The sequence below is a fragment of the Macaca mulatta genome, chromosome 14 (assembly GCF_049350105.2).
Source record: "Macaca mulatta isolate MMU2019108-1 chromosome 14, T2T-MMU8v2.0, whole genome shotgun sequence".
NCBI classification, from domain to species: domain Eukaryota; kingdom Metazoa; phylum Chordata; class Mammalia; order Primates; family Cercopithecidae; genus Macaca; species Macaca mulatta.
In genome coordinates, this window is record NC_133419.1 from 5958304 (window position 1) to 6174023 (window position 215720).

The window sequence follows — 215720 nt, forward strand, 5'->3', positions numbered from 1 at the left end:
CCCCTTCATGCTAAAAACACTCAATAAACTAGGTATTGATAGAACATATCTCAAAATAATAAGAGCTATTTATGACAAACCCACAGCCAATATCATACTGAGAAGGCAAAAGCTAGAAGCATTCCCCATCTTCTCAGCCCAAAAACTCCTTAAGCTGATAAGCAACTTCACCAAAGTCTCAGGATACAAAATCAATGTGCAAAAATCACAAACATTTCTATACACCAATAATAGACAAATAGAGAGTCAAATCATGAGTGAACTCCCATTCACAATTGCTAGAAACAGAATAAAATAGGAATACAACTTACAAGGGATGTGAAGGACCTCTTCAAGGAGAACTACAAACCACTGCTCAAGGAAATAAGAAAGGACACAAACAGATGGAAAAACATTCCATGCTCATGGATAGGAAGAATCAATATCATGAAAATGGCCATACTGCCCAAAGTAATTTATAGATTTAATGCTATTTACATCAAGCTACCATTGACTTTCTTCACAGAGTTAGAAAAAACTACTTTAAATTTCATATGGAACCAAAAAAGAGCCCATATAGCCAAGACAATCCTAAGCAAGAAGAACAAAGCTGGAGGCATCACACTACCTGACTTCAAACTATACTACAAGGCTACAATAACCAAAATAGCATGGTACTGATACCAAAACAGATATATAGACCAATGGAACAGAACAGAGACGTCAGAAATAACACCACACATCTACAATTATCTGATCTTTGACAAACTTGACAAAAACAAGCAACGGGGAAAGGATTCCCTATTTAATAAATGGTGTTGGGAAAACTGACTAGCCATACGCAGAAAACTGAAACTGGACCCCTTCCTTACACCTTATACAAAAGTTAACTCAAGATGGATTAAAGACTTAAACATAAGACCAAAAACCATAAAAACCCTAGAAGAAAACCTAGGCAATACCATTCAGGACATAGGCATGGGCAAAGAAGTCATAACTAAAACACCAAAAGGAATGGCAACAAAAGCCAAAACTGACAAATGGAATCTAATTAAACTAAAGAGCTTCTGCACAGCAGAAGAAACTATCATCAGAGTGAACAGGCAACCTACAGAAAGGGATAAAATTTTTGCAATCTATCCATCTGACAAAGGTCTAATATCCAGAATCTAGAAAGAACTTAAACAAATTTACAAGAAAAAAAACCAAACAATCCCATCAAAAGGTGGGCAAAGGATGTGAAAAGACACTCCTCCAAAGAAGACATTTATGAATCCAAGAAACATATGAAAAAAAGCTAATCATCACTGATCGTTAGACAAATGCAAACTAAAACCACAATGAGATACCATCTCACGCCAGTTAGAATGGCGATCATTAAAAAGTCAGGAAACAATAGATGGTGGTGAGGATGTGGAGAAATAGGAATGCTTTTACACTGTTGGTGGGAGTGTAAATTAATTCAACCATTGTGGAAGACAGTGTGGCGATTCCTCAAGGATCTAGAATCAGAAATACCATTTGACCCAGCAATCCCATTTCTGGACATATACCCAAAGGATTATAAATCATTCTACTATAAAGACACACGCACACGTATGTTTATTGCAGCACTATTTATGATAGCAAAGACTCGGAACCAACCCAAATGCCCATCAATGTTAGACTGGATAAAGAAAATGTGACAAATATACAACATGGAATACTATGCAGCCATAAAAAAGAAAGAGTCCATGTCCTTTGCAGGGATATGGATGAAGCTGGAAACCATCATTCTCAGTAAACTAACACAGGAACAGAAAACCAAACACCATGTGTTCTCACTGATAAGAGGGAATTGAACAATGAGACCATATGGGCACAGGGAGGGGAACATCACACACTGGGGCCTGTCAGGGGGTGGTGGGAAAGTGGGGGGATAGCATTAGGAGAAATACCTAATGCATGTGGGGCTTCAAAACCTAGATAATGAGTTGATGGGTGCAGCAAACCACCATGGCACATGTATACCTAAGTAACAAACCTGCACATTCTGCACGTGTATCCCAGAACTTAAAGTATATATATATATATATAAGACAAAACAACAATTATTTATTCAGTTTTTTTGAGACAGGGTCTTGCTCTGTCCCCCAGGCTGGAGCACAGTGGCACAATCATGGCTCACTGAAGCCTCGACTCCTAGGCTCAAGCCATCCTTCCTCCTCAGCCTCCCTAGTGTCTGGGACCACAGGTGTGCACTACCATGCCTGGCTAAGGCTTTTTTTTATTTTTAATAGAGATTAAGTCTCACTATGTTGCCCAGGCTGGTCTCAAACTCCTAGGCTCAAGTGATCCTCCCACCTTGGCCTCCCAAAGGGTTGGGATTATAGGTGTGAGCCACCGCACCTGTCTGCCTACTTTTTCTATTATAATGTGTTTCTTCTCTCCCCCAACCAACCCGATTTCAAGGAATTTTTGTGGTTTTTTTTTTGAGACAGGGTCTTGCTCTGTTGCCCAAGCTGGAATGCAGTGGCATGATCATAACTCACTGTAGCCGTCTTGACCTCCTGGGCTCAAGCAATCCTCCTGCCTCAGCCTCCCTGGTAGCTAGGACTACAGCTGTATGTCATCATGCTCAGCTAAATTTTTTCATTTTCATTTTCCTTTTTTTTTTTTTTTTTTTTTAGTGGAGATGGAGTCTCCCTATGTTGCCTAGGCTGGTCTCGAACTCCTGGCCTCAAGCAATTCTCCCATCCTGACCTCTCAAAGTGCCTGCGTTATAGGCATCAGCCACCATGCACAGCCTAGAAGTTTTAATATATTAGGGAGATGTAAACCTTTGGCCTCTGGCGTGAATTGCATACATTTGTCATTGAGTTTGTTTATGCAATTTGCTTGTTTGTTTTGCTCTGCAGAGGTTTGTCTTTTTTCAGTGTGGTCAGATTTATCAATCTTTTATTTTATGGCTTCTGGATTTGAAATCTAGGCCCATCCCAGCAAGTGTCAGCAGCGAGGCCTTATGATGAGCTGGGATGACCAGGGAAGGGTGGAACCTGAGCCATTCCTTTCAAAAAGACAAGATTTGGGGAGAGGGTTGTATTAGGCTTCTCCCAGTTGTAACAAAATCTAACTCAAACCAGCCTAAGCAGAACTGGGAATGTATTGACTCAGGTACCTTAGAGTCCGGTTGTAGTAGGAGTTCGGGTCAGGCTGGATCCAGGGGCTTAGACAATGACATCAGACTCAGACTCCCAACTCTGCTTGCTTCTGCAAGGGTGTCACTGGCAGGTAGCATCCTCTCATGGAAGCAGTAGGGATGCCCTGAGCCCCAGGCTCAGCAAGGCCAGCCAACACAGAACCGTTCTCAGAATTGATGTCGTTATGTTGAATGAAGTCACATGCCCCTCTCTAAACCCATCCCTGTGACCAAGAGTCAGGAGGCTGCTGATTGGCCAGGGCTAGGTCAGGTGCCGGTACCTGGTTCTGAGGGGCAGGGGGCGGGGCCAATCCTAACCCAGCCACAGGACGATGCTCTTTCTAGAAGAAGGTGTGGAAATGCCAGACGTCCCCTGGGAGGAGGTCCAGGTGATCACTGCAGCCTGAAGGTGATCGTGAAGGGAAGTGGAGTTGTGCAGAGAGGCCAAGGGGACTGCAGAGCCTCCCACAGCAGCACCTAGTTGCCTGCTGTCCTCTTCTCCACCTGTCCATCCCCAAAAGCAGTGCTGGAGAAGGGGCTTGAGAAGGCTCTGCAGCGTCACAGGAGGCAAGTTCTAAACAAGTTCCCAGAGGCCGCGTCTCCCGTGGCCCTCGGAGTGGGATCTGACTCTTGCCTCAAGGGCCGCCATGGCAACGCCAGCTCCCGCAGTGACACAGGTGCCGAACGCCCTGCCTGGCTCAGAGGCCTCAGGCTCAAAGGCGAATCTCCCGGGGCCTGCCCAGCAACAGGCAGTGGGGTGGTCAGCATGCCCAGGGCCCCTCGAGAGCTGGTTCTGTGGAGATGAAAGGAAACCCGAGGCCCATGGCCCAGCCCCTGGGCACTGGAAGGCGTGCAGCCCTAACGTGGGGCAGAGCTGTGAAGTGCCCGGGGCCCCCGGAGAAAGGCCTCCCGCCAGCTGCCTCTTCTCCATTTGGTGTGGAGCATCTGCGGCCTGGCCTCAGTTCACAGAGACTGGGGAGGGTCTGGCTGTGCTGTCCCCTGCTGAACCCTTTCCCGGGAGGGGCCTCAGGGGTTCTTGCTCACTCCCAGGGCTGTTCACACGTCTCCAGTTCTCCCCGCGTGCCTGAAAACCTTCCAGGAGGACACTCGCCCTCCACTGTCCACAACCCCCAGGTGGGAAGGCCCTTTGGGGGCAATCAGGCCACCCTCTAGGCCTGAGCACCCCCTGCAGGAGGAGAGCTCGAACCTCGTTCTGGAACGCGTCTTGGAAGTCACCCATCAGCCTCCCTCCCCACCCTTGTTTCAGATGTAGAAACTGAAACCCCGCTTGGGGACCGCCTTCCTGAGGACACAACGCTGGGTAGGGCTGGGCTCAGCCCTGCTGGGAAAAAGAGGGTCAGAATGGGATCTGGAGGGCAGGAAGCTGTCCACTGTCAGAAGAGGGGAGGGGAGGACCCAGAGAAAGCCCCGGCTCCTGGCTGCTCCCCAGCCTGGCCCAGCCTCAGCCCCAGGTGGTCCAAGGTAAGTCAAGGGCTCCAAAGTAAGCTTCTAACGGGAAGGGATGAGAGCCGAGGGCTGTCTTCACAGCTGGAGGGGTCTGAGTTCCAAGCCAGGGAACGCACTCTGGGCCAGCTGACCCGGGTGGGTGTGGAGCAGGCCCCGGTGGACACTACCAGCAGGCCCCCGGGCAGCTGGGAATGTTCTAGGTGGCATCCAAGGACCCGTGACTCTCCCCAAGTTCACCCACTGCCCCATGTGGGAGCGCACTGGGGGCAGGAGTCCTCAGCACAAGCAGAACAACCACCGTCCCACAGGGACGCATCCCCCTCTCTGCTCCAGAAGTGTGTGTGGTGTCACGCCAGCCTCGGGGGAGGGTGCCGGCAGCCTTGCCCGGGCCATCAGCAACGGTGGCTCTCAAGGAAGGACTCAGAAGTCGGCCTGCAAAGCCGGCCCTAATCCACTCGGATCTGTGGTCCCCTCCCAGGTTGCGGGAAGAGTGGTCTCTTTTGTGTCTTGGCTTACGATCCTCCAGTCGGGGTGAGACACGTGTAATTTGCGATATTGATGCTCATTTTGCTATTTCAGTTTTGATCAAGGAAAGGACATCTTTGCCTAAGAACACAGTTTTTATTACTAAGACAATCTCAGGTAACCTCCAGAGAATTTAGTCTCATAACTGTGACAGTGGAGAAAAGAATATAGCATTCACTTTCTCCTTTGGAAAATAGGTCTGCTGGTGGGCACAGTGGCTCACGCCTGTAATCCCAACAGTTTGGGAGGCTGAGGTGGGTGGATCACATGAGATCAGGAGTTCAAGACCAGCCTGGCCAACATGGCGAAACCCCATCTCTACCAAAAATACAAAAAGTAGCCAGATGTGGTGCTGCCTGCCTGTAACCCCAGCTACTCAGGAGGCTGAGGCAAGAGAATCGCTTGAACCCAGAGGTGGAGGTTGCAGTGAGCTAAGATCATGCTATTGCACTCCAGCCTGGGCAACAGAGCAAGACTATGAAAAGAAAGAAAAAGAAAGAAGAAAGAAAGAAAGAAAGAAGGAAGGAAGGAAGGAAGGAAGGAAGGAAGGAAGGAAGGAAGGAAGGAAGGAAAGAGAAGAAAGACAAAAGAAAGAAGAAAGAAAGAAAGAAAGAAAGAAAGAAAGAGAGAGAGAGAGAGAGAAAGAAAGAAAAGAAAGAGAAAGAAAGAAAGAAAAGAAAGAAAGAAAGAAAGAAAAGAAAGAAAGAAGGAAAGAAAGAAAATAGTTCTGCTGTGGAAATGACTGTTTGCATTATAGCGTGTTAACCAAGAAGAGATTTCAAAGTTATCTTAAAATGTTCCTGTTCCCAGGAAGCAGTGTACAGTAATAAAGACATATTTTCACCAAGAATGACATGTCCAGAAAGAAAAGTTCTTAAAAGCAGAATGAGTGACAGTGGGCACACCGTGAGACTTAGTCACCTCCAAGAAGGACCTGTGTGGGAAAGGAGGGGCTGGGAGGGAAAGTGCGCCCGTTCATTCCCACCCCACACCAGCAATTCCAGGCACAAAGAGTTGAGCTCTGAGACAGATGAAAGCTTTCCAGTTCTCAGAAGTCCAAAGGGCTGACCCACTTTGCCGGTTTGCATGATTTGCCCGGAGTGGCATTAAGGCCGACTTCTTTGCAATGTGTCTGAAATGAAATCATTTGGCTTCTTTGGTCGCTTTTGGGTTTGATTTTTCTTTCTGTACCTGGCCATGGGGCATGATGGGGTCCATTACAAGACTTTCATCTGCCGTTTTCTTTCTGAATCTAAGCCCCCGGTGGCCCAGAGGCCTCAAGGGCACGGCGGGGGGTGGGGGTGCAGGGTGGGGAAGGGGGTAGCAGGTGGTGCGTTTCGGTGTGAGGCCCAGGCACGTGTTGCGCTGGCGAGGTAGTTTGGGGACCATGCTGGCGGGGGGACTTGCATGGGGACAGGGGGCGGCGTTCCCAGTCTCAGAGGACGTATTCAGACTCCAGATGTGGGAAATCTATTGGCCCATAGAAAACATATTGCCAGTGTGCAGTTTCTTCAGAGAAACTTTTCAGTTGACAAAGCGGGTCCCAGTGGAGAGAGCAGGGGCAGGGCCTCCGGTCTCACCCAGCCCAGCCCCACGGTGAATTTTAGGTGGCCCTGGGGGTGACGGCAGGTGGGGAGCTGGATCCAAGACAGCTCTGGCCTTGGGGCTCTGGGTGGCCAGTGGGGTGCTGGAGGGAGTGGAGCCTCATGCAGCCTGATGTGGAAAGTCCAGCCCAGGTGTGGGTGGACCCCAGGGTGGGCAGGTGGAGGAGCACGAATACAGGAGAAGACAGGTCAGCGCTCAGGAAGAGGCTCCCCCATCTCTCCCACATTCCTCATCTCCACTGTACCCCTCATCTCCCCCTCACCCTCATCTCCCCCTCACCCTCATCTCCCCCTCACCCTCATCTCCCCCACACCCTCATCTCCCCCTCACCCTCATCTCCCCCACACCCTCATCTCCCCCACACCCTCATCTCCCCCACACCCTCATCTCCCCCACATCCTCATGTCCCCCTCACCCTCATCTCCCCCTCACCCTCATCTCCCCCTCACCCTCATCTCCCCCTCACCCTCATCTCCCCCACACCCTCATCTCCCCCACATCCTCATCTCCCCCTCACCCTCATCTCCCCCTCACCCTCATCTCCCCCTCCCCTCATCTCCCCCTCACCCTCATCTCCCCCTCATCCTCATCTCCCCCTCACCCTCATCTCCCCCACATCCTCATCTCCCCCTCACCCTCATCTCCCCCTCACCCTCATCTCCCCCACATTCTCATCTCCCCCTCACCCTCATCTCCCCCACATCCGCATCTCCCCCACATCCTCATCTCCCCCACACCCTCATCTCCCCCACACCCTCATCTCCCCCTCACCCTCATCTCCCCCTCACCCTCATCTCCCCCTCACCCTCATCTCCCCCTCACCCTCATCTCCCCCTCACCCTCATCTCCCCCACATCCTCATCTCCCCCTCACCCACATCTCCCCCACATCCTCATCTCCCCCTCACCCTCATCTCCCCCACATCCTCATCTCCCCCACATCCTCATCTCCCCCTCACCCTCATCTCCCCCACACCCTCATCTCCCCCTCACCCTCATCTCCCCCTCACCCTCATCTCCCCCACACCCTCATCTCCCCCACACCCTCATCTCCCCCTCACCCTCATCTCCCCCTCACCCTCATCTCCCCCTCACCCTCATCTCCCCCTCACCCTCATCTCCCCCACATCCTCATCTCCCCCTCACCCTCATCTCCCCCACACCCTCATCTCTCCCTCACCCTCATCTCCCCCACACCCTCATCTCCCCCTCACCCTCATCTCCCCCACATCCTCATCTCCCCCTCACCCTCATCTCCCCCACATCCTCATCTCCCCTTCACCCTCATCTCCCCCTCACCCTCATCTCCCCCTCACCCTTATCTCCCCCACATCCTCATCTCCCTCACACCCCTTGTCTCCCTGCACCCCTTCTCTCCACTGTACCTCTCATCTCTGCATGCCCCTCCCCCACGCCCCTGGTCTCCCCTGTACCCCTTGTCTTCCCTACACCCCACATCTCCCCTGCACCCCTCATCTCCGCCAAGCCCCCCATCTCCCCGCACCCCTCATCTCCCCTCCACCGTTGGTTTCCCCCGTGTCCCTCATCTCCCCCATGCCCCTCATCTCCCCCACATCCCTCACCTCCCCCGTGTCCCTCGTCTCCCCCGTGTCCCTCATCTCCCCTACACCCCTCATCTCCCCATGCCCCTAATCTCCCCCACACCCCCCAGCTCCCCCGCACCCCTCAGCTCCCCCGTGTCCCTCGTCTCCCCCGTGTCCCTCATCTCCCCCACACCCCTTGTCTCCCCCACACCCCTTGTCTCCCCCACACCCCTTGTCTCCCCCACACCCCTTGTCTCCCCCATGCCCCTCATTCTCCTCTGCATCCCTCGCCTCCCCTGATGATTCCTCTCCCCTGTGATGGTCATTTGGAGCTAATGCCTTTTAGGCAGTTTACAGAGGGGGGGTCCAGTGTACCCATGTCTGTTCTGAGACGCCTACACGCGTGTGCTTACAGGTGTCCTGGGGAGCACATTGGATTCACACCCCAACTTGGTTGTGCAGAGAAAGTGTTTTTTCTTTATTTTGCCTGTTAACTAATGTTCCTAGCATCACCCACATTCGTGACAAGTGCCCTGAGCCACATCTCTGATTCCCTCTGTATAAATGCCTGATGGTGGAATTATTCATCAAAGAATATGAACATTTTGAGGACTCTTGCAATTAGTGGGGAACTTCCTAATTCCATTGGTTAGGAATGAGAACCTCCGTGTTCATAGCAGCATTGTTCACAGGACCCAGAAGGGAGAAGCACTCACATGTCTGGAATGGAAGTGGAAGTAAACGGTGGTCTGTACACACAGTGGAGGAGGGCTCAGCCTTAAAATCTAAAAGAGATTCTGATGCTACAACGTGGAGTAAACGTGAGAACGTTCATCAAGCTCGCTGAAATAAGCCAGACACAAACGGCAGATCTGGGCCAGGCGCGGTGGGTCATGCCTGTAATCCCAGCGCTTTGAGAGGCCAAGGAGAGCGGATCACCTGAGGTCAGGAGTTCAAGACCAGCCTGGCCAACATAATTAAACCCCGTCTCTACTAAAAATACAAAAAAAAAAAAAAAAAAAGTAGCTGGGAGTGGTGGTGGGTGCCTGTGATCCCAGCTACTTAGGAGGCTGAGGCGGGAGGATCACTTGAACCTGAGAGGTGGAGGTTGCAGTCGGCCGAGATGGCACCATTGCACTCCAGCCCAGGCAGCAGTGCAAGACTCTGTTTCAAAAAAAAAGAAGAAGAAGAAAGAAATGTATTTAAAAAAAGTAAATATTCTATTATCTATGTTTTACCACTTTTTTATCAAGTGAATAAAATGACTGGAGGGAATAATTATCATTGAAGTCATGTGATTCTTAACAAATTCCCCCCAAAAAGTAATATGGAAAAATGTTTTTACCATTTTGAAACCTAGCATCTCAATTCTCCGTGTTCCCAGCAGCATGGGAAGCTCGACGATGCCCCAGCCGGTTGGGTGGCGACGTGAGTGAGTAATGCGACCGTCACCCGTGATGGCCTTCTCGGGCTGTGAAGCTGCTTAATGGAGAAAATGCGTTTTGATTATTATATAAATTCATGCCTGTCAAGAGAATCATGAGGGTGTCGTGACCCTTTTGATGGCATTATCCCAACTTCTTCATGTCTTATTTCTGGGTCATTGTGATGGAAAGGTTCATAAGTGAGTATTATTGTTTAGATTTGAAAATCCCAGCCAACACTTCTCACACTTAGCTTCGTGTTAATAGTGGATCTGAAAATGGAGTAGTTCTCGGCAAATCCACAGCACAGTGTCTGGTTCTCTATTTTCTTGGGGTGGTTAGACCGTGTTTCCCCCCTCAAGGGTCCCTCTGTGGGCGGACTGTGTTGAGTTGGGGGGGACACAGGCAGACATCCACACAGGAGGGCGTGCTCCCCAAACCCATGCCAAGCCTAGGACCCCTCTTCCCTCACCTCCTCCCGCGTTGTGGTTGGGGGCGTTGCCAGCCTACGTCGCTGACCAGCACCTGGTCACTTGTCCATCACCCCCCTGTTAGCTGATCTGCAGCCCCCAGGATTTTCGTGGACTTCCACGCACCCTGCCGGGGTCCCCTTTATGGTTCTGGGCACCCAGTCCCCAGCTGTTTCTGGGGTTCGTGGCTCACTGCAGCACCCTTTCTGCAGAACAGCCCTCAGCCCATGAGAGCTGCCCAGCTCAGTGAGGCCCGGAGCTTCTGTCTGTGGAGCCCCTAACAATGGCTGGCTGAAAAGCTCAACTTCCTTCCTCAAAATGGGACGATCCCATGGGGCCACTCATACACCAGAGCTTCACAGGGAGCAGGCTGAGGCTGGCCTTGCTGCTTCCATCCTGCCAGCTTCCTTCATTTCAGGACTCTCCCTAGCGGGCACCCTCATAAACCACTTATACAAAAGCCCATGTCCAAGATGCCACTGAAGGGAACCCAGCCCGAGGCAGGAGTTCAAAAGACTTGGGCTCCAGTCTTCACTCGAATCAGCTGTGTGAACCACCCATGAGCTCACAGTCACTCCCATAACCACCTCTCCTCACCTGCACGGGCCGGCGCCTGGCAGCCTGTCTGGACCACGAGGTCCCCCATCCCCAACCCAACCCACCATCGTAGGAGTGAGCAGGCCGGGCACCTGACTCCAGCTAGGTCAGTCAGGAACTCCCCCTTCAGAATTCGGGACTGGGACTAAGAAAGAGCTCTCTTGGGGGAGCCCAGTCTGAAGAAGAGAAGCCTACTGCTAGATGTCACTTCCTGCCCTCCAGGCGGCTGGGCGGAGAGAGAGGAAATACAGCCATAGGGCAGAAAGTAGAGCCTGGGACTGAGTAGGTGCAGGCATGCTTCCTTCCGGGGTTCCGGGGCTCCCGAGGCCTGGCTGCCTTCCTGTCCTTGAGGTTCCAGAAATGCACCTGGGAGAAGTCCTCCTTTTCAAGCTTGTTACTGAAAGTCAATGTCCTTTTCTTTTTCTTTCGTTTTTTTTTTCTTTTTTTTTGAGACAGAGTCTCCATCTGTAGCCCGTGCTGGAGTGCAGTGGCACAATCTCGGCTCACTGCAACCTGCGCCCTCCCAGGTTCAAGCGAGTCTCCTGCCTCAGCTTCCCACGAAGCTGGGATTACAGTCACATGCCACCATGCCCAGCTAATTTTCATATTTTAGTAGAGACATAGAGACGGGGTTTCACCATGTTGGCCAGGCTGGTCTTGAACTCCTGACCTCGGATGATCCGCCCACCTCAGCCTCCCAAAATGCTGGGATTACAGGCGTGAGCCACTGCTCCCACCACCTCAAGTCAATTTTTTTTTATATCAGCCACAAATTCCTAAGTCACTCAGAGCTGAAATCATTAACCTCCTCAATAATGAAGAAACAGAAGCTCAGGGAAGTTAAGTAACTTACTCAAGGTAACCCAGGAAGAAAGGGGCAGAACGAGGATTTGAACCCAGGTCAGTGGAGCTCTGGAGACACGACCTCAAGCATGGGCATCCCTGGGCTGCAGTGAACACCCCTGGGCCACCCCACTCCCCTTCCCTGCCTTCCCTCCTCAGCCTCTGGATTCCATCTCCCACAGGACCAGGGTTCCTGCAAACCCTGCTTATCCACTCTGTGCCCAGGTGGACCCAGGCTCTTCACGCAACTGCTGTGAGTCATTGCTGTAGCTCCGGGCAGCCTGGGCTGCCAAAGCAAGTGGTGTCTCCGGAGACATCAGCTCCATCTGGGAACAGCTCTGCTCATTCGGATAAGACGTTCCAGAACCCACGTCAGAGGTTTCACAGACGTGGGTGCTGCAGCTCCCTGGTGGGGGTCACATCTGCTCCAACTTCTAGCCTGGCCCAGGTTGAAGAGGCCTGGGAGGCTGCCTGTGCCCTGCACTTCAGGTGGGGAAACGGAGACCCAGCTCCAATGGCTGGCCTGGGGCAGAGTTCAAATCAGGCCTTGGATGGGGGGCATAGAACTCTGGGCCCGGCTCCTTCCCTCCCAGATCAGCTCCTCCCTTGCTCTCCGTGAGGCCCCAGGATGGATCCTTCCACAGTCGAAGCTCCTGTATCCAGAACCATCCAAGCGGATGAGAGGAAGTTTCCACGGTTCTGAGTGAATGTGGAGCGTCTGAAGTCTCGGTAGCGTCACCACACAATTGAAAAACGAGGCAGGCACAAGACATCTGTTCAGATCACAAGTCATTTTAGACTGAGACAAGCGTTGTGAGCCTGAAGCGACAACCCCCAGCCTCCCCCCGAGGAATAGCCCACCCCCGGCTCCCTCCAAGGGGTAACTCCCAACTTCCACTCCAGAGACAACCCCCAGCCTCCCCTCCCCAGGGATGACCCCCAGCCTTCCCCCCCAGAGATGACCCCCAGCCTCCCCCCTCCCAGGGATAACCCCCAGCCTCCCCCCCCAGAGATGACCCCCAGCCTCGCCCCCAGGGATGACCCCCAGTCTCCCCCCCCAGGGATGACCCCCAGCCTCCCCCCCCAGGGATGACCCCCAGCCTCCCCCCCCAGGGATAACCCCCAGTCTCCCCCCCCAGGGATGACCCCCAGCCTCCCCCCCCAGGGATGACCCCCAGCCTCCCCCCCCAGGGATAACCCCCAGCCTCCCCCCCAGGGATGACCCCCAGCCTCCCCCCCCAGGGATAACCCCCAGCCTCCCCCCCAGGGATGACCCCCAGCCTCCCCCCCAGGGATGACCCCCAGCCTCCCCCCCCAGGGATGACCCCCAGCCTCCCCCCCCAGGGATGACCCCCAGCCTCCCCCCCAGGGATAACCCCCAGCCTCCCCCCCAGGGATGACCCCCAGCCTCCCCCCCAGGGATGACCCCCAGCCTCCCCCCCAGGGATGACCCCCAGCCATGACAGCTGCCAGCTTCCCTCATTTTTGTCCCAGTTTCCACCGAGGAAGCCAAATGTGCTCTGCTGCCCAATCACGTGGGGCACCAGCCCCAGGAAGCACCCTTTAGGCCAACAGCCTCCCATGGCACACTGGGGCCTTCCTGCCCCCCTTGTAAGGCCTCCCTGTCCTCCGCCTGCCTTTGACCAGGCTCTGAATGCCACCAGTGGCTCTCACTGGGTGGTCTTCCTTTATCTCCACAGGACGTTCCAGGACCCAGGAAAGTCCAGTTTGGCCAGAGCAAGGGTTTGAGGGTTCATGCCGGACATGATGGGGGCAGGAGGCCCCATCCACCAGGACTCCTCACATCCCCACTTTTACAGGAACATCGTTCTCCTGATCATGCACCAGCCCCTCCCCACACCCCCCACACACCTGGGACACCCTCACTGCAGAAGAGCCTGGCACCCCACAGCCCAGCGTCCCTTTGGGGCCCCCAGGGGTGCAGGGCTGCCCTTCCCCCATCACCCACCCGAGGCCCTCCCAGGCCCTTCCTTGGACCGGCCCAGGGTCCCAGCTGCTCATGGCTCCCCAGGTGCTCCCACACGTCGTGCCCCCTGCCGTGGTCCTGTGGGAATGCACGTGAGAGCACGGAGGTGTGTGTGCACTAGTGTGTGTGGGTATGTGTGAGCGTGAGTAGTGTGTTTGATGGCATGAGTGTGCACAGACATAATTAATGCAGGTGTCTGAGTGTGTGTGAGTGTGAGAGTGCAGAACCTGGTGTCACACGTGTACACAGGGTGTGCTGCAGTGCCTTCGTAGTGTGTGTGTATGCATGTCTGCCTGGGTAGCTCTGCGTGTGACCTGACCCTTGGGTCACCAAATTCCCTCTGCTTCCAACTGATGCAAACAACCTTCCTATCCTTGGCCCTGCCGGCCCCATGTCAAGGAAATCAGGGCTGAGGCCCTGAGGAGGGGGTAGACTTTTTGGGGTGCAGGTCAGAGGGCAACCTGAGCAGGGACTTGGGGTGGGGGAACCCTTCTTCACCCCAGGTGGTGGCCCTGCTGCCCATTTAAACTGCATTTGCAAAAATTTTAAGTGCGAAAATCATGACAGTGAAAGAGATCTGACCTAACCAAGCCCATCCCATCTTGCCTTTAACCTCCAAACTGCCCTTGGTCATTCAAAGCTAACTCTGGGAGAAATAGAGTTTATGGTTTAAATGATAATAGTCCTTCCCACAAATTAAACCATCTTTAATTAATAATTAATAAAAGGCCACAAGGTTAGGATTATGAGCGGGTCCTGAGTTCTGCTAAGATGTAGGCAGAGTTACAGGATTCCCAGCCATTGTTCAGGAGGCCACAAGACTTGCAACTTCCCCAATTACTCCTGTAAATACCCACAGTAGAATCTAAGACTGGCGTTTGGAGATGTCTTTTTTTTTTTTTTTTTTTTTTTGAGACGGAGTCTCGCTCTGTCGCCCAGGCTGGAGTGCAGTGGCCGGATCTCAGCTCACTGCAAGCTCCGCCTCCCGGGTTCGGGCCATTCTCCTGTCTCAGCCTCCTGAGTAGCTGGGACTACAGGCGCCCGCCACCTCGCCCGGCTAGTTTTTTGTATTTTTTAGTAGAGACGGGGTTTCACCGTGTTAGCCAGGATGGTCTCGATCTCCTGACCTAGTGATCCGCCCGTCTCAGCCTCCCAAAGTGCTGGGATTACAGGCTTGAGCCACTGCGCCCGGCCGGAGATGTCTTTTGAGGCTTACATTTCTGACGCCCGGATGACTTCATTAGACCAGAGACTCCTGGCTCAAACAGTCCTATGGCCCCCACCAAGAAGCAGGCACAGCACACGAGAACTGTTGTCCATGCTCTGGTGATTGCAGCCCCAACCAATCAGCAGCACCCATTCCCTAGCCCCCTGCTTGCCAAACTATCCTTGAAAAAAACCTATCCTTTGAATTTTCAGGGAGGTTGATTTGAAGAATACTAAAACCTCGGTTTCTCATTTAGCCAGCTCTGCATGTATTAAACACTTTCTCCACTGCAATTCCCCCATCTTGATCAATCGGCTTCATCTGGGTAGTGAGCAAGATAAAAAAATCCACTGGGCGGTGACACTGTCAGGGACACTGTCTCTCCCATTCCTGCATTGGCTTGGGGACACCTGCAGGGTGTCCTGCTCCCCCACAGCCTCGCCACCTCCCTGGACCTGGATCACGACTCACATCTCCCTCCATCCCCACCTCCCTCTGGATCTCAGCCCATGGGCAGGTCAATTACTCTGGAAAACGTACAGACTCCAGTTCCCCAAATTGAATTTGACTTATTAGGTTATCTCTGCCCTTTTAAAAAGGCATCACCATGCCTGGCGCGTTTCCTAATTGAATAATAGATCACAAATGAACTTTTCATAAACCAAAACCCAAAAGTCAATCCCCAGAACAGACGATGAAGTGAGGACAGACTTGCCTCCGCCTTCTGTTTCTTACGGGTAAGTTCCTTCCTTTACAGAGAAAATCGCCTCCCACACATCAGAGGCAAAGCCCAGGGGACCACGGGGCTGCTTCCCCTGTTACAGACTCGGGTGACTTACAGCAAACCCTGAGCACTCCGGCCCAGGACACGAGGTGTGGGAAGAGCTGAGGCTTCCGGGAGCTGGAACAGCCCCCATGGTCCCAGCTCAATGCTGAGCTTCTCTGGGCAACTCTTGGTCCTTGTGCAAGCTGGAAAACTCCCCTAGCAGCCCACACTCCCAGCTCCCCTCCCAGCCAATAGACTCAAGGGGGCCGCTTGCACACGAACCCCAGATTTTCCCAGGTGGGTCCGTGGTGGGGTGGGGTTAACATTAGAATCAGGACCAGAAGGCAGTCACCGTGTTGCCCACCCCCCAGGGCTTGTGATTGGTCTCCACAGCTGGGACGGGGCTGCCACTGCGCCACCTGGGGGCACGGATGACCCAAGTGGGGTCTCAGGGTGTCCCTCGGAGGACAGTGGCCCCGGTCACTCAGATGCTTCGTGTGCCGTAGGCTCTGCGATGGCCACGGAGCCCTCTCACGCGTCCACCCAGCGAAAGCTGCAGCCACCACTCTTGTCAAACAGACACCCGCAGCCTCCCCACCCCGAGGGTGGAAGGAGAATTCGGGCTGATTTGTGTCCAACTCTGAACAGTCAGGGACATGAAGGGCGCTCCATGGACGCCAGTCTCTGCCTCCACCCCTTCATCTCACTCTCCCGTGGCACCTTGTCCCCATCCGGGACAGCCCAAGGCATAGTCACGACCCCGGCCCCAGCGTCAGCAATACAGTCGGTCACGCTCAGCTCAAGTGGTTCTGCTGCCCACCAAATCCCCGCCTGCCTGGAGCAAATCTGGAGCGAGAGCTTGGCCGGAGGTGTTTGACCCCGAGAGAAGCTTTAAGGATGGGCATCCCAGCACCGCCCTGGCAGGGTCTGGGCCCCCGCCCGAGTCTGTGCACCCCTTTAGGCTAGGACACTGTGCCTTTGAAAGCACGTCCACTGGCCTGCCTCTCATCCTCTAACACAGGGATTCTCAGTGGGGGGGTTCTGTCCCTGGGGCACGTGGCCATGTCTGCAGACATCGCTGATGTCATCACACCTGGGGCAGGTGCTACCTGCATCAAGTGGGTGGAGACCAGGGAGGCTGCTGAACATCCTACACTACACAGGGCAGCCCTTCCAGCCACAAATCAGCCCCAAATGTCAATGGTGCTGCAGTTGGGAAACTGCTCTGGAGGCCCTGAGTCCTACGACCTATGTAGGACCCTGACTAGTAGATGGGGAAATGGAGCCCGCCAGGAGGGGCAGGTGACAGAGCAAACCACGATGCACTGGAATCCCTTCCTTAAAGCACCGTCCACCTCCGCACTTTCCCTCTGAAAAATGACTTTCCGTGGCTTCCTACTGCCCAAAGAACAAAATAAAGTCAGAGCCTTTATCTTGGCCTTCACGGTCTCCCAAAATCCCTCGGGGTGCTCTCTCTGGCCCTGCCTTCCTCTGCTCACCTGCAGCTTTGCTGATGCCGTTCCCTCTCTGTGATGCCCTTCCAGTTGCTGGCCTTTGGCCTGGAGGTCCCAGCGCCTCCATTTCCCCAGCGGGCAGCTGCTATCCCAAACTCCCTCAGCCAGCGGTAGTTAAACCACAGACATCTATTGCTCACACCTCTGGAGGCTGGAAGTCAGAATTGGGGAGCGGGCTGGGTGAGGCTCATTCTGAGGCCTCTTCTCTTGGCTTGTGGGTGCCGCCATCTGGCTGTGTGCTCATGTGACCTCTGCGCGAGCTCAAGGGGTCACAGAGATGAGGGAGAGACCACCCTCTGGAGTCTCTCCTCATAAGGACACGAGTCCCATCAGACCAGGCCCTGCCCTGCTGACCCATCTAACCCTGATCGCCTCCCAAAAGGCCCCATGTCCTCGTCACACTGGAGGTCAGGGCTGTGACATGAGTTTTGGGAAGCAGGCGCGGTAGCTCGCACCTGCCATCGAAGCACTTTGGGAGGCCAAGGTGGATGTGTCGTGTGAGTCTAGGAGTTCGAGATCAGTCTGGACAACATGGCAAGACCTCATCTCTACTAAAAATAAAAATAAATTAGCCGGGCATGGTGGTGCACCTGTGGCCCCAGCCACTCGGGAGGCTGAGGTGGGAGGATCACTTGAGCCTGGGAGGTCACGGCTGCAGTGAGCTGTGATTACACACCACTGCACTCCAACCTGGGCAACAGAGCAAGACCCTGTCTCAACAAAAGAAAAAAAAAGAACTTGGAGGACACACATTCAGTCTGTAACACCCGACTACAAGCTTCCCCGGCCCCTGTGCTGCTGCCTCCACCTCCAAGGCCCCTCCTGGGCACACAGATGCCCAGGACTGTGTGTTGGTAATCCCACCCCAGGGAACTCAAGAAGGGCAGTGCCCACTTGTCAGGGCACTCAGCCTCTCTCCCGCTGAGCCCTGGTCCTCTGAAGTCCCCCTGGAGCCACCACCTGGGGCCCGAGGGCCGATGCAGGTCAGAGCTTGCCGCCCCTGCCCAAATCACAGTGGGCTGAGCACCAGCCTCTGCCCTTCAAAAAGAGAGCTGAGGGGGATCGGCCCAGGGACCCCATCCTCCCCCAGCCCCATCCATCTGCCCGGAGAGGACGATACCGCCGCTCAGTACGTTCTTTTCATCAAAGAGAAGGAACCCTGGCGGCAAGCACACAATGGCCTAATTTAGGCTGAAATTATTGGTAATTTGGACCGTTTGAAACTCACAGGCTGATGACTGCTTTCCCTGAACACAGGGTAAAGAGGAACCCCTGGGAGCAGGGTTGCTGCGGTTAGGTCTTGTTGTTGTTATTTGATGTGTGTGGCTGAGCTATGAGCCCCTGCCTTTGGCTATGAGCCCAGACTGTTCCATTGTGTCCGGAACCTGGCAGGCAGTGCTGGCAAACGTGATGTCCTGTGGGCAAAGTCCCAGCCCTGGGCAAAACAGATAATGCTGAGGAGGGGCCTAGCCATCTACTGCCTGCAGGCCATTCTCTCCCCATCTCATTTGCACTTTTATTTCTTTACTTGCCTTTCTGTTGATAACTTTAATATCTGAAAATGTTAAAGGCAAATAGAGTTTTATATTTGAATTGGCTTTGGCGTCACCTAACGAGATTTGGGTTTCACTTGAAGCCATGAAAATCACATTTGGAGAATATTTGTCAGAATTCAGAACGTGAGCGGAGAACATTCCAGCGAATGACCCTTCCGTGTGGAGGCCGGCTCACAGGAGACTGCGGGACAGCGAGCCTCGGAGCTGTGATGTCTTATACACAGAAGGGACCGGGTGCGATAGGTCTCAGGGCTGCCTGGGACCAGCAGATGTGTGATCGTCAGGCAGCCGCCTCCCCATCCCAGGCCTGGATCTAGCTAAGAGGAAAGTCTTCGATTCCCCAGTGATCTCTAAAGGGTGGGCAGTCCTGGAAGCAAAGACCACGTGGGTATAAACCAAAGGTCAGCAAACGTTTTCCAGAAAGGGCCAGGTAGTGAATTTTTTTTTTTTTTTGGCGGAGTCTCACTCTGTTACCCAGGCTGGAATGCAGTGGCACCATCTCGGCTCACTGCAACCTCCGCCAACTGGGTTCAAGCAATTCTCTTGCCTCAGCCTCCTGAGTAGCTGGGACTGCAGGCGAGTACCACCACGCCTGGCTGATTTTTGTATTTTTAGTAGAGACGGGGTTTCACCATATTGGCCAGGATGGTCTCGAACTCCTGACCTCAGGTGATCCACCCACCTCAGCCTCCCAAAGTGCTGGGATTATAGGCGTGAGCCACCACGCCCGGCCGGCAGTGAATATTTTAGGCTGAGCTGGTCACATGGCCTCTGTCAAAACTTCTCAACTCTACATGAAAGTAGCCACAGACAACACGGAAATGAACAAGTGTGGCCCTGTGCCGATAAAACTTTATTTATGAAAACAAGCAGCGGGCCAGTTCAGCCCACAGGCTGTAGCTTTCTGAGCTCTGCTCTGGATCCATGCTTGGCCATGAAGGGTTCTTCCTCTCTGTCCTGCATCCCTGTCTGCTCCTCTGGGCCTCTCTGCCTCAGTTTCTACTTATGCCACTTTCCTGGCAAGTCTGCTGCCTTCCCTCCCACCATGCCTCTTTCTCTCCCATCTCTTCCTCCCACTCCTGCCTTTCCCCTGCCGCATATCCGGACCTATCACCTCCTGACGCTTCCTCTTCCGGCCTCTCTCTCCAGTTACAGAGTCAATGGTGTATCCGTAGTTATCAGAGTCACGTGCTTCTGGCCATGTTTACAGGATTTTACCTGAGAACAACCTGAAAACTACATGATCCTTCTCACCTGACTTGATCCTGGCACATTTCTGGGTGCTTCCTGCTGAGTGGAGGTGAACCCAGAGGTCCAGGTTGGAGTAGGAAGAGCTGTGGTGTTGGCCTTTACCGGTTGAGCTGCTGGCCAGTGGGAGCTACTGATGGTCTCAGAGGTGTGGCTCAGCCTGGTTGGCAGAACCCATTGGGCTTCTGTGCACCCCTTTAGGCTAGGACACTGTGCCTTTGAAAGCACGTCCACTGGCCTGCCTCTCATCCTCTAACACAGGGATTCTCAATGGGGCCCAACTCCTACATCCTCCCAGTGACCAACAAGCCTTGAACCACCTCCCACCTCCTTTGGGGAGATGAGGGGGGCCTGGGGACTATCTCCCTGGAGGGGGTCAGTTTTAACCGCCCCCACATTGTGGGAGACAACTTAGGTCAGGTCAGAGGGCACAGCCAGGTCAGGACAGAGGCCCCTGCTGACCTGGGCTCCTGCCGTGTCCCGGGCCGCTGTCCCGAGGAGCCCAGCTGGCGGGGCACTGACCGCAGAGTTCCTGTCTAATGTGAGGGTCCTCCCGGCCCTGGCACGGCCCCCCCAGGCAGCAGAGTGTCCACCTGCAGAAACACTTGGGCACGCTGTGCAGCCCTGGTTTTCAGAGCCGACTCCCCCACAGGTTGTTTCCTGGTGCGAGGATGCGGAGAGAACACAGTATATTGTTCTGGGACTCTGTGTCCCCGGGTAGGAACAGTGGCAGGAGACTACACAACTCCTGTCTAGCATGTTGACAACTTGCTCGATAAAAACTGAATTGTGTCTGGGCCTTAAAATGTCACCTTGCAGGACAAATGCGAGGGAGGAGTGCGTCTGCCCACAGAAGTTGCTCACAGCCCTCCCCGCCTCCCTCCCTCCCTCTGTGGTCCCTGCCTGCTAAGCTAGGGACACTGGGGGCTTCGTGTCCTCCCGGCTTCCTGTCCAGCTAAACTCTAATGCGAGTCATTTTGCCTCCCAGCATAAGGCCCAGGCTTGGCTGGCCCGGTGGGAGCCCTGGTCCAGGAGAGGTGGCCATTCAACTGGGGCCCCACCGGGACAGGTAGGTCCTACAAGAAGCCAGGGGCCCCCTTTGTGGGTCAGGAATTTCCCTTTCAAAGGCCCTTCCTGTGGAGAGGCAGCTCCTACCTCTACTTCCCCTGCTGGCCAGGCCCCGGCAGCTGCTGGGAGCCAGAAGTCACTGCCATGAGAACCCCTGGGGAGGCTCTGGCAGCCAGCCCACAGCGGACAGGCCTGGGGGCCAGTGCCAGCCTGGGGACACCGTGGGAGATGGCATGGCCAGGAGCTGCTCTCAGGGGCCCAGGACAGGTCAGGGGCCAAGGTGGGAGGGAGCCGGCCGGAGACGGCACTGGGTAAGGATGGGCGCTGGCTGTGACCTGGGGTCCGGAGAGTCCAGTGGCCACCTAAAAGTACTGTTTAGATGAACATTTTTTGTTTCTGAAACTCAGGTCACTGTTCACACCAGAATGGAAAAATACACTGTGCTCACTTGGTGGATGGAACACTGCAGAGCAACAAAGACGGCGGCGCTCCAACCACCCACCACCCACCACCCACCACCCACCACCCCACGCAGATTGCACCAGCTCAGAGCACGGGGAGCCCGGGAGCCACCAAGCCTTGCCCTTGGCTGGGCTGCCTTCGGGAGGGGACAGGGAAGGAGCAGAGTGGGGACTTCAGGACACTTGATGCTCTGGGAGTGGCTCTGCAGGGATGCACATGCCAAGAAATTCATCGAGTGGGTCCCTGTGAACTACAGCTCCATTGATTTGTTTTTTTAGATGGAGTCTCGCTTTGTCGCCCAGGCTGGAGTGCAGTGGCACAATCTTGGCTCACTGCAACCTCCACCTCCCGGGTTCAAGCAATTCTCCCTGCCTCAGCCTCCCCAGTAGCTGGGATTACAGGCGTGTGCCACCACATACAGCTAATTTTTTTTTTTTTTTTTTTTTTGTATTTTTAGTAGAGATGGTGTTTCATCATTGGCCAGGCTGGTCTCGAACTCCTGACCTCAGGTGATCCACCCACCTCGGACTCCCAAAGTGCTGGGATTACAGGCGTGAGCCACCACGCCCGCCCTCCATTGAATTTTAGTTGTGGCACCAACGCTCTTTTAAGCCTGTGGTCTGGCTGATGAAGCTCGCGTGCTTTCATTTTGCCTTTTGTGTCCGGCTCCTCTAGAGCATCAGCTCCGTGGCAGCAGGGACCATGATGTCCCCAGGGCCACGATGTCCCCAGGACCCGGTGTGCAGTAGGAGCCAGTGGAACGACCACCCCTGCTTCTAGGCCACTTCCAAGAAGAGAGGTTCCGGCAGGAAAGGGAGAATCCGGATGGCAGGAGCCCGCCGCGGATGGCCGATATGGCGCAAGGGAGCAGAGCTGCCATCCAGGGCCCTAAGGAGGCCATGACACGCCCAGGTCGGGGAGGGGAAGGGGGTCCCAGGGCGCCTGAAGGACCCGGACGGAAACCCAGCATCCAACAGCGCAGGTGGGAAAGGGGAGCTACCGTGGGGGGTGCTGCTCCCTGCAGGCTGGGAGGACGCAGCAAGCTCAGGTCTCCGTCAGAGACCCCAAATAGGGCGCCGGTGGCTGGGATTTTGGGAGGGGAACTCAGAGCACTCCAGGGCCCAGGCAGGAAGCAGCGGCCAGGACACAGCCGTGGGCAAGAGGCTTGGAGGGTCCGGTGGGAGTGAAACTGTCCTCGCAGGGACACAGCGAGAAGCTTGAAGGGTCCGGTGGGGTGGGGCTGTCCTCACTGGCCCCTCCCCGGCCCGGGGTGAGTTGAATAACAGCTCAGATTTGAAGGTTTTTCTGCATTGCCTCCCTTAATGGGCTTAATGTCGCGGCTGAACTCTAATGCCAGTCATTTTGCCTCCCACGCATAGATTTCAGAAAAGAAAGCTTACAATGGCCCTAGTCCGCTTTAGCAGAGAAAATAAAATAGTAGAAAAATAATAGTAAAACTGACTGTGTAACGTTCATCACCTTTATTTTTGTATCTGCTTGCTTATAGTTTTTTTCCTCCCCTCTATGCCTGAATTTTTAACAATGCAGGAGGTTAGGATTAATTTCCAAATAGCGCAACGTTTTTGCAAATGCACCCTCTCCACAAGTGAACAAACTGATTGTGGTAATTAAAGTAATGTCCTGTGCTCAGATTGCTTGTGCTAATGAGGCTAATTGACAGCAGCAAGCATTAACCTCAATTAGTCATACACATCTAATAGCATCGCTGGTGCCTATGATTTTCTACATGGAGGAGATTTTACATCTGCTTTCAGGATTTCCATCCTTGGCTATATGCATTTCTCTCAAAAGGATATGCTTTTTCCTGGCATTCAGTAGTCAGGTGCTCTTTTCAAAGGTGAGAACACAGTGTGGGTGTAGAACATTTCAGGTGGGCTGAGTTTTAAAAGATTTGGCAGTTTATCAACAGGGATAAACGCTAATGTCATGGAAGAACTGGGGTCAGAATTCAGAGGGGGGATCCACTGGAGAAATACCACGATAGAAAAAGAAATACCCTAAAATCCAAAATACTTTTTAAAAGGAAGCAAAAGCTGAGTGCAGTGGCTCACACCTGTCATCCCAGCACTTTGGGAGGCTAAGGTGGGGGGATCACTTGAGATCAGGAGTTCGAGACCAGCCTGGCCAACATGGCGAAATCCCATCTGTACTGAATACACAAAATTAGCCAGGCATGGTGGTGCACACCTGTAATCCCGGCTACCTGAGAGGCTGAGGCATGAGAATCACTTGAACTCAGGAGGCGGGGGCTGAAGTGAGCCAAGATGGGGCCACTGCACTCCAGCCTGGGTGACAGAGCAAGACACTGTCTCCAAAAAAAAAAAAAAAGAATATGTCAGGAGGCAAGCAGAAAGGAGGGTCACAGGGGCGGGGCACATAGCAGAGATTCTTTGGAGGAATATAGTTTCAGGGCAATTGGCCCCAACTTATCCCCAAGGCAGAGTTGGAATGGACTCTCTCACTACTGTCGGTACCTGCCCAAATCTCCTGTACCAGGTTAGTATACCCTAGCCCCCAGCTGCTGTGAACATTGGCTGTTAACCTCTCGCTGCTTCCCCCTCAATAGAGAAGTGCCCTCAGCCGATGGAAATTACAGCCAGTGATGGACTAATATAGGCGATTAAAGGCCAGCCCTTTGCCTCAGCATGCTTCTAACCCCACAGCCATGGCCATGGCAAGCCACAGTCTTCCAAGCTCAAGGTGGGAGAGTACACAGGACAAGGCTGGCAGAGGAGCTGGAAATGTAGGGAAGAAATCCTGAAACAAGAGAGCTGTAGAAGGGATGAGACCCAAAATCTGAGTCTAAACTCTGCCCCAATTCTTGGATGACCATTAAACTACAAACACGTATCAGAGACTTGAGGAAGCTTGGGGAAAAATGAGGCAGATATGAGACAGGAGTCTACCCTGAAAGATATAAGAGGACTAGGTGATGTTCGTGAGTTTTCTGCTCCTTTGAGTGCATTATTCCCCAAATCATGCACAGCATGGTTGGCAGAAAGTTGAATCCTTATTGGTTTGAGGTGTCAGAAGACAAAGTGTAGGGCTGGCTGAGCAGCTGGAAAATTAAGGGTGAACCCCCAAAGCAAGGGAACTACAGAGAGGATGAGCTGCCAAATCTGAACATGAACTCTGCTCAAATCCTTGGCTAAATGTTGAGCATACGGGTGCAAAGTCTGGCTACAAAGACTACAGCTGGAAGTTGAAAAGCTGAGCAGAGACATCAGTCACTATATACTATGGAGGAGGCAGACTCTACAGTTTCAAATCAGGCAAGTTAACTGGAACAAAACCTACTGGAACAAAACCTACTGTAACAAACCCCAACAATCTTCAGAAGAACATGACAGAATCCAAAGTTGCTACAAAATACTATCTACAATGTCCAGTTACCAACAAAAAATAACTAGACATACAAAGAAACAAGAATGTATAATCCATATTTAGGAAAAAGGCAGTGAATAGAAATGGACTCTGAATGGACCCAAAGGTTAGATTTCATAGACAAAGACTTTAAAGCTGCTATTATAAATATGATCAGATAATTAAAGTAAAATATAGTCTTAATGAGTAAACAGAGTAGAATCTCAACAGAGAAATGGAAGCTACAAAAAAGAATCAAATGGAAATTCTTCAAGCTGAAAATTCAAACAACATAGATGAAAATTTCACTGGATAGACTCAATAGCTTATTGGAGACAGTAGGAGGAAAAATCCATGACCTTGAAGATAGGTCAATAAAATTTGTTTAATGTAAAGAACATAGAGAAAAAAGACTTCATTTTTCACTAAGAAAAAGAAATATATCCTGAGAGACCCACAAGACTCTATCAAGCAGTCCAAAATGCATGTAATTGGAATCACAGAGGGAGAGGAGAGAAGAAAAGAGAGGAAAAAATTATATATTTGAGGAAATAATGGCTGAAAGTTTCCCAGATTTGATTTAAAACATTAACATGAAGACTCAGGAAGCTCAATGAACCGCAAGTCAGATAAAGTAAGCAGACAAAAACCTTGACATGTTGTAGACAAGCTACTAAAACCCAACACCAAACAGAAAAGTTTGAAAACTGCAAAAGAATAAAAACTATATATATATAATATATATATATATAGTTTATATATATATAAAATATATATATATTTTATTTTTTCCTTGAGACTGAGTCTCGCTCTGTTGCCCAGGCTGGAGTGCAGTGCAAGCTTCGCCTCCCAGGTTTATGCCATTCTCCTGCCTCAGCCTCTTGAGTAGTTGGGACTACAGGCACCTGTCACCACCCCCGGCTAGTTTTTTTGTATTTTTTAGTAGAGACGGGGTTTCACCATGTTAGCCAGGATGGTCTCGATCTCCTGACCTCGTGATCCGCCTGTCTCAGCCTCCCAAAGTGCTGGGATTACAGGTGTGAGCCACCGCGCCTGGCCGAAAAACAATACATTATATACACGGGAACAACAATATGTGCCTGGAGGAAGATGAACAGCATGTGCAAAGTGCTGGAAAAAAATGAAAGCTGTCATCATGATTATTTCCAGTGAAACTGTTCTACAAAAATGAAAGCCAAAGAAAGACCTTTTCAGATAAGCAAAAGCTGGGAGAATTCTTTGCCAGCTGCTAAAGAAAGTGTGCTGATACTTGATGTTTCAGTAACTACACTTTTTTTTTTTTTTTTTTTTTTTGAGACAGAGTCTTGCTCTGTGTCCCAGGCTGGAATGCAGTGGTCCAATCTCAGCTCACTGCAACCTTCACCTCCTAGAGTTCAAGCAATTCTCCTGCTTCAGCCTCCTGAGTAGCTGGGACTACAGGCTAATTTTTTGTATTTTTAGTAGAGATGGGGTTTTGCCATGTTGGCCAGGCTGGTCTTGAACTCCTGACCTCAAGTGATCCACCCGCCTCAGCTTCCCAAAGTGCTGAGATTACAGGCATGAGCCACCTATGCCCAGTCATAACTATACTTTTTTCTTTTTTTTTTTTTTTGAGACAGAGTCTCACTCTGTCACCCAGGCTGGAGTGCAGTGGCGCGATCTCGGCTCACTGCAACCTCTGCCTCCCGGGTTCAAGCGATTCTGCTGCCTCAGCCTCTCAAGTAGCTGGGATTACAGGCGCCCGCCGCCACACCTGGCTAATTTTTGTGTTTTTAGTAGAGATCGTGTTTCACCATGTTGGTCAGGCTGGTCTCGAACTCCTGACCTCATGATCTGCCCGCCCTGGCCGTCCAAAGTGCTGGGATTCCAGGTGTGAGCCGCCGCGGCCGGCCCGCATTTCATGATTTCACGTGGTTGGGCGGGTTCTGGGCTTTGTTTTGGGTCCCCTCCAGCCCCGCCGTCCTTCCCTAGGAACCCAAACGAACAACCTGCCCTGTGTTCTGTGCTCACCCCAGGCTCACACCATCATAGAATCTTCCGGGGGACGTGCCCTTTGCTCACTTGTTCTTTCTTTGAGACCACGTTTTACACACTTTCTGGAAAATGGCATTTTTGTCTCTGATATCCAGTGACAACTGGGCAAGGGTTAAGAGACTATCCTTTATCCTACTTTGTATTCAAACCTCAGCTTCAAGCTGAGGAGTCATGCCTTTCCCTAATTCTGCAAAATTCAGGGCTAATATGTTTTCAAATATGGCTTCTCCATGATCTTCTGGATCTCTCCTCAGACTGCGTAGCAGCCCTTCCCTCCTCTCAGAACTTTTTTCTCTTTATGCAAGGTTCTGGCTGAATTTCTCAACACTGGCTTCCAATCCATCGGCTCTCTACCTATGTCTAGCGTAGAGTTTAGCCTGTCTATTGAGGCGCGTTTTTTATTTCAATGACCATTTTTTTATTGTCAAGATTTCTAATTGGTTCTTTTTAAGCTTTTTGTTTTCCTTCTTTCCTCCCTCCCTCCCTTCCTCCCTTCCTTCCTTCCTTCCTCCCTCCTTCCTTTCTTCCTCCCTTCCCCCCTCCTGTCCTTCCCTCTCTCCCTCCTTCCTATCTTCCTTTCTGACCTCCTTCCTTTCTTCCCTTCTCCCTCCCTTCCCTCCTTCTCCCTCCCTCCCTACGTTCCTTCCTTCCTTCCTTCTCCCTCCCTTCCTTCCTTCCTCCCGCTCCTTCCCTCCCTCCCTCCCTCCCTTCCTTCCTTCCTTCCTTCCTTCCTTCCTTCTTTCCTTCCTTCCTTCCTTCCTTCTTCGGGAACGGTATCCTCAGTTCTAGGTTTCTTCATTTCTCTCCTTGAGCCTCCCAAGCACATTTATTTTAGTCTTTATCAGACTATTCTACAAAATTAATTTCATCTGCAGTGGATTCTATATTAACTGGATGACTTTGTGAACATTAGAATTCTGGGCGTGGTTTTGAACGTCAGTTTGCAAGCTCTTCTGAGCTGGTATGACTTTTCTTTCTCTTCTCTACGCTCTTCTCATTGTTTCAGGATTGCCCGCCCCCCACCCACCGCCTCACCCCGCCAGCTCCTGGTTCTTTGTCCCGGCCATCTCCTATGGTACTGCACTGTGTCTGCCTTGTGGAGACCCTGAGGATGTTATGGATGGAGTTACCAAGCCCCAGCAGGCTGGTCCAGTTCCTGGCCTCCACAAAGTATGTGTTTTTTTGCCTCGGGAGACCAGCTGCTCTGTAAAACCTGCAGCCCCCAGCAGAATCTGGCCTATTTTCTGCTCGTTTCACAAGAGAGTGAGCCCCCCTGGCTCCAGCTGCCCACCTGCATGAAGCTCTGTTAATGGCTGGGACCCCCGCAGCGCCTGGGCCCTGAGCCTGGTGCTGGGCCTGGGCTTCAGCTTCTCTCCACTTCCCGTCTACTCCACATCTGGTCCTGGGAGATATTTTCCTTCCGTTTAAGCCCAGCAATGTATTCTTAGTTTTCTCTTTGTCAAGGCCATGGATCATTCCTCTGGCCCGCGTCGAATGTGCTGAGTTTATCTTGTCTGCGGAGACGACAAGCCGAAGTGTGAATGCACAGCGCCACCTTAACCAGACGTTCAAATCATTCTTTTTAAAAGCTGCATAAAACTCCATGGCATCCAGCGCCCCCGGCCGTGGGTATTCTTGTTTCATGGTTTGTTGGGTTTTTCACCCGATCAACAATGCTGCCGTGCACTGGGGCGCATACGGCCTCAAACACTGGCCTGCAGCTTTTAAAGCCATTCTACAATGTCTTGCTTTATCCTTTCCGCATTTCCAGCTTTTTATCTTTGTACCTTTTTATCTTTTTTTCTGAGTTTCTTTTGGTATAGTTTGTGGTTCTTTTTCCAATTTCGTAAAATGAAGACCAGTTACTTTAAAAACAGCAACAAACAACGTTCTAGGACGAGACAGGCACCGAGGTGAGCCACGTCCTCTGGGCCCCCCTCTGCCGTGTGCTGTATACTTTGGGAAGGAGTGTGCCTCTTCTCAATGCTCCCGAGAACGTTGGTAGCTTTCATTTCATGGCAAAGATTATCAAGGAGTGTTTTTACATTTCCAAGATGATTTCGGTCACTTTGAAAAACAAAAGATCGATTTGACTGTGGGATGATTTTATTTATTTATCATTTATTTATTTTTAGTGTCAGGGTCTTGCTCTGTTGCCCAGGCTGGAGTGCAGCAGTGTGATCACGGCTCACTGCAGCCTCCGACTCCTGGGCACAAGCGATCCTCCCACCTCAGCCTCCCAAGTAGCTGGGACTACAGGCATGAGCCACCGTGCCTGGCTGTGGTATGATTTACATCCGATAAAACTAACCCATAGGTCGTGGGCAGGATAATGGCCCTCACCCAGATGTCCACATCCTAATTTCCCACTCCTTTTAAATCTGTAAGATTTTGCTTTGTGTTTTAAGACCAGGTTTATTGGGTGTGTACAGACTTAGAACTGTTACATGGTCCGGGTGGACTGGCCCTCTCATAGTGATGAAATGTGTATATTTCACTCCATTAGTTCTTCTTCCCTTGCAGCCGCCTTTGGTGTGAACAGCTAATAACACCACATCAGCTCTCCTCATTCAGCATTGTCATGGCCTCTCATTTTAGTCCCCTTCAGCCCTTCTATGACTTTATACGTGCATGCCTCTTATAAGTAGCATACGATCAAATATAATATTTTAGTCAATGTTACAATATTTGTTTTTAATTGGAGCATTTTGTCCATGTATATATTTTGAGATGGAGTCTCACTCTGTCACCCAGGCTGAAGTGCAGTGGTGCAATATGGGCTCACTGCAACCTCTGCCTCCTGGGTTCAAGCGATTCTCCTGTCTTAGCCTCCTGAGTATCTGGGATTACAGGTGCCCCTGCCACCATGCCTGGCTAATTTTGTGTTTTTAGTAGAGACAGGGTTTTGCCACGTTGGCCAGGCTGGTCTTGAACTCCTGACCTCAGGTGATCTGCCTGACTCAGCCTCCCAAAGTGCCGGGATGACAGGTGTGAGCCACCATGCCCGGCCTCCATTTACATCTAATGAAGTGAATTCAGTTACACAGATGTGGATCTGGACCTGCCACCCACTGTCTCTGTGTTCTTTGTCCCCCTTCCCCTCATTTTTTGCCGTCTTTGATGTGCCGTGGAAATTCGCAGATGGTGTCAGCAGTGCAAAGCTTCACTGGGGAGAAGAGTCACACAGGGGAGCTGCACTCCACAACTCAGATCCGAGAAAGGCTCCCTGCCCAGCCAGGAGCGCAGGACAAAGGCTGGCCGGCAGAACAGCCCCATGCTGGCCTGAGATGGCTGGGCTTAGCACTTGGGGGCAGCACCCCATAAGACAGTGACCTTGGTCCTGCTGCGTTGCTCAATCCTTGGCCACGCTGAGCTGGGAAGGCAAACTGCAGGGGAGCTGGCAGCTGGAGGCTGCCCCTGACCACATGCCGGGCAGCTGCTGGGCAGAGCATCTCTCTCTAAGGAGCTCTGATTCTGCCCTGGGCCTGCCACTGTCCACCCTTGCACTGGCTGGATCCACTTTCCCACACGCGTGGGAAGCCTCCCCTCCAGGGCCCCTGTCTCTGTGTACTTAGAAGAGGGAAATTAATGGGAAAAATGGCAGCCCCATCGCCAACTGAGGTCATCTGGGAACACGGCGGTCCCTCTCATCCCCTCCTCTGCTTTCTGTTCTACATTGCCCTGGCGCTCAGCTGTCTCCTGTTGGCATCAGGTACATCTGGTGGCTGGACCCAAGCCCTCGTTCCTGAGGACTGTGAGCCTCTGCTAACCATGCCCTTTTGGGGTCAGAGATGCTATTCGGATCCATTTCTGGTCATAATGGGAAGAGGGGGTACCAAGAAGCGCCTGCCCACATCGGGTATCTGAGTCCCACGTATATTCCTCTCTGCCACCTGCTCTCAGGTGACAGCAGCCCCCACGTCCCCCTGCTGCTCAGGGCCAAGCATCCCCACTAAGACAGTGGCTCCTCTTACAACTTCCTGGCTGGGCCAAAAGGAGCCCACAGTGCCCCAGTGGAAGCTACGGCTTGTAGTTCTGTCCCCTGGCCAGCAAACACTCCCTTTGGAACCAGAACCCCTAACCCTGCAGAGCCAAGAGTGTGGGGTTGGAAAACAGAAACAGGGGTGACCAGAAATGATGCTGAGTGGGCCACCCTTGCTCCCACCCCTCAGCTCCCAGACCCACGTGCACTTTCTGCTGAGTACACAGTACAATATGAAGGCCTCTGATTCAATGTGCCTGCAGCATCCGGGAAGACGGGGCCTGTCGTTACAGAGCTTTGCTTCAGTTGTCCATGTGGGAGGCCAATGCCAATGCCCAGCCAGTCCAGCAGCTTCTGAACGATGAGAGGCAATGAGTAGATCCTAGGGACACAGACCCTTTCCCACATCTCCTTCACTGCAAAGTGGCCTTCCTGATCAGAAGTGATGTTGTGAGCCCTTCTACACCAGTGAATTGGGCATTCCTTAAGCGCTTGGACAGTGATGCCAACTGAGGCCTTGGAGGCAGGAAAGTCAAACTCCTACCTAGAAGAGGTGTCTATTTTTGTGCAAACCACTGACCTTTCCAGAATGAAAGAGTCCCAGTGGGTCCACTTGCTGTCAAGTGGCTGGTTTGTCTCCTGAGGACCTGGGCCACATTGGCAGTGGGATGCTGGTCTCCTTTGCTGGCAGGTTGGACGTTCAGATAGAGAAGGAGCTAGATGGCTTCGGGAGGTTGCAGTCCACACTGTTGACCTCATGCCTGTCCTCTGGCTCGGCTGTGGCTGCTCTGTCCATGTGCCTGTCTTTGTTGGGTTTGTGTGGCCACTAAGGCTGGCTCCCATCAGCGGGTTGAGTGATCTTGAGGTTCAGTGCTTCTTCCATGGAAGATGCTTGGGCAGCACTGTGTGGTCCAAAGACCTTCACATGTGTTCACTCCCACGTGCCCATTACACTCGTCCACCCGAAACATTCCTCTCCCTGATCAATTCCATCTTTCTCCCTCTAGGTCCCAGACCAGCCAGCCAGGCCACTCAGCACCTTCCATGAGTCTACCTATTCTAACCTCAGGCTGCTTCTCCTGCAAAGTATTTACTTCCCAGGTGCACCCTGTGAGCTCCAGCCACGGGAGGACTTCTCTGCCAGGACTTCCCTGCCATTGCCTTTTGTTGTAAACAAAATGCTTGTTCCTTGGTACTGCAAGGAAAAATTAGCATTCAGACAAAAAGTTTTCTCAGCAAGGCAATTATACTTTCTGCAGAAAGGGTGCTGCTCATCAGCAATCTTGCCATGAGAGCACACCGAATAAAGAAAGGCAAGAATATTTATCCCTTACGCATTAGGCCCTTACTGCTGTGTCCTGTCTCCATTGGTTAGAGCTGGACCTCACATTCTAAGCTAAACCTGACTGGCTAACAACTTAAAACTTTCCTAATAGGTAAAGGCAATGGAGATCAAAAGGAAAAGAGGAAGTTGCTTGCGAAAGAACTTAGAAAAGTAATAACATTTCCAAATAAGGAAGGGGCATAGGCTGCAAGCTGGGACATGCTTGAGCTTGTCTAGAACAAATATCTTGGTTAAAGTACAAGGACCTAGAATGTATCATTCCTTTGTATCTCACAGCTACATAGGATAGGGCTTAACAAAGAGTTATTAGTATAAAAGCAAGGAGGCTTGAAGGAAGTTAGTTTTTAAAAGAAACTACTATTTCTAACATTTATGATTTATTCCTTAATAAGAAGGGAAACTGGTCGGGTGCAGTGGCTCACACCTGTAATCCCAGCACTTTGGGAGGCCAAGGCAGGTGGATCACAAGGTCGAGAGATCGAGACCATCCTGGCTAATATGGCAAAATTCCGTCTCTACTGAAAGTACAAAAAATTAGCCAACCGTGGTGGCAGGTGCCTGTAGTCCCAGCTACTCAGGAGGCTGAGGCAGGAGAATGGCGTGAACCCAGGAGGTGGAGCTTGCAGTGAGCTGAGATCATGCCACTGCACTCCAGCCTGGGTGACAGAGTGAGACTCTGTCTCTAAATAAATAAATAAATAAATAAATAAATAAATAAGAAGGGAAACTTGGAAGAGGAACTTTTTTACTTTCCACACCTTTGAAGGCCATCCTTAATGAAGCTGTCATGCAGTTGCCAGTCATTTTGGTGGGACCCTATATACCAGCCTAACCCATCTGTCAAAGCAAGCTTTAGCTGGTTGGTGGGACCCCCCTTAAGGGCCTAGGTGTGAGCTGAGACAGTGGCACCTGTGTGACCATGATGGCAGATGGGCCTTCAGTCCTTCTTGAGCCTGGTCCTGGATGTGCCATTTCTGTGTGGCTGCTCCCACACAACTTGATGACTTGGTGGATGCAACAGAACTCAGCTCATCACAGGTTCTGGACATGGTAGCACTCGATGTGCCCTGGTCCAGCATTCGGTCTCTACCAGGGCCCAAGTAGCACTCCAAGAGCTGTCTGTCAAAGGCCGTGTAGTTCTCCAATACTGATGCCATGGCTTTGCTCCAGAACCTTAAGGGACTGCCTGGTGCTTCATCCACTGGGCTTGCCATAAAATTCACACGGCACCTTTTCCACCATGGGCTCCTCCAACATGGTGTTGTCTGTGAAATCACATGGCTCGAGCAGCAGGGCTGTCTGCGCCCCAGGCTGCAGAGCCGTTTCCTGCTCGGGGCTCCACTTAGAGCTGCCAGCCCTCCATGTCACCCCACGAGCAGGCACAGTATGTCTGGGCGTGGAATGCGCTGCCTCCAACACCCAGAGAGGCACACTGGGTGCTTCCTTCTTCGTGATTGTGAGGCAGGATAGGTCGTCAAGGAAGTGACCGTGTTCTCGGGACACAGCCACCATGGTGACCGTATAATCAACACAACAAGCCTCATCATTTGCCTTGTAATTGAGCTCATCCAAGCAAAGCTATCTGCAGTAGAAAATTTCCCTTGTAGAGAACATGTGCACTTTGATTTGACCTGTCCTCAAACTGACCCTTTGCTCCTTAAAATGGTAAAAAAAAAAAAAAAAAAAAAAAACAGGCCGGGCACAGTGGCTCACGCCTGTAATCCCAGTACTTTGGGAGGCCAAGGTGGGCGGATCACCTGAGGGCAGGAATTCATGATCAGCCTGCCCAACATGGTGAAACCCTTTCTCTACTAAACATACAAAAATTAGCCAGGTGTGGCGGCAGGTGCCTGTAATCTCAGCTACTCGGGAGGCTGAGGCAGGAGAATCACCTGAACCCGGGAGACAGTGGTTGCAGTGAGCTGAGATGGCGCCACTGTACTCCAGCCTGGGCAACAGAGAAAGACTCTGTCTTAAAAAAACACCGAAAAAACAACAACAACGACAACAAACACAACCTTGGGTGGAGATTTAAGATGTTAATGAGACGTGATGTAGGAACAATTGTGTACAGCTACTGTGCATGCACGCTGGGGGACCAGCCAGAACATGCTGCCTCATAACACCTCTTCTCACCCGCTTATGAATAATCACATAAGGCGGCCATAAAGGGAGTCTCTCTAGTGAAGGAAACAATGTCTACGGTGGTTCATTTCAAAGGCAAAGCACCTTAAATTGGCTTTGGTCCGCAAACTACAGAAGAAACAGGATATATTAGCCCCTGCTTGGATAGCCGATGCCCGCTTGTCGGCCTCCCCCTTCCTCCCTCTACCACCCCACTCTTAGTTGCCCTCACCCAAACCAAAGAAGTTTAGTCTAAGATAAAAAGTTTACTAGCCTGCAAAATAGCTTGCTTTGTCTCATCTTATCAGCCTGCCCAGCTACTTAGGTCGTAAGTCAAATACTTGAAAAGCCCCTGAGCTAACTAGGATTGCAATGCATTGTGGGCTGCAACAAGATGCAGCAGGATAACCCCCAAAAATAAAACACCTACAGCCCCAACCCAACAACTGATAGGCGGCGTCTGGGAAGACTGTGACCCCATAGTACTCAGCCTATGAGGAAACGGGGGAGAGACCTGAGCACTAGGGGACAAATGGCTTGTTGAAACTGTGCTGGGTGTGCCTGCCCATCAGACACCCGACACTGTAAGACCATCATTAAGAGTCTCACTTTCACTGCCCTCTGGATCTCTGAGTCCTGTTCTTTGGGTTTAAACAGGCAAGTTTGTTTCTCACACCTAGTCCCAGTCTGTGCTGTCTCATCCTCACAAGCAGCCCACCCTGAATTCTCTCTCTCGGGGTGTACTCTCTATTCTGCATCTAGCTTTCAGAGTATTCTTTTTCTTTTGTAATAAATTATTCTATGTTACCTCTCCTCTGCTGTGTGTCTCTTGTTTAAATTATTTTAAACTAAGAAGATGAGAACCGAGGTCTCACAACAGCGTCAACAATAGGAGACTCAAGATGCAGCAATTGAGACAGTCTTGCTCTGTCACCCAGGCTGGAGTGCAATGGTGCAATGTTGGCTCACTGCAACCTCCACTTCCCAGGTTCAAGCAATTTTCCTGCCTCAGCCTCCTGAGAATCTGGGATTACAGGCACATGCCACCATGCCAACCTCCTTTTTTCTTCTTCTTCTTATTTTTTTATTTTTAGTAGAGATGGGGTTTTGCCATGTTGGCCAAGCTGGTCTTGAACTCCTGGCCTCGGGTGATCCATCTGCCTTGGCCTCCCAAAGTAGTGGGATTATAGGCGTGAGCCACCACACCTGGCCTAGCAATTTGCCTTTTTATTCTTTTTTTTTTTTTTTTTTTTTTGAGACGGAGTTTCGCTCTGTTGCCCAGGCTGGAGTGCAGTGGTGCCATCTCGGCTCACTGCAAGCTCCGCCTCCCGGGTTCATGCCATTCTCCTGCCTCAGCCTCCCGAGTAGCTGGGACTACAGGCACCCGCCACCATGCCCAGCTAATTTTTTGTATTTTTGATAGAGACGGGGTTTCACCATGTTAGCCAGGATGGTCTCGATCTCCTGACCTCGTGATCCACCTGTCTCAGCCTCCCAACGTGCTAGGATTACAGGCGTGAGCCACCACGCCCGAACTTTATTCTATTTTTTTAGAGACAGGGTCTTGCTCTGTTGCCGAGGCTGGAGTGCAGTTGTGCCATCACAGCTCAGTGCAGCCTGGAATCCCTGGGCTCAAGCGATCCAGCTTCAGCCCCCCGAGTAGCTGGGATGACAGGTGTGCATCACCACACCTGGCTGATTTTTTAAATTTTTTGTAGGCATGGGGTCTCAAATTTCTGGGCTCAAGCAATCCTCCTGCCTCAGCCTGCCAAAGTGTTGGGATTACAGGTGTGAGCCCCAGTGCTCAGCCTGTCTTTTATTTTAGAAGGTGTAGTAGACAGACGTTAAGGGAACCCCCGATCCCTGCTTCCAGGTGTTCATGTCCTTGTATAACCTCCACTCTTGGTTGTGGGTGGGACTCGTGTGCTATGGTCTAAATGTTTGGTATCCTCCAAAATTCAAATGTTGAAACTTGTGGGCCAATACCATAGCACGAAGAGGTGGGGGCCTTTGGAAGGTGTTTAGGGCATGAGGACTCCACCCTCACAAATGGAATTGGTGCCCATATAAAAGAGGTCAAAAGGCACTCCTGCCGCTTCTGCCCCGTGAACACACAGGAACGAGGCTCCATCGTGGAAGCAGAGGGCCAGCCCTCACCAGACACCAGATCTGCTGGCAGCTTGATCTTAGACCTCACTGCAAGCCCCAGAACTGCAAGAAATAAATTTCTATTGCGTATAAAGTACTCAGGCTAAGGTATTTCGTTAGCAGCCTGAATGGACACAATATTGCTTCTAACTAGTAGAATACAGCAAATGTGATGAGATACCATGCTCATGATGACATTAAGATTTGGACTAGAAGAGAACTTTGCCTCATCAAAGGCTTACATACTGTGCATTTGAGGCCATATTTATCTGCTCTAGCAAAGTTACCATGTCTGGTGCAACAGCGCCACCAGGGCCATGATCTGGTTCAGTCAGTTGTAAACTCTAGTTAAATTCAGGGTCATCTGGCTTCTGCAGGGCCAGACTGGAGAATTAAATGGAACCACCCATCCTTTAGATCTTTAAGTGTGACGGTTATTTCTGCCCTCCTTTCAGCCACCCACTCACTCCTCTGTAGTACAATATGTTTTCCAAATGTGGTAAAATACACATAACATAAAATATACCATCTTAACCATTTTTTAAAGTTTCAGTTCACTCGGTTGCTGTGGCTCACACCTGTAATCTCAACACTTTGGGGGGCCAAGGCAGGCAGATCACCTGAGGTCAGGAGTTTGAGACTAGCCTGGACAACATGGTGAAACCTTGTTTCTACTAAAAATACAACAATTAGCTGAACGTGGTGGCTTGTGCCTGTAATTTCAGCTACTCGGGAGGCTGAGGCAAGAGAATTGCTTGAACCTGGGAGGCGGAAGTTACAGTGAGCCGAGATTGCTCCACTGCACTCCAGCCTGGGCGAAAAGAGCAAAACTCCATCGCAAAAAAAAAAAAAAGTTACAGTTTAATGGTATTAAATTCCCCTAATAATGTTATATAACCACAACAATCATCCATCTCCAGCACTCTTTTCACTCGTAAAACTTCATCTCTATATCCATTAAGCATTAAACACTACCTCCTCATCCACTAGCCCCCCAGCCCCTGGCACCCACCACTCTATTTTCTGTCTCTATGGATTTGACAACTCTAGGCACCTCAAATAAGTGGAATCCTGCGGTATTTGCCTTTCTGTGACTGGCTTATTTCACTGAGCCTAATGTCCTCAAGTTTCATCCATGTTGTAGCGTATTGTACCATTTCCTTCTTTTTTAAGGCTAATATTCCACTTTCTGTGCACACGGCGTTTTGCTTAATCATTCTTCTGTCAATGGGTACTTGAGTTATTTCCACTTTGTAGGTATTGAGGATAATGCTGGCATGAACATGAGTGTCCAATATCCCTTCAAGACCCTGCTTTTAATTCTTTCGTGTATATACGCAGAAGTGAAATTGTTGCATTATATGGAAATTCTATTTTTAACTTTTTGAAGAACCCCCATACTGTTTTCCACAGCGACTATACCGTTTACGTTCCCAAAGTGCACAAGGATTCTGACTTCTCCACATCCTTGCCAACAGTTATGTGTGTGAGTGTACATGTGCTTATAGTAGCCATCCTAATGGATGTGAGGTGGTAGTTTGGATTTGCATTTCTCTAATGATTAGTGATGAGCAGCTTTATATGTGTTTGTCATTTGCATAACATCTTTGGAGAAATGTCTATTCACATTCTTTGCCCATTTTTGAATCAGGTTGTTTCTTTGTTCTTGAGTTTTAGGAGTTCTAAATATTCTGGATATTAATCACTTATCAGACATGTGGTCTGTAAATATTTTCTGCTCTGCGAATTGCCTTCTTACTCTGTTGACAGTATTTTTTTTTAAATCATTATTTGTAGAGACGGGTCTCCTGGTGTTGCACAGGCTGGTCTCCATTTCCTGGACTCAAGGGATCTTCCCACTTTGGCCCCCCCAAGTGCTGGGGTTACAGGCATACACCACTGTACCTGGCCTATTGACAGTATCTTTTGATGAACCATATTTAAAACTTTTCGTGAAGTCCAATTTGTTTATTTCCTGTGTTACCTGTGCCCTTGGTGTCGTATCCAAGAAATCACTGCCACATCCAGTGCTGTGAAGCTCTTGCCCTATGTTTTCTTCTAGGAATTTATTTTAGGTCTTAGATCCATTTTGATTTTTGTATATAGTGTTAGATAAGGGTCAAATTCTGTTCTTTTGCATGTGGATATCCAGTTTTCCCAGTACTATTTGTTGAAAACACTGTCCTTTCCCCACTGAATGGTCTTGGCACACTTGTCAAAAATCATTTGACCATAGGCCGGGCATGGTGGTTCATGCCTGTAATCCCAGCACTTTGGGAGGCCGAGGCAAGTGGATCACTTGAGGTCAGGCGTTCGAGACCAGCCTGGTCAACGTGGCAAAACCCCATCTCTACTAAAAATACAGAAAGAATTAGCCAGGTGTCCTGGTGCACGCCTGTAGTCCCAGCTACTCAGGAGGCTGAGGCAGGAGAATCACTTGAATCCAGGAAGCGGAGGTTGCAGTGAGCTGAGATCGCCCCACTGCACTCCAGCCTGGGCAACAGAGTGATATGTCTCAAAAAAAAAAAATCATTTGACCATGCCAGGGTTTGTTTCTGGGCTTCTATTCTATTCCATTGGTTTCTGTGTCTCTCTTTATGCCAGTACTGTAGTGTTTTGACTACTGTAGCTTTGTAGTAAGTTTTGAAATAAGGAAGTAGGCATTCTCTAGCTTTGTTCTTTTTCAAGATTGTTTGGCTGTTTACAGTCCCTTGAGATTCCCTATTAATTTTAGAATGGATTTTTCTATTTCTGCAAGAAAACATCATTGGGATTTGGATAGGGATTACATTGAATCTGTAGATTGCTTTGGGTAGTATTAACATTTTAGCAATATTATGTCTCCCAATTCCTATACATGGAATGTGTTTCCATATTTTAATATTTTCTTTCTTTCAGCAGTGTCTTGTAGTTTCTTTTGTACACACCTTTCACTTCTTTGGTTAATTCCTAAATATTTCATCCTTTTTATGCTATTGTAAAAGGAATTATTTTTATAATTTCCTTTTTTAGATTCTTCGTTGGTATCATACAGAAACACCACTGATGTGTGTGCGTGTGTGTTTTGAACAGGGTCTTGCAACATTGCCCAGGCTGGAGTGCAGTGACGTAACCATAGCTGACTGCAGCCTCAACCTCCCAGGCTCAAGCAATCCTCTTTCCTCAGCTTCCCAAAGTGCTGGGATTAGAGGTGTGGGCCACCACACTCAGCTGATTTTTGTGTGTTGACTTTATATCCTGCTACTTTGCTGAATTCATTTATTAGTTCTAATAGTGTTTGTGTGTGTGTGTGTGTGTGGACACTTTAGGGCTTTCTACATTTTCAAATCATATTACCTGCAAATGGAGATAATTTTACTTCTTCATTTCCAAATCGAATGCCTTGTATTTCTTTTTCTTCTTAATTTCTCTGGCTAGAACTTAGTGCTCTGTTGAATAGGAGTGGTGAAAGAGGGCATCCCTGCCTTGTTCTTGTTCTTAGAGGAAAATCTTTGTCTTTCACTAATGAGTAAAATGTTTGCTGTGGGTTTTTACGTATGGCTTTTACGTTGACATAGTTTCCTTCTGTTCCTAGTTTGTGTTGATTTTTTTTTTTTGTTTTGTTTTGTGACAGGGTCTTGCTCTGTCATGCAGGCTGGAGTGCAGTGGCGTGATCACAGCTCACTGCTGCCTTGACCTCCCTGGCTCAAGCAATCCTCCCACTTCAGCCTCCCGAGTAGCTGGGACCACAGGCACGCACAACCATGCCTGACTAATTAAAAAAAAATTTTTTTTGTAGAGACAGGGTCTTGCCACATTCCCCAGGATGGTCTCGAACTCCCGGGCTCAAGTACTCTAGTTGTAAAATGTTTAAAGCCAGTTTTTAAAAAGCCCAACTTTTATCATTGTTGGCAGGATGTGCGTTCCGATAAAATTATTCTTATAGCTAGAAACAGAAGACCCTTTCCTTACATTTCTAATTGTTTTGTTCCACTACTGTATTTATAGTTTGATGAAGAGCATCTTACTCCTGCACAGTGCTTTTAAACTCTGCTTTGCCTGATATGAATACTCTTATTTTCTGCTCGTACCCTATTTTTCTATCCACTTATTTTCAGCCTGTCACTTTTATGATTACTACATCAACAGCATATTCCTGGGTTCTAGTTTCAACCCCAATCTGACCACCTGTCTTCTAAAGAGAAAAAACAGATTTAGTGTAACAACGTATTTCTTGGTTTGTTTAGGAAAGAGGGGGTTTAGGGGAACTTCCTCCTACTCCTGACACCAAAGTTCAGAAACAAGTGAGAATTAGGGCTTGAAAGACAAATGGGGGAAAAAAAACTTCGTAGTTTGGCTTTTAAATTTGTATTACTTTTTTATAGAGATGAGGTCTCACTGTGTTGCCCAGCTGGTCTCGAACTCCTGGGCTCAAGCAATCCGCCCGTCTTGGCCTTCCAAAGCACTGGGATTACAGGCGTGAGCCACCCTGCCCAGCCTAGAAAGCATTTTTGACTGAACCAAAAATGCAAGTCGCCAAAATCTCTCAGCGACGTCACTAAGCTCCCATTAGAGTGCAAGTGTGGAGAGGCCAAGGGCACTCCTCTAGTGCCAAGATCCCACAGAGAAACATGAGGCCAGGGCACAAGCACCTCCTCCCAACAGGACCCCGTGACTGGGCCTTTGAACCATTAGCCGCAGTCCTGGAGCCGCAGTCAGAGCGTGGCTGTCCCCGAGAAGGGAAGCAGCAGCTGGCGTGGCCTGTTCTCCCATCTTCACACCACTCCCTTCATACAAACCACGGCTTTCCACCTCCTCCTGTGACAAGCGCCTAGCTGGAGTTTTAGTGGAGATAATCGTGCCCCCTTCAGCCTTCCTGAAGTGCCCTCTGGGAAATAAGACACGACGGACAAATGGATTCAACATCCTTTTATTTTTCTTTTTAAAACTAAACGTTGCTTGAGGGGCATGGTTTGGATTAGTTCTCTGACTTCATCCCTGGATTAGAAAAATGTCCCCCTCCCCGGTCGCGGGCAGAGGCCTCCATGAGATGTGTCTAACCCAGGGATGCAGACCTCTCCCTTCAGCGGGACAGAAAGTCTACTGTGTGGAAGAGAACAATCCGGAATGTGTCCTCTCCATGGATGGGCAAATCCAGGCTGGAGCCCAGAGCGTGCCCTGCTCCTCAGTCTCTCCTCGGCGGGGTAGGAAAGGCAGTTCCAGGGCCACAGTGCGTGCCACGGGGGGTGTGTTCTCCCTCACAATGCTATCTATGCTTTACTTTTATTTTCCCTTTTCCATAGGTCTTCTAAAAGATTAAGGGGCAAATCACGTACAATCAAATGCATAGGGCTTCAGCGTAGGTTTCGATGAGTTTGGACACATGTATACACTCACGCAACCACCATCGCCAACAAGCTGCGAAGACTTCCCTCACCCCAGGTGCCCTGTGCTCTCTACAGCCCGTCCTTCCCCCTTCCCTACCAGGCGAACACACTACTCAAATTTCTATCATCAATCAGTTTGGTCAGTTTTAGAGCTTCGTATAGACGCTTACATATCTCACTTCTTTCGCTTAACACATTTTATTCATTTACTTACTTTACTTTTGAGACAGACTCTCACTCTGTCACCCAGGCTGCAGTGCAGTGGCAAGATCTCAGTTCACGGTAACCTCCGCCTCCTGGGTTCAAGCGATTCTTGTGCCTCATCCTTCTGAGTAGCTAGGATTACAGGCATGCACCACCACGCTGGGCTAATTTTTGTTAAAATTTTATTAGGGACGGGTTTTCGCCATGTTGGCCAGGTTAGTCTTGAACTCCTGGCCTCAAGTGATCTGCCTGCCTTGACTTCCCAAAGTGCTGGGACTACAGGTGTGAGCCACCATGCCCAGCCTTTAACATGTTTTTGAGATGTATACACATGGCTGCATTCATCACGGTTCACCCCCACTGGTTACTGAGTAGAAGTCCATCGTATGAGTACACCAGAATCTGCTTATCCACCTTCTTGTTAGACATATTATGAATAAAGTGACAGTAAACATCCTTGTACAAATCATCTGTGGACATATATTTGCACTGAGTATCTAGGAGAGTCTGCAGGATTATGTCTAATTTTTTAAAACCCCCAAACCAAAAAAATGAATTTGCCCGCTAGTTTTCTAAACTGGATGTATTATTTCAGACAGCAGTAGCTGAGTTCTAGCAGCTGCACCTTCTCATTACTATTTGGTGATGTCTTTTTCATGTGAACACTAATACATGGAAAATGGGACCTTTTTTGTGATTCTAACTTGCCCTCCCTAGGCAACGATGATGTTGAACAACTTTCCATGTTCTTATTGGACACTCATGTATACACAGGTCTCTGACTTAAGATGGTTCGATTTCAGGTTTTTGGACTTTACGATGGTGTGAAAGCATTAAGCACTCAGTAGAAGCCACTTTCTGAATTCCGATCTTTTCCTGGGCTGCTGATTGATGGCACGGTGCCCTCCTGCAGTACTGAGCGGTGGCAGGGAGTGGCAGTCATAGCCAGCTGTGCCATTGCGAGGGAAAGCGGCCAGCATGGATCGTAAGTCAGGGAACATCTGTGCCTTCTTCGTGATTATCTGTGTTCAAGTCTCTTGCTCATTTGTTAAATTGGGCTTTTCATCTTAATTTTGATTTGCCGTTTTCTCCCCTATATAGATCTGAGGTCTGAGTCCTCTGTCAGGACAAGTGTGATTTCTTGCGTGGCATTCCACTGCTTGCTTGTCGATTTTCAAGGGCAGAAGATTTTCATGTTGATGGAAGCCCAATTTCTTTCTTCTATGGTATGTGCTCTGTATCCGAAGCAGCCTTTGCCCATCCTACATTTTAGATAATTTTTTCTTCTAAAAACTTCATTGTCTAAGCGCTCATGTTTGAATCTGTAAATCTATTTTGGATGAATTTTTGTGTATGACGTGCAGTAGGAATAAAGTTTCATTTCTTTCCATACAAATAGCCAGTTTTATTCACAGACACAGGTGGTGGCCAGATTGGCACGTGAGATGCAGCTGACCCTGGAAGCTAAAGGACAACGAAACCCATCTGATTAAGATGCTCAGCTTTTCTGAAGGTAAAGGTTTTAAATAATAGGTGGGATTGAAGTGGAAATTTAGAAAAGCTAGCAGGTGACATTATGGGGTTAAGTGAGTACAAGTTAGCTAAAGTTTACTAAACATTTACCGTAAGTAAAAAGCTATTCTAGTCTTTGAACTTGTTCCTACTGTTTCCCCACCTGACAGAAAAAGCTGAGACAAAGACCTGCCTAAAGTTACACCATCATGAGTGGCTGAGTTGGGCTGTGATGAGCCACCCGGCTGGAGAGCTCATGGCCTGGTTACACGATTGCCAGTGAGATGCCTATGGGCTCACGCATGTAGAGATGTGTGCCCAGACAGCTCAGAGACAGACGCCTGTGGGCCCAGGGATGCAGAGGTGTATACTCAGTGCCGTGTGAGATGCCTGTGGGCCCAGGCACGCAGGAATGAGTGCGTGCCCAGAAAGCAAAAGGCTGTGCAGAGGACCTGCTAGGAGGTAATGGCTAGAGAACATGTTTTTAAGCAAATAGGTAAAGGGAAAATGAAAAATAAGGAGATGTAATAAGCATCACATCTGAAGAATCATTATGGAGCACCTGAGTGTGACCTGGGCTAGAAGCCAAACAACATAGGTGGGGCACGCTGCACATAAAGTTAACCACCTGGAGGTCCAGAAGAACCCTTGGAACCGTCCCAAGACTGAGCACCAGTGTCAGGCACTGCCTCTTCTGGGCACCTGGGCTACTGCAGTGGGGAGGATGAGCCCCTGATCCCAGAGGCCACTCTCGCCCAGTGCAGTGTGGTCTTTCTCACACAGGACCTAGTGTAACACAGGACCTAATGGCAGGACACATCAACCCATTAAAAGCCCAAGCAAGGTACAAGAGATTTCTAGAAACAAAGAATCAGGCTTTATTTTTGTTATTTTGAATACAGGTACTGTATTGTAGACATCTGTTAGTCTCATAATTCAGTATGGCCGACACACAGAAATTAAAGTAGAAACAAAATGAGGGCACGCTCGCTCCTGTCCTTGGCTTGGCCCCTCCAACCTCCAAAAGAACTGTCCTCCCCATCATCACATCCTTTCCCTGCCACGAAAGACAAAACAAAATGCTGCCCCAAAGAAAAGTCCCAGGGGCTCCCTCACTAGCAGCCCGTGGGTGAAGCGAGACACTGTTACCTTGGGTGGGATGGAGAAGCCACCTGGTCCATACCGCGGAGGCCACGGTGGGATGGAGAAGCCACCTGGTCCATACCACGGAGGCCACGGTGGGATGGAGAAGCCACCTGGTCCATACCACGGAGGCCACGGTGGGATGGAGAAGCCACCTGGTCCATACCACGGAGGCCACGGTGGGATGCAGAAGCCACCAGGTCCATACCATGGAGGCCATATGTGCCACCACTGGAGCCAAACCCTGGCCAGGGCTGGCAAAGCTTGCCACCAGGTGAGACCAGAGCATGTTATCTACCAGCAATTCCCGAAGTCCAATGCCACACAAGCCAGGCAGTCCTGAGGCAAGCAGGAGGAGCCCTGTCCTCTGGCAGTGCCGATTCCAGAGGAGGCCCGAGGACAGTCTCTTCAGAGAGGAGCTCACCCGGGAAAGTGGGTTCCTCAGGAGGCGTGCAAAGGTCAAGGGAGCCACTCTTGCCACCTGTCCCAGGGCTTACTGCTGACTCCACTGTCCTGTGAGTGCTGGAGTCTCTACACCACTTCAAATGAAAAAGGAAATCAGAAATAAGGCATTAGACGTTTGATTCTTTTATTTCCATATGCAATGTAATGTTTAGGCACGCTGCTTGGGATGCTATTTCTAAAAAAATTGTTGGCCATTTTTCAGAATATCCTTTTGGTTTTAAATACTGGTCAGGAAAAACAAATGATGTAAAAATACGTGAATAATTTTCTATTACAGAAATGAAAAACTGATTTGCATCTAAAAGTGCAAGAGGTGAAGTAATTTAACCCTTTCACCAGACGATATGGCAATATACAATATATTGCTTCAGCTGTTTGAGAAGGCTATGATGTATTTTTATATTGACATAGAAAATTATAAATTACATTGAATTAGTATCCATAATCACTATATATATACACAAACCAGTTCTAAAAAAATACACTGGTTTAAATTTATGAGTGAAAACCTCACAAGGTACAGTAAACAATTAGCATGCTTCGGTGCCAGATTTTCATTTCTACTTTTAAAATACTAGCCTGTAAAATGAACGCACTCTAATTCCATTAGCAGCACGAGCATTTTCAACTGACTTGCCTAATAGGATTTAGGTCTGTTAAATATGCAGATTGCTCTGAAATGTTCATTGGTGATGCTTGTTAACAAGGTAAATTTTGGTGAATGGGTTAAAAGGCAGATGAACTACCAAACGAAACAAAAAACAAAAACAAAAGCCAAAAAAAAAAGAAAAAAAAAAAAAAACAACCCCAAACACAAGCCATATACACTCCAAATAGTCTAGTGTTTCACTTGTAGGAATAATCATTTCAAGCAAACAAGACTTGAACAGAACATATGGCTTTACAATAACATCAATTTATCAACTATGATGTAGCAATAAATACTTAATCTCTACCAATAGACTTACATTTTTGATCCATTTTAAACAATACAGAAAACAATTACCAATCGAAAACTGGTTATAAAAAGAACACCAAATATTTCTTATTCAAAATCACTTTTGTAAGTTAGAACAACCAAAATAACACTTAGAGGGCATTTTCATTCTACAACTCCTTGCCAGCCTGGAAGAAAAATGAATTCATAATTTTGTACAAGGTGAAAAATGTATGAAAACCGCCTAATACTTTGGTCACACTAATAATTGTCAAATAGTTATGTTTCAAATACAATAGATCTGTGTATTCACTTTTATAAAACTATTCTTACAGCCATTTTAACTATAGTATTACTACTATTATTACATGGGTGGCAAGATCTTATTTCACAGGCTACCCATTATTTAGAACAATACAATATAAACATACGCAAAAATTCTTGGTATTTGTCAATGTGCAATATTTTTACACTTCTGAATTTCTCTGTACAATGTCTTAGAATCTAGAATATAAAGGTTGCTGGTCCTGATCCCTTGCAGAGTGAGTGCAGCAGTGACAGCTTGGTGGGCTCCAGCTGACCCCTCCAGAGCCCCTGAGTGGTGGCGGTCTGCAGTCCTCAGTCAGCAGCAGCAGACGTCACCCGTCATACGGGGCCATTCACTGAAGTGTCACCCAGTGCGCTTGGCTGGCCAGTCCTAGGGAGCAACAGACAGGCATCAGAGGTACTTGCGGCAGAAACACGAAAACCAAAACCCACTTTGCTGAGCTCCCCAAGGGCAGGGACCGCTTATTTTAATATTGTTTTGAACTCAATAGTTTTTAATAAAATGACATGTAAATGAATGGAGATAAAGCTCTAGAAAAATCTGAGTGGCATCTAAGCTTCATCACCAGGTGAGCAGGCATTTGGCAAGGGCTGCAGCAGAGCAAATGCTCTGGGAAAACCGCCCCACCGCGGCCTTGAGAAGCACAGGGAGAGACTAGGTCAGTGGGGTATAAAGTGTGGCTTCCAGAGCCTTCAGGAGCTATGTGCTCACCCCTCCTTCAAGAACGCTTTTATGTGACCCACACACTGGAATCCACATACTATTTCACTTGGAAACAGGATTCTGCTACTAGGAAAGGTTGGGGGGAGGGAGGGGGAGAAATGAAAGAAAAGGTTTGCAAATAAAACAAACTACTGGGGAAAAAAAGGTCTCCACTTGAAGAACATGTTCCCGCAAAGCAAATGTTAGGCTCAAAACTGGGAAGGAGTAAGAGGTGGGACAGTATATAACAAAATGTCCAGGTTTCACCTTCCTGCCAAAATTACAACTTGAATATACAATATATTCTGGAGGGCTTAACCAAAATTGTATCAAGCAGACTTGGGAAAGGGTGCTTAGGGCTGTAACTGGGAGGCCCACAAGCACTTTTCCATTACCATTCACAGTTTACAGCTAGAATGCTTTCCATGCCTTACACCTGCTGGTTATACAGTGAGCCAAGAAGTCAGCTCTGCACACACAGTCCACTCTGCTCACTTACATCTGATGGTGGCTCCATGTATGAGAGACATAGGAACTGAGACTTCTGGAACCAGACATAGCCGGTATATAACCTGCCTTCACTGAACAAACTGAATGATCTTATAAGTAGATTTTTTAGCCCCTCTCAGTTCTGTTTTCTCCTCTGTAAAAAGGGAAAATAACCCTCTCACAGCCCACAAGGCTTCACTAGTGTACACATGGAATAAGGACATAAATGTGCGCAGCGTGCTTAGCACACCGGAAGCACAAAGAACATGCTTGATAAAACAGTTGTGAAAAGTGAGATCATGTGGCACTGCAGATCTTTCCTAAGTGTGACAGTAAACGGTGCGCCTGCCAATCCAAGGAACTGCAGTGCATTATCTGGCTGGGACGGGAACCACACAGGGAAGATGGGTGAGCTTCTATCTCCCATGTTGTCATACGTCGCTTTAGAACACGTGCAATCTAGGACGCACTCTAGGTCTGCCCTAATGCCTGCTCCAGTGTCACCTTCTCAGAGATCCTCTCCCCCGCACCCCAGCTCACACGGACCCCTGTCCCTTCTTCATGGCTTCGTGGCTTCTTCATGAACGTGCCTCCAGTATGCCCCGAGATTACTGGGTGTCCGTGTGCTGCACTGGCCTAGACCAGTGGCCACCACACACAAATGTGTGTCAGATGGAAGAAGGACAGATGGACAAAGGCATGAACCCGAGTGATGCCCCTCTTCTTCCACTGGCTCACCCCAGCTTTTCCTCCATCCCTTGGCCCTGCAGGTTAGGGCAGGGCTCTTCAGAGCAGGCATTCCCAGCCACAGGAGAGCAAGTGGTTTCCCCTTACGCAAACGATGCTTCTGTGCTCTGGAAAGCCAAGGAAATGACTCCAGAGCTTTGTGCATCCTTATGACAGAAAAACCAAGAATATTCCCCTGAAGCAACTCCCCAAACTGGGATGGACCTGGACGATCTTGCCTCCTAGGCAGCCCTCAATATAAAGGAAATTTATAGGTAGAAATCAGAGCTGACACAATTGATTGGGAATTAGACTTATAAAGGACCATTAGAAAAATACATTGAAAACCCCAAGAAAAAGAGTGACTTGCCCAATCCTTAGAAGCAGAATTGAGGTGACTTCCCAGTGCTAGAGGCCACCCTGCCTCTTCCCCTCAAAGCCTTCGCTAGAGCCAACATGCTCAAACAGTTCTCAATTTGTTTTATATGCAAAAAGATATTTTTAATCACAAAAACAAATGCTTTATTTTGGCTACGATTTCCACAGGAAAAACACAAACAGTTTACTACACTGTGAATACAGGATTCTGGACCAACAAAGAGTGCTCCCTGCTGGTTCCCACTGGTTATGCTCTCACACAATGCTGGCAAGATTTTGGGGAGGATGGGGTGGGGGTGGGGGGTTAAAACTTCTCTGAAATAGCTTTAAAGGTCACTTTATTCCTTAGGGAAGGAATATACAATCTGAGCTACATGTGCTCACAGAAGTTAATTGTGGGAGGTGCTGAACAAAGCTTCCTGTGGACCAGGGGCGTAGCCTCATCTTTGGGCCATGCTCAGTCTTGCTAAGGGCCTGGCATGGGCTCCAGGCGGCTGAGGCTTAGACTGGCCCATCCCTTCAGACCACTGGCTCAGGCTAAGCAAAGAGTGACTAGAAACAAAACATCACATTCCAAGTGACACAGCTCTGAGAGTGGGCATTTCATACTTAAGATTACAGGGAGTCACTTAAGCACTAAGAATTATTTAGCTACATGTATGAAAGGGCCTCCAGCAAGTTCTCCTTGTGTCACACAGGCAGGACTGTGGGCAAACAGGCACTACGATCTGCTTGTGCCTGGCAGCTGCATGACTTTAGTGGGGCCACTGAGAACTCAAGTCCTGAAGGGGCTCAATGCCACCCTGAGCTCATTACCTCACCAACAAGGGCGAGGAGACCCCTCTGTTCAGACCCACTTCTGAAAGAGCAAGTGATGTTAAAGAGTCTCTAAAAACTGGTTTTCAGCTTCTGTGCTAAGGAGAGGAACTGCTGTTTCTAAGTTCTCAGTTCAGTCGGAATCAGCTCAGTAAGGACTGAGAAAACCCTGTCCTGCCAGGTCAGTGGCCGAAGACTTGAGCACAGCTGTAAACTACCCCTCTAGTCCCCTTCCAACTCCCAGGAAGTAACAGGCAAGGTCGGGGCAGGGCCAGGGTGGGTGTGAGGAGGCGGGTGGTTACCTCTGCTCGGGACTACTGCTGGGAGGTCGGGGCGCGGCACACTTTGCCTCTGCAGTCTCGGGGCTCTCCTCCGCGTCTTTACAAGCAGCATCTTGAGAGGTAGACAGTTTCCCTTCCTCACTGCAGTAAAGAGGATGACAGGCACATCAAACACCCTAGGGACCAGCACCTAGGCACCAGAGGATGAGGTCACATGCAGATGGCTCTGGAGTCATGACTGCCACAGAGGCAAAGCGTCCTGGGACCGAGCATGCGCAGGGTGCATGATCACAGGGACCACAGACAGTGACTGGGGAATCACAAAAGGAAAGGGTTGCACACAGGTGGGAACCAAAAGAGGGACAATGTAATGTGGCTGGCGTCTGATAAAGAATGGTCCCATAACACTGTACATACCGATAGGATTTCAACACTCTGAAGCCCAGTGTGCAAAACAGAAAAAGAAATGTACAAGAGTTTCAGAATACTCCTAGAAATGAGGAATTTGGGGGAATAATATGTCCACGACTGCACGTAAGCAAAACTGCAGACTCGGTGAAGGTGTCAAAGAACCTGTTTGAAGGAATGAGTCTTTAGTTAAAGCACTTTGCTTTTGGGGCGAAGCCCACCATTAAAGCAGCAAGACAGACCCCATCAGCTTGCTGGCTGGAAGTCTCAGTCACATGAGGAGGTCACCGTGATGACTGCATCAGATTTCACGGCTCCTCGAGTTGCCCTCGAACAATGTGTAAGAAGCACAAATGCCACGAGGGAGAAGTGGGGGCCAAGAGCTGACCCTAAGGGCACAGAGGATTTGGGGAAAACGAGACCCAGAAGGATTGTTTTCCCCCCGAGATGGTTCTTGGTGGAGAAAGACACAAGAGACACTTGCCTCAGCTCTGTGGGCTAGAAATTTAGACTCTGCCTATTCAGTCTGTGAGTCTCCTTTTTACATCACTGAAATGGCACTAATAAGAGTGAAAGGTCAGTTAGAGGTTCCTTGTGGAAAGGTCCATCACTCAGAGCTGATTCTGTCCTGGATTTTGCTTATGAAAAACCTCATTAGGATGTTTTCTTGGGTCATTTCCAGATAGTTCCAAGCAATTCATAAGTAGGAAAATGAGTGAAAATCACATGATCCAGTGAACATCTGAATTAGCTGGTCCATTCTTAAGTTACTCTTCTTCATCCCCACTCTCCACTCCTTTCCCTTCAAAGCAACTAATGTGTTTCTAATTCTAATTCTTTAAAAAATATATAGTCATAACATATGTGTATTCTGAGTCACTAACTGGGATGGATTCAACCCTACATCTCATCGTATTTACCTCTTAACTCAGCCAGTTGGGGAGACCCACTGTCCCTGCTGACTGTGGCACAGCACCCGTGGCATGCACCTACCACACTGTGTGGCTTCTCCCAACCAAAGCTGCCCTCCACCTCCACACTTCCATGCAGGGTGTTGTGACGACCATCACTGTCCATGGCCCCGGCAGACCTGTCTGGGCATTTCTCAGTACTTGACACCCAGGAGTGGAGAGTTGTAGGCCATTTTTCTACCTACAAAGAACCCCGGGCTACTACCCAGAATGACTGTCCCGGTCTGTATTCCTCACCAGCAGGCCACCAGGGCCCCGCAGGCTGCAGCCCACCGCCACTCAGTATCATCCACCTTTAACTGCTGCTCACGTAAGAAGAGTATCAAGTGCTATATTGTTATTTATAATTCTCTGAGTTTTGAGCAATTTTTTTTTTAAGCTTTTAAGGTTTGTCTATAAACTGTTATCTTTTGCCAGTTTTCTGATTTGGGTTTTCTTCTTCTTACTAGTTTATAGGAAGTCCTTGAATATTTAATGTCTCTTGTTGATTTAGCTACTACAGATTTTTTTTTTTTTTAGTTTGCCATCAGCCTCTTAATTTTGTCTGCAGCATTTTATCAGCCAGAAATTCTTAACTTTAATATAATCTAACTAAACTCTTTGCATTATAGTTTCTGTTTTTGAAGGCTTTCTGTTTTTTTAAAGAAGTCCTGCCGAGGAAGGAGGCTCACTTGAAGCCAGGAGTTTGAGACCAGTCTGGGCCACAAAAATAAAAAAGTAAACAAACAAAAAAATTAAGCCAGGAGTGGTGGCACACACCTGTAGTTCCAGCTACTTGGGAGGCTGAGGTGGGAGGACTGCTTGAGCTCAGGAGTTGGAGGTTACAGTGAACTATGATTACACCACTGCATTCCAGCCTGGGCAACAGAGCGAGACCTCGTCTTCAAAAAAAAAAATCTAGATTAGATACAGACTGACAGATGATAGATTAGATAGACAGACAGACAGACAGATAGATGACAGACAGATGAAATAGATAGATACAGAAATCCCTTTCTGCCCACAGATTAAGAAGACATTCTCTATTTCTTTTATTAACCATTATGAGACTCTGGCCTCCGGCCACATCACTTAACTCTAGTGCCTAAGTTTCCTCACCTGGAAAGCAGGGATAATAATCCCAGTACCTGTCTTATAGGGTGCCTAAGAATAATCCATGAGTTACCACACATGAAGTGTGTAGAGAGCAGGGCCTGGTGCACAGAAAGCACTGCATATGTTTTTCTTATTGTCTTTTAATCCAGCTGGAGCTGTTTTAGGATGTAGATTAGGGAGGATCTCCCCTGACTTTTCCTTTTGGTGAGCCAGCTCTTCCTCTCTCCTCCCCATTATTAATCCCTCTATTTCATCACACTGACACCTGGACCTGTTTGGACGCTAGTATCAAAACTGTTCCAATCACTGTGACTTTGCAGTGTGACTGAGTACCTGGCAGGGCAAGTCTCTTTTTCAGTCTTCCCTTTTGGTTACCTCTAAGCAATTTGGGAACCTTTATTTTTCCATATAAGTTTTAGAGTATTACGTTCCTTCTAAAAATCCAACTGAAATTTGGATTGAGACTGTGTTAAACACTAACTTCAAGATGGCAAATGTCTTTGCAGCACTAAGCTATGCCATGGTCTCCACTTGTCCAGATTTCTTCAAGTTTTCTCTATAGAGACTTGGGTTAAGATCATTCCTGAATAATTTATATTTTGATGTGTTTTGGAATAATACCTTGCTTTTTATTGTAGGTTCTGGTTCCTACTATTGATGAAGAAAAAGACTACTAATTTTTAAAACTGATTTCTTACTCAATAGCTTTACTGAATTCTTATTAGTTACAAGTTTGCTACTGACTTGGTTGTAGGTAATCATTACCACCTGCAAAGAACAACAGTTTTATCACTTCCTCCTGATCTTTACCTATAACTCTATTTCCTTTTCCTTCCAGGACTGCCTAACACTGGCAGTGAAAATGGACATCCTTATTTGGTCTTTGTCTTAAAGTGAATGCATCTAAAATTTCCTCATTAGGGATAAGTTTTGCTGTAGCACTTTGATATTGGTATTTAACTTATACCAAGTTAATGAAATTCATGGCTGGGTGCGGTGGCTCACGTCTATAATCCCAGCACTTTGGGAGGTGGAGGCAGGTGGATTGCTTGAGCTCAGGAGTTTGAGACCAGCCTGGGCAACATGGTGAAACCCCGTCACTACAAAAAAAACCTACAAAAATTTGCTGGGCATGGTGGCATGTGCCTGTAGTCCTAGTCCTAGCTACTTGGGAGGCTGAGGTGGGAGGATGGCTTGAGACCAAGAGGCAGAGAATAAATTCACTTCTGTTACTGGTTTTCTCAGAGTTTTAATCATATATAGCTATGGAACCTTATAAAAAAAAATCAAATGACTTTGTTTAATACCATATATGGAGATTAAACTGACAGATTTCTCTGACTTTGAGCCATCCTTGCCTTCCAGGATAAAACCCTAACTAATCATTATAAATTATTTTTAATACACTGTTGGATCCAGTCAGCAAATACCTTACACAGGATTTTTGCATTCAGTAGCCCGTAAGTGGCATGAACTGATCATTTTCTGTAATTATCTTCATCTGGTTTTGGAATTCAGATTTCACTGCCCTCATAAAATGAGCCAGGCAGGTTTTGTACTTTTTCTATTTTCTCTAACAACTTAAGACAGGAATTAGCAGACTGGTGAGCATGAAACAGCATCCACTTACTACTGTAACTGACAGGTCCCATTTACTCCGGATTTGGTTTGCTCCTTGTTTTCCTCCACAGACAGCTGCTTGTTTGAATCCTTTGTTCATTTAAAAAAATTAGACTATCTCTTATTGATACTATGTTCTTTCTCATATCCTGGCTACTGGTTCTTTACTGGTTGTGGCTTGTCTTTTCATTTTATGTCTTCTGGGTTTTTAGAAATTAAAGTCAAACTGGCCGGGCGCGGTGGCTCAAGCCTGTAATCCCAGCACTTTGGGAGGCCGAGACGGGCGGATCACGAGGTCAGGAGATCGAGAGACCATCCCAGCTAACACGGTGAAACCCCGTCTCTACTAAAAAATACAAAAAAACTAGCCGGGCGAGGTGGCGGGCGCCTGTAGTCCCAGCTACTCGAGAGGCTGAGGCAGGAGACTGGCGTAAACCCGGGAGGCGGAGCTTGCAGTGAGCTGAGATCCGGCCACTGCACTCCAGCCTGGGTGACACAGCAAGACTCCGTCTCAAAAAAAAAAAAAAAAAAAGAAAGAAAGAAATTAAAGTCAAACTTACCAATATTTTCCTTTATAGTTTGGCTTTTTATGGTTAAAAAATGCCTTACACCCAAACTGTAAAGATATTCTGTTTTGTTGTCTTCTAAAAGCTGTACAGTTCATGCTTTTCATATTTATGTTGAGACAAAACATCTAATTTTATTTTTCTACTTTGTGGATAATCACTATTTACTAGTCCACTCTTTCCTCACTGAATTATAATGGCATTCTAACATGTAACAAGCTCATGTAGTGGAGGGGGTCTCTTTGTAGAATTCTTTGCCAAAGCCACACCATCTCAGTAGCTTTACCAAGTTTTGTTTTTGTTTTTGTGTGAGACAGGGTCTCACTTTGTCTCCCAGGCTGGAGTGCAGTGTGGGACACGACTCACTGCAGCCTCGACCTCAGCAGCCCCAAGTAGCTGGGACCACAGGCACACACCACCACACTCAGCTAATTTTTGTATTTTTTGTAGAGTCAGGGTTTTGCCATGTTGCCTAGGCTGGTCTCGAATTCCTGGGCTCAAGCAATCTGCCTGCCTAATCCTCCTAAAGTGCTGGGATTACAGGTGCAAGCCACCACACTCAGCCAGCTTTACTAAGTCTTGATATCTAATATGGTGAAGCCCCTCACTTTTTTTCTTTAAAATGTTTTTGGCTATTCGTGGCTCTCTTTGGTCTTCTTTATGACTATTACAATCAGTTTCTCAATTTCCATGAAAATCTCTATTGGGATTTTGATGGCAATTTCATTAATTGCACAGACTAACTTGTTCAGAAATTCTAAAGATATCCTCACATTGATAAACATGGTAAATCTTGATATTTATATTCAGGTCTTCAATATATTCAATGAGGTTTTAAACTGTTTTCCCATAAAGGTCATATTCCTAGTTATAGATAAGGTTTTACATTTTTATTAAAAACAAACAGGCACATATGGAATATCTTGTAGTGATTTGTAGGATGCAAGTGATTTTTGTAGATCTCCAGTAAACTTGCTAAACTTTTCTATTAATCTTTTTCTACAGATTCAATTGGAATTTTTATGTATAAATCATAGTCTATAAACAACGACATTTATCTATTTATTTGGTATGCTGCATTTGCTAAGGCCGCCAGCACAGTGCTGAAGACAAATAGCAACTGTAGGTCCCACTTTCTGGTTCTTGTCTTTAAAGGGAATACTTCTAATGCCTCACTGTGAAGAATCAAGTCTACTCTAGATTTTCTAGAGATACTTATCAGTTTCACCTGCTTGCCTTCTAGTCCTAGGCTGCAAAGAAAATCATGAACAGCTTTAATTTGTAATCAAATGCTTTTCTCATTCTGTCTGTGAATCACTCTGAATAATTTTTACCATGTACACATTGGTGTTTACATTGTCACACTGGAGCACATATCCTTGGTCATGACTTTAAAATACATTGCTATATATGGTTTGCAAGCTTTTAACTTAGCAGTTTAGAGAATCCACACTCATGTATGAAATCAGTCTCTACAATCAGTTTTCTTCTTTCGCTCCTTGTTGTGTAGTGACTTCGTAAAAAGCTGGGAGGCATTTCTTCTTGTAATGACTGGAAGGGTCTCTAAGATGAGGACTAAAGCTCTAAGCGCAGGCTTAGCTGCAGTCCTGAAGTTTTGACAGACATTTTCCCCATTATTCTCTCAGTTTTAGGTTTTTAATTTCCATTACAATTCCTTTTTTTGAGTTTAGAAGGGAGGCTAATTTCTAAGTGTCACTTTTTTTTTAAAGCTATCATTTTGCTACTGAATTTTCATGACTACATTATGTCCAGAGATAATCATCTGTATGTTACTGAAACCAGTTTTCATGGGCCATGCTCTGTAGTTGCTACACAACCCGATTTCTACTGTGATTAAAGATTTATCAATTCTCATAGTTCTATCAAACTGCTAGATGTAAAATACAGTCTTCTGAACACATTTATGGGGGAAAAGACACTTGGGGCCTAAACTCGCCATCTTTTCATTAAGATTTATTGTGTTTAATGGAGACAGTAGAAAGACATCAAGCTAGTATCTGAACATTCATTTGAATCAAATTAAAAATTGTAATGTTTGAGGTTTCTGCCCCACCATCCTCCCAGTAACCTGAAGCTGCCAGCAGGATCTCACCCCTGGTTACCTTTTGAAGACCGCAGTCTCTGTCTTGGCATCTACAGTGAGGCTGAGCGTTTCCTTCATGCCGCCATTCATCACTGTCTCAGTTACCTTGTCTGTACTTTCTGCATCCTCCTCTCCGTCAGAGCTGGCTTCCATGGCCACACTGCCTGGCACTGAAAAGAACACAGCTGATGGTCACACACAGTAAGTCCGAAAAGGAACTGGCACCCCACCACTGTACAAACCCATCTACCCAACGTGACATCTACTGCTCAAAGAAAACAAGAGGGGATGGCTTCTGCCTGCTGTGCCTGGGCCATTCTTGATGGGCATGGACTTCTTAAAGGTGCCCACTAAAGAGGGGTTTTCATGGGTTTTCTTTACTAGAGACTAGCAAGTCCCCTACATCCCTCCCAGCTCAGCGTCCACCTCCATACACAGCTTCTCCCAGCAGACACTTGTGCCCCTAACTGTCCCAGTCTGGGGCACAGCAGGCAGTTACACATTCTACCCTCTACTCGCTTGTTCTCCTCAGTTGGGCTCTATTTGCTTTTCTTTGTTTTAAAAATTACTTTCTTGTGGTGTTGCTGGTGGCTCATTTCCTTGTTCTCTAATAGGAAGCCACATAGGTGATAAGCCTGGCCGAGGTGAGGCTTCCTGGATTCAAACATCAACATCACCACTTCCTAGCTGTAGACTACTTGGACGAGGAACCTCGTCTATAACCTGAGTTTCCTTATCCAGAAAAGGGGGATCAGTGCACCCACTTACAGAACCACTGAGGAATAAAATGTGGGAATCTGTATCAAATGTCCAGGAGAATGACGAAACCGGCATTAGTTAATGGTTTTATTCCTTTCCCTGGCCCCAGGGAAGGAGGGTTCTCACACCCTCTACCTGCACCTCATTTCTTTTTCTAAGAACTCACTCCTTGCGCCCACCTCAAGATTCGTGCCCTCCACATCCTTTCAGTTCCCATCACACTCCCTTTGCTAGCATCCCCCTCCTCCCAAAGCCCTGTCCATCAAGGTGAAAACAGTTCAGAGCCAGTGCAAGGAACACATGTGACTAGGTAGAGTAACAGGAAAACCCACTGGAACTTTAGAGATTCCCAGGACTATTCAATCTGCTTACAGTGGTGAAGTGAAAATAAACAGTCCCATAGCTCTAAACAAACCCAGATACACCCACGTGTTCGAGCAGAGCAAATTCCAAGGAACAACTACACACAGGCTTGGTTGCACACGTCTAATTCCAGTTTTATTCACCCTGGGTACTATGGGCTCAGGCCTTCTTCCCTCTAGACCCCAGTTTCCTAATCTGCATGCTGCATGCCTGGTAACTTAGAGCCCTTACTCTTTCCAGAGTCAGCATGCTGTGCGTCTAGAAGGGCAGGCACAATTTCTTTCATCAGCTGCCCTGTGGACATCAGACCTACCATCTCACTTCCTTGGCTCCACTGGCCCCTGAGCCTGAGAGTCAGGTCTGGTTTGGCAAAGCAGCCATGTGACCCTGCCGTGTGCCCAGGCCTCTCTGCACGCACCTTCTGGCTGCGCTGCCAGAGCAGCCACACTGGGAGTCAGAGGGTCCATAGGTTCAGTGCTGGTTTCCATTTCCACTGGAGAATTACTCCTTAAAGAATCTTTTGTGCTTTCAAAAAAGAGAGACAATTCAGGTATTAGCAGCAGGGAGTGATCCTCAGTTACACCATGATTCACAATAAGCCTTTACAAATAAGTTTCTGTTAGGAGACATTAGCATCTGTGTGAGAGTCACTGGGTTACCAACTCCAACGACACATGGATCTAAGTGTCAGTAGCTGTTTGAAAGAGCAGATGAGTATGGGCAGGGAAATGTTCTGTTAAGCCAGCAGGGCTGTAAGACACGGACTTTGTAGAGCATTCTAGACAGGCTCATCATGTCCCAACCTCTCATCCCACCATAATCACTAGGAGTCTCCCAGAGCTTGAACAGCAAAGACATACATCGTACAATGGCAACTGTATTTATTGCGTTGACTGGTTTTACAAAAATCTTTACTTATTTTGAGCCACACTGCCTGGGAGAGACTGGCCCTCTTAATGATATTTGTTGTTGGAATTGTGGAAACATAGTAAAAAACATCAAACGCCTGAGCAGTAAGGGGTGGGGGCAAGGGAGATCATTACACTTCCTCTTTTATCCTCACTCCCACAAACTCAGAGAGGTGCACACAGAGGGTAAAGAGAAGCAAGCTGCTTCAATCACACCCTCAAGTAACCAAAGGCTCTTATCCTCGGGTTATAAACAGACCAAAAAAAGGAGGAGGTGAAATGTATGTCCTGTACTGAAAAGCAGGGTAGATGAAATAACTCATTATTTTGGAGACATTTTTCACAAATCTCACTTGTACCTCTGAGCAGTAACTTAATGCTATTACTACGGTTACTACAAAGCAACATGGGTTTCAGCCTATTTTTTGGTTTGTCTAAGACAGTAACTGTCAGCCCAAAACAGTTTTTCTTCCTATCTTCTGAGTTACCAACGATTGGGAGCCCTTAATTTACAGCGCTGGACTAGCTGCAAGTGAACTATAAGTTCATATTATCTACTGAATTCAAGATCCACTTTGCATTTTCTTGCCACACCCCACACAGAAGTGCTGTGCCTGTCAGGATTTCTTGGCTTCACCTCATTCCTGTTCTCAATTCTGCCCTGACAGCTCTGTGAAGCCAGAAAAGCCCATGGAGATGCATCTTCTGCTGTATCCTGCTAATTTCCTGGGACTGCATCCTCCCAAGCTACTTTGTTCAAGAACTACTCCCATTTCCAATTAATCAGGAGGAAAGGAAAGAAAGATGGTGATTGTGTTTCTTACAACACAGAGCTGTGTCAGTATGCTGATGTTTAATCTTTTTGAGGACAGTATATTCAACCTGGAAGTCAGTCAAGGTGAAGAACACACATTAATAGCAAACACCTGACCATTCCCAGGTCGCCCTGGAAGGGTGTAGAGACAGCATATGTTCACTCACCTCAGGGAAGACGTGAACTCTGAAAAAGAAGCCCAGCCTGTCTCTTTCGTTGGCATTGGCTCCTCTGTGCTCCAGACGTCAGATCCCACAGAGTCCAGTGGAGCACCGTGGGTAGTTTCCATTGGGACATCAAAGTTAGCTGACCAGTTGGGTGCTAAAAAGAGGGGAGAAATTTTATTTGGAAAACGCTTTAGTTGTTTCATGTCCCACAAGGTATTTATCAAAAACACATTAGCAAAAGAGACTGGAGCTGTGGGAGAAAGACACTCTCACCAATGAGGGCAGGGGTGGGCAGGGCACAGCCACCTGGAGGGCACTCTAACAATGCCCCCACATTCTCAAACCTCCCATTTCTTTTTTTTTTTTTGAGACCAAGTCTCTTTCTATCGCCCAGGCTAGAGTGCAGTGGCGCAATCTCTGCTCAGCGCAAGCTCCACCTCCCAGGTTCACACCATTCTCCTGCCTCAGCCTCCTGAGTAGCTGGGACTATAGGTGCCTGCTACCACGTCCGGCTAATTTTTTTGTATTTTTAGTAGAGACAGGGTTTCACTGTGTAAGCCGGGATGGTCTTGATCTCCTGACCTCGTGATCCGCCCACCTTGGCCTCCCAAAGTGCTGGGATTATAGGCGTGAGCCACCACGCCCGGCCTCAAACCTCCCATTTCTAACTGTTCCAAAAGAAATACTACACAGAGATTCAAAGCTACGTACACCAAGAGGGATTAACGTTAATTTCTTAGTTTTGACAAATGTACCACGGCTATATTCAAACTGGGGGAAGCTAAGTGAAGGATATATGGGGACTTACTATCTTGGCAATGTTTCTATAAATCTAAATTATTCAAAAGTAAAAAGGTTATTTTTCTAAAAAAAAGAACATGTTGGTTATTCAACTCCAATAAGCTAGAAACAACCTTACTGCTTCCCAGTCCAGGTCTGGCCGCCCTTGGCGCACTCTGCGGGCTCACTGCAGTGCGTTGCAGTTAGGCTTCCTAAGTCCTACAGAACCAGGTCCGGCCTCACGCTGAAGCGGCAGGACTTGCCTGGGCACACTTGCAGTCTGTGGGGCTCTTCGTGTTATGCTGCCTGATGGACAAGTTTGGGTCTAATCTGCAGGTCTCTCTTTAAATGTCACCTCCTCAGACATGTGTCTCTTCTGATGAAGTCAGGTCTCTGTGGATCTGCTCTAACTGCACACCATGCTTTTCCTTCAGAGTGCTGAATCCTCAATTCCTTGCTGGGAACAAGCCGGATATGGGAACCACTGCATTCCATCAGGGATATTATCATAATTAGGAATCTCCAGGTTGCAAGAAGGAATGCTAGGGAACCTGGTATAAGTTATGTAAGGGCTTATCCCAGACACAACTGACTAAGAAGTACCTGTGTAGAATAGAAATGTTCTGATTTTAAAGACAGGCTCGACTGTGACTTTGAGCAAGGTATTTGACTTCATCTGTTTGATTTCATAATGACTATTCACTTAGCAAAAATCAAAGGAAGGCCTGCAGAGAGTAGGTATTTAATTAGCGTGCACTCCATGCTTCTTGCCCACTTACCTGTATGAGTGTCGTAGGGCTCCACTGACACTAAGAAGGAATAAATGCTTGAACGTTTGAAAATCTCACCTGAAACCTCCGAAAAGTCAACTTGACAGATATTTGTGCCTGCCCACCGTGTGCAAAGCTCTGGAACCATTCCACCTGAGTTCCACTCTACAACTAAATTATATTACGTACAAATGACTTTTCTGTTATCTCTTTGATAATCTCTTTGAGGAGATTAGCTCCTCAGAGTCCATGTTAACATTTTAAACCATTCTGAACGTCCACAAAACCTCCAAAAGAAGCCACAGAGACTGGTGAAATGGCAGAGGCTCTCTGGGGCAGCCCTGTAGCCCTGAAGCCCTGAGAGAGAATCTTCCCCAACCCTACCCACTTGTGCCTCCAGGGATCTGAAGATGCAAAAGCCGTCTTTCCCAAGGAGCAGAGAAGCAGGAGGCCTGGTTCCCGGCCAATTTAACCCCAGGAGGTAGGCAAACTCGAACCTCATCCAGGGTGCTCACTTCCTCCCTCCTTATTCCTACACCCAGGCCCACAATCACAGCAGCAGCGGCACACAATCCAGCCACGTGTTTGTTTACCTCCCTGTCACTTAACCATACCCAGCCTGCTAAAAGAACCAAATATTCCAGAACGTCATTCAGCCTTCAAACAGAAGGAAATCCTGTATACACCACAGCAGGGATGAACTCTGAAGACATTATGCAAAATAAAACAAACCAGTCACAAAGACAAATACTGTATGATTCCATTTATATGAGAGCCCTAGACTAGACAACCCCAGAGAAACAGAAAGTAGAATGGAGGCTGCTAGGGACTGGGGAAGTAGAAATGAGGAATTGTTTAATGGGTACAGAGTTTTAGTTCAAGACGAAAAAGTTTTAAAGATCTGTTACACAACAGTGTGACTATACTACTGAACTGTACTTTTTTTTTTTTCCCCCAGACGGTGTCTTGCTGTCGCCCAGGCTGGAGTGCACAGCACGATCTTGGCTCACTGCAACCTCCACCTCCTGAGTTCAAGCGATTCTCCTGCTTCAGCCTCCCGAGTAGCTGGGACTATGGGTGTTTGCCACCATATCCAACTTTTTTTTAATTTAATTTTTATTTTTAGTAGAGACAGGGTTTCACCCTGTTGGCCAGGGTGGTCTCAAATTCCTGGCCTTAAGTGATCCGCCGAACTTGGCCTCCAGAAAGCGCTGGGATTACAGGCCTGAGCCACTGCACCCAGCCTTGAACTGTACATTAAACAACAACAACAACAACAACAACAAAACACCCTACAGATGCCAGAGCCAACAGATCAGGGCATCTACCCTGTCTCCTCCTCACACCTCCCTGCTGCCTGGAGCCCATCTCGCAGTTCTCGTTATTTCTCATGTGTAACAACAATCCAATGTCTTCATGGTTCTCCTGTCTCTACTATGCGCTTTCTTGTCCATTTTTTTACTGTTGCCGTGAGTGTCTTGAAACAGATCCAATAATGATCTTCTTAGTCAAATCCTCAGGGGCTCCCTACAACCTTCAGAATACAACTCTTGATCTGGCCTCTGGCCTTAGCTCCTGCCACCTCATCCCCGAGCCATGTGAAACAGCACGTTCTGGGCATTCCGATTAGTTGTTTTCTCTCTCACAAGGACAAATCCCTACGAGTCCTTCGGCCTCACACCCACCTGCCTCTACGAAGATGCCTAATGGAAGGCTCCCCTCTTCTAGCACCCTGTCCCCATTCCCCTGCGCTGCCCATCTGCTTCCCCAGCCGACCCTAAGCCCCTGGAGGCAGAGTCTGTGGCCCATTCGCAGTTACAGGCCTAGCACCTGGCATACAGTAGGAACTTGACAAAGGCATGTTGACTGAAATTGAATTTTATCCCTCACTCCCACAAACTCAGAGACGTGCACACAGAGGGTAAAGAGAAGCAAGCTGCTTCAATCACACCCTCAAGTAACCAAAGGCTTTTATCTTCGGGTTATAAACAGACCAAAAAAAGGAGAAAAGTCCACTTCCTCCTCCTGAGGGTGGGCTGGAAAAGGGGCAGCAGAAAGAAGCTCTCTCTTCTCCCATCCCCAGTTTCCTAATCTGCAATATGTGGCAGTTTGCTGGATGACTGATATGGTCCCATCTAGCCCTGAAGTCACCACAAGGTCCACCCTAGCTGGGCTTCAGCCTCTCGGACTGAACACAAAAAAGGCCTTGCAGGGCAATCAGAGACTGCCCAGGCTTGGGGCAAGCCTCGCTATCGGCCCATAAGGCTCCTTCATGTGAACGTTTGTTTCACAAACCTTTAGAAGTTTTTAAAGTATTTTTAAAAGGCCAGCTAACTCAAGTCTTCCTAGCAAGGAGCAGGGCATAAGCAAGCACTCAGCTGGACAAGTTTCAAGGCTGTGAGCTTCTGAAATCAACTACGAAGAATGCACTGAAATGCTGGTTAAGCTAAGGCTGCGTCCCCTGGCTGATTCCACTCACGAACCCACACAACACAACCACGTCCTCCTCTTCCCACCAACGCAGGGTCTTTTCCTTCTGCAAGAGCACACGGACAACACAGCCAGGAGGCTGACCTAGCAGCGGGCTCTGTCCTCCAGCCAGACCCACACAGCTGACGTTCACTGCCTACCAGGAAGAGGAGGTACCTTAGCCACAAATGCATGCTGTGCTCCTTCCCTGAAGCTGTCTCTGAAACTTAAAACCTCCAAGAGGAATTCACTTGACAACACGCTTCAACCCAACCACTCCTTCAGAAATCATCTCAGATGCTATGAACTGCTCCTTTGCCAATGTTCACAGTACCTAATTCCAAGACAGGGCAGCTGATGTGAAGAATGAAACCACTTACGTTCACTCAGATCCACCTCCATTTTATCCTCCATGTTAGCACTGCTGGATTCAAACAAGTCTTGCTTTGCTCCATCTTCTTCTTCAGAGTCTGTACTTTCCTCACTGTCTGTACTCCCCGAGCTAAGAAAAAAAAAAGACCAAAGTATTTAACGTTGCTTATCAGCCACCAGCTAAATCCAGAAAATTCTAAGTCACCTAGCAACAAAAGATCCTGTGGTGCTTCAGCAGGATCACATCTGCCTGAGCACCACGTGGTCAGGATGCCCGGGAAGACTCAGCTTTGTGTACGTGCTGCCCAACCTCACACTAAGCCTCCACCGCAGGAGCACGTGGGCTCTGCTTAAAGTGGAGGCCACAATCTAAGAACCACCTTCTCGCAGGGGTGGAGATGTCCATTTCACTGTGGTGTTCATTTGTACTTTCCTAATGACCAACGAGGTTGAGCATCTTTTTAAATGCTTATTTGCCATCCTATATCTTCTTGTCTTTTCACACTTTTGTGCTTTTTAAAAACTGGATTGTCTTTTTCTTGAGTAAAGAGATTTCTTAACTCTACACACAAGTCTTTTACCTAACGTGTCATTTGCAAATGTTTTCTCCCAGTGTGTGGTTTATCGTTTCATTCTATTATAAGTGTCATTTGAAGAGTGAAAATGTTAAATTTTGATGACGTTCAGCTTACTAAAATTATTCTTTTATGGATGGGCGCGGTGGCTCAGGCCTGTAATCTCAGCACTTTGGGAAGCTGAGGCGGGCAGACCACCTGAGGTCAGGAGTTCGAGATTAGCCTGGCCAACATGGCGAAACCCCATCTCTACTAAAAATACAAAAATTAGCCGGGTGTGGTGGCGGGTACCTGTAATCCCAGCTACTCCAGAGGCTGAGGCAAGAGAATCACTTGAACCCGGGAGGCAGAGGTTGCAGTAAGCTGAGATTATGCCACTGCACTCCAGCCTGGACAATAAGAGCAAAACTCCGTCTCAAAAAAAAAAAAAATTATTTTTATGTATTGTGCTTTTGGTGATACATCTAAGAAATCTTTGCCTAACTCAAGGTCACAATGATTTTCTAAGTTTTCTTGTAGAAGTTTTATAGTTTAATGTTTCACATTTGGGTCTAAGATCCATTCTGAGTTAATGTATTATAGTAAGAGGTATGGATCAGTTCACTTTTTTTAATATGGATGCCTGATTGTTCCACACCATTTGTTGAAAAGACTATCCTTTCTCCACTGAATCGCCTTTCGCCTCTATCAAGAGTCAGTTGTCCACATATGTATAAGCCTGTATTTATGGGCTCTCTATTCTGTTCCACTGATCTATGCCCTACCTTCTTGCCCATACCATACTGTTTTAACTATTGAATTTTAAAATAAGGTAGTGTTTCTCCTCCAATTTTGTTGTTCTCTATAAGAGTCGTTTTGGCTATTCTAGATCCTTTTCATTTCCATATGAATTTAAGAAGCAGCTTGTTAATAGCTACAAAAAAGGCTGGAAGGATTTTGTTTGTGTTGAATCTATAGATTCAACCTGGGGAGAGCTGGCAGCTTAGTATTACAATATTGTGTCTTCCTACTTATAAACATTTACCAAGTTGTCTTTATCTCAGAGCTATGCTTTAGGCTTTTCAGCATACAAGTCTTGGACATCCTTTGTCAGATCTGTCCCTACATATTTAAATTTTTTCCCTTTTTAAAAAAATAGAGATAGGGTCTCCCTATGTTCCTTGAGCTGGTCTCGAACTCCTGGGCTCAAGAGATCCTCCTGCCTTGGCCTCCAAAAGTGCTGGGATTGTAGGCAGGAGCCACCTGCCCAGTAATGTTTAATACAGTTAATAGTGTTGGTGCTACTATGAATAGTATCATTTAGTAGTTTCTTTCTCTATCTCTCTCTCTCCCTTTTTTAAGAGATGGGTGTCTATATTGCTCAGGCTAGAATGCAGTGACTATTTACAGGTGTGATCATAGCGTGCTGCAGTCTCAAACTCCTGGGTTCAAGGGATCCTCCTGCCTCAGCCTCCCGAGCAGCTGGGACTACTGACATGCACCACTATGCTTGGCTTGTTTTATCAATTTCAACTGTTCGTTGCAGTATGAAGATGGAAAATTATATTGCTCTTGTATCATGCAGCTTTGCTACAGTCATTTTAATTGTTCTAGTAGTCTTTCTGTAGATTCCAGCATCTTTTTTTTTTTTTTTTTCCCAGACAGAGTCTTGCTCTGTCGCCCAGCCGGATCACCTGAGGTCAGGAGTTTGAGACCAGTCTGGCCAACGTGGTAAAACCCTGTCTCTACTAAAAATACAAAAATTAGCCAGGTCTGGTGGTGGGCGCCTGTAATCCCAGCTACTTGGGAGGCTGAGGCAGGAGAATCACTGGAACCCGGGAGGTGGAGGTTGCAGCGTGCCAAGATCACACCACTGCACTCCAGCCTGGGTGACAGAGCGAGACCCCGTCTCAAAAAAAAAAAAAAAAAATGCTGGGGGATTTACCAAAAGTCTTTATGTTACTGATTACTAATTTCATTCCATTTTGGTCAGAAAATGACTTGAACCCTTTGAAATCTGAGACTTGCTTTATGGTCTATCTTGGTAAATATTTCACACACTTGAATGTACATTCTGTGGTTGTTGGGCAGGATTCTTTATAAACAGGCAAGGAGGACAAGTTAGTTGATGGTGGTGTTCAAGTGCTCCACAGCCTTACTGATTTGTACCTACCATTTTATCAGTTACTGAGAGAGGGGTGTTAAAATATTGGCTATCATTGTGGACTGCTCTACTTCTCTTTACAGCTCTACCAGTTTTTCCTCTGTGTATCCTGAAGCTCTGTCATTAGCTTGTGTAGACATTTAAAATTGCGATGTCCTCTTAGAATGAATGGATCCGTTTATCATTATATCTATCACTTTCTTTATCCCTTCCCTTTGAAATCTATTTTGAGATTAATACAGACCTGGCTTTTCTTAGTGTTGACATATCTTTTTCTTTTTTGTGTTTTTATATAGTACTTGTTTCTTTGTATTTAAATCATTTCCCATAGGCAGCATTAATTAGGCCTCATTTTTTATCCAATCTAACCATCTTTTTTTGTTTTTTATCTTGGCTCACTATAGCCTCGACTTCCCAGTAATCCTCCTGCTTCACCTCACAGCAGGCACATGCCACCATGCCCAGCTAATTTTTGTATTTTTTGTAGAGACAGGGTTTTGCCATGTTGCCTACACTGGTCTCAAACTCCTGGGCTCAAGCAGGCCACCTGCCTCGGCCGCCCAAAGTGCTGGGATTCTAGGTGTGAGCCACTGTGCCCAGCCAATCTCTGTCTTTTAAATGAGGGTGTCTGCATCGTTTGTTTCACATGGTTTTTTAGGACTAACTCTATCATCCTGCTGCTCAGTAGTTTTGTTTGTCCAGGCTGCCCTTTGTTCTTTTTCTGTTTTCTTTTGTATTTTATGATTTGATTTTATCTCCTTTGTTGGCTTATTAACAATAACTCTTTGTTATTTTAGTGACTACTTTAGGATTTACAGTATGCACCTTTAACATCACTATCTATCGTGCTCGCTTCGGCAGCACATATACTAACATCACTATCTATCTTCAAGTGACATTATACGCCTCAAACCAAAAACAACCAAAACATCCATCAATAGGAAAATGAATAAACACATTGTAGTGTATCCTCTTAATGGAATATTACCCAGCCCCCGCCCCCCCAAAAATAGAAATGGACTAAAACATTAGACAACATGGATAGCTCTCATATTAATTATGTTGAGTGAAAGAAGCTAGACAAAAAAAGTATAATGTATTGATTTCATTTATATAAAACTCTAGAAAAAGCAAACTAATGGAACAAAAAACAGATGGTTGTGGGGGACAGGAAGGAGGAAGGTATACAAAAGATCATGAGAAGACTTTTTGGGGTGATGGTTAAGTTCATGATGTTGGTTTCATGGATGTATACACATGTTGAAATTTCCACATTGTACAACTGAAATAAATGCAGTTTATGTCAAGTATGCCTCAACAGAGTTGTTAAATAATAAAAGCTGCCTTCTGTCATCAGTGTTCCCTCTGGGTATCAGGTGCCATCTCCCCCAGGACACTGTCTTCCCCGACACACTAAATTCTCTGTGCCTTCCACACATGGTGCTCTGTGAGGCCATACTGTATTACTGTCCTCACACATATTAGTCATGCTGTGGGCAAGGAATCCATTGGTGAATCCACTGAACCTAAGAACCAAAATCTCAGTAAATGATGCCAAACAAGTCTGAGTGGGACTTTATCCAAACGAACAAACAAAAATGCCATGAAGGTATTTTTCTTTTGCTGTCTGGCTCTGGAGCTATAGCAGCTATCTTGTGATCATAGGAGATACATCAACAAGACGAGAGCAGGAATAAATAAAAGATGCCTGGTCTAACAGCCTTATTCAACTCCCTTATCAAGTCTGGACTGCTGAGACAAACACAGCTTCACTTGCTCAAGCCACTGCTGAGTCTGCTATAACCTGTGGCAACAAGCATTCCTACAAGAGGCAACGTAACTGGCAGCGAGAGGTGATGCTGAAGGACTCCCCGGCAAGAGGACTGGATGGCTGGGAGAAGGGATGAGGCAGTTTTACTTTTCAATGCATACTCTTTGATTCCCTTTGAATTTTAGGCCATGTGAAAACATTACTTATTTTAAGTAAATGAATAAAATGAGTAACAATAAATGAAATAAAATTGAAAGTTCAGCCACTGATCAAATACTCCTCTCTCTTAAATATGAAGATTCTGATAATGAATACTCATATAACAAGATCTGTCTGTGTACAGAAGCAACATTTATTTAGGTTCCTGTGATAAGGGTGATTAAAAAAAGGACGGGACTGACCCAGATGTATCAACTGACATGACCCTATCTTCCCCAAATAGATTAACTTTTAAAAACAATTTCCCCTTCCTTTGGGAAGTTTTCCATCTTTTACAAGAAACACCACATAACTGGTGTTGTAATTACTGGTGAGGGAACATTTATTTAGTAAAAGGCACTACGTGACCATGGTTGTCTGACACATTTCCCCTTCGGAAGACGCTGGGTCACAGCATCTCATGAACTGTGTCTAAACACCTGCAGTACTTTCAAGCCGATCACTGTCACACTGGAAGCACCAACTCCCACCAAGCGCATTTCTGGCCTTGACAAAAAAACACTGGTTTCTGGGGTAAACATGTACGTTTGGTGATTACACAATGTACATCTCATGATAATCATTTTCTTTATAGGTTGGCTATAATTACAACTATAACCAACTATCTTTCACCTGGATCGTCTTTGGGATTCTGGTGTGAATGCAATGTGCTTTTCCTCCCATATATCTTCCTCATCAGAGCCACCATCATCAAACTGTTGTATTCTTTCCTTACAACATGCTTCAAACAAGGCAATATTTCCCTAAATAAAAATGAGAGAAAAAAACCAACAAAACAAATTTAAAATCAAGTTATCTTCTCTTAAGCATTACCAATGTAAACTGCATTTTTTCACTGCTTTACAAAATGGTGCCTGTCACATATACCAAAATAAAATATAAACACCTAACGTTAGTTTCTGTGTCCACAGCAAGAATTCCCCTAAAAAAGACTGGGTTTCCCTAAAAAGACTAGCAAAAAGAAGCATAAACCATATCCTCTTTCATCTCGTCAAAGCATCATTGTAATCCCAGGAGCCTCCCCTGTCCTGGAGATGCGGTCCCAGGTCTGTCCTAGCAAGGAAAAGCAATCATACTTGTTTGCTTTTACTAGTCCAGCTGAGCAGTGATGACCTTCAATGGCTCAAATCAGCAGTTCCTACCTTACTCCATCAGCAAATAAGCCAGTGGTCTCTCATGCTAGTCAACATAAAATCAATAAACTGTCCCCATTCAGATGACATGACTGTCTCGGTGCTTCCACAGAAATGCCTAGTAATGAGGGGCTTGCCCTGACCCAGTCCACATTTCTCTCCTGGCAATACAAAGGAGTCAAAGGCAGTGAGTTGGCGTCAAACTGCAGCCTTCTCTTTGAAGTCAACTGTCTATGCTGCAGTCACAAGTGACCCTGGTTTTATTAGCTGCATCAAGTCATAAACTAGGGCTGCAAAAATCACACACCCACAGGTGCCAGGCAGGTCGTGGGACAGAGTGAAGTATGTAACACCAATTTAGGATTAGGGCTCTAGAGTACAGGGGTCCCAGCATGTGGCATCCACACACAGACTAACCCAATTTTTAACCTCTCATGCACCACACCACTCACAACAGAGGGTTTATACTTACACTTTCATTTGTATTGAGAGTAAAGTTGATGTCTGATACTCGATCAAAAGAAACACTGTGAAAAAAAAAAAAATAGAAGTGTAGGAAGCATTAATTACTATCGGCTCACAGAAACCGTATTTATGAAAGTTTCCAAATTTAAAATATTTACACTATTATCAAAATCTCTCTAAATAAAAAACAAACAGAAACAGCCTTCTTATATTAAATGATGCCAGCTCCCTTGGTATTAATGAATTTATGTAGGATAGGAGGGCTGCAATGGAAGCCTTCTGAGACATAAAGCCTTTGGGACACCCTCAAATCCTTCCTATAAAAGATTTTTAACATCTATGGTAACAACCATGGCTCCATGGGCCATACTAATATAACCAAGAAAAAGGTTATTTGCAAAGAACCAAGTCAAAACATGAAGTATACAAAAGCTGTCAGACACTGAGTTTTCTCCAGGGATAGTCAAACTCATACACAAAATATAGACACCCATGAAATCTTATGCTATAACAAGGTATCATCTAGAAAAGCAAGCAGGGAGTAAAAGAATTCATTGCTTATTAAACGTAAGTTTGAGGAGGAGGGGCTATCTTATGATTCTTAAAAGATCTGTTCTACTAAATCACTAGTCCAAGCATGCAATACAGACTGTAAAGAGATTATAGATCCTAACTAGGAAGATGAAGCAAGAGTCCAGGCACGTGAACATCAAGACACCAAACAGGGACCTGCAGCGTATGGTGTGAAGGCGGTGGATCCTGGCCTCAGTAGAATGTTCCTGGGGTATGGACAGAACATCTTGTGTTCTTGCTCTTTTTTGGTTAAAATGAACCAATTCTCAAGGCAGGTAACAGCCTTCAACTGCTGCTGTTTACAGGGGCACCTCCATTCCACTGTGCCCATACGGCATGTTTATAGCACAATTAAGAGTGTGCTGTAAAAATATTTTGGCTTCTCACATACTGCAAACTGCAATTTGTGACAAACAACAGCCTCCACTGGCTGTGGTTCAAAAAATTATTGAGGATTTACTGCTTCCAAAGACCACAGCAGATACTGGGTGTCTATGGCATAATCGTGTCTCCTGTGACAGTCATCATCCAATATTCAAATACCAGCTGCCTTCCTATTTTTTCTTAAACTGTGTCAATAAGCTATAATATCTATCTCAAAATATTTTGTTTATAAATCTTCCATCCCAATGTCAGATGCTAGACCACCTGTTTTCATTTCTGTTAACCACCTACACATTTTCTACTTGTTAATTCTGTACAGTATCAATAATTCTCATTTCTCTGCTTCTTACCCTGACTGCAGAATGAGTGGTTAGAGTGTCTGGCTCTTGAAAACACCCAAATCTACCTTATGATGATGAGTCACCTAGAGAAGAGAATACACACAGGGCAGAGCTGTTCCTGCCAACCTGGTCATCTACTGCAACGTGATGCCCCAGTTAAAAACACAGGGATTAATAACTTTATTATTATGGTTATTGTTATTATTGAGACAGTGTCTTCCTGTGTTGCCCAGAGTGGAGTGCAGTGGTGCAATCCTGGCTCAGTTCAACCTCTGCCTCCCAAGTTCAAGTGATTCTCCCACCTCAGCCTCCTCAGAAGCTTGGACTACAGGCACACACACCCAGTCTGGCTATTCTTTTTGTATTTTTAGTAGAGACGGGGTTTTGCCACATTGGCTGGGCTGGTCTTGAACTCCTGACCTCAAGTGATCTGCCTGCCTCGGCCTCCCAAAGTGCTGGGATTACAGGTGTGAGCCACTGCGCCTGGCCAGGATTAAGGACTTTAGATAATACCATTTAACATTAAAAGCTAAAATTAAGAACGGTGACTTGAATTCCTAAAAGTGTAATCTAATAAAAACAGGCTTCTGAGAAAGAGGAGAAACCCTACAGGTGAATGCTGCTTTCTTTGCAGGGATATTGTTTTTTTTTGTTTGTTTGTTTGTTTGGCTCTGTCGCCCAGGCTGGAACGCAATGGCACAACATCTCAGCTTACTACAACCTCTGCCTCCTGGGTTCAAGTGATTCTCCTGCCTCAGCTTACCGAGTAGCTGGGACTACAGGTGCCCGCCACCATAACTGGCTAATTTTTTATATTTTTGGTAAAGATGGGGTTTTGCCATGTTGGCCAGGCTGGTCTTGAACTCCTGACCTCAAGTGATCCGCCTGCATCAGCCTCCCAAAGTGCTGGGATTACAGGTGTGAGCCACCGCACAAGGCCACTGGAGTGTTATTTCAAGTCCTAATTATCCAGTCTCAGGGTCAATCTGCTAGAACTAGAGGAACACTGTGGAGACAGCAGGTTCCTCCCACTCACGAATGAATGCTCAAGACTAATAATCCCGCAGAATCACATATACATCTGCCAAGATCAAGGTTGTGCAAGAGCAAGAGTGAAAACAGAAAAATATACTCACTTGCCAATGTCATCTTGATCTGCAAACTTCTCATCGTTGAAGCCGAACTGGTCAATAAAATTGGACGTCATTTGTTGCATCTGATAATCAGAAAAGGCCTGGCAACCCCAGGACCAGTGACAGTGATATAATGATTCTAATGATATTCTACATACTATTTGCCCATTTGTGTTCCAGAAATCATCTTATTTACATAGCCATAGGGCTTTAAAAGTTGGTGTGTTTTTCTAAAAGAAAAATCAAATAATTTCAGACACAATTTGCCAAAAAAGGAAACGTTTGAAATTTGGTCTACAAATCATTCTAATGCACATGTCACTGTAAGAAACATTATGTGACCACTCTGTCCTCTACTGTGAATTATCTTTAGAGAGAGGTTTGGATTAAGCCTAGCTTGAAGTGATCACATTACATGGAACAGTCTGAAATTATAAGGTGTATCAGTCACCTCTGGACACAACCAACTTTATCCTAAGATCCAACAAGTGGTGACCACCCCCTCCCTCCTTGCCACCTCCTCCACCCCAGTCTACTACAGCAAACCAGAGGAAAACCAACTGATCAACACAAGCATAATCCTAGAAACAAAGTGTTCAGGGATATTTCATTTCTTTTTAAAAAAATTAAGTCTCAGAGGCTGGGAAGAATATAAAACGAAAATAATTTCTATCCTACCTACCTTAAGAAGAGGGTAAATGTTTGACTACTTATCCAAAATCACTCTGAAAAGTCTCTAACACTAGAAGACCCACAGAGGAGCCAGTTCTGTTTCCTTACGTCAAATCTAGAGAGTACCAGACTTGCTTGGGTTTTTAGTTGAAAAATGGAGGGGGGGGCGGTGTTATAAAGGACCCCAGGAAAATGCTGATATTCTAATTTAAAACAAGCAGGCCCAAAGAAGCAAGTGAAATCAGCAAGTATGTTCTTACGTATTAATCAGGAGTAAAGAACATATGAAGACGAACTAGTGCCACCTCCTCATTCTAACCCAAACAATAAATACGGTGACTAGAGCTGCATACAGATGAGACTGCCGTTTTCTACGGGTGAGCCCATGGAGGGCAGAGAGGCGGCTGTTGGCTCAACTGAAGGCATCACTCCCACTGGCACTTGCTGGGAAGGAGGCAGCTGTAACTCAATTAAACCACCTTCTCCTTGGTTCCACAGATGGGCAGAGCCTACAGATTCCACTTTGCAGATGTACACTGCAGAAATGCCTCTACCATTAATTCCTGACTACTTATTCTGGTGGCAGGGAATTATGGCATGGATAATTATTGTAGATACTTTAAAAATAAACCTTATATTAGGCTTTGGAAGGTAGCTATACTGCTTAGGTCTGAAAAAAAGCTCTGTATGTCTAGTTTGACTAGACAGAGAGAACCCAAAACCTCCCTTGTTGCTCATGCAAGACAACGGCACACCCACTGGCCCTCTGCTCACTCCCACTTCCGTGCTGTCCCCTTTCCTGCCCCCAGAGGTGATATTAGATGAGCACAGAGGGGCAGGGAGCAGGGGGCAGCGAGCGACTGGCTGTGGAATGGCCACTTGGTAAGGCATGGAGTGCAAACCAAGGCTGAGCATGGGGGTCTGGCTGAAAGCAGAAGGGTAGGGACAAGTCCTGGGCTGCTGGGCTGAGTTCTGGGCCTATGAATGGACAATATGACAGCCAGCATTAATATTAATTACATCAAAAAGAAATCAGGTCCTCTGAATTGCAGCTTTATCTTTTATGAGGCAAAACAGATGCTCAGTACTTCAAAGATCTGGTAAAGAACCATGAAGTGATTCTGTTGAATAAGCAGCATGAACCATGCTCTGAGTTTATCTACAGATCAGAAATTTGGTCATGCAAGGGAAAAGGTCCCTCCCAATTGTTTTATTTTTCCTCTCAAAAAAAAAAATTTTTTTTAAGAGACAGGGTCTGCTACGTTGCCCAGGCTGGACTCAAACTCCTAGACTCCTACCACCTAGCAATCCTCCTACCTCAGCCTCCAGAGTAGCCAGACTCCAGGTGCAAGCCATCGCAGCTAACTCTCTCAAAATTTTTATACCTCCAGTGATCCTAATGTGATTCTCCTGGGTGTAAAGGGGAAGCAATACTCCCCAAAATGTTGTTATATTTTAAATGATTCAAAAATAGAAAACAAATACTAAATACAAATGTATACATACATACATGTACATACAGAATACACATACAAATATGTATTTATCTATTAATCCATCTGGAGAGATACATAGCAACTGACACAGACACTAGTAACTTCCATGCAATAATGCACAGAAAAAAGAAAAATGATCAAATGTAATCCTCATTAGTTCTAAGTCTATTACAGCTTCTAGCAAAGAACTTCACATATCAAATCTCATTTTTACTAATAAAGCTACCACAGCTTACAAATATACGTAAGTGAAGACTGTTACTGTATTATATTTAAAGGTATATAAAAAGTGCTTTGAACTCTGAGAAACTTGTATCTGGAAAGCACAACATGGCTGTATAATTACTTTTAAAAAGCACACTTTCCTAGTACTGTCATCCTGGCCAAAGTCAGAAACTGTTCAAGTCACTGAGAAGTGAGCCAACCACTTTATTAAGCAAATCTCTTAACAGTAATGCCACCCAGGCAACAGAAACTACTGGTCAACTAAATGAGGCCTGACTGCCGACCAGCACGCCCGTATGTGATGTGAGGTAGAGGGAAATGAGGAGATCAGTGCTTCAGAGCCCATATGCGGCAGTCAGTCTGAATTCTCCAGACATTCCATGGGGGCCTCACCCTCCAAACTTCTATAAGGCAGAATCAGGGAGGTGGGGAGTCAAACACTAGACTTGAGGAGACCAGACGAGGCTAAAGGGAGAAACAAATGGGCAGGGCACAAACGCCTGGAGGCACTCCCCACTGGTGACATGGCTGGGTTACCTGGTTAAATGATCTGCCCTGAGCTCTCTACATTTGGAGACTTTATCAACACGATGCCCAACCTCAAACGTGAACAAGAACTTGAAGTTCAAGTCTACAAACTAATATTCCGATCTTAATGGAGACTATGACGAAACTCTAATAAACTAACCAAGACTTTTTTGCATTCTCAAAATTTTAAGAAGTGCTTTGGAGCACATTTATTTTCAAAATGATACAGATTGGTTTAAACATGCAAAGAAAAATGTACTGGAAGCTTGTCAATCAGAGAAGAGTAATTATTCTTCCACTCTGAAAGGTTCATATGAAGTGGGTAAATTTCGCAAGACTAAGAGCTTGGCAAGGGCTGTTGTAAGTTAGTTTTGTGAATGAAATTGCTTCGTATGCACATGAGCTGTCGGTCAAACAAACAAAATAATGTAAGGAAACTCTCCCCAGAATAGGTATGACCCTGGTACCAGATATCACGAGAAATAAAGGAATCCACTTTCCAAATGCCTAAATTTAACCAAATCTAGACTAAATTGACAGCCCAAAGTTCCAAGTTTATTATTATTACTAGTAAGGTGTTCTTTTTCTTTGTACCTATTTCAACAGGTACAAAATTACCTTGATAATATACATTTGATATCATCAAGCTTCATTCTAGGGGTGGACCAATGTATAGCACTCAGGTTCACGGCCAACTGGGTGGACTATTTCAGTACTCTACAGGTGCTTCAGTGGAGGGAGAGCCCATTGTCAAGGTGCTTCCTGGGACAATCCCAGAGCGCTCTGGGAAAAGGGATGCTTGTAGGCACGAGGGCTCACAATGAGCCATGGTAGGCCACCGCCATGGCCCATGCAGCCTAATAGCAAGCCAAGGCAGGAAGCAATGAGAGCTGCACTCTTTGAGAAGGCACTGTTGCTCAACAGTGCCCCCTATGGACTGGCTACTTCCTGACCCTAACCTCTGGAAATCCGCTGTCAAAGGGCAGAAGTGTCAAGAATCAACAGAGAAGCCAGCCAAATGCTGAAATGCTACACTTCAGACCTATCTGGGAAAGATGAATGCTAAACTGCCTTAGTATTAAAATCAAACAATTGCTTTAGCTCAACCAATACTGGAGTATGACAGGTGTAAGACTTGGAAGTCAAAAGACAGGGCCAGCATAGGCATGAAGCTTCATCTAAGACGAAGCTTAGAGACTAAAAAAAAGAAGCCAAGCAACAACATTCCGTGCTGGGTGGGAAGGTGTCCCCGTCAATTCTATCGCTGCACCAAAGCAACATGTAAGCCAAGGCATTCTGGTCCTGGCTAAGGACAACTTCTCCATATGAAAAGCTGATAGCCTGCAAAAGGGCTTCTGTTTTTAACTCCCACACCTAGTAGAGAAGTAAAATCATTTGTCACTTCTCCAAGAACTAACAATGGATGATAAATGAGTACATTTATTATTTATATTGAGGCTTTCCCCCACAAAGATTATAAGTAGGTGATAAAGGGAGATGAAAAATTCAGGGACAGGCAGAGAGGAGTTGCAATGAATTACTTCAACTAAAAATTTACTTTAGATGTAACTATAATAGAACTTACATCAGGGGTAATGGTGACAGTTTACTTTTACTTACATTTTAAACGTCTTATTTCTATTATTTTTACCGGCAGATCTCTACTACACAAATCTTTAAGCAACAACTCAACTACTGTAAAGGTCTGCGTAACAAGCATGTGTGAGATGCCTTAACTATTCAGTTCATTCAAATTTTCTGAAAATGTACTTGACTCATCACTGTTATCAGGTGGAACAATCCCTTGAAACATAATCAATATAAATCTATCTTTCATGTACCCAGCACTTCCTATTTTAAATGCTTTGGCCTAACTAATAAGTAACCCCAAATCACATTCTAATACATAATCTGACTCTGAAGCTGATTCATAAAAGGCAACTAAACTAAGCATTTAAAATAAAAACAAAAAGCAAAGCTTTAGGCGTGACTCACTTGCTGCAAAGAAGAATCCTGTGAGAAACCCGTTTCTTTAAAGTCAATTTCATCATCACTGGATGAATGAATATGGCAGGTTGTAACCTATATGCATAAAAATGTAAAAGACTATTTAACATAGAAACGTTTTGGACATTTGTATCAGCATTTTTATGGAAAAATCACATTTAGTTTTTCTCTCAATGTGTAACAGAAAAAACAAAGTCAGTCACAGTTAAACTGCCAAACCCGCCCAATGTGTCAAGGGCACCCTTCCTTCCCTCGGGCCAGGCTGCTGCCCTGCCGCTCCCTTCTAGTTATTCCACTCCTCACTACTGACATCGCCAGAAAACAGACAAGAAGAGAGGTGAGTTACTCCATTTTAGTGATTTTGATCATCACCTCCAATTAAATGTTTACAAAAGACAAGACAGAAGTAATGGCCCAGATGAAACATAGAAACCCTTTCTGTGTACAGGGCCTGCAGGGTCAAACTGCAATCCCCAGGGATTACCAGTGCGCCACTCAAAAGGTCAGGTTTAAATATAACCATTTCAAATTCTTGGACTTCCTGCCCACATTAAGAAAACCACTGTCCAATAGTACTAAATGTGACTTGAGTCGATAGTGTCCCACTCACAAAAGACTCCAAATCATCTACCCCTAAAAATGTGCCCCCTTTTAAGTAAGTATTAAGTAAAAACACAAACATGAACTGCTCACCAATTCATCGTTAAGTGATTTTTATTAATTACAAATGTCACACAATATGGGGGGGAAGCATTAACAATTAGAAATCAAGATAAATAAGTACAGCACTAATAATAGTGATTGCTATACGGCAAGGGACAAACATGGACAGTGTAAAATTCTAGAAAGAAGTACTGTATTCTCTGAGTTGTTTATCCTGTACTTTTCACAGAAGTGTTTTGGGCAGGGAATGTCACCTTAGGGAAGACACGGGCTGCTGCTACCTGCCAACTCATGAAGCTGTACCTAACTGGCCTGGTCTGTTTTGCAAAGTTGTTCCAACATTGGTTCAATAAACCCACAGTAGAATTCAAATAGGTCTGTACAGGGTATGGCTTGTAAAATTCTGAGCAAATCACTGCCTGAGTAAGATGAATCTCCCTTCTCTTTCCCCAACCATCTTTGGTAAAGACACCAAGCCTGGATGAAATTAAGCTGTAATAACCCAGTGTTTCCAGTTATTTCACTCTCCATTCTCTCGAAGGTATAGACAAAGCACTCCCATTCCATTTGTGAATCTGGCCTGATGAAATCAAAGGTAGATTCTGTGATCAATGAAGGGCACCTGCTTGAGTCAAGAATGGCTTTAGTGAGTTACCGGGTAAAGATGTGGGCATGGGGATGTTCCAGGAAAGCCTTGCCAGAATGCAGAAGAGGAGTGGGAATACTGCTTGGTCATGGCAGCTGGCATCTCACAGGACTATGTTCAAGTGCAGGTCAAGTGGTTGTACTGCAGTGCACTCAGGAGCTTTGGGCCACTTGGCTGGCAAGCCAGCACACACATCATGCTAGGCCAGTGTGTTTTAGGGGTGCAACCTCATGGTAGAGCACAGAAATAGAAAGCCACGCAAAGAACTGAACAAAATAGGACAAAACAGAGTTGGTGACTCTTAGCCAGGTCTTGCTGTCTAAGTTAAAATAGGATTCAATGTATCCTCATTCATACTTTTGCTTTTTCCTACAAAATAAGATTTTAACACTCTTTAATTAAAGATGAGAAAGAAACTAACTTTTATTGAACTACTATGTGCCAGACATTGTGACCTCCCCTTCACACATGTTCTACTTAAACTGGATCCTCAAAGCAATACTAGAAGATATTTAAAAATGCTTTTTCTCCAAAATGAAACTAGTTTTAGCAACTTACTAATAACAACACAATGCACACACATCTTCGCAATTGCATTAATGGAAGATGTGAGCCTGATTCTACCTATACCATCTGTGTCTGAAAAATCATTATTAACAAAATGAGCTAAAAAGATTATTTACCCATGGGGGAAACATGCTAATCGGAATCCCATCAAGTTCATTACTCAGACGTACACAAAACTGAGTTCCTGACCTACACTTCCAAACACGCTCCTTTTGAGGCATCTCCAGCTCAGTAATTGCCACCTTCACTCTTCTTCAGCTAAAAACCTTGGTCATCTTGTTTCCTCCAGCCCACCCACCATGTCCCCTCTAGCTTCAAAATGGAGCCTAAAATCCCTCTCCAGACCCATTGCCCCTCATCAAGTTTGTTATCAGCTTCCCAGTGCAAGTCAGCACTCTCCTCGCCTACACTAATGTCACAGCTGGCAGTTCCCCAGTCTCCCTCCTCCTAGCTCTTGCCCCACTGAGCAGTCTGTTCTCAACCCAACAGCCATAGCCATCTTTTAAAAACATACATCAAGGTATGGCACTGTTTAGTTCAAAACCTAACAAATTCTCATTAGATCAAAAAATAAGCTGCTCACCATAGACTAAAAAGCTGTAGAAAATTTGGCTGTTCAGCACCTCTGGCCTCCAGTCTTTTTGTTCTCTCCTTTGCTTACTGCTACATCCACACAGGACAACATGCCAGTCCCTGCACACACTGGGAACAACCCACATTCTGGTCCTCTGCATTTCGCCCTTCCCTCCCCACTCCACAAATGCACCTTCCCAGTGAGATTTTTCTTGACACTAGATTTTAAATTGTACACCTGCCCCAAAGACTCCCTAACTCCCTCCCATGTGTTGGCTCCTTAGCACTTATCATCTGAAACATGCAGAGTCATGCATTGTTTCACGACAAGGATACATTCTGACAAGGGCAATTCTGTCATCATGCAAACATCATAGAGTTCACGTGGTGAGCCTACTGCAGACCTAGGCTATCCAGTAGAGCCAACTGCTCCTAGGCTACACACCTGCACAGCACAGTACTGCACTGAATACTGAGGCAACGGGAGCACGGTGGTATGTGTGTTATCTACACCATAAAAAATGTGCAGTAAAATCGAGTACTCTAATCTTACGAGACCACTGTCATATATGTGGTCTACTGCTGATCGAAACATTATGCAGTCCATGACTGTGTATGACACATATTGAGACCTTACTCATTTGTTTATCCATCTCCATTGAAGCAGAAATTTTTGCCAATCTTGTCTAGTACTATACCTTCAGTGTCTGGCACATTGTAGGCACTCAAATATTTACTGAATTAATGAATACTAATAATCACTGAATATAAACAAATACAGCAAAAAGCAACAAGTATATAACACTCTTGCCAAGCTAGATACACTGTAAGTAAAGTACACTCTTGTTTTGGTACAAACAGTTTCTGAGATATTATCTTCTTTCATAATAAAATTTTTGTTTTGTTAACTGTTGTTACAGGAAAAAGCAAATTGGTGTTTACTTTGGCTGATTAGGTTACCAAGGGAAATCAGAAGTGTGAAATGAGTGTTAAACTCTGAGGCCCATATTAGTGATGAGTGAAAGGTAGAGACTTACTCCTTGATCCTCAAAGTATGGTCCCACTGAGGACCCCCAGCATCAACAAAACCTAGGGTTAGTTAGAAACACCCACTCTCAGCTTTCACCCCGACCTGCAGAAACTCCTGGTGATTAATACAGGCACACATTCAGATCATTCTACATCTCCTCTTCTATAAACTATCTTGTCAATGATGGGAAAGAAGCATCAACACTTTTAAATACATTCTCCCCCTTGGAGAAGTGGGCAAAAAATGAAACAAAGTCAAATTTTTCAAAGTCAGTACAAAAACATGTCCTATGTTCTCTAAATTCACTCTACCTAAATCCTTGCCAATTTTTAGTTTGGGGACTTGGTCAAAACATAGAGGTCTTTGGATATAATTAAAACACCAACTTTTGCTCATCACGAACTCCAAACATAAAAACATAGGGAGTATATGAATCTGCTGTGCACATATTTGGGTATGATGGAGCCAAATGATTAAAACACTTCAAATATCTCAGAGAGAATTTAACTAAAATGTTATAGAAGTGAAAGAAGCCTGGAGCTGGGCACAGCTTATCCAAAAGAAGTGAGCAAGTCCTCAGGCACACAGCCCACAGGACAGGTGTTTGGTGTATAAATGAATGTATCCTTGCTGTAAACAGAAAAATAACAGGTCAGGTTAACAATGTACTAACTTAAGCATGTGGTGCTGAACTTGGCTGATTCCACTTCTATGAATATACCTGAAATGACTTCCAGAGAGGTAGCCAAGCTATTCCAAAATCAACTAAGTCAAGGCACTGTATCTAATCTTATCTATTTGGGAAAGGGAGCAGGGAATAAGTAAGCTATTACTTAACTACCAATTCCAGTGATGAGTGTGTTAAGAAGGCAAGTGTAACTACCACATTTCAAACATGGGCACTCTTTTTCTATGTCACTTTTGCAAGGGTAAGGCCCACTGTATTTACCAAGTTGTGTTCATAATGATATTTACAATTGCATATTTTTCCTGAAACATGGTACCCAACCCCACTGAGATACAGCTCGAAAACATTCTGGACAGGAAAATGAACGGCCTGGAGGATATGGTTAAAATCTCCTTGGTGCCTAGACCTACTCTATAAGCATATTAAACACTTGGAATCGCTGTAGCCCTCACAATACTACAAAGCAAAACTCCCTATTAGAAGGACTTCAGACTAAATGCAAGTGGTATTTAAGAAAGGGCTCGGGAACAAAGAATTGAAGAAGTCTTGAGATTCACCTGAAGTCTCAACAGACAGCAAAATTACGGAGTGGGGCTAACTCATCAGGGGATATAGGCAATGAGGGCTCTATAAATCTAACCACTTTTGCCATATAAGCCAACTTATCCTTCTGTTTGACTTTAGATTATGTAGTCCGAGTATGATGGCAGAGAAGTAGAGCAAGCAAAGAAGAACTGAGACACAACCTGAGTGACAGATGGATGGGGCCCAAAACAATTTTTTCCAACACAGTCTACCAGGGGCTGAACGTTTTATTTGTTGCTGGATGACCACACCCTCCATGGGGATATATGTAATAACATTCACACACAATCCCAGAGCAGATCTGCTGACAGCATACTGTACAGTAAGTGAGCATTATCTGAATTGTAATGAAGTCCTTCTTTATTACAGAACTGCTCACAAGAGAAATACGCTTGAGCTACCTAAGATAAAAACGTTTATTTAAAAGTCTGGTAACAAGCTTAATTGGACATTTTTGACTTCTACCTTTTAAGCCAATCAAAGGATAATTTTTTAAAAAGTTTCCCAAACAAAATCAGAATATTACTAAATATTCCTTTATAAGTAAGAAACAAGACAAAAATCCCCTTAAAAAAGACTATATTGACTGCAAAGGAATCAACATGGGAACCTCTAAAATTAAGCGGTTTAACAACATGGGAGAGGACAATTTCACTCTACAAAAAAAACCCCTGATTATCCAGAACACTCAAGTTAAGCGAATATTCCAAGCATCTATCTACTATGGGTAAAACATTCATTAAAAATGACTTAACCCTTCCTTGATGACCCAGGGCTGTCAATACTAATGTCATTTTCTCTGCTGGGCTGTACTACACAGAGACACTCAGGCTATTAGGCCTTATGTCTATTTTAATTAAATGGCCTTTTAATAGTTATCTCAACTTCATAATTCTTCCAACTCTTAATACTTCCTAATTCTATCATTATACCCAGCTTAAAAAGTGTGGCTCTGTCGAGAGTCTGGAAAAAGACGGCCATATTTTTAGGTAATCCACAAAGTAGGAGGCACAGCCCTCCAGGGAGTGACACAGGAGGACCAAGTGGCTGCTCTCTGGCTTTCAGAACCTGCTTCCCTCTTGTTTCAGGCTGCCAGATCATTGAATTCCTAACAGTCAAGGTGTAACTGCGTACTAGGAATTCACGACTGCCGCTGCTAAATTTGAAATATAGAATTAAATGCCAAACACAAACACTTCAATGTCGAGTCACGTGCTGCTTCTGTCTAAGCCAAGGCCACCCCTCCTCGACTATCAGCTGGCATGTACTTGTAAAAGGAAATGCTTTCCCCATCTTTAAAAGCAGAAACAAAGCAATACTTACCTTAAAACTTAATCTGTTAAAAAACCAAAAAATACATTCCAAAGTCCAATATATTTTTTAAAAAATTATCAATGCCATTATTCCCTAGCTCAAAGTACCAATTCTGGTAAAAAATTTTAAAGCTGGGGTTTCAAAGTCATCTACAAAATACTCCCCCATTGGGAATGATCTAAAACAAGGGTATACTCAACTCAATAATATCAGAAAAATATCCAAATGAAATCTTTCGGTTCCTAAGCACCTAGGGTTATCAGCGGCATATGGCCACAAACCCAGCAGAATGAAAGGAAGGCAAGAGGGTTGTTCTATTGAGGTGCTTAGGCAGCAGGGCATGGAGGGAAATGGACACAAGTAGGATGTGGAGCAGAAATCAGTGGCTTCTCAATATCCTTCTGTCATCCCAGGCAGGTAATTAGGAGTAGACTAGACAAATGGGCAAGAATATTGTGACTACTGACCTCTCTTCCTGGTAAAGAGATAAGAACTTATCTTTGGCTCACAGTTACTAAGGCAAATGGAAGATCTTTTACATCTTTCTGAATAAATGGGCAAAGGCTAAGAGCACTGAAAAAATAAAAATGTAACCTTGTAAAACCTACTAGATCTACCGTGTTCCTCTTGTTAGTTTCTCCTAAGGAGCTTGTGCAGAATGTCTCCCATCGTTCCCTGACTTCGTCGGGAAGATCTTCAGAGAGAGAAAACCAAAACAGTATTAGCACCACAATGACCTCCACACAGACAAATAAAGTAAACAGGTAATATAAAAGTGGGCCTACTCACCTGGTTCATCAATGGTGAGCAGGCCCTATCAGCTGAGAAACTGGGTGACAGCCAGCCCAGTGCTCTTAGAGAAATGGAATTATTACACCTTCCATAGGCCCAAATCCCACAGACTTTCAGGAACCAGAATCCCCATACCCAATGGTATAGGCTTGATTAGGCCAAGAGCCCTAAGGTAGCTCTGTGAACTTAACAAGTTTCTAACAATGTTCTGGTAGAAACTTTACCTGGAAAGTGTGTTTCTAACAAGCTTTTCTGAGAAAGGTGGTAGGTGTTTGAGAAGGTGTAGGGGTGAGGGGATCTTTTTCCACGGTGAAATTTAGAAAATACTGCAAATGACAGCTCCTGTGCACTTTATTGAAATGCTCTCATTGGCACCTGGCCAATGAATGTTCCACAGAACCTAGTATGGCTTCTCAAATTGCTCTAAGATCATGTTTCCTAAATATTTTGTGTCATGGGCCAACACGGATACACATGTAAATAGTGAAATTCTACCTTCTAGAGAAATGTTAAAGAAAAGGATAAACAACTGCTTTCCTGAGAAAGTAAAACCGTGATGTAATTTTAGACGCCTAACTAAAGTTGTCATCTGATAATTCTGATTTAAAACAGCCATGCATATGTGCACACTCACACAAGTGTACACACGTACCACCTGGCAAGCAGCTTCCATAAAGGAAAGACTGATCTAAAAACTTAATGATATCACATGGCCATTTCTTCTTAGTTAGGACATAAAGATAAACTGTGTAGTGAAATGGCCCAAGGAAGAGTTTTATACCTCTTATACCTCTCTCAAGAAGTAAAATTACAAGTGGGCACACAGCACTTTTTCCATCCCTGGGTGACAACTGTGCTTTTAGTGCACATTCAACAGGGAATAGCCTCTTGAACAAACAAACATTTTAAGAAAAAAACGGAAGGACTGGGAAATGATTTTAACTCTTCTGTACCATGGATGTTAAAGACTGTTCACATTCAGAATAGGTCTCAGGATTAGTAATCCTGTTGGGTACAAACACCCAGAGTACACAGAGCTCCTCATGCTCTCATTTTAGAAGAAGACTCATGGCTTGGGGCCAGTGTAAAAAGCATCCATACAATCTCTTCCAAATAAGCTGGGGCTGATTAAACTGAAATGCTATACAGAAAGAGTCCTTTAGAAGCCAATACCGCTCATTTCAGTGATAGCAAGAAATGCTGATAAATGCCCTAATATTCCAGTTAAAGAAACTTAATTCAGAGGCTATATAGAGGCCTTCAGAAAATAAAAGGCAAAATTATAGCTGAAGTGGCTCAACTGCTAGCATATGAGTACTTCACACAATATTCAAAAGAATGATTCACCGAGCAACGCTCTTAAGAATGACAATAGGTGACTCTTGTATGCTGAATCCAGCCAAGCCTGCGAATGCTTAAGGAATGGTCTGTAACTATGTGAACAGCAATAGAGCCAAAAACTGACACTGTTCAAATACATTCTCAAGAACCTCATTCAAATAGATAATTTGCCAAATATAAAGAAGTTCCACAAATCACTATAAAAAATGCTACATGCATTTCTACTTGACCCTTAAATCCTTTCTGCAACCCAACAAAAACGTAATTCAAATTTCACCAATAACTTACCTTTGATAAGCTGCTGCACTAATGCACTGTTGGGGCCCTTATCAGTGCTATGCACGATACAGTTAGCTATCCTCGTCAGGTGTCCCATGTAACCATGCCTTCTTCCTCCCTCAGCCCTGATAAGAGGTAAAGGATAAATACTCAGATTCCTGATAGGATGAAGTGATGAAACACTCAGTAAGTGCTGCAGACTTTTAAGCAATCATTTTAAACACTGAAGGCACTGAAGAAGATGACAATGGACAGAAAAGAAAAGAAAAAGGAATGGAAGGTGCCAGAATATGACCATGCAGCATGGTCGGGGAGGGGTCTGAAACTGTCAAAGATTATATGGCAGCCTCAGTCAAGGGGCCACAATTTATTCAAATCTCAAAAATCATCACTCACTGTCAATAACACATTATCTTTTAAAAGATCAAATAAACATTCACTGATACCTAATGTTACTGTTAAAAAATATCTTTTTTATGAAACGTTTTCAAACCTTAATCAGATTATAAGGAACTGAAGTGAGATTTCTGCTAGTTCATTTTCTTAAAATATAGCAAATTTTTATTATGTCAATGAATAGAAATAATTATCTACCAAGGACATGTCTCAAGATATTAGCTGATTTGAGGACTTAGCCAAGATAGGAGACAGTCAACTGGTACTTGACCATACACCATTTTGAACATGTGCAAATAAACTTAGTCCTTGTCCTTTTCCAATTTAGGGTCTCATCTTCCCAACCACGATCAATCTTTACACTTAAATAAATTCGCATCAGGCCAGGCACAGTGGTTCACGCCTGTAATCCCAACACTTTGGGAGGCCGAGGTGGGTGGATCACTTGAGGTCAGGAGTTCAAGACCATCCTGGGCAACATGGCGAAATCCCATCTCTACTAAAAATACAAAAATTAGCCAGGCGTGGTGGTGCACACCTGATATCCCAGCTACTCAGGAGGCTGAGTCAGGAGAATTGCAAGAACCCAGGAGGCAGAGGTTGCAGTGAGCCAGTATTGTGCTACTGCACTCCAGCCTGGGTGACAAAGCGAGACTCCGTGTCTCTCTCTCTCTCTCTCTATATATATATATACACACACACACACACACATATATATAAAATAAATAAATTCATATCAATCTGAGTTATCTGCATATTTACAAAGTGCCAAGACTTTAAGCGCTATGAAATAAAAGATTTTGGGCTGCAGATAGCAGGGAACAAACACTGCAGAGATTTTTGCTTAGAGAGAGAAAAGCCTTTCAGGAGCAATAAGAAAAAAAAAAACCATCCTATGCTTGAAGGCTTGCTTGGAAAATAAAGTATCTGCCAGAGAATCTTAGAGGGCTTAGGGGTGCCTAAGGGTAAGAAAGTACAGGGTTGATTATTTATTTAGAGACAAGACCTTGCTTGTCATCCAGGTTGCAGTGCAGTGGTGCAATCACAGCTCATGGCAGCTTCAAACTCCTGGGCTCAAGCAATTCTCTCACTTCAGCCTCTTGAGTAGCTGGGACTACAGGCAAGTACCACCACACCGGCTAATTTTTTGTAGAGCCAGGATCTCCCTATGTTGTCCAGACTGGTCTCTAACTCCTGGCTTCAACGAATCCTCCCATCTTAGCCTCCCAAAGCAGTGGGATTACAGGCGTCTACCACCGTGCCTGGCCAGGGTCAATCTGCACTGAGTTGCTCAGAATCTCTTTTAGTTCTTCAGTAAGATCCAGAGAGCCAGGTGTTACCTAGAGGCAACTTAGTCACTCTCCTGCACTCCCTCAAGTACACAAGTGAAAAAAAAACAAAGGCCCACCTCCAAGGTGGTGAACGGCTTCAAATTGCTTCAGGCTGCTGTGCAAGGAGACAAGGAAAGTTCTTTCAGGATCCCTCCAGATGGAGGGAATGGTATTCACCAGGCCTCCAGAAAACGGGGCTCACCAGGAGAGCAGGGCACAAAGGATATTTCAGCCCTGGCCAGATGAGGAGCCAGCAAGAAAACTGGAGGTTGGGAAGGGCACACAGAAGCCAAGACAGAGTCAGACATATAACCAGAGATGTCGACTAGGCCACAAACAGCACCTTCAAAGAGCTCCATTTGGAAGAATGTAACTAAGGTCTACCAGTACTAGCCCCTTGTCACAAACAAACAAAATACCAATCTCCCACATGAAGCCAAATCAAAACCCCAGCAGTGCTTATTAAACAATTAAAAAAAAATCACACCTCAAAAAGTAAGGCTGACTCCCAAGAGTCATCTAGCTTTCCTGGAGACACATAACAAGAATGCTAGGAAATGATCAACTACAAAGGACCATGAGAGAAATTTTGGGGGTGACAGAAATATCTTGATTGTGGTGGTGGTGGTGGTGGTGACTTCAGGCATCAGTCAGAATTCCTAGGAATGCACACCCACAATGAGCTTTACCATGTAAGAATCATATCTCAATAAACCTGTCTTAAAAACAAACACAGAAGCATGCCTTGAGAGTGTTTCCCAAACAGGCCCTTATGCCGCCATGCTTCAGAATCTACAGGAGGACATACAGGCTCCCAGAGCACTAAAGAGGAACGCTGTTACAGACAACACCTGTAAGAAAAAGTTTTGTGTAACAAAGCTACTTACATGTATCAACTAACACTTCATATAACCTTGCCAATCAGCTAACAAACATTTTCTAAAAAGAAAATACTCAGCAATTTTTTCCTCTAGGTCCCTGTACTAAGCAACTCTTCTCTACAATGAAAATACGTATGTAGTACGATCTGTTCTAAGTATAAGGTGACCAGGACAAATACACTAAGTTGAATCATCAAGGACTTCACTTAAACCTTCTAACTCTTAGAACAATAGCCATTCAAAAAGGACCAGGAAGTTTCAAAGGCAGCACAGAGGTGGGGAACACTCCAAACTCACTGGTTTTGCCCCCAAAACGAGAGGACCTAACAAGAAGTTATTAATATTATAAAAATAACTGTTACAATGAAATAAGCTGGGGAAAAGTTTAAATTGTAAAATGGCCAGTATCATGTAATTATTTCCATTTTTTTTCTGACTAGGGCAAGGAGGTATTATTTTCTTCATATTACCAAACTGAATTCCTTTCAAAAAACAATTTACTTACTGTTTCTTCTCATTCATTTCCCAGGCTTCAAGTATTCGTTCTATTAATTGACATTTTTGGAAAAGCTGAATAAAAAAGAATATTCCAGTTAACACTTCAAAGCATTGAAACTTTTTTTTTTTTAAATTATACTTTAAGTTCTAGGGTACAAGTGCACAACGTGCAGGTTTGTTACATATGCATACATGTGCCATGTTGGTGTGCTGCACCCATTAACTCATCATTTACATTAGGTATATCTCCTCCTAATGCTATCCCTCCCCCCCCACAATAGGACCCGGTGTGTGATGTTCCCCCTCCTGTGTCCAAGTGATCTCATTGTTCAATTCCCACCTATGAGTGAGAACATGTGGTATTTGATTTTCTGTTCTTGCGATAGTTTGCTCAGAATGATGGTTTTCCAGCTGCATCCATGTCCCTACAAAGGACACAAACTCATCCTTTTTTATGGCTGCATAGTATTCCATGGTGTGTATGTGCCACATTTTCTTAATCCAGTCTGTCACTGATGGACATTTGGGTTGATTCCAAGTCTTTGCTATTGTGAATAGTGCCACAATAAACATACATGTGCATGTGTCTTTATAGCAGCATGACTTATAATCCTTTGGGTATATCCCCAGTAATGGGATGGCTGGGTCAAATGGTATTTCTAGTTCTAGATCATTGAGGAATCACCACACTGTTTTCCACAATGGTTGAACTAGCTTACAGTCCCACCAACAGTGTAGAAGTGTTTCTCCACATCTTCTATTTCTCCACATCCTCTCCAGCACCTGTTCTTTCCTGATTTTTTAATGATTGCCATTCTAACTGGTGTGAGATGGTATCTCATTGTGGTTTTGATTTGCATTTCTCTGATGGCGAGTGATGATGAGCATTTTTTCATGTGTCTGTTGGCTGTATGAATGTCTTCTTTTGAGAAGTGTCTCTTCATATCCTTTGCCCACTTTTGGATGGGGTTGTTTTTTTTCTTGTAAATTTGATTGAGTTCTTTATAGGTTCTGGATATTAGCCCTCAGAACTCTAGGTTAAAGAGAATAGTAGTATGCATAATCTAGCAAGCTAAATGTTGCTAAACCAAATGCAATGTGATAATCTACTGCAGACCCTCAGAACACCACAGGGATTCAAATCAGGATCCACACCCTCCACAGAACATCTACGGGAAACTCAGTATTACAGGTAGTGCAGTTAACCTGAAGCAAAACCAGGTTTTATTAGCTGTGAAAATTCAGACCAGAAATATAAAACCTGAACTAAATTAAAACGGAATAAAGAAAACTATGCCTTGGCAAAAATTTAACTTAGAATCCAAAGTAATACTAGTACTTTTAAAATGTGAGCAAGTCTTACTTCCAGATGAACATGACTGCATTAATATTAAACACAGGTGGATTTTGCCCAAATTCTGCAAGTCAGAGACAACTGCTGCGGGCTGCAATAATGGAATGTGCAGTGCTAATTCTTCTCAGGTGTCATTTGTCTTTCCCATCAACTTCACTGTTCCAAGCTAGCCTTTTCTACATTTTAGGTTTGCAAGTAAACTAAGCGTGGGCTAGAAATTTTTAAAGTACCATAGAACTAACAAGCAAGAAAAAATCTGAAGACTGACTTAGTAAAATTATCTCATATTTGACAGAAGAGAAAAAGAGACCCCAGGAAGAGACTCTCAACATCACAAAGAACTCAATTCTCCTGACTTTCAGTCAACGTATTCAGCAAAGAAAGTATACTCTGGTCTGCCAAATAATAGTGCGAATGTTTTCTATAGTATTTAAATATCTATGATTCTTCAAATCATCAAAATATTTGTATATCTTCAAACCTATTAATTTTATCAAATAAAGAGGCCACTTAGCTTTTTTCTCACAAGACAGTTCATTTAATAGTTATTTTTCCAGTACTTGATTTATATAACGATTGGTTAAACATGAAACAAACATGATAGTTAAATATTTAGACTCTGAAATCTAACCTCAAGCCCTTAAACCTCAATTCATACCACAGTCAAGTGGAAAACTGCTCTAACCAGGAGAGAGTGGGAGAAAAATGAGACCAAATAAGCTTACATGTTTTAATAACAAATTATCACCAGTGGAGTCTTGATCAGTAATTGTGGCATTTTCTGTGTTTTCAAATGGACTTGCAAGAATCAGTGCAATACAAATTTCCACTTGTGTATGCAAAAAGTTATTCCATGTATATTTGAAGAACATGTTCTACAAGAAAGAAAAACCATGTTTTATTTGGTTACCTCAATGTTTAAGCCAATACTTTAATACATTTATAGAAGAGTGATTTAATAAAGTAAAAATGATGTGCTCTCAGTCCAAAAGGACCAATTAAAAGGAACACGAGTTCACATCATTAGTACTTGCATAACCAGAGTTTCATTTTCTGTGGTTTCAGTTACCCATAGTCAACCATGATCTGAAAATAGGTGAGTATAATACAGTAAGACAGGCTAATGCAAGAGATGACACTCACATAACATTCATTACAGTATAGTATTATAATTGCTCTACTTTATTATTAGTTATTATTAATCTCTTCCTGTGCTTAATTTATAAATTAAACTTTGTCACAGGTATGTATAGGAAAAACACATAGTATATATATATATAGGGTTAGGTATCTGTGGTTTTGGGCATCCAAACGGGGTCTTGGAAGGTATCCCTCATAAATAACGGGGACTACATGGGGATGTGAAATACTGCTTTAGAGCCTAAATGGCATGCTATCTGCTTATGTGACATGCCAAAACTGGCATGGAATCTAGTAAAAAACCAACGACAAACATACAAAGACAAGAGAACGTTTCTCCAAGAGAAAGGGAGTATCATTTTTGTTTTCAAAGCAACTAACACAAATACTAAGTGTGGTAAATTTTCTATAATTTTCAAGAAAATTTATAAGAATTTCATTTTGATGCAACAAATATTTACTGCTTTGTGCACGGTATTGTACGAGATGCAATATGGCAGACTGAGGTACACAAAAATATGGTCCACAATCTTGAGGTGCTCATGACTCAACTCTGGCATACAAAAACTAGAACTATCAGCAAAAACAAATGGTACGAGAGGCAGCAACGTGAATTTCCTGGAAGTACAAGGGTTTTCAAATTACTTGAAAAGGTAATAGCAATTCAAAAGGTAAAGAATTTCTAAAAGCACAAAATGCATCAAGTATGTATTTAGGAAATGGTTGGATCTGGTAATCTAATCTCAGAATGAAAAAGTAATGAATGACTCCTCCAGTAGTCTCATCAAATTAAGTCTCATCAAAAGGAGTCCTTAAGATTAACAGAATAAATTAACAATAACTGTACACTTTTATTAGTAAAATTAAAGACTAGTGATTAATGACTTCGCAGTTATATTCCCAGAGTTTTATACACTAGAAGGTAAGACAAAAACTACGTCCCCAGAGGGCAATGACCATGCTAGCTATCAAAAAAATGGTGATTCTTTAAATCTTCATATCTTTTTCCAAATTGCTCCTGTTTTCTATGCTCTATACTGATTTAACCCAAAGCTGAAATCTAACAAAAATATCTCACTGATGCTAGGAATCATAATGATGTGGCTGATAAAGCACGTATGAGTTTGAAATTGGGTGAATTCAAATCTTGGCTTCACCACTCACTAGCCGATGGAACGTATCCTCTCTCTGGGCATGATCTGAAAAACATATCCTCCCTCTCACTGTAATGTTCACCTGGCTGTCCTGGAGATCACCCAGGATCACATGAATAGTGTACAGAAGATGAACATTACAATGCCCGTCATAAAGTGAACAAACATCTCCTTTGAAACACCCCCAAATCTCCCCCAAATATATGATGTGCCCAGATGTCTTGTGAAACCTGCTAAAGGGTTAACCCTCATGCTTTCTGTGCTGTGGGTGGCAGCACAGAGAGAAGCATGGGCTCCAGAGCTGGGCCTGTGGATTCTAAGCACAAACTCTGAAACTGGGGAATTCAGGGGTCAGGGAGACCTAAATCACCCCTGGGCTTTCCCTTCTCCTTCCATCAATAAGCACGCTAATAACTGTCTCAAGGAAGAGTCAATCCAGACTCAAATCAATTAAGACCATATGGCATCAGGTACATTATACAGATACCTCCCAGTGGCAAGAAGATAAAGGTTTGTCCCCTCACTAAATACGAACAGAAAACAATGCTGCACCCAGCAGTCATCGTCCACGAGACGGAGCACAAGGGAAAGGCCGATGTCTCTTAATCATCTTCAAAATCCTGTGTTACAATTCTTTATACAAAGCAACAGTAGATGCCTAGTGAACAATTATAAGCATTCAAAATTTATGATAAACTCAAGGCAAAAACTACATAAAACACCATTTATGCTCAGACCAAGAAAAGTCACTGACATATTGTAAATCTGTAAGGTTGTAACTTGGTTAAATTTCCATGAAGTATCAATGGCAAATTAAAATGTCTGTGAGCAGGGAAAATCTCACCAATATGACTCCAATGCTATTCAGCTCCATAAGGTCCCCATTTATACTGCTGGTATTGGTTTGAAGCAGGCTGGATATCAATCTAATGACATTCAACCGGGTATTCCCCACAGGAGGATCCAGCACACCCCATGTGGTCTTCATCACACTTTTCTGAAGAAGAAAAAGCTTTCCAATTAAATTCAGTTAAATGAACAAAGCAAATGGTGTATTTGCTAAGACATGACTCTAGTTCAAATCCTGCAAACAACATGGCCTTAATTTTACACCTGAAACAAAATCTAAAGTTGCTCTTGATATCTTTCAGATACAATGAAATAACCAAGCAGGAAAAAGGAAAAAAAAGCAAGTAATTTCCCTGGACCATAAATTTTATAAGAAATCAAGTATCTCCCTGCCTCAACATTCCAAGCTGTCATGAGAAGAAAGCAGAAGGCTACAGAATACCCTAGGAAAAAGCACAATATTTCAAAATCTGACCAGAAATCTAAACTAAAAGAAGTTATGGCCGGGCACAGTAGCTCATTCTTATAATCCCAGCACTCTGGGAGGCCGAGGCAGGTGGATCACTTGAACCCAGGAGTTTGAGACCAGCCTGAGCAACATGGTGAGACCCTGTCTCTACAAAAAATACAAAAATTAGCCAGCCATGGTGATGCACACCTGTAGTACCAGCTACTCAGGAAGATGAGGTGGGAGAATCACCTGGGCCTGGGGAAGTTGAGGCTGCAGTGAGCTGTGACTGTGCCACTGCACTCTAACCTGAGGAACAGAGTGAGACACCGTCTCCAAAAAAAAAAAAAAAAAAAGGAAGACGGAAGAAAGAAGGAGGAGGAGGAGAAGAAGGAGGAGGAAGAAAGAGAAGGAGGAAGAGGAAGAAAGGAAGAAGAAAAAAGAGGAAGAAGAAAAAAGTAGTAGTAGTGGTAGTGGTAGTAGTTGCTACAAGTGGTTTTGGAATACAATCCTCAGTCTGAGCCAAATCTGTGATAAAAATGCAAATTCAGACGTTGCCTCTGGATCACAAACCTGAAATGTGATCATTCTAAACCTGTTCTTGTCCATCAACAGGAGTTTCTATAGTCCGAAATCACAAAAGACAGAAGCAGAACATTTCCTAACTTTAGAAGTCTGAGAGCAAGGGTGGCATGTCACACCCTAGGTCAGGCTGCCCTTTCTGCCCTTCCCCATCCACATCAACAGCCTCGCTCCCTCTGGCTCCCACCCTCCCGAGGACTGACAGAGCTGTAAGGCCCACGGTTCTGCTCTCTATGGAAAACAGCTCTAATTGGCAGGCTTTGTAAAAAACTTCATGGATCTACTTACAGACACATCACATAGTAAAACCAGGTGCAAAGAGAACTCACTCAGTCCTCGGAGTAACAGGGAAGCCCAAACAAGACCCTGCCTAATACTTTTGAATCGGGGCCAAGAACCAGATGCCACCTGTTGGTCCACCCACAAAGAAGATGGGCAGGCCACCTAAGACACAGGTTGGGCCCTTCCTCACATACCTTCTTCCCTGTCAGATCCTTCTCCCACCTCTGTCTTCCATTTGTGATGTTCTATCCTCTTCTAAATCTTTTCTTTTTCTTTCCTTACTGTTTTTCTTCCCAGGACTGGCACGAAGGATGATCACTGTCAAACACCAACAGAGGCACCTTCCCTAAGGGCGAGCACCAACACTATGGTCCACATTCAACACAGGCTGAATGCAGATAAGAAGATGTGGCTGGAATGGAACCAGCAGAACAACGCAAACTCTTGAGCGCAGCGATGGAACCACGACCTGCTAACCAATGGCATCGGGTATCTGAAAAGATGATCTGAAGCTCAACTAGACTCCCTTGGTTATGTAAGTTATCCTGTACTCCCACAACTCCAAATAGTTAAATAAACAGAAAACATCTAATTTAGAAGTGAGAAACTAGTATTCTGAATTCTCAATAACTCACACAGTAGATAACCACAGAGATACACACTATATGGGACACCAGATTCAATGACATAGGGCAGAAAAAAAAGGAAACTTAAGAACTGTTGCTGGGAACAGAAATCGCACGGAACTGAATCTTCCACCCTAGACTCCAAACGCAAGTGATTCTTCCCCTTATCTAAATCTGTACCAATCCAAGGGGCGAAAGAACATCGTTTATAGACTGCTGACAAAACTCTTGTGGGTCTTCACTGAGGAAACAGTCATTTTAAAATTAGCACATGGGAGGCTCTGTACTGAAAAACCTCCAAGTCATATTCTCTCCAAATTGTACACTAACTTCAACCTACTCTTTCTTAAATAAGGTCGACTGTACATCAGACATATACTGCTCCAACTCTGAATAAGAAAACACAATTTCAAAGATCAGTTTCTGAAAGATTAGCTTTTCCTGAAACATTCAAAAATATGTTATGCTACAAGAAGAAAATTCTTTTTTCTTTATTGGCATGTAAGTACCCAAGAATTCACAGAAGAATGAAAAGGTAAACTTCCTAAGCAGATGAATATTTTGTTTAATTCTCCATTCTCCACTCAAAAGCAGTAAAAATCACTGACGGTGTTACCTTTTCACACATTTGGTACATGCAGGCCGCAGCCAGTTCTGCCACTCCTAAGGCCCATATACATTCGAATGACTGTGTCAACCCAATTACTGGCTGGGCAGCCATGCTTAAGATAGCTCCCCTACCTTGGGTGGCTCCAGCAGGAGTTCATGAAAAGATCCAAGTCTTCCTCTGATGGCTTCTAGAACACTCTTGTTTACCGAACAAGCTGAATGGCTCATGCCTGGTGGGCAGATTTCTATATGGCCTTCGAATCTTGAAACAAAGCAAGGTAATTTTAGTTATTATAATTTCAGAACAAATCATTCAAGGTTACCAACCATGTATGTCTTTACTTAGTGATTATATAATAATGGCTATATCAACATTTCTGGCTGTGGGAAGAAAGGCTAGGAAGAAAGCATAATGAGGCAGAAGAGGGTTAATAAAACCTCAGCCTCTATAACCTGCAACCCAAACAGCTACAGTATCAGGTAAGAAATTACATGTTATTTCTTCCCATTCTAAACGTTGTAAGTTCCTCTAACTGACCAGGAAATTTAGAGCAAAAGGAATCCAGTCTCTGGATTATAGGGCACCCCACACTGCCTGCCAGTTTGGTTTGTTATTAATGAACAGGCCTATACTTGTTCCATACAGTTTTTCTTAGATAATCAACATTATTTCCTATTTAAAAGGTTTAAATTATTCTACACAAAGCTCATCTATGCTCACTATAACCTACTTCTTACAGGAAAACAATTATAGGTAGAATGAGAGTTGGGTAAATACTCAAGGATAGGAATGCTAGGTGACATTAAAAATGTTTAACTTTCTAAGAACTGACAAATATTTCTACGAAGTGGCTGTATTCCCACTTTACATTCCCAACAGTAATGTGTGTGACTTCCAGCTGCCCTGCATACTGCACTGAGTACTGTCTATTCTGTTTGTCTGCTTTAGCTAAGTAGTGGGCTGAATGATGCTCTCCTACCCAAAACATATGTTCACATCCTAATATGCACAGCCTGCAAATATCACCTCGTTTGGAAAAAAAGATCTTTGAAGATGAAATTAATTAAAGATCTTGAGATGAAAGAATATCCTAGATTATCCAGGTGGGCCTTAAATGCCATCATAACTACCTTGGAAGAGAGAAGAGGCAAGACAGACACAGAGGGGAAAGCAATGTAAAGAGGATGCAGAGAGATCACAAGCCATGGAATGCCAAGAACTACTAGAAGCTAGAAGAGGAATGCCTAAGCATCTCTGAAAGGAATTCAGCACCATCAACACCTTGATCTTAGACTTCTAGGACTCAGAACTGTGAGAGGATAGATTTCTGTTTTGTTGTTGTTTCCTGGGCTCAAGTGATCCTCCTTCCTCAGCCTCCTAAGTAGGTGTACAGGCACATGCCACCATGCCTGGCTTTTTGTTTTGTTTTGTTTTGGTAGAGATGGGGCCTTCTCAAGTGATCCTCCCGCCTCAGACTCCCAAAGTGCTCAGCATGAGCCAACACATCCAGCCTAGGTATTCTTCATATACCTGGATATAAGTCTCTTCTCACACATTATCAATATTTTCTGGCAGTCTGTGGCCTGTCTTTTAATTTTCTTAACAGAGTCTCAGAGCACAATTTTAAAATTTTAGTGTAGTCTTGAGTTGTCAATTTCTGTTTTATGAATTGGGTTTTGGCAATATATCTGAACAATCTCTACATAACTCTGAGACAAAGATTTTCTTCTATTTTCTTCTAGAACTACGAGTTTTATGTCTAGTTCCATCATCCATTTTGAGTTAATTTTTGCATAATCTGCAAAATACATATCAATGTCCAACTTTTTGCATAAAATACCTAACTGTTCAGGACCATTTATTGAAAACACTGTCCTTTCTCCACTAAAATGCCCCCATGCCTCTGTCCAAAACCTCCTGATCACAGGGGTGGGTCTACCTCTGGACTCTGCTCTGTCCCAGTGATCTGTACATCTATTCTTTCACTACACCGTCCTGATTACTGTCACTTTGTATTCAGTCTCAAAATCAGAGTGTGAGTCCTCTAATTTTGTTTTCTCTTGCAAAATTGTTTTGGCGACTGTACTTACTTAGATTCTCGTGCAAGTTTTAGAATTCACTTGTTGATTTCTAAAAAATCCTGCTTATAATTTGTTTGGAATCACATTGGATCTACAGGTCCCTTTGGGGAGAAGTGACATCTTAACAATATTGAGTGTTCTACTCCATGAACAGAGTATTTCTCTCCATTTATGTAGGTCATCTTTGATTTCATCAATATTCTATAGTTTTGGGGCATTAAACCTTGCACACATTTTGTTAGGTTTGTATCTTAGTATTTCCTTTTCTCTATGCTATAAAAAATAATACTTTGAAAAAATTTCAAATTCCAATTGTTCATTCTTAGTACATAGAAATGCAATTAATTTTTGAGTGTTGACTTCATACTTGCAATCTTGATAAATGTATTTGTTAGTTCTAGGAGTATGGTTTTTTTTTCTTTAATGTTCTTTAGGATATTCTACAAAGACAATCCTGACATCTGTGAACAGAAGCAGTCTCACACCACCCCTTCCACTCTGAATGTCTTTTCTTTCTTTCCTGCCTTACTATTCTTGCCTGGACCACCAGCATGGCTTGAATAAGAGTAGTGATGGTGAATATGCTTGTTAGGTTCCCCAGTTTCAGAGAAAATCACTTCGGTCTTTAACTATTAATAACTATGTTAGTTATGGGATTTTTAAAAGAGGGCTTGGCCAGGCACTGTGACTCACGGCTGTAATTCTAACATTTTAGGAGGCCAAGATGGGAGAACCACCTAGGGCCAGGAGTTCAACACTAGCCTGGGCAATATAGACTCCATCGCCACAAAACATTAAAAAAATTTGGCTGGACATGATAGCTTGTGCCTATAGTCCTAGCTACTTCAGGAGGCTAAAGTGGGAGGATCACTTAGGTCCAGGAGATCAAGTCAGTAGTAAGCTACGATTGTGCCACTGCACTCCAGTCTGAATGGCAGATCTTATCTCAAAAAATATAAATAAAATGAAAGAGGGCTTTATCAGTTTTCATCCAAGTTCCCTTCTATTACTAATTTGCTGAGATGTTTTATCATAAAGGAATTTAACAAAATTGCCGGGCGCGGTGGCTCACGCCTGTAATCCCAGCACTTTGGGAGGCCGAGGCGGGCGGATCACAAGGTCAGGAGATCGAGACCACAGTGAAACCTCGTCTCTACTAAAAATACAAAAAATTAGCCGGGCGCGGTTGTGGGCGCCTGTAGTCCCAGCTACTCGGGAGGCTGAGGCAGGAGAATGGCGTGAACCCGGGAGGCGGAGCTTGCAGTGAGCCGAGATCGCGCCACTGCACTCCAGCCTGGGCTGGGCGACAGAGCGAGACTCCGTCTCAAAAAAAAAAAAAAAAAAAAAAAAAAAAAAAAAAAAAAAAAAATATGGTTTTTCTTCATTGATCTGATGTGATCAGATCTGTTGTCTGTTGATGTGAAGATTTTTGAAGGATGAATGAGCCTTGCATTCCCAAGACAAACCACACTTTGTCATGATATGTATTATCCTTACAATATACTGTTAGACTTGATTCACTCATATTTTCTTGAGGAATTTTACATTTCAGCTCTTGTGGCATCTTGCTACTTGCAGTCGGCCCTCTGTATTCACAGGTACTACATCCACTGACTCAATCAACTGTAAATGAAAAATATTCAAAGAAAGCTGGGCGAGGTGGTTCACCTAGTCCCAGCGACTTAAGAGGCTGGGGCGGAAGGATCACTAGAGGCCAGAAGTTCAAGGCCAGTCTGGGCAACATAGTGAGACTGCATCTCTAAAAAAAGGTGAAAAAAAAAATGCCAAACAAAAAATACTATTTAAAATAATAAAAGAGCATAACATATATCATTTACATTGTATTACGCATAAGTAATCTAGAGATGATTTAAAGTATACGGGAGGATATGTGTAGGTTATATGCAAATACTATGCCGTTTATGAGACTTGAGCAACCGCAGATTTTGGTATGCATGGGAGTACTAGAACCAATCCTTAGCAGATACAGAGGAACAAATCTAGTTTTTGTTCCCATGATTTTGTGTAGTTTAGTCTAGTTTCAAAGTGATGCTGGCTACATAAAATGAGTTGGAAAGAGTTCTCTCTTCTATATTCTGACAGAGTTCTTCCATCTTTGGTAGACTTCACTAATGGAGCCCATCAAGGCCAGGAGTTTTCTTCGTTGAAGTTTTTAAATGTAAGTTCAATTTCTTCAACTGATATGGGGCTGCTCAGGCTACCTGCTTCTTCTTCAGTCATCTTTGGTAATTATTTCCATCGCATATAAACTGCTGAATCTGTTTAATGCATTGTTTGTAGTATTCTCTTATTATTCATCTAAAGTCCACAGGAAACAGTGTTAAAGTTCAAAGGACACAGTCATTCCTATTATTTGTAATTTGTCTCTTTTCTATTCTTTTCCTAATCTGGATGGAAGTTTATCAATTTTATTGATCTTTTCAAAGAACCAGCTTTCGGTTTCACTGATTTTCTGTATTATTTTTCTCATCTCAAGTCCACTGACTTCTGCTCTGAATTTTATTATTTCTTTCCTTCTGCTTGCCTTGGGTTTGCCCTGCCTTTACCTTTAATTTGTAAGGCAGGAGCTTAGATCATTGATACACATTCTTTCTTCTTTTCTAACATAACCACTTAATGTTATAAATTTCCTTCTACTGCTTTAACTGCATTCCACAAATTCTGACAAGTCCTATTTCCATTATCAATTAGCTCAAAATACTTTCTCTCATTTTCTTTGTCATTTCCTCTATGACACTTGGATTATTTAGCAGTGTGTTAATTTTCAAGTATTTGAGGCTATTTCAGAAATCTTTTTTATTGATTTCTACTTTAAACAAAGTATAGTCTAAATACAAATGTTACATGATTCTTATTATTTTAAATTTATTAAATTTGTTTTATTATGAGAAACTGGTCTCGTTATCAGCAAATTCCTATGTTGAAATTCTAACTCCCAATAAGATGGTATTAGGAAATGGGGCCCTCAGGAGGTAATTAGGTCATGAGGGTAGAGCCCTCTAAATGGAGTAAGTATCCTTATCAGAAGAAACAGAGTTTGCTTCCAATCTCTCTGCCACGTGAAGCCATATTAAGGTAGTAGCTGTCTGAAAACCAGGAGGGAAGCCTTCACCAGACACTGGATCTGCCAGTGCCTTGATGTTGGACTTCTCAGTCTCCAGAACTGTAAGAAATAAATGATGTTTAAAGCCACCTAGTCTATGGCAGTTTTTTATAGCAGCCTGAGCTAAGACACTTGGTAAGCTTCATGTACACCTGAAAAGAATGTGCATTCTGCTGCTGCTAGGGGAGTGTTCTACAAGTCTCAATTAGGTCAAGCTGATTGCCAGCGTTAAGTCTTCTGCATTCTTAATGACCTTCTGTCTAAATGTTCTCTCGACTTCTACAGAATAATTTTATAAATACACAAAAAACGATGGTACAGAGTTCCCATAGAAGCCACACAGTTTCTTTCCCCTATTAACATATTAGTATTGTACGTCACAATTAATGAACCAGTATCGATACATGAAATACATACTTTATGTAGCTATCCTTAGTTTTTAACCTAATGTCTTTTCTCTGTTCCAGATTCCCATCCACGATACCCATTATATTTAGTTTATATTTAGTTGTCAAGTCTCCTAAGCCTCTTCTTGGCTGTAACAGACTTTGTTTTTACCTACCTTCACAGTTTTGAGTAATGGTCAGGTATTTTGCAGAATGTCCCTTGACTGGAACATTCTGGAGTTTTTCTTATGGTTATGGTTTTTTGAGAGAAAGATTACATGGGTAAAGTGTGATCTTTAATACATCATATCAAGAGTATATGCTGTCAACAAAACACTGGCTACTGGCTTTTCTTCTGGGACAGGGTTTCCCTCTGTCATCCAGGCTGCATGCAGTGTAGTAACCACAGCTCACTGCAGCTTTTCCAGGATTAAGCGATCCTCTCACCTCAGTTACCCAAACTGCTGGAGTTTCAGGCGTGAACCAATGAGCTTGGCTCTAGCAATTAACTGAATATCTGGCTGAGGTAGTGTTTGCCAGGTTTTTCCACTGTGAAGTTACATTTTTAATTCTCTTTTTCCCATACTGTACTCTTTAGAAGGAATTATGCACAGTCCACACTTAGGAGTAGAGAGTGCTATTCTACCTCCTTGAAGATGAAGCACCTACATAACCTATTTGGAATTCTTCTACATGGGAGATCTGTCTCCTTTTACCCATTTATATATGTATTTTATAATTTGGGCTTTAACACAAAATGAGTTTATTACACAACTTATTCTGGCTTTGACCATTGCGAACTCTATTTAGTTGGCTCCAATGTCCCAATGACAGCTGCCATCATTTGGGGGTTTTAATTTTTTTTTTTTTTTTTTTTTTTAAATTTTGAGGATTTCCTTATTTTCTGGTACTGTAAGTTGTTTCAGACTTACATGTTTCTTGCCCTGGTCACAGAACCAGCCAATTCTCTGAGGAGCTCTGGTTCCTTTTATTGGAGAACAGTAATAGAAACCAAGATTCTGGGCACTTGCATTTGCTCCTGGAGGCACGTCATTATTGCTGGGACTTCTCGGCTCACAAGTATCTTTTTTGTTTAACTCTTCATACTTCAGTATGGATACTTTCTAAGGTCCTATGATGATTCTCTTCTCAACTATGTCAACTAAGCCCAAAGGCATTCTTCATTTCTGCTGTTTTTCATTTCTAGCATTTCCATAGGCTCTTACATCTCTCTGCTAATATTCTTCATCTATTCATATATTTTCCACTTTTCCCACAAGTCTTTAACATAATCATATTTACATTTAAATTATCTGACAGTTCCAACATTTTTGAATCTAGTTCTACTGATTGCTTTTTCCCTTGACAGTTTGTTGGCGTTTTTATCTTGTTTCTTGTAATTTTTGGTTGATAGACGGACATCTTACATAAAAACTGATGTAAATAGCATTTATATAAGAATGAACATGTCTCTTTTCTAGGTCTTAAGTGTGGGGATTTGAATCAATCTAGTCATCTGCAGAGCTAGATTTGGGCTTTGTTGTTACTATGATTTCTCAAGGTGCACTAAGAACTTCAAGTCTGTCTCAAGTTACTTGGTGTTTATGGCTAAGGCCAGTTTGCCAGGTGTCTCTCACTGTCTGCTCTGCCCATCAGCTGAGGTCCTCTCTTTAAACTTGCTCCTGTGACTTACAGGAGGCTCCTCCCCGATGCTAGCCTTTCCTCCACAGCAGTGTTGTTACTGGATCACGAGAGGCCTGGTGGAGAAGGAAAGGATGCAGGAATGCTCTGTTTTGTTCAACCTCAGTCTTAGGCAGTTGAAGTGTACCCAGGTCTAGGGTTGAGGCCTTCTCAGTGATCCTGCCCTTACCCTCGTGGTAGGGGATTCTCTAATGGTCTGGATCCAGGATGTATTCCCACTTCTACCAGGGGACAGAGGGCTTTTATTGCTAACCTGTTCTCAGTGGCTTAAGAGTTTTGTTCAGTAGGGGCAAGAATAGAGAAGGATCCTGGAGGCGTCGTGTGTATTTCTCCCAAGGGCTGCTCCTCCATTCCTCAGGCCTAAACTACAATGAAAGCTTTCTCTGGTCTCTGCCCTGCTGTTAGTATTTCTTGTCCAGAAGGGCTTGCAAGTGTGTGTCTTGGACTGCCAGGGTCCCTTGTGTCTGGGACTGTCAGAGTTTCCTTACTCTTTGACCTTTAAGATGCTTTGGAAGTTACATGACCTATTGTTATTCTACTACATTTATTTAAAACCACACCTGAACTATAATTTTACTGAGATGAAGATACCATGTATGAGAATGTACCTCAACTGCCCCAGTATAAGAACTCCAATATGTACTAATTGACACTTTTCTCCTTATTTCTTGAGTTTTGTTAAAATAATCTGGAACTCCTTCCATTTTTCAATATTTGACTTATTTCGATTATTTATTCTTAACATTTAAACTTCATAATAATATTGTCACATCCCTACCCATTTCTTGATCATAATTTACCAATATGTTCCCTTAGTTCTTCGTTCTTATTTTTCTGGTTGGCTTTAATAAAGTCTATCTTCAAGTAATTTCATCTCATTAACAGTACACAGATGAAACACTGAGTGTTTGCCCTCACATATCAACAGAAATGTTTCAGCCTCAGAATCCTGCACTATGTTGTTCAGTATTTATTTAGCTTCATAAAGGAGACATCTGGCAATCTGACTGGCTTCACAGGTAGCCCATTTTTTCTTATACAGATACTTCTAAGATTTATTCTTTATCCTCGGAATTCAGAAATCTTATCAGTATAAAGCTAAGATCTGAGTCCTATTTTATTTATTTTATATGTGACAAGAGTCTCACTCTGTTGCCCAGGCTGGAGTGCAATAGCATGATCTCGGCTCACTGCAACCTCCGCTTTCCAGGTTCAAGTGATTTTCCTGCCTCAGCCTCCCGAGCAGCTGGAATTACAGGCACACGCCACCATGCCCAGCTAATTTTTGTATTTTTAATAGAGACAGGGTTTCACCATATTGGCCAGGCTGGTCTCGAACTCCTGGCCTTAAGTGATCTGCCCGCCTTAGCCTCCCAAAATGCCCGGATTATAGGTGTGAGCCACCACGCCTGGCCCTGAGTCCTATTTTAAAACTTCAATCTTGCGTTGCGTGGTATTTGGTAAACCTTTTCTGGTTTTAGGATAAGTTCCTTCTGGTCAGAAATTTCCCTTTATTGTTTCTTATATTACTGTTAACTTTGTTTGCTCTTTAAGTTGTACATTTATGTGTTTTTCACTTCCACACACAAAAATTTATGCTGTTTTTCCCTCATTTATTTCTCAAGTAGTATGAACCTCACAGGACCACCAAATGTGTTTTTAAACCACTTTTAAGAGATGATGTGATGGCCCTGTAGCCTGAGTAGCAAGAGAGTACTATACCCCTGGGGTAGGAAGAGGGCACTGAACCCCTGGGGTAGGAAGACAGTACTGTACCGCTGGGGTAGGAAGAGGGCACTGTACCGCTGGGGCAGGAAGAGGGCACTGTACCGCTGGGGTAGGAAGAGGGCACTGAACCCCTGGGGTAGGAAGAGAGCACTGTACCGCTGGGGTGGAAGAGAGCACTGTACCGCTGGGGTGGAAGAGGGCACTGTACCGCTGGGGCAGGAAGAGGGCACTGTACCGCTGGGGCAGGAAGAGGGCACTGTACCGCTGGGGCAGGAAGAGGGCACTGTACCGCTGGGGCAGGAAGAGGCTGTACCGCTGGGGCAGGAAGAGGGCACTGTACCGCTGGGGCAGGAAGAGGGCACTGATTTTCCTAGAAAGACACAGGTAGGCAAACAACCCCCAAACTACAACATACTTGAAGCAGTGCCACCACACTGCCCTTCCATTAGTATTGACCAAAGATTAGGCAAAGCAGCAACAGAGATCAGGAATTGGGGAAGCAGGGATTGGTTGGTAAGGTTGTCTTCACTATTTTGCTAGAAACCTAAATTACACCATCAAAAGTAAATACAGAAACCGTGAATGGCTGAAGTTTCATATGCTAAGGATGGACTCTGTCCCTTGTTTAATGAATGAATACTGGGGTAAAAAATACAAATTCCAATCTCTATATCACACAATCCTGGAAAACTTACGATTCTCATGCTCTAAGAGCAGTTAGAAAACTCTGATAATAAGTAAATCTGCACTGGACATAAACTATAAAGAATAACACGACACACATTAAATGGCTGGTCTAGGGGCGGAAGGCCACACGTGGGAAAAGTAGGCTTTATTTCTGATTATAAAACACGTAGCAGAAATTCGTCCTTAAAGGCTCAAGCCACTTGCCCATGCATTTTAAGACAGCCTCAACTGCAGTGCCCTCAAATGTGAAACCCAGGAAAACACCACCTGAAGGCCTAAGTATCTGTAAAAAGGAATGAAAGGAATCACAAGATAGAAAGACTTTCTCAATGACCAGGAGAGCTACCCACTGACCAGGGACACCTATTTTCAATTATCATGAGCAAGAAATAAGCTTCTCTATTTCTGAGCCATCATACATTTTCGATTATAGCATTTATTATAGTAGCATTTTCCTAACTACTACTACAAAAAAAAAAAAAAATGACTAGTCTAAATACTGCCAATAAATAGTGTCACCAAACCACAGTTTTCAACTGCATCCCTATATGTGGTATTCATATAAAACTTGGCTATGGTTCATATAGTAGAAGGAGAATCAGCAACTGCAATTCAAAGGTACTCTATGACAGCTTATCCACCAAGAATTGAACTCTTAACTTTAAAAAAATCTGAAAGCAAAACAATATGGTTCATTTTGTAAGACATAAGAAAAGCTTACGTTGGTCGCCGTGTCTCAAGCAAAGTCAGCAATATCTGGATTGCACTGACTATGGCTGATTCATTTTTCTCCTTGTGGAAAATATTTGATAGAAGCTGCTCTATAATTTCTTGCCTAGGGAAACAAATCAATAATCACTAACTGCAGTATCACTTATCACCAACAACTTCAGAAAAAAAGACGACGGCACAAGACAAGCGTCACTGAAGAGTTCAATCACACTTGGGCATATTTGTTTTACTATTTTATTTCTATATACTTATTAAAGTAGGCAATTGATCCTATTTATAATTTACACATATGCACGCGCACACAAACACACTCACTCACCCTCCTATCTCTTTCCCTCAGCAAAATAACCTGGGCCATGCTTGTCTTTGCCAATTTTGTTGAGAGCCAACAGAATTTCAAGACAAAGTCACCTCCTACTCAAACCAAGACTCTGATGATGAATGATGATGATGATGATGATGATGATGACTGGGGCTGGGGGTGGCAAGAAGACATAGAAACTTTCACCCTCACTAAAGAAGGGAAAACATTCAGAAAGGCTATTAGAACCCATGAACGTTTTCCCACAAAGGCATGAATGTGTAATTAGCAAAGATCTGAAACAGAAAAAAGAAAACATCAGTTGCTGCATTTTACTCTACAAATAAAATTTGAAAAAGCAAAATAAAATGGCAGCAACGAAATAAATGTGACTAAATTAAATGTCCAAAAAGCATTATCTGCAGGCTCTTTCCATTACACTTCTCTCATACACATCATAAGATCACAATTAACATAAACCAGTTCACTGAATTTATATTCTCAAGGAAAACCTTAGTCTGTTAGCCGCTCAGTAATTTTCAAAATTCACGTGAATTAAGAAATGGGGCCGGGCGCGGTGGCTCAAGCCTGTAATCCCAGCACTTTGGGAGGCCGAGACGGGTGGATCACGAGGTCAGGAGATCGAGACCATCCTGGCTAACACGGTGAAACCCCGTCTCTACTAAAAATACAAAAAAAAAAAACTTGCCGGGCACGGTGGCGGGCGCCTGTAGTCCCAGCTACTCAGGAGGCTGAGGCAGGAGAATGGCGTGAACCCGGGAGGCGGAGCTTGCAGTGAGCTGAGATCCGGCCACTGCACTTCAGCCTGGGCGACAGAGCGAGACTCCGTCTCAAAAAAAAAAAAAAAAATGGAGGCCAGGTGCAGTGGCGCACGCCTGTAATCCCAGCACTTTGGGAGGCCGAGGCAGGCGGATCACAAGGTCAGTAGTTCAAGACCACCCTGACCAACATGGTGAAACCCTTTTTCTACTAAAAATACAAAAATCAGCCAGGTGTGGTGGTGCACGCCTGTCATCCCAGCTACTCAGGAGGCTGAGGCAGGAGAATCGCTTGAACCCAGGAGGCAGAGTTTGCGGTGAGCCGAGATCACACCACTGCACTCTAGCCTGGGTGACAAAGCCAGACTCCATTGCAAAAAAAGAAAAAGAAATGGAGTCTCGAATCTCCCTTACAGTGTGACAGGCAGCTGGGTTGTCCTTGGTTGCTCACCTGACACCTTATCCCAAGGTATAGTTGTGTTCAGTGTACTGTACACCAGTTCCTTGACCGCCTCTTGCCGACATAGGGCAGCAAGTAGGAGAGAATCTCTATTTTGGGGAAACAAAACTAGTATCTAACCTAACTTGAGAGGGTCCCCTTGCAGGAGGAGGTTTTTCAAGTACTCCCAAACCAGCATTAAATTGCTTGTGAGACCTCTCACCAGAACAGTACAGTACTATAAAAGTCACATCACACACAGCAGCCTATACACTAACTGTTCGGTATGGAACTGAGCTCTGGAAAACAAACTTTAACAATAAATATGTTTTTCTTCAACAGCAGCCTCACCACAGGTGGAGGGGTACTGACAGCATGCGATTGTGGAAGTCCACACTCTCTTCATTCAGTCATAGCACTCTTACTCATCAGCAGGCACTGTCACTTTTGTCAATACAGATGCCTGAAGGGAATAGCTAACAGGGGCCCTAGCCATTTCACTGTCGTATCAAATTGGAAGTCTACTGTATCCATGAAAGAATTCTACTAATGGACAAGAAAAACATAATAACCAGCGAAAACTTGACAGTCAAAATACAATACCACAATAGCTGCGCCACATTCTGAGTTTTACCCGAACACACAAATATCACCAAACCCCGAAGAAATAGTAAACCGAAGGACTGAAGCTTATCAAACAAAATAAAAGGAATGCCTTCACATTCTTTCAATAAAAAGGTATTTAATTACATGCGAGAAAATATATTCACTTCCACGTTTTAAAAAAAAGCAGTTTCTGGATAGACATCACTAAAACTTATGATATGAGCTGTTTCCTGCATGAAGCCATCCAGGTTCTTTATCCATGCCTTTGGGACAATGGCTCATTTTTTTTTTTTTTTATGTGAATGGCCACAGGAAAAATCACTTATAAAAAACCAATTGGCTCAAATGAATGGGGTCAAACCCAACTTGTTCTAAGGTCATTAGTATCAAGAATTCAGACAGAGTCTATTCTAATAAAACTGTTTTTTAAAAATTTTTGAACTTCAAAAATTTCCAGAGTCACTAAATAAAATGCATTCAATTTAGGCCCAGATTGCTTCCCAAGCCAAACATTGTTTATTTAACACTTCAGTCCGCTTTCTGAGATTTCTTGGTACCACTACCACTCTTTAGTATCTTCTTTAATCTTACCTCATTTCAAATTTTTCCAGATGTGCTAATCTGCGCTTAACATTTACACATGTGACATTCCTATATACAGTGGTGTTCACACTGTGGGTTACTTAGCATCATAATACAGAGCTCAGCAAGCTATGTGTACATTATGTATTGCCAGTACAGTGATTTAATAATGTAATATCATTGTTAAATAATTATAATTTATCAAAAAGATATTACATATTATCACATAATAGATTAAATATACACAGATGCTATTATGATTAATAAGTTTACTAAAATAGAAATCTTTTCTCAGTGTGTATTGTCTGAATCAACAGACACTAAAAGATGTGCAGTGTGTCAAATATTAGAAGCGGTGGGTTCTCATTCTCAAACAGACTGTGGGAAGCACTATGACAGATTTTCTTGCCACCGTTAAATGCAATGGAGGTTTCACTTGGCAACAGGGCCACTGATTCATCAGGTCCATGTATTTGAACACAGTTACTCCAACTAATTTAATGATGTAAACTCTAGGTATTTACCTATCTTCATCCCAGAAATTAGTTACCTGATCTAGGACTAAAACACAGCTTGAAATATAAAAGCTAGTGTGCCCATGGGCTCTGGTGGCTAGGTTACATATTGGGTCCAAATAAAGTTGTGTGGACGGAGGGCTTGGAGCGGCACTGAAGAACTTAGCAATCACTACTAAGCAGTCTGATATTCGGGCAGAACCTGCACTGTCTACTATGGGAGTCATTCACTACATGTGGCTATCAAGCACCCAAAATTTAACTCGTCTGACCAGCATGTTCTAAGTATAAAATACACACTGGATTTCCAAGACTTTGGACAAAAACATTTTAAATTACATGTGTGGCTTTGATTCTATTTCTACTGGGCAGCACTGCAGTGAGCCATATGACACTGCTGATATTCAACATTTCTAACCTACTGAAATGGCAATTTTACAAGGTTCAATCTAATTAATACCACAATTTGTATTTGAATGTGGGATGTCTTAAAAGTTTTAAAGGACTATATATGCCACAGTGCAAGAATTACTAAAATAGGACAGGTAAGATACCATTTTACTCAGAAGCCGGCAATCTTTTGTAGTTTTGCTACTTCAGAGAACTCAACTCCTTCGTATTCTACATGCTAGGAAAACACAACTCCACTTCGCAAAGACAGAGTTGAAGACACGTTAACTTGTCTGTAATGTATTCCTTGCCTGTCTTACATGTGTCAAGGAAATAATACAACATTTTATTTTAATAAAAGGGCATTATAGGTAGTTAAGCCAAAGATGCAAAAGTTTCAATATATAGCAGGAATAAAAAGGACTGACAAAAGCATTAAAAACAATAATAGAAGTAAACTGAAGCAAGATTGCCATTAGTACTTAACATTGCTAGCTGTATGCATACTTTCCAATTATTCTTCCATAGTGAGGAATGGCCTGATTATTAAAATAACTTTCAGCTGTCTGAATGCAGGTCAAATACATGCGAAGTCGACAGTAAACATTCTTTCTGAAAACATGTGAATCTAGAAAAAATAGCATCCCATCCCCAAGCTGTCTTCTACCTAAACATGAAATAACTGTCCCTAATCAGCTGCAAAGATACAATAAAGCCTTAAAGATCATCTGATAAAAGCCGCTGACTAAAACATGCAACATTCGTACTTACACAAGACTATTCTTCATCAAAAGACCCTTGGAAGTTGTGATGACAGTTATTTCTAAATGACTACCACATCTTAGGATCGCTCTACAGAATTCCATTTTACAAATAATTAGAAAACTCAAAGTCTAGATACAAATGTCATTTATCTTCTTATCCTGCCAAACTTCTACTGAGATAAAAGAAGCAGAATTCCCTACCTTCTCACCCACCCAAGGTTATTTTCAAGGGACATGATTCCCACATAAGGAACACTTACCAATCACTCACAATGGTAACACATGGAACAGCATCAATATGAAAGAAGAACAAGAACAGAGTTTTACACATACTTTTCTAGAGTGGCAAGCAGGGGGTCGGGCTCTGTACTGTTCTGAATTTGTAACATCTGGTCTCTGCTCAGGCGAACAATTTCACAAAGTGATTGTGATGCATTTGAATGTCGCTAAAGGAAAAAAGTACAATTTTAACCATAAAACATGTTAGAAGTTAAATTTATCATTTAAAAATGAAAGGGAAAGTTATTTAAGAAATAACACAGATTAACACTGGCCATAAGCTTCAGTGAGCAAAAGGTCAAGGCCAAGAGAGATCACATCACAAGTAATGTATTTTGTCAGGCATTCAAATGAGCTTTATAATAGTGCACAGTACATTATTACTATGTGCAGGGAGATGTCATCAAGGTTCTGATGAGTAAAAATTTCTAAAATAGTTGGGAAAAAATACACAGATTGAGCATCCCAAATCCAAAATGCTCCAAAATTTGAAAACTGACAAAGGAAATACTCATTGGAACATTTCAGATTTCTAGGTCCAGGATGTCCAACCAGTATAATGCAAATAAAGGTATTCCAAAATCTGAAAAAAAACTGAAATCCAAAATACCTCCAGTTCCAAGCATTTCAGATAAGGGATACTCAACGTGTATCCCCAAAATACACTCTTATCAGCATAGAAGGATGCACATACTTTTTTTGGATTAAAAAAAAAAGTAAAAGTACATCTGGGCACGATGGCTCACGCCTGTAATCCCAGCACTTTGGGAGGCTGAGGTAGGCAGATCATCTGAGGTCAGGAGTTCAAGACCAGCCTGACCAACATGGAGAAAGCCCGTCTCTACTAAAAATACAAAATTAGCTGGGCATGGTGGCGCATACCTGTAATCCCAGCTACTCGGGAGGTTGAGGCAGGAGATTGAATCACTTGAACCCGGGAGGCAGAGATGGCGGTGAGCCGAGATGCCGCCATTGCACTCCAGCCTGGGCAACAAGAGTGAAACTCCGTCTCAAAAAACAAAGTAAAAGCAAATACAGCTTTCTGTAGAATACCAATGGGTAAGAAATATTAAGCCTTCTCTCAGTGTATTGACCTTACAGAAAAGCTCTAAAATCTCAGCACCCAAACACATTTTATTCTCTGGAATAAGAAACTGAGCGTAACTCAAAGACTGAGCAATGTGCTCCCAATACGGGCAGAACACTCATATTCTAGAAGAGAGGAGAGCACAGATTAGGGTATCCAAACCCACTGACTGGAATCAGGAGCCTAGCATTTCCTTGGTAAGTATCAACTGGCCAGTATAATTTTAACATGGAATTCATCACTTAATACAAAACAGAAGTATTAACAGGACTGTCCAAAAGCCAAAATTAACTTTCTTGTAAGTCATGCAGAGAAGGTGCTGATGTCCACAATGCGGTGTCCTTCTCAAAAAATTTGTTGCAGAATTGGACTTCTCCATTATCAATTTCTCCTGGGCCCTTTGGACAGGCCCTACTGAGCAATCTTCTTCTTAGCCCATTGAGCAATCAAGTTCCTCTGCTCAAGAACATGAACCTAGTAAGGAGTAAGAAACTCCTCCCTGCCAACAGGGCAGGCCACACTCCTGTCATGGCTCTCCACGGCCTGCACAGGCCACATGTCATCACAGGGAAACCCGCTCCTAGAACCACACTCCCCTGCCCACAGGAGGAGGGCTTATCACCCCAGCTAGGTTGAGAGCACCTTCTAAGCAGGGGCTCCCATATTCCCAATCCATGTCTACACTGGATGTGTCCACAAATGTCAACTCTGCTAACAGTAACAACTACTGCAAGGGAGCATACCTTGCATTCTCCCAAAGAGGGATAATGGGGAAGTGACAGCCCCTTTAATAAAGTCCAGGTATCAAAAGTTTCTGAATGGATCAGAGTGAAAGGGTTTCGATCTACTATCACACAAAATGTATCTTTGTGAGAGAGGAGCCTCCACTGCGTGCCTCTTCCTCCAATGTTCCTCTGTGGTACTCGCTCCCCCATCTAACCTGCAACCTAGAGGCACACAAGGAGGCTCCCCCAGCTTCAGGACAAACCTTTAATTGTCCTTAAACCAACTCCTTTGTAGATATTAGGTTGAATCATAGATAACTGTCATGTCTGTAGGTAAAAATGGATGATTACTGCCAATTTTATATGGCTTGGCCTGATACTTCAGGTGGTAACCTTACAGATCTCTTCTAGAGACACTATGCACCCACTGGTCCCAACGGGCATTCCCTCAGCACAGAGTTCAATCTGCAAGCTCCAAATCTAGCTTCAATCCTATAGCCAAGTCAACCTACAGTACCTAGGACAAAAGCCAAACCTGTCAAACTTAACAGCCAGGGCCAGGACGTATAACAACAAAGTTACTGTAGGGGTTCAATGGTGACCAACATCCCACTTCACTGCCTGCAAAGCTGTAACCAGACTGGATAAAACAAATGCAAATGTGGTCACATCAACTGCTACAGATGGGTATAAAAATAAAAAGGAGGCCGGGTGCGGTGGCTCATGGCTGTAATCCCAGCACTTTGGGAGGCCGAGGCTGGTGGATCACAAGGTCAGGAGTTCAAGACCAGCCTGGACAAGATGATGAAACCCCGGTCTCTACGAAAAATACAAAAATTAGCCGGGCGTGGTGGCAGGCACTTGTAATCCCAGCTACTCGGGAAGCTGAGGCAGAGAACTGCTTGAACCTGGGAGGTGGAGGTTGCAGTGAGCCGAGATCGCGCCACCACATTCCAGCCTGGGTGACAGAGTGAGACTCCATCTCAAAGTGGGAAAAAAAAAAAGTAAAAAGGAGCATGAACAAAGGAGGTTTGTAACAAAAGCCAGCTGGTTCGGCATGAAATCCCGGCTCTAGAAAGGAGATGGTGCTGTAACAAGGGCCTGCTGTTGTACATTTCTGGAAATTTTCTGGGTATTGGCAAAATGTAATACAGTTTAGAAAAGTATCAACTTTAAGAACAATAGATTGCTATTTTCCCTCTACTCTCTGATCATGTTCACATTTAATGTAAGTATGCTCTGTGCTCAATAAACAGTTCTTTTTTTTCTATTTGATCAAGTTTACAGTCACACAAGTGAACTTACATCTTCTTCTTGCGATGGATGAACTATTTCCACAAGCCTCTGGATAATTTTCTCCTCATTTAACCACTGTAAAACACATTGTAGAAGTAATCATAGCAATGAGTGGCTCTTGTTCAAGCCCCAATGTAGATTAACATACTTGGAAATATCCATCACATTTTAAGCAGAATGTTACAGGTTTCTCTGGACTTTGAACACTACAGAAAATTAAAAGTCCCCCAAGGAAAATGCCAGTGAATATATTGTTTTAACAATGGCCAACAGTACCAAAAACTCCCCAAATTACAATACCCACACACTAAAATTCTATACATCGGCTTCTTAGCCATAAGGTCACTCCCAGACATTTAGGACTAAAAGGGTTTGTAGGCTGGTTCTTAAGAGAGGACTGGGAGATTAAGAAGGATGGAATTTATACATTTTCTTTAAGAGCATGTTCACTCCAAGCTTCAGAAAGATTGAGAAGAGCAGTATTTAGCACCAAGTCTCTGGGTTAAGAAAAACACAGGATGAACAAAAGGGACTTTTAGATTACAAAACCAAACCCACTGCAGGAAACGTGGGGGCCTGAGGAAGCACAGAGGCAGAGTTTATCCGCCCTGTCATGTGCTGGCAAAGAGCTATGGCCATCTCCTTTTAATCCATGTATGAAATGCTACAGTGAATGAAAACATGAAAGGGATCCAAATTCAGAAAAAAATAAAGGAAAAATCATCTGGCTTAACATTAATGCCATAAGAAGCCGAAAACCATCATCAACAAGGCAGCTCACTACCTAGAAAATACGGCTAAAGGAGACTAGGGCGGGCAGCAGGGGCAGAAATCAAACACAATTTGCTTAAGGAACACAGAAGAAACCCTGACACTGTCTCTGGCTGCTCAATGAAAACACCAATTAAAGGAAAATGTGAAGCTATTAGGCAGGCACCACAAAGGTAGAGGTCCAACTTTATATTTTAAGATCTGTTTTAAAATGTGCACACAAATTCTCCAAGAATCTTGTTTAAATGCATATTCTGATTCAGAAGGCCAAGGAAGAGACCTGAGACTACAGATTTCTAACAAGCTCACAAATGATGTCTGGGACCACTCTTTGAGCAATAACGTCCTGAAACAGAGGAGAGTAAACATCTGTGTGAGGTGCGGGGCATTCCTGACCACTACAGGAGAAACCAGGAAACCTTCCAGGCAGTGAACTCATCAGTCCCAGAACCCTACTGTTTCCACAGCTATTCATAGGAACCTACATTCCAAGCCCACTTCTGTAGTCTTCCTCAACCATGGATCCACAAAATCAAAATAAGACATTCAGGGGTTTCTAAGTAACCTTTCCCCGACCTACACCTTTATCAACCTCCTGTCACTCGCTCTCTCCACAAACACACTGATTCCTTTGGAAACCAGACAGGTCCTAAACTTCAACCCAGAAGCAACCAAAGGAATAAACTGGTTCCTACAAACCATCCTGAATAAATCTCTCCCTATGATAATCCCAATATAAAGGTGACACCCTCCTCCCTATCCTTAAGTCTTTCCCAGAATCCTCAACCTCTTTTGAGAAAAGATACATCTACAAAGACACACCCAAAAGGACAGGTGTCCCAATTTAAGGTCCCTGCCAAGAGACAAGTCCCAGGACATCCACTAGATACACCCAGCTGTTTACTCACAGTGATCACAGTGCCTGGGTCACCAACAAACCCAGCCCTGACCCCATCACATAAATGCACACCTGGCACACCTCCCTACCTCAGTGGAACATGCCCTGCCCTGGGCACCACCTGAAAGACCTTCCTCCTCATAGGCCCTCCTTCTAGTCCTTGAGATCTTAAATAATAACTAGCATTTTCAACAAAACTCATTTCCAAAGAAATGAGTAAGTTCTAAGGTTGCAGGTTAGTATTAAAGACAGATAGACTGAAGCATGGTTCACAAAGCTTCCGAGAAAGGAAAGAAAGGGAGAGGGACCAGGCGCGGTGGCTCACACCTGTAATCCCAGCACTTTGGGAGGCCGAGGAGGGCGGATCACCTGAGGTCAGGAGTTGGAGACCAGCCTGGCCAACATGGTGAAACCCTGTCTCTACTAAAAATACAAAAATTAGCCAGGTGTGGTGGCAGACATCTGTAATCCCAGCTACTCAGGAGACTGAAACAGGAGAACTGCTTGAACCTGGGAGGCGGAGGTTGCAGTGAGCCGAGATCATGCCACTGCACTCCAGCCTGGGTGACAGAGTGAGACTCCAACTCAAAAAAGAAAGGAAGAGGAGAAGACACAAAAGACAAGAAGAGAAGGCAGAGATGGGAGCCTGGGAGAAACCTTATTTTCAAGTTACTCACACCCTCCCCTCCTTCCCACCCAAATTCCACCTAAGACATCTATTCAGGAGGCATACATCCTAAAAATCACCATTTGTCTACATTTTAAAATATGTCCTTCTCAAAGTAAACTCTGCTCTCCTTATCCTTTGTTCCTAGGTACCCATGAGAAGAGAATTACTTCTGAAGTCTGAATCACTGGATGTTATCAACACCTCTCCGTTTTGACCTTCAGAGGTGGCCCTGAAGAGTGTGGCCTCACAACATACTCATATGGGACTTCGAGCTCCCAACCCTCTCATTTCTGCTTTTACCATCAGGCCCAGATTTAAGACAAATGCTCAACCCATAATGTCTCGCCACCCCCATAAAAAGCAAACCAGCAAAAAGGAAAAAACACTCACAACAAAACATTCCACACACCTACGGATATGCCCATCTGAAATTCTAGCTCTGCAAAATCTGGATCTCTTCCTATCTTGGAACAACCTTTCTCCCCCACCCTGTTACCTGCTCCCCAGACAACTCTCTGCTACCAAGTACCCTAATCCCATGCAATCCCTCCCAGCACACAGCAGCCTGGTGGGCTCACATGCCAGCACCCTAACCCCAGTCAACAGCAGGTCAGAATTCTACTCACATTCAGTACATCTTGCCTGGGCTGTGGAGGTTCAATACATGTCAGGAGCCTGAGCAACAAATCCATGATAGCAGAAGTTCCTATGTGCTTTATAATAAGGTCTACAAAATCATGCTTCTTCTTTAAGAAATCCACAATCTAGAGAAAAACAGATCAGAAACTGAAAGACATGTAACTTGGAAACTATAAACTTTACCTTTTAAGTCCCAACCCCCACTCCTCCCAATTTTATCACTACTTTAGGTTGAGAAATGGCAAATCCTGAATTACCAACAAGATATCAAATTGGAAAGCCTGGCTGATAGTTACAACACTCAAAAACCCCTTGGGAAAAAAAACCCTAAATTAGCACATGTCCATTAATACAAATACAACTTAACAGAATCTTTTATTTCTATTCACTTCCATTATTCATTCTCAAAGAATGGGGATCAAAAATTTAATATCCCTATAAAGAGCAAGAGAATATACCATTTTACAGTTTATGAACATAAAGCAAGTCTGTTAAGATTCTGCACCAAAATGAGTAACATTCAAAATCCTAATTGGACCCTAACAAGTATGAGAAAAAAATTTCAAAACAAACATTTCTACTCCAGTCAAAGTAACTAACTCACCTGGCTACACAAACATCGCCTTGGATTTTGACTTCACCAATTCACTCCAATAGCTTAGCACAAGAAGGGCAGCTGGTGGAGAGGCAGAGAGCTACCCTGAAGGAACGTGAGAATAGCCACGGAAATCAGGCCCCTGTTGCTGGCCTCTTCTGCACTGGGAGATCAGGGAGATGACTCTGTCCCACGCATCCCCGTGTCCCATGCAGCCTCGTTGCCTCTGCCTCTGTTCATGTGCATATGTCATCTATTCCCAAACCCTCTGTGAGTCCCAGGGGGAGTGTGGCAGCTGCTATAACAGGATCTTACTGAAATTTCTCAAAAGCCCTGGGACATGGGGGGGTTGAATAACTCACTCCCACCCCCACACCCCATTAGAGATGAGGAAACCAAGGCTCAGAAAGTATCTTCCAGAGCTAAAAGGTGGCTGCCTGGGATTTAAACTTGGATTTGTATGCCACAAAAGCCACAATCTTTCCATTAGGTCATATGAAGTCTAATAGCCAGAGATGACAACTAAAACTGCTTCATACAATTAAGTATAAATACAGGATTAACCAACACACGTTGCTTCTCTAGACAATGAGGTCAAGCATTATGATATAAAACTTCAAGAAATGACATGACACATAAATAATTCACTCACAATTGGGTCCCACAATAGTTTTTAAAAGGACAGTAGAGGAGAAAGGATGAAAAAAGTCACATGTGACCAAGTATTCCATAATTCAGTGCCAGAAACAGCAGACCTGAAGCCCAAAGGAACAAACCCGAGCTAGTGTGGTGGACAGTACAGCACTAACAACAGGGACCTGTGGCCCAGATGACCCCACTGGGGTGCTGACTCATGCAGCACTGAAGATGCCCCACTACGCAACTTTCTGTTCCATGAGCTAACAAATGCCTTTACTGGTTAAGCCAGTTGAGTCTCAATTTTTGTCCTTCCTTACAGTTGCATAGATCCCTACTAATACTATCACATAACAGAAAACCTTTATTTACACTCCTACTTGCAAAGGATAGAGAAATGCCAGGTTTGATCTTAACCCACAGCCACTGAATCCTCTTGCTATCATTCATACAGTTGTGACAGGGAAGTGTAACAAGCAAAAGGCCGAGGGGCTCTTGTCTCAGAATGTAACTGGCAAGTGCCATCATCTCTACACAGATAGAATGTCGGGTTGGACTCTGACGTCTAATACAAAATACTCAAGGCCCCATAAAGTTTTAAGTGTATTCTCTCTATGTGTACACTGAAAATCGGGGCTTGCAAACTTGGGTCCCAACAGCACAGAAGTGAGGAGAAAAAGCACAATGAAGCATAATGTCTGGATAATGGCTGTAACAACCAGCCCTGAGAACTGCCTGGTAATATCAGGGTGATAGGTTGGCTTCCACTCTCCTAAAACAGCCAGCAGTTCTTGTATTTCTAACTAGAAGGCAGAAAAAAACAGACAATCTACATTAGAGTAATCATGATTTGGGGATTACTACCAAAGTGAAAAGAATCTTATTTCCAATCAACTTAGGAAGCTTATCCTACTCCATTAAGTGAAAGAAAGAAAGAATGGTATCTCTTTCTAAAATAAAACATGTATCCACTTTACCTTGGCATAGGACAGGACACACTGGGCCCAAAATAGCTCCAGTCCTTCCACAAGTGCTGAGAGCAAGAATGGGTCACCCAGAGCCATTTTCTATCATGAAGGATGGCAGGACCAACTGGTTTGACCACTTTTACCCCGTATCATCACACCCATACTTGTTGCAATTCTGGCAAATCTGCTATAGTTTATACTTGAATATCTGAGGCTCTAGTTGTTCCCTGGGTGCCTATTTCCATAAAATGACTAAAATCTCCAGATAAGCAGATCCTTTTTCACAACAATATCCACTAAAGCAGAGGTTCTCAAATGTCAGCATGCATCAGAGTTAGCTGAAGGCTTGCTAAAACCCAGATTGTAGGGCCCACCCCTCAGAGTTTCTGATTCAGCAGGTGTGGAATAGGGCTCAAGAACTTACATTTCTGGCCGGGCGCGGTGGCTCAAGCCTGTAATCCCAGTACTTTGGGAGGCCGAGACGGGCGGATCACAAGGTCAGGAGATCGAGACCATCCTGGCTAACACAGTGAAACCCCATCTCTACTAAAAAATGCAAAAAAACTAGCTGGGCGGGTTGGCGGGCGCCTGTAGTCCCAGCTACTCGGGAGGCTGAGGTAGGAGAATGGTGTAAACCCAGGAGGCGGAACTTGCAGTGAGCTGAGATCCGGCCACTGCACTCCAGCCTGGGCGACAGAGTAAGACTCCAAAAAAAAAAGAACTTACATTTCTAACAAAATTCTCTACTGAGGTGCTGCTGCTTCAGGGACCACACTTAAAGAACCAAGTGAAGTTTTTGTCAAACCACACTGGATATGAACAGCAGAGCTACAAATGTATACAGCAGTCTATACACTCAGATGTCTCAAGCCTGACACTGGAGCAGTTTTGAGTAGAATCAAAACAGAATCACCATTAGTACAAACCAATCACCAATTACATTTGTGGGAAAGGTTTTTGGTTTAAGCTTCATCTGTGATCATCAATAGGGGAAAAACAAAACAAAGCGTTTGTTGACATATTCAATGGCTTAGTTATTACACTTGCCATCTTAGTTAAGCCCTGTCTTCACAAATGGGTACCCAATATTCTCATCTTCTACCCACTTGTCAAAAGAGGAAACCAAAGTATGCTAACAAATTACGTGAAATTTGAGATTATACCATATTAGAAATATTCGTCAATGTATAAATAGTATGTGAGTGCTTAGAATGTTTAAGGCTTAAAATACATTCTCTTAGAACTCTAAAGCAACAGCGACTGGGGGATCACCTCAAGGGGATGATCAGCCTAATACTTACCTTTCGGAAAATCATATTTACCTGTTCTGGTTTTCTGCTGATAAGAATACTTAGCACCTTGCTGAAGAAACTGGCAAGTAGTGGGTTCAAAGGGGAATCGTTTAGGAGGAAGCTATATAATTTCATTAGCAAGGATTCATCTTCTCCCAGTCTATCATTCATCTGGGAGACATCAGAAGTGAGCAACTCACAAGATATATTTGGATACCTAGAAGAACAGGATACTTACATCATCATCTTTATTAACAGTTTAATTATATAAAGATAAACACAAATCAGAAAGGCTTCCCGAGATTTTGTGAGAACAATAAAATCATTTACTGGGAATCAGGAAATCATTTCAATTCATTCTGTTCAACCAACCTCCAGACTAAAATAAATTTTCTACTATCTAAAAAATTGTTTTTAAACCAAGCTTTAATAAGAATACATTTTCCCTGAAAAAACTAGAGCACACCTAGTACTCTGGAGCCCAGGGAGGTCATGCTGCAGGGCCCGGGCCTTCTCCATGATCAGCGAGAAAAGCGGCTGGAGGTGCGAGCCGTCGGGCTACAGCCTCCTCTGGCATGGGAAGCAGCATAGCTTGCGGACAACTGTGGAGCACACTGGTTTCCAGGAAATTGCACTGCACACAGCACCTGGTAATGACTTAAGACACTCTGTAGGGACCTGGACCAGCCTTTATCTTTAGATGGGTTGCAAATGGTACTACGAAGTTGTTTTCAGTCTATATTACATCTTAAGAGAGTAAGCATCCTACTATAATGAAGCAGGGAAGAGGACATCAGCCTAGGCTACCAAGGCAGGAAGCAGTATACCAAAATAATGTAGTCCTAGCTATTTAGGAGGCTGAGATTAGAGGATCACTTGAGCCCACAAGTTTGAGGCTACAGTGTGCTATAACTGTTGCACTCCAGCCTGGACAAGAGTGAGACCTTGTGTCAAAACCAAAACAAAACAAAACTAGTGCTCTCCACATCAGCCTTCCAGTATCTGGAGATTAGCACAGACACAAAATCAGTCCACTGTCAGTCTTCACCGTGCTCTCTCTCCTGTAGGATACAGGCCCACAGCTAAGAACATGACACCTGCTCTGGATGGAACCACACAGGCTCTTCTACAGATCCCACGGCTTTAGAAATGCCTGCACCCCCTAAAGCATGCTTGCCTCTGACGACCAGACCACTGACCCTCCGCAAACAGGCAGCAGGTCCATTTTCTCCACTTACTCCTTCTACCACAATCTCGTGTCTGTTTTCACTAGTAACAACAGAGACGTTGAGCCTATCCAGACGATACTCTAGCTGACCCAGGATTACTCTGCTCTTACACTCCTCCCTGCTAAATAGCCAGGACCCAGTGCCCCAACCAGTCATCAGGAGTGGCAAGCTCAAAGGCCGAGCAAGACAGGGAGATGGCAAAAGAGCCAAACGTGGCTGTACGACAAAAGAAACCAGGGAAGACTGGGGCGGGAGAGACACATATAGGACACACCTGGGGCATCCAAGGCAAGCAAGTGCTGCCTGCAGCAAGACCCTAGCACCAAAAGACCACTGGTGATGAACCAGAACGCTGCAGCACTTGACAGGCTCTGATGTGAGGCCTAAAGACAGAAGAGTATGAGAAGGTCCCGAAATAAGCCTTTGTATAAAGAAAACAGAAAAGGAAAAAAAACAGACCTGGCAGATGTATGGGTCTTTGGGAAGTAAAGTCTCTCTCAATTTACATAACATGGGCTTCAACATGCCAGAATATAAACCCCTGTAAAGTACCCATTATCCCAGGAGTGGGCTGATACAGTGGTTATAGGTGCAGCAACTAGAGTCACACTAGCTAAGTTCAAAACCAGCCTCTACCACTTACATGCTGTATAACCTTGGGCAAGTTACTTAACCTCTCTGGGCCTCAGTTTCCAAGTTAGTAAGATTAAGGACTATTGTCCTTATCTTATGGAGGAGAGGAGTAAAAAAGGCTGGGAAGAGGGCCTGGCATAAAGTAAATAAGTGCTTAAAAAATGACAGCTGTTTTCATTCCTCTTTATTTTCACTATAAAATGGCAGAATGCTGCTAGGGTGGGTTGGGGAGTTGCACTCACTCAACTGTCTTAATGTGGAAACTGCTGACAAATAGAGGACTCAGTGAAAGGCAGCGGACTCCTGGCTGTGAATCAAATGCATGAGTGTTTTCTCCAAACTCTGACAAAGTCCAGATGAGCAACTTTAAAATTTGTTCACTTTTTCTAGGTGACTGGGTGGTATGACCCAACTCAAGAAGCATGCATAATGTTAGCCATTACACAAAAAGCTCAGAGTTCTGGCTCCACACAGGCTGGGGCTATTCTCCTTCCCTCCCTCCTTAACATTCAAGAAGCTTCTCAAGGCCGAGCGCAGTGGCTCACACCAACAGTCCCAGTATTTTGGGAGGCCAAGACAGGTGGATCACCTGAGGTCAGGAGTTCAAGACCAGCCTGGCCAATATGGCAAAACCCCATCTCTACTAAAAACACAAACATTTACCAGGTATGGTGGTACATGCCTGTAGTCTCAGCTATTCAGGAGGCTGAGGCACAGGAAACACTTGAACCTGAGAGGCGTAGGTTGCAGCCAGCTATGACTGTGCCACTGCACTCCAGCCTGGGCGACAGAGCAAGACTCTGGCTTTAAAAAAAAAAAAGGGGGGGGGGCGGGGCAGCAGCTTCCCAAGCACCCGAAGATGCCTCCACTCCACCCTCAGCAAGGCCCCTCCTCCTCCACAGGCTCTGACCTCACTTCCTTTGCCTGAGAACACAGAGGAGGCAATCAGAAGAGGTCCCAGCCCTACCACATCCCGACCTACACCTAGGTGCTTCCTCCCTGCTCCAGGGGAGCAGCCCGTGCTCCTGAGGTCATCCTGCATGTGTGCTCTGGACCACATGCCCCCACCCCCGCCCATCCAGCACAACGCATCGCTCAGTGGCTTGCTCCCTCACACTGGCTGTGCTTCCTCTGTGCTGCAACATTCTCACAGGTCATCACTTCCATTTAGGAAAAAACAAAACCGCACACCGCCCCTGACTCCACATCTGCCTCGACCTACCACTTCCTTTCTGCTCCTGTTACAGGAAATCACTTAAAAAGAATTGTCTCTGCTTGTCTCCAGGCTTTCACCCGGGCCCCTCTAAAGAACCTGCACTGATGGGGCCCATGATCTCCACGTTACAAACCGAGTGGTTTTTTATGAGCAGTACCCCTAACCCACTGTCCCCCTCTCCTTCCTGAAGCCAGACTTTCCCCTGGTTTCCAGGGTAGCAGCCCCCAGGTTCTCCTCTTGCATCCAGTCACTCATCCATCCCTCAGTGGAACCCTGGCCAGCCCATACTACCCATTTCCAGTTTCGGAAGCTTTCTTCCAGCTCCGCCGGCAATCTCATTCAGCCTCATGGCTTTACATGTCCTCCGTCTACCTGCTGCTAGGCCTCATCTCTGCCTCACGTCTAACAGGCATTTCAAATGTGACAGGGCCAGACCCAAACTCCTGCCCTTTCCCTCTGCAATCTTTCTTCACTGCCATAAAGCCACTCCATCCTCTCAACTGCCCAGGCCAAAATCCTCATAGTCACTCTTGACACTTTATCTCCCATTCCATACCTAGAGGAAACCCCTTGAGTTCTAACTTCATCTAGTGCCTCCGGGAATCTGACTGCTTCTCACCAATCACGTCCACTAAGATCTTATTATTCTCTGCTGATCACTGCAGCCAACTGTACTTCCACTTCTGTCCTCCTACAGTCCCTAACCACAGAGCAGGCACAGCACTCCCGGGAACAAAGTCAGACTATGGCACATACTTGCTCAAAACCCTCTGGTGGCTTCCCATCTTGTCCCAAGTATAGCAAGCATCCTGGCTGAGCCTACCAGGCCCTGTATGGCCTGTCTCTAGAGGTGCTCCAACTTCACCCCAACTCTCCCACCTTCCATTTTCCCTCATTCACAATGCTGCCGCTTCTCTGGCTGCCCACATGTTCTTGGGGTACACCACGCACACGAGCACATTAGGGCTTCCACACTTGCTGTTCCCTCTGCCTGGATGTTCCTTGTTTTAAGTACCCACTTGGCAACCCCCTTAATTCCTGCATGGCTCTGACGAGATGGCACCATCTTAATTAGGCCTTCCCTGAGCTCCTCTGCCCACTCCACCACCTTTAGCATTCCCTGTCTCGTCATGCTCCATTTTTCTCCAGAGGTCTTACCTGACAAACTATTGGTGGGCTTTTTAGTCTGGTTTACCCCAATACAGCAATTACTCTTTCATCCCAAAACTACACAATCCCAGTCTAAACTTCCTTAAATGACTGTAGTCAACCATAACCCTAAAACACTTTCAGATCCCAGCTAAAAAACCCCTCTATGCTCATCTAGCTGTGGCATCATCCAAGGTACATTACACACAGGTGGTGACTCTGCTCAGGCCAGAAGCATGGCAGAGTACTGCCCTATCCAACTCAAATGGTGCTCCTTCAAAATGGTACCATGCAGAAGGCTGTGTCCAGAGGAGGCGCATTTGCTCTTGCCACCTCAAAGGCAAAAACACTGGCAAAGCAACACAATACAAGTGCCACACAGTTATAATGGGTGGGAGGGGCCACTACTTCTTTTGGAGAAAGTAAGCCCTTCATAGAAGGCATGCCTACTCTTCAATGATTAAAACATCACTAGCCTCACTCAGCATGTGAGGAAACAGACCCAAGAAGGGTAAGCTCCCTGCCCAAGCTCTCAGAGATTGGAAGAGAAGAGGGTCATACTCCTCTGAAGGGGCGGATCCAAAACCTGTGCTCTCTGATGCATATCACACCCCTCCTACACGGATGAGCCCCAATTCAAGTAGCACCACCCATACACTAGTTCACTGTGAAGGGAATTCCAAGTAGCAAAGTGTCTATCGTTTGGGGGATGAGAGCACACTAGCATGTCTGCCACGGCCTCCCGGGTTCAAGTGATTCTCCTGCCTCAGTCTCCTGAGTAGCTGGGATTACAGGCGCCTGCCAACAGGCCCAGCTAATTTTTGTAGTTTTAGTAGACTCAGGGTTTCACCATGTTGGCCAGGTTGGTCTCAAACTACTGACCTCATGTGATCTACCCGCCTCAGCCTCCCACAGTGCTGGGATTACAGGCATGAACCACCGCGTCCGGCCTTTCCTCCTCTTTTTTAAGACACTAATCTCTGAGTGAAGGCTTTCACTAAATGCTAGGTGTCAATGTTAATGGTTGGCAGAGAACATGGCATCTTTGAAGACCTAAGCCACTAGCAACTTGAAAGCGTTAACAAGTATTTCCCCAACAACACATTTCTCCCCAAGAAGAAAGGAAAAGATGTCTGAAAAGAAAGGGAAACTGAGGGAGAAATGGCAAGAGAGACACTACTAAAAGCCTAATTCTTCCTATTCCATTAAGTTTATGTAATGCATCAATTTTTGTTTCTGAAGTTGCTCTATCTTCTGGAGGGAAAAGAGCCAAATATTTCAATAGAGTTGGATATGGAGAAATAATTAACTGAAGCCCCAATACTTTACATACCTATGGAGTTTCCAGGGGTTTGTATAAAAAGTGTTATAGTGATGGTAATAATGGATTCTCACTGTACTGTCGTTCTCTTTGTAAGCAGATTAAACTAGCAGACAAAATCCACTGTAGTTACCCATGGTGTGACCAGCTACACTGATGTTCACTAATACCCATTCCTTTATTTTCAGCTGATAAAAGGTCAGAATTTATTGTATAAGCAATGCTCTCAGTAACCCCAAGTTCTGACTTAGATTTGCTGTGCGATTTTGCGTAGTCACATAATGTCCATCTTCCTATTTGTAAAGTAAATATTTTAATCATCTTACTATTTTTGAGACATTTGTCATCATTGTTTACAAAGCACGCTGCCTTTCCAGAAAACCTTTGAATGAAATTCAGAACACTCATTTTAAACTCTTGTGATTCTCTGGACTTACTGCTAGAATGGATTTTGTGCTCCACTGAGCCTGTCATTCTTGACTATCTTACCCTTCTGTAAATGGCGACAGTCACACTGGAGAATCCTTGAACAAGAGCTGTATATTCTACCCCCAATTCACTTTAGTCCCACTCTAGAGAAAAGATTGAATTGTCTTACTTGTATCTGATCTTTTCATCCATGTCTTGAGGTGGTTCTTCTATAATGAATGAGACTAAATCTTCGAGACATTCTGCTTTTAACAGAAACTCTATAAGTTTGCGGTTCTGGGCTTTACATTCCTGTAAAACATCTTCCTCATCCATTAACTCCTTCAGTGTTACATCTTCTCTTTCTAGAAGTGTGTCTATGTGGGATGATGAATGAAGATCAAATTTCCAAAACATGCTGGTCTAAACAAAATGCAGAAAGTATTTCATAAAATTTCAACTTTACAAATTAATTTTCCATAATTCATATTTCAGTTCAGTTTTATAGTCTAAAATGCCAACTTTGCTCACATAAGTTAAATAAGCTTCACACTGAACCTATAAAATACTTTTTAAAGCATAACTGGCAGAATTTTTTCCTTGAAATTCTTGAAATATTCCTTGAAATATTTTCAAAAAAGAAAATATTTTAATTGATAAAAAATTTTGACTTGAAAATGCTCAAAGCTAACACTTGGGACGATTTTAACCTGCAAAAGTAATTCATCCATACTTTGTTAAGAAGTGATGCTGGGAAAAGAGAAAAGTCACTCTTTTCTTAACGGTGAAGGACAGAATATCTTCAGCAACAAGTGATAAGCAGTGAGGCCTAAATATCTAGAAGGCTTCAGAAGACTAAGAACTAAATAATCACTGCAAATCAGTACTTTCATAGTCAAAAGCCTGAAGAAATAAACTGGTAAAATCTGTGCCATTTTTAATATACTACTAAAAACTGAAAACTAATTCTCGAGGAGTTAGAGAAACTGCTTCTCCTCTGGTTACTAGCAAAACATGACAATGAAACCCAATCACTACGCCACATACATATTCGTTCCTCAGCTTCATGCCCATCCTTCCTCAACAAGGAAAACAGAGTTTGTTACTTCAAATTATAGAGCTAAAAAAGGTACTTATTTGTTACAAACGGAAACATAAAACAGAGGGCTCACTACATGATCTAAAGGCTGCCATTCATGATGGGATGATCTCAAAAGCCACTTTTGAGATACATGACGGGATGATGGCATCACAGTAAAGACCTCAGTAGACCATTCAAAGTCTGTCTATATGCTCACTGCAGAATTCCTAAACCGGAGTTTGGTAATACATACTGACTCTCTGTAACCCCTAAACGAAACCTATGTATAAGCTGGAGCTTCACTACCCACTTAGTGAGGTGTCCCATTATCATTATCTCCAAAAAAGCATGACTATCCACATGCTATTTACAAAAGCCTAGGTAAAAGGAAGGAGGCCGCAAAGGATGGTAGTCCATGCATAGCACATATTTTTAGAAGTATGTATCTGGGCCGGGCACAGTGGCTCACACCTGTAATCCCGGCACTTTGGCAGGCACCAAGGCGGGAGGATCACTTGAGGTTAGGAGTTCAAGATCGGCCTATGCAACATAGTGAGACCTCATGTCTGTAAGAAAAAAAAAATTTCAAAAAATTAGCCAGGCATTGTGGCACACTCCTGTAGTACCAGCTACTAAGGAGGCTGAGGCTGTAGTAAACCATGATTGTGCTACTATACTCCAGCAGGGCAACAGGGTGAGGGCCCTATTTCCATAAAAAAACCAAAAACAAAAAAACACAACAAAAAAAACCCACATACATTAGGAGATCAGGCAGGAATATATCCTGATTTTATGCTTTTATGAACATCTGCCTCAAAAAAAAGAAAAAATTTTTTTAAATAAGAGATCATAGAGGGCAAAATCACTGACACTGCTAGTATAAACACTGATCAATCCAGGAACAAAAGAAGGAAAACAAACTCTGTACCATGGCAGGTTACTCAAGGCTCTGTAAAAAGTAGATCCACTTCACAGGATAGGCAGTGAGATCACTGAACATTTTATTCTTAAGTATATGAGCATATTATTTAAAATATAGGTAGAGTTTTTTTGTGAGACAGGGTCTTGTTCTGTCACCCAGGCTGGAGTACAGTGGCATGATCTCAGCTCACTGCAACCTCTGCCTCCCGGGTTCAAGTAATCCCTACCTCAGCCTCCCAAGTAGCTAGGATTACAGCATGCCATCACACCCGGCTGATTTTTTTTTTTTTTTTTTTTGTATCTTTAGTAGAGACAGGGTTTCATAACGTTGGCCAAGCTGGTCTCAAACTCCTAACCTCAAGTGATCCACCTGTCTCAGCCTCCCCAAGTGCTGGGATTACAGGCATGAGTTACCGTGCCCAGCCAAGCACAGTTTTAATGAAGCTTTCAAAAGCTCCTTAAAAGAACAAGTTTTAAATAGGAATATTATAAAAAGTGAAGGGTGTTACAAAAGTCTTCCTTGTTTTTTAAAAAAAAAAAACCTTTAAATTCTTTAAAGGACACATGGCGACAAGCTCACATCAATTAGCAGCAACAGGACCAAGACATATTTAAGGATGGCAGCCATTGTGATGGCTGGACACAGCATCTTACAAGAGGAGTCGATGTGGAGGACTGACGTTCAGCACAAAGCTCTGTGGGATGACACAAAGCAGTGGCCCACAGTCAGCGGCAGGGCTGTCTCGTTCCTCTATTGGATTAGTCTAATAATTATGTCCAAATGACATCACAGACCATGCTAGAGAAGCACAACTCCTCACACTGACAGCAGCCACTATGGTCCTAAGCTAACAGGACTTCTCTGCTCAAGACGAGGGGTGGGTAGGGGCATCCACAGAAGCCACCCAGTGGGCAATGTAACACATCTGCCAGTGAAGGAAATAAGAGCAAGCTACTTCTAACACAAATATTAAAGAAATAAGGGCAAAGACGACATACAAGTAACAGGAAAAGAACTTTGGGGAAAAGGTCAGTGGATATAAACCTTAGCAATAAATGCTTTTTGCGATTTTCAGACGAGTGGGAAATGGTAAACAAAATAACTTTATTATGCCATTTTATACTAATACAACTAACAAGTAGAAAAAAAGACAAAAGATAACTTCAATGGAAGAGGGAAAAAGTTGGGTTTCCATTCCCACAGAGGAAGAGAAGTGGTTCACTGTCTGAGGGCACGGAATAACAACGCCAGCGCCACCGTTCGCTGTCTGAGGGCACGGAATAACAACGCCAGCGCCACCCACCAATGCTTCCGGTGGAGTAATACAGCTCATGCTCCTCTGTGTTCTTAAAAATCACAAAACCTTTTTTTAAAATATATTTTTACTACTATTCCCCATACTTAGTATTAAAGGCAAAGTATGAAAAATACTAAGAAATAAATCAGAAAAAAAGTGAATCTGATATCAAGCACTTATTTTTAGCTAATAATAAACAGGGTATACATTCACCAATCAGGTGACAAGCTATGTCTAAAAACTAGATAAAATGACACTTCTGAATTATGAATCAAGATACAACTTATTTGCCTCAAGTAAAAACTGACTTCCAAAATCTCAACCTTACTATAAAGGAAACTCATTAATACTGGGTTTATAAAGAAGAGAGATAATTAGTTGTGATGAAGTAAGAAGAGGTGTTGGCAAACCAAATCCAGCTCACAGCCTGCCAGCTATGAATGATTTTGACATTTTTTAAGGGTTGTTTTAAGAAAAAAAAAAAGAATATATGATAGAGGCCATCTGCGGCCCACAAAGTCTAAAATATTTACTAACTAGTCTTTCACAGAAAAGTGTAGTGTCCTTTGTTCCAGAGGAAATAAAAGTCCCACTAACACCCACTTTGCTTTCTGCAGTCTCCTGAATCCACCCAACACCTACCCCACAGCCCTTGCACCCTGCCCAGTGAGGTGCTGACAGTCGCCCATCTCCATTCTCCCCTTCCTGGGGCACTCACCATATAGGTGTGGCCACATGACAGAGTTTCCTCCATCGTGCCAGGAGCCATCAAACCTCCCATGGTCCTTCACCTGTATCTGGCTGAATGCTGAAAGACCAAAAGACCCTGAGGGATGGTAGAACCAAAACATGGAACATGCCTTGGTCCCCAAATCACCACATGGAAGAAAGTCACCTACTGCTCTAAGTTCCTGCCAATGCTGTTCCAGTGAGCCAGAAGCAACCTTCCTGTAGCAGAGCCTGTGTGCTCCTGCAGCGTGGCCTAACTCATGAATCAGGTCCTCCAATTCCCCAGCCATGACTTTGTGGGTTTAGTACACTGATTTTAAACTTGAGATTTAAACACAAGAAAAGGAGTTCTTTAGCAACTATCCTGGCTCACTACAACCTCTGCCTCCCGGACTCAGGTGATCCTCCCACCTCAGCCTCCAGGGTAGCTGAGACTATAGCCCTGTAACACCACACCTGGCTAATTTTTTTTGTAATTCTGTAGAGACAGGGTCTCACTATGTTGCTCAGGCTGGTCTCAAGCAATCTCCTAGCCTCAAGCAATCGACCACCTCAGCCTCTCAAAGTGCTGGGACTACAGGTGTGAGCCACCACATTCAGCTAATTCCTTTTGCTCCCCACTATTCAGAGTTAGAATAGCATTTTTCAGATAAGAACACTTTGAAATATACATCTTTGTACTGGACATACTACAAACTCAAAACCAAGATATATCCACAGCTAATTCCTTATGCAAAAATTACGTATTTTACCTTTTAGCCAAACAGCAAGCTGACTGGGAACAAATGGCACTGGTAAGTGAGTCATCCCTGCTCGGCCTTCACTCCTATTTGTACTCTTTCAAGTAGGAAGAAGCCAGGTATGAAATAACAGTTACAAAGTTCAACTGGCCAGAGCCCTGGGGTAAAATGGAGTCCTTTAAAAAATATAACTACTCTAAAATATGCAGAAAAACCAAAATGTCAGAACTTCAACAACTTGTTTTTAGTAAACATAAATATCCTTTAAAATTCACAACCTAGACTACATAGCCATGCAACGAATAATGACAGGGATACAGACTGAGAAATGCTTCATCAGGTGACTTGGTCGTTGTGTGAATATCATGGAGTGACTTACACAAACCTACACAGTCTAGCCTACTACACACCTGGACTATCTGGTATAGCCTATTGCTGCTAGGCTATAGACGTACACAGCATGTTACTGTGTACTGAAACACGGAGGTAGTCGTGACAATGCTAAGTATTTGTGTATCTGAACAGACACTACCATGTTAAGATGTTGTGGCCGGGCGCGGTGGCTCACGACTGTAATCCCAGCACTTTGGGAGGCCGAGGCGGGCGGATCACAAGGTCAGGAGATCGAGACCACGGTGAAACCCCGTCTCTACTAAAAATACAAAAAATTAGCCGGGCGCGGTTGTGGGCGCCTGTAGTCCCAGCTACTCGGGAGGCTAAGGCAGCAGAATGGCGTGAACCCGGGAGGCGGAGCTTGCAGTGAGCCGAGATCGCGCCACTGCACTCCAGCCTGGGCGACAGAGCGAGACTCCGTCTCAAAAAAAAAAAAAAAAAAAAAAAGATGTTGTTTAGCTGAAGTAGCAAAATCACCTTAAAGAATCCCCCCAAACTAATCATTGATATCAGTCATTAATTGGGTGACAGGAATTTTTCAGCCCCATTATAACCTTATGGGACCACCGTCATATATGCAGCACATGACCGTGCTTAAATAGGATTTAGGGATAATTTCTTCCACCAAAGTCAGTGGGGCAAAGAGTTTAGTAAAGCCAAACTACCCTCTATCTTTCTTCAAAATCCTAGAGTTTTTTTTGTAAGTTGGATTAAGTAGTTTGAAAACGGAGTTTTCTCCAAAAGGGCTAAGATTAAGAAAGCAGGTCACTGGGGAGTCATCTGTTACTTTATGCCACAGAGGACAATGTCTGCTGTTCCCCACCTTCCTGTAATGTAAGACAAGTGAAAACTGCCATCTTATATACACAAAATAGGATCAAAGGATCCATTTGTTGAGTAAATCTATTCATCGCAGATCAACTGCTTTACTTAATGACCCTCTAAAATTATTAAAATACCTTCATGATATCAAAGCCTTTCAAAATCTGAGGCCAAGTACCTTGAATTCAAGGTATTCAAGCAGTGACATTCTCTGGAAAAAGGTGCCACCCTGTCTCTGACACAGGAACTAGGAACTGGTACAGTGGCTAAATTATTTACAAGAGGTAGAACAAGAACATCAGTCTATCTGTGAACTTTGCCAAGGCACTGCTAGTAGAATGCTAGTATATTCAATAAGGGTCCAATGATAATTTATGTGAACCACCTACAACGCTTTGTTTTCATCAAATATACAAATCCCCTCAACCTCTTTTAGGACTATTAAGAATCTTAACAGACCTGGATTCTAACACCAGCTCCACTATTGGCTAGCCCTGAGGCCTCAGGAAAGCTACTTCATCTCTAAGCCTCAGTATCCTTAGCAAATAAACAGGTTGCAGAGAGTCAATAAGAAAGACCCACAATAGCAGCTAGAAAATACAGGCACCAACATACGCACACTCAGGCAAACAGAAGCTACTAGGGCAATGAATATACCCAACAATGAAATCAGTGAGCTTTAAAGTTTCCCAAACTTTCATAGGCACAGCAATGAATAGCCTAGTGCCTTGTCAAAACGCAGTCTTGGCTGGGCATGGTGGCTCACGTCTCTAATCTCAGCATTTTGGAAAGCCAAAATGGGCAGAACGCTTGAGCCCAGGAGTTTGAGACCAGCCTGGGCAACAGGCGGCACACACCTATAGTCCCAGCTACTCAGGAGGCTGAGGTGGGAGAATCACCTGAGCCCGGGAGGTTGAGGCTGTAGTGAGCCATGATCATACCACTGCATACCGCCCTGAACAAGAGTGAAACCCTGTCCTAAAATTTTAAAAAATAAACAAACAAACAAATAAATAAATAAAACACAGTCTCAGATTCTGACTCAATAAAACAGGGCTCAGGCCTGAGATTCTGCATCTCTAGTCCCCAGATGCTGCTGATGCCTGATTTTAAACCACTGCTGACAGCTTACAATTCATAAATGGAGGACTGTTTTAATCTACATCTTCACAAATTTAAATCCATATATTCAAAATAACTATATAGTCATGAAAAACACAGGAAAGCATACTAATGCAAACGGTACTGTGTTATTTATCTCAGAAACTCCCTCTGAAAAAGCTGATATTAATGGGTTTTCATTCAACAAGACAGAGGCAGAACATAACACCATAAAAACGACAAAAGATAAACTATTAGAACTCTGAAGAGAGGAACTACTGGTGATCCCACCCACAAATGAGCAGTCAGCTGTGAGGATGACAAGATCTTCAATGAATTTCAAACTCAAAATCTCCCACTAAAATGAACTTACTCTGCTTAAATTTGGCAACTTCTTATCCAAGAACAATAAACTGTACACTATCAACTGTGAAATAACTGTACCCAGAACTAGCTGGGCCCAGAGCAAAATGTTTAGAGATTCCGAAAAAGATTCAAAGATTATGATGCATTTCAAGACAGAATCCAAACAGCAGAGCATTAATCCAAGTGTTTCCGAGCCCTGTGAGACTGCACAGGTCCCACACCCATGAAACCAGTTCTGTCTATACCTTTTAATAACTGGTCCCACTGGAATCCTCAAGATAGCAACACCGAAGTGAATATCTGACATCATATGCCAGACTGGCAATAAACACGCAGAAGATATTTCTAGTAGAAGCTGCCGCTACCTAAACATATGGAGCACAAACAGAACAAAAATAGAAGCAGCTGCTTCCGCCCAAGAAAACACACGGGAAAGACTTAAGACAACAAAATGTGTTATGACTTTTAATACTATATATTTAACACAACACTACAAAGAAAATATTTGACACACAAATTTCACACGATCTTATACAAAGACATGCAAACACACATTGCCCAAGTTCTAATTCCTATACACCCCAAGTCTCCCGTCAGCACTCCCTTCTCCCACCACTATTAAAACTACTAGAACTACACAAGCTCTACGTCATCCAAGTCAGACCCATCTAACAGAAATAATAAATAAACTTATGAGCCACACATTAAATGTTCTAGTAGTCACATCAAAAAGTAAAAGAGAAAAACAAATGATGACATTAAATTTAAAAGTATCTTTAACAGAATATATCCAACAGGGTTATATTATTTCTTTTGGTACTAAGTCTTCCAAATCCAATGTGTATTTTATGCTCACAGTACCTCTCAATTTGAACCAGCCACATTTCAGATGCTCAAGAGTCACACATGGCCAGTGGCTTCTGTACTAGACAGCCCCGCTCTAATGACATTATAATTCAAAGTCTCTCTCAGCACTGAAACAGCCCCCCATCTCCTTCCACAGCTACTATCACTAACAATGTTTTCCACACAAGGGCCAAAGTGGGGTAGGTAAGAAGAGGTGATAGGCCACGTTTTTCCTCTCTTTTAAAACAGAAACATACAGGTGAAATCATGTATATTCTTGAAATGAAGGCAGACATTCTTCAACTCAAAAAAAGCAGATCACAAGAAAACGAGAACTGTTTTGTAGCCTCTAATTTCTAGAAACATTTATACCAATAACAAGAAAGTTTTCAAATCCTTCATCTTGAAATAATGCAAAGAGCTAGATCCTTCATCGAGAGGCACAGGTGGGTCATCGCTGGTTTAGACCTTAAGGAGCCAAATTTAAAAACAGATGCACACCAGCTGGGCACGGTGGCTCACACCTGTAATCCCAGCACTTTGGGCAGCTGAAGTGGGTAGTCAGGAGTTCAAAACCAGCCTGGCCAAGATGGTGAAACTCCGTCTCTACTAAAAATACAAAAGTTAGCCGGGCACAGTGGCAGGCACTTGTAATCCCAGCTACTCAGGAGGCTGAGGCACGAGAATCACTTGAACCCAGTCAGCAGAGGCTGCAGTGAGCCGAGATCGTGCCATTGCACTCCAGCCTGGGTGACAGAGTGAGACTCCATCTGAAAAATAAAACACACACACACACACACAAAAACAGGTACATATCTCTGAGAATTGATTTCATTTTATAAGCTAGTTCAAAATATATTTTCAGAAGAAGGAGCAATGCCCAGGCCATTAAAAAAATGTTGGGAAACAAAGATATTTGATTAGTGTGGACAAAAAACTAGAATTCTCACTCAACCTCAAGAAAACAGACCTCACGGCATCCCTTGATTATTCCATAAGCAGCAGACGCGTTTACACCGAACCTCTGGCCAAGTTTATAAGCAGGCTGGGGAACAGGATGTACTGAACAACCAAGCTGAGGCAAGGCTGTTCGTACTGGCTCATCTACTGATGCAGTGTCCAGACACCTGGAGGCTGAGGACTTCCTTCTAGGCTTGGATTCACGCATGCAGGAAGCTTAGTTGAACAGTGCCTGACAAGATCCAAATGTAAAACTGCTGGGCTCCAGGAGGGTTTGGTGATTGCTTCCAGGTATGCTAAAAGCTGCATGCCACTAAGAAAGGGCCAGGGAGGAAAGTGTCTATTAACAGGAAAAACAGAGTCACTCCAACTGAGGTTATCTCTTAGTGTTGCAAGTTAATGAGAAACTCTTCCCCCTGACAGCAAAGCTCAATGCCCAGGGAAATTTTCACAAGAAGGGGCAGAAACATGGAACACAAAGGAGTAAAAGCCACTGGTCTTTGAAAGCAGCTCTCACTAACTTCTAAGAAAAAAGACCACAAAACACAGAAAGTTCACGCAGTAGCTGTTTCTCCATTCTTAGTAAAGGTGTCAATTTCATAAAGGTGCAGCCCCCTAGACACACAAATTAAATCAAATATCAGGTGCATACTAGAGTCAATATATTTCTTTAGAGAAGAGGGCAATACAAACTCAAACCCAGTTTTATTGTATCTCTGCAACTGCTTCTTCCAAAGAAGGTGTCAAAAGCAATCAGCTTTCTACTATCCAGGTATTCCAGAATCTTTTCCAGTTTTAACTTGAAACTGCTTTGATATTTCAAGCTTTTCTTTGAGAATAAATAAAGGAATCAAATCCATTTAATATGCTATAGTAACCAACAGGTATTAAAGTATTAATATGAATTATGTTAAGGAATACAGGAGTAGTACGACAGATGGTCCCTAAAGCCTTGAAAAATACAATAAAATTGAGAACAGAGAAAACAGAGAAAGGAAGGCATACATTTCAACCTTGCTCCACAGAAAGGTAGCTCAAGGGAGGACAGCCTGGCCAAAAAAGAGCTCATTATATGTCAAGCCTAAGTTGAGCCTCAAAATACTGTATGGAGCATTTAGCAGGTGATGAATGGAGCTGCACAACATATTCCAGGCCAGGCGACACCTCCTTGAAAGCAGTGAACAGGAAGACCCAGTAGCTTCAGGAGTCACAGCAGGGAGAAGACCCTAAGGACAAGAAGAAGGAGCCTTTGGGTAGGTGGTAGGATTAGGTTGGCAACACAAGGCCAGATCACAAAGGGCTGTGTGTGAACGCACTGTGCAGACTTGCTGCAGAAGCAGACAGACCCAATGAGTTTTAACTGAGGGAAGTGTGCATTGAAATATCTACAGCAGAGATTAAACTAAGTATTTTAATAACATACAAAAACAATTCTGAACAGAAGCAGACATTGGAAGTGATGTGGAGATGACAATGATGCTGTGGTTAGTACACTCTCAACAGAGTTCATATCTCCTACAAAGGTGAAGAGAGAGGGAAGAGGACAAACCTCTTTTGGGTCTGGCCAAGTGTGAATATGACTTAAATGTGGGACAAGAAAGGAAGGGGATTAAGACGCATGAGGTGGGGCACTGTAGAGATTGCCCACTGTGCTAAGACAGACACTGGAGTCTGCAAGAGCAGATCTAGAGTGTGAATGCGTAACTGTCAACAACGTGAAAGACAGATTGGAGAGGGGCGAGCCTAATGAAGAGGGGCCCACCAGGGCAGAAGATGATGCCTTGCAATGGCTTCTGTGCTCAAAGCCAAGGCATCCGCTATGAGATTTCACACTAAATGACCATTATTCCTCTAATGCCACCAGCATTCTGCCTCCTCCAAGTCTAATTTCCACTTTTTCTTCATTCTGGAGCTGTACTTTGGTATCAAATTATACAAATTTATACTTGCCTTTAGAATTCTAAGCTGTCTGGGAAGTACACAACCCTCAGAAGGCAAATGCCTATATATACCCTGTACTAACTCCAAATACACTGCTAGGATGCTAACAGCAAGACAAGATGTACAACCTTATCACTCACTTCTCTTTTATATTTAAAAAGTCAACCACCAACCAAAAAATCCAGTCTTACTTTTGTCAACTAGTTCAAATTAAAGCAACTACAGTAACATGTTCCTCTACAAATTCTCATTATGAAAGTTTGAATGTACAGCAATTTCTGAGCCTATTTTCCACAATTTCGAAAACTTCAGTCCAAGTACAAGCAAAGCATGGGTTATTTATACTAAGAACAAGTTTTGCTGAAGTGAGACTGAGGGGTTGTGTGGGGAAAGGCAAGTAAAGAGGATGGCACAAGGGTAGTCGAGTTTTTGCCAGGAGTCTTCTTAAGAGACCAAGGAAACCGAGGAGAGGCAAGGAATACCCAGCTGGATCCAGATGCACGTGTGCATGCTGGAGGGGAGGGTGTGTGAATACAGGTAAGACGGTATGATAAAAGTCAACGTTAGCCAGGCCCAGTGGCTCACATCTGTAATCTCAGCACTTTGTGGGGGATGGTGGTAGGTGGATCACTTTAGTCCAGGAGTTCAAGACCAGCCTAGGCAACAAAGGGAGATCTTGTCTCCACCACAGAAAGTACAAAAAATTAGTCGGGCATGGTGGTGCACACCTATAGTCCTAGCTACTCAGGAGGCTGAGGTGGAAGGATCACTTGAGTCTGGGAAGCAGAGATCACGCCACTGCACTCCAGCCTGGTTGATAGAGTAAGACCCTGTCTCAAAATTTTAAAAAAAATTTTAAGTCAAAGGCAAATCACTAAATTCTCATGGGCCCTAGAAAGGTTTCCCATCTGAAGCATCCAAGATTCTTGGAATCTCTGAAACTGGGTAGGATTCCAAGAGCAAACAAATGAGTCAAACATCAGAAAGGAAGCAACACGTAACTGGAGGAGAGTAGGAAACATGGTTATGATTGGCATGGCTATTTGAAACAACACAAAAAGTTTCTAAGTCTCCAAAACTGAAGAGATACAAGGTGGCCCTCAGCAAATGAAAAATGGTGAACTGCTTGGCTAGAAAGGGAATTCCGTACTAATGTGGTGAAGGGAAAACTTGGAAAATCCAAGTCAGTGAAGTTTATATTAAGTGAAACCCAGTTATGTGCCATTTATGACTCACCCAACCTGAGGTAAGTGACAATGGTCATTTATTATTTAAATATCTTACAGACAATGTACCCAAAGAAAATGGCCTTTCCTAATCAAGTAGAAATTCAGGAGCACACTGAGATGCTTTTGGCAAATGGTCAAAAGGAAGCAGTCTTCAGACTAAGAAAAGAGCTATCAAATTTATTTTGTGGTTATAAACAATTCCACAATGAAAGACAGAATTGGCAACTTGGTCACAAAAAAAAATCTTTTAAAAGCCAGTTTCTTAAAATTTTAGCTATTATCGTCAATCTTCCTTCCCTAGCAAACTTTGATCAGACTGTATATAATCCTTAAGTATTCAGGGCTATCTCAACAGCCTCAGAAAAGCAGCAATAAACTGTTAACCTTCAGGAAGTTATTTCTTTTGTAAATGTTTTACAGTATGCAAGTTAATGTGCAAGAAAAGTTAAAGTAGATTCGTAGACTACTGAGACTGCTCAGGAATAAAAGCTCAACAGAGAATGGTCTTTATAGCTCCTTATGAAAAACAATCTTCAATCTCTCCTAGCTATTCCACAATTACATTAACTGTCTGGACATTGTAACTTTATATAAAGGTGGGAACATAATTATTAACAGCAGCTACCAATTAGGTGCCTACCATACTGCCAAACTCTGGGCTTCATGCTTTTAAATACAAGATACTCTATACCTTCATGGTTTTGTTCTCATTTTGCAGATGGAAAAACTAAAATTCTGAGAGGTCAAACGACTTACTACGAAAGACCAGAGCTAGTAAACATGCTAGCAGAATACAAACCCAGGTATGACTAGCTCCAAAGTGTGCACTCTTCCTAGTCAAAGCAGCAGTCATCAAGAGCATGACCCAGCCCAGCCCAGCTGTGTGTGACCTCAGCTTATAGAAGGCAGCAACAGCAGGTCAGTCTTGCAATCCAATGGCTCTCAGGACAAGTTCATGAAGAGGAACCGTGAGTCTCTGTGCACAGGGTGGAGAATCACCTCCCAGACAAGATAGTTGGGCATTCAGCCTAAAGAGTGCTTGTGGTGGCTCTGGACAAGTTCAGCTCCTGTGGCCAGAGGCTCTGATGACATGGATTCACAGGATGCCACAGGCTTGCCAAAATGCACAGAAAACACAAAGCTAAGAGGAAGAGCTAACGCTGGGCAAGTCAGCAGTCACACTGCTTGACACAACAAATCAAGAAAAATTTATTTAACATGAATGAATATAAAGTCCTTTCAGACAAAAACTGAAAAACAAGATGGGAAGGCGGCCAGGGAGAAGAAAACTGCTGAAGTGAAGAAAAGAAACAAAAAAGTCCAAAGATTTCAGTTGATTATAAGTCCAATAGAAAGTTCTAATATTATGATTGTCCCAAATGAGTAACTAATAAGCAAAGAAATCTCAGAATATAGTAATAGATAAACAATGTCTGGGACCAGAGGAGAAACTAATCCCACCGTGGCCTGCCCTGAGCATATCACGTCACACCAGGAAACAGCAGATTCTGTTCTGAAGGAAAACAAAGAGTCTGGCAACCACATGGCATCCAAAGAGATGGTCAGGGCAGCAGAAAGGCTCACTACTTGGAGGCATAAAGTAACTACCTCTGAATATATTTAAAAGCTTAGAGGAAAAGACCTGTCTTGTATTGTACCCAATGATGAAATAAGAACCAGTAAGTAAAAAGTGCCAATTATCTGCAAGCAGTAGAAGCAAAACTTGCTAAAGATGAGGGCTGTGGCTGCATGCGAGGCCCCTCAATTGGAGGTGCCCTGGCAAAGCCTGGATGATTTTCTATAAGAACAAAAGGAGTTTCTGTTCTGGACAGGAAGGTTGTACTAAATGATTAACATGCTGTTTTATAAATCTCTTCCCAAAATCTATCGGATATAAAAGGTACAATACATGGCTACATTTGGGCTGACATGGAGCTCCAGTAAGAAAATAGAAAAGATTATGCAACCTTCCAGATGCTTAGTGGGTTGAACCCCACGCATTCTTCACTGCTCTGGAAACTCTAGTAACACAACAAAATAAAAGACAAAGGAGAAAAAAGGAAACGACAGCCAAGAACGCCAACAAATTCATGAAAAGACAAAAAACTTAATTTAGGAAGTCCAATATTCAAATAAAAGAAGTTTTAGAATAACATATTATAATGTATCACCCACCTCTTGGCCAAGGGAAAAAAAAAGGTCGGGGGTGGTGGGGGTGGGGGCACGGGTAGGAAACAGAAGAAAGCAATTTTCCCAGAGCTTGACAAATGTGGCTCTCCTTAGGGCCTGCACAGGCCAACACAATGAGTGGTGCGACAGATCCTCCCAATGTACTGAGTGTAGTTCCATGGTAGCAGAAATGAAGAATCTAAACCTTCTAGTGGTGGGTGCGGAGGAGGGGGACTCACAAAAACAACACAAAAAAAGGACCATAACTTAGTATCAATTCTTGAAACCAACATTTTCAGACATGGAAGATCTGACGGATCTATTCACACTTTCTCAGGTAGCTACTGGAGAATGTTCTTCACCAAAACATGACAACACATGAAACCAGAAATAGGAGACATCAAGAGACAGACAACTCCCAGAAGAAAGGTGAGGAGAAACACCAGCAACTACGGAGAAGGTCAAGTGCAACCAGTACAGAGGAAGGCATGAGGCAGAGGGTGTGGAAAAAGTGAGTCCAAGAAAGAGACACAGCTGACCGCCAGATGTATCTGACCACACTGAAGAGAATTTTGCAAATTTTGTGAGGGATTTTGGGAATAATTAACCAAAATATACATACCTTTAATACTGACTTTATCCAAAAGGTGAAGGAGGGAAGGAGTTACCCATGTAAGAACTAAAACCTCCTCTTCATAATTAGAAGATAAGTAGATTAGAAACAGTTACATACAGGCAAATTATTTAGAAATGTGGAAATAAGAGAAAACAGCTAAGAGATGAAGGTGGCAGTCCCAAATGAGTAATTCAAAGATGAGAAAGATGGAACAATTGTTATCTTTTGCTATAAACCTTGCAATATACCTCTGACTTCTTAGCCTCTGTGAAGAGTCTTCATGAAAGAACTACAGGCAGAATATTTCCAAAGAAGTTGAGAAAAGACAACCTATAGTAGAATCTGATAGGACATGCTACAACTGATTGTGATTGTGTATAGAACAATAAAGGGCGTAGTTCAACAAACTTAGAAAACTTGTAAAAATTTAAGGTGTTTAAAGCTTACAGTTATTCTTTGATTATTCGCCAGCAGGCATTTGGAGACTTTTGAAATCCATCACCTGTTACTGAACCAGTAGCACCAACAGTAAACTTCATTCACTCATGGACTTAACTATCCTGGCTTGCCCTCTGACACAGCAACTTGATGTGGTAAAGTTTTATTGTGATTTTTTGAGCACAGGGCAAAGACTGAAATTTTTCTGAACAAGAAGAACAGCTGTGAATGACACTTACTGAACACTAGACAGCTGTAGAAATCTGCCTTTGCTGAAGTCTCAATGGCTGATATGTGAATCATCTACTAAATTAATGTCATTTAAACAACTTTCTCTGGTTGATAAGGAAGGTCAAGCTGCTTCATACACTTCCTGTAGGATATGAGCTCTCCATTCCCATAAAAAATTGGCAGTGGACCTGTTTTCTGAGCTGAAACTACAGTTACATAGCATTTTGCAGACCTTGATGCAAAGGCAAAGGAAATCTCCATATTTCAAAATCCATTTAGGGGTGCAATTAAGGAGCTTTCACCTAAACTATAATTAGAAATGATTAATTTACTACGTAATGACATGCTAAAAAGTAAGTATCAAGAGAAGAATCCAAGAGAATTCTACATATGCCTTCCAAATAATGAATATACTCAACTGAAGTAATATGCTTGGGGACTGATAGAGAATGTGGGAGTACTTACCTGTGTAAAAAGACATTTCCAAAGATGAAAAATGTTAAAACCTTGCTGCAGATCAATATTAATAGATTTGATGTACCTTTGCAATACATTTTGATGAGGGCTACTCTAACTTTAAAGACCAATTAGGTGAAATATTATCCCCCTAGAAAAAAGAATTCCAGTCTTCTCACTAGTAAGAGAGAGCTGTATTACAGAAAATTGAATTCAATTATTACATTTGAATCTCATCAATAACAAAGCCTGTGAAAACTTGTTGTGTCTCTTGGTATATAAACACCTTCATAAAATTCTCTTTTTTGCCTCTTCGCCCACAAAACCTAAAATATTTATTATCTGGCCTTTGCAATAAATGCTTTGTTTGCCAGTCCCTGGTCTAAAATGCCCTACACCCACAGTGCTGTTCCTCTCCAGGAACCCTTGTAACCACCTGGCATTGATTCTAGGACTCCTGCAGACTGTGAAGGGTTCACTCTAGTGTGGGACAGCATGCTGACGAGCAGAGATGTGTAAAAGGAGGAGGAAGAGGAATAACTAAAGGTTAGAAATGGTTCCGCAAGCTGCCAAAGCTAAGAATCTCTATCAGCAAAGGAAAACAAAATAAACAACAAGGAGGGAGAGACAGAAAGTCTCAATAATATCCTGAGAAATGCCTCTGACATTTTAGCTCCTACCACCAAACTATTAATGATACCTATATTTTGTGAAAAGTACTAAAGACACAAAGAAGTTAAAGCTGCTTACTCACAAAATACTTAAAACGTAGTTAAAGAGAAAAAAATAATTCTAAAATAATTTCATGAGATGCTCTAAGAGTTCACAAAGGAGTGACCACAAGGGAACTGGAATAATCCAAGGTGGTTTGACAGAAAAGGCAGGAAGAAAGCTGAGCCCCAGAAGACGTGAATTCAAATACAAAGAACAACAATAAAACTCTATGAGGCCGGGTGCGGTGGCTCACGCCTGTAATACCAGCACTGTGGGAGGCCTAGGCAGGCAGATCACTTGAGGCCAGGAGTTCAAGACCAGCCTGGCCAACATAGTGAGACTCCGTCTCTACTAAAAATACAAAAATTAGCTGGGCATGGTGGTGTGCGCCTATAATCCCAGCTACTCAGGAGGCCGAGACAGGAGAATTGCTTGAACCCAGGAGGTGGAGGTTGCAGTGAGTCGAGATCGCGCCACTGCACTCTGGCCTGGGCGACGGAGCAAGACCCTATCTCGAAAAACAAAAAAAACTCTATGAGACAAGGAGCCACAAGGGGAATGAATACTTGCAGAGAATTCTCCACATGGGATTCAGGCAGAAGAATATGGAGGTGAAGTTGAGAAAATCCTAAGTTGTGTACAAGAATCTGAATATCGGGGACAAGAATAGGACGTCACTGTTTAAGTGCAAGGGGAACTGCAAGGGTTGAGTAGGACTGTTCTTCAGGGGCTGGGGCTGAGGAGACACCATATGCAAAGTAGTATTTTACATGCCTATGAAACATCCACCTGGCAGTCAGAAGCACAGACCCCTCACAGCAAAACCACCATAGGATCTCCCCAGGCAACAAAGTCTGACCTAGCTTTGCAGCCGTGGAAACAAAAAGAAAAAGACAGTTGCAAGAGTCAAGAGTAGAACCAACAGGCCCTGGTAAATCACTGCTCATCAGGATAAAAACAAAGCCGAGTAAAAAGTGACTAAAATTTCAAGTCTTAGAGCTAGCACCAGTTCAGGAAGGTAGATGATTAAATGATTTTTGTCTACCTTCTAGAGATACAATGGGAACAAATGAAATTTGATTAACTATGCTTGCATTTTCCCCAAAAGGAACTACTGTGCCACTTCTGCCACTTCCTAGTAAGTGTCAACTGGGCCAAAAGTCTAATATGCAAATTCAATCTCTAATCTTCAATAAAAAGTTCTAAAGTGATGGAGATTAGGACTCTGAAAGACACAAGTGACTGACCACAAGTCAAATGTCCTTTTGCTGGTATAAAACAAAAACAAACACAAAGAGAGAGCCCCAGTGCCCTGGAAGCAGTGGCCTGGGTGGCGACTCTTTCTCTGCATGCTGCTACTTCAGCTTACTAGGCCTGGCTGGTCTTTGGCGCCCCTCTCAATAACCCCCTGTAAACTTAGAATCCCTTGAGTTCTGCAGATTTAAGATATACCAAAGCAGACTAAAGAGGGTGTCATTTAACTTCCTAAAAATACCAGAGTACCACAGAACCATACTGCACCTAGCTCAGAGAGACTGGTCTCCACCTGGTTTGCTACGACTCCAGGGTCTCACAACAGAACCATAGCTTTCCTTGATGTCATTAATGGAAGGAAACTCCTGCTAATCGTAACGTTCTTACCTTTCAAAACAAGTTTAAAAATTAAAAGAAATGTTTTCTTCTTGGTGGCTCCTTGCCCATTACAGGTTATCCTGGTAACAGTTTTCCTCCAATTTACCACATTAGCAGATTAGCAGGAATAAAGTGGGATATGGATATGAAACAAGCTCTCCTGTAAAAGAAAAAAAAAAAAGCAGATAATCACATTTAATGATAGCTGCCATTAAAGCATACTGGGTCAGGGTCTTGGGTCACACAGAACTATACCACAGGGAATTGAGAAGTTCTAGTTAATCATTAAAATTTTTCTATAAGAACATAAGAAAAAAGGCACTGTCAGCTCTCTACCTTAGCTTTTATCCTACATTACAGTATCCTACATTACAGCTTGTATCCTACTTTACAGTAGCTCAGAAGTAAATACAGATGTCATAATAGCACTATCAATGAGTGAAGAAGAAAAATACATATTCTCACCTTTGTCTTCTGAAAACATCAATTCTATTCTTATCCAACATAGGGCCCACTATAAAGGCACCACACTTTAAAACACTACAATTTTACAATTTCCTTCCTTTAAATGCCCCCTAGCAGTCCACTTAATACATTTAATAATAATGTCAGGAAGCATGACATTAAGATCACTGAAGTTCTAGCTATACTCAAATTAAATCTCTAATGTCAATTAACCAAACACTGCACATGAAAAGGATAGAAATTATCTTCCAAGGCACGCACTTCATATATAGCTTAATATTGCGGAAAAATACTTAAACTGTGGACATTGAATTAATTAGAATTCTTCTAAGTAGTGAAGCCTGACAGGGCCAAAAAAAAAAAAAAACCAGAAATCTTCTAAGAATGCAATCTACAAGGCATCTCCAAAACAATGCTGTTCATCTAATGTCTTTCCCCCATAAAACTCATACTACATTGTGATATCAACATTTTTCCTCAAGTAAGATAAATTATGTTAAACATTTGTTAAAATCAATCAACAAAAATAACAGTAACAAGCCTAGGTGCAAATTAAAATGAGCATATTTAATTTCAAAAATAAAATACTTTACCAGTTAGGTGGTTTTTGAATATACACTGCAAAAAGTATAATCATCCAAATTTTTGCTTAAAATAAGAACAGACCATGTGGCTGTGCTGCTGGAGTCCTTAGACAAAACAGAAAGGTCCTCTATGGCAAATCCCTCTTCCTTCCAATTTAGGATTGTGTATCACATCGAAAGTCCTATTTCCTTAATTTCCTCTCATCTGAAACAGTTCAACATTTTTTTCCATTCATTTCACTGACATCTTTGAAGAATATGGGTTATGTGTTTCTGGCAGTAGTACTACATAAATGAAGCTTTGTTTCTCCCAGAGCAACACAGAAAGAGACAAGATGATGTCAATTTGCCCCATTATTGGTGATAATTTCAATCACTTGGTTAAAATTATATTTGCCAGATTTCTTCACTGTAAAGTGAGCATTTTCCTTAGTCATTAATTCATAATCTGTAGAACAATACTTAGAGACTATGTTCTTAGAACGTTCATCTAGTAATTTTAGTGCCAACTGGCAACTCTTGTCTGAATCAACTGATACTCAGTTATGAAAATGATGAGGTTTTTTGAGGCAGTCTACGGTTCCTCCTGGCATTCAAACTTCAGTGAGGGATGCTCCCTTCTTCCCACTTATTCTTTTTTTTTTTTGAGACAGAGTCTCGCTCTGTCGCCCAGGCTAGAGTGCAGTGGCGCGATCTCGGCTCACTGCAAGCTCCGCCTTCCGGGTTCACACCATTCTCCTGCCTCAGCCTCCCGAGTAGCTGAACTACAGGCGCCTCACTGCAAGCTCCGCCTCCCAGGTTCACGCCATTCTCCCGCCTCAGCTTCCCGAGTAGCTGGGACTACAAGTGCCCGCCACCATGCCCAACTAAGTTTTTTTATTTTTAGTAGAGACGGGGTTTCACTGTGCCCGGCTAAGTTTTTGTATTTTTAGTAGAGACGGGGTTTCACCGTGGTCTCGATCTCCTGACCTCGTGATCCGCCCGCCTCGGCCTCCCAAAGTGCTGGGATTACAGGCGTGAGCCACCGCGCCCGGCCCTTTCCCACTTATTCTTTCCTTATGTCATCAGTATGGACTCACAGATTCGTATTTTATTAATTTTCATTTATTTTTTTTTTGAAGACAGGGTGTTACTCTCTCGCCCAGGCTGGAGTGCAGTGGTGCGATCTCAGCTCACTGCAACCTCCACCTCCTGGGCTCAAGTGATCCTCCTGCCTCAACCTCCTGAATAGCTGAGATTACAAGCAATCGCCACCATGCCTGCTTAATTTTAATATCTTTTGTAGAGACGGGATTTCACCATGTTGGCCAGGCTGGTCTCAAAACTCCTGACCTCAAGTGATCCGTCTGCCTTGGCCTCCCAAAGTTCTGGGATTACAGGTGTGAGCCACTGTGCCTGGCCAATTAACATCATTATTCACTCTGATGTTCAAATTGTTCCACATTTAGCCAGTGGGAGCCCCTTCCAGCATGCTCTTGTATGCTTTTCCTAGTTCTCAAGCACTTCCTCATTTCCTCATGTAACATGTTCTGGATTTGTCTTATGCATTCTCTGTTCGACTTCGAAATCTGCCATTTCTCCAAGGAGTCTTGGTTCCTTTTAGTGGGGGATGTAATTTAGAAATGAAGGTCTGAGAGCAAAGTACGTTCAAAGATACTGGGGCTGGCACTTCCTCTGTCCTTTTATAGTGAACAAAGCTGGGAAGGAATGTCAATTTCATATGTTCCAACTCTGTTGTGTATCCCTGACTTTTAAATATGAATAAAAATCAAGGATTACCAGACACCTCCAGAAAGCCTCTACCATAAAAAGTAGCAAAACAAACAGAAAAATGCAAGTTAGAGGAAAAGACAATCAGAAAACACGAAAGAAAAGTGAAAGCCTAAAATGGAACATTTTAGCAACATTTTCCAACATCCAACCCACAGGGTAGGTTCTTTAAAAAAAAAAAAAAAAAAAGACAGAGAGAGAGAGAGAGAACAAAAAACAGAAGGGAGGAAATCAGATAAATAATTCCCAAAAATGTTCCTGAAAACAGACCCACACCAAGGAACATTACTGTTAAACTGCATGACCCTGGCACAAAGAAGAGCCTAGGTCTTCTACAACCAAAAATATGAATAGTTTCAGATTTCTCAAGAACAGAAAACAAAAAAGTGAAGTAACACAACACACCCATTAGGATGGCTACTATAGGGAAAGAAGAAAAAAAAAAAAAAAAACAGGAAATAAGTGTCCATAAAGACGTGGAGAAACTGGAACTCTTGCGCACCACTGGTGGGAATGTAAAATGGTACAGCAGCTATGGAAAAACCATATGTTCATTCCTCAAAAAACTAAAAACAGAATTACTATATGATCCAGCAAGTCCACTTCTGGTTCTACACTCAAAAGAACTGAAGGCAGGGTCTTGAAAAGATATTTGTGTACCGTGTTCACGGCAGCATTCCTCACAACAGCTAGAACATGGAAGTAACCCAAGTGTCCATCAACAGACGAATGGGCAAGTGAAGTATGGCAGAGATGGAGCATCCCCGTCCAAAATGCTTGAGACCAGAAGTATTTCAGATTTCCATTTTTTTGCATTTTTAAATATCTGCATATACATAACAAGATATCTTGGGATAGGGCCCAAATCTAAACATATAATTAAGTTGTGTTTAAAGTGTACTTTATACATATATCCTAAAGGTAATTTTACACGATATTTTAAATAAACTGTGTATTGTGTGTCTATATTTTAACTGCAGCCAGTCACATGAGGTCACATGTGCTGTATGAGGTCAGGTGTGGAATCTTCCACTTGTGGCATCGTGTCGGCACTCAAAAAGTTTCAGACTTTGAAGCATTTCGAATTTTCCAATTAGGGATGCTTAACCTGTATATACATGTAATGGAATATTACTCAGTCTTAAAAAGGAAATTCTGATATACGCTACGATGTGGATGAACCATAAAAACGTGCCGAGTAAAATAAACCAGTCACAAGAATGACAAAAATGTCTTTTGATAAAGGCACAAGACTATGTAATTCCAACTTATTGGAGGTACTCAGAATAGTCAAAATCAGAACCAGAAAGCAGAATAGGAGATGGAGGATAGTGATGATTGCACAATGTTATGAAGGTATACTATTAAACCGTACACTTAAAATGGCTAAGATGGGAAATTTTGTTAGATGTATTTTATTACAATAAAAAAATGATGAGGCAATGTCTAAAGAATTCTGAAGAGATGCGTTCTGGCTGAATGTCTGTTCCCTCTCTCTTCCATTCATATGTTGAAGTCCTAACTCCCAGCATTGTTATATTTGGAGAAAGAAAGAAATTACAGTTAAATGGGGTCATAAGCGTGGGGCCCTGATTCGACAGGATTTGTGTCCTTATGGGACACCACATGCACATGAACCAAAGGAAAGGCCATGTTGAGACAGTCTGGGCCATAATATCGAAAGACACAATCTTGAATGCCACAATCCCAAATGCTGAATGCTCATCTGCAGTGGATTCTAATTATTGACTGGATAACTTTGTGAACATTAGAATTCTGGGCGTGTTGGCCGGGCGTGGGGGCTCACGTCTGTAATCCCAGCACTCTGGGAGGCTGAGACAGGCGGATCATGAGGTCAGGAGATCCGAGACCATCCTGGCTAACATGGTGAAACCCTGTCTCTACTGAAATACAAAAAAAATTAGCCGGGCGTGGTGGCGGGTGCCTGTAGTCCCAGCTACTCGGGAGGCTGAGGCAGGAGAATGGCGTGAACCCGGGAGGCAGAGCTTGCAGTGAGCCGAGCTCACGCCACTGCACTCCAGCCTGGGCGACAGAGCGAGACTCTGTCTCACCAAAAAAAAAAAAAAAAAAAAAAAAAAAAAAAAAAAAGACTTCTGGGCGTGGTTTTGAAAGTCAGTTTGCAAGCTCTTCTGAGCTGGTATGACTTTTCTTTCTCTTCTCTATGCTCTTCTCATTGTTTCAGGATTGCCCGCCCCCCACCCACCGCCTCACCCCGCCAGCTCCTGGTTCTTTGTCCCGGCCATCTCCTATGGTACTGCGCTGTGTCTGCCTTGTGGAGACCCTGAGGATGTTATGGATGGAGTTACCAAGCCCCAGCAGGCTGGTCCAGTTCCTGGCCTCCACAAAGTATGTGTTTTTTTGCCTCGGGAGACCAGCTGCTCTGTAAAACCTGCAGCCCCCAGCAGAATCTGGCCTATTTTCTGCTCGTTTCACAAGAGAGTGAGCCCCCCTGGCTCCAGCTGCCCACCTGCATGAAGCTCTGTTAATGGCTGGGACCCCCGCAGCGCCTGGGCCCTGAGCCTGGTGCTGGGCCTGGGCTTCAGCTTCTCTCCAATTCCCAACTACTCCACATCTGGTCCTGGGAGATGTTCTTTCCTTTTGAGCCTGAAAGATCAAAAGCTCTAAAGTCTAAAATCCTGAAAATTACAATTCCAAAAGATCAAAATCCAAAAACTGTAATTCTGGAAAAAATAATTTAAAAAAACTTCAAAGACATGTATTTACATTTTTAAAGGGGGATTTCAGGCCAGGCATGGTGGCTCACTCCTGTAATCCCAGCACTTTGGGAGGCTGAGGCAAGTGGATCGCCTGAGGTCAGGAGTTCAATACCAGCCTGGCCAACACAGTGAAACCCCATCTCAACTAAAAATACAAAAATTAGCCGGACATGGTGGTGCACGCCTGTAATCCCAGCTACTCGGGAGCCTGGGGCAGGTGAATCACTTGAACCTGGTAGGCAGAAGTTGCAGTGAGCTGAGCTCACGCCACTATACTCCAGTCTGGGCAACAGAGTGAGACTCCGTCTCAAAAAATAAAAAATAAAGGGGATTTGAGAAACATTAAAAAATGAGAGAACACGTCATAGGTCACTTTACACAATAAAATAGGCAATAATCAGGCCGGGCGTGGTGGCTCAAGCCTGTAATCCCAGCACTTTGGAAGGCCGAGACGGGCAGATCACAAGGTCAGGAGATCGAGACCATCCTGGCTAACATGGTGAAACCCCGCCTCTACTAAAAAAATACAAAAAACCAGCCGGGCATGGTGGCGGGCGCCTGTAGTCCCAGCTACTCAGGAGGCTGAGGCAGGAGAATGGCGTAAACCCGGGAGGCGGAGCTTGCAGTGAGCTGAGATCCGGCCACTGCACTCCAGCCTGGGCGAAAGAACGAGACTCCGTCTCAAAAAAAAAAAAAAAAGGCAATAATCACATGCATATTTTTGCAAGGATACAAGGTATAATTCATGTCTAATAATGACAGTCACATGGGTAGACTAACAGTTATGAGCAGACAAACCACATTCATAAAGAAATAGGTTAAAAAAAAAAAAAAAACGAAATACATAAATGCATATAACAGCCAGCATGGTGGCTCAAGCTTGAAATTCCAGAGCTTTGGGAGGTTCTGACAGGTGGAATGCTTAAGGCCAGTTCAAGACCAGCCTGGGCAACATAGTGAGATCCCACCCCTACAAAAAAATTTTTTTTTAATTAGCTGGACTTTGGAGTATGCACCTATAGTCCTAGCTACTCAGGAGGCTAAGGCAGGAGAGTTGCTTAAATCCCAGGAATTTGAGGTTTCAGAGAGCTATGATCACGCCACTGCACTCCAGCCTGGGTCACAAAGCAAGATCTTGTCTCACTCATTCATTCGTACATACATTAAAATGCATATAACTACGGTTGGTAATTGTATGCACTGAGCTTTATAACTGCAGTCATCTAAAATACCATGATAGACAACCTATGTCTTTTGATGAGATCTACAAAAAACCACGATGGATCAACATCACATATGCAGTTGCTCAGAGAGCCGAGATCTTGAATTTTGTCTTTCACAAATGCGGATACACAAAAAGGACATCTCTTCATTTACTGAGGAAGTTTCAACAGTTTTACACATATGTACAATGCTTACACACAAAGTCAACATGGAGTCAAATGTGCAAAAAATGCATAAAACAAAAAGAATATATACCACTTACACCCCTAGTATTGAATATGATGTGAAGACTAAATACATAGCATAGCAAACTGGCGCTACGTGTGAATGGGCAGAAGTCTTATAGGACTGAATAATTTGGCAGAAGAGATTTCTTGTAGTTTTTGTCTGTTTTCAGATCTACGTCTATGATCTTCAAAATACTCGTTACACTTGTATTTGAAGAGTGGTTGTGGTCTTCAAACTCTGTAAGTACATGCTGTCTGTTTCAAAGTCTGTTGTGTCCAGCTGTTGCAATTAAGCAATTTTCTGCTTTCATAGCCCCAATAATAATTAACTTTAACATTTTCACCTTTCACCATTAAGCAGCCTCATACACTTATCACAGCCTTTTTGCAAGGGAACAATTTCACAGATCTGTTCCATTGTGTTTTAAGAAACACAGTAAGAAGGAATATTTGACTTCCCCAATACCAGATTTGTATTAAGCTTCTTCAGCAAGACAGAACTGATAAGATATGTATACAGATACATGAGAGGGGATTTATGCGGGGAATGAGCTCATGCGATTATGGTGCTGTGAAGTCCCACAACAGGCAAGCTGAAGACCCCGGGATGCCAGTGACAAGGCTCAATCCAAATAGCCTGAGAACCAGGGACACCAGTGATCTCTAGCTCTGAGTCCACAAAAGCCTCAGGACCCAAAGGGACTGCTGGTGTACATCCTGGAGTCCAAAGGCTGGCAACCCTGGATTTCTCACGTCCAAGGCAGCAGAAGAGTCTGTCTGGGCCCTGGTTGATTGGATGGTGCCCGCCAACACTGAGGGCAGATCTTCCCCGCAGCCCACTCAGACTCACGCATTAGTGAATGAGGTATTATCAATTATAAAATAGGGATAATGACTAATAACAGGAATGGAAAAGCACTTGTACAATGCCAGCACAAAAGGTTTGTAAGGGCAGACATTCGTACCTGACGTTTTGTGATTAAGCAAGTGCATTTAGATGCTGTTTTGAGAATCTTTCCATCTCCTCTGGAAATACTCTCACAGACACAGCCAAAACCTAATGTTTCACCAGGCTTCTAGGTATTCCTTAGTTAAGGTGTCATCTAAAACTGAGTCCACAAGTCCACCTATTGTCAACTTGGCACCCACACGCATCTCCTTAAACCATACTTAATTTATGAATAAAGACAGTAACAAGGTAATAGTTCCATCTAACGTGATGCAACTATCCTATGTACAACAAAATACATACTAATCCCTTCCCTAGTAATTGGCTTTCAGGGTTTCAACACCCAGGATTTTAATCTTTTGTGATTTTCAGAATTTTAGAGATTATGATCTTTAAGGATTTTGATCTACAGGGATTCTGATCTTTAGGTATTCCAACATCTGAGATTATGGTGCTCCAGACTGTGTCATCTGGTATGATGACTGGCACCACATGTGAGAAGAGATGGTGTCTATAAACCAGAAAGAGGCCACTCACTAGAAACTAAATTAGCAAGAAGTTTGATTTTGAACTTCTAGCTTACAGAACGTGAGAAAAGAAATTTCTGTTGTTTAAGCCACCCAGCCTATGATATTTTGTTATGGCAATCCTGAGCAGACTAAAATAGAAGGAAAAATTTTCCCAACCCAAAAGCATATACCCAGTTAAACTATATCAATCACGAGTACACAGAAAGATACACAGTCTCAAAAGATCTACCTCCTACACACCTTTCTCACTGAAAACTACTGGCAACTATGCTCCACTAAAACCAGTGAGAGCAACAAGGTAACACAGAACACAGGAATAGGAGATCCAGTGGGGAGAAAAGAGGTAAAAAGAACCCCAAAGGTCGCAGAATGGGAGGGCCAGCAGTCCAAACTAGAAAGATTCCTTCAAAAGGATAAAGCTCAGGGAAGATCTGAACATGTAACTGGCTAAAAGTCTGAGGCTAAATTAGTGATAAGTACATTTAAACATACATACACACACACACACACACACACACACACACACACACACACACACACACACACACACGGCTGGGCGCAGTGGCTCACACCTGTAATCCCAGCACTTTAGGAGGCTGAGGCAGGTGGATCACCTGAAGTCAAGAGTTCAAGACCAGCCTGGCAAACATGGCAAAACCCCGTCTCTACTAAAAATACAAAAAGTAGCCAGGTATGGTGGCACACGCCTATAATCCCAGCTACTCAGGAAGCTGAGGCAGGGGAACCACTTGAACCCGGGAGGCAGAGGTTGCCAGAGCTGAGACTGCCGACACTGCACTCCAGCCTGGGCATCAGAGTGAGACTCCAACTCAAAACACACACACACACACACACACACAGTGAGACTCCAACTCAAAACACACACACACACACACACACACACACACACACACAGAGTAACACAGTAACACATTTCCAGAGGAAACCAAAAGTTGTTTAGGAAAGGAAAGCATTTGTAATTTACCACTTAACAGCTGTAAATAGTATACATGGGCCGGGTGCGGTGGCTCATGCCTGTAATCCCAGCACTTTGGGAGACCAAGTCAGGCGGATCACAAAGTCAGGAATTTGAGACCAGACTGACCAACATGGTGAAACCCCATCTCTACTAAAAACACAAAAATTAGCCGGACGTGGTGGTGCATGCCTTAATCCCAGCTACTCAGGAGGCTGAGGCAGGAGAATTGCTTGAACCCAGGAGGCAGAGGTTGCTGTGAGCTGAGATCGCACCATGACACTCCAGTCTGGGCGACAGAGCAAGGCTCCGCCTCAAAAAAAAAAAAAAAAAAAAGTATACATGGTCATAATGTAGTATATACATGGTTCTAATGAAAAAACTAAAGTGATTTAACCAAAATGTTAACAAACCTCTACTGGCTGGATAGGGAAGACAGAAAATGGCAATGAAGGTGCAATAAAGGAAAGAAGTGAGAGCCAATCCTTATCTTCCATGTCAGAAAATCAATAGATACTGCTTAGAACTAAAAAAAATCCACAAGTATACACACAAGTATGAAGTCTTCAAATATAATCTTCAGACATATGGAAGTAAATATATATTTTTAACTGGTTAAAACAGCCCAAAGTATTACACTATCTTCAGGAAAGGGAAAAAGAGAGTGGGATACTTAAGGACTCCTGTTTCTCTTACCCAATCTCCTAGAATAGTTGATTCCAAAATATGGACATATAAAACTTTAGCTTAAAGAAAACTTAGAAGTTTTTAAGAAAAAAATGCTGGGGCTCATGCCTATAATCACAACACTTTGAGAGACTAAGGCAGGAGGATCACCTGAGCCCAGGAGTTTGAGACCAGCCTGGGTAACATGGCAAGACCCCATTCTCTACAAAAATTTTAAAAATCAGCCAAGCATGGTAGCGCACACCTGTGGTCCCAGCTACTCGACAGGCTGAGGCAGAAAGATCACTTGAGCCCAGGAGGTCGAGGCTACAGTGAACTGTGTCGCGCCACAGCACTCCAGCCTGGGCTACCTAACAAAATCCTGTCTCAAAAAACAAACAAACAAACAAAAAAAACCCAAAGAAGAATGTTGGACTGGGAAGAAGTATTAAATGTTGAGAGACCACAGAGCTGTAATATCAGTTCACACAGGTAATGAGAAGCTAAGACAAATCACTTAACCTGAGTATCCATTTCTTCATATATAAAATAAAATAGGCCAGGTGTAGTAGTGGCTCATGCCTGTAATCCCAGCACTTTGGGAGGCCAAGGTGGGCCAATCACTTGAGCTCAGGAGTTAGAGGACACCCTGAGCAACATGGTGAGACCCCACCCCTACAAAACTTATCGGAAAAAAAAAAAAAAAGGCCGGGCACAGTGGCTCGCCTAAGGTCAACAGTTTGAGACCAGCCTGGCCAAGAAGGTAAAACCCCGTCTCTACTTAAAAAAAAAAAAAAATTAGCCAGGTGTGGTGGCAGGTGCCTGTAATCCCAGCTACTCGGGAGGCAGAGGCAGGAGAATCGCTTGAACCCAGGTGGCAGGGGTTGCAGTGGGCTGAGATTGTGCCATTACACTCCAAACTGGGCAACAAGAGCAAAACTCTGTCTCAAAAAAAAAAAAAAATTAGCCAGATGCAGTGGCTTGTGTCTAGTCCCAGCTACTCAGGCGGCAGAGGTTTCAATGAGCCAAGATTGCCCCATAGCACTCCAGTCCGGGTGACGGGAGTGAAGCCCTGTCTCAAAAATAAAAATAAGAGAGTTGGAATAAATTAACTCTAAATTTTCTTGTTGCTTCAACAATGTATGACCCTAATATAAAAATAAAGCTTTAAACATGGTACCAGTGGCTACAGAAAAAATTAAGCAGGACTTGGTTAAAAAAAAAAAAAAAAAAAAAAAAAACAGAGAAGCAAAATAAAAAACTAAAATCTGCTTTAAGCCCTGTGGGACTGAGAAGGTATTGATGGTGAAGGAGAAGTTAGACAAGCATGGTTGAAAAAAATCAAGATCCAAGGTTTCCTATTCTCACAGGGAAAGAATTTAACTGACAGTATCCAGACATACTATGGCACAAGACCATTAAAAAAAGCCAAGCCACAAAGAGATGCTTTGAAAGTTAAACATAAACAGATGAGGGTGGAATCCATGAGGATGATGAAAGGTGCTCCCTAAAGAACACTAAAGCTGAAAAGGGAGGAATTATCCAAGTATTTAATTTCTATTTACATCATAATTAAAGGACGGAGTGAGAAAGGACATGTTTAGAGTAAGGCTATTCCGAAACACTGGGCTCTGCTGCACAGCATCATGGAAGCTAACGAGGAAGACTATGGTTTTAATCAATAATATCAGATGTGGTTCAGTGGTTGATAGCATTAGACTATTCTCTTAGAGGAATGAATCCAAAGCCCTTCTCTCCAAAAAAGAAATCAAGACAGGAAAAGAAAATAGTATACTTTTATTTTTAGCCAATCATTCCTTCAACAGACTGCATTTTTCTCAACAGTCCCACAACCTAACCCTGTCACACAACCTAACCCTGTCACAAGATTTCTCTTCTTTTCAGTACTGCTGACTCTGACGAACACCAATAAAGAGAATGCAAGTGCAACATAATGATAAAAATAACATTTCAGAATGAGGACTGCTTTGGACTAAAACACCAAAACCACAAATTCTCAACTAAACAGCATCTAAGTGAACTTGCTTAATTAATCACAAAATTTGAGAAGAGCAGGAATGAAAACCATCCTTACAAACCTTTTGTGTTGGCATTGTACAAGTGCTTTTCCATCCTATTATTATCATCCTCCCTGTTTTACAGTCAAGGAAAATTATCAACATCTTCCCTGTTTTACAGTCGAGGAAAATAAAGAATTTACCCCAAATCACTCTTATATGGACACTAAATTTATTTAAAAACAAAAAGCCGGCCAGACATGGTGGCTCACGTCTGTAATCCCAGCACTGTGGGAGGCTGAGGTGGGGGGATCACGAGGTCAGGAATTCGAGACCAGCCTGGCCAACGTGGTGAAACCCCATCTCTACTGAAAATACAAAAATTAGCCTGGCGTGGTGGCAGAGGCGGAGGTTGCAGTGAGCCGAGATAGCGCCATTGCACTCCAGCTTGGGCAATGAGAGCAAGACTCCATCTCAAAAAAACAAACAAAAAAAAGTCAAAAAACTCACTTTGGGTGGGCTGGGGGGGAGAGCAGCAGTAATCTGCTCCCTATCCTCTCACATAAAATTTTTTTTTTTTACACATAAGGTCTTGCTATGTTGCCCAGGCTGGTCTCAAACACTTAGGCTCAAGCAATCCTCCCACCTCAGCCTCCCAAAGTGATAGATGACAGGTGTGAGCCACCTCACTCGGCCTCATATAAATTTCTAATATAAATACCATGATATTCTTGATGTAAACTCACAAGAGGAAACCATAGCTATTGCATAACATGCAAGAAAGCATTTCCTCCTGAGAGCATATATCATACACAACTAAAGATGCACTCTCGGCCGGGCGCGGTGACTCAAGCCTGTAATCCTAGCACTTTGGGAGGCCGAGAAGGGCAGATCACGAGGTCAGGAGATCGAGACCATCCTGGCTAAGAGGTGAAACCCCGTCTCTACTCAAAAGAATACAAAAAACTAGCCGGGCGAGGTGGCGGGCACCTGTAGTCCCAGCTACTCGGGAGGCTGAGGCAGGAGAATGGCACCAACCCGGGAGGCGGAGCTTGCAGTGAGCTGAGATCGTGACACTGCACTCCAGCCTGGGTGACAGAGCGAGACTCTGTCTCAAAAAAAAAAAAAAAAAAAAAAAAGGTGCACTCTCCATTAGACACACAGGTGGTATCACAAAGCTTGGACACACAAAAGCAAAGAACTCTACTTTTTAACCGGCATCAGGAAGTCCCAGGACAGGCCACCTCAGAATGCCCTCCTAATGCAGATCTCAACAATCCCATTGCTGCAAGTACCCTCACACATTTTCTAAAACACCCAAATTTGAAGAGATGGAAGGTAATGAGATGGGAAGATAATTCATTTCTACAAGGATTTGTTCACCATTTTTACCTTCAATGCATAGCACACTGTAAATTTAAAAATCATCCACAAAATTTTAAATACAAAAACCATCAAAAATAACTGCACAAATGTCCATAATCAGGAAACAACCAACTTACATGACTATTGATAAATAACCTAATTCCCATGTCTTCAGAGGCATCTTCCAACAAAAATCTATATATAGGCAACTCGATCAATTTCAGAAAGACCAATCATTTTAATGCAGGCCGAGGTAGGAGTATCAAGGCTTCTAAGCCATTAATCAATAATCACCATACCAAAAAAAAAGGAAAAAAACGCAAAAAGACTACTGTGTAAAGTACAAAACACCCAAGGTAAATCCATACTATCACCTTCTAAAAGCAAAATCATGTATGTAAAGTACTTGAAGTAAACACCTTGGCACCTAATTGGATTACATTATTGTCTGGCTATGCACCCTAATGGACACTCAAATCACTGTAGGTACACATGAAGCCAACACAATCTAAGCTGCTATTAAAATACAACCAAGTCATAAATTAGTACATCAACATCTGAAGTAGGGCCCAAAGAACTATCTCTGCCTATTGTAACAACAGTGGGCAAGGACGCACAGCAAAGGTACAAATGACTACATGATCCCAATCACCAAGCTGTATTTAGTGGACTCAGCCAAGGTACACAATCAACCTTTATTTGATGTAAAAGCTGAAACTTCCATAATCCATAGTACAAAGGTAAAAAACACCAAAACTTCTTATATGGAATCTTGGCAATCGAGTGGTTACTATCTGAGAAAAGTGTATAAAGTCTGCTGGAAGGTGAGAGGAATGGGGAAGATGATGGTCAGGGGAGACAAAGCCTTAATTACGAGGAAAAAAGGGTTTTTTCTTTGAGATATAGTGCATAGCATAGTGAATGTAGTAAATACTCATCCCACTGCGCATTTCAAAATCAAAAAGAGAATTTCCAATTTTCTCCCCACAAAAAAGTATTTGTGGTGATGAATATTAATTAACTTGATTTAATTATTCTACATTATATACATGAATCATGACATCACTTTGTACCCTATCAATAATAGCTATAATTTATCAATTTACAGTTAGGAAATTTTTTTTTTTTTAGTATAAAGGGCTGGGTGTAGTGGTTCATGCCCACAATCCCAACACCTTACCTTGGGGGCTGAAGCAGGAGGATCACTTGAGGCCAGGAGTTAAGAGACCAGCCTGTGCAAAATAGCAAGACCCCGTCTCTATCAAAAATATAAAAATTAGCCAGGTGTGGTGGTGCACACCTACAGTCCCAGCTATTCAGGAGGCAGAGGTAAGAAAACTGCTTGAGTCCAGGAGAACTCGAGCCTAAGGTTGGGATTTTTATTAGGTTGGTGCAAAAGTAATTGTGGTTTTTGCAATTAAAAGTAATGGCAAAATCCACAATTACTTTTGCACCAACCTAATAAACTGGTAAAACAAGATACCTACAACACGGGGGGGAAAAAAAGAAACAATCTCATACAGGTTCTTATCAGTGTCCAAAAATAAAGAAAAAAAAGGATAAAACATGAATGAAGAAAAGGCTCAGGCCAGGACTAGTTGTAGCACTATCCCAAGCTCCAAGAGTTTTTTTGAGATGGAGTCTCACTCTGTTGCCCAGGCTGGAGTGCAGTGGCCGGATCTCAGCTCACTGCACGCTCCGCGTCCTGGGTTTACGCCATTCTCCTGCCTCAGCCTCCTGAGTACAGGTGCCCGCCACCTCGCCCAGCTAGTTTTTTGTATTTTTTTTTTAGTAGAGACGGGGTTTCACCATGTTAGCCAGGATGGTCTCGATCTCCTGACCTCGTGATCCACCCATTTCAGCCTCCCAAAGTGCTGGGATCACAGGCTTGAGCCACCGCGCCCAGCCCTTTACTCCCAGTTTTAAACCTAAACCTTCTAATGTGTAGCTGGCAATTCTAGTCATACTCACATGCCTTGGTCTCCACCACTAACATTTCTAAAAACAAGATTAACAAGAAAGGGAAACAGTCTACAGCTGAGCGGTCCAGTGCCACAGCCACACACAGTTACTAAGCACCTGCAGCTGAGCGGTCCAATGCCACAGCCACACACAGTTACTAAGCACCTGAAACGTGGCTAGTACAGGCAAAGGAGCTGGTTTTCTGTTGTTGTTCCACCCCACTCCCCTGGGAGTTGAATTTTAAATTAATTTCAACTACTTATATTAGGTTGGTGAAAAGTAATCATGGTTTTTACCGTTACTTTTTAATTGCAAAAACTGCAATTACTTTTGCACCAACCTAATACAACGTTCTACTAGATAGCACTGCTCAGACTCACGTTAAAACTAAGCACACACATACCAAGATCCTCTCTCTCTAAATAAATAAATAAAAATAATTCAATTTTAAAAAATCTAAACACAGAATAAATGTTTATGGTCTGTAATCTTGGATGAATAAATTTCTATCTTCTAGGTCTTAACTTTCTCAACCAAAAAATGTAGAAGAGTTCAACTCGATTGTGTCCATGATTCTAAATGAACTAGTGCAGCACATAAATTAATATTCTTCATTCAAATAGTAATGTAATTAAAGCCACATACCCCTTAAAATTATGGGAGGTACCTCAAACTGAGGACACAAGGGTATTATATGACCCCTCCGTATGGCCGAGGAAGTTCTGTCACTATTTGAGCAAGTCACCACATCTCTCTGAGCTTGTTTTCTTATCTGCAAATGAGAGGTTTAGACTAAATGATTACTTAAGACACTTCAAATCCTAAAATTCTTCATTCCTTTAGATCTAAGAAGACATAGAAAAGAACAAATAAAATAAGTGAAACCAAGATACTCAAAGAAATAAAGAAAAACAAATATAAATACCAGTGTAAACTCTTAAGAAATGAAGTAAATGGAAGCCAGACCCCAGTGACAGAGGATGTAAACTGTACAATGCCAGTGTGCTCTGCTAGGACGCTGATTTGGTCTACTGGCATGTGCCTAGTTTTTCATTTTTGCTTTAGTCCACATGTAAAAACACGTTGCTATCTCCAAAGAAGGCCAAACTGCAAAAAGTTCTAAATAGCCATGTGCATGTAGCTGGGGTGAGAACACACAGCTCACAAAGGTTTGGACTGTTCTTTCCCCCAACAAAAACTTGACCAAGAAAATCTTCCCACACTAGACAGCTGAAGTAGAATCCCCATTTGCTGCTTTCAGGACTCTCAAATTGCATCAGGAGCTTGCTTCCTTTGTCAGTGAGCCAAACGGGATGCTCTCTTGACAAGAGGTACAATTACTTTTAGCTGCAATAAGGTAAACTGAACTGTGCATTCATCCATAAAGATATTGTAAGATACCCTTTCCTGTGGTGTATAGCCTAGTACATACATGAAATAGGAAAGAATCCACTCAAAAGAATCCTAACAGGTATCTGGAGAAGGGAATATAGCCTACTGACTTAAGTGAAACGTGAAAAAGTAGAGGGTCAGGGCAGAAGGACAAGCTCTACACAGCTCTTTTCAAAGGCACCTTTCTATATACGTTGTGTGGCCTATACCAGACCCACCTGTATGTTTCTCAATCTTGACAAATTTTAACAAAAAAAAAAACTAACTCTCAAAGAACCTGACTTATAGCATAGTAAGAAAAAAAAAATGTATACTTTCTTCAGGAATATAATGCTTTACCTGGTATAGACGTTCCTTTGTTTTACTGCTGATTTAACCAGGCCACCACTAATGACCATTTAGTTTTCACTTTCTGCTATTACAAAAATATGCCAGCATTTCCAGAAGTGGATCTGCTGGATGAAAGAATGTGCGCTTCTAATTAGTACATGGCCAAGTGGCTCTCCACGGAGGTCAGGTATATCCATATTCCCCCAGTGATGTGTGAAAGCCTGTTTCCACACACCTGGTCAACAATGCATTTGCTTTTCTCTTGAGTGAGGTTCAGCACTGTTCATATATTTAAGAACCATTTATACTTTACTTTTCTGCCAACTGTCTGTTTATATACTTTGTCTACTTTTCTACTGGGTTGGTCTTCTCAATGATTTGTAGGGGTTATTTAAAAAAAAGAAAAAGAGTCCTTTGATACCATTCCCTCTTCACCTCATTCCAATCTGCAATCTCTCTACCACTCAGTTCAAACTGCTCTTTCAAGTCACTGACAACCTCCAGATGGGGCTAAATCCAAATGAAACTCTTCTGTCCTCACTTACACCTCACTCTCAGCAGCATGCAAGGCAGTCCCCCAGAAGACTCTCCTCATTAGAACGTTCTCCTCGCGTGGCTTCTCTGATGTCACACACTCGTTTTCTCACTGGCCATTTCTCAGTCTCCCTAGTTGGAGGGCTGCTCCTCTCCTTCCTTCCTTCCTTCCTTCTTCTGTCCCACTGATAACACAGAGGCTCCCACAGAGGTCAGGCTGCGGACCTAGCACACTTTCCTGAGTGCACCACATTTGCTCGAAGTAAATTCACATTTGTTTTATTTGTGCTGTTTCCCCAGCAACTAAAACAAAGCGCTGAGAGATTCAAGACAAGTTCTGTTGAATAAACAAAGCCATTTCCGTGAGTTTTTAAAATATTCCTCTCCAGGCCGGGCGCGGTGGCTCACGTCTGTAATCCCAGCACTTTGGGAGGCTGAGGCAGGCGGATCACAAGGTCATGAGTTTGAGACCAGCCTGTCCAATATAGTGAAACCTGTCTCTACTAAAAAATACAAAAATTAGCTAGGCATGGTGGTGCATGCCTGTAGTCCCAGGTAGTCGGGAGGCTGAGGCAGGAGAATCATTTGAACCTGGGAGGCGGAGGTTGCAGTGAGCCAAGATCACATCACTGCACTCCAGCCTGGGCAACAGAGTGAGGCTCCATCTCAAAAAAAAAAGAAAAATTCCTCCCCATAAACACAACTAAGGTCCAAATTTATAAAACCAAAACCACCATCATGGCATTTCAAACACAGGTAACCCGATGACTAGCAGACATTTCCCTTCGGATATCTCACAAGCACATGGTATATCTCCAAAATGGAGCTTTTGCTCTCCATCACACACTGCCCACCCAACCCAACCTCCTCTTCACCATGCTCTCCCCATCTCAGTAAAAGGCACACCCCAGTTGTGAAAGGCAGCCCGGAAAATAGCCTCTTTTCCCTTTCAATCCAATTCACCAAAACATTGTCAGTTCCGCCTTACACTTTCCCTTCTCTACATTTTTTGCCATGGCCTGGAATAAGGTAAACTGGAGTGTGCATTCATCCATAAAGATCTTGTAAGATACCCTTTGGACACAGCTTCCTAATTCATCTCCCAGTCTCCTCTGGCCCCTCCAACCCATTGTTTACTTGGGTTCTTGGTCAGCGCCTCCTGCAACTCCCATGTGAGCATGAACAATAATAATAATTCTGATATATAATGCCTACTACGGTAGCCATATAAGGCTTTTGAGCACTTGAAATGTGACTAGTTTGATCTACGAGGTACTAAGAGCATAAAATATGCAATGGAATCAAAGATTCAGTACAAAAAAAAGTGAAAATATCTCATTTTCCTACTGATTATATGTTGAAATATTTTGGATATATTGGGTTGTATAAAACATTAAAATTAGTTTTACGTGGTTTTTACTTTCTTCATGTGGCTACTAGAAAATGTAAGATGACATACATAGCCTGTATTGTCTTTCGTAGAAACACTGTCCTGAGCATTTCATGAGGGTACCAGCCCCATGTCCATCATCTTTAACCATGTACACAGTAAGTACTCACTTAATAGTGTCAACAGGTTTTTTCAAACTGCGACTTTAAGCAAAATGACATATGGCAGCTTCTTGGATAATGCCATCCCATTATAACACTGATGAGGTAGATAAAACTGTTTTAGTTCTATGTCATTTTGCTTAAGTTTGCAGTTTCCAAGAACCTGTTAATGGTGTTAAGTGAGGACTTACCGTATGACCAAAGCACAAAAAGCGCTAGGATTGGCCCAGGGCAGGCACCCAAGGTATCTGCTGAATTAATTAGTGGCCAAAAAATTGGTATCATTTACATACATTCACTTATAAACAAAACATGAAAAATTTAATTATTACTTGAAGTTGAATGATACTTTAAAAATACAGTTGGAATTAAGAAAACAACTCTTTCAGTTTAAACTTTGGATACACATGCATTTTAAGAAATAATTTGAAGGCCGGGCACAGTGGCTCACGCCTGTAATCCCAGCACTTTGGGAGGCCAAGGCGAGCAGATCACTTGAGGCCCGGAGTTTGAGACCAGCCTGGCCAAGATGGTGAAACCTCGTCTCTACTAAAAATACAAAAATTAGCCTGGCGTGGTGGCACATGCCTGTAGTCCCAGCTACTTGGGAGGGTGAGGTAGGAGAATCGCTTGAACCCAGGTGGTGGAGGTTGCAGTGAGCTGAGATTGTGCCACTGCACTCCAGCTTGGGCAACAGAGTTGAGACTTCGTCTCAAAAAAAAAAAAAAAAACGGTTTAAAGTGAGAGTCCAACAAAGTTTATTCTCCAAGAGAAACTTCCTCAAGATCCAACTACCAGTGCACAGAAAACAGAAGCTACACAACACTGTAGGGAATACCACAAAACAAGAAGCCCAGTCCTCCCACAAATGGATAGCATGGTGGGAGAAGAGCAAAAAATGAGGAACCCACAGACTGAAAAAAAAAACAGTGGCTCTTATTTGGATCCTGATTTGCCACTGCCAAAATAAGAAAACCACACAAAAAAGTTATATGAAACAACTGGAACTTTCAAGTCTAAGTACTGAATGATGTCAAGCAATTGTGTGTTCATTTTATTTTTAAGATGTGAGGTTTTGTGGTTGTTACGGTTAAGAGTCCTTATTCTCTGAGGACATATACTGACATATTTATAGAAGAAGCAATAATTATTTGAATATCTTCAAAATATAATGGACAAAACTGGACTATAAAGGAAAAAAAATTTAATAGAACTTCTTCACCTCAAAAGACATGACGAGGACCCACAGAATAGATAAAGATATTCACAATACATACATCTGACAAGAGATGCCTGTCCAAAACACAAAAATCCTACCAAGTGATCTTTTAAAATACATCTCAGCTGGGCACAGTGGCTCTTGCCTATAATCCCCAGCACTTTCGAGGGCCAAGGTGGGAGGAATGCTCAAACCCAGGAGTTTGAGACCAGCCTGGAAAACATGGCAAAACCCCAACTACAAAAAATACAAAACGTAGCCAGATGTGGTGGTGCACGCACCTGTGGGCCCAGCGACTCAGGAGGCTGAAGTGGAAGGATCCCTTGAGCCAGGAAGGTCAAGGCTGCAGTGAGCTGTGATCGCGCCACTGCACTCCAGCCTAGGTGACGGAGTGAGACTCTGTCACTTTTTAAAAAGTGCACAATGTGCCTCTCTTCTAACAAACAGAACATGGGAAAGCTAGACACTACGTGACTTCCAAGACTAGGTCACAAAAATGACGGCTTCCACACTTGGGGCCCTTTCTCTTGAATCACTTTCTCAATGAGAAGTTATCACCATGTCCTGAGAACAGGACACTAACACATCCCTGGCAAAAGCTGATGTGAAAAAGACCTGAGGTCTCCCACCAACAGCCAGAGCCAGAACCAGAACCTACTTGCCAGGCACGTGAATGAGGCACCTTAGAACAGATTCTCCAGCGGATCTACAAAGGCTTCAGAGAGCTAATCCCACCCAAGCCAGAAGCAGACAACCATGCCACTCCCAAGTTTCTGACTCCCAGAAACTGCAAGATAATGTTGATTGCTGTTTTAATCCACTACACTTGGGGATAATTTATTATGCAGCAAAAAAATAGAAAGGTAATACAAACAAAAAAAAAGATAATATTTTTAAAAAGGCTTAAACATGTTTCATAAAAAAGGATATCCAAATGACCAATAAACATATGAAAAGGCAGTTGACCTCATTATTGTAAATTAAAATTGCCATAAGACATCACTACACAGCTACCAGCATGGCTAAAATGAAAAGGATGAAAAATATGAAACACTGGAGAGGATCCAGAGTAAGTGGAACTTCACACACTGCTGATGGAAGCCTAATTTGGTACAACAGCTTTAGTAGATGCCACCACTATACATACACCTCTATGCCCTAACAGTTTCACCCTTAGGTATACTGAACAACAGACACGCATACGTATGTCTTTGACCAAAAGACACAAACTGAATGTTCAGAGCAGCACTATTTGTAACAGCCCAAAGCTACCATCTATCCAATGTCCATCAACAACAGAACAATTTCCTATGACAAAATTTTGTGAAGCACCAGTAACAAATAATCAGCAGTATGCAATGACTTCAATAATCTTACAAACAACATCAAGAGAAAGATATAAGAGTACCTACTGTAAGACTCTATTTAATAGAAATAAAACTGGGCAAAGCTAATCGGTGCTGTTAGCTGTTAGAATACCGGCTGCCCCTAGAGAGGGCGTAACTGGAAGTGGACATTGCCCAGGTGGATTTCAGCTTGTGAAAATCTACTTATTATATGTACTTTTCTATATTTCTACTGTAATTCAATAGAGTTTTTAAGTAGTAACAATATAGAAGAGAGGTGGGAAATGGGGAAGTTAAGTGGGACAAGACTGGCCTTGAGTGTATGGCTGTTGGAGCTGGGTTAATTGATAGTTTCATTATACTGTTCAATTTCTGTATGTTCAAATTTACCCCAATAAAACAAATTTTAAAATGTATTAACATAAAACTGACTGGAACTGCTGGTAAAATGGTAACTGGGGTAATTTTTCTGGCCACAGATAACAAAAAGCTGTTAAAATCTACATACCCCTGGTTCAATTATTCTACTTCTATGAGTTTATTCTAAGGTGTTTATACTGAACACAAAGTCATATATAATAATGTTCAAAGTGCTTATAATAGAAAGAAATGTCTAAATATAGAGGAAGATGACACTGTGGGGAAAACCACAGAACAAACAATCCAGGTCATCCACAAATACATGGTTCCTAAATATCCAACAATAAACAACAATGATCTCATCTGAACCAAGGTTCTTTTTTACCTATCCAATAAAGTATGGTTATTAAAAAACAAGGCAATCAAAACTCAGAAAAAAACACAGGAGTTAATTTTTGTGGCCATGGATTAAGCAAAACTTTCTTAGATATGACACCAAAAACACAAGACAAAAGAAAAATAAGATAATTGCACTTCAAATTAAAAGTTTTCATCCTTCAGTAATAACACCATCAAGAAGTGAAAAGAAAACCCAAAGAATAGAATACTGACAAATCACATATCTGATAAAGATTTATATACAAATACAAGGTTGGGCGCAGTGGCTCATGCCTGTAGTCCCAGCATTTTGGGAGGCAGAGGGAGGCAGACCATTTGAGCCCAGGAGTTTGAGACCAGCATGGGCAACATGGTAAAACCCCGTTTCTATAAAAAGTACAAAAAAATCAGTCAGGCATGGTAGTATACACTTGTAGTCCCTCCTGCAGCATACACTCAGGAGGCTGAGGTGGGAAGATCACCTGAACCCAGGAAGTAGAGGCTGCAGTGAGCAGTGATCACACCATTGCACTCCAGCCAGGTGACAGAGTGAAACCCTATCTCAAAAGACAGGGATACGGAGGCCAGGTGAATATAGAGGCCAGGTGCCGTGGCTCACGCCTGTAATCCCAGCACTTTAGGAGGCCGAGGCAGGTGGATCATGAGGTCAGGAGATCGAGACCATCCTGGTTAAAACAGTGAAACCCCGTCTCTACTAAAAATACAAAAAATTAGCCGGGCATGGAGGCAGGCACCGGTAATCCCAGCTACGTGGGAGGCTGAGGCAGGAAAATGGCGTGAATCCGGGAAGCGGAGTTTGCAGTGAGCCAAGACTGCATCACTGCACTCCAGCCTGGGCGAGAGAGCAAGACTCTGTCTCAAAAGAAAAACAAAAAAAAGACAGGAATACAGAACAGATAAGAAACTCCTACAACTCAGTAATAAAGACAAACAACTCAATTTTAAAATAAGCAAGTGAGGCCAGGCACAGTAGACTGCTGTAATCCCAACACTTTAGGAAGCCGAGGTGGGTGAATTGCTTGAGGCCAGGAGTTTGAGACCAGCCTGGCCAACATGGCAAAATCCAGACTCTACTAAAAATACAAAAATTAGCCAGATGCGGTGGCACACACCTGTAATCCCAGCTACTCAGGAGGCTGAGGCACAGAATTGCTTGAACCCAGGTGGCGGAGGTTGCACTACTGCACTCCAGTCTGGGTGACAGAGTAAGACTGTCTCAAAAAAAATAAAAAGCAAATGAGGCAAGTGCAATGTCACATGTCTACATTCCCAGCCACTAGAGAGGCTAAGGCAGGAGGATTGCTTGAATCCAGGAGTCCCTGTCCAGCCTGGACAATACAGAGACCCAATCTCAAAAAGGAAGGGGAAATGGGAAGGGATGGGAAAGGCTGGGCACAGTGGCTCACACCTGTAATCCCAGCACTTTGGGAAGCCAAGGTGAGAGGAGAGGATTGCTTGAGCCCAGGAGCTCAAGACCAGCCTGGACAACGTAGTGAAACCTTGTCTTAATAACAACAACAAAAAAAAAAAAGAAAAAAGAAAAACTCAAAAAAATTAGCCAGATGTGGTGGTACATGCCTGTGGTCCCAGCTACTTGGGAGGCTGAAGTGGGAGGATCACTTCAGCCCAGGAGGTCAAGGCTATCATGTACTGAGCTGTGACTGCACCACTACACTTCAGCCTGGGCAACAGAGTGAGACTCTGTCTCAAAAAAACAAAAGTGTTGGCATGGATGTAACAAAATCAGAATCCTTACACTCTGCTGGTGGGAATGTAAAATGGTGTAGAAACTTTGGAGAATAGTCTCGCAGTTTCTCAAAAGAATAAACACAGAGCTCCATAATGACCCAACAATTCTACTCCTAGGTATGTATCCAAGAGAATTAAAACATACTTTGACAGAAAAATTTGTACATAAATGTCCACAGTACCGTTATTCATAAAAGCCAAAACTCAGAAACATCCAAGTATCTATCAACTGATGAATGAATAAATATAAGGTAATATTCCCCACATAATGAGTATCATTTGGCAAAAGAAAGAAATGAGGTACTGATATATGTTACACAGATAAATCTTGAAAAGATGGCTAAGGGGGAAAAAGCTAGTCCCAAAAAAAGACCATGTTTGTATGATTCCATTTACATAAAATGCACAGAATAGGCACATCTATAGGAACAGAAAGTACAGTAGTGGTTGCCTAGGTATAGTGAGATGAGAGAAAAATGAAAAGTGATTACTAATTACTAACGGGTATAGGGTTTCTTGTGGAATAATGAAAATATTCTAAGTGATTGTGATGACAGTTGCATAACTCCATGAATATACTAAAAAGCATTAAATTGTATGCATTAAGTGGGTGAGTTGTCTCAATAAAGCTGTTATAAAAGAAAAATGCAATCTATATTTGCAAAGGAAGGTGCTAAGAAAAGATTTTTTTAAGGGTTTTAGCATCTGTACTTTGCTTTACCAAATGTATTCACACATTTACATTTGACCCTCACAATCTTATATAGTAAGTTATATCATGTTTTACAAATAATCTGAGCTGGAAAGATAGTAACTGACCCAGGTAACACAGTAGGGAAGTGCCTAAGGAAGGAAACAAAAATGCCACCCTATTTCCATCATGCTACTGCCTACCAAATTATGAAAAGAAAAGTTTATGGTACATGTGGAAGTATCACAACGGCTACTACTTTTACAGAGGATCTCATATGTGCCAGGCAGTTCTTAAACATTTTTTAGTCTGGCATGTCACAGGCACTGAAATATTTATTGAATAATTTTCATTTATTTCTCATAACTCCATTTATAGCTGATGACACTAAGAAATTAACTGTATATTGTAAAAACAAATATAAAATTTGTTTTGAAGGGGCTCGCTGTAAATACAGTTCTCAATAATGGGGCTGGGTGATGCATAAGATCCAGACAATAGAGAAGCAATGATACAAAGTACAGAGATTAAAACAAAACAGAGTCCTTTCAAAAAGGGGAGTAAACTCAAAACACCAGAGGATAATTCTTAAGCTTATACAATACCTAGTGGGAGCCAAAGAAATAGAAACCCAGTGATCAAGAAATCAGCCAAGAAAAAACCAAAATGCAAGTCAACATTTCATTAACATTTAACTTTTTATTAGTTTTTCATTAATTTTCTTAATGAAAATCCATAAGGTATTCCTTTATATCCAGTGAACCAGCAAACAAATCATAAATAATTAGAACTAATTAATACTGGGAGGGGAATATAGGGAAACAGGTCCATTCATCTATTGCTGATATACTTGCATACAGGTACCAGCTTTTTTTAATTATTTATTTTTTTGAGACGGTGTCTCGCTCTGTCACCTAGGCTGGAGTGCAGTGGTGTGATCTCGGCTCACTGCAAGCTCCACCTCCCGGGTTCACGCTATTCTCCTGCCTCAGCCTCCAGAGTAGCTGGGACTACAGGAGCCCACCACCACGCCCAGCTAATTTTTTTGTATTTTTAGTAGAGATGGGGTTTCACCATGTTAGCCAAGGTGGTCTCATTTCCTGACCTCATGATCTGCCTACCTCGGCCTCCCAAAGTGCTGGGGTTACAGGCATGAGCCACCGCACCTGCCCAGGTATCAGCTTTTTTAAAAAAAGAGTACTATAATGACATATGAGATTAATAAAAATAACAGTACCTTGACCAGGCGCAGTGGCTCATGCCTCTAATCCAGTACTGTGGGAGGTCTGGAGTTTGAGATCACCCTGGGCAACACAGTAAGACCTTATCTCTACTATATATAAAATATGTATAAAACATATATAATATATAACATATTATATATAACATATATATGTTATATATAATGTTATATATTATATATGTTTTATACATATTATGTAATTTTTTTTAACCCAGGCATGATGGCTCACACCTGTTGTCCTAGCTACTGGGAGGCTGTAGCAGGAGGATCACTTTGAACCCAGGACTGAAAGTTGCAGCAAGCTATGTTCGTACCATTGCACACCAGCCTGGTGACTGCGTCTCTAAAAAATTAAAAATTAAAAATGGCAACACCTTTTGATTACATAATCTCATGACAATTTTTAAAAATTTATGAAATTGAGGAAGAAATTATACAAAGAATAATAGTGATAATGGCTAGACATGCTAACTACCACCAATGCATACTGTAATCTAAACATTATATGAACTATCATTTAATCCTTAAAATAACGGTTATCCTTCCCATATGTAAGCAAGGAAACTGAAGCTAAGAGAGCAAATAACCAGGCTTTGGAAGTATCAGGACTCAGGCTCACTAGCACTTAGACCCTACATTACCAGGGTCATAACTGCTTTGAGGGCAGAATGAGCACAAGTGGAAATGCCCATTAAGCACCAGAACTCAACAGAAAATCAGGGTTAGAAGTAGGTATGAGCATCATTAGCACATACCTGGTAAGTTCAGCCATGAAAGTGGAGACCACCCAAGGGACAGTGTGGAAAATAATAAAGGCTGGAGAACAAAATGTGAAAGTGGCCCGGAAGAAAATTAAGAGACGCCAAGAATGGTAGGAAGAGAACCAGGAAAATATAGTACCACAGACCTTGTAAATTCTACAAAGAAAACTTCCCTGGATTTTGCTGCCAGAAGGATTTAAGCAACCAACAATGCTTTGAAAACCACCGTACAGCTCATGTCTAAGCACTCAAAAAAAGGTGCTAGCTAATGTGGGCAAAGTGAAACCCTCATGCACCACTGGGGCAATGTAAAACAGTGCAGTCACAAAAAACAGTATGGCAGCTCCTCAAAAAAGTAGAATGAGAACTGCCATATGATCTAGCTACTCCACTTCTGGGTATATACCCTAAAGAACTGAAAGCAGAGCCTTGAACAGATGTTTATACACCCATGTTCATGGCAGCATCACTCTCACTGGCCAAAAGCCAGAGGCAATGTAGTGTCCATTGATGGATAAATGGATAACCAATGTTGTATATACATATAATGAAATATAATTCAGCCTTAAAGGAAAGTCTGTCAGGCGCAGTGGCTTAGGCCTGAAATCCCAGCACTTTGGGAGGCCAAGGTGGGAGGATCACTTGAAGCCAGGCAAGACTAGCCTGGGCAACATAGCAAGACCTCAAAAAATAAAAATAAAACTTAGCCAGGCATGGTGGTGCACACCCACAGTTCCAGCTACTCGGGAGGCTAAGGTGGGAAGATCCCTTGAGCCCAGGAGTATGACGTTGCAGTGAGCTATGATCATGCCACTGTATCCAGCAAAAGAGCAAGACCCTGTCTCTAAAAAATTTAAAAATAAAAAAAAGAAAGGAAATTCAGACACATGCTACAACACGGGTAAACCTTGAAGACACTGTGCTTGAAGCCAGTGATAAAAGGACAAATACTGTATGATGCAATTTACACAAGGTACTTAAGAGTAGTCAAATTCATGAAGACAGTAGAATGGCAGTTCTCAGGGTCTGGGCGGGAGTGGCTAATGGGAAGTCAGTGTTTAATGTAAGCTTGTCCAACCAGTGGCCCAGGACAGCTTTGAATGAGGCCTAACACAAATTCATAAACTTTCTTAAAACGTGGAGGTTTTTTTGTGATTTTTTTTAAGCTCATCAGCTATCATTAGTGTTAACTGTAATTTATGTTTAGCCCAAGGCAACTCTTCTTTCAATGTAGCCCAAGGAAGCCAAAAGATGATTTAATGGGTACTGTGTTTCAGTACGGGAAGATGAAAACCATTCTGGAGATGGATGGTGGTGATGGTTGATCAACAACGTGGATGTACTTAATGCCACTGAACTGTCCACTCCAAAACAGTTAAAATGGGCTGGGAGCAGTGGCTCACAGCTGTAAACCCAACACTTTAGGAGGGTGAGGTAGGAGGACTGCTTGAGCCCAGGAGTTCAGGACAAGCCTGAGCAACACAGCAACACCCGTCTCTATAAAAAATAAATTTTTAAAAACATAGCTGGGCACAGTGGTGTCTGACTGTAGTCCTAGCTACTCAGGAGGCTGAGGTGGGAGGATCCTTGCACCTAGAAGATGACTGCACCACTGCGCTCCGGCCTGGGCAACAGAGCAAGACTCTGTCTCAAACACACAGACACACAGACACACAGACACACACACACACAGCTAAAGACACTTAACAACCTTCTGGCTGAAACACTGAGACTTCGGGAAAAAAAATGTTTAACAATGACACTGAACAAGCATCACTACCAGAGTCAGAGATGGCTGGAATGGCAAAATTACCAAACCAGCAATTTTTATTTTTTGGAGACAGGATCTCCCTTTGTCACCCAGGCTGGAGTGCAGTGACACAAACAAGGCTCACTGCAGCCTTGACTTCCTAGGCTCAAGTGATCCTCCTGCCTCAGCCCTAAAAGTAGCTGGGACTACAGGTGGGCGCCACCATGCCCAGCAAATTTTTGTACTTTTTGTAGAGATGGGGTTTCATCATGTTGGCCAGGTTGGTCTCAAACTCCTGAGTCAAGCAACCTGCCTGCCTCAGCCTCCCAAAGTGCTGAGATTATAGGCCATGCCCGGCTACAAGCAATTTTTTTAAAAACACGATTAATACGCTAAAGCCTTTAGTGAAAAAGGCAGACAACAAGCAAGAACAGAAAGACAACATAAGGAGACAGATGGAAATTCTAAGAAATAACTAGAAATGCGAGAGAAAAAGACACTGTAACAGAAATGAAGAATCCCTCTGTGGATCTATTAGTAGACTAAACACGGTTGAAGAAAGAATCTGAGTATTAGGATATGACAATAGAAACTTCTGTAACTGAAAAGGAAAGAGAAAAAATACAAAAGAAAAAAAAAGAAAACCAAAAAATATCCAAGAACTATGGGACAACTACAAAAGGTATAACACATGTGATGGGAATATCTGGAAAAAGGGGGAAAGAAGCAATATTTGAAGTAACAATGACTGAGATTTTCCCAGATTGTTGTCAGGCACCAAACCATAGATCTAGAAGCTCAGGAAACAATGCCAATAAAAAGCCAAGCAATGACCTCCCCACTTACCCCCACCAAAAAAAACAACACCGAGGAATATCATAGTCAAATTTCAGAAAATCCAAAAAAAATCTTAAAAGAAATCAGAGTTGGGGGGGGACTTTACCTACAGGGTAGCAAAGGCAAGAATTACATCTAACTTCTCCTTAGAAACCATGCAAGCAGGAAAGAGTAGAATAAAATATTTACGGTACTGAGAGGGGGAAAAATAACACCAACCTAGAATTCTGCACCCTGCAAAAGTATCCTTCAACGTGAAAGAGACAAACAAAATTGAGGGGATTTGTTTCCAGTAAACCTATGATGACAAAATTACTTCAGAGAGAAGGAAAATGATCCAGGTAGGAAACACAAATTAGAGTACTGGAGAGGGAATAAGTGAAGGTTCAAAAAAAAGTTGATTTTTCTTATTCTTAATTAACAGTAGTTTGTTCAAAAAAATAACAATAACAATGTACTCAATTAAGTATGCTTCCTTATGTATTCATACATGCTTATGAATAAGTAAAAATGACAAGACAGGAATGAGGAATCAGAAATATTTGTTATTACTGGTAAAGGCATATCTCAGAGATATTACAGGATCAGTTCCAGACTATCACAATAAAGCAAATGTCACAATAAAGTGAGTCACACAAACATATTGGTTTCCCATATGCAAACATTATGTTTACAATATTAAGAGAGCAATACCGTTACGTCTTTAAAAAAAAAAAAAAGCACAGACTTTAATTATAAGTATTTTACCAATAAAAAATGCTAAAGTGAGCACATGCAACTGGAAAAATAGCACTGATAGCCTAGCAAATACAAGGTTCCATAAATCTTCAATTTGTTCCTTAAAACACACGCACAGAGTATCCGCGAAGTGTAATAAAGTGAGCCACAATAAAATGAGGTATGCCTGTACATGCATTACCTGTGTAGTGTTATTTGGAAGTGGACGTAGATTAACCGTAAATAAATATTGCAAACTCCAGTGTAACCCTTTAAAAGTCAAAAACAGTAGTTTAATAAATATGCTAAGAAAGAAGATAAAAATGGAAATCATATAAAATGATCAATTAAAACCAAAAAAAGGCAGAAAAAGCATATGTGACAAAAGTACAAAAAAATAAGGGCAAAACCTGGAAAACAGCAGCAAGTATCACAGATATTAATCCAACTGTATCAATAATCACATTAAAGGTCAATGGTCTAAGTACACCAATTAAAAGAGCAATTTTCAGAGTGTATCAAAAAGTAAGACGCAACTATATGTCGTCTACAAGGAACCTAGCTGTTGCCAGATTCAAGACCAAGATGGCAGCGAGACTTGTTGTCTTCCTCAAGAATGCCTGAGCCAATGTGTCCTTAACCATCACCAGCTTCTGTGATTCTACCCCTACTCCGCCCCTACACCAAGGAGGCCATCATGATCAATCAGGACACACCCTACAACTAGCCAGTGCCCCTCTACACGATGAGAACATGCCTGATGTGTCCAGCCATCACCAGGACCCCCCAGGTGCTCTAGGGCCCAAACTTGGAGTGGCTGAGAAAATTGTGAGCACCTCTGTTGACAGGGAAGAAGCCGTTCCCCCGTGGCTCCCAACAAAAACATAGAAACCAAAAATAAGAAAACAAAGCCACTTTAAATACAAAGACACATGTAGATCAAAAGTAAAGGAATGGGGGGCCGGGCTCACACCTATAATCCTAACTCTTTGGGAGGCCAAGATAGGAGGACTGCTTGAGCCCAGGAGCTCAAGACCAGCCTGGGCAACACAGCGAGGCACCATCTCTACAAAAAAAAATTTTTTTTTAATTAGCTGGGTATGGTGGCACACACTTGGGAGGTTACACTGAGCTATGACTGTGCCACTGCACTGCAGCCTGGGCTACAGAGCGAGTCCCTGTTTAAAAAAAAAAAAAAAGGAAAGGGATGGAAAAAGATATATCATGCTAACTCTAATCAAAAGTTAACAGGAGTAGCTGTATTAATTGCAGACACAGCAGACCTCATAATAAGTTATCAAGGCTAAAGAGAGGTATTATATAATGATAGAGAAGGAAATATTCCAAGAAGACGTAACAATCCTTAATGTGTATTTGCCTAATAACACTGTCAAAGTACATGAGACAAAAACTGATAGACCTGCAAGGGGGAACAGATGAATCTACTATCATAGTTGGAAACTTCAACACCCCTCCATCAGAAATGGGCAAATCCAACAGGTAGAAATGGGCAAATCCAACAGGTAGAAAATCATTAAGGACATGATGAACTCAATAGCACCATCAATCTACTGGATATAATTGACATCTATACATTATCTCAACAACAGCAGACTCTTCTGAAGTTCATATAGAACATTCACCAAGACAGCCCACACTCTGGGCCTTAAAACACATAACAGAAATCATACAATGTACTCTCAGACCACAATGAAATTAAACTAGAAATCAATAACATAAAGACAACTGAAAAATCCCCAAATACCTGAAGATTAAATAACATACTTCTAAATAACATGGGGGTCAAAAACAAATCTCAAGAGAAAGTTAAAAGTATTTTTAAGTAAATAAAAAAATACAATTTTATGGCCGGGCGCGGTGGCTCAAGCCTGTAATCCCAGCACTTTGGGAGGCCGAGACGGGCGGATCACGAGGTCAGGAGATTGAGACCATCCTGGCTAACATGGTGAAACCCCGTCTCTACTAAAAAAAAAAAAATACAAAAAACTAGCCGGGCGAGGTGGCGGGCGCCTGTAGTCCCAGCTACTCGGGAGGCTGAGGCAGGAGAATGGCGGGAACCCGGGAGGCGGAGCTTGCAGTGAGCTGAGATCCGGCCACAGCACTCCAGCCTGGGCGACAGAGCGAGACTCCGCCTCAAAAAAAAAAAAAAAAAGAAAGAAAAGAAAAAAAAATACAATTTTTTATTGTTTTTATTTTTTTTATTTTTTGAGACAGTCTTGCTCTGTCACCCAAGCTGGAGTGCAGTGGTGCAATCCACATTCACTGCAACCTCTGCCTCCCAGGTTCAGGCAATTCTCATGCCTCAGCCTCCTGAGTAGCTGGGATTACAGGCATGTGCCACCATGCCTGGCTAATTTTTGTATTTTTAGAGGAGATGGGGTTTTGCCATGTTGGCCACCAGGCTGATCTAACTCCTGGCCTCAAGTGATCCGCCTGCCTCGGCCTCCTAAAGTGCTGGGATTACAGGCATGAGCCATCGCACCTGGCCTTGAAAAATACAATTTATCAAAACTTGTGGGATACAGCAAAAACAGTGTCTAGAAGGAAATTTATAGCATTGAGTAATACACTAAAAAAGAAGATCCAGAACCAATAATCTAATCTTCTATCTTAGGAAACCAGAAAAAGTAGAGCAAATTAATTCCAAAGTAACCATTAAGAAAAGAAGAAAGAATTAGAGCAGAAATCAATGAAACTGAAAACAGGAAATCAAGAGAGAAAAAGACAAAAGGTGGTTTTCAGAAAAGAACAATAAAATCAACGCAACTCTAGCCAGGCTGAGGAGAAAGAGAAATGAGAGAAGACATAAATTTCCAATACTAAAAATGAAAAATGACATTACTACAGATACCATGGTCATTAAAGGAATAAGGAAATATCATCAACTATTCTATGCTCAAAACTTTAATAACCTAAATGAAATGGAACAATTCCTTGAAAGAAATAATCTGCCAAAATGTACACAAACAGAGATCATCTTAAGGGCCTATAAATTTAAAATTTGAATAACCTTCTAAAACAGAGAGCACTAGGCCCACATGGGTTCACTGGTGAATTCTACTGAATATTTAAGGAAAAAATTTTACCAATTCTCTAAAATCGCTTCCAGAAAAGAGAATACTTTTTTTTTTAGACGGAGTCTTGCTCTGTCGCCCAGGCTGGAGTGCAGGGCGTGATCTCAGCTCACTGCAAGCTCCGCCTCCCAGGTTCATGCCATTCTCCTGCCTCAGCCTCCTGAGGAGTTGAGACTACAGGTGCCCACCACCACACCCAACTACATTTCTGTATTTTTAGTAGAAATGGGGTTTCACCGTGTTAGCCAGGATGGTCTTGATCTCCTGACCCTGTGATCCACCCGCCTCGGCCTCCCAAAGTGTTGGGATTACAGATGTGAGCCACGGCGCCCAGCTGTCGCAGACAGAATACTTTCTAATTCTATTCTATGAGGTCGGCATAACCATAATACCAAAACCAGACAAGGACACTACAAGGCAAGTACAGACCAGTATCTCTCATGAACACAGATGTAAAAATCCTCAACAAAATATGAGAAAACTGAATCAACATATAAAAAGAATTATACATAAAAAGCATTATGTATTAAAAAAACTATATACCACAACCAAGCATTTATCCCGTATTTAAGGCTGCTTTAATTTTTTTCTTTTTGAGACTCTTTTTGAGTCTCAAAAAATTAGGCATAGCTTTTTTTTTTTTTTGTATCTTTAGTTAAGACGGGGTTTCACTGTGTTACCCAGGCTGGTCTCCAACTCCTGGCCTCAAGTGATCCGTCTGCCTCAGCCTCGCAAAGTGTTGAGATTATAGGTGTGAGCCACCGTGCCCAGCCAAGGCTGCTTTAATATTCAAAAATCTTTGCCGGGCATGATGGCACATACCTGTAGTCCCTGCTACCTGGGAGGCTGAGACAGGATTGCTTAAGCCCAGAAGGCCAAGGCTGCAGTGAGCCAAGATCATCCCACTGCACTCCAGCCTAGGTGACAAAGTGAGACTCTTGTCTCAAAATAAATAATTTTTTAAATCAAGTAATATGGTCCATCAAATCAATAGGTTCAAGAAGACTCATATGATCACATCAACAGATGCAGAAAAGGCATTTAACAAAATCCAACACCTGTTCATGATTTCAAAAAACACTCAGAAAACTAAGAATAGTAAGAAGCTTCCTCAACTTGATAAACAACATCTATCAAAAACCTACAACTGTCATCATAATAGATGGTGAGAAATTAAAGCTTTCCCACTAAGATCAGGAAGCAGGCAAAGATGTTCCCTCTCCCCATCCTCTTCCATCACATCATACTGGAAGTCAGTAAGAAAAGGAAATAAAAAGTGTACAGATTGGAAAGGATAAAATAAAACTGTCTTTTTTGACAGACAACATGATGGAGAAAATCTGAAGGAAGTGAAAAAACAAAAGTCCCCGAACTAATAAGCGATTATACCAAGGTTACAGGCTACAAGGTTAATATACAAACATCAATTGCTTTCCTATATACCTGCAAGGAACCAAGTGGAATTTGAAAATGAAAAAAAAAAATTATATTAGCATATCCAAAAAATGAAATACTTAGGTATAAAACAAAATATGTACAAAATCTATATGAGGAAAACTATAAAACTCTGATGACAGACCCCAAAGAAGAACTAAACAAATGAAGAGATATTCCATGTTCATGGATAAGAAGGCTCAATACTGTCATGATATCAATTCTGCCTAACTTGATCTACAGATTCAATGCAATCCTGATCAAAATCTGACAACACATTTGATAATCAACTATTATCCAAAATATATAAAGAAGGCTGGGCACTGTGGCTCATGCCTATAATCTCAGCACTTTGGGAGGCCGAGGTGGGTGGATCACCTGAGGTCAGGAGTTTGGGACCAGCCTGACCAAACACGGTGAAACCCCATCTCTACTAAAATACAAAAATTAGCTGGGCGTGGTGGCCAGCACCTGTAATCTCAGCTTCTCAGGAGGCTGAGGCAGGAAAATCGCTTGAACTCAGGAGGTAGAGGTTGCAGTGAGCCAAGACTATGTCATTACACTCCACCCTGGGCAACGAGAGCGAAACTCCGTCTCAAAAAATATATATTTTATATACAAAAACACTTACAACTCAAAAAAATGAAAACGTGATTTTAAAATGGACGAAAGACCTGAACAAACATTACAGACAGCAAGTAAGCATTTGAAAACATGTTCAACATCATACATCATTAGGGAACTGCAAATTAAAGCAACAATGAGATAGCCCTCATCTATTAAAATGGCCAAACCCAAGACACATCATAAAACACTGGCAAGAATGTGGGGCAAGAGGAACTCTCATTCATTGCTGGTGGAAATATAAAATGGTACAGCCACTGTGGAATATGAATTGGCAGTTTCTTCCAAAACTAAACATACTCTTTCTGTACTATACAGCAGTCATACTCCTTGGTATTTGCCCAAGTATACTGAAAAACTTATGTCCACACAAAAACCTGCACACGGATATTTACAGCATCTTTACCCACAATTGCCAAAATTTGGAAACAACCAAGATGTCTTTCAGTAGGTGAATGAATAAATTTTGGTACATCCAGACAATGGAATATTATTCAGCACGAAAAAGGAATGAGCTATCAAGCCATGAAAAGACATGAAGAAAACTTAACGCATATTATTATGTGAAAGAAGCCAATATAAAAAGGCTACATAAACAATGTACGACATTCTGGAAAGGACAAAGCTATGCAGACAGTAAAAGGATTAGTGGTTGCCAGAGGTTGCAGTGAGGTGGGAATGAATAGATGAGGCACAGAGGATTTCTAGGGCAGTGAAACTATTCTGTATGATACAATGGTGTCTACATGTCCTTACACATTTTTCTTATAGAATATGACTTATAGAATATGACTGGGCACAGTAGCTCACACCCGTAATCCCAGCACTTTGGGAGACCAAGGAGGGCAGATCACCTGAAGTCAGGAATTTGAGACCAGGCTGGCCAACATGGTAAAACCCCGTCTCTACTAAAAATACAACAGTTAGCCAGGCTGGTGGCAAGTGCCTGTAATCCCAGCTACTCAGGAGGCTGAGGCAGGGGAATCACTGGAACCCAAGAGGCAGAGGTTACAGTGAACCAAGATCACACCACTACACTCCAGCCTAAAAAACTTACAGAGTGTGTAACACCAAGAGTAAACCCTAATGTAAAGTATGGACTTTGGACGATAATGTGTTGCTGTAGGTTCATCAACTCTAACAAATGCACCATTCTCCTGAGGGATGTTATTGCAAAAGTGTGGAGACAGGAGTATATGGGAACTCTCCATATTTTTCGCTCAATTTTGCTGGGAACTTTTTTAGAAATGGTGAAAATGCAAACTTTATGTTATGTATTTTCCCACAAGTTTAAAAGATTTGCTAAATAATTAGTCATTTATAGAATTTAAAAGCAATGTCATATCTCATTTTGAAAGGAGATAAACAAAATACATTTCTAAGAAAAGTTTTCTTCCCTTTGCTTAAACATTTGTACTTTACTTGCAAGGACAAAAAAGCATAAGAACTCAGCTTATAACTTAGTGTTTTATTTCTGTACTGAACAATGTAATTCTAAAGGCTTCTGAAAACAAACAACTTTATTACATCGAACTAAAAGCCAGCTGAATTGTTTGTGATAACAACAACAAAATCTAAAGACCCCTGATATGGGAAACGGCGATAAAGTATACCCTTAGTATGCAGCTATTAAAAAGAAAAAGGTAGACCTATTAGTACTACATGGGACTCAGTGAAAAGAGATGAATGAAAAAAGAACCGCACAATAGTATGGTGCTATTATATTTATATAAAACACACATACCCAGCAAATATACGCAAATATCCAGAAAAAAAATCAAGAAAGGAAACACAAAACCAGTAACAACAGAAGATGGAAAAGGATTTGGAAAAGGTGATCAGAATGGGTTTTAGCCTTCTCTATAATTTTTTTCAAAATAAATATCACATATTAATTTTTTTTAAAAAAGCTAAGACTTTCTATCCCAAACCAAAAAAGGAAAGTCCATTGAATAAAAAAGTTTACAATATCCTACCTCCACAGTCAAGACTTCAAAACCAAAGCCAGAGTGCATAAAATAAGCTACTATTAATTAACATTTAACCACTTATTCTGTGTAAGTTTAGGACTTCTACACTAGAAAACTTGCAAAAACAAAACACTCCACAATTTCAAATTACCCAAAGTCATTTTCTATGGGAAAGGTAGTAGTTTAGTTTTTTTTTTTCTTTTTTTTCTTTTTTTTTTTTTTGGCAGTCTCACTCTGTTGCCCAGGCTGGAATGCACTGGCATTATCTTGGCTCACTGCAACCTCTGCCTCCCGGGTTCAAGCGATTTTCCTGCCTCAGCCTCCTAAGTAGCTGGGATTACAGGTGCCCGCCACCACACCTGGCTAATTTTTTTTTTTTTTTTTTTTTTTTTTTTTTAGTAGAGACAGGGTTTCACCATGTTGGCCAGGCTAGTCTTGAACTCTTCACCTCAGGTGATCCGCCTGCCTCAGCCTCCCAAAGTGCTAAGTGCTGGGATTACAGGCATGAGCCACCGCACCTGGCTGGGATAATTTTAATATGATTCTCATTTTACATGTGAAGAAACTGGAGCTTAGAAAGGTGAGACAACTTGGCCGGGCGCAGTGGCTCAAGCCTGTAATCCCAGCACTTTGGTAGGCCGAGACGGACGGATCACGAGGTCAGGAGATCGAGACCATCCTGGCTAACACAGTGAAACCCCGTCTCTACAAAAATACAAAAAACTAGCCGGGCGAGGTGGCGGGCGCCTGTAGTCCCAGCTACTTGGGAGGCTGAGGCAGGAGAATGGCGTAAACCTGGGAGGGGGAGCTTGCAGTGAGCCGAGATTGCGCCACTGCACTCCAGCCTGGGCGACAGAGTGAGACTCCGTCTCAAAAAAAAAAATAAAAAAAAATAAAAAAAATAAAAATAAAAATAAAAATAAAATAAAAATAAAAAAAAAAAGAAAGGTGAGACAATTTGCCCAAGGTCAGACAGCTAGTCATGGTCAAACCAAGGTTCTATCCTATTTCTGACTACCTTAATGACCTTCTTCCTAACCATTATGGCCAGACTGCCTCCCTTCTTCCCAGCTGCTTCATCTTAAGATGACTACCTCACACTTCACACTCATCTAGAAGGAATAAAGAGTTAAAAGTAACACATGTAAAGAATCAAGCGCAAGTGACAATTTAACAGCAGGCACTCAGCAAGCAAAATAAAAAGACACACCTACCTCCTGCAAGTGGAGGTAAGTAAGCACAGCAGGCTGCTGAAGGTTTACACTAACCATGAGGCACTTTACTAGTAACTGATACCAAGAACTGAAAAATGTTAGGCCTGACAATATGGTAAACGGAGAGAATGGACTCTACTTTCTCCTGGAGATAGATACAAACATGCCCAGTAATACTTATCTTTAATCCTCACAACAATTCTGCTAAACCAGCTCTCTCTCTCTAACCCATGTCCTCTATAATCCCCTCTCATTCTTTTTCTCATAACCCTGAAAGATTATCAAGCTTTGGCTCTTTGAAGTTTGATGAAGTTATACTGCCTATGCAATTCAAACTCCTTGGCTCCACTGAAAATCACTAAGATCGTATTCAAGGCAGTTAGTTCTTAACCCTGTGCTTCTGGGATCAGCAGTGTGCTCCTGCTGCCACCAAAGCCCCTAACCCTCAATGAAGACCATGGCAGAGACAGGACCAGAACTGACAGGATCGGATACCAGAGTGTCACAAAATGAACTCCAGTACTAGCCCCAGCCTATGTGTCATTATGTCCCTCCATGGCTCTTGTTTCTGATTGCCTCTTTTTAATTTATTGGTCAAAGTAAGGTTTTTAATTTTTTTTATGTATAAAATAGTCCCTCCCCTCTCTTGGGATAGGCCATGTATTATAAATGCTGAACTCTACTCTCTTCCTTCCTCGAGACAGATTTGGCTCATAATCTATTTTGATCCATATCCCTTTTTCCAGATTGTTTTTAATGTTCTGTACTTAGCTGGAGTCAATGTTAACATTTTCTAGCAATCAAATGATCCCATTTCAAAATGGTAATTATCCTTGAAATCTTTCCCATTTCTGGATATAAAAAATGAGCTAACTAATGTAAAAGAGTTGAAAATCTCTAAGAATTTCCTGAAATTGACACAAGAACACTCCATATGAAGGAGGGGAAAAGTCATATATTTGCTAACTCTTAGCAAAATGAAAATCCCCTATTGTAATTTTTTAAATATTTTGAATACTAGCTGGCAATTATTCAGAACACATATCTGGTACTTGGTTATTTGGACATATCGAGACTCCAAAAGAATAATCCAAAATAGCAGATAATACCAGCAACCTAAAAATAAAACAAAACATTTGCTGACTGGCCAACAGGAGAAGCACTTTAAGCCCGGAATATGTAAAAATCCTGGACACTGATATTAAAGCACCTCTTTAAATGCAAAGCTAGGCTTACAAAAACAAGAAAATTCTCACAGCTACCTCCATCCCTACCCTAGAAGTTTGTTTCACTAGATGCTAAGTTCTACCAAGGTACAGAATATTATCTATTCTGTTCTTCGGTAAATACCAAGTGCCCAGACAGTGTCTGGTATAGAAGAGCTCAAAAAATATTTGTTGAACATTGACTACAAATGTACTGAGGGCATTTGGCCATTCTCATCAAATTAGAGCATGGCAGACAAAGATTGGTTACCACAAAATCAAAAACAGCAAACACAAGAGGAAATAAGTTTTCAGAAAGAAACATCAAAAGATCAGAGCAGAAAAGCATGCAACCACTGGTATTACCTACAGAATATATAGTCCATATAGCTGAAACAACGCATTATAGAAAATATACTAACTATAAGATCTCAAAAGAGTACTAGAAGGAGATAACTGAAAAAGCAGGTGAGAAATATCAAAGCAAAAATAGCTGAGAATTTTTTTTTTAATTGAAGAAATATACCAGGCCAGGCGTGGTAACTCACACTTGTTATCCCAGCACTTTGGGAGGCCAAGGCAGGATAATCACGTGAGCCTAGGAGACCAGCCTGGTCAACATAGCAAAACCCTGTTCATCAAAAAAAAAAAAAATACAAAAATTAGCCAGGGGTGGTGGCTTGCACCTGTAGTTCCAGCTACTCGGAAGGCTGAGGTGGGAGGATCACATGAGTCCAGGTGTCCAAGGCTACAGTGAGCCAGGATAGCACCACTGCACTCCAGCCTGCGCGACAGAGCAAGGACCGGTCTCAAAAAAAAAAAAAAAAAAAAGAAAGAAAGAAACCAACCCTCAGGCAGAGAAAGGATAAGAAATAAGAACTCTACATAAATAATTCTTAATGAAATTGAAGAATAATGAGAAAAAAAGACTTTAAAAAATGGAAGAAAGAGTTTAGAAGCTAGAGATGACCCGCAGAGGAACAACTGACACCTAACTTCTAATCACTCTCAACACCAACAATGGCAAAAGAAGATGGAAGTGCTGTCAAAGTGCTAAGGGAAAACAATCATTGAGCCAGAACTGGATATTAGGCAAAACAACCTTTTTAAGAACGACAATATAAAAGTATAGGTTGAGCATCCCTCATCAAACAATCCAAAATCATAAATGCTCCAAAATCCAAACATTTTTAATACCACAAGTAAAAAATTCCACCTTGACCTCATGTGACAGACCACAGTCCAAATGCAGGCACACAACACAGTTTATTCAGTGTCTCCAAGGGGAAAAAGACCCTCCTGGCCCCCTGCATCTGCTGCTGTTTAATAGCAGTTACAGGTATTCCGGTGATGGAACTATGCTGCTTAGTTACCCTCTACGCATTGTTTTTAAATTGTATTAATGGTATGCCATATCCCTTACTGTTAAGTACTTATATGTGAATAATCATAAGAAAATGATTGCTTACTGATAGCGTATAAATTCATGTCAGAAACAATTGTGATGTCTAGCAACCATAGATTGTCCACATGGATGGCTGAGATAGTGACACCTTTGCTTTCTGTTGGTTCAATGTATACAAATTTGTTTCATATACGAAAATATTGTATAAAATTACCTTCAGACTGGCCAGTAATGGTGGCTCGCGCCTGTAATCCCAGCACTTTGGGAGGCTGAGGCGGGTGGATCAGGAGATCAAGACCATCCTGGCTAACATGGTGAAACCCCGTCTCTACTGAAGGCACAAAAATTAGCTGGGCATGGTGGTGCACGCCTGTAGTCCCAGCTACTCAGGATGCTGAGGCAGGAGAATCACTTGAACCCGGGAGGTGGAGGTTGCAGTAAGCTGAGCTCACACCACTGCACTCCAGCCTGGGCGACACAGTGAGACTGTCTCAAAAAAAAAAAAAAAAAAATTACCAAGTGCACTAACTCATCAGTTTAGAGTCAAATTATAAACTATAATTTAGCTATGTGTGGCTTTCAAAACGCACGTCTAAAACATTAAGACCACAAAAGGGCTTGAAAGTAAAAGGGCAGAAAAGGATATATAAGGCAAACAGTAACCAAAAGTCACTTGTCATAGTTACATAACACCTTGACAAAAGATACTTAAGTTTTCAGCCTATATATATGCTTTAGTGGGAAAATATTCATAGAAACAAAGATTTACACAATGACAAATTGTGCAATTCACAGGCAAGTTTAAAATTCTTAACTTGGTTGGGCATGGGGGCTCACGCCTCTGAATTCCAATACTTTGGGAGGCCAAAGTGGGAGGATTGCTTGAGCCCAGGAGTTAAAAGACCACCCTGGGCCGGGCGCAGTGGCTCACGCCTGTAATTCCAGAACTTTGGAAGGCTGGGGCAGGTGTATCATGAGGTCCGGAGTTCGAGACCAGCCTGGCCAACATGGTAAAACCCCATCTCTACTAAAAGTACAAAAATTAGCCAGGCGTGGTGGCGAGTGCCTGTAATCCCAGCTACTTGGGAGGCTGAGGCAGGAGAATCGCTTGAAACCGGAAGGCAGAGGTTGTAGTGAGCCAAGATCACGCCACTGCACTCCAGCCTGGGTGAAAGAGGAAAACTCCGTCTCAAGGAGAAAAAAAAAACCAGCCTGAGCAACACAGTGAGCCTGTCTCTATACACACAAAAAAATCTAAACTTTTAGATGCAAAGCAAAAACTGAGTGCTACAGAATCTGACAAATCCCATCATCGAAGGTACAGAACCTCCTCAACTTACCATTGGGTTGATTATGTCCCAATAAATCGATTGTAAGTTGGAAATTTTATATATTTTTCTCTTTTTTTTTTTTTAAGAGACAATGTCTACCTCTGTCTCTCAGGTTGGAGTGCAGTCGCGCAATCACGGCTTACTGCAGCCTCCACCTCTTGGGCTCAAGCAGATCTTCCCACCTCAGTCTCCTGAGTAGCTGGGACTCCAGACACATGCTGCCAATACCCACTTAATTTTTTAAATTTTTTGTAGAGATGTTGCACAGGCTGGTCTCAAACTCCTAGACTCAAGCAATCGATCCTCCCACCTCGGATGCCGAAAGTGTCGGGATAACAGGCATAAGCTACTGCACCTCATGAAAATGAATTTAATACCCTAATAAACTCATTACAGAGCTGAAAAAGCATAAATTGAGCCATCATGAAGTCCAGATGCTCCTCAATTTACAATGGGGTTATATCCCAATAAGTCTATCATAAAGTAGAAGAATCCTAAGTCAAACTATCGCAAGTCAGGGACATCCAGTGTTGTATTCTAACACCCACCCCAACCTCCCACCAATGAACAAAACAAGCAGAAAAAAATTAAGGATACTAGTTTGAACAGACATGGAAAAGCCTCACCTTATAATTTGGAAATACACATTCTTTTTAAACACACATGGAATCGTGATGAAAATGTACACAGACTAAAACTAGCCTCAACAAATTTCAAAGAATCAAAATCACATCAGACCACATTTTATTAACCCCTTTTTTTTTTTTTTTTTAAAGAAACAAGGTCTCACTCTGTCACCCAGGCTGGAGTACAGTGGTGCAATCATAGCTCACTACTGTAGCCTCGAACTCCTGGGCTCAAGCGATCCTCCCACCTCAGCCTCCTGAGTAGCTGCGACTATAGGCACGAACCACCACGCCCAGCTAATTTAAAAAAAAAAAAAAGTTGTGTAGAGCTGGGGTCTCACTATGTTGTCCAGGCTGCTCCCAAACTCCTGGGTTCAAGCAATCCTCCTGCCTAGGCTTTCCAAAGTGCTGGGAATATAGGAGTGAGCCATCACACCACCCTATTAACACAATTTAAGTTTGTCATCAATAACAAAGATTTTAAAAAGATATATATGCCAAGATTTGAAATCATAATGAAAATCTGAATATATTCAGAATTACAGATAAAAATTATACAGAGCAAAACGTATAGCATATAAAGTGGTACTTAAAAGGAAATTACTACTTTATTTAGATATGTATGTACATATAAGTATATTAAAAGGTTGAAAATTAATGACCTAAACATACTGTTTAAGTTAAATATTAGTGATTAATTACAAATATGATAGAGATGCAAAAGATAGTAAGTCAGAATTTTATGCCGATATATGTGAAAATACAGACAAGAATAAATAAATTTTTTAACATAAACTATCAAATGTGACTCAGGAAAAAACAAGTATTTTAATAATCCTATAAATATTAAAACATCCAAATAAGTAATTTAAAAATCTGAGACAGAAAACACCAGGCCCCAATGGTCTTACCAGCAAGGCTTACCAAACCTTCAAGGAACAGATAATTCCATTTTACATAAACTCTCGAAAACAAAAATGAGGAAAACAGTTTGTTTTATTAGACTAGAATAATCTTGATAATAAAACTCATCAAGGTTGATACAAAAAAGGAAAATTACAGGCCAATCTCACCATGAACATGGACACATAAATGATAAGGCATTAGGTAAGTTAAAAATGGGAAAAATACAGCATTTCTTTTTTGAAAAAAGAGCAAGGACAAAAGATTTAAGTGATCTTTCCTCTAAAAAAGATACACAAATGGCCAATAAGATATTAAAAAGATAATCAGGCCAGGCGCAGTGGCACATGCCTGTAATCCCAACACTTTGACAGGCCAAGGTGGGTGGACTGCTTGAAGCCAGAAGTTCAAGACCAGCCTAGGCAACAAAGCAAAACCCTTGTCTCTGTAAAAATTGTAAAAATTAGCCAGGCATGGTGGTGAGTGTTTGTAGTCCCAGTTACTTGGGAGGCTGAGGCGAGAGGATTCCTTGAGTCCAGGAGTTCCAAGATGCAGTAAGCTATGATCACGCCACCGTGCACTTCAGCCTAGGTGACAGAGCAAGACCTTGTCTCAGGAAAAAAAAAAAAAAAAAAAAAAAAAAAGGATAATTGCTTTTTAACATGCAAAATAGCCAATAAGCTATATAAAAAGACACTCAGCAGCATTAACCATAAGGAAAAGGCAAATCTTCAAAATGTTAAAGTTACCACATCATCCAACAATTCCCCTCCTACATATACACCAAGAGAAATAAAAACATGTCTACCCAAAGACTTGTATGCAAATATTCACAGAAGTATTATTCACAATAGCCAAAAAGTAGAAATCCAGTAATAGACAAAAATAAACAAGCCAGAGTGTTTTTCCTATTCTTTCTTTTTTTTTTTTTTTTTTTTTTTTTTTTTTTTTTTTGAGACGGAGTCTCGCTCTGTAGCCCAGGCTGGAGTGCAGTGGCCGGATCTCAGCTCACTGCAAGCTCCGCCTCCCAGGTTCACGCCATTCTCCGGCCTCAGCCTCCCGAGTAGCTGGGACTACAGGCGCCTGCCACCTCGCCCGGCTACTTTTTTGTATTTCTTAGTAGAGACGGGGTTTCACCGTGTTAGCCAGGATGGTCTCGATCTCCTGACCTCGTGATCCGCCCGTCTCGGCCTCCCAAAGTGCTGGGATTACAGGCTTGAGCCACCGCGCCCGGCCCCTATTCTTTCACTTAACAATCAACACAGGATACTTATGTGACCACACATCAAGCAATCAGTTCTGCAGCAGACACCAGGTGGGTGTCCTCCAATTCAATTCCAACACCATCGACCTGGAGATACAGTCAGATCGCACAGGGTGAGGGCTCAGTCCCACAAGACTGTTCTTGACTTCTGATGCCAATCACAAGCTCCAGGTTGTTTTACCTGTGCTTCCCCCCAACCAGCTATAAACTGGGGTTCCCATAACCTACTCCTTGGGTTTGATTAATTTGCTAGAGTAGCTTACAGAACTTAAGGAAACAAGTTTACCAGTTTATTATAAATGATATTACAAAGTTTACAGATGGAGAGATGCACGTGGCAAGGTAAGAGGGGAGGGGCTCAGAGCTTCCATGCCCTCTATGGGCACACCACCCTCCAGGAACCTCCATGTGTTCTAGAAGTTTCTAGAACCCAGTCCTTCTAGGTTTTTATGGCAGTGACATTACTTGGGCACAACTGACTATATCATTGGCAGTTGATCAATTCAACGTTCAGCAAATCTCCTCTCACTGAAGGCTGGGGGTGGAGCTGAAAGTCCCAACCCTTTAAACATGGCTAGGTCTTTCCAGTGACCAGCCCCTAGCCTGAAGCTGCCTAGGTCAGCTAGCTATCAGTCAACTCATGAGCATACATAAAGACACTTACCATTTTGGAAAGTCCAAAGATTTTAGGAGCTGTATGCCCGGAAACCATGCCAAGGATGAAAATCAAATATATATTTCACAGGAAACAAATGTCCATCAACTGATGAATGGACAAATAAAATGTGGTATATCCATACAACTGAACACTATTCAGCAACTAAAGAGAATGAAGGACTGATACTGATACATGCTAAAAAATGGATGAAACTTGAAAACATGCTAAGTTGAAAGAAGCTGGTCACAAAATACCACATATTGTATGATTCTATTAATATGAAATGTCCAGAATAGTCCAACGGGTACAAGATGGGTTTTTTGTTGTTGTTGAGGGGGTGATAAAAATGTTACAAAGTTAGATTGTGGTGATGATTGCACAGTTCTGTGAATATATTAAAATCCACTCAGTTGTACGCTTTAAATTGATCAATTGAATAGTATGTAAATTATCTCTCAATAACGTTGTCACTAAAACAAACAAACAAAAAAACCCCTGAGATATAAGTTTACATCCACCAAACCTGCAAATATTAAAGTCTGACAATACTAAGGGCTGGCAAGGATGAAGGACGGTGCTGGTAGTGAGGTAAAGAGGCACAAATCATTTTGAAAAACAATTTGCACCATCTAATAAAGTTGAAGATGTACATGTCCCACTACCCTGCAGTTCTCTACATGGCTGATACCTTGGAGAAATGCATCTGCACTTGTTTAAGGCAGCATTCCTTCATACTAGTAACAATTCTACTCCCCAATGGCAGAACAAAGAAGAAAATGAGACATATTCAGTCTGCAATATAACAAAGAAGTGAAGACGGATAAAGCACAACCACACGCACCAATGCGGGCAAACCTACCCGTCTGCACGCCTTCCCTTCCTGGCTGTACCATGACCCACCAACAGAATCACTCCCCAGCCCCTCTCTTGCTTTGCTATTTCTGATTAGGAAAACCACAACCCCAGTTAAATGAAGCAATGCCTACTCTTCCTCCAGGAAAAATAACAAATCGTGCTGTCTTCACTGGAACTCAGGACTGCTTCCCTCAGGTAGGCCATTCCATTCACACGCATTCTTACTTTCCCACAGAATAAGTCATACTTCCTCCTTTCTCCTCACACCCCGCCAGCCCTGACTCCCCCTCATTCTCACTGACTGCTGAGAACTCTTCCATCTCACCAAGAAAAAAAAAAAAGCAGCAGCAGCAGCCAACGTCCACATACTCCCACTATCTCATCTCCCCTAGTCTGCTCTCCCTCCTCCCACCAGGGTGGAGCCCATGGATGCCAACTCTCCACATGGTCACCCATGCATTTCCTGCTGCCTTCCCAAGAATGTGGCTCCAGCAATGGTCACCTCTCCTAACTCATCATGTCATTCATCCTCTAGATAATTACTTCACCAACACTGCAAAAATGCTGTGGTTTCTCCCATCTCAACACCTCAGGATCCCAAATCTCCCTTCATCACTGTGGCAAATCCCATGATGGAGCTCTCTCTACTCGCCTTTCTCTTCTCTCAATCCTTGTGAATGCTCCCTTCCAGGCTGTTCCCACATCACCATGTGGGAATAGCTCTCATCAAGATCATTGATTAATTCCACACTGCCAGAGCCACGAGACGAGTCTTGGCCCTCATCTCAGGTGACCTCACAGCAGCAGCACTGGTCAAGGTCCCCACTCCATCCTCCGTGACAGCACTTTCCCAAGGCCTCAAAGCTGCTCCTTCCACCCTCCAGGCTGCCACAGAGCCTCATTCCTTCAGTGCTCTCACTCAAGCTCGGGACTGTTAAGTGCCACCTAAACACTGAAGACTCCTATTTCTATCTGCAGCCTAAATCTCTCCCTTGAGCACCAAACACCCCAATCCAACATATCTCCAATCTGCTCTCCAAAAGCTTCAGAAACTGAATATGCACAAAACCCAACTCCTGATCTTATTTCCACAGCCTGTTCTTCCCATAGTCTTCCCTTTCCTTATACATGCCAACGCCCACCAGCTGCAAAAATCCCTGGTATCATCCTTTACTCCTCTCTCACACCCACTCCAATCTGCCAGCAAATCCTGTCTGCTCTTCCTTTTCAAGAAGGATCCAGCAGCCAACCTCTTCTCACTCCCACCCCTGCTCCCGTTCAGTCCCAGCTGCCATTACTGCTCTCCTGGATCACTGCCAGAGCCTCCAGCCTCCCTCCAGCAGCACAGGACAGTTATTCTTAACACAGCTTCAGGGGACCTTTAGAAACCACATCATGTGACACCCTCTGCTCAAAACACCAAGTGAACTACCCATCTCACTCAGAGAAAAAGACACAATCTTCACAATGGCCAGTGTGACCTACCCCCCTCCCCCATCTCCCATCTCCCCCATCCATCTGGCCTACTCTCCTCCCCCTCTCCCTCAGGCTCCTCACTCCAGCCTCCGCTGCTCCTCCAACACAGCAGACACGCCTTCTTCTTAGCACCTTGTCCTGCTGACCGTCCACCTAAAATGCTGCCCCTACCCCACTCCCACCCACAGCCTTGTGGCTGGGTCCCTGCATTCCTTCTGTTGACTGCTGTATTTCAATCTGCAGATAACAAGCACTCCGCACACCCCACCTCTCCTGGTTTACTTTTCTCCCTGTTTGTATTACCATATGGTTACTGTATCTTTCATTTATCTGTTAATTGTCTTTTCCTTACCAAAATGGAAGCTCCATGAAAACAGGGACTCTTCATCTGCTTTGCTTAATGTTAACATGCCCAGCAGCAGAACAGTGTTCAAGACATGGTAAGCACTCAAACATCTGAATAAATGGATCACAAAAACAATGTTGAGTGGGGGCAAAAAAAGAACAAAGTGACTCCATGTACATCGTCTACAGGAATGAAAAAATGAAGTTACATTATATAAGGATACATTCATAGCTTGCAACACCATAAAGCAGAAAAATGATACATGCAAGGTATTTGCCTTGGGGAGGTCAGAAAGAGGGAAGCGGTGAGACGAGGACACAGGGACCCAAAGGTATGGCAACATTCTATTTCCCAAGCTGGTTAGTGTGTACACAAGTGTCAGTTCTAATGTTTAATAATATCTGGACACATGCTGATATATACTCTTTGAATTCATAGTCCAATTACAAGTTAAAATCAAAAGATTAGAGGCCAGGTGTGGTAGTTCACACCTGTAATCTCACACTTTGGGAAAACAAGGTGGGAGGACTGCTTGAGTCCAGGAGTTCAAGACCAGCCTGGGCAACATAGGATGATCTTGTCTCTAGAAGTAAAAAAAAAAAAAAAAATTTACCTGGGTGTGGTAGCATGTGCCTATAGCTCCAGCTACTCGGGAGGCTGAGGTGAGAGAATCGCTTCAGCCGGGGAGGTCAGTCAAGGCTGCAGTGAGCTACACTGCACTCCAGCCTGGGACTCTACCTCAAAAAAATAAACAAAAACCACTGCACTCTAGCCTGGGATTACAACCACTGCATGCACTCCAGATTACACCACTGCACTCCAGCCTGGGACTCTATCTCAAAAAGATAAACAAAAACAAACCAGATTAGAGCAGGCATTGACAAACTACAACCCACAGGCCAAATCCAGCCCCCTGTCTGCTATTTTAAGTGAAGTTCTATTGGAAGACAGCCACCTTCATTTGTTTACAGATTGGCTATGGCTGCTTTCACACTACAAAAGCAGAGTTGAGTCCTCGCAGAGACCATTTAGCCTCCAATGCCTAAAATATTTACTAACTGGCCCTTTACAGAAAAAAATCTGTAAACCCTCAGTAGAGCTGTCTGGTTATAATGTAGGATTTGTAAAGAAATTAAGTGCAAAAATCAAAAAGATCCAATCATCTATTAACATATATTGACCCTTCAAGGCATATGTGATTATCCACACTATGTTGAAAAAATGATTCTATATAAAATGTGAGACTCCATAGCAAACAAAGTTACCCTACAATGTCCTGAGTGCCAGGAAAGAATAAACTTTAAAGATGTTTCAGAAAGCAAACTGCAAACCTCAAATTTATTATCTCTACTCCACCTGCAGAAATTACGCTACACATGTTCTAATGTAATATTCATATTCACAGTTATGTACATTAAAACATATATAGCATACTCCAAATTTAATTTGGAGGAACAAAATTTGCATATCAACACTAACTCTGTAACCTCCCCGCCACTGAAACCACCATCACCACCCTGTACTTCCCCAGAGCAGCTGGTTAGGCCTCCAGGCCTCTCTACGATCCCATAATACTCCACTTCTCTCCTTGAGATCATTCACTGCACCTTGGAGTTGTTTATGTACTTTTGTTAGAAAATACTATACCTATGATGGGAGGATCGTATAGCTGCTGAGTCCATCTTCGGGTGTAATAACAAGAAGTCCAGGGTGGAAAGGGGCAGTCATTCAGAGTGTTGTTTATTCAGAAGGGGCAGGGTCTCACTTGCAGACAACAGACAGATGAGACCTGTCCACTGTCCAAAGGCAATAGAAACCCTGTGTATCCCTATATCAACAAAAGAGAACCCCTCAAATACTATATACAGTGACAAAAAACTGACACACACTACCGCCAAAAATAAAATTCCAGATGTTAACAATTTATTCTGAATTCTAAGTAAACTCCAGCTGTGAAGTCACTCTTGAAACAAACAGCAATTAAAACTGTGGTTTGGTGGGACCACCACAACCCTAAGGAATCACCGGGGCTGAGATTTCTCCACTCCTTCTGGGTCCATTCTTCTGCATGGCCTCCATTTTTCTGTAAGCATCAATGGGCTGGACATGGTGGCTCACGCCTGTAATCTCAACGCTTTGGGAGGCCAAGGTGGGTGGATCACTTGAGGTCAGGAGTTCGAGATCAGCCCGGCCAACATGGTGAAACCCCATTTCTACTAAAAATAAAAAACCAGCCAGGTGTGATGGCACGCGCCTATAGTCCCAGCTACTTAGGAGGCTGAGGCAGGAGAATCACTTGAAACTGTAAAGCGGAGGTTGCAGTGAGCTGAGATCGCGCCACTACGCTTTAGCCTGGGCAACAGAGTGAGACTCTGTCTCAAAAAAAAAAAAAACAATGACCTCTAAGTTTTGTTCCAGTCCAAAACCATGATTCTCATGAATGGAAGCCCCAGTCAATTGTCAAGACTAGTCAATATTCCTCCCGCTACGCCCATCTGAGGACCAAAGTCCAACCAATCTGACCAGCCAACCATGGAGAATGCCTTAGTGGGCAGTGTGAACTGCCCTGATTAGCGTCTCAGTGTGACATGTGTTCTCAGGCAAGTTCTTTTTTCTCAAAGTGTGTCTCTGCCACCAGAATATTTGTTCAGATTTACATGGAGGTATAGGAAACCCAAGGCTCCAACCAACAGTCCCACACAACTTTCTCCAAGTCTGTCTGACTCAACATCAGTCTGCAGCCCTGTCAGTCCTGCTCTCTCATGTTCCTAAAAACAATCTTTCATTCATCTTTTCTTGGGCCATCAGATTTCATGGTAGTCAAATCTCTGGGGAATTCAAACCACTTCAAGTCACTATATATTTCCACTGTAAGTAGTTCGGGAACTAATAATCCCCTGGTTTTCCCCAGAGTTGCTGTGAAGTACAAAATCAGAGCCTCCTTATATCTGTAAAAAGATGTTCGGAACCTATCAAACTTTAATTGTATAAGTTCAGTCAACTGTATAGTCTTCACTAATGCATCTAAAACAGGTCAACATTAGCCAGCTGTGACAAATAGTAAATGGCCTCTACTCAGGGTAAAGCAGCTCTTTGTCCAGTCTGTGACATGAAAATGTCCTAGCTAGGCATAGAGATAAGAAACCTTTTCACAAACCGTCAGATGCCCTTTTACTTGCTTCTTTGCCATGTAGCCAGTCTACTTGGTATCCAAATGTCAGTCTGTAATCTTTCAAAACCTGAAATAAACTGAGTATTGATCTGACTAGCAACTTTCTCCCTCCTCATAAAACTAAAGGGGGTGGGAGGGAAGGAGGCTTCCATGACAAATAAATCTAAGCCAAAGTCAAAAGGCCAAAACAAAATCTCCAGTCAACCTAGATCCATAGTGCAGCAGGAAAAACACCCACTCCCACTTGAAGCATCATCCATTTCAGGAATGCCGAAAATGTTGTGCAAAAACCTACAGCAAGCTTCGAATGGGTCTGGAACCAGAGAGTCAGGGTTTGATGTTTGGTCAACGGATACCTGTTGTGTATGGAGCTGTAAACACCTATTTGTCATTACAAAACATCTTCAGCATGGGAAGAATGGCACTGCTTTTTAAGACTCCCGAAACTAAGGAGGCAAGTCGAAGTAACTACTTCTTATAAATGAGTAACAAACTCTAACTATTTTATTCTTTTGCAAAACTTCTGGAAATGTCAACCACCCAAAGTTTAAGCAAATCAACTAACCAGCAAACAGAAGCTCTTTCCTCCCAGGCCCCACTGACACCATGTACAATTCTTATCAGCTTTGCTGTCTCTTGTAATTGTTTGCCTCTTCCTCTAGACTGCAAGTACTTACGGGCCTGTTCATCAGTGAATCCCTAATACAGTTCCTAGCAGAGAAAGGACTCAATTAATGTATTTGTTGATCAAATAAATGGATATTAGAAGTAGATGGGGGTCACTGGTAGTTCTCAACATAGCCACAGGCCAAATTTCAGGGTGAAGAATAAGAAAATGCCTCCATGACCTTTTGTAACTTCAGACATTAACATTTAGTTGCCAAAAATGTATAGTTTTCCTAATATTCTTCCATTCAATAAACTGGATAATCTAAATTTTAATATGAGCAAAAAAGATCTACCCTTGTCTCTACTACTGCATCTCATCTCCCCAGGAGAAAAGAACACTTCTCCGTTCGGATCAGAGTCTAGGGAACAGAAGAGTCCAACTTACCAGTGGGCAGGATCACTGTGTTAAAAGGTTGAGCATACTGTATGCCTGTCTGTGCCCTCAATGGGCAGAACTGGTAAAGCGATCCAGGGCTAATTCTCTGGGAATCGGTCTTTATTTAAAAAAACAAAACAAAACAAAACACAGGCATGGTGACTCACGCCTGTAATCCCAGCACAGTGGGAGGCAGATCACTTGAGGTCAGGAGATCGAGACCAGCCTGGTCAACATGGTGGAATCCCGTCTCTACTAAAAATACAAAAATTAGCCAGGTGCGGTGGCACGCACCTGTAATCCTAGCTACTCAGGAAGCTAAGGCAGGAGAATCACCTGAACCCAGGAGGTGGAGCTTGCAGTGAGCTGAGATCGCGCCACTGCACTCCAGCCTGGGCGACAGAGCGAGACTCCATCTCAAAAAAAAAAAAAAAAATACAAAAATTAGCCAGGTGTGGTGGCATGCACCTGTAATCCTAGCTACTCAGGAGGCTAAGGCAAGAGAATCACCTGAACCCAGGAGGCAGAGGTTGCAGTGAGCCAAGATCACGCCACTGCACTCCAGCCTGTGTGACATAGTGAGACTGTCTCCAAAAAAAAAAAAAAAAGTTGAAGCTGGCACCTAAAAACAGACCTGACCACTGACTGACAAAAGGAGGGCAAAAGATACATAACTCAAAAATTACAGTAGTGTAAGATTATTCAGCACAGAAACGAACTCTAAATATCTAAGAATTTTGCTTAGTTTCAGCATAGTATGGTAATGTATTTCATGAGGTTAAGAAAAAGAGTCCTAAGATATTTTATAAAATCAATTTATTTAACAAATGCTTCTAAAGTTCAGTCTTCAGGCATCTGAAAAATGGTTAAGTATACCATCTAAATAATCCCCACTACTAAATAATCTCCAAGGCAGGATCTAGGTACTGCAAAGATCAAGTTCACAGATCTCCCAAAGGAACCCTTAACTCACAAACAGTCCCTAAACCTGTGATGTAAAACAGTGGTTCTAAAATTCGGCTGCATTTCAGTATCGTCTGGAAAGCTTTTTAAAAATAGATTCTTGTGGCCAGACATAGTGGCTCACGCCTGTAATACCAGAACTTTGGGAGGCCGAGGCAGGTGGATCACGAGGTGAGGAGTTCAAGACCAGCCTGGCCAAGATGTGAAACCCCGTCCCTACTAAAAATATAAAAAACTTAGCTGGGCGTGGTGGCGGACGCCTGTAATCCGAGCCACTCAGGAGGCTGAGGCAGAGAATTGCTTGAACCCAGGAGGCGGAGGTTACAGTGAGCCGAGATGACACCACCGCACTCCAGCCTGGGCAACAGAGCGAGACTAGTCGCAAACAAAAAAAAAAAAAAAAAAAAAAAAGATTCTCAATCCCACCACAAATTTCCAGAGGTGGAGTCCAACATCCACGGTCTTAAAAAATTTCTAATTATTCTAATGCAGGCCAGTCTCACATCTATCTAAATGCAGGATTTCTCAACCTCAGCAGTGTTGCTATTTGGGACTAGATAATTTTGCAGGCCGGCAGGGAGAAGGCTATGCTGGACACTGTAGGATGCTGAGCGGTATCCTTGGCCTCTATCCTCTAGAAGCACACTGCCCACTCCCACAGCTGTAACAAGCAAAAATGTGTCCAGACACTGCCAAATGTTTCCTGAGGGGTGGGGGGGAATCACCCCCAACTGAGAACTCCTGATCTAGAGTAAATCAAAAAAATAATCATTTTAAGTTAAGAAAGGAAAAAAATATGAAAGCTGTTTAAAGCCAAGGGGCCAGGTATTTTTTTCAGTACAGCCTTAGAAAAAGTAGCAGCCCATACTGGGGCGCAGATCGTAACTTCTAACGACCAAGTCAATGCTGAGTTTTAGTTGAGCAGATGAAAGAACTTTATTTTCACTATCCTTTACCCTTATTTAGTAAAATACTGTAAAATTTTAGACCAAAACACACACACACACACACACACACACAGAGGCTGCCTCTCAAATACTGAAAATACAGAACTAGACGATGGAAGTTATCACAGAAATAAAATACCAATCGTGACACTTGTTTTAAAGAGATGTTTATTTGTAACAAGCACATAAGCACATTATCTCTGTACTGAATAGATGCAAAGTCCTATCTTTTTTTTTTTTTTTTTTTTGAGACTGAGTCTCGCTCTGTCTCCCAGGCTGGACTTGGCTCACTGCAACCTCCGCCTCCCAGGTTCAAGCGATTCTCCTGCCTCAGCCTGCCGAATAGCTGGGATTACAGGCACACGCCACCATGACCGGCTTACTCTTGTATTTTTAGTAGAGACAAGGTTTCACATGTTGGCCTGGTCTGGAACTCCTGACCTTAAGTGATCCGCCGGCCTCCCAGAAGTGCTGGGATTACAGGTGTGAGCCACCGTGCCCGGCCAAAGCCTTATCTTAAAAACCTAGGCAAGGCCGGGCGCAGTGGCTCAAGCCCGTAATCCCAGCACTTTGGGAGGCCGAGACGGGCGGATCATGAGGTCAGGAGATCGAGACCATCCTGGCTAACATGGTGAAACCCCGTCTCTACTAAAAAATACAAAAAAACTAGCCGGGCGAGGTGGCGGGCGCCTGTAGTCCCAGCTACTCAGGAGGCTGAGGCAGGAGAATGGCGTGAACCCAGGAGGCGGAGCTTGCAGTGAGCTGAGATCCGGCCACTGCACTCCAGCCTGGGTGACAGAGCAAGACTCCGTCTCAAAAAAAAAAAAAAAAAAACCTAGGCAACCTCATCCTGTCAATGTTACTTCTATTCATTTTCTGCTCAGCTATGGTCTGATTCTCAAATTCCCAATTAGTTCATTGAAACTAGCAAGTTTTTGCTTGTTTGCTTTGCTTTGCTATACTTTACACAAAAGCTAGACTTCTAAACCCAAAACAATCTTCTTCCTGTCCTGAAGTTCCACCAGCAAGATACTCATCTCTACTTAAGACTGAATCCATCAAAACACACTTAGCTCCAATACAGCAAAGCAAGTCCCAAGTAAACACAGCAATACCAGGGGAAAGGCACGCAAGGTTTCCAGTACCATGGAGGAGAGCACCGGGCAAGTGGTAAAGAACTGTGAGTTTATTTCTAACTGAGTACACGGCATTGTGTTCAATGTTCTACACTCCTTGACCAGAAATGCTGAAGTGGAGAATACCTTCCAAAGTATCCCTCCAGGACAACAGCTATTTCCTAAACTACCTTTGCTGAAAAATACTGCAATTCACGGTACATTTACAGTCTTCAGTAACAACGAAGAGTACACGAAGTTACTGATTTGGGGGGCAGTCACCCAGAAACTAGTATCCAAAAGCACATGAGGAATAAAGGCCGACTTAAGCTTGTGATGGGTTTTTCTGCATTTAACCACCTCTTTAAACATTCTGAGGTGCTACTACTCATCAATTACTCCGGTAAATGTACCTAACTTAAGGAATGTTCAAAACCCCTGTACTGAAAAAAGGTAACTTCTAGTTTTACTTTTTCAGCCCAACTGACTCTTACACAGAGCTTTCTAAAGACAGTCACCAAGAGTCAGGGCTTAAATGCTCATCTGACTTCCCAATAGTACCTAAACATTTAAAAATCAAATTTAAATTAAATAATAATAGCCATTAGGTAGCCTAATCACTAATCAGACACTGAGGTGATTCTGTGTGCCAGGCACGGTTCTCGCTGTTTTACATGTATTAGGGCAATAGTCCTGACAAACTTATGGCTGGGACGCTTATTATTACTCCCATTCTACAGAGAAAAATAAGAGAGAGAGAGGCTGGGTAACTTGCCCAAGGTCAGAGAGCTAAAAAGTGGTCACTGACTCCACTCCACAGTGAGGAAAATCCAACCACCACCATAACTGGGTCTCACACACTTGCTACTTGAGGCACATTTCGATGGTTGGAAACCTGGAGTCCCGTTTCCCCTTGAAACCTATCTGCAACATGCATGACCTTGAGGACAAAATCGAAGTAAACTTCCCATGAATAAAGTAGGCTACCACCCCGTCAACAAGTGCTGCGAGAATGAAAGGGAATGCCTGTCAAGACCCCCTCCCATAAAAGCAAAACACACCCAAAGTCCCACAGAAAAAACGTTAAGTACCAGGAAAATGACATTAAGTCACGCGGCTGAAACGTCAGGGCACGGAGGTACATCCAAAGACCCATCCCGTTCACCTATAATTAAGAAGTCCAAATTGTGATCACAGCCAGCAGGACCTCAACAGGAAACACCTCCAAATTAATAGTGAATGGGCTTCTTTAAGAGGGAGGGACTTCAAGCCACAAGAAGGACCACCCCCCCCCCCGGCTCAAATACACCAGGGAGGCATTCGAGACAGTCTACATCAGAGCCACCACTGCAGTTAAAAAGCCACTGGGAAGGGTAGTGGGAGCCTCGGAACTGGCTGGTGTGGATCCCGATGACTCTGCGGCGAATTAACAGAAACCCACAAAACTTGTTTCCCGGAGAGCAGAGTCCAACAATGGCCTTCGCGACTCTTGACGGCGAGCTGCTGCCTCAACTTGACGCGCTCCCCGAGGCCCCCGGGAGGAGTTGGCCGGGAGGCCCGGCGGGAGCGGAGACCGGGCGCGGGCCAGGCGGTGGGCGACGCTGCGGGCCGCCGCCGGCGGGCGGGAAGACTGGAGCCAGAGCCGGGTCAGGGGCGCGCCTCTCCCGCCCGCCGCGCAAGGCCGCGAACGTCAACGCGGCGCAAAGTTCGCCGCCCCGGCCGCGTCCCGCTCCCGGCGCCCGTCCCGGCGGGGCCCTCGGCTGACAGGAGCGGGCTGGGAGCGGCCGGGAAGGACTCGGCGCCGCGCCTCCCGGGCCCGCGGAGCGACGAATTCCGGGGGGGGAGGGGAGAGGGGCCGGGACGCTCCCTCCCTGAGCCGCCGAGGCCCAGGTGGAGGGGCCCCGCGCCTGCCCGCGCGCCTCGCACACCCCGCGCCGCGGCCTGCTCCAGCGCCTCCCCCACCCCCATTACCTGGAGGTGCCCACGACCCGCCGCTAGTTGCGCTCAGGCGGGAAACGCGCTCACCGACACCATCAGCAAAGCGCCCAAAATGGCGGACGTATCAAGCAGGCCTTGAGTTCCCCCCGCCCTCCCTCTGGCCGCCTCTCAGCCAATCGCGGCCCTGCCCCCTCCCCCAGCTCCAGGCTCATTGGTCCCTCTCTCCCGGCCCCTACCACCTATTGGATCGCCTAGCGGCTCCCTTGACTCCATTCCGATTGGCCCGCAAGCCTCGTCAGTCAAGCGCGAGGGGCGCATTCTTTTCCCATGTACTTGACGGATCCGGAACCTCTAGGACCCCGGAGCCTGAGAAACAAATCAGAAACCGGGAGAGACCTGTCTGGGTCCCCCTACGCCGTAGCAACAGCAGGGCCTCCGCTTGACGGACGTATCGGACCACCAATCCGAATGGCCAGTGCTTTTAAAACTAAATTGAGCCAAACCAATCATGGCCGTGAAGCCGGAGCCTCAAGGGAGCCAATGGGGTGGCGAGCTGGCCGGGCGGGGCGGGGGTGGCAGGGGACACCGGTGATGACGTGAGCCATAATATGCGCCGGCTGCAGCAGTTGGGCTGAGCTAGGAATTCAGCATAAGTGGTGCAGTGTTTGTTTGGCGTGTGAGAGGTAGTGGGATCGATGCCCGCCTTCCCCACAGCAGAATTTTTATCAGAGGGATTTCCTATTGCGGCTTCTTTACCCGAAAGAGGTGGCTGTCCTCGAAGCGATGTCAAAGTGAGGGATCGCGGAATATTCCTACCTATAACCCACCGCTAAGAGATAAGTCCCCTCGTCGTGGGGGAAGGATTTAGACGAGAAATTTTGGGATTTGGTTTTGTTTGAGACGGAGTTTTCCTGTTGTCGCCCAGGCTGGAGTGCAGTGGCGTGACCTCAGCTCACTGCAACCTCCGCTTCCCAGGTTCAAGCAATTCTCCTGTCTCAGCCTCCCGTGTAGCTGGGACTACAAGCGCACGCCACCATGCCCGGCTAATTTTTGTATTTTTAATAGACACGGGTGTTTCACCATGTTGGCCAGGCTGGTCTCAAATCCTGACCTCAGGTGATCCGCCCACCTCAGCCTCCCAAAGTGCAGGGATTATAGGCCTGAGCCACCGCACCCGGCCTGGGGTCTTTTTTGAGACAAGGTCTTGCTCTGTTGTCCGGGCTGGAGTGCAGTGGGATGATCATGACTGGCTACAGCCTCCACCTCCTGGGTTCAAGCGGTCCTCCCACCTCAGCCTCCCGAGTAGCTGGGACCACAGGCACGCACCACTGGGCCCTGCTGATTTAATTTTTTGTAGAGACAGGGTTTTCCTGTGCACATGAGCTTCTAAATGCTCCCCCAGGCTCCCCGTTCCCCGCTGTCTCTGTGCCTCCCAGGGAGGACCGAGGTCCCAGACATCAGGACCCCCGCCCCAAGAGCCAGCCCGGGACACCCAGACAGCTCACGGTTAGACCCCATGCTAATAACCTGCCTTATTCCAAAACGGATTTGAGGCGCCTCTCAGAGTCCCCTGAAAATCCACATGATATCCAGGCGTGGTGGCTCACACCTACAATCCCAACACTTTGGGAGGCTGAGGCGGGCGGATCACCTGAAGTCAGGAGTTTGAGACCAGCCTGGCCAACATGGTGAAACCCCCGTGTCTACTAAAGATAAAAAAATTAGCCGGGCATGGTGGCAGGCGCCTGTAATCCCAGCTGCTCAGGCGGCAGAGGCAGGAGAATCACTTGAACCCAGAAGGCAAAGGCTTGCACTCCAGCCTGAGCAGCAAGAGCGAAACTCCATCTCCAAAAAAAAAAAAAAAACACAGAACAACTATTTATATCATGACATTTACATTGTATTAGGTGGTGTAAGTAATCCAAGGTATATAGGAGGTGGTCAGGTGCGATGGCTCACGCCTATAATTCCAGCATTTTGGAGGTCAAGGTGGGAGGATCGGTTGAGCCCAGGAGTTCAAGACCAACCTAGGCAACATGGTAAGACCACCCCCCAACTCTATGGGAAAAAAAATTAGCTGGGCATGGTGGCATGCACCTGTAGTCCCAGCTAGTTGGGAAGCTAAGGTGGGAGGATTGCTTGAGCCCAGGAGTCTGGGCTGCAGTGAGCCATGATTACGCCACTGCACTCCAGCCTGGACAACAGAGCGAGACCCTGTCTCATTAAAAAAAAAAGGGGGGGTGTGGAAAGGCCAGGCACAGTGGCTCACGCCTGTAATCTCAGCACTTTGGGAGGCTGAGGCGCGCGGATCACCTGATGTCAGGAGTTCAAGACCAGCCTGGCCAACAGTAGAGCCCCGTCTCTACTGAAAATACAAAATTAGCTGGGCGTGGTGGCATGCACCTGTAATCCCAGCTACTTGGGAGGCTGAGGCAGGAGAATCCCTTGAACCCAGGAGGCGGAGGTTGCAGTGAGCCGAGATCGCGAGATCGTGCCACTGCACTCCAGCCTGGGCAACAAAACTGAAACTCTTTCTCAAAAAAAAAAAAAAGTTGGAGGATGTGTTATGGAATGAGACCACCACTTCTCCTGCTGTCCCTCCCAGCCTCTCCCCCACCTTCCCTTTTCCCTAGTTTATAAAACAGGAGAAAAGGGAGAAAGCAAAAAGTTGGCAAGAAACAGAAGTAAGATAAATAGCCAGATGACCTTGGCGCCACCACCTGGACCTGGTGGCTAAAATAATAATATTAACCCCTCACCAAAACGACTTGTGTTATCTGTAAATTGCAGACGTTGTATGAGAAAGCACTGTAAAACTTTTTGTTCTGTTAGCTGATGTATGTAGCCCCCAGTCACGTTCCTCACGCTTACTTGATCTATCACGACCCTTTCACGTGGACCCCTTAGAGTTGAAAGCCCTTAAAAGGGCTAGGAATTTATTTTTCGGAGAGCTCGGCTCTTAAGACAAGAGCTCCCAGCCGAATAAAAACCTCTTCCTTCTTTAATCAGGTGTCTGAGGAGTTTTGTCTGCAGCTCATCCTGCTACAGTGTCATATGCCATGTAACAATGTTTCTGTCAATGATGGACCACATGTAAGACAGTGGTCTCCTGAGATTATGACACTGTATTGTACTGGACCTTTTTTTTTTTTTTTTTTTTTTTTTGAGACACAGTCTTGCTCTGTCGCCCAGGCTGGAGTACAATGGGGCTATCTCGGCTCACTGCAACCTCCACCTCCTGGGTTCAAGCAGTTCTCCCTGCCTCAGCCTCCCGAGTAGCTATAACTACAGGTGTACGCCACCATGTCTCACTAATTTTTGTATTTTAGTAGAAACGGGGTTTCATCATGTTGGCCAGGATGATCTTGAACTCCTGACCTCTGGTGATCCGCCCACCTTAGCCTCCCAAAGCGCTGGGATTACAGGCATGAGCCACTGCGTCCGGCTGTACTGGACCTTTTCTATGTTTAGATACACAAATATTTACCATTGTGTTTCAGCCGCTTCCAGTATTCAGCACAGTAACACGCTGTATGGAAGTGTAGCCTGGCAGCAGCAGGCTATCCCGTATAGCCCAGGTGTGTAGTGGGCTGGACCATCTGGGTCTGTGCTGAGTATACCTGTGATGTTTGCAAAGGACACAATTGCCTAACGATGCATTTCTCAGAACACATGTCTGCCGTTAACTGTACTAAGCCATTTTATATAAGGGACTTGAGAATCCTTGGGGGTCCCAGAAGCAGTCTCCCACGGATAGAGAGGGACAACTGTACCTACAGGCTGCGTCTGCGCTGCGAAAGGCACTGTGCTTCTGGGGAGGCTGCAGACACAGTAGGCGTTTCTCACGTTGATCCTGCTGCTCAGAGAGGCGTGGAGGAACATAGTCAAGCCGGAAGCCAGCCCGGGAGGTGTGCTCTGTGCAGGTTAGACCCAGATGGTCCAGCCCACTACACACCTGGGCTATACGGGATAGCCTGCTGCTGCCAGGCTACACTTCCATACAGCGTGTTACTGTGCTGAATACTGGAAGCAGCTGAAACACAATGGTAAATATTTGTGTATCTAAACATAGATACACAGGCCGATCACCAGGGCAGGGCAGGGCAGGGCAGGAGCAGGCATGCCAGTGAGAGAGGTGAGGCAGCAAAGCGGAAGGAGCACACCCTGTGGCAGGCAGGGCGGGGCTGATCTCAGGTCTGGGGCAACAGCACGGGAAGCAGGTGCAGAAGGGATCATGGAGGCTTTGGAAGCCAGGCAGAGGAACCTCAGTTTATGCTCAGACCCTGGGAGCCAAGGAAAGCATCCAGACAGGAGAAGGGCTGGCCATACTCTAGAAAGGATGTCTGGAAGCAAGAGCAGAGAGCACCAGGGGTAGCACAGGGCCAGAGGGGCAGCTTGGAGCTGGACTAAGGAGCCCGGGAAAGGCTGCAGAGAGCCTTGGGACCGGCTGGTGCCTGAGAAGGAGGCTGGGCCATGGGCAAGAGGGGGCATCCAGGGCTGGGCTCCCGTCCGTCCTTCCCTGCTGGGGAGCCCGGGGAGGACCCAGCCCCGGCACTGACCCTTGCATCCCTTTACTCACTCATCATCGAAGGATTTGCCAGTATCTGCACCAGGCTCCTCCATCCCTGACTCTGAGGTGGGTCACAGGGCCATATGCATTATCATGAAATCATACAATACCTTGCCCAACGTAAATGGGCCCCTAAGGTCTCCAATTATGGTTTGCTTCTAACCTAACCAGGAGGTTGAGGTCAGGGAGGACTTCCTAGAGAAGGAGGTATCTGAGCTCAGCCTGTGTCCTGAGAGCCATGGGGAGCTACTGTGGAGGAATGACTTAGAAGCTTTGCATTCTACACAGATTGACCTCTCCACCCTAAAACTTCTACATTTCACAGATCACCACCTTCTATCTTTCCTCCTAATCCTTTTGTAGTTTAATGTTTCATATGTTTCATAATGTTTCATATTAACATTTAACTTTTCAATCCATCTAGACTTTTTTTTAAACAACCCCATAAATATATACACCTGCTCTGTACCCACAAAAATTAAAAATAAATTATTAAAAAAACACATGTAACTTAATAGTTTCAAACATATTCAAAAGCGGAGAGAAGAGCAGGCTGCATGCTCATGCACCCATCACCTGGCTAGCATGCCTTAAATTTGGGGAACAGACTCAGCTGCCAAATTTTAATTTTTTTTTTTTTTTTTTTTTTTTTGATACAGAGTCTTGCTGTGTCACCCAGGCTGGAGTACATTGGCGCAATCTCGGCTCACTGCAACCTCTGCCTCCCAGGTTCCAGCGACTCTCCTTCCTCTGCCTTCTGAGTAGCTGGGATTATAGGCACATACCACCACGCCCAGCTAATTTTGTGTTTTTAGTAGAGACGGGGTTTCACCATGTTGGCCAGGCTGGTCTTGAACTCCTGACCTCCAGTGATCTGCTTGCCTCGGCCTCCCAAAGTGCTAGGATTACAGGCATGAGCCACCGCACCCGGCCCCCAATTTTAATTCTGTCAAACAATGATTTTTTTTTAAAAAAAGTATTTTCTATGATCAATATTTCATAAAGGACATGCTAACATACACATACACTAACACAGGAATAACTAGCTCTGAATAAAGAAGACCTTAAATTGAAGAAGTTCAGGCCGGGCGCATGGCTCACGCCTGTAATTCCTGCACTTCGGGAGGCCGAGGCAGGTGGCTCACCTGAGGGCAGGAGTTTGAGACCAGCCTGGCCAACATAGAGAAACCCCATCTCTACTAAAAACGCAAAAATTAGCTGGGCATGGTGGCGGGTGCCTGTAATCCCAGCTACTCGGGAGGCTGAGGCAGGAAAATCACTTGAACTCAGGGGCGGAGGTTGCAGTGAGCCGGGATTGCGCCACTGTACTCCAGCCTGGGTAGAAGAGTGGAACTCCGTCTAAAAAAAACCAAAAAACAAAGAAAAAAACCAAGAAGTTCAACTTGAAGGGGAAAATGCCATATTGTCTTTCCCTTTGTTATGTCACCAGGGCACAGTCCATCTCAGGCTGGCACTGATCCACAGGCTGGAGCGGGGCTGCCCCAGAAGAGGACATGCCAGGAAGGGCCCGGCTGGTGTTCAGGAGCCCGGGCCGGGTCTGGTCAAGAGGTGTTGAGGCTGGACAGGAGAGGCCGCTGGGGGCTCATGTGGGATATGAGCGGTCGGCCCATTTCAAGGTGGAAACTGAGCTCTTCTGCTTCTGTTCCTCTTCTTCAGTGCATTAAGATTCAATCCGGCTTGGGAAGCGGGTATTTCCCTTCCTACAAAGGATGGCTGGGAGCCTGAGTGTTGCGAGAAAGTGAAACCGCTGAGTTGCTAACAACTAGGGCTGCCGTCAAGCCTATGGGGAAAGAGAAAAGAGGACATTTGGAAGGAGAAAGATCAAGGTGTGGGACTCTGGGAGAGGACCACAGGAAAGGGACCAGCAACGGGGTACCCCGGTGGCATCTGAGGGTGTGGCCCAACTAAGAGGTCTGGAGGCTGCCAGCCGAGTGGCCCAGGAGAGGGAACGTCACAGGGGCTGAGTCGGATCCAAGCCCTAGCCACCGTCCTGACCACCCACATTTCTCAGGAACAAGACCTTCTACAGTGGCCTCCCCGGCAGTGGAAAGAGCCAAACTGGCAACATGGACTTTCTTCAACTGCACTTGGATGCTGCCTCAGTGCCCCAGGGCAGGCAGGAAGCTCCCGCACCCATTCTGGAATGAGGGGTTGGAGGAGGGCTGAGCTGAGCAAACGCCCCTCTCTGCTCTGGTTGGTGGGGAGGGAGCCCGTTATACAAGAGACCCCCAGGGCTCAGTAAAGGGTGACAGAGACTTGGGGAGTAGTGGCTGTCACTGCAGAGGTGAGAGGGTTTGGAGAGAAGGTACGTGCCTTTTTGGCCTCATTGACTAGCACCTGGTAGCCAGTTAGTAACCCTTATTGGATAAAGAAATGATTAAACGGATGCAAAAAAAATGTTGACTTTGCTTTACCCAAACCTCAGTTCCCTCAATTACATTCTGGGGACACCACCTACCTGGCTGGACTGTTGTGAAGTTTAAATAAGGCAGGTTAACTTCACCCCCTCCTTTAAGACACAGCTCAGACACTGCCTCCTCCGAGAAGCCCCCTCTGCCTACCCCTATGGTGTCTACGGTATCTTAGAACAATGCCTTCTTATGGCTTTGGGAACTCCCCTGTCCCTGGATTTGGAGCAAATGCAGGGGAGGAGCCACACCTGACTAATCTCGGAGTCTCCCAGCACGTAAGTGGCATAAGGGCAGGGCTGTGCTGGCTCCAGGCACTTACTGAAGGATGTACTTGGCAGGGAGTACGCAGCCAGCGGGTGAGCTCCTCACTCTCCCCAGCTGACTGCTGGGCAGGAAAGGCGGGTGCAGGAGACCCAGCCTCCCTGCACTGTTACCACCTCTGTCTGCACATCCAGCCGCGTTGATCAAGGGTTCAATTTTGGGGGTCCTGTTGGGAGGCCAGGAGACTCACTCCAGGCACTTCTTTCAGGGGTGTATGTGTGTGTGTGTCTTGTTTTATTTTTATTTATTTATTTATTTATTTATTTATTTATTTATTTATTTATTTTGAGATTGACTCTGTCCCCCAGGCTGGAGTGTGGTGATGCGATCTGGGCTCCCTACAAGCTCCGCCTCCCAGGTTCACGCCATTCTCCTGCCTCAGCCTTACTGAGTAGCTGGATTACAGGTGCCTGCCACCACGCCTGGCTAATTTTGTTTTTTTTCAGTAGAGAAAGGGTTTCACCACGTTGCCCAGGCTGGTCTTGAAGTCCTGGCCTCAAGCGATCCACCCGCCTCAGCCTCCCAAAGTGCTGGGATTACAGGCGTGAGCCACCGCGCCTGGCCTAGGGGTACATGAAACTTTTTTTTTTTTTTGAGACAGATTATAACTCTGCCACCAGGCTGGAGTGCAGTGGTGTGATCTCGGCTCACTGCAATCTCTGCCTCCCAGGTTGAAGCTATTCTCCTGCCTCAGCCTCCTGAGTAGCTGGGATTACAGGTGTACGCCACCACACCCAGCTAATTTTTGTATTTTTAGTAGAGACGGGCTTTCACCACTTGGGACAGGATGGTCTCGATCTCCTGACCTCATGATCCACCCGCCTCGGCCTCCCAAAGTGCTGGGATTACAGACATGAGCCACCGCGCCCGGCCGAGACGTTTTGATACAGGAATATAATGTATAATAATCATATCAGGGTAAATGATGTAACCATCACATCAAGCATGTATCCTTTCTTTGTGTTACAAAAAAATCTAATTATACTTTTTTATTTGTTGATTAAATGTATGATAAATTATTGTTGACTCCAGTTACCCTGCTGTGCCACCAAATACGGATCTTCTTCATTCTATCTAACTATATTTCTGCACCCATTAACCATCCCCGCCCCACCTCACCCCCCACCCACTGCCCTTCTCAGCGTCTGGAAACCATCCTTCTACTCTCTATCTCCATGAGTTCATTCGGTTTAATGTTTAGCTCCCCAGCCAGGCGCGGTGGCTCACACCTGTAATCCCAGCACTTCGGGAGGCTGAGGCGGGTGGATCACAAGGTCAGGAATTCAAGACCAGCCTGGTCGACATGGTGAAACTCCATCTCTACTAAAAATACAAAAATTAGCTAGGCGTGGTGGTGCGTACCTGTAGTCCCAGCTACTTGGGAGGTTGAGGCAGGAGAATTGCTTGAAACTGGGAGGAAGAGGTTGCAGTGAGCCAAGATCACGCCACTGCACTCCAGTCTGGGCAACAGAGTAAGAGTCCATCTGAAAAAAAAAAAAAAAAAAAAGTTTAACTCCCATAAATAAGTGGGAACATGTGAAGTTTATCTTTCTGTGCCTGGCTTGTTTCACTTAACATAATGACCTCCAGTTCCATCCATGTTGTTGCTTTGTTATAAATGACAGGATCTTGGTTGGGCGCAGTGGCTCATGCCTGTAATCCCAGCATTTTGAGGGGCTGAGGTAGACTGATCATGAGGTCAAGAGATCAAGACCATCCTGGCCAACATGGTGAAACCCTGTCTCTACTGAATTTTGTACCAAAAATACAAAAATTAGCTGGGTGTGGTGGCGGGCGCCTGTAATCCCAGCTACTCAGGAGGCTGAGGCAGGAGAATCACTGGAACCCAGGAGGCAGAGCTTGCAGTGAGCCGAGATCGTGCCGATGCACTCCAGCCTGGTGACAGAGCGAGACTCCGTCTCAAAAACAAGCAAACAAAAAAACAAAACAAATGACAGGATCTCATTCTTTTTCTTTCTTTCTTTCTTTCTTTCTTTCTTTCTTTCTTTCTTTCTTTCTTTCTTTCTTTCTTTCTTTTTTTTTTTTTTTTTTCTTTGAGATGGAGTCTTGCTCTGTGGCCCAGGCTAGAGTGCAGTGCACCGTCTCGGCTCACTGTAATTCCACCTCCCAGGTTCAAGCAATTCTTCTGTCTCAGCCTCCTGAGTAACTGGGATTACAGGTGTGTGTCACCACGCCCAGTTAATTTTTGTATGTTAGTAGCGACAGAGTTTCACCATGTCAGCCAAGCTGGTCTCAAACTCCTGACCTCAGGTGATCTGCCTGCCTCAGCCTCCCAAAGTGCTGGGATTGCAGGCGTGAGCCACCGCGCCCAGCGCTTCCTTTACAATTTGGATGCCCTCTAATTCTTTCTCTTGTCTGATTGCTCTAGCTAGGACTTCCAGTACTATGTTGAACAGCAGTGGTGAAAGTGGGCATCCTTGCCGTGTTCCAGATCTCAGAGGAAAGGATTTTGGTTTTTCCCCATTTGGTATCATATTAGCTGTAGGTCTGCCATATATGGCCTTTACTGTGTTGAGGTATGTTCCTTCTATACCCAGATTTGGAGGGCTTTTATCATGAAGGGATGCTGAATTTTTTTTTTTTTTTTTTTTTTTTTTTGAGACAGAGTCTCGCTGTGTCTCCCAGGCTGGAGTGCAGTGGCGTGATCTCAGCTCACTGCAAGCTCCGCCTCCCGGGTTCACGCCATTCTCCCGCCTCAGCCTCCCAAGTAGCTGAGACTACAGGCGCCCGCCACCACGCCCGGCTAGTTTTTTGTGTTTTTAGTAGAGACGGGATTTCACCATGTTAGCCAGGATAGCTGAATTTTATCAAATACTTTTTCAGCATCAGTTGAGGTTATTCTATGGTTTTGTCCTTCATTCTGTTGATATGATGGGTCATATTGACTGATTCGTGTATGTTGAACCATCCTTGTATCCTTGGGATAAATCCCACTTGGTCGTGATGAATAATCTTTTGAATGTGTTGTTTAATTCAGTTTGCTAGCATTTTGTTGAGAATTTTTGCATCAGTGTTCATAAAAGATACTGGCCTGTAATTGTTTTAGTATGTCTTTGTCTGGTTTGGGTATCAGGATATTACTGGCCTCGTAGAATGTGTTTGGAAGGATTCCCTCCTCCTCTATTTTTCAGAATAGTTTGAATAGGATTGGTATTAGTTCTTCTTTAAATGTTTGGTAAAATTCAGCAGTGAAGTCATTGGGTTCCTGGGCTTCTTTGTTGGGAACATTTTATTACAGCTTTCATCGCATGACTTGTTATTGGTCTGTTGAGGTTTTTGTTATTTTAATTTTTTTGAGATGGAGTCTTGCTCTGTCACCCAGGCTGGAGTGCAGTGGCGTGACCTCGGCTCACTGCAACCTCTGCCTCCCAGGTTCAAGTGATTCTCCTGCCTCAGCCTCCCGAGTAGCTGGCATTAGAGGCACCTGCCACCATGCACGGCTAATTTTTGTATATTTTTTAGTAGAGACTGGTGTTTCACCATGTTGGCCAGGCTGGTCTTGAACTCCTGATCTCAGGTGATCTGCCCGCCTCGGCCTCCCAAAGTGCTGGGATTACAGGTGTGAGCCACTGCACACGGCCTGTTCAGGTTTTTGGATTTCTTCATGGTTCAGTCTTGATAGGTTTTATGTGTGTAGAAATTGACGCAGTTCTAGGCTTTCCAGTTTATTAGCATATAGTTGCACATAGTTGCCTCTAATGATCCTTTGAGTTTCTGTAGGATCAGTGGTAATGTCTCCTTTTTAATCTCCGATTTTATTGATTTGGGTCTTCTCTCTTTTTTTCTTAGTCTGGCTAAAGGTTTGTTGATTTTGTTTCTCTTTTCGAAAAAACAACTTTTTGTTTCATTGATTTTTGTATTGTTTCCTTCATTTCCATTTCATTTATTTCTGCTCTGGTCTTTGTTTTTTTGAGACAGAATCTCAGTCCAGTTACCCAGCTAGAGTGCAGGGTGCAATCACGAGTCACTGCAGCCTCCACTTCCTGAGCTCAGGTAATTCTCCCACCTCAGCCTCCCAAGTAGCTGGGGTACAGGCACACATCACCACATCCAGCCATTGTTTTTTCCATATTTTTAGGAGAGATGGGGTTTTGCCATGTTGGCCAGACTGATCTCAAACTCCTGAGCACCTAGGAGTTGAGCCACCATGCCCGTGAACCTGGCCTGCTCTGATCTTTATTATTTGTTTTCTCCTACTAATTTTGTGTTTGTTTTTCTTTTCTTTTCTTTTTCTTTTTTTTTTTTTTTTTTTTTGTGACAGGGTCTCGCTCTGTCGCCCAGGTTGGAGTACAGTGGCACCATCTTGGCTCACTGCAATCTCCGCTTCCAGGATTCAAGCAGTTCTCCTGCCTCAGCCTCCTGAGTAGTTGGGACGACAGGTGTGAGCCACCACGCCCAGCTAAGTTTTGTATTTATTTTTAGTAGAGATGGGTTTTCGTCGTGTTGGTCAAGCTGGTCTGAAACTCCTGGACTCAAGTGATCCGCCAGTCAGGCCTCGCAAAGGGCTGGGATTACAGGCGTGAGCCACCGTGCCCGGCCTGCTCTTGATTTTCTAGTTCTTTAACGTGCATCATAGCCAGGAATGGTGGCTCACACCTGTAATCCCAGCCCTTTGGGAGGCCAAGGTGGGATTGCTCGAGCCGAGGAGTGTGGGACCAGCGTGAACAGCATGGTGGGACCCTGTCTCTACAAAAAGTACCAGAATTAGCTGGATGTGGTGATTGTGTACCTATAGTCCCATTTACTTGGGTGGCTGAGGTAGGAGGATCACTGGAGCCTGGGAGGTCAAGGCTGCAAAGAACTATGATTGTGCCACTGCACTCCAGCCTGGGCAACAGAGCAAGACCTTGTCTCCAAAAAAAAA

The 215720-nt window shown here is 44.0% G+C and overlaps 1 protein-coding gene and 5 long non-coding RNA genes across 55 annotated transcripts; 5 read left to right on the forward strand and 1 right to left on the reverse strand.

The window, feature by feature from the left end:
- Positions 1-22235: 22235 nt before the first annotated feature.
- Positions 22236-35121, forward strand: LOC144334070 (uncharacterized). The gene is made up of 3 exons (XR_013403468.1): positions 22236-22421; positions 27864-28991; positions 34132-35121. It is a non-coding gene; the product is annotated as an uncharacterized LOC144334070 (long non-coding RNA).
- Positions 35122-45256: 10135 nt separating this feature from the next.
- Positions 45257-203621, reverse strand: PPP6R3 (protein phosphatase 6 regulatory subunit 3). 50 transcript variants are annotated; one of them, XM_077961900.1, is made up of 27 exons: positions 203546-203621; positions 161693-161819; positions 152147-152245; positions 150881-151017; positions 145583-145733; positions 127081-127313; positions 120965-121151; positions 117431-117568; positions 114475-114540; positions 111412-111524; positions 106692-106805; positions 96395-96524; positions 93711-93863; positions 91298-91447; positions 89226-89290; positions 86122-86237; positions 84309-84394; positions 77623-77709; positions 72710-72756; positions 70283-70337; positions 69290-69420; positions 63978-64099; positions 59579-59732; positions 58108-58214; positions 56587-56737; positions 49825-49944; positions 45257-46780 (listed from the first exon to the last, which is right to left on the reverse strand). In XM_077961900.1, the coding sequence occupies exons 6-27, from the start codon at positions 127305-127307 to the stop codon at positions 46729-46731; spliced, it is 2571 nt and encodes an 856-aa protein (XP_077818026.1). In that variant the 5' UTR covers positions 127308-127313; positions 145583-145733; positions 150881-151017; positions 152147-152245; positions 161693-161819; positions 203546-203621; the 3' UTR covers positions 45257-46728. The 50 variants fall into 50 exon arrangements, 45 of the variants coding, with proteins under 45 accessions (XP_077818026.1, XP_077818034.1, XP_077818013.1 ...); XM_077961908.1 differs by lacking the exons at positions 77623-77709; positions 161693-161819 and adding an exon at positions 50221-50238 and having other exon boundaries at positions 72710-72807; XM_077961887.1 differs by lacking the exon at positions 161693-161819 and having other exon boundaries at positions 72710-72807.
- LOC144334071 (uncharacterized) lies at positions 66161-76112 on the forward strand. The gene is made up of 3 exons (XR_013403474.1): positions 66161-66229; positions 72468-73197; positions 75551-76112. It is a non-coding gene; the product is annotated as an uncharacterized LOC144334071 (long non-coding RNA).
- LOC144334073 (uncharacterized) lies at positions 102712-105940 on the forward strand. The gene is made up of 2 exons (XR_013403476.1): positions 102712-105392; positions 105557-105940. It is a non-coding gene; the product is annotated as an uncharacterized LOC144334073 (long non-coding RNA).
- Positions 179653-182203, forward strand: LOC144334072 (uncharacterized). Its single transcript, XR_013403475.1, has 2 exons — positions 179653-180820; positions 181921-182203. It is a non-coding gene; the product is annotated as an uncharacterized LOC144334072 (long non-coding RNA).
- Positions 196439-199140, forward strand: LOC144334074 (uncharacterized). The gene is made up of 2 exons (XR_013403477.1): positions 196439-198827; positions 199002-199140. It is a non-coding gene; the product is annotated as an uncharacterized LOC144334074 (long non-coding RNA).
- Positions 203622-215720: the final 12099 nt, after the last annotated feature.

Excerpts from the sequence above, each read along its gene's own strand:
- PPP6R3 (XM_077961880.1), bottom strand. The coding sequence starts at position 127,307 with ATGTTTTGGAAATTTGATCTTCATTCATCATCCCACATAGACACACTT. Across the intron at positions 117,569-120,964 it reads TCAGCAGAAAACCAGAACAG|ATTGTGGATTTCTTAAAGAA; the intron begins GTAAATATGATT and ends GTTTTTCTCTAG. Across the intron at positions 64,100-69,289 it reads GAATCCCAAAGACGATCCAG|CTCGGGGAGTACAGACAGTG; the intron begins GTGAAAGATAGT and ends TTTTTTTCTTAG.